General features: G+C 38.8%; 5 protein-coding genes, 1 non-coding gene and 1 pseudogene across 13 annotated transcripts in view; 4 read left to right on the top strand and 3 right to left on the bottom strand.

Annotated features, from left to right (window-relative positions):
• Positions 1-65,729: 65,729 nt before the first annotated feature.
• On the top strand, positions 65,730-66,117 carry LOC112869643 (dynein light chain 1, cytoplasmic pseudogene; annotated as a pseudogene).
• A 27,231-nt stretch (positions 66,118-93,348) lies between these two features.
• ASB3 (ankyrin repeat and SOCS box containing 3) lies at positions 93,349-209,824 on the bottom strand. 4 transcript variants are annotated; one of them, XM_086701113.1, is made up of 11 exons: positions 209,686-209,824; positions 180,906-181,026; positions 173,138-173,346; positions 163,450-163,608; positions 135,628-135,740; positions 134,903-135,038; positions 131,939-132,116; positions 129,551-129,748; positions 118,137-118,394; positions 112,437-112,570; positions 93,349-95,191 (listed from the first exon to the last, which is right to left on the bottom strand). In XM_086701113.1, the coding sequence occupies exons 3-11, from the start codon at positions 173,331-173,333 to the stop codon at positions 94,986-94,988; spliced, it is 1,578 nt and encodes a 525-aa protein (XP_086557239.1). In that variant the 5' UTR covers positions 173,334-173,346; positions 180,906-181,026; positions 209,686-209,824; the 3' UTR covers positions 93,349-94,985. The 4 variants fall into 4 exon arrangements, with proteins under 4 accessions (XP_086557239.1, XP_086557241.1, XP_025788065.1 ...); XM_086701115.1 differs by lacking the exon at positions 209,686-209,824 and adding an exon at positions 182,194-183,107; XM_025932280.2 differs by lacking the exon at positions 180,906-181,026 and having other exon boundaries at positions 209,686-209,819.
• CHAC2 (ChaC glutathione specific gamma-glutamylcyclotransferase 2) lies at positions 185,348-193,299 on the top strand. The gene is made up of 3 exons (XM_025932518.2): positions 185,348-185,620; positions 190,236-190,271; positions 192,299-193,299. Exons 1-3 carry the CDS (start codon positions 185,486-185,488, stop codon positions 192,680-192,682), a joined length of 555 nt encoding a protein of 184 aa, XP_025788303.1. The 5' UTR covers positions 185,348-185,485; the 3' UTR covers positions 192,683-193,299.
• Positions 209,825-209,909: 85 nt separating the features above from the next.
• Positions 209,910-241,788, top strand: ERLEC1 (endoplasmic reticulum lectin 1). Of its 3 annotated transcripts, XM_025931743.2 has the most exons (14): positions 209,910-210,224; positions 215,976-216,080; positions 217,720-217,800; positions 218,774-218,851; positions 218,987-219,050; positions 219,556-219,590; positions 221,866-222,089; positions 222,182-222,311; positions 229,545-229,706; positions 230,542-230,601; positions 235,198-235,322; positions 237,064-237,141; positions 238,320-238,395; positions 240,908-241,788. In XM_025931743.2, exons 1-14 carry the CDS (start codon positions 210,063-210,065, stop codon positions 240,977-240,979), a joined length of 1,452 nt encoding a protein of 483 aa, XP_025787528.1. In that variant the 5' UTR covers positions 209,910-210,062; the 3' UTR covers positions 240,980-241,788. The 3 variants fall into 3 exon arrangements, with proteins under 3 accessions (XP_025787528.1, XP_025787530.1, XP_086557243.1); XM_025931745.2 differs by lacking the exon at positions 229,545-229,706; XM_086701117.1 differs by lacking the exons at positions 221,866-222,089; positions 222,182-222,311.
• A 10,183-nt stretch (positions 241,789-251,971) lies between these two features.
• Positions 251,972-252,126, top strand: LOC112869770 (U12 minor spliceosomal RNA). The gene has a single exon (XR_003224420.1). It is a non-coding gene; the product is annotated as a U12 minor spliceosomal RNA (small nuclear RNA).
• Positions 252,127-252,640: 514 nt separating this feature from the next.
• On the bottom strand, positions 252,641-261,537 carry GPR75 (G protein-coupled receptor 75). Of its 2 annotated transcripts, none has more exons than XM_086701112.1 (2): positions 261,332-261,537; positions 252,641-256,890 (listed from the first exon to the last, which is right to left on the bottom strand). In XM_086701112.1, the coding sequence occupies exons 1-2, from the start codon at positions 261,460-261,462 to the stop codon at positions 255,243-255,245; spliced, it is 1,779 nt and encodes a 592-aa protein (XP_086557238.1). In that variant the 5' UTR covers positions 261,463-261,537; the 3' UTR covers positions 252,641-255,242. The 2 variants fall into 2 exon arrangements, with proteins under 2 accessions (XP_086557238.1, XP_086557237.1); XM_086701111.1 differs by having other exon boundaries at positions 252,641-256,963; positions 261,332-261,467.
• A 7,188-nt stretch (positions 261,538-268,725) lies between these two features.
• The window catches only part of PSME4 (proteasome activator subunit 4), a 103,734-nt gene continuing 84,101 nt past the window's right edge, over positions 268,726-288,358 (bottom strand). For both annotated transcript variants that reach the window (XM_086701107.1, XM_086701108.1), the window contains exons 41-47: positions 287,478-287,563; positions 277,646-277,774; positions 276,801-276,956; positions 273,876-274,038; positions 271,690-271,823; positions 270,803-270,941; positions 268,726-270,263 (exon numbers count right to left, since the gene is read on the bottom strand). In XM_086701107.1, the coding sequence (XP_086557233.1) occupies positions 270,807-270,941; positions 271,690-271,823; positions 273,876-274,038; positions 276,801-276,956; positions 277,646-277,774; positions 287,478-287,563 (803 nt within the window). In that variant the 3' untranslated portion in view covers positions 268,726-270,263; positions 270,803-270,806. The remainder of the gene's footprint in view (positions 270,264-270,802; positions 270,942-271,689; positions 271,824-273,875; positions 274,039-276,800; positions 276,957-277,645; positions 277,775-287,477; positions 287,564-288,358) is intronic.

Raw genomic sequence — 288,358 nt, 5'->3', positions numbered from 1 at the left:
GATCAATAGATATACCAGTTGACTAGGGCTGCCATAACAAATTACCACATTGGGTGGCTTAAAGCAGCAGAAATGTACTCTCTCACAGTTCTGGAAACCAGAGTTTGAAATTAAGGTGTAAGTAGGGTCATTTTCCCTCCAAAGTCTCCAGAGTATAATTCTTTCTTGTCTCTTCCAGCTTCTGGTGACGGCCAGCAATCCTTGATGTTCCCTGGCCTGTGGCAGTACAATTCCAGTCTCCGCCTCTGTCTTCACATGGCCATCTTCTTTGTGTGTCTCTATGTGTCTCTCCTTGTCTCATAAGGATACCAGTCATATTGGGTTTCAGGCCCATCCTTATCCAGTATGACCTCATTTTTAACTGATTACACCTACAAAGACCCTATTTCCAAATAAGCTCACATTCACAAATACCAGGGATTAGGGCTTCAACAAATCTTTTTAGGGAACACAATTCAACCCATAATAGTGGGTCACCCCCATCTTCATGAGAATCATGTGGAGGGATGTTATAAAAGAAAGAAAGAAACCCGAATTCCCCTTCCATTCTCTTCACCACAATAAATTAAATTCTAATACCTGGGGGAAGTTTGGGCACCAGTATATTTTTTAACTCCCCAGGTAATTCTCAAATGTAGCCAGTGGCAATGGTCCTTCACACCCTTAAGGAATGGTATTTGTGACTAAACACAAGAACCACTCAAAATGACTTTAACTATGATTTCTTTTCTCCAAAATCTGCCCCCTCCAAGCCTAAAGTAATTTCAAGAGGTAATTCAAACTTGTGGTTCCCTCTTAGATTTTGAATTGACAGTAAAAATGTATATTTTAAAAATGGTAAGAAAGCTCTCAACAATTTATTTCACCCAAGAGAAACAGTATCCGGCAGTTCAATCTCTAAAGTCAACATTTCTTTAATATAAAGTTAATTTAGATATATATTTGACTGTTTTTACTGACCTGAAACTTGTGTTAGAGCCAGAGATTTTCATGTTGTTCATTCTGGGGATACTAATAAATATTTCTAACCAGAGAAAACTGTGACCTTTTCGAGGTGAGTTTCAACCAAGAATACAAAATTTTTCACAATAAATTATTTGGAAGAAAAAAATTCTTGACTTAGATGGGTGAGGTTTTTTTCTCCTGGGTTTTCACATTGTTTTGTGCTCCTCTCCCTGCTTACCCTGGAGTTAGAAAAATATTGCTTGCTATTTGGATTCCCCCCTCGGGACATCAGGTTTTGCTCTTTTTTTAATTTCCATGTTTCAAGAAACAGCATTTTCTGAAGAATATTCAGGCTGAGATGACCGGCAGAGGGCCTCTGAGATCCTACAGCACACTGGATGAGTCAGGGGGACCAAGCGGGAATGAGTGGAGGTGTTCCTTTGGGGGAAGAAGGCAAAGCTTCTCTGTTGCACACTCACCTTACTTCCTTTCTCTGGGCTCTGAGCATCCTCACACCCACAGTGCATTTATCAAGGCACTTTTCTTTCCTGCCAGGTCCGTAAGGGGAAAGATTCGCTTCTCCCTCCCAAGGTGTCAACGTTCATTGTTATTGATGCCTACAAGCCTGCAATTACTTGATGAAGCTAATGGGTGAAAGCACTTAAAGGGCTATGCTTTGTGGTTCCATTGTCATAATCCATGTAAAACAAACCAGATCCAACACAGCCTGACAGGCTTTCAGCCTATTATTATTTGGGGCTTATTTAAATTACAGGTTTGACTAAATTTATAATTTGGCCATTGCACTTAGCACATACTCCTTTTCTTTAAAACTAGCTCCAAGAGAGACATTTACAAAATTCTTATCTCCACACTGTCAGAGGAGAAAAATGTCAAGTGGCATGGGTGGCCAGAGGGAGGGGTTGGAAGTGTACATAGAATAGTAAACATAAATACAAATGGAATTTCACAACTAACTAGTTTTTACCGCTTTGTCAACAGATACAGCGTACATATTCATCCTTGTTTTAACTCCCCTATTAATCCTGCCATAGCGCTGGAAAAAGAGTATGTGAAAAGCCATCTCCGCGTCATCCCTCCTCCCTTTCTTATCTCTGCCTGATCAGAGAAGCCCTTAACAAAGCGTGAAGCTATTGCGTTAAATTTTAATGTTTTGGCTCAGGAGCAAGAACGTCATTTCAGAGGTCCTCCTTTGAAAAGAGTAGCATCACCCCAAGAGGTCAGCAACATATAAATACTTCTGAGGTAGGTTAGTTTTGTGTTGGACCATTCAACTAATGTTATGTTTACACAAATATTTCGTCACTGCAAACATGAAAGCATCTTGCAAGAAAATGAAATCTAACATGTATGTGGTACCTAGTGAATCTGTTTATTCATCTCTTCACATGATAGCTGCTGAGCACTGAGCCGGAGCCAAACCCAGTACTGAGTACTGGGAATGCAGACACAGCTGGGCACACAACCAATAAGTACAAGACCCTGTGATAAGTTCTGCGGGAAAACTGATACCATCCCCCCGCACAGGGTATGGGTTACCTCACATACACCCTAGAGTATAATACAGAAACAATTGACCAGGCAGAACAAATATGGTTCCCTGGGAGAGTATTGCTTCTTACTGAAACCAGACTTGGCAAAGGGCTCGAGAAGCCCACTGGGAGGGTAGACCCTGGACAGGGCATAGATTAAAGATGGGGGCACACAGAGTTTCTGGCAGCACTCCATGCTGCCTCTGGGCCATGCCTGGGGGGAGAGGCAGGCCCACCTTGGAGAGAAGACTGCTCCCCGACACAGATGTATGCATCCCCCAAGGGAGGGGACACTCCACTCAAACACTACAAGGAAATCGAGTTGGAATCTGGCATAATTTCCCCAAACATGAGGCCAGAAGAGGACAAATGCAAGTGTCCCATGCCACTTGGGACTGATTGTTCCAAGACCCTAACCCCCCTCCTCCCCAGATTCTTACTTCACTATCCAGACTACTCAGGCATCAGCAGCAGGAAAGCCACTTTTTAGAGGTATAAACAGAGGGATCTATTTGCTTCATGTTGCAGGGACTTCAGGTAGGCAGCCAGGGCTGATGCAGTGGCTCCACAATGCTTCCAGGAATGCTGGATCTTTCTGTTTCCTAAGCTTCTTGGCTTTCATCTTCATACCTATCCCTTCACAGTTGCCAGCAAGAGGCTTCCCACCCATCCCAGACCTCAGGTTCACATTCCAGACAGGAAGTAGTCCACAGAGGTGAGAGACAATAAATAAAGCAGCTTCTGAAAAGAAAGAAGCAGACATCGCTTCTCGGCCTTTTGGCTAAGATCAAGTGAAAAGAAAGAAGCAGAGACCAAAAGGGGTGCCCCCAGCACAGGTTCTCAGCCTCCCAAATCTCCAAATCTCCCAAATATTCAGCAACTAAATTCCTAGCCACTCATTCCTGACAACAGCCAGTATCACATAATAAATGTGTTTCATTCTCTTCTGTCTTGTTTATACTAGCTCAAGCCCATTTCTATTACTTGCAAAATTAAAAAAAAAATAAAGGCCAGTCTAATGCATTTATGAGGACAGATTCAGCTGTTAAAGCATAAATATCGGGGCGCCTGGGTGGCGCAGTAGGTTAAGCGTCCGACTTCAGCCAGGTCACGATCTCGCGGTCCGTGAGTTCGAGCCCCGCGTTGGGCTCTGGGCTGATGGCTCGGAGCCTGGAGCCTGTTTCCGATTCTGTGTCTCCCTCTCTCTCTGCCCCTCCCCCATTCATGCTCTGTCTCTCTCTGTCACAAAAATAAATAAACGTTGAAAAAAAATTTAAAAAAAAAAAAGCATAAATATCTCAGAGGTTACATGGCTTTTCAACTTTATGTTGGAGGCTCATTTTCAAATATTTAAATATATTATATTTAATTATATACATAATTATGTATATATGTATAATTATATAAATATATTTACATGTTTAAATACATGTGTATAAATATATACATTGATGGCTTACACAACAATAATAGGAACGGAGCTACTGTTTATTGAACACATGCTACACTGCAGACACTGTTTGGGGCATTTTACATTCACTCGTATCATCTCACTCAGTCCTGACAAGTAAATGTCCTTGTACATAAGGACATTGACTGTCAGAGGAGTAGCTTTCCTGAGACTGTGCAGCTGGTAATGATCCAAAACTAGATTGGTCTGACTCCAGAGCTCAGTCTAAGGATGCTAAGGCTATTTCAAAGTGTGATCTGAGTGGAAAAAGGGGAACTCTCTTACACTATTGGTGGGAACGCAAACTGGTGCAGTCACTGTGGAAGATAGTATGGAAGAAGTTCCTCGGAAAGTTAAAAATAGAACTACCCTATGACCCAACAATTGTACTACTAAATATTTACCCAAAGGATACAAAAATACTGATTCAAGGAGGTACAGGATCCCTGATGTGTATAGCAGCATTATCAACAATAGCCAAATTATGGAAAGAACCCAAATGCCCACTGGTTGATGAATGGATAAAGAAGATGTGGGGGGGGGGGGGAGGGGCACCTGGGTGGTTCAGCCAGTTAAGCATCCGACTCTCGCTCGGGTCATGATCTCACCGTTTGTGAGTTCGAGCCCTGCATCCGGCTCTGTGCTGACAGCTCAGAGCATGGAACCTGCTTTAGATTCTGTGTCTCCCTCTTTCTCTCTGCGACTCCTCCACTCGAACTCTGCACCTCTCTCTCTCTCAAAAATAAACATTAATAAGGTATTATGGAAGGTATTATGCTGAGTGAAATAAGTCAGTCAGAGAAGGACAGATATATGTTTTCACTCATATGTGGAACTTGAGAAACTTAACAGAAGTTCATGGGGGAAGGGAAGGGGGAAAAATAGGGTACAAACAGAGAGGGAGAGAGGCAAACCACAAGAGACTCTTAAATGCAGAGAAAAAACTGAAGGTTGATGGGGGGAAGGGGAAAATGGGTAATGGGCATTGAGGAGGGCACTTGTTGGGATGAGCACTGGGTGTTGTATGTAAGCGAATATTACAATAAATTATATTAAAAAAAATTTTTAAGAAAAAAAGAAAAAAAAGATGTAGTAAATGGAATATTACTCAGTCATCAAAAAGAGTGAAATCTTGCCATTTGCAATGACATGGCTGGAGCTAGAGGGTATTATGTTAAGCAAAATAAGTCAGTCAGAGAAAGACATACACTATATGATTTCACTCATATGTGGAATTTAAGAAACAAAACAGATGAACATAGGGGGAGGGGAAGAAAGACATTAAAGCAAACCATAAGAGACTCTTAACAATAGAGAACAAACAGAGTTGGTGGAGGGGAGGTTGGTGTGAGATGGGCTAAATGGGTGATGAGTTTTAAGGAGGGCACTTACTCTGTTGAGCCCTGCGGGTTATATGTAAGTGATTAATCACTAAATCCTACTCCTAAAGCCAATATTATTCTATTATATATTAACTAACTAGAATTTAAATAAAAATTTGAAAGGAAAAAAAGGGTGATCTGAGAACCATCTTTATTAAATTCGCATGGAGTATTGCCAAAAATTCCAGTTCCTAAGTTCTTTTTTAAACAGACTGAATTAGACTCTCTGCAGTTGAGACTAGAGGTTAGAGGTCAGGAATTTGCCATTTAAATAAGTTTCTTGGGTAATTCTTCTCCATGCAGTGGGTTGGAAACCTAAGGAGCTTCATGGGTGAAATCTGAAACTAGCCCCTATCCACAGAAGACAAAGAGAGACCAATGAAAGAGGCATACCACGCCAAATTGAGGGGTAGCAGGGAACTGCAAGGGAACTTCATAAGCAAGGGAACTTCAGAAGCAAGGGAACTTCAGAAGCAAGGGAACTTACTAACAAGGCTTGTCTTGGTGGCTGCAGGACAAGTAGATCTTGGCACCTGCCCACTAGAATCTTAAGAATGTATATACAGAGGCCTTACAAACAAAGCTAGAGTCGGATGCTTAACTGGCTGAACCACCCAGGTGCCCCTCCCCCCCCCCCACATCTTCTTTATCCATTCATCAACCAGTGGGCATTTGGGTTCTTTCCATAATTTGGCTATTGTTGATAATGCTGCTATACACATCAGGGATCCTGTACCTCCTTGAATCAGTATTTTTGTATCCTTTGGGTAAATATTTAGTAGTACAATTGTTGGGTCATAGGGTAGTTCTATTTTTAACTTTCCGAGGAACTTCTTCCATACTATCTTCCACAGTGACTGCACCAGTTTGCGTTCCCACCAATAGTGTAAGAGAGTTCCCCTTTTTCCACTCAGATCACACTTTGAAATAGCCTTAGCATCCTTAGACTGAGCTCTGGAGTCAGACCAATCTAGTTTTGGATCATTACCAGCTGCACAGTCTCAGGAAAGCTACTCCTCTGACAGTCAATGTCCTTATGTACAAGGACATTTACTTGTCAGGACTGAGTGAGATGATACGAATGAATGTAAAATGCCCCAAACAGTGTCTGCAGTGTAGCATGTGTTCAATAAACAGTAGCTCCGTTCCTATTATTGTTGTGTAAGCCATCAATGTATATATTTATACACATGTATTTAAACATGTAAATATATTTATATAATTATACATATATACATAATTATGTATATAATTAAATATAATATATTTAAATATTTGAAAATGAGCCTCCAACATAAAGTTGAAAAGCCATGTAACCTCTGAGATATTTATGCTTTAACAGCTGAATCTGTCCTCATAAATGCATTAGACTGGCCTTTATTTTTTTTTAATTTTGCAAGTAATAGAAATGGGCTTGAGCTAGTATAAACAAGACAGAAGAGAATGAAACACATTTATTATGTGATACTGGCTGTTGTCAGGAATGAGTGGCTAGGAATTTAGTTGCTGAATATTTGGGAGATTTGGAGATTTGGGAGGCTGAGAACCTGTGCTGGGGGCACCCCCTTTGGCCTCTCAACAACATCTTACGCTCTCAAAGTTGTATCCTTAAAATGACTTCAGCTGTGAAACAGCCCAAGGACAGGGAGGGGGTAAGGAGCCTCTGATTGCCCAGGTCTGGGTCACAGGTCAACCAGAGGTCCTGTCCTCTGATGACCTCCAGCAACACATGCTAAAGCCTGAAAGACACAGCCTATCCTCTTAGAGGCTCTCCTTCGGTTAATATGGTTACCTCTCCCGTGACTAGTGCCTGCCAGCATTTTTCACTGGAGTCAGTAGAATCATAAGGACAAATGAAAATCAAAAATAAGAAGCTTAATTCTCCCTGTGGAAATAAAAGAGGAAATTTCTCCCACCTCCTTTTTCTTCATTTGCTTTAGAGAACTCACAATGGTAAGTACTTTCTCCTCTCTTTGAAACGTACAAAATCCTTCTGAAAACCAGATAGGCCTCTTGTCAGCTTTGGGATCCAGGAATGGATCTCTTTGAAAGGTAACTATCTAGGGAAATAGCACCCCAGTCCCCAGTTTTGGAGGGAAGGTAGGAGCTTAACTTAGGTGGGTGCCTTGCTCCAATTTGCAAAACTACTTCCTGTCATAATGATAAGAGGTTTGTTTTCCTCTGAATAAAGCCAAAAGCTAACACAGACAGTCACCCGAGCCACTGGTTAAAGTTAGGATGAACTGTGTGTGTGACAAATGGCACCATCAAGTCCTCCTACTTGAGGACTGGTTACTGTTCATCTGGAATATGTATATGTTGGCTTGTATCTGCTTGGCCAAATCAGGGAGTGAGATACCTTTCTCCCTGTGCAGTGTTCTAACTACCTCCTGTGAGGTGTATCACATTCTCATCAATGCTTGTTCAATAACAAAACTCTTTTCTCTCTATACTACGATTGTGGACAGGATTTCTGGGTTCTGAGATAATTTGGTTTTTAATTATATTTCCCCAACAATAGAAACGTTCCTACTTTGCAAGATGTAATTTGAAAAAAAAAAAACAAAAAAAAAAAAAAACAAAAAAAACTTAATTCCTCCGAAATCAGCTCAGTAGGAAAGATCCCTGAGAAAATGGTATTATTCAGGGCCATATCAGGGGGAAAGATAACAACAGAAAGCGCCACCCCCAACAAAGACCCGCCTCAATGTCTTCATCTGTGAACTGGGATGCCCTCACAACAAAACCACATGGCAGCTGAACACACTTCCCCACAGAAGCTTCCTGTGAAAGTGATTATCCACGAAAAGGTCAAGTTAAAATGATTCTGGAAACCACACTTGTAAAAAGCTCATTTCAGGAAATAACATACAATAGAAATAAGATAATCAAGTCTAGAAAGGTTAAAACTGACAATTTCCACCCACAACATCCTCTCCCACAAAGCCCCCCGGGGCTGACTTTCCTGTGAAAGCTGAATAGGCCTGCACTCCCTGTAAGAGCTCCAGCAGCAGGTCAGGAACAGTAAACCCTCCCCACAAGGAACTGAAGGGAGGTTGAGGCAGAGACACAAAGGTTCCCCCAGGGGAAATAAGTCAGTTCCCTTGGAGATGGAAACACTTATTTCTTCTGGAATTACAGAAAGATTTCTTCCTTCTGCCATTCTGGGGTTTTTGCCAGCAAGGCAGATAAGGGAAAACTTAGCTGAAGGAATTGAGGAAAAGGAGAGTCAAGAAGATATTAGAGTTTTTGTTTCTTCGGGATTTGGGTTTTGTGGTTTTTTGTTTTTTTGTTTTTTATCTTTTAGTCATTTTGTTTCCATTATTTCCCTCACATTAAATTAAAAACTCCTAAACCTCTAAGCATGTGAGGAAGGAAGGAAGGAAACAGCACCTACTTCATTTTTCATTTAAAATTACCTGCAGCCAAAGCAATGCATAAATTCCATGTTTCTTAATGCTTTCTATTAAATGTATGAAAGACATAACAATAATCAAAACTTCTTTCTAAAAATCCTGAGTTCGCATTTTCACTCACTAGTGAGTCAGTTAAAGCATAAATGCTGAAGGAAAACTTCCTCTATGATTTTCAACCTAAGACTGGATCGCTTGCCTGGAAATTCTCCCAAATCCTTCACTCATTTCTAATTTAACTGTAGGATCTGGGCCTTTGTCATTGAGTGTAAGGGTGACAGCTCACCTTAGATTTCAATTTAGATGAATGTGCTTTCTGTCCTGAGCAGTGCCCAGTCCCGGCCTCATGTACCATTTGTGGCTATTCCTTCATGTCTTACAGCTGAGCTGACTCTAAAGGGAACAACACAATCAAACTGTCCATCCCCCTCTCAGGACATCAATAATGGGGCCACACGGGGGCGCTTGGGTGGCACAGTGGATAAAGCTTCCAACTTCGGCTCAGGTCATGATCTCACAGTTCGTGAGTTGGAGGAGCCCCACATCGGGCTCTGTGCTGAGAGCTCCAAGCCTGGGGCCTGCTTCGGATTCTGTGTCTCCCTCTCTCTCTGCCCCTTCCCTGCTCACGCTCTCTCTCTGTCTCTTAGAAAATAAAAATAGTAATAATGGGGCTACATGGACTTTTGGAATATAATTGCAAACCTCAGTCAGAGGCCAATAATATTCTTTATCCACTAGATAGAAAAATAAAGGACTTGTTACATAAAACTCCTTTGGCTGAGTTCACTAGGCTGCCCCTAAAATCTGGAGTGAAAAATTAGACATGAAAGGAGTCAAGCTTAGCAATCCTGCCTGGGTCATAAGAAGACTTTCCTTCATACCCAATGCATGGCCCACCCCCACTCTGGAAAGGTAATGAAAACACTAAATCAAGGTAAGCTTTCGGGGTGGCTGGGTGATTCAGTCAGTTGATTGTTTGACTCTTGATTTCTGCTCAGGTCATGATCTCATGGTTCGTGGTTCAAGCCCTGTGTCAGACTCTGCGCTGACAGTGCAGAGCCTACTTGGGATTCTCTCTCTCCATGTCTCTCTGCCCCTCCCATGCACTCTCTCTCTCTCAATAATGAATGAATAAACTCAAAAAAAAAAAAAAAAAGTTAAGCTTTCTGTCAAAAAGCCAACCATCACACATCAGATGGCAGCTCTTGTCTGCACTAATGCAAGTGTGGTAAAGAGATGTCCCTTGGAAGGGCATAGGGACAAACTGTCTTCAGGATTAGCTGTCTTACCCCAACCTCCCCACAAGTACCTCCAGGATCCACTCTCCAAAACAGGTCTACAAACCAACTGATTATTGCTATGGTGTGGAGGGCATTCTAGGACAAGACATAGGACATAAGACAAGGCTGAAATAAGAAGTCAATGTGTAGACACTCTACTTACCTGCCACAAATGATAAAAACTCCCACTCTGCTGGGTAGAACTGTAATACTAACTTTAAATCCTTTCATCAGGCATCATTTCTGGATCTCTAATGTACAGGGTTTGGAGATTTTTTTTGGTTTTCGTTTTAAATACAAAGAGGCTCTGTTGGCTGAAATAGTCATCTACTACTGGCAGCCCACTTTCCCCTCTATTATCAGCCCAAAAAGGTGTGCATGGCTGTGACAAGCAGAAAAACTACTGTTTGCTCTGCAACCATCAAAAGGTTTTGGAACCCAGCTTAGAGGGGAGGGTGGGGAATGAGGGAAGCCAATTCGCCTCCATGTGGGAGTGAAATGGAGGAGGTAGTGCCCTTGAAAGGACGCAAGCTACAGCATGAGAACATCCCCCCACTTACAAGGTAGGTGTTCGTGGTTCCCGCTGTGCTCTGAGTCACAATGAGAATGATACTGAGACAGAAGTCCTCTTAAGCGCTGTCTGCCAGCCTGCTCCATGTGGCTCCTGATGGTAAAACGATGGGGAAAACGGACTGTAGGGCACACTTGATTAGTTGCCTAACCAGTATCTATTCCCTCCTCTTGCTAATAAAACTTTAATGTTGATTGAGGTGAAAATATGACCCATCTCAGGAAATGAATTTTGACTGGTGCAGATCAGTCATGACCACGCCACTGCCCACTTAACCAGACATTCGTGCATTAAGAGGGAGCCATGTGACCCAGTCCTTGTAATGACCGGTCGACAGAAGTCAGGCAGGGGCTTTGAGGGAAGCTTTACTTTCCTAATAAAAGAGAAAGATCTGTTTGGCATTATCTTTTTCTTCCCCTTTTCTTCCTGCCTTGAACATAGATGTGATGCCAGGAGCTGGGACATCTCACTACCATGAAAAAAAAAAAAAAGGCCAAGAGAATCAGAGATGCCAGTGCAACAGGGAGAAACTTAACATGTCTGACTCCATATTGCTTCTATTTCCCTCTCTGCTGTGATCTATTGTTTAGAAACTTCTGCTTAGCCCTGTACATAGGCATTTTACAGCTAAGATTTGCAAAACCTGCTTTTTATCTGAAATCTACCTAACCCGAGGAGATATGGAAGTACATACAAAAATGACAATGCTATGTTTAAGATTTATAGGAAGAACATGACCAGATTTCTATACACAAAGATCAATTGACCAAGGACAAAGAAGTATACAATCTTCCTTGGATGTCTACCTTGCCAGCCACCTTTTGACGGGCACCTTTTGACTACCCCTCCTGCTTCCCCAGGAAGCTCAACTAAAAGCTCAAAACTTATGCTGGGAGCAATGGTTCTTTGGGGCTGCATTTCCAAATAAAGTTGCTTTCCTGACCCTGCCTCTTGCCTTTCAACTTATTGGACTGTTCTGTGGTGAGCAGAATGAGCTTAGACTCAAGTTATACCAGGTCTAATATTATTGAGCCACTGAACTAATAATGTCAACTTGTTACATGAGAAAACTAAGCCTGTAGTTTGGGTTTCTGTTGTTCACAGTAGAAATCATACCTGAGTTAAAGTATGTGCTTACCTCCTATTGCTTTGATAGAAGAATTTAGAATGAGGAAGATTCTCTTGAACAACATTAGTGCTTAAAATGGCTTTGTGTTTATTTGGGATTCCCTTTATTATCCATTATTTGTTCAACATCACCATTCATATTTACATAAAGTCTATCAAAATTTGTCCTGGTGAAGAACAAACCCCTAAAGATATACAACAGTGTTTCACAATCAGTGCTCAAAACGGTCTTAGTCAAGACAAAGAAAATTGGGTTGGTTCATCTGCCGGTGTGCTCTGGGCACACAGACAGAAAAGGTTTTCACAGCCAGTCAACACCATGCTGTGGCAGGAGGCTCAGCTACAAAAGGGAAAAATTATTCCTAGTAAAAGTAAAGACTCAAAAAACTGCCAATAAGGAGAAGTTGGATCTTAAAATCATGGTGTCACAATGAGAAAGTCTGTGCAAGAGTATTCTCTCACAGAGGGAAGAAAACTTTATCTAACTGAATGAAAGGCTGATCGCTTTCAACAATGCACAAACTTCAGGAAAGACAGTCAAACACCCAATGATCATCTATAGGCAAACAAATTGTTCGCCTGCTTACAGACAGTTTTGCATCAACTATAGACAACTATCAGCCATCAAGCAGCTACACAAACTCAGGTACCAGAAGACTTAAGTGCTGTGTGCTCTGAAAAATACTGCTAGTGTGTAATAAGTGCTCAGCAGATATCTGTTCAATGAATGAACATTTTCTGACTTTGAAGGAAGAGAAAACCCCTAGCTTCTGCAAAGTGATCCTGGCCACATTCAGGCTTATCTAGAAGAAACATGAGCATGTGAAAATGACAGTTCACACGGGCCATCGTGGACTGGCCTGGTTTCTGATGAGCACCTCCGTGGAGGGCTGAAGGAAAGTCCATTTGTTTTGTAAATCCAAGCCTCCGGGCCCAATGGCCTACATGCAGCATAGTTAGAGAACTGTCGTCTCATAGCACCAAACCACTGCCAGTCATCTCCAGATGCCTCATGAGATCTGTGTGGATAAAATCCTTCATATTGAAAATGAAAATGTCCTTTTAAAAATAATTCATATTCTTTTCAAAAGAGAGAAAGAGACTGTAAATTCTCCAAAATTGATGGTTGAGCTTGATAGTTGAGATGAGAAGTGAGATTGTGTCACTGGGGAAGCTGACAGCCACAAGGATCGCTAATATTTATCGAGTGTTTACCGTGCATTGGCGCCTCACACAGCCTAGTTCACTTCATTCTCAAAATGACACTGCGTGGTGACTACTATTATTGGTCTTCATTGTACAGTTTGGGAAATGGAGCAAGGCTAAGGGACTTTCTTAAGATCACACAGTTAGTTGTTAAGGAGTGGGGTCTCTTTTGAACCCAGGCAGTCTAATTCCAGAGCCCACACTACACTCCTGAAAATTATCCCCATTTTCACACTAAATGCTCAGGCTTATCTAAGCTTCCTGCTGTTTAATGTATAGTGGAGCTCCCAGGCCAGGGAGTGCCACCGGGCTGTGCCCTGTGTTCAGGACAAAGAGGGAACCTCAGTAAGGGTCCAAGACACCGATGGTCTAATGAGAGAGCTGCTCAGGGCGCCCCTGATCTTTCTGCCTCTCTCTACTTCCCTTCTCCCCAACTTATTCTCTGCACCTTCTAATACTGCTGCCACATTCATTCTACCACATGTGTTCTCCTTGGTGTTTTAGATTCATCGGGAATTCTTCTCTCTGCCTATCAGAGACCAATTTCTGAGAAATGGCTTTCTGTCCCCAAGATATTACATACCTAGAGAACAGGTCAGTCAGAGTAAAAATTATCTTGTTTCCCGTTTGTTGGCTTGTTTTTCTCTCCTCCCACTGGAATGTTAAATTCTATGAAAGCATGGATCATTTCTATCCTGGCCTACCATAGTGGCTGACACACAAACATTACTTAATATGTATTTGACGAATGAATGAATGAATGAATGAATAAAAAAATCACAGAAGACAAAATTATGTACTATGTCTACCAGTTCAGGTGAGCACATATAATTGAAATTTTTTCTTCTTTATCATTGTTATCATCATAAAAATAATTATATATTAAGTTGTCTATTAAGTACCACCACTATTGGATATTTTATAAACATTATTTCATTTAATCTTCATAAGCCACATGGCAGATATTATCCCTGCCTTACAGATGAGGAAACTCAGGCTTAAAGAAATTAAGCCAAAGGTTCATCTACCAAAGGTTTCCAATTGCCCTTGGGATAGGGCTTATATTTCCTAATATGGTTTATAACTCCAACCTCATTTTTCTTGGCTCAGTCTCCAATGTGATGCTGCATTCTTTATCAGTTAGAAAAATACTATTAGTGGCTTAAACAGAATTTCTTATTTTCACCTAAGAAGTCTATAGGCAGGAATGTAAGGACACTACAATGCCTTCATCAAGGACTGAGGCTCCTTCTGTTTTTCCTCTCTACACTGTTCTGGTGCACTGTGTTGTTATTTCATGGTCACAAAATGGCAGCTGATCCTTTAAGCATCCCATCAGCATTCAAAGCCAGGAGGAAGGGGAAGGGCAAATGTCTGTGCCAGCCAAGTTTTTCTCCTTAATCATAAAAAACAAAACTTTACCAGAATCCCTCCAGCAAACCATATTAATATCTCATTGTCCAGAACTATAACACATGGCCATCCCTAGCTAAAAAAGAGGCCTCCATGGGGCACCTGGCTGACTTAGTCAATACAGCATGAGACTCTTGATATTAGGGTCGTGAGTTCAAGCCCCACGTTGGGCATAGAGCTTACTTAAAAAAAGGGAGAGAGGGGGGCGCCTGGGTGGCTCAGTCAGTTAGGTGTCTGCCTTCAGTTCAGGTCATTATCTCACAGTTCATGGGTTCAAGTCCCACATCTGGCTCTGTGCTGACAGTTCACAGCCTGGAGCCTGCTTCGGACCCTGTGTCTCCCTCTCTCTCTGTCTCTGCCCCTCTCCTATTTGCACTCTGTTTCTCTCTCTCTCTCCCTCAAAAATAAACACACATACATAAAGTAATTAATTAATTAATTAATTAAAGGGGGAGAGAGAGAGAGAGAGAGAGAGAGGCCTCCATGATGGAAGGTGGGGAAGAAAGAAGAAAGTAGAAATGGTTCTCAGGTCTGTCAACCAGCAATGTCTGCCGCCCAATACCCCAGAGCTGCTTTCAGATGCACAACATGTCAATGCTGATTCTTATTTCCAGATCTGTGTACCTGTTCTTCTCTCTTCAACCAAATGTAAAAGTTTCCTCTTCTTTGCAATTTTCCGACTTGCACACCGCCCACCACCAACAGTAGGCAACAGCCCCCACTGTTCGTTCTCTTAGCATCAGGGCCTTACCTGTTTTCTTGTCTGTATTTTCCACTGAAGCAAAGACTTTGAAGGTGGGGCCACGTCTTCATCACTATGTCCCTGGCATCTATCACAATGTCTGGCACAATAGACTTTATTGAATGAATGAATGAATGAATGAAGCAACAAAGCAAGGAATCAAGCTCAGATAAATCTAATTCCAAAGTCCATGCTCCACTCACTATATAGCACTGACTTCTGGGAATAAAACCATATTTTTAAAAATCCATAGAAAATGCTCCAACCTCCCCTCAGAGACACCTCAGAGTTGTACTGTCATCATCATCATCCTCACCACATTTCTCACTTGCTCTCTAATCGAGGACCCAGAAACATCTAGAATCACCAGAATCTTGGCAGGAAGAAAAGAGCCCTGAAAAATAGCCAAACAGGGTGGCCAGTCCCTAGTCTCCACAAAAAGCTAAATGTACCGAAGAAAATATTTCAGAATAAGCAGGATTCTCTGGCTACTTAATTGTAGCTCCAGCACTAAATGGCATTTGCTTTTCATTTTTCCATATGTGTTTAGTATTTACAGATGATAGCTCACATTCTGTGATTTTCCTTAAAAAATTGAGTTCGAAATGTAGTGTCATGGTTCAAAGGTAATTGTTTATTCAGATAACAATCAGGGCTTTCAAGCAGACAAGGCCCCTCAGAGATGACCGAGAAAAATGTTATGCTTAACCTGTGTAGTACTGCTAGAAATAACAGAAATTTCTTGTCGTCTGCCAGCTAGATGCCATTCCTCCACCTCCTCTGGACCCATGTGAGAAACAAACCATCAAACCCCTGCTCCGGCCACCACAATGACAGAAATAATTACCTTTACCTGCGAACACAGTCTAGGTTTTCTTTGGCATTTAAATTTTGTCACGATCAGCCACTTCCTCCCTCTTTTTTTCATACTTTCTCTACCAAGCCCATGCCTCATACATGTGACATGGGTCATCCACATTTCTGTTTTGGCATATTTTTAATGAAAAGTAATCTTAACTACTGTCGTGATGTTAAATTTGTTCACAAGGGGCTCTGGGTGGCTCAGCCGTTAAGCGTCCGACTTCAGCTCAGGTCATGATCTTACGGTTTGTGAGATTGAGCCACACTTCGGGCTCTGTGCTGACAGCTCAGAGCCTGGAGCCTGCTTCAGATTCTGTGTCTCCCTCTCTCCCTCTGCCCCTCCCTTACACTTTCTCTCTCTCTCAAAAATAAATAAACATTAAAATTTTTTAATTTAGATTTGTTCACAAATATGTTTTGATATGCCTCCTTTTAAAAGATGAAGCCCAACTCCCTTCTCCTTGAATGTGGGCTACACCCAGTGACTCATTTCTGACCAACAGAATAAAATGGCAATGATGGTATATAACTGAGAGACTAGGTCATAAAAGGCACAGCAATTTCCAATCTCCTCCTCATCCTCTTCTTCCTCCTTCTTGTTCCTCTTCTCTCTCTCTTTCATTCTCTCTCTCATCACTCACTCTGAGAGAGGAGTCCCTGAGGACATGCAAGGCATCCTGTGACGAGACCCACATAACGAGGAATTGAATCTCCTACCAACAACAGTCACGTAAGTGAGCTCAGAAGCACATCCTTCAGTCTCATCGGGGTTCAGAGCACTGCAGTCTCATGAGGGACCTGAGCCAGAACCATCCAACCCAACTACTCCCAAATTTCTGATCACAGAAACTGTGAGACCAAAAAAATGTTTGTTGTTTTAAGCCACTAATTTGGGAAATAACATAATGCATGGGAATAGATAACTAATACAGCTACATTAAGGAAATATTTCGTACAATTAAAATGTCACCAATACCTCATCCTCCTAACATGGTTTCCACCTTTGGATATTATCTTCCAAATGGAAATGCTTTATATACTTGTTATCATAATGCATATACAATCTGATTTCTGTACTTTCTCACGTTTTATCATAAATACTTCCCTTGTTACAACGTCCCCACAGTTAACATTTAAAATGTTTGAATAATATTTTACCATAATTTATTAAACCATTTCCGTATATTGCATGTTTTGGTGGTTTCCAGCTTTTTCCTTCTAGAGCTTTTACTGCGGTGAATATCTTTGAATATATAGCTTCTTGCTTGTGTTGGTTTATTTGGTTAGAATAAACATTCTATATTTGAATTACTGATTAAAGCAGTATAAACAGCTTTGTGGCTTTCATTACATATTGTCATATTTACTTTTACAAAAAGACATAGCAATTTATCAGCAATGGATAAGTGTATTAGCTATACTACTACCATAATTGTATTGTAATCTTTCAAAGTTTTTCTAGATGTACAAAATTGCATCTCAAGTTTGCTTACATTTGAATTTCTTTGATCCTAATGTGCTTGTATGCTTTTTTATGTGTTTACTTACTATTTGTTTCCCCTCTTGTGAATTATCTTTTCCTGTACTTCATATTTATTCTAATTTTAATGTACTTTTTCTCATAAATTTGAATGTAAAATTATAGATTAGAAATATTAACCTTTGTAACGTTTAATTAAAATGTTTTTCCAGACCATTGTCCATTTTTATGAGTTTGTTTTTTCATTAAACAAAAATCCATAAATATATCAATATGTTTATGTGATTTCTTCCATTGCTTTCTATGGCTGCAGAGCTAAGAGAATTCACATTTCTCCTCTGGTATCAACTACTATTTTCTTCTAGTTTCTCTAAAATTTATGGAGAGGTGTTTTGTTTTGTTTGTTTTTTGTATTTACCTCAAATCTATCTGGTTTGTTTTGGTGTAGACTTGTAAAATGCAGAACGTTTTTAAAACTGTCCTTCCACTTACTCATTTTTTATCAAAAATAGTTCAGAGTGGGGCGCCTGTGTGGCTCAATTAGTTGAGCAATCAACTCTTGACTTCAGCTCAGATCATGATCCCAGGGTCCTGGGGTCAAGCCAGCATCAGGCTCCACACTAGGTGTGGAGCCTGCTTGAGATTCTCTCTCCCTTTGGCCCTCTCTCCTGTGTGTGTGCTCTCTCTCTAAAATAAAAATTAAATAAATAAATAAACATCTATTTAAAAATTAGTTCAGAGTAAGTTGGCTTTACATTTTTTATAATATTCCTAGGACTCACTGAAGAGCACGGAGTGTCCCAAAAATTAGGTAAGGAGTAACAAACCTGGGACACGTGGTAGATGCCATTGGTTGAGATTTCTTCCTTTTTAATTCATACTGATAGAGGAACAAGTGCGTCTGAAGGACTGGGCCTCGCGCCAGCCCCAGGTGCTGATCATGATTGGCTCAAACCAAATGTTTCCTTTTTCTGATTGTTTTAGGCTTGTGCTTATTTCACCATGTTGACCAATGGGTCAATCCATGGGGGCTTCTACGAATATATTTTCTCACTGAAGAAGAAAGGAAAACATCTACAGGAAGAGAGATCCGTCTTGTGCCCTCAAATTTGCCTACTGCCTATCATGCCTGGAACGTGGCAGGCACCTTCCCACCATGAGGGGGCAAGTCAGAGCACAGACGCTAGAGATGGCAACGCCAATGGCAAGACTTGTGTCCTAGATGATGTTGCTGAGTCATGGAATTTATCAACACTAGAATTGCCCACCTAAGAACATGTTCTGTGGGAGAATATATATTCTTCCTATTTTAAGCCACTTTTAGGTGACTTCTCTGTTATGTTCAGCTGAAAGTATCCTAAATGTTAAATCTCTGATATTTTTCCACTTGTGCATTTATTTCTGTCATGCCATTTAGAAATCATGTTACAGGTTTAAGAACCCGATTCCTGAATCATGAAAGAAGTCAAAAGCCAGCACACATTTGGGAGAAGCTGGTCTGTGAACCTTCCTGTTCTCAGGAACATCTCTCCTCTCTGCCCCCAAGAGCTTATGAACAGTTTCTCTCCCATGTTGCAAATGCTTTTGTGGTCAGGGCTCTTTTCTCAGTCACAAGTACAGAACCCTAAGTATTTACAGCCTCCAAGAGGATGAGGTGCAGTGAATGACAAATGCCATGTTCCACTGTCATTAAATGCAAACTTCTCAACACCTTTTTATCTGTAACAATACAGTGAAAACTGAGTACTCTGCTGACAAGATTTTGATACTACAGCCCTAAACCACCAGGTCCTGCAGATCCTGCCACAGAGGAACAAGGGTTGGACCCATTGACAATCATCTGAATAACAATTGCAAATAAACAACCTGAAGCTAAATGAAAAGTTTGAATAAATCAGACAGTTGGTCTGCACCAGTGGTTTTCACACTGAGCTCCCTAGAGCCCTAGCAATCCTTCAGGGAAGGGTGGGAGACTTTCAGGGAGCAGAGCTCAGTTCCAGCCCTCTCTTCAAATGGCAGGTTCTGCTTTTATCTGTATTACATACATAATGCTCTTGTACAGAATAGTCCATTTAAAGAAAAAGTGCTTTTTTTTTTTTTAAGTTTAAAACACTAGTCAACACTCTTAATGTTTGCATACAGATGTTTGCAGTCAGGCAAGAAAAACAGTCTGATCATTATGGGAGAAAGAAAAGATATCCTCTCTATCTTCTTGTTATTTTTCTTTGTCTTCTTACTATTGTTAGTATAATAACTTAATGGAATATTAACATACATGTGTATTCTCCATATGAGAACTGAAAAAGATAAAGCTTTCAGAATCAAATCCTTGCTCTGTATCTGGTCTTGATGTACGTTGGAGGGGGAGATGGACAATAAGCGGGGAGAGATGGGTTCTCATTATTCTGTTATAATGTAATAACCTGACAGCACAAATTACTGGCACAGTTTTAGCCATATTGGCACACACAGGCTATTTCTATTGATCCCTAAACTTAAAGAGTCCATGACCTCATCCGAAGTATGCTTTTTAATAATTCACTTTGTTCAAGGACCCATTAAAATGTCAGAACTATCATAAAGCTTATAAACACTTAGTTACCTCTAATGTCTTCAAAATAATAATGCATTATTGATGGAACCTTGATTCACAATCACTTTCCTCCCATTTGACAAAGTCAATACAGCACATGCTTTCTCCACATCCCCCCACACCTTCCTCCCTCTTAGGCAACCATGCTTTGTTCCTACATCCCCCATAGTTCTTAAAAATGAGTTCTTTGGGATCCTCTCTCGTTCCGAGCCAAGAAGAGTGCCTAATGGGCTGGTTTATTTCAAAGAAGAAAATGGCATAAAGAAATGATGATCAAGTTGCCAGGATAGGCCAACAACCAAATCATGCAAAAGTAAGAGGGAGGTAGACAGTGAGAAATCCGTTGTTAGCTGAAACATTTGCTTCTTTTTGCATATATAAGGCTTTCTTCTGTAGAAATTTCTGGGACAGTATTAGCATGCAAACTTGATTTCAGGTGCCTTTTCAGTGGGATAGGCAAAAAGAATAGTATTCATTTGAGTGTCATTCAAATCAGGAAAGGGAAAAACATTCTCCAAAGCATGCGGATTCTCTCTAAAAATAAGGCTACCAAATAAAGTGGAGGATACCCAGTTAGATTTGAAGTTCAAATAATGAATAATTTGGGGGGAAAGTTTGTCTCAAATATGGGACATACTTACACTAAAAAAAAGTTATCCGTCATTTAAATGAAATTGAAATATGGCTTAGAATCTTATATTTTTATTTGCTAAATCTGGCTACCTTATCTTTTAAAGCAAATCTTAGTGCCTCACCTAACACTAAAAATACTGAGGGTGCTAACTCAATAGTCTCCATTCCAGGCTATGCATTAGAATTATCTGTGGTTTCCCGAGACTACAATTTAGAGCAGCTAAATCAGAGTCCCTGAGTGGGGCCCAGACATTCTGTCAGGTTCCTGAAGGGGGGAGGGGTGGTTCTTATAGACAACCAGGTTACAGAACATCTAAGCCAAAGGATTGTAATGACTCAGTATCAAATCTCAGAAAGGCATGACTGGGGCATATCAGGGACATCCCAGGATCTATCAGCAGGGAAATACAAGTATTTTTAAGGCATATTCAACATTTTAATATAACTTTATATTTGAGAACTTAAAACTACCCAAAAAAACATAAAATACAAAAAAAAAATTAAGGATAATGGAAGGATTTAGACTTGGAAGGCTAAAAGAGATAACAAAGCATAGGTCCTGGAACCTGGGCAAGTCAAAGATGAGCAGAGTACCTGCGATAAAGAACAGGAGGCAGGAGGCGGGCAGGAGTTAATGAGGCATCTGGTTGGCTAGACCGAGGTGTCCTCGGCCTAGAGCTCAGGAAGGCAGACAAGAAGAAGTAAGACTTCAGGCCAAAACTCTAGACAGAGTCACCAGCCAGGCACCATCTGATGAACAACTGATCATGGAATCCTGCCGATCACAGGACTTTTGGGGGCATCAATCCCAGCACATGGCTGACCCAGGGTTCACAGGTGATACAGAGGTGAGCACTTGGCTAGAATAGGGAACAGGGGTGCAGAAAAGGACAACTGGTAAAGTAACTTATGTGAGTGCAGTGCTAGCTGGCCTGCACCTGCAATGATCTGAAAAGAGTTTCGCACTTAGAAGACACAGCATTCAGTTCTGGGGACATTTTTTAAAATATTTTATTTTGAAGTCATCTCTACACCCAACGTGGGGCTTGAGCTCATAACTCCAAGATCAAGAGTCCCATGCTCCAACGACTGAGCCAGTGAGACACCCCAGTCCTGCATACTTTAAGCAAGTTGTTGATGTCTCTCAAACTCAAAACTGTCTTCTAGAAAATGGGAAGACTATAATCTTCTTTGCAGGGATGTATAGGCAGCACTTCAAATCAGGAGATAATATCCTATACATATCAGGAGATATGTATAGGCAGCAAGGATGGAATGTGATGGGGACCTTCATTGGAGCCCATCACTTTCCCGACGTGGGCCCCTGTCCTGCCACATCCCGGGCCCCCCTTGCTCCTCTTCAAGGCTCCTCTGTGTTCTCAACTCAAGAAGGTGACTTGTTTACAGAACAGTGGGGATCCAGTGCCTGTCCCAGCCCCTGGCAGGGTAGATGCTCAATGAATTCTTGACGCTTTAATGGGACTAAGAAATCTCAACAGATGTTCCTCCTTCTAAAACATGTTTGGGTATTCCAAGCACTGCATATTTTCATTTTCTTTTCTACCTACATTTATTTAAGCTTTATATTTATTAACCGTGTGATTTTGGACAAATGATTTAACCTGTCAAAGCGTCAGTGCACCCATTCTATAAAATAGGAGCATTCGTGTTATCTATTTTACAGATTTGTGGTGAGAGTTAATTAAGACTATGTATGAAAGCCCAGTACCTGACACATTATAAGTACTTAAAAATGTTTAGCTATTACTAGAACGATCACCACTCAATTCAGCCATTGTCCCAGCAAAATTCTTGACTCAGACATATATATTCTATGCCTACCACTAATCCAAATCTCTGAGACTGGTTTGCAATAAATGTTACAGCCCCACAGCAGGGGCTAGACATTCTGAAGCCACCCGTGGCCTCAGGAATCATGAAAAGAAGCCACAAATATCCCTTAGCTCTCACTGACTACACAAAAATAGTTATTCTGCATTTGCTATATCTTCATCTCCATATTCTGTCCTAGGTCTACATTTTACTGCAATTTCCATTCTCCTAATAAAATAACATCATGCCTTTATGATCTTCTCTACACAAAAACCCTTAAACTACCCCATCCCACCCCCCAGATGCATGAAAGTGAACCTAAAGCCATATGGCACTGGAATTAAAGTCAGCACATTGTTGCATTGCATAATTCACCATCAGTATGAATGATCTCCCAGTGATATTATGGTGTTAACCCACTCTGGTAGGCAATGGTTCATCATAATTCTAAGTTCTCCTTGCATCCCAGACGGCTGTCTTTCAAATGGAGAGCAGCTGAATTTCACTGCACAGACATGTCATGTTACCAGCACCGCTCCCAGCCCTGCCAACTGCCTCAAAGTTGCCTGATTCAGACCATCCACAGGGTTTCTGGATTTTAGCAAAGTATGTGGTGTGCCTGGGTGGCTTAGTTGGTTAAGCATCCAACTTAGTTCAGGTCATAATCTCATGGTTCCTGGGTTCGAGTCCCACATCAAACTCTGTGCTGACAGCTTGGAGCTTGGAGCCTGGAGGCTGCTTCAGATTCTGTGTCCCCCTCTCTTTCTGCCCCTCTCCAGCTCTCACTCTGTCTCTCTCTCCTTCTCTCTCTCAAAAAAAATAAATAAATAAATAAATAATAAAAAAAAAAAAAAGAATGCTACAACTGCATATGTGCAAGACCTCATGATAACTATGGAGGTAATCAATTCCATCCATCATTAAGGATGTCTGACCTTGTCACTCAAATTATACTAGAGAATTTTGATTCAAGGGCCCAACTTCCTAATTTGTTAATTGCAAGTTTGAAGATGGTGAATTGGATTCACAAGAGATTGTGGAATTTCCTTCACTTCATGAGGAGGATGTGAATTTCCCTTCCTTTCAAGGAGGCAACTTGGTACTGAACATACATGTCAACATATAGTCAACACCTACCTAGGCAACCTTTATATGTATGTAAAATACACCGCATATGTAAGCATACAGACATGTGCTTGTCACCTTGGTGTCCCAATCTTGCAGTCTATCTTAATCTTGGAGTACAATGACTCAAACAACCATCCAATAGAGAAAGAGAAAAGCAGCCCCTGACAGCCAGGCCTGGGGGTTCTCCTGCCGAACATAAACAATTTCATGGAGCAACAATATCAGATGAGGCCACTCTATGGTCATGATGGATCAAGACAAAAACAAGACCACTCATAAGTGTGAACACAGATAAAACATGAACGTTGCCCAACCCACCCCTCCCCCCACCCCAGGTAATATGTGTAGCTGCTGCTTCTTAGCCAGTTACACCTTCGGCCTCACTCTGGTCTGCCCTCTCTATAGTTACAATGGCTAAGAAACCCATCACAGAATCACCCATCTCCTGACAGCACCCAGTCATAGTAGAGCCCCACTCTCTCAAGCCCTCCCTCCAAATCCCCCACATGAGCCCAAATCCTGTAAGCACTTCCAGAATGCCCTCTCACTGCAATGCCACATGGTTCAACACCTGATAGCCTCAACTTGTTCAACCATGTGTGTGTTCCTAGTGGTCTTTAGCTAGAAGACACTGACACCACAAAATTATCAGTACTTATCCTTCCTGTTTTTTCAAAGGTCACATCCTCCTGGTGTATTTGAAGGAGGAGGTTTATCTAACATCCATGCACACCTCAATCTTACTTCATAGTTGTTCATGAATCCCACCCAGCAGTCTTAGCCCCCCTGTGGAGTTCTGCAACCACCACCTTCTACTCCCTTTATGAAGAATACCATAAACACAAGACAGCAAGCAAAGTGAGTATCTGTCTAAGGATTTGTAAGTACTAGAGCTCAGCATTGAACATGGAATGTAAAACTGACTGATGAACACCCATATATATAAGTTTCTTGGGTATTCCCTTCACACCTCTCACTGCCACCCTCCTCCGGCCCACCACCTCTTTTTTTTTTTTAATCATTATATAATTAGTGTCTTTTTTTTGTTTGTTTGTTTTTGTTTTCTTTTATTTATTTTTTTAAATTTACATCCAATTTTGTTAGCATATAGTGCAATAATGATTTCCGAAGTAGAATCCAATGGTTCATCCCCTATGTATAATACCCAGTGCTCATCCCAACAAGTGTCTTCCTTAATGCCCCTTACTCATTTAGCCCATCCCCCCACCCCAACCCCTCTGGCAACCCTCAGTTTGTTCTCTATATTTAAGAATCTCTTATGTTTTGTCCCCTCCCTGTTTTTATATTATTTGTCCATCCCTTCCCTTATGTTCACCTGTTTCGTATCTTAAATTCCACATATGAGTGAAGTCATATGATACTTGTCATTCTCTGACTGACTTATTTCGCATAGCATAACACCCTCTGGCTCTAACCACATTGTTGCAAGTGTCAAGATTTCATTCTTTTTGCTTGCCAAGTAATACTCCATTGTGTATATATATATATATACCACATCTTCTTTATCCATTCATCCATCGATGGACATTTGGACTCTTTCCATACTTTGGCTATTGTTGATAGTGCTGCTGTAAACATTGGGCAACAATAGATATTGTTGTTGTAGTTAGTGTTAGATATTGTATTGTAGTTAGTGTTAGCCATTCTGGCAGGTGTGAGGTGTTATCGCATTGTGGTTTTGACTTGTATTTCCCTGATGATGAGGGATTTTGAACATTTTTTCATGTGTCTGTTAGCCATCTGGATGTCTTCATTGGAAAAGTGTCATTTCATGTCTTTTGCCCATTTCTTCACTGGATTATCTGTTTTTTGGGTTTGAGTTTGATAAGTTCTTTACAGATTTTGGATACTCTTTTTTTATTTTTTTAAGTCTTTTTTATTTTTATTTTTGAGAGAGAGAGAGAGAGGGAAAAACAGAGCATAAGCGGGGGAGGGGCAGAGAGAGGGAGACACAGAATCTGAAGCAGGCTCCAGACTCTAAGCTGTCAGCACAGAACCCTACGCGGGGCTCAAACTCACAAACCATGAGCTCGTGGCATGAGTGGAAGTCAGAGGCTTAACCAACTGAGCTACCTAGGTGCCCCTTGGATACTAACCCTTTATCTGTTATGTCATTTGCAAATGTCTTCTCCCATTCTGTCGGTTGCCTTTTAGTTTTGCTGATTGTTTCCTTCGCTGTGCAGAAGGTTTGATTTTGGTGAGGTCCCAATTGTTCATGTTTGCTTTTGTTTCTCTTGCCTCCAGAGACGTGTTGAGTAAGAAGTTGTTGTGACCGAGTTCAAAGAGATTTTTGCTTGCTTTCTTCTCTAGGGTTTTGATGACTTCCTGTCTTATGTTTAGGTCTTTCATCCATTTTGAGTTTATTTTTTGTATGGTGTATAAAAGTGGTCCAGGTTCATTTTTCTGCATGTCGCTGTCCAGTTTTCCCAACACCACTTGCTGAAGAGACTGTCTTTATTCCATTGGATATACTTTCCTGTTTTGTCAAAGATTAGTTGGCCATATGTTTGTGGGTCCATTTCTGGATTCTCTATTCTGTTTCATTGATCTGAGTGTCTGTTTTTGTGCCAGTACCATAGCGTCTTGATGATTACAGCTTTGTAATACATCTTGAAGTCCTGGATTGTGATGCCTCCAGCTTTGGTTTTCTTTTTCAGGACTGCTTTGGCTATTCAGGGTCTTTTCTGGCTCCATACAAATTTTAGGAATGTTTGTTCCAGCTCTGTGAATAATGTTGGTGTTATTTTGGTAGGGATTGCATTGAATATGTAGATTGCTTCAGGTAGTATCGACATTTTAACAATATTTGTTCTTCCAATCCATAAGCATGGAATATTTTTCCATTTTTTTGTGTCTTCTTCAATTTCTTTTATAAGCTTTCTATAGTTTTCAGTGTATAGATTTTTTCACCTCTTTGGTTAGGTTTATTCCTAAGTATCTTATGGTTTCTGGTGCAGCCCACCACCTCTTAAAGAATTTCTCCCTGGGTTCTCCTTGCTCCCCTCTCTCCATGGTACCAGCTTTGTTTACATGTTTTCTATCCTTCCATCCAGCTGTCCTTCTGTTCTCTGTACCCCCAAACCTCACTCTCCAGCCACCTCTCCCATATTCCCCTCTTGGGTATTTGCAGGGACTGCAAACCCTGGGCTCAACCACAGAAAAGGAGTAGGATCATGATAGTAGTGGTGGTAACTCCATTATGCACATCAGTTTTCTGTCTCAATGCCCTACACTGAGCAGCCCATGTCACAGTTGAGATAGAGTTCGGGGGAGGGTAAACAGGAGAATCACAAAATTCCCTAATTCTACTGAAGGGGTGGCTTTCAAATTTTCTTGGTTAAGAATCTCAATAAAAAATACATTTACATTGCAAACCCAGTATACACACACATACAAACATGATAGGTAGATGATAGTTAAATACACAGAGATATTATAATCTCGTTAAAATGCTCTCTGAGACTTCCTTTTTGTCTTTCAGTTCATTTTTTAATGAAAAACTTCTACTTGGCTGCAACTTGTTACATCAGTTTCACCACCCACTAAGGGATCTTACTGTAGCTTGCACTCCTAAGGCAACCAACATCTAAAAATGACAAAATTTTCTTCTCACCGCAGGAAAAGAGATACATCTTCCACTGACGCACGCACACACACGCCCACCTGAGGCATCATCTTGCCCCCAACACAGGTTCCTGAGCCAGAGAGAAAAAAAAAAAATCAATGACTCTCCTTCATTCTGGGTTTTATAGGCAGCATGAACTCACTTGACCATAGTGAGGCTCAAAATAGAGCATCAGTTCCCATGGTGACCAGTGCCTGTGAAGGAGCTCCTTTCAGGTGGAGGGACTAGTAGCTCAGCCAGAGTGGAGCAAGCAAGCCAAGGACCAGATTAGAGGCAACTCAGAATGTGACGGACTACAGTGGCTTTTGGGGACAGAAGCCAGAATCCAGTGGCCCAAGATGTACATAGAAATGCAGGATAGAAGAATACAGTTGGACAAATGAATAATGAGACCACAGTCACAAGTAGGGCACCCGAGGGAGCCAGTGTCTACATAGAAGGGAAAGGTGGTTGATGCCAAATACAGAGGGAACCAGGGCGTCAGGAACTGAGACCGGCTGGGGAGCAAGGGTAGGAACAAGTGCTCCAGAGGGAAATGGATGCAGCTCCATTAGAATTGCAATTTATTTGAATTTGAGATAGCATCCCATTTTGGCTAGCTACTTTTCAGCACCTTTACTCCTAGGACATACATCTTCTCAAATAGGGGTGTTTGAGGTGTGCATTCATTATCCCTCCCTGAAGTTAAATTTATTTTCCCTGATTTTTAAGCTCAAGACAGCCTTGTTGGTATGTTTACACCGTGGTGTTTATTTTCAGAGGTAGAGTTGCAATAAATGAAAAATATTTTCCCTTCTAGTAGAACGGGAAATATTACACTTAGATATTTATAAGTATGACTGGTTATTTTTTAAAACATGAAAGTCAAAAATACTATAATTATTATACATTGCTGGCAATAATTTTCTGAGTGTGTCTAGTATAAAGACTGAAAGTAATATTCATGACATGAACTGTACTTCAAACTGAATATAGAATAAAAATGGATTTAAATAACCAGAGAGAACTGCATATCTAAGTAGTATATGCAAAGCAGTTTAACTCTTTTATGCTAGAGTTACAGTGATGGGAAATCACCATAATAAAAGTAATAAGCTACTATTTTTTCAGTACCTATTTTATTCCAAGTACTATGATAGTTGTTTTATGTGCATTCTCTTATTTAATAGTCACAATAACCACAAGAAGTAGATACCATTAACCCTACCGTCTAGATGAGGCAATGGAAACACAGAAAGATCAAGTTATCTACCCAAGGTTACACAGCTAGTAAGTGGCCAAATAGGAATGGGACCTATATCGCCTGGCACAAGTCTATGTTTTGTGTTCCTCCCTGTCTCCTTCATCTCAGTCTTTAGAGGGATGGCATGCAGGTGCTTACTCTGGGTACAAGGTTTTGCCTGATCAAAGGCCATCATCTTTGGAAACTGTCAGAAAATTATTCTAGAGAATTATGTTCCATCACCAAAAGTAACCAGACCATATACTCACTCATGCAGAATGGAAACTAAACTCATATGGCCTTCAGAGGGTTTCTTTTCAGAGAGCTGCTGAGGAGCAGGAGCATTCCCCACTACGGCAATATCTGGGGAGCCCAGTTAAGCCTGTGGGTTCAGAGGCTTTGAATATTTCCCCTAGCAGACTGCATGCTCCATGGAGACCACTGTATGTAGCATAGAATGGGCCACACATTGGGGACACTTAATCCTGATTACCTATTTAGGGTCTCTCCCAGAAGAACACTTCAGAACGGTTATGCTCTACAATGACTCACCCCATTTACCCCCAGTGCTTCATTCCCATAACCTCCTCCTCCTGATCTCCCTTCCAGACACCCTTAGAACTGAAAGCATCTCCAGTGCTCTTCCCTAGAAGCACTTTTCTGCATTCAAGTGAGTAAGTGCATCAAGACATGTCTGAGTCTCGTTATGTTCTTCCTTCACTGAGGAGAGAAGGTAGCTAATGATAGTTCTCTTCCATCACATCCTGCACAGGCTCCTCAGCAGCAACCAGGAATTCCTGGATAAAGAAGCACAAAAGATACCTAAAATGGGCCAGAAAAGTACTGCATTATTTGATCAAGGAGACACTTTATTTTAATAATGAACTCCAATTTTAATGAGCTAGTAATTCATGTGTTTCCTTGGATTTGGAACCTACGTACATTTTTTAATGAACACTTTGCCTCTTTCAGAAGTAGCCTTCTCTATTTTTTGCCATAATTATGTGATATGTGATCTAATCATGATTTCTTATATGAGTGGTGAGAGTATAAAACTTTAATGGGGGGGGAGGGGAGAAACAAAGTAGAGCCCAACCTTCTAAATGTAACATAAATGGAACAATACACAGCCATGAAGGGAAATTTGATGATACAATAACTTTTATTAACTTGATATGCTGACTGAGAAAAGAAATAGCATGCATTTTTTAAAAGTGACTTTTACAGAAGAATAATTTGTTTGCATAAAATATGATTACTTACCCTCATAAATGTTTATTTGAATATATTGCACTGTAACCAAAGCCAACTGCATCAGCCACAGCAGGGAAACCCAATTCTGAATTGCAAAACAACCAAAGGTGTGACTAGGTGCGCATCAGCATCCCATGCTGACTGGAGGAAATTTTGGCACATAAAATTCTGCTGATTTTCCAGGATGAGGGGCTCTCATGAGACCAAATCCTTTAGAAATGGTGGGGTTGGGAGGGAACTACAACTCAGACTGGGGCCTACCCCTTCCAAAAAGAACAACACCTGGAAGAGGCTGGTCAGCACCTTTCTTAGGTTCACCTGAGTTTCCAACCCACTGTCCACAGTAGAATCTCAACTGGCAACGATCTGTAGACACCATTTTTATATGTGTACATTCAAATAAGTGTTGGATTTAGAAAAAAGGTTACATGGGCTGTGCTCTCCAACTGACCAGTCTTCACCATTTCCATTCTTCTTCGACTTCGACCTCCATTCATTTACCTCTTCAGCCCCGTGAGCCCTGGGATTCCTGACCTACACATCCTGCTATCACTAAGCTGAAAACTGGAAGCTCTTCAGGGACACAGGCTCAGATTGTCTCCATCTAGAGGGGAGTGCAGAAAGGTGGGGGAAGAGAACTCATCCTTGACAAATGCTTTTACACTCATTTTCTCACCTGAGGCTGCCCAACACATCACAGCAAGTCAATGGTAGAGGAAGCCCTAAGACTTAGTATCCCCATTTCCTAGGGCCCAGATCTTCCAAAGATCCTAAAGCTATCTCCGCTCCTAACAAATTTCATATTCTATAATCATTTACTGATGAAGGATGCAAGAGATTACTAAGGAATGTCATGGAGGAAGTGCAGAAAGATAGGCAAGTTTTCATGGGTCAGACCCATTGAAATCAGGCAACTTAAAAAAAAGATTGTTCTTACAGTGAAGATTCTCCATAATTGGACAACTTCTTTATGTGGTGTCATCAAGGAAAATCTCTTTAATGTTGTGATTTCTTTCTCTGATTTTACTTTTATTTGCATTTATTTTATACAGAATTTACTCCCAGGCCCTAAGTTGTTGTTTCTTCAGTTTCTTCTGGGGTATTTTTTCTTCTGTGCAGCCTCCTCTTCTGGATTAGGAACAATCTGCTCTTTTCCAGTAAGGATCATCTCCATGTGACAGGGAGAGCTCATGTATGTGTTAATCCAGCCATGAGCCCTGAAAGTTCTATTCCACATCTTAGGGGCTTTGTTCACCTGGATATGCTTGACCAGAGAATCTATATCTAAACCCGGAAGTTCAGCATTACTCTCTGCATTTTTTGGCATGTGCAATAAAAATTCAGCACTCTTTTGGGGCCACCGACCCTGTGTCCAGCCCCACTGTTTGGCCTGGGCACACCTACCAAGTCCACCCTTGTAGTGATGGAATGACACATATCACTTCTGCATAATGACATCCTTCAAGTAGTTGGTGGCTTTTCAGATATGCCACCAATGTGACCTGGGTAGTTGCACATATGTTCTTAAAATGAGCATGAAGATTTGAAACTTGATCTGCATGATTTTGTAGGGTTTTCTGGATCAAGTGAATAGCAAACCATTTTCAGAGATCACCTCAGACTGTTTAAGGGTAGAAGTGATTTTTGTTTTCAAGTAAACAGGAAAGCGTGATTTCTGATGTCACCTTGTTACTTCTACTGTTGAACCTTGTCATACTGAAAACAACATAAAACAGAGACAGGACAAAGCATGGAAATGAAAAGGTAGAAACATTGAAACTCCTAATGTGCCAAGCACTGGGCTTGGTGAGTTACGTGCCATGACATGGGATCTTCATCACTCTTCACTTTAGAAATCTAGAAGCAGAAGTTAAGTTGGCCAAGGTCACAGAGCAAGTAATGAAGTAGATGGTCCATGCTGGATCTCTCAGAACTGCTGGCCAATTACCATTTAGATTCACAGCTTCTTTTTTTTTTTTTTTTTTTTTTTTTTTGGATTATACTACATGGATTCGGATTATGTTGTATAAGGCTGGAATTAAAACACAACATATTTACTGTGACATTTTCATTTACCCAGGCAATTTCTGTTTCTCCTTCACATACCTAGGCAGGGCCTTAGTTAGTGGTCCACAGTTCAGTGAATAGCCACAATTTCAAATCTGACTCCCAAAGCCATTTCTTTATAACGCAATTGCAGAAAACAGAAGGGGCAGATGTCAGTAGTAATGCCACTGCATAGAGACAATTTCTGGAAATGTAGCCTGAAAGAGGATTTGTTCTAACTGCTGATGACTGTTTCAGTTCTCTTATTGCCTTTGGCTATAGAGGAACTGAAGACCAGCAAAAAATTCCGGCCTCCTCTCACAGAGAGCTCTTCACCCAGGGGTTCATGGCTCCATCCAGTGCACGAGCAAACAGCCCTGATAGAAGGGCCGATAACTGCATTTCCAGACACTGTGTTATGACTGTGTCCACCATAGGAAGTTAGTTTTGTCTTTTTAAAAAAGCATCACGAAGGTATCCTCACAGCATGAAGCCTGAGAAAGAGTTGTAAATACCTCACACAGTGTGTCAAGAGTAAAGTTAACGACAAAATTGCGAATATTTTATTTCCACATTATTTCCCTAAGCCCCCTTGTTGTCCAGACCTTTCCGTCCTTTTAAACCACAGGTAGCTTCTGGCAAAGCTTAAGACAGATGGCAATGTAGAGTTCCTGGCAACCAAGATAAATGTGCATAATATCAAGCACCTACCTTAGAGCTTCAGAGGATCACAACACACCAGCTCCTTCCCGAGGCTTCAGGAAGGGTCGCTTGCTAAAATAATTTTCTGGTTAACAAGAAATCTATGCAACATTTCATGCCCTGCTTGTTTCAGAAGCCCCCTCTGAGGGATCCACGCTATGCATTTTAATTTAGGTTTACACGTTTTGTTTTTTAATAGCATGAACTATGCATAACAACACATTTCACAATATGAAATGAAAAGCCCTTGATACAGTTCATCCACTGGAAGGTTTTAAGTCTAAATCCAGAACAAATAAAGCAAAATAAACACAGCAGGACTCCAACTTTCCTCTTCTCACGTTTGGTAATTTGTTTGGGCATGGAATGAGGGGAGATTTGGGGCATGGAAGAAGTGGAGGAAGCAGGGAATCAACAACTGTGCGTGACCTGTTAAGGAATCCTTATTCTCATCTGGAGCCAAAGACCTTTTATTGAACATCACAGTATGCAAGATGCTGTCCTGAATCCCTCTTGGTCATTTTGCCATATTTGCTGGAAATCAATCCTTTTGCAATCAGCTCAGATTTGAGAGGCTTTTTACCATTGCAGCATGTAAATGGAGATTTCAGATGCATTTGAAAATACAGTAGGAGGGCTAATTTGGAGATAATAGACATTTTCTATTTGTTTGTGTTCAAATCCACAAGGTTGTATAGAGCTCCAGGAACTTGTTGGTTAACAGAGATTTTCTAACAAAAGCTCCATCCAGAACCTTGCAGTGGCCTCCAAGTATGCATTGATCCCAGTGTCTGACCCATGAGGAGAAAGGTACAGAGTGCTTACTTGATTCACCCAGTCACACAGGGTGTGAGTGGCCACTTTCAAACATGTTTTCAAAACCTGTGCTCCATATTGACATCTGATTCCCAACGTCCATCCTAAAGGCCCTGAAGAAGTGGGAAGCACTGAAGATGCTGAGTGGTTCTAGGAAGTGGCCCCCTGCCCCTCCTGCTCTTAACTGGTAGAATTTGCAGCATCAGTGTCCTCTGGCAGGCTGATCCATTTCTCCCAGGGCTTAGAGGAGTTTGACTAGTGGGTGGGGACAAATGAAACCTCTTTAGAGAACATTTTGCATTTAGACGAGCCATGAACATAAAGTTGCTTCAATCAACAAGCATGGGAAAAAAACAAGATCTAGAATTCAACTCTTAGTTTCTTTTCCTTTGTGATATTCATACAAATATTCTTCCTGGCCTCTGAGGTCATCTGCAATAGGAAAATCCTTGTCATTTCTCCCCATTACATTAGTCTAAAAGCTAAACAGTTTCAAATGAGGTTGCAAAGATGCCTTACCTTCTTTCTATCTTCTAAGCCTAGTCATCCTTCAAGATCCAACCCCAGCGAGTCTTCCCCAACCACTCATGGCTCAGGCTGATTTACCATGGATATTAGCTTCAGGGTCCTATACCGTTCAGGTCTCCCCCAACCTGGTTTCTGTAAAAACTGAGAATTAAAACAGACAAAATATCAACTTTATTACCAAGTGGTTTTGTTAGACTAACCTCTAACAGGCAGACTTGCTCCCATAGGGCAAGTGATAGATAGGTGTCCAGGAGAAACATACACTTTGCAAGAGAAGGATTGAAGACAGCCCATGCCCTATGTGGACAAGCTAGCTCCCAAGAGGAGGAAGGATGGAACTATCTAGAGCATGTTTCACCAATCATGTAGGTGACTCCTACCCTCCATGGGGGTGGAGTGAATAAAAGGGAAAGAACAGTTTGACATGTGCTTAGGAAAATTCCTCCTTGAAGAAGCCGGTGGGGGAGGGGGGGCGGGCAGGGAAATGTGTTCTCCTTTGGCATATAATCCTGTATTAAATTTCCCCACACATATTAGTTTTGCCCCTTTATCTGGATTTTTAAGCTTCTTCAGGAGATCCATTTCTTACATGTCTCGTATGCCTCACAGAAGCAAACACAATGGTAGGTGAATAATGGGTATGTAACAAATATCTGTCTTTAAAATGATTGATAAGAGCAAGGATTGTGCAAAGTTAACTGTTCACATTTGTGAAAAACAACTAAACCTTAGAAATTCAAATCTGTTTCATCAATAGGTTGACCAGTTTGGACCTCGGTCCCAGGTCAAATCCTCATATCCAAAAATCCTGACCTAAAGTCATACAGCCTTATACTCTATTGTTAAAAAAAAATGTTCTATTTCATTACTCAGAACACATTATCAACCAAAGACCTTAAGCATAATTTGGCAGAAGTTCATTCTTCACAAACTCAGAACCTAAATTTCGATTGTCCCTTAATGAAACATCTACAGAAAATATTGTAAAGTTTGGTTGAAAGAAAAAGAGAAATACATACAAGTTGCAAGAAATAGAGCTGGGAACTACCACTTAAGGTGCAAACACAGGTAGCATATACTCAAATTCCTCCCAATTTGTTGATGAAAATCTTACAGTTATGCCATAGTCAGAAAGAAGAAAATTTATACTCTGAAGAAATGCCCTATCTGAAGAAATGTAAAATTCCTAGTGTTTACATACCATCTGTCTCGATATGAAAAATGCAGTTACAGGCATATGTGAAAGCATAACAAATGAATGAAATTCAAAACTAGAATGTCCTGAAAGTCAAGCTCTAAAAGTTCTCCCAAATGAGAGCTGTTGAGATGATACCTTCCTTCTGAACAAATAGATTGCAAGAGCATTAGTGAAGTGATTACATATATATCAGTCAGGGTCCTCTTTCTGGAAGAGGTAACTTATTTTTTTTAACATTTATTCATTTTTGAGAGACAGAGAGAGAGCGTGAGTGAGGGTGGGGCAGAGAGAGGGAGACACAGAATCTGAAGCAGGCTCCAGGATCTGAGCTGTCAGCACAGAGCCCAACGCAGGGCTCGAATTCACGAACCATGAGATCATGACCTAAGGCAAAGTCAGTTGTTTAACCAACTGAGCCACCCAGGTGCCCCTGGAAGAGGTAATTTTTAAGTATCCCTAAAGAAAAAGAAAAAACAAAAACAAATGCAGCCTGGAGACAAATGCATGCATTGATCCATACCTGAGCAAGAAACTATCTTCTGTAAAGGAAGATCTGCAACTCTTAACCATCATCAACCAGAGATAATTGATAGAAACACTTACAAAGATAAACCACTTTATATCAATGATGTTGGTGGGTTCTGTCACCTCTAGAGATGCTTCTGAGGAACACCCTGGGAAAGCAGCCTTCCTAGGCAGACATTAACTACCAAGTGCTCACTAGCAAGTCAGCCTTAAATGGTGATGAAGTAGAAACTATAGAAATACCACCATGAACTGGCTCCAAGAAAGTTCACCAAAACCTACCCAAACTTCCCCAGTTGCTTTCTAAACCATTTTAAAAAAATTATTCCTGTGACTTAATGAATTCATGTAGCTATTTCATTGAATAGACATTTATATAGTCCTTATTATGTGTCAAGCAGGGTTTTAGCGGCATTACTTCTCTTGCCAAGCCTATGAGGTGATAATACTTGAGGATATTGGGCACAGAGAGACTAAGTAACTTGCCTGACACCACACAACTCCTAAATGAATTGAATGCAAATGGTTCCAGCTCTTGAGTCCATGCTGCTCATCATAAGTGTGAATAACGGAGTAACCCTCTTTGGTCATGATCATCATGGATAGGCCCTCATTACCTCTCCCTGAAACTACCAATATAAAAGGTTTGTGTTTGTATATATATGGCCAAGAACAGATTATATGGACAATCTAACATTAATGTCTATGCTGTTAGCATTTCGAACGTCTTAGAATATATTACAGTCCATTCTCCAAGTAACTTAGACATAAAGGTATAAGACAATAGTTCTCAAACTGTACTAAGAATCAGAATCCCCTGGAAAACTTGCTAAAACTCAAATTGCTGGGCCCCTTTGCCAAAGTTTCTGACTGAGCAGGTCCCAAGAATTTTTTCTAATGCCTCCCAGGTATTGGTCCTGCTGCTGAAGGGAACCTGGATTAGTCTGCTAGAGCTGCCATAAGAGAACCCCAATGACTGGGCAGCTTACACAACAGAAAATTCTTTTTCTCATAGTTCTGGAAGTTGGAGCTCAAGATCAAGATGTTGGCAGGTTTGGTTTCTCCTGAGGCCTCTCTCTTTGGCTTGTAGATGGCCACCTTCTTGCTGTGTCTTCACATGACCTTTCCTCTGTGTTCATCCCTAGTGTCTCTCCCCTTTTTATAAGGAGAGCAGTCATATTGTATCAGAGCCCCACTAGGGGCCTAAGTTTAACTCTATCACCTCTTTGAAGGTCCCATCTCCTATGCAGTCACATGGATTAGGGCTACCCATACGATTTCATTTAATCATACCTCTTTAAAAACTCTATCTCCAAATATAGTTACATTCTGAGGGACTAGACACTGGGACTGAAATATATGAATTAGGAGGGTACACAAGTCAGCCCATAATAGTGCCATATTTTGACACCACTGGTCAAGAGAATGCAACAAGTACAATGCAAAGGGCATGCCTTGGCCAGGAACCCCATGAGGACCATCATCCATGCATGCCAATGAATTAAACATGTTCATTTGAATCTGTTTTTACTGATGAACCTCACTTCTGCCTCTCACTCCAAGCCCTGATGTGCTGACCAGAGAAGGGCTCTCTGACTTTCACCAGCTCTCTCAGATCTGAGATCTTGCAGATGCCTTCAGATGTTGACAATTATCCTTTCTCTACCCTTTCTCTGAACCTTGGGGTTCACATCTATAAAGCCAAGAAAACCAATGTCTACATGAATTTACTCATGCAATCCAAAAATCAAGTCATGGTAGATAAAAATAAGATTGCTCCCTAAGACATAAACTAGAATTATAAATTAAAAAGCAGATCCAGGTGTCAGACATATGTAAATCACCTTAAAGACAAAAATGGCTCCCTGTCTTAATCTTTTTGGGCTGCTATAACAAAAATGCCACAAATTGGGTATCTTGTAAACAACAGAAATTTCTTTCTCACAGTTTAGGAGGTTGGGAAGTCCAAGATCAAGATGTCAGCAGATTTAATGTCTGTTAAGGGCCCACTTCTTCACAGACAGCTGCCTTCTCCTGTGCGTTCACAAGATACAAGGGACAAGAGACCTCTCTGGTGACTCTTCTGTAAGGGTGCTAACCCCATTCATGAGGGCTCCACCTGTGAATCTGGGGAGTTTATATCCATTCAGACCAAAGCATTCCCAGACATACAAGACTTGATTTTGATCAGATTGAAGCTGTTCAGACACATAAGACACAGTGAGTCTGAAAGAAGGTAAATTAGCCTTACAAACATAGGCAAGAGAGGACTCCCAGCAGCCACTAGTGATGAGCTCATTTGGGCAGCATCCAGAGACCAGTGAAGTACTTGGTCAGTCCAACCTGAATAACAATGCACCTGATGTATGTGTCTTTTTTCTGCAAACATACGGACAGGACATGCCAACAGAGCTGATGACATGAAATATTTGAGTCATATTAAGTCTCCTAGCCTTGCTTCCATGCTCACCAAGCAGCCTTCTGATAATTTGGCTTCTAACACACATAACGTGTCTCCAGGGAAAGCATGCCTGGTCAGGCCAACCAGGAATTTCTAGTGCCAGTAAATTATTATGCTGGCATTCTAGCTTTAAATATCAGCCTGTTGAGAGCTTTTTTCATATAAGGAATCTCCTCTAAGTCCAGTCAACTCAGAAATACCAATAAGATCTCAGTTTCTGAGCCAGACCCTGATCCCCCCAGGTGTATGCCATCATGTGAAGCCTCCTAGTGATCAGTCACCCAATTATGCAGCACCCTGAATGAATGACCTTGAGAAGATAACTAACGTACTTTGTGGTTGAGCAATAGGTTCACACTTAAAGGACAAGCAAAGCATAGAGCTAAAAGGACAAACTTCTGAATTAGACAAACTTGTGGTTAAACCCTGGCTCTACGACTCGTTAGCTCTGTTATTTAGCCTCTGTTTCTCAATTTTCTCACTTACGTAGTGGAGGAAATGTCTATGTTACAAATCATCAGTTCTGAAAGTGTAGACCCTAGATGTTTAAGTCTGTTCAGGCTGCTATAACAGAATACTACAGACTGGGTAGCATATAAACAGAAACCTATTTCTCACAGTACTGGAGGCTGGACAGTCCAAGATCAGAGTGCCCACAGATTCAGTCCAGTGAAGAACTGCTTTCCCAGTAGTCCATCTCATGTGTCCTCATGTGGCAGGAGGGGCAAGGGAGCTCTCTGGGGTCCCTTTTATAAAGGCACTAATCCCATTCAAAAAGGTGCTGTTCTCAAGACCTAATCACTTTTCAAAGGCCCTCACCCCCTAATACCATCACCATGGGGATTAGGATTTCAACATATGAATTTTAGGAGGACACAAATATTCAGTTTATAGCACTGGACAAGCAGCAACAACATTTCTAGGGACTTGTTAAAAATGGAAATTCTTGAAACCCCACCCCAGATCTAAGGAATCAGAAAATCTGAAGATGAAGTCCAGTAATCTATATTCCAACAAGCCTTCCAGAGGATTCTGATGCTCACTATAGCTTGAGAAGCAAGCTTTCATTGTAAAGATTAAAGATGGGTTGTTGTAAAGATTAGAAGTCATGTGTACAAAGGGTCTAGTACAGTGCCTGGCACAAAAAGCAGATATGCAAGACGTTTTGGTGACTATTATTACTTCAGGGAATTTGTAGAATGAAGGATTCTCCCATGAACTCACTACCCTAGTACTATGTATTTCATTTCTTACTTGGCCAAGAACATGTATTTTAAACATGTAGTCAAGTTACTTGTATTTGTTTCATTTTTATAGATTTTCCTTCTTAGCAGCATACTTTTTCATAGTCTTCAAATGTCAATGGCTGCCCACTTTTCCATCTAGTAGACATGTCATAATTTATGTAATTATTTCCTTAATTTTGGCCAATTGTGCCCCTTCTAATTTGTCATGAGACATCTTTGGCATACAATTTACTCCTTTCCTTGGAACATTTCAGTTCCAACATTTCCTTGAAACATTGAGCGTTCTAGAAACACACTGTTACGCCAATATTTTCATTGGACTGTCCCAGACTAGAAAGGTATTCCTTTATATTTTATGAGGCAAAAAAACAAAACAAAACAAAAAAAAAACAGTTACTACCATTAGAATTGTGTGTGTGTGTGTGTGTGTGTGAGAGAGAGAGAGAGAGAGAGAGAGAGAGAGAGTCTTAAGCAGGGTCCATCCTCAGCATGGAGCCTGACACTGGGCTCGATCCCACAACCCTGGGATCATGGTCTGAGCCAAAATCAAAAGTCAGACACTGAACCAACTAAGCCACCCAGGCACCTCTAAGAATATTTTAAATCACTGCCAAGTTTCAATATTTCCTAAAATGTGATGTGATATATAAACTGTCATTTGAGTAGCTCACAGAAGTTCACAATTATTCTCTGTAAATCCATAAAAACAAATCATTTTTAATCTGAAAAGTTATACTTCTGAATTGGTTGAAAACTGATGGATTTCTGCATCCTTTTATGTGAAAATAGGTAAATAAACAAAATTGAACATAGATTCTGTTTACACCCTTGTGTTTAAATCTTTAAGTACCTCATGAATTTTACTGTTGATATATAATTCTAAATCGTACCTTGCATTGAGTTCATGTATGCAATATAGGAACAAAATGGAAAACAATATAACATTAGTGTTCATATTATCAGTAAAGACAACTGTGTATTTTGAACAAAAAAATAAAAACACAGTCTTTAGCTGTGGCATAATAAATTTAAACATGCAAGGGATTCTGATATCCATATCTGCTTCTGAATTACTGTGCTATCAATACAAATGAGCTGAAATATCAGTATTTCTGTTGTTGCTGTCGTTATCATTACCAGTAATAAAGATACTTTGTTTGAGAATGTGGTTGCTGTAACCATAATTAGACAAATACTTATTCCTAGTTGTTCTGCTGAGGTCCTGGAATTGTAGTTAGTTTACCCTTATGAAAAGGAAAAATCTTGAATTCTTCATTTTTATTAAAATTAGAAATTCAACTTTCAGGCCAAAAACTATGAACTTCAGTTCCAAACTATAAGCAATCACAGAAAATATTTAAAAAGCAATAAAATAAAGAGATTTATTACGAGATCTAAGGAGAAACTTCAACAAGGTTTCAAGAAACAAAATCAATTTATAAAAACTAATACCCCTTTATTCTAGCCATAATCAAATAGAAAATAATACACTCTTCCCAAGAAAGTATTTAGGAATTATCAACCTGAGAAAGAACATGTAGGACTTCTATGTAAAATATTCTAAGATTAATTATAGTAGATAAAAAAATGGATATAAGTTAGTTAGGGAGTTCAACCATGTTCATGGATGCAGCAGCAACATAAAGATGCCAATTTTCTCTGAAATAACTTCCAGACTTAATATAATCCCAAACAAAATTTCCTGTGCGAGGAGCATGATAAATTCATTCCAAAATGGAAATGGCAGTATAAAAGAACATAGATAACTAAGATAACTTTGAAAAGGAGCAAAAAGGGAGGACTCATTCTGCCAGATATTAACACATATCATCAATCCTTGGTATTCACAATAATTTCATGCAGAGGAAGAAATATGTAGATAAGCTGAATAGAACATACATAGACTAGAGATACATACACGCACAGCCATGCACATACATACACTCACACACAAAGTCACTTGATTTGGGACAGAGATGGTTACCCCCAAGTTCAAATTACTCAGTAGATGTTGTGAAAACCTCTCAATACCTCAACTGTTATCACGCTGAGCAAGCCACGATAGGCCTTCCCCTTGAGTCCTACAAAAGCCTCCTGGCTGATCTTCCTGCTTTTGCTTTTGCTCTCCCTCCGTCTCATTAACAGCAATCCAGTAAAAACATAGTCAAATCATGCTTGTGTTTTTATTTAGTATTTTTCCCAGCTTTATAAGATGAAATTGACATGTAACATTGTGTAAGTTTAAGGTGCACAGTATTGATTTGAGGCACTCATATACTGCAACATGATTACCACCTTATTTTAAAAACACTTCATGCTTGGGGCGCCTGGGTGGCGCAGTCGGTTAAGCGTCCGACTTCAGCCAGGTCACGATCTCGCGCTCCGTGAGTTCGAGCCCCGCGTCAGGCTCTGGGCTGATGGCTCGGAGCCTGGAGCCTGTTTCCGATTCTGTGTGTCTCCCTCTCTCTCTGCCCCTCCCCCGTTCATGCTCTGTCTCTCTCTGTCCCAAAAATAAAAATTAAAAACGTTGAAAAAAAAAATTAAAAAAAAAACACTTCATGCTTGTGTGAAGACACAAAAAAACCTTTGCTGGACCAATCCAGTCAGGCAGAGAATAATAACTAATAATTATTGCACACTTTCTATTATTAGGCACTCTTTGATTTACACATATTAACTCAATCTTCACAACAAACCTATGAAATAGGCACTATGATTCCCCCCATTTTCAATAGGTGCAGAGGTAAAGTGACTTACCAAAGGTCACAAGTTACTTAGCCTCTCTGCATAGAAGCAAAGCTGGGATTCAAATCCTGATATTCTGGCTCCAGAATGTTTGGGCAAGGTTTGCAGCACAGAGAGATTTGTTTACTAGACTTTTAGATCCTTCCACGTGGCTTTAATCAATTAGAAAATTAAGCCATGATGTTCACAATTGATTTTACAGCTATTATTCAATTTTATGGTAGGAGGGAATTATTACAAAATGTATTACAAAAATCCAGCATGTTGCCTGAATCTGTCCCAGCTTTCTGATGCCTGCCTTGTGTCTCCCACCCTGGTTTTTCCATTATTCTCTTCTGCACTATGTTTGGGAGATCTCTTGATTCCATGGTTCCTTCCACCTCTCCCATGAGAGGTCAAATTGACAAGAAGGCCTGCACATTTGAAGGCTGTCTCAGCACCTGGCTGGGATGGAGCAGCACAGGTTTGGAAGCGCGACAACACATCGCTCTGCTTTGCTAGAGAGGAGACAGGCTGGAAGGGTGGGCTACTGCAGGCAATAAAGCTGACGTGGGCTAAGGGGATTCAGTTTGTGGGACGCGGTTTGCCATTAGCTGGCAGTAACCCAAAAGCCACTAAAAACCTTTAAAGCAAGAAGAAGAATGCAAAGTAGAAGATGGACTGCAGTGCATGTGTGTGTGTGTGTGTGTGTGTGTGTGTGAGAGAGAGAGAGAGAGAGAGACAGAACACACAGAATGTGTGAACATTCTCCTCGGTGTTGAACAAACTATGCATTTAGATAGGCTTTGCCTGAAGCATTATCTAAATTATCCAAGAAGCCAGGGAAATTAACCCAGCCTTCAAAACAAATATTGACCTGTGTGGCCATGACTTAAGGAAAAGATGTAAACTCTGACTATGAGAAAGTGAATGCATCCTTCACATTTTAGGCTGAGGTTTTGGGGAGTTTGGTAGGCAGGAAGGGAATTGATGATATATTTGCTGTTAACAACTGACATTATTTCTTTTCCCAGTTTTATTGAGATGGAATTCACCTATAACACTGCATAAATTTAAGGTGTGCAGCATAATGATATGACATATGTATATATTACAAAATGATCACTAATAAGTTAACATACATCACCTCATGTAGTTAAAGTTTATTTTTTCTTGTGATGAGAACTTTTAAGATCTACTCTCTTAGCAACTTACTTTTTTTTAATTTTTTTTATTTTTTTGATGTTTATTTTTGAGAGAGAGAGAGAGAGACAGAGCACAAGTGGGGGAGGGGCAGAAAGAGAAGGAGACACAGAATCTGAAACAGGCTCCAGGCTCTGAGCTGTCAGCACAGAGCCCAACGCTGGGCTTGAAGCCACGAATCGTGAGATCATGACCTGGGCCAAAGTAGGATGCTTAACCGAATAAGCCACTCCAGCACCCCATCCACTTTCAAATATACAATACAGTATGGTTAACTACAGGCACCAGGCTATACATTACATCCCCAGAACTTATCTACATTATAACTGGAAGTTTATACCTTTTGATCACCTTCACCCATTTCTCCCCAGGACAACTGATATTCCCATTGGACAACTGGGACAATATTCCCGTTCCCCAGGACAACTGATAGTATTTCATTGGAAATTTAAGAAGGGTGTATCAAGAACCTTCCAGAATTATCATAGATAATTTTAACTGAATGTTCAATACATGTGCCAGGTACTGAACTATCTACTTGACCTGCACTATCTCATTACTAACATAATCCTGTGGAAAAGGAATTATTATCTTTACTTTATAGATGGGGGAACTGAGGCTCAGGAGGTTTAAGATACTTGCTCATGCTAGTAAAGAGAGAATCAGGGGAGCCTGGGTGACAGTCAGTTAAGCATCTGACTCTTGATTTCTTCTCAGGTCATGATCTCACAGTTGTGAGATGGAGCTTGGGATTATCTCTCTCTCTGCCCCTCCCTGATTCTCCGTGCTCTCTCTCTCTCTCTCTCTCTCTCTCTCTCTCTCTCTCATAATAAATAAATAAACATGTTAAAAAGAGAGAGGGAAAGAAACAAAGACTTGAATTCAAGCCCAACCCCAAGCCTAGAACTTTTTAAAAATAGGTATTTATTTTAATAACAAAAGATTTGCTTATTTGAAAACATAAGATACACAAGACAACAGAGTGAGCAAGGATAACAGAGTGAACACCCAGGCCCCAAAACTTAGCTTACAAGTAAAACATTACAAATACAGTTAAGGCTCCAATGTTCATTCCACTCCCTCTCTCTCAGAGGTGACCATAAACCTGAATTTGGTGTTTATTACTCACAACCATTCCTTTGCATTTTTTCTACAGACACTGGTGCACTTAAATAGTATGTGACATTGTTCTGCATGCCTATTTAAACTTTAAAAAATAGCATACTGTAAGTATCCTTTTACAGTCTGATTGTTCAACTCATTATGGTGAGTATGAAATGCATCACGTCGATGAGCTTAGCTCTAGTTTATTTATATTCTCTGCTGTACAATATTCCACTTCATGACAATATCATGTTTTTCTGTTGACAGGCATTTAAATCACCTTTGACTTTTTATTATTACAAATAATGTTGCAGTGAACATACCTGCACTTTTATTCTTGTGCAAGAATTTGTCCAGAGTGTAAAACCAGAAGTAGAATTGTTGAGTCATAGCACACATGCATCTTCAAACTCACTAGCCGTCACAGAATCGCCCCAGGGTGACCGGTCTAACCGCCACTGCCATCAGCACTGCATGGCAGGATCGGTGTCCACATCAATGCCAGCACTTGGTTTTTATCAGAGTTTTTAATTTTTGTCAGTCTGTAAGAGTAAAATGGCATCCAACTGTGGTTTCACCATGGATTTTTCCTCCTCACTAGGGCAGGTGAACTGCTTTTCATTTGTTCATTCTGCTCAGGTGTCCTCTTCCATGATTTGTCTGTCCATCAGCCTGAGCCAGGAAGGCATAAATGCACAACTATTCCTGAGAACAAAGACTTGGAGCTCAGGGCTCAGTGCTAAAGAGGCTCGCCGTCTACTAGGGCAGACAGATAGGGACTAAGATCAGCAACTCTGCAAGGTAAGCCCACAAGGAGAATGGAGTCAATGAAGAGAAGGCATGTTCTGGGAGAGGCAATCCTTACGCCAATGGCTTGAGAATTCATGGCAGCCAAGTCCAGAGCGGTACAGAGCATTCTAAAGTGAGGAAATGCAAAGTGAGTATATGCAAAGCCATGGAGGGAAAAAGACACTGCTGTGTCCAAGAATATAACAACTAGCTCTAACTGGCTGGAACAGAGGCTGCTTGAAGCAGACAAGTGAGTGAGAAGGAGAAGGGGCAGCCAGGCCGTGAAGGTTTTGTATCCTGCACTAACAAAGTGTGCGTATGCTTCCTGGAGTCACAGGAGTCCTCTTAGGATTGTGAGCAGAAGGGTGTCAGGATGACATCTGCACTCTAGGGTGCAGAGAGGGGTGAGGAGGGAAGGGCTGACTATTATCAGTGAGATTGGAAGGCTACCACAGGACTGCTAAGAACCTACACCAATACAGTGGCAGAAAGACCAAAAGGTGGAAATGAATTTAGTAGATAGCTAGACCAGGGAATCAATAGAACTTGACGGGCTGTTTGAAGGATACCTAGGGTCTGAAGAATTCATAAATAGCATTTCCCATTTCCAAGCCTAATTTCAGAACCAATTAAGACAGGAATGGGTGTCAGGCAGATGAACACTGAAATATCAGCTTCTTACCAATAAAGCCCATGTAGCAGGATACACCTCAGGCATGCAACACAGTGGGCTTACTGATACCAAACATGAGAAAAGAACACACATCCTCCCAGACACAGGCAGCCCCAGATGTCGGGGGGACATCCACACTTGGGGGCCTGACAACAAGAATGCAAACCCTTTGCAGGCAGGTGCATACAAGTGAGAGGTGGAGGAAGGGGCTGAGCCACTTATGCTCAGTTCTTTTACCAAAACCTACCAACCAGATGAATCACTCCTCCTCCAGGGAAGAATGTACTTAAGTGTGCGGAAGGGAAGGGCAGCCAGGAAAAGGTGACATCTGATGAGGCCCCCTCCAATTTAAGGAAAGAAGACTCTCTCATCCCCAACAGGCAATAATAATAATAATAACTGAAGCATCTGGATGGCTCAGTTGGTTAAGTGTCTAACTTTGGCTCAGATCATGATCTCATAGTTTGTGGGTTTGGGCCCTGCATCAGGCTTTGCACTGACAGCACAGAGCCTGCTTCGGATTCTCTGTCTCCCTCTCTCTCTGGCCCTCCCCTGCTTGCACTCTCTCTCTCTCAAAAATAAATAACATTTAATAATAATAATAATAATAATAATATCTTGTCATGGAAAGTAGCTATAACACAGTGGAGTCAACCAGACTTCATCACCTGGTAGTTGTGTGACCACTAGCAGATTTTTTATAATAATAGAGCTAACTCTTAGGATAGAATTACTGAGTACTCTCTACTAAATGCTCTTCACACATAAACTCACCCAATATTCACATTAACTCCATGAGGAAAATACTGTGAATATCTCCATTTTACAGATGTGACACAGTCTAAGGTTTTTCCCAAGGTCACCTAGCAAGTAAATGGAAGAGCCAAGGCTTGAACACTAGACTATCTAACTCTGGGGACTTGTCTCTAACTAGGACGTCTCTCAGCACAGAAAAGGCCAGACCTAATACCTGGCACATTGTAAATACGCCACTTTTATTACTATTGCTGTTCTATAAGGGTCATATATTCACAGAAGAAAGGGCAGAGTCTTGATGTATTGGTTAGAAATATTTGGCAAGTGCAAGAAAATCCAGATAATTCTAACCAACCACTTTGGAAAACAAGATGGATACTTTGAATGGTAAAGAAAGCATTGTATTCTTAGGTTCTACAGCTAAAGAAGTTTATCGTCGTCTGGAAAGGAATAAAAATATCACATTCGGAGAACAGGAAGGAAAATGGCTTTGCTGGTGCAGAATATCCCTGCTGGGGGAGTGGGGGTGAGCGAAACATGTGTAAGTGCAGAAGGGTCAACTGGGGGAGCACAAGGCCACTCTGTGACTCTGCTGTGTGTTTAGTTTTATTTCCTAGAAGAAATAATCAACTTGGGACAATAACGGTGTCTTCCACTTCATGCCTGAAACAGCGATTGGCCAGATTTCTGGGCTTATAGATATTTCTGTTGTGGGTAAGTGTGTAGAATAGTAAAATAGTCTCCACTCTCAAATCATATGTGGTTTTATAAACTGGCAAAGGGATGAGTGGAGTTAATGGTATGTGATTAGAATTGGTGCTATACGTCGGGGAGTAATAGTAATGTTTAGAATGGACGTGGTTTCTCTGTAAAACAAGCCAGGCTCAATATTACACTCTATGTTAACGAAGTGGAATTTTTTTTTTTTAATGTTTATTTATTTTTGAGACAGAGAGAGACAGAGCATGAGCAGGGAAGGGGCAGAGAGAGAGGGAGACACAGAATGTGAAGCAGGTTCCAGGCTCCGAGCTGTCAGCACAGAGCCCGACGCAGGGCTTGAACTCACGAACTGTGAGATCATGACCTGAGCCGAAGTCGGACACTTAACTGACTGAGCCACCCAGGCGCCCCTGACTAAGTGGAATTTAAATAAAAACTTGAAACTAAAAACAAAAGAAAAGAAAACAAAACAAAACAAAAAACAAGCCAGGCTCAGGTGAGGCAGGAAGGAACCTAGTGTTTCCCAGCTCAGTGACAATGGGACTTAGTTCTAAAAACTGCAAGGCCAAAACCACACTGGATGGAATAAACAGTCCTTCTATGAGACTGAACTGTGTTATTTCTTTTTTTTTTTTTTTTTTTTTTTTTTTTTTTTAATTTTTTTTTTTCAACGTTTATTATCCTTGGGACAGAGAGAGACAGAGCATGAACGGGGGAGGGGCAGAGAGAGAGGGAGACACAGAATCGGAAACAGGCTCCAGGCTCTGAGCCATCAGCCCAGAGCCTGACGTGGGGCTCGAACTCACGGACGGCGAGATCGTGACCTGGCTGAAGTCGGACGCTTAACCGACTGCGCCACCCAGGCGCCCCTGAACTGTGTTATTTCTAAGAAAACAAAATATTTACTTGTTGAGATGGCTTATTTCTTAAGGAGCCAAGTAAGAAAATCAGCCACAGAAATTTCTTAGTAGGGACACAGAACAGCACCCACACTGGCCCTCATGTATAGGATCAGGGCCTGCCCTCACTGCCTCCTGGGGACCTTTAGTGAAAACCTGAGGCATTGGTCATTGTTACAATAGCAGGAAACCCCCCTAAAGGCAAACTCCTGCTTGAACCCCACAGCATGTGTTTTGTGAGCCCCCAGCTCAGGGGCTTGAAGAGGGCGGCTATGTGGGAATGGGGGCTGGAGAGAAAGTGGGGTAGATCAGGGGAATGTCCTCCTAGCAAAGCTTTAAGCCTGAAAAGCCCTTCCCACTTTCTGCAGTTTCGCGTTAAGTTAGAATGCAGAACCGCCCTTCTGAGATTCCCTTGTCCCTTCAATAAAAATTTCATAAGCTTGCCTAATAGGCCTGTGAGGTTTATGGAGCAGAGACCAGAGCAGCAGGGAGCCTCCAGGAAGGGGCTGGATTCATCCACACCCACCCTCCAACAGAACTCCCTAACAAGCATGTTGGAGGGTGGGATCACTAAATGGAAGGGGCGGTGCTGAGAAGACCCCTGGGGGGGGGGGGGGGGTTGGGGAATGCTGTGCTCCCTGGTGGCCTCACTTCCCCCAGGTTAGGGAGGAACACACTCTGAGAGAGAACAAAGGGGCACTACTACCTAGAGCCACACACGAACGCTAAGGCAGCGTGTGACACTCACTGCTACCTCCTGGCTAAACACATCCGAGTGGAGGACGAGGTAAGGTCAAAGGGAAAAGGAGCAGAAAGAAGTAGATTCTCCAAGCGTATATACGGCATTGAGTGAGACAGTGTTCCTGGACCTTAAGACAAGAGAAACAGAACAACATACAGCAAATCTAAAACCCTGTATCAGCTGGATTCAAGCCATAACCCTTTCTAGAATTTCACCCACTGGAATTTCTTCCAGAATGATTATCAGGAAAAACTTCAGGTCTTAGGGCCTTCCCTACACCTCAAGATTCCTATAAGACAGACTCAAACCCTCCCCCAAACCTTTTGTTCTGTGGAAATTCAAAGACTTCGCCACGATTTCTGTAAATTCCCAGGTAGTCATCATCTCCTGGACACTCTGCCTCCAGGCTCCCGCTGAGATGAATGTTTCCCACAACACCCATGAAGCATGAACTGAGCCCCTGTTTGGATTTCTACAATGCAGAACATGCATGGATTGAGCATGATTTACTGAAGATTACAGTGAGGCAAAGATAGCTTACACCACAATGACACGCATCTTCTCAAATGGAACTGGGAGGGGCATCATTCTTACAACCAGCTGTAGCCATTACACCAGGAGCTGTTCCTAGCCCTACCTCCATCCAGTCCATCCTTCCTTCCTTCTCTCCCTTCCCCTCCTCCTCTGGAGGGTGGCAGGGGGAGCAAATTCCTCTCCTTGGCCAGTTCAGTTTAGTGGTCACTGTTTCTTCGGTCCTTGGAGTCTCAGCCCTCACCTTCACTTCAGCCAGGTATTTATTTTCATTTATTTTTAATGTTTATTTATTTTGAGAGAGAGAGAGTACATGTGAGCAGGGAAGGGGCAGAGAGAGAGAGGGGAGAGAGAGAGAGAGAGAGAGAGAGAGAGAGAGAGAGAATCCGAAGCATGTTCCACGCTGACAGCACAGAGCCCCATGTGGGGCTTGAATCCATGAACCGTGAGGTCATGAACTGAGCCAAAATCAAGAGTCAGACGCTCACTGAGATACCACCTCACACTAGTCAGAGTGGCTAAAATTAACAACTCAGGAAACAACAGATGCTGGCACCAATGTGGAGAAACAGGAACCCTCTTGCACTATTGGTGGGAACGCAAACTGGTGCAGCCACTCTGGAAAACAGTGTGGAGGTTCCTCAAAAAATTAAAAATAGAACTACCCTACGACCCAGCAATAGCACTACTAGGAGTTTATCCAAAGGATTCAGGAGTGTTGATCCATAGGAGCACATGTACCCCAATGTTTATAGCAATGCTTTCAACAATAGCCAAATTATGGAAAGAGCCTAAATGCCCATCAACTGATGAATGGATAAAGAAGATGTGGTTTTTGTATATAATGCAATACTACTTGGCAAAGAGAAAGAATGAAATCCTGCCATCTGCAGCAACATGGCTGGAACTGGAGGGTATTATGCCAAGTGAAATAAGTCAGTCAGGGAAAGACAGATATCATGTAAGTTTTCATTCATATGTGGAACTTGAGAAACTTAACAGAAGATCAGGGGGGAAGGGAAGGGGAAAAAATAGTTACAGAGAGGGAAGTAGGCAAACCATAAGAGACTCTTAAACACAGAGAACAAACTGAGGGTGGATGGGGGAGTTGTGGAGAGGGAAAAATGGGTGATGGGCATTGAGGAGAGCACTTGTTGGGATGAGCACTGGGTGTTGTATGTAAGCGACAAACTACGGGAATCTACCCCCAAAACCAAGGGCACACTGTATACGCTGTATGTTAGCCAATTTGACAATAAATTATATTTAAAAAAAAAAAGAAAAAGAGCTAGATGCTTAACCAGCTGAGCCACCCAGACGCCCTAAGGCATTCATTTTTAGAACAAAGATGATTCTCTCCTTGAAATTTGATGCCACCTAAGCAGGGCCAACAGTAGGCTGATGTGCATGAGCCTCCTATCCCACACACAAAAATTTGAAGGGACATCAAAAAATTCTGATTCAAGATATGTAAATTTTTAATGTGGCATTTTTTAATATGAAATGAATACGATGAAAATATTAAAAAAATAAATAAATAAAATGAATGCCAAAAAAGTATGCTGAACAAAATATCAAAACATTAAATAAAGATAGGCTGTTGTTGTTTGTTTACTACTCTGAGTCCTTTACCAATGGAAACACTAGCTCCCCATCAGCCCAAACTTCCCAGGCAGTGGGGCCGTCGGGTCCCCACCCACCGAGTCTCAACAATGGTGTGAGAACAGATTGGACAACACAGGGGTTTTATATACATTTTTTTTTCAACGTGGAGATGTATTAACTAACTTGTTCCACTTGTTACAAAATATGAGAGGATATTTTGATCAGTGTATCTGAAGGCATACATCTATCCTTTAGTCTCAGGCTCCCATACGGCTGGCAGGCTCCCATACTGTAGCCACTAGGGCTACAGTTAAGGCAGCAGTGCTGCTCACCTTGTATGAAAGCACAGAGGAGGGAGGCAGCAGGACATAGTGGGTAAGAAGTCTGAGTCAAACAGACCTGGCTGGGGCCCAGCTCCTCAACCGCCCACTTGGGTGAGTGGGTTATCCATCTTCTCTCAGGGTCGTTGTCCTCCACTGGAGCACACAGGCCGTAACAGTGCCTGCTTCCCAGATCGTCTGAGGATTAGATAAAATATTGATCGCCAAGTGTCCAATAAATGTCTTCTGTGTGTTATATAATATCTGTGACCGGCAAATAAGTTAATTGTGTTTCAATGATGTATCTCCCAATCTAATGATTGCCCATTCAATTGATGATGTTGTTTGAGGGGGATCCTCTCAGCATATCAAAAAAATTGTATATTAGTCATAAATGGTACTCTTACTTATTCTTTCTCTCCACAAGATTCTTACTGGTCTTTTAAAGTCCATTTTGGGGGCTCTGCTAGTTAAGCGTCCGACGGCGGCTCAGGTCATAATCTCACAGTCCGTGAGCCACGCTGATCTGACAGTCTGTCAGCTGTCACAGTTTGTCAGGGGTGCTGACAGCTCAGATCCTGGATCCTGCTTCGGATTCTGTGTCTCCCTCTCTCTCTGCCCCTCCCCTGCTTGTGCTCTGTCTCTGTCTCTCTCAAAAATAAACATTAAAAAAAATTTTTTTTAAAGGCCACTTTGATGGACTGAGCAAACCCAATCCAAGACTGCAAAGTAAGAGACGCTAAGTGGGGAAGTATCAACATATATGCAAATCACCTGCTTGCCTAATAGAAACAATCGTTTACTGTATATCTACCATGTGCCTTATGTGAGGTGTTTAACAAACTCTAACCTTACACCAACCAAACCAAGTTTTATAACTGACAGAAGGAAGCCCAGAGAGGTGAAGTAAGGTACCAGCATAATAATATCACTAATAATGGTAGAATGAAGATTTGATCATTGCTTTGCATTGGCTTATTCATGCATTAGGAACACTTCTTCTCTTACATAATCCTCTCTTTTCTGAGGGATTACCATCAAAAAGGGGTGAAAACAATTACGTGGTCATGGTTCTCAGAGGCTGAAGTGCACTTGTACCACTGCAAGTATCCAGGTGTATTTCCTCTCTGGTGAAATTTTCTAACTACAAGAGCCAACCTCAGGATCAAACCTTTGAATAAAACAACTGAATAGTTGCTAAGAGAGGGTAGATGAAACTTCCTTTATGTTCGCCAAATAGGTTTCAAAGTAACAAAGTTCACACCTTTTCAACAAGCCCTGAGAAATTTAGGGCTGCTAATGGAAGCTCATCAGGAAGAAAAATAAGCTGGGAAAAATATCTTTTATCATTGCCTCAAAATAGGAAGGAGGCTAGAGACACATGCCAATGAAAATATGTGAATAAACTCACTATAAATTCATTTGCAAACCAGGAGGTTTGAGCAGTAGGGGCTGTGGATGGCCCAGATGTTGCCTCATTCTTTTTCTGCCACTCAATCTACTCGGAGCTTTTCTTTTTTTTCCTTTTAAAGCTCTAACACTGATGATATTGTTTAAAATCAGCCTGGGACTAGAGACAAAAATGCAGATGCAGTTATAGAAGCATGAACAGCTGAAGCATGAAACTAATAAAATCAAGAAAAGTAATAGAAAAATCCTAGAGGCTGGCTTACAAAAAGAAGAGGAGGAAGAATAAGAAGAAGACGACGACAATGCTGAATCAGAATCTTTACTGCTGAGTAAATTAAGTGGAAGGACCACTGCTAGAGAAGAAATAATTATTCACATCAACATTAGCAGGGACATGGGTTAGCTGTGGGTAGCATATCTTTCCTTTAAGTCACCAGGACAGAGCAAGGAAAGGGCACACTGCTTTGCCGTGACAGTCTTCATTTTTTTCCCACCATCCCTGTGGCGTGGTCAGAGAGATTTCTAGAACCCAGTGCCAAGTCTGAGATCAGATTTGGAACAGAATTCTTGCTACCTTCTGAGATGCGACAAACCCAGCTGGAACCCTGAGCCTCTGAGACAGTGCCACATTCTGTTTGCTATGAGTTACATTCTCAATGCCTTCCAAGGCTGCTGGCCAAGGCCATTCACAGAGAAGGGAGGCATCCTCACCAAGGCTGAGATGAGGATGTGTTAGAAAATGCCAGACAGGGTATATATCATTCTTCCCTCCTATGGACAAGAAACAACAACAACAACAACAACAACAACAACAACAAAGCAGAACAAAATAGCAGTCAGAGGTTAACTTGCATTCCCGGCAAAGTTCTAAGACGTGAGACCATCAGGCAGCAAAATGGGCCCACCAGGCATCAATAACGTGGTGAGAAGGAGGCACCAGGAGAAGTGAAGCAAAGGCAGTTCCCATGGCTTTATGTGCAGATTCCAGAAGCTACTGCCAGAACATGGAGTCCAGAGTCACGGGTGAGTGCCCTGTGTAAATAAATTCTCCCCAGGCAGCTCCCCGCCATCAGATACCTATGGGATCTCCTCCTACATGGGTTCCTCCAACCCCTGCAATACCTTGGGCATCTGAGCTATTTCCTCCCCACTTTAGGCTGTACTGAGACCTTTTCCTTTGTTTATCAGCTTGACTGTAACAGGAGTGGAAAGGACAGATCTTGAGAATGAGCATCAGCTTTCAAGGATGTGCCTCAGCTGAGGTCATTGCACAGTCTTCTGGGGGCTGCCACCGCTATCCAGGGGGTTCGGGGGAACCTGGGGATTTATTGTTCTTGGCGCATCCACCAAATGTCCCCCTCCCAACCTTCAGGGTCCTTATCAGGGCCTTGACTCTGACAAAGAGACCTGCCAGGGCTCTTCATTTAGCCTCATTTGAAGCTCTGCCTCCGCTACAACTAGATCCTTGGAATTCCACATGCCTTCCCAGAAGCTGGAGGAGATGACAGTCTCCTTCAGGGCTGTCATAGAGACCTTCTGATGACAAAGCATGTTGTGAGTTGGAAGGTGATCGTACTAGCCTATTATTGTCCTTTTTTTTTTTAAGGCTTACAATGCAGTTAACAGAAGCCATAGCACTCTACCATCCTCATCACTGCCATGCCCCCCCTATTACTCAATCAACATAGTTCCACATGACCCAGGGCTTCCCCTTCCACCTGCACAGAATCCCAAAATGAGAGGAAGCCTGAATATTGCTGCATGTCAGAGCAATCACCACCTCCCTTACCACGAACAATGACTGCCGCATAATCCTGCTGAAGGGATGCTTCCCTCGGGTTTATATTCCCCCACACAAATGTGTGCACATTCCTCCCCACACAAAACATTCACAAGATCCCTCCTGCACCTGTTCTCTTAGGTCCTGAATTCCTTTGGCACATAGGCTATTTCTTCCTAGAACAGAGACTCAGCCTGGGTTCCCCCAGAAAGCAGAGCCTGAGCCAGAGGACTTGTAAACTAGCATTCAATTACAGGGTAAGGGTCCAAGGGAGCAGGAGTGAGGAATAAGCCAAGGGAAGCACAGAACAACTAAGCTGCCAATATGCATCATTCACCCGGCCCCCACCAAGTGTGACTGATTGCTTGATTTGCAACACTGCATCCCTGTGAAGTTGTATAAGTACCATTTCAGTATCATCCCATGTGGGGAAAGATAAAGAATGTATCCACTGGCTCCCAGGCCCATTTGTTAAAAGTTCACTACTTGTGTGTTGCGGAGAAGTGAGCATGGGTGCCCACTGCAGTGTTCAAGTAGAAAGCCCTGGAGGGGAGCAAGTTGCTTTCAGGTGGTACCTGGGTAAAGTCACTCAGGGCCCCACACAGCTAGAGCAAGAGACAGATGAGACTGAGAAAATATGAGCAGGTGCATAGGAGGGGTGTAATGCGATGGGTTTTCTAAGCTTTGAAAAAAAACAAATAGGCAACTTAACACCTAATGGTTCCAAGTGTACCACCTGTAACTTCTGGGTAATAATAAAACCAGAGCTAAAAGTCAATGGCACACGAAGAGAGAGAAACTCAAGTGTTCATAACAATGCAGAAAAGAACCAGTCTTCTTTTGGGTACACCAGCAAAATTTTAAATATAAATTTCTCAGTTGCATGTGAAATAGCCCTTTTTATGTGCCTATCCCGTGCCCCACGGTAAGTGTTTATCAACACTATATATCAAGAGATATATTTGCCTTATATCCATAAAGGACATTTGACACTTCCTTTATTCACTTTGACACAGCATTGAGTTCTTAAATAAAACACAGTGCACAGTTTGGAGGGTGCTGTAGTTTTCTGTTGCATTTGTGGGACGGCACCTAAAGGCAAACATGGTGAAACAGAGGAAGAAATGCCTCATGGCAGTCTCACAATGCACTCATCCCTGCCTCAAGCCACCTCTCTAAAATGAATAATTGTGGAGACCAGCTCACAGGCCAAATCTTGCCATACCTATTTTGTAAATAAAATGCTGCTAGAGCAGAGCCACACTCTTTGACTCGAGTATTTTCTGTGGCTGTTTCCTCACCACAATGGCAGAGTTGAGTGGTTGTGACAGAGACCATATGGCCCACAGAGGCTAAAACATTTACCACCTGCCAAAATGAACAAATCAGGAGACTATAGATGCTGGAGAGGATGTGGAGAAACAGGAACCCTCTTGCACTGTTAGTGGGAATGCAAATTGGTGCAGCCACTCTGGAAAACAGTGTGGAGGTTCCTCAGAAAATTAAAAATAGACCTACCCTATGACCCAGCAATAGCACTGCTAGGAATTTACCCAAGGGATACAGGAGTACTGATGCATAGGGGCACTTGTACCCCAATGTTTATAGCAGCACTCTCAACAATAACCAAATTATGGAAAGAGCCTAAATGTCCATCAACTGATGAATGGATAAAGAAATTGTGGTTTATATACACAATGGAATACTACGTGGCAGTGAAAAAGAATGAAATATGGCCCTTTGTAGCAACGTGGATGGAACTGGAGAGTGTTATGCTAAGTGAAATAAGCCATACAGAGAAAGAAGATACCATATGTTTCACTCTTATGTGGATCCTGAGAAACTTAACAGAAACCCATGGGGGAGGGGAAGGAAAAAAAAAAAAGAGGTTAGAGTGGGAGAGAGCCAAAGCATACGAGACTCTTAAAAACTGAGAACAAACTGAGGGTTGATGGGGGGTGGGAGGGAGGGAAGGGTGGGTGATGGGTATTGAGGAGGGCACCTTTTGGGATGAGCACTGGGTGTTGTATGGAAACCAATTTGACACTAAACTTCATTTAAAAAATAAATAAAATAAAATAAAATAAAATAAAATAAAATAAAATAAAATAAAATAAAATACCACCTGGCCTTCACAGGAAAAGTTTGCTGACCCCTGGCCTCGACTGAAGACCAGATCCTTCCTCTTACAAGTAGGATCTCCCACTTAGCAGTAAGCTAAGGCTGGTATGATCCCTCAGCCAAGAACAAGAAAATCCCATGTCTTAATCACCATGTTCGGTCACCAGAGATTCATGCAAGGAAAACAAACACAAAGGAGACATGGTGCCTCCCTTCCTTTTACTAAGAACATAATCCTCTGATTCTTTCGTCCAAACTCATGTTTAAAAACTGCTCCACATATCCAGCCCTGACTAAACTCAGGCTGTCCCCAGGCAATCCCAGAAATTCTGATGATGAAAAGTAGGTGCTGAGGAGGAAAAAGGATTCTCTTTTTAACAGGCTGGGTAAATAACTGTTCTCATGCTGCATCTGACAAAAAGCTCAAGAACCCGTATGTTCATGTCCCTCTGTGAAGGTGAGCCCAACTCTTACTTCCTCCCTGGGTGTAATGTAGGTGCTCTGAGATAAACCAGTTTCTTCAAGGCATCTCATTAGCACTTCTCAATAAATAATGTTCTTCTACATCCTTAAGTGACTCCAACTCAACTTCTACAAGAAGAAAAGCAAGTTAGCCCAAAACATGCTATTTGGCAAAGAACAAAATATAAGGAGATGTAATTCTGCCAGAGGCAAAATCCCAGAATTTTAATTGGATCACTCATTGACAGGTGTAATAACCACATAACTTACTAAACTATTAAGGAAATACAGAAGAATTCTGCCATTTTTACGTATTCAGCTGCATCATAAGCCAAACTGCAACCCCACAAACATGATAATAGATAGAAAAATCCTGCTCACTAGGGCATAGTGATGGCATTCTTACTGGTTTCTCTGCTTTTTATTTTCTTCCTTTCCAATTCCCCATACATTTCCACTGTGTTATGTTTCTAAAAGTTACATTGGAGTATTGGAATTCCCCTGCTTTAAAATTTTGCAACAGCTCCCTCCTTGTTACCTCTGGAGACAGTCCAAGCTCCTTAGCAAATGAGGCTCTCCACAGTAAGATGCAAACCTGAGCCACCAGCCCCATCTATATCATTTCAAACGTGGCCTTTGCACTGGGTGGACGTCACAGTGTTCTTTTCTTGGTCCACACACATGGTAAATACATGCTCCTGGACAGGTCACCAGTCCACACAGCTAGTGCTCTACTCATAAAGCATGGAAGGAAGTCTGATGCTGTAAATGGACTGTTCAAAGACATTATGTGTCTCATCTCTCAGTCAGTGCTCCAAAAGCCCCAGAGGACTAGACTCAAGAAGCAAGCCCAGTATTGCCCTCAAGCTACTGCTAAGTCACACACAGTCCTTCAAGTGACCTCCCTGCTGTGACTGACAGGACCCTCATTCACTTGCTCTATACCCACCTATTTCCACTGAGAACATAGTCTGATGGATCTTGGTCTTAGTCTATCTCCATCTCTCTCTGGCTAGATAGGTAAATAGGTAGATACATACATACATACAATCATAAATACATACATACAGATATCTCATCCAGGGAGGCAGCTCAGAGTTCCAGACGATCTGCAGGGTATTCAACAAGATTCATTTATTCATTCCACAAATATTTTGAAGCACTTACTATGTGTCAGACCCTGTACTGATGAGTGTACGAGTATTCACTACTGCATATACACTATGGATGTGCACAGTGAATGAATTCATGCCTTCAGGAAGTTCACAGTCCTCTGATTAGCACCCCCTGCCATTTTCAACATCTGTGCTGTTTTCCCAGTTTTCCTATGTGCCCTGGGAGTCACAGGACAAACCCCCAAATATCCAATGTCTAAAGATCTCCAAGCCATCTTGTGGTACGTGGACTGGTCAAAAATGAGGAGGGTTCATTGGACTGTAGGCCCCATGAGGCCAGTTCCATCCAGCATTAAGCACAGAGCCACAGGGCAATTAGGCTCAAGTCCAAAATAATACTGTCCAACTTTTTTGACACAAATGTTATCTTGCCACTGATATCTCAGGAGAAATTGCAGCAAGGATCATGCACCTGCTACTCTCAGTGGCTCCTCATTTGAGAGGTTCATAAATTGGGGCACATGACCAGGATTCATAAGCAGAAAAGACTATCAACTCTCCCTACATGCACTGGTCATCTAACTTACCCTATGGGTAATTGCAATGGCCCTCAATCTTAGATACCCACCTGGAATTTTTCCTTTACCAATTAAATACAAACTAAACTCTGGTACTAACCCTGCTTTTAAAATGCTAGTTATGGGGCACCTGGGTAGCTCAGTCAGTTAAGTATCCAACTCTTGATTTCAGTTCAGGTCATCAAAACCCACATCGGGCTCTGGGCTGATGGTGTGGAGCCTGCTTAGGACTCTCTCTCTCTCTCTCTCTCTCTCTCTCTCTCTCTCTCTCTCTGTCTCCCTCTCTGCCTCTCTCGCATGCTCTCAAAAATAAACTTTTTTTAAAAATGCTAGTTGGATCATGCATTCTTCCTACCCAGAGCCTTCAAAGGCTCCCCGATGCCTTCTGCCCAAATGCCTCACTCCAGTGTTTAAGGCCTCCATAACCTGGCCCCTAACTGCCTGGTACAGACCCCCTGTGCTCATCCCATTACTTAACAATCCATGTCCATTCCCATGGTGAGCCTTTTAAGATACCCTTTCCTGTTCTTGCCATTCACCAAAATTCCCTAATTCACTTAAAATGTATCCCAAGTGCCAGTGTCAAAGGGCCTTCCCTACACATTCCAACCAATATAAAGTGATTTTTCCTCCCAAGAGCACAGTTTTGCTATTGGTGCCACTCATTTCAGACTACCATCCTATTGGTCAGCTTTTCATGTTTATTTGTCTTATCTCCTAACACCACTGCAAGATTCTTTTGAATGCAGGAACCATGTATTATCATTTTCATACTTACTATCTACAATGATACCCTGTTGGCATGCTTAAGAAAAAGGGAAGACCTATATTTCTCATAGAAAGAATGTCTAAAAATCCAGACTGTTCCTAATGGAGATGATGGGGTCTGAGTTCACATAGAGCTTCCTTGGGCAACTCTGCTGTCTACTTTTTCTAGAACTCCTGACTCAGAACATAGTCAGAGGACAAAATCCAAGTGCCAACTTCCTCCTAATGGTCCACATGGCAAAGAGCCTGAGTTTTGGGATGCACCCCTTAATTCTAGATTTCTACCACTCAGTGAAGTCAGATCTCTTGCTCATATTCATGTAAGAAAGGAGATGTAGGTTAAAGTAAGCATATCGAATTATGTGTGTATACAAGTACACTTCCCTCTGCACAAAGTGACACACACCCCCCCCAACACACACACTCCTTTACTGGAATCTCCACCATACTTGAATCTTAGCATAGAAGACTACTTCATAGGATCTTTTCCTTTAATGAAAAAAAAATTAACCTTTGAACATCAACTAAATATTTCCCAAAGCCTAGAACCTGATTATGCCTAAACTCCATGAATTATTCATGCTGCTTCAAGTGAGAAAGATCAGATTTAATTATGTTCTGAGGGGGCATCTTCCCTAGCATTAAGTGGAGAATGTCCTCATTTGTCTACTGAGCTGTTTTAAGAACAGGTTATCATGGGCTTTCTACAGAACTGTATATGCTAAGAAACAAAAGAAGGTTCACTGGATCGGCATAAGGGAAATAAATATGAAACCAGAGAGTCTTTTCCATACCCCACGTGGAGCCTGTTTCTATTAAATTCAGGCAAGAATGACACCAATACCAACACATGCAAACCCTAATAAATTAGCTGCACCCAATTATTAAGAAGGCAGCCTTAGGTCATAAAAACGATTTTGTGAAATTGATCTTAAATGAAAAATGTGTAATTACACTTAAAGCAGTTACAGGCTGCTAGTCAATGAAAAATTTATATTTCCCGTGGAGTTGTACTACTTTCTGTGCATATAAAATTAGTTGGATTGGGAGAATTTATATTACAATCGGAAGTGGTTCAAGAGACAGAAACATTTTTCAATGTACTTTTCTAAATGATCCCACAATCTGGCCAGCTATGCACCCAATGTGCACGTTACAATTTTATTGCCTTTGGCCAAAAGCTACTGTAAGACCAAGTATTCGGAATTCTAAGCAAGAAACTCACAATATTTTTTAAAGCCATGAATCCATTTTTTCTATATTCTTTTTGTTATTCTTTCCTTAAGATCTGAAAGACTTAGTTTTTAGTAAGAGCAAAAATAACCTAGGGTAAAAGAATGCTATGGATGAAAAGTCATGGGATCCATGATGATTCATCCCTTACTTCACCATCTACATCCATCCATCATGAACTTCTATAGGTTCGATCTCCAAATTTATCTCAAAACCATACATCCCTCTCCATCTCCACTGTTGACATCCTGGCCCAAGCCACCGTGGCACCAACCTCTTGACTGGCCTTTTTCCTTCTGCTCCTCCAATTCACTCTTTCCACGATAGGCTGAGGGATCCCTTTGAAAATGTAATCAGAGCATACCACAGGTCTGCCTCAGACCTTTCAAAGGCTTCCCAGTGCCCATTAAATAAAACCCAAACCCTTCTTATGATCTATTAGGTCTTGTTTGATCTGGCATCTGGCCCCCTCCTTAACATTGCCTCTGTTTTTAAATTTTTTTTAATGTTTATTTGTTATTGAGAGACAGAGAGACACAGAGTGTGAGCAGGGGAGGAGTAGAGAGAGGGGGAGACACAGAATCTGAAGCAGGCTCCAGGCTCTGAGCTGTCAGCACAGAGCCCAACATGGGGCTTTAACTGACCAACTACGAGATCATGACCTGAGCCAAAGTTGGTCACCTAACCAACTGAGCCACCAAGGCGCCCCTTAACATTGCCTCTTTTAATTCTTTCCCTCCCTCACAGTGGACCATCACACTGGTTTCCTTTCCTTTCCTGAAGCTCTTCTACCTCCTGGGCCTTGTGCTTACCTTGATGCCTTTCTTCTGGAATCCTCCCTGCTTGACTTATGATAGCTCAGTCTCTCACTTATTTCCTGTAGAGTCATCATTTTATTAACTTATTTAGTTGTTGTGGTCTGTTTTAGCCTTCAGTGAATACAAAACTATTGAGTGAACAAAATAACATATTTAAGAAACAGTAAATTCATGAAGAAATACTTGCATACATAAGCAAATAGCTTAAGGGAAGTTCAGATTTAAGCTTACAATTGCCTGCTAAAATAGAATAGACCCTTTCAGGGCTATAGTTTCTACTTTTTAATTGCACTAAAAATTACACTGTGTTAGCAATTTTTCGTTTATCTGCTTAAAGATACTACTAAAGAAGAAGTTCATGCTACTAATCAACATATGCAATTTTTTGGCCTTTTTTTTATATTGAGCATTTCAAAATTTAAGTTTACACATTAATTTCACCAAAGATAGCCACTTAAAAGGCTAATCTGTCTTGTCTTTTGGTCACCCTTTGGTAATTTTGTATGACTTGCCTCAAATAGTCCCACTAGATAAATATTAAACATTATTTCCAATACTAGAGGATGGAATCAAGTAGTCTACCCACAACACCCGCCAACAAATCATACACAGGTTTGCTGTCCTTAGAAATTGAGGAGATGCATATGGCACAGTTGGTTAAGCATCCGACTCTTGATCTTGGCTCAGGTCATGATCTCACAGTTTATGAGTTCGAGCCCTACATTGGGCTCTGTGCTGATGTATTGGAGCCTGCTTGAGATTCTGTCTCTCCTTCTCTCCGCCCCTCCCCCGCTTGTGCATTTTCTCTCTCTCTTTCTCTCTCTCTCTCTCTCTCTCTCTCTCTTTCCCTCCCTCCCTCAAAATGAATAAATAAATCTAAAAAATATATTTTAAAGAAACTGAGGAGATGCTAAGAAATATAAAATAAAGTTGCACCCATAATGGATCTTCCAACCTATCCTTGAGAAAAAACAAAGATGGAAGGAGGATGGTTGAAAGAAAGAGTAAGGACTTGAGGTGAAGTCATCCTGAAGGGGGTGAGGGCAGGGCAGCCCTGAGATGCCTTTATAGGATGGAAAGACTGCAAATAGGAAAGGACAGCAGGAAACATTACAAAAAGGGGAAAAAGTGTGACCACAGGTTCCAAACACATGTACAGAGCAGTGAGTAACTTGGTCTGACTGGAGCAGAGTCAAAACTGGGGAGAAATAATAAGTCAAGAGAAGCTCAAGAGTATTTGGGGTCAACAAGTCAGATTGAGCTGGCAGCAGCTTATGGTGTATTGGCCTATGATACTGAAGAACTAGGGAAGATTTTGACAAAAGAACAAATTCATGGGAGATAAATGCTTCTGTGGTGAGAAACTGGCATTTGAGGACCTGCATTTACACGGTAGAGGAATATCACTTATTAAATCAGTACTCAGAATATATACCTTTCTAATCTTCAAAGCAACTGAGCATACTATTGTGCATTCTCTACAAAATCTCTAATTTGAAGAAATAAGGATTGAAAAACCTGGCATGAAGCTTTGTGCAGAATGAAGTTGAAAATGTGGCCTGCAGAAAACAGCAAAATCGTACTGCGAAGGAATGACCATATATGATTGAGTGCTAGAATAAAGAACCATACATATGTGCTTCATCAATTATCTAACACTTCATGCCCCAGCATGACTTGTGATCATGAAGTCTTCCCCCAAAACCCCTGTGAAGCAAGAGTTCTGGATTTCAAATTAGAATAGGGAATTAGTTGACATGTTCAAGTCTACAAAAACAGTATAAACAAATAATGAGAACAAGAATTTCCTCAATTCTTGCAACTTGCTTCAAACTCTGGACCATTTTGCAAACGTTTGCTCAGATCAGTGGTAGTTGTTATGTGTGCAGCCGCACAGACACGATGCTGATTGTGTAACCATTAGAACAACTTAGACAAAATAAAGGCTGGGAACATTCACAAGGATGGGAACCATAAACCACCTGTTGGATGTAGGCCCTGGGGAAGATTTGTATCTGTTCCATAGCTTGTAACCATGCTATTTAGTATTTTGTAACCAAAATAAATGTGTCCTTGCTAAATTCTTTGTAATATATCCCCTTAATATATCAAGACTTCATAACTTTAACAGTATCTCCTGTGGAATGTAACCATTAATCTCAAACATACTAATTAGTTATCATGGGAAACTATATTCAACCTGGTATCTATAAATGCCGTAGAAAATTCCTTCAGTCCTTTGTTAGCAGGAAGAGGCTCAAGTCTCCATGTCCCACTTGTTTTCCTTTGGGCCTGATTGGATTAAATAAATCAGTGGCTCTAATGCATCATCTTAAAAAAAATGCCATATGAAAAACTTTATTTTTGTCAGTACACACACACACACACACACACACACACACACACACTTTCCAGACATCAGAACAGAGGGTCACAGAACAGAGAATGTGTCTTAATCAGCTCAGGCTGCTATAACAAAATACTACAGACTGGGTAGCTGAAACAACATTTATTTCTCACAGTTCTAGATACTAGTAAGTCCAAGATCAAGGTACCAGCAGAGTCAGCTCCTGTTGAGGGCTCTCTTCTTGGCCTTCTTGCTATTTTCACATAGCAGAGACAGGGGGCTCTGGTCTCTTCCTTTCCTTATAAGAGCACAAATCCCATCTTCCCCCCCCCCCCCCCCATCTCACAATATTATCTAAACCTAATTATCTCCTAAGGGTCCAACGTCCAGATGATGTCATACTGGAGATTAGGATACCAACATATGAATTTTGGGGGACACAAACATAAAGGCCAGCAGCAGGCTAACCTCAGATAAATCACTTGCACTCTTCCAGGTCAGTCTCAAGATTGTCCAGCAGATAATTGTGCCATGGTTACCAGTCCCAGGGGAGGACTCTAAAACTTCTGCTCACTGTATCGTAGTAACACAGTCACCAAGAAGAACACGAGGCAGTCAAGCATGGGATGGAAGAGTGCTTTATTTACATAGGGAAGAGATACCACAAGATCAGCTACAATAGTGGGCATCAGTTCCCCATGGCCAGCAGGTCTCTCCCAGAGGCCAGCATAACATAATCTGCCTTTGTACACACTCTTGTGCACAGTGGGAAGAGCCTGTCTCCTCCCCACAGAGGATAGATACTGTAAACAGAGTTGGAGGGTCTCCAGCTTTGGGACACAAGAGAAGTCATTTTAGGCCCCAGCTATTTTTCCTGATGTATGACCTATGTCTCTGGCTCTACTTGCCCAAACACACTTCTTGTAGAACTTCCTAGGAGATGTCAGAGTTACAGAGAAACACAAATGCCTCAGTAGTTAATGAGTTAAGGGAAGAAAGGGAATGCAAAAGATAACTGTCTCTACCAGGCCAGGAAACAGCCTAACCATATCAGGGACAAAAAATCAGTGGGACAAACTCTCAGTGCTGTTTCCAAAGTAAGCAAGGCCCTGCATTCTTCACCTGAGATAAGAGGCCCAAGACCCCAACCAGTTTATACCCGTTCTTGAAGCATGTCCATAGCTCCTTCCCCTCATCTAAGAGTTACTTCTATCAAAAGTCTCTGCTCAAGGAAGAGCACAAACCTCATTAACATAACATCCAGTACACGTATAAGTATGTTTCCTAAATACACATGCATAACCTTATACCCATCTCTACATGCAATGACAAAGTTCCCCTTTCTGAATACTCATCCTAACCCTAAATAAAAGAAACCCACTGACCTCTACTTGGGGAGTCACGGCTTTGGAAGTTATTCCCCATGATCTCCTACTTGCTGTAAATGAAGCTTTCTTTGTGTGATGCCTCTACCTGGTATAAGTCACCAAGCAGCGAACTCAGGTTAGTTCAGTTACAATATGACAGTGAAGTTGGCCATGTGGTATATGATCCACACTCTTCAAGCAGAGACTAAAGAACATTTATTAAGCACGACAAAGAGAGAAAGATTCCCACACAAGGTAACAAGGCCGGCATAGGTTGTTTGGGATCCTTACCTCTTAGTATATGTAGCACGGCTTTGGTAGCAACAGTAGCTCCCACTGGGTCTGAGTGTCACTGGCCCCTCCTCCAGGAGACAATTGCAGTTGGCCACCCCCTGCTCTCCGGTAACCATGTGCCGCCAGAAGGCCGTGATCAAAATCGCCGATAAGTCAAAGGACATGCAACAGGACTCGGTGGAGTGTGCCACTCAGGTATTGGAGAAATAGAACATGGAGGAGGACAATGCAGCCCAAATTAAGAGGGAGCTTGACAAGAAGTACAACCCCATGGGGCACTACATCCTGGGAAGGAACTTGGGTAGTACTGTGACACGTGAAACCAAATACTTCATCTGTTCTACCTGGGCCAAGCATCCATTCTTCTGTGCAAATCCAGTTAAAAGCAGGGCACCTGGGTGGCTCAGTCAGTTAAGTGTCTGACTCTTGATTTTGGCTCAGGTCATGATCTAGCATGATTGTGAGTTCAAGCCCCACATCAGGCTCTGTGTTGACATTGTGGAGCCAGCTTCGATTTCTCTCTCTCTCTCTCTCTCCCTCTCTCTCTCTACCCCTCCCCTGCTCTCTCTCTCTCTCTCTCTCTCTCTCTCTTTCTCTCTCTCTCTCTCTCTCTCAAAATAAATAAGTAAACTTTACCAAAAAATCTAGTTAAAAGCATGGACTGTGTCACACACCCAGTGACCCATCCAAAAACAAGGACTACAGCCTGAATTCCAGATACCAGAGACTGAAATCTTCAGCCTTCCTTAGGGATCACCTTGATCACCTTGATCAGCCTTGCCTTAGGGATCACCATGTTTTTTTCTCCTCAAAATCCATTCCTTTCAAATAAATAAATAAATAAATCTGTTGGAAAAGTGAGGGGAAAAAAAAAAAAACAAACAAAAGAAGTAGTCTAAGCCCAAGGCCCATTTGTATGTGACCAAGTGGGTGACAAAAGACAGCATGCATGAGACTGCTTTCCCCAACACAGGTCTTTGCAAACCCTGGCACCCTATTTACCTGTGGAGCAGATGCACACACATGTAACATACACCCCACTTTTACAAAGACATTTCTCTGGGGAAAAAACATTCAAGTGCCTTCAATGTACATATATTTTAAAACACTTTGAAGTGGTTTCACAAGAGAACAACACCTTGTTTATGAAAGCACAATATATTTTATACTAATACCTTGGGGGGGAGAAGGTATAAAATATCCAAAAGAATTTATTGGCATCAGCAAATACTGTACTAGTACATGGCTGGGTTGTACCAGCAAAATATTTAAATTGAAATTTTTAGGGGAATGACCCAGGTGGCCTTGATCAGCCATGTGGGCCCGAAGTTGGTTAGTTTTATTGAAAGTACAGATGGGAGGTGAAAATCCTATCTCTTTCTGTGGTGTGTTTGTAGGATGGGAATAACTCTGGACTCCGTTAGGAGGCGGGTGGGATAGGGAAACAGTTCTTAGGCACTGACAAATGTGATACACCAAATGGAATGAGGACCCTGTTCCCCTTGCCTTGTCCAGACAGAGCCCAGGGAGTGCAATGGAAGCTTGGATAAAACATCCCCGAAAGGCAAGCTACCAACTCCCAGGACTGCCTTCTATGTTGCTTTCGTCTTCATTTACCTCTCACTTACCCGTATCAGTGGAAAGAAATGGGAGGTGGGTAGTGCTGCGGATCAAATGTTTTCTGGCTTCCTTTCATGAACCCAGCAGGACCCAGACTGCAGCTCTGGTATGAAGTGGCAGCAGTCGGGCAGGTTCCTTAGTGTTGCCAGTTCACAACTAGAAGATAACCTTCCTGAGGACCCATGGTGAGAGAGCAGTGGAGGCAGAACTAGAATCTGGGCCCCTCTAACTCTGAAGTCTGAGCTTGCTCTGTGGGCAGGAGAGAGCAAACCCATGGATGTCTTCCACCTCCCTCCCCTCACCTTGGGTTCCCAAGCTTTCCAACACCCCATCCTCTACACAAAACTGTTAATGACTGAGGCTCCAGAAAACTCAAGTGCTGCGTGTGCTGCTTTCCAAAATGGCTATGAACTTGAGAAACAAATGGCACACTTGAGTCCCTGAACATAATTCTGTCTTCACCTCTCCAATTCACAGTGCAGGTGCTTCCTCCACCACCCTCACACTTTAGCTCTTATATCCTGCTGCCTTGGGTCTCTGTCTTATTTCTTTAACATATTCAAAACTCCTGATGAACAGTTACTACTTTCCAGGTCCTTGGAAGGCCTACTGTGTACTTTGTCAGCAGGACCAGGTGCTTTATATATAGCTTATATTCAATACATTTGGATTAAATACAAGTGTTTAATACAAGTTGTACTTTTCCCTAATTGTTGTAGCTCATATGCTTTCCACCCCCAAATAAAGATAAACTTTGGATAAACTCAGCATTCTGTTAATTGACCAGGTATTTTTGCCTCCTAGCCTATCCAATACCATGTATTTATTTTAATTCTTTAATTTTACTTAAATCCAAGTTAGTTAACATATAGTATAATAATGATGTCAGGATCCAGTACCATATTTACTAAAAACCCATGTGTAGCTGGGTAATGCACCTATATTCTAATATGTTAATAGCCTCATTTGATCTGCCCTGAGGCTACGCAAGCTCACAATGCGCCTTCTGAATCACTCAAGATTAAAGCATATTCAGTATTATGTAATTTATTGTCTAACTAATAAAACAAACAAAAACACCCCAAATGGTTAATTTGAGCTTTTTCAGTTAGGTATATCGGGTATACCTAGGGTATATTGAAGCATTAAATTACAAAACTAAATATAAAAAAACGAGTATGACTGGGGCGCCTGGGCGGCTCGGTCAGTTGGGCATCTGACTTCAGCTCAGGTCATGATCTCACGATCCGTGAGTTCAAGCCCCACGTCGGGCTCTGTGCTGTCAGTTCAGAGCCTGGATCCTGCTTTGGATTCTGTGTCTCCCTCCCTCTCTGCCCCACTCACGCTCTGTCTCTATCAAAAAATGAATAAACATTAAAAAAATTTTTAATTAAAAAAATTATTAAGGGGCGCCTGGGTGGCACAGTCGGTTAAGCATCCGACTTCAGCCAGGTCACGATCTCGCGGTCCGTGAGTTCGAGCCCCGCGTCAGGCTCTGGGCTGATGGCTCGGAGCCTGGAGCCTGTTTCCGATTCTGTGTCTCCCTCTCTCTCTGCCCCTCCCCCGTTCATGCTCTGTCTCTCTCTGTCCCAAAAATAAATAAACGTTGAAAAAAAAATTATTAAAAAAATTAAGTATGACTTTAGAATTAAGCATATTCTAGTAAATGTCACCAAAATAAGTGTACCTCATAAATATTTGCTAACCCAATGTTGGAGTAAACCAATACATTCTCTCCCAACTACACCCAATAATAATTTATGGTACTGCACAATTATTTTTAAATACCGTGAAAGTGACACACAGTAAATATTTACTGAACAATCTTCACAGCTATCCTATAATGTCCTATGAATCATATTATCTGAATTATAAATTATGTTTCAAGTGTGCCTCTCTTCTATCTTTCCTGACTATCTTCTGGAGAACAAGAAACTTGGCCTCTTAATTCTTAATATCTCTCTCAATCACTTCTGCCCTCATTACCTTTAATATTGCTTTGAATTCAGTGTCCTCTTTCCAGGCAAGTGGAAGCCCAAAGGACTGAGGTTTGAGCCAGGTGAGAGAATCCAGGAGCCTGGACAGAGGAAGATCTATCACTTACCCATAGGCTGGATGGAAGTCAGCATCTTGGGAAGAAGCCAAACCAAAACCCAGTCAGACCATTCATCTGTCTCATCATCCAAGAGGCTAAGGGTGGAGATCAAGCATCCAAGTGCAAGCCAACAGAACCAAATGAGATCCAAGATGTCATTGGCCTCATTGGCCAGAGCAGGGAAAAACACATCTGGGAAAACCTCTTGTTTATGTGTCTTTCTTTGTACAGGGTATCAGTAGTTTTAGCTATAGAGGGAACTAAGAAAGTCACAAACCTGACAACTGTACTTTTTTCTCAATAAATGCAAGGAAAAAAGAGGAAAAAAGAGGTTAGGCAAAACTTGAGACACATTTTTTTTTTTGATTCCACATGTTCAGTGAGAAAGAATAATAAATGAATCATACACTTTTGCATAGTTTTGTTGGCGAAAAAATAACCACTATCATAATTGCTTTGCTAGGTTTTCCTGAACTAAGTGGTAAGTGGAATTTCAGACACTGTTCACATATGAGCCTATTGATGTACATCCTGGGTAGATTCCAGTATGAGAAAATGAATAAAGTGGTACAGCCTTGTAGGTGATTCCTTTTAAGGGAATGTCCTTTGCCTGGTGAGAAGGGGAGTCAGAAACCAGCAATGCAGTACAAGCTATTTAAATTATGGCCTTCTAATAAGGACTCCCAAGTTTGTGAGCTTAGAATAGATTTTTGATGCAGACACTGCCACAGTGGCAACCCTTTACCGTATACTGCACTGGAAGCTTCAAGAGAGCTCAAAGTTAGTTCATATACAACAGCTGGGACTCAGGACTCCCAGCACTTGGTATAGCAACATTATTCTCCTTAGTAAACAGGAATTTTCTCAGCTTCCAAATCATTTCCTGTAAGCCAGAGGGAGAAAAGTTATTGAGAAGGGAGACGTTCCTGCCATTTCTTTGGTACAAGATGTAGTGATTTTGGCTTATTGCTTAAGTCATTAATTTCCCATCATTTTCCAATGAGACTTTCATTTCATTAAAGGTAACAGTTGACAATCTATTACTGTCCCTTTTGCCCTGAATTATTATTGCTATATTTTCCCATAGAGTATAAAAATAAAATATACACACTGCTATAGATCATCAACTCAAAGCTAGCTGCTCAAGAATTTTATTATCCAGGGACACCTGGGTGGCTCAGTCAGTTGAGTGTCTGACTTCAGCTCAGGTCATGATCTCATGGTTCTTGAGTTTGAGCCCCACATCAGGCTCTGTGCTGACAACTCAGAGCCTGGAGCCTGCTTCAGATTCTGTGTCTCACTCTCTCTCTGCCTCTCTCCCGCTCACACTGTCTTTCTCACTCTCAAAAATCAATAAATGTTAAAAAAATTTTTTTTAAGAATTTTACTATCTAATGGAATACTCTGTAGGGAGCTTTATTTCCCTTCTTGGGTATTCTAATATGCTCCAGTGTCCAGAAGAGGGGAATTAACAGATTACTCCAAAGTTTATCTACATTACTGTTGTTTGAAATAAACAGAATGCTGGAGCAACTGGAACTCTTAAAGCCCCTCCAGGTCAGAGGGGAGAAAACTTGGCTAGATAAAGCAGTCAACTGAAGACCTTATGCTAGCAAAGCATAAATCAATTTTTTAGGGTATTGAGTACAGGAAGGTAGAAATTGCTTACTATTTGATCTTGGGCAAGCCATTTACATTCTCTAAACCTATTTTCCCATCTTTAAAATAGTAAGAATAATAATACCTACCCCAAAGCACTTACCCTAATATCTGGTAGTTTAAGACTTAATAAATACTACTTGCTATTATTGTTTTGTCATTATTTCCTATGGGACATCAGCACTATATGAGATTAAAAAGATAAGGGCAGATCTTATTATTGAATCTTGAATAGCGTGCTAAGGAGTCTGATTTCAGAAAGCAAGCAAGGAATCAGAAAAGATTTTAATAACAGGAGTGACATGATCATATCTGAGTTTGAAGAAGAAAACAGAATCATACCCTAATAGACACAAGATGAATATAAATATAGATAGGAGCATACACTAAAATTTTTAATTTTTCATGTTGTTCATTTCTCAGAATGGCCAAAGTTATTAGCATTGAGTGTAATCAATTCTATACCTTAAATACTATAAAATATCTATATTGCCTATATTGCCAACTTATTTTTTCTGCCAATGGCTATTTAATGCCAGTGGCCCAAATAGGCAGAGGCTTTACCAGTAATCTCCTGTAACAGGCATTAGCACAATATTACTGATTCTTAATAGTCAAGTGGCTCTCAGCCTTACTATATTTGCATGTCATTTCAGCTGGGCAAGTTATCTTAAGACACCTAGATGTATCGTTGGAAAGAAATTACAGATTTGAAATAAAATTTTTAAATGTTAATTTAAAATAGGATATAAACTATTTTTCAAAAGAGAAATCTTTGACAGTTTTTAACCTACCACTTTATAGAGATTCCTAAAAAGATAATACCCAGTGTCAGAAAGCACACAGAATGGGAGTGCAAACTGGTGCAGCCACTCTGGAAAACAGTATGGAGGTTTCTCAAAAAATTAAAAATAGAACTACCTTACAACCCAGCAATTGCACTGCTAGGTATTTATCCAAGGGATACAGGTATGCTGTTTCAAAGGGGCACATGCACCCCAATGTTTATAGCAACCCTATCAACAATAGCCAAAGTATGGAAAGAGCCCAAATGTCCATCGATGGACATGGATGAATGGATAAAGAAGATGTGGCGCATATATATATATATATATATATATATATATATATATGGTGTATATATATGTATATACACACACACACACACACACACACACACACACACATACAATGGAGTATTACTCGGCAATCAAAAAGAATGAAATCTTGCCATTTGCAACTACGTGGATGGAACTAGAGAGTATTATGCTAAACGAAATTAGTCAGAAAAAGACAAATATCATATGACTTCGCTCATATGAGGACTTTAAGATACAAAACGGAAAGCACACAGAAAAATAAGCACACCCATATCCTTTGGTAAGTGTATAAACTTGACTCCACCTTTGTGGAAGGTAATTTACTAACACGTATAAAGTTTTACATGTATAACTTTTGGCCCAATAATTATACTTTTAAGAATTTGTTCTCGGTAAGTAATCATAAATAGGCACATAAGTTTAGCTACCAAGATGTTAATCTCAGCATTAATAACAATACTAACAATATGGAACTATTTGAATATCTACCTAGAAATAATAGGATAAATCAAACTATGACCCACAGACCAAATCTAATCCACAAGCTAAGAATAATTTCAACATTTTTTAATGACTGAAATAAATTGAAAGAATAATATTTCATAACATACAAAATTAAAGGAAATTTAAATTTTAGTGTCCATAAATAAAGTTTTACTGAAATGCAGCCACACCTACATTTGTTGACAAGTTTGTTATGGCTGGTTTTGTACTATAAGAGCAGTTGGGTAAATGCAACCGACTGTATGGCCCCCAAAGGCTAAAATATTTACTATCTTTCCCTTCATATAAAAAGTTTACCAACCTCTGGGTTAAATAAACCATGGTCTAATCATAGCATAAATTTACACGGCCATTTAAAATGGTATGGAAGATTATTTACTAGCTTGCAAGAATGTTTAAGGAATTAAATAAGATAGACCATACAAGAGTACATAAAATTATGACCACATTTTTGTTAATTTTAATAATATATGAAATAGAAAAAAGACTGGAAGACTATGTGCTGAAATATTAGTGGCTTTGGAGAGTGGGATTGCAGAGGTTTTTTTTTTTGTTTGTTTGTTTGTTTTTTTTAAACTTACCCATACTGCTTACATTTTCTAAAAGAACATATATTTTAATAATAATAAAATAATATTGTGTCAGACAGACTCTAAAATAGCCCCCACATGTCTTCACTCCTGGTATCCACACCTTGTGTAATCCCCTCCCATTTAGTGTGGATAGGAACTGTGATTTGCTTCTAAACAATAAGAGATGGCAAAAGTTGTTGCTCTCATGATTAAGTTTCATAATAGTGACTTTTTTCTTGCTAGCAAGACTCCATTGCCTTCTTACCTTGCACATGATTAAGCAAGCAGCCATGTCAGGGACACCCATGTGGATAGGAACTGAATGGTCTCTGGCCAAGAGCTAAGTAAGATTTAAGGTGGCTTCTTGGCCAACAGCCAATGAGAAACTGGGCCCTCAGTCCAATAGGCTGCAAGGAACTAAACCTTGCCAGGAACCAATTTATTTTGGAAGCAGATCCTTTTCCAATCAAGCTCAGATGAGAACGTAGTCTTGGCTAACACCTTGATGGCAAACTGATGAGAGGCCCTAAAAGCAAAGGACCTAACTAATCATGCCCAGACTCCACATGCACAGAAGCTGTGAGATAATAAATATGTGTTGTTTTCAGGCACTAAATTTGTGGTAATTTGTTATACAGCAATACATAAAATGAAAGTTATTTATATTGAATAATATATAAAGAATAAAATAGCAACTAGGTAATTTCAATTTCTTTTGGATGGCAGATAGGACATTAGAAGACAGAATAAGTTAATAGGTCAGCCAAATTCTGCCCTTTTTTTTTTTAAGTTTATTTATTTTGAGATAGAGAGTGAGCGAGCAGGGGAGGGGCAGAGAGAGAGGGAGAGAGAGAATCCCAGGCAGGCTCTGAGCTGTCAGCACAGGCCCCATGTGGGGCTTGAACTCACGGACTGTGAAATCATGACCTGAGCTGAAACCAAGAGTCAGATGCTTAACCAACTGAGCTACCCAGGAACCCCTAAATTCCACCTTTTAGGTGGAACTAAGGTGCCAGTCAGCAAGTGTGTGGACTGCCCCAGATCCTATATCTATTCATGTTTGTACTCAAAAGATCCTAGAAAGAAGTTCTGACTATTCAAATCACCCCTGGATATGCTATTATCTAAGCTCAACCAGAAATGGTCATTTGATGCCCAGCACTCTCCAGGGTTCTGCACCCACGTTTGAGGGGTTCCCCCTAAAAACCCCTCCAAAGACACCGTAATTGAATAGTATGGAAAGAAAAGCTATCACCATACAATAATTGCTCTGGGGACACCTAGGTGGCTAAGTCAGTTAAGCATCTGACTCTTGATTTTGGCTCCAGTCAGAATCTCATAGTTGGTGAGACTGAGCCTGCCATGGGCTCTGAGCTGACTGTACAGAGCCTGCTTGGGATTCTCTCTCTCCCTCTCTCTCTCTGCCCCTCTCCTACTCTCTCTCTCGCTCTCTCTCAAAATAAATAAATGAACTTTATTTAAAAAGTAATAATAATTGCTCTGAAATTGCAGCCACCACCAATATCTAAATCTTTCTAAGGTTCACAACATACAAAAAGAACAAAATAAGCATGCCCTCTTATATTTTATACTAAAAGCAGATTACTCATTTTCACCTTGATCAACAGGATAATTGCATGTGTAAATCTCCCATTCTGACCCCAAAATTGTCTTTAAATAAATTTCATGCAACTTTTATGTCTAACAAGCCATTACATTTTTATTACTGAAGCAGTAATAGCAGTTTATTAGATTTTTAAAATGCCCTACTGATCACTGAAGGTCTTTCTCCTTCCTCAAGTAGCTCTTAAATGGCAAAAGTCATTGTCCATCATGATTACTAGGTATTAGTCACAGGTCATAAATATCCCTTATTTCTTGCAGTGGATCTGTAGGGGATTGAAAATAGGACAATATGAATAAACTGCCCCCTGAACCCATTAAAAGCATCTTTTTTAGATTTATAAATATCCTGGAGAGATAGTCAAATGATTGTTAAGACCTGTATTATTTGCATTTTTTGCAAACAGAAACAATAGAGCTTAATTCTGATCTTGTACTGCCCAACAAACCACACCACCAAAGTTGAATGGGCAAAAATTTCCCTGTGCTGAGATTTCCCCTTCTCTGTCTGAATCACATTGAAAATATTTATGGTTACTCTTGTTATAATAAAATGACTCACACCCATTTCTCCTAGAGTAAAATCTCAATTTTAAAGGGCTCCTCAGTAATTTGGAGAGTTTGTGATGCAAATTATTTTAGCAGCTTTTGCAGATGAAGAGCTAAAGGCTGTGAGAAAGAAAGCTCAAACTGGCTGCAAGGATCAATAATCTCAAGCAAAGTTGTTTTAAGGGAAATCATCAAAAAAACCAGATATATTACACTTTAGCTCATAGATTTGACATCTGTGAACTCCTCTGGAATCTGTGGGAGGTTTCCTTTCTTTATTTTTGTCTGTTTTCCATCCTGCATAGACCTCTCTAAACACCATAGCTACTATGGGGAAGATGGTTGAGGTATAGTCTTCTTTTTCTCAAACCTCCCAACACTTGATTCATTTAACTCCTACCACATTATACTTTGTTTCATTGTCTGTGCACATGCATGTCTCTTTCCTACTAATTTAATTCTATCTATCTTCCTTTACCAGCTTTCTAAAGATGCATAAAGTAGGCCCTTCAAAAAGGAAGACCTGCAGATATTTTACAAATTTTCATTTATTTATTTTGAGAGAGACCATGCAAGTGGGGGGAGGGCCAGAGAAAGAAGAGAAAGAGAATCCCAAGCAGGTCACATACTGTCAGTGCAGAGCCTGTTGTGGGGCTTAAACTCATGAACCATGAGATCATGACCTGAGCTGAAATCAAGAGTAGGAGGCTTAACCAATTGAGCCACCCAGGCATCCCAAGACCTAGAGATTTTTTAAAAGAGATTAAAAGAGGAGCACTTGGGAGGCTCAGTTGGTTAAGCGTCCACCTTCAGCTCAGGTCATGATCTCATGGTTAGTGAGTTCAAGCTCCATGTCGGGCTCTGTGCTGATAGCTCAGAGCCTGGAGCCTGCTTCAGAAACTGTGACTCCCTCTCTCTCTGCCCCTCCCCCACTTGTGCTCTGTTTCTCTCTGTCTCTCAAAAAATAAATGCTAAAAAAACTTTTTTTTTAAAGACTGATTCAAAGACACATTAACTGATTGCAATATATGGAATTTAATTGGATATTGATACAAACAAATACGTTGTTAAAAAATTTGTGAGACGAGGGAAAGTTGAACACCAATTGGATATTTGACAATATTAAGGAATTGTTAGATGTGACAATATTGTGCTTACGTTGTTTAAAAAGAGCACTTGCATATATCTATATTACAAAGATGAAAGTAATGAAGTCTGGAACCTGCTTTAAACTAGTTGGGAAAATGGGTGGGAGTATAAATAATACAATGTTGACTCTGGGTTGAGTTGGGTTAACTTGGTGTTAGGTATTGTTACTTTAAAAATTACCCCAATTTAGGGGTGCCTGGGTGGTTCAGCCAGTTTAACAGCTGACTCTTGGTTTCAGCTCCCATCATGATCTCACAGTTGGTGGAGTTGAGCCCTACATAGGGCTCCATGCTGACAGCACAGAGCCTGCTTAAGATTGTCCATCTCCCTTTCTCTCTACGCCTCCCCTGCTCATACGCACTCTCCCTCTCTCTCTCTCTCTCTCTCAAAAAGAATAAATAAATTTTTTTAGAAGTATGCCTTAAAAAATTTACCCCAACTTAATGGACTGAAACAATGACAGCATTTATTTTGCTCATAAATCTGCAATATGGGTAGACTGAGGGGGGTAGCTTAAATCTATTCCACTGGGTGTCTGCTGGGGTAGCTCAAAAGTTGAAGGTTAGGATCATCTGAAGAGTTACTAGCTTTATGTCTAGTGATTGATATTGGCTATTGGCTGAAATTTTTGCTGAACAGTTTCATGTGGCCCTCTATATGTGGATTTGTCTTCCTCACAATATGGGGCTAGGTTCCAAGACTAAGAGGAAGGAGAATGAGAGAGAGCATAGGCACACAGGACAAAAGCTGTTATAATGCCTTATGACCTAGTCTCTTGTTATCATTTCTAACACATTCTGTTGGTTAGAAACAAGTCACTAAGGCCAATTCATATTTAAGGCTCCTCTTTTTGATGGAAGGAATGCCTAAGAATTTTGAGTTCACCCTGTGACCAAAAATTATTTTTACTCCTCCCACATGCAAATTATACTCCTCCTTTTCCAAGGCCCCCCAAAGACTTGTCTATTATGACAACAGGCTCAGGCATAAGGGCAAGTATGTCATCAGGCTCAGGCATGAAGGTCAGTTATAGATTGAGACAGTTCCTCAAGTTCAGCAACTTGAGTTTGGTGCCTCTGGGTCTGAAGTCTTGTGAACTAAAGAGACAACTCATCTGACACTCATAAACCCAATATACAATGGTTACCAAGGGGTAAGATAATTACCACTTAAAAAGGAGGAAAATCAGAGGGACGCAAAAGTCACTGATCCATAGCTATTATGACACCATTCAGGCATATGTTGCCACTTCTTTAATTAGGAATCAGTGGTATTCTTGGGAGTATGGATTCTCTCCTTCATAAAAGCAAGGAGAAAACTAACAAAAGTAGAATCAACTTTTTCAAAACTGCAGAGATTAACCAAAAGCTGGAAGGATGGATTAGCCTAACACAGAAAAAAAAAAAAAAGCAATCGATAGAAACTATCCCAAAAAGGCCAGATGTTGGATTTATTAGATAAAACTTTTAAATAATTATTTTAAATGTGGTCAAAGAACTAGAAGAAACCATGGATAAAAAATTAAAGGATGGGAATGCAAACTGGTGCAGCCACTCTGGAAACCAGTATGGAGGTTCCTCAAAAAACTAAAAATAGAGCTACCCTATGACCCAGCAATTGCACTACTAGGCATTTATCCAAGGGATGCAGGTGTCCTGTTTCGAGGGGACACATGCACCCCAATGCTTATAGCAGCACTATCAACAATAGCCAAAGTATGGAAAGACCTCAAATGCCCATTGATGGATGAATGGATAAAGAAGATGTGGTATATATATACAATGGAGTATTACTCGGCAATCAAAAAGAATGAAATCTTGCCATTTGCAACTATGTGGATGGAACTAGAGGGTATTATGCTAAGTGAAATTAGTCAGTCAGAGAAAGACAAATATCATATGACTTCACTCATATGAGGACTTTAAGAGACAAAACAGATGAACATACGGGAAGGGAAACAAAAATAATATAAAAACAGGAAGGGGGACAAAACAGATGAGAACCATAAATATGGAGAACTGAGGGTTATGGGAGGGGGTGTGGGAGGGGTGATGGCTAAATGGGTAAGGGGCAAGGAATCTACTCCTGAAAGCATTGTTGCACTATATGCTAACTAATTTGGATGTAAATTTAAAAAAATAAAGAATAAAACAAGTTAAAAAAAAATCATCTTCACGAGTTACAGTCTTCAAAAAGGAAAATGACTGAAATTGTTGAAAACCAAGATAAGAAATAAAAATGTCAACTACATGTGGAATAATGACTATGTGCCAGAAACTGTGCTAAACATTTAATCATGATTAAACATCTTCAAAACAACAACAACAAAAAAAAAAAATTAAAGGAAAGTATGAAAACTGTCTCACCAAAAAGGAATATCATAAAGAGAAAGATATCTAAAAAAGAACCAAAAAGAAATCCTGAATTGAAAAGTATAACAATGAAATGAAAAATTCATTAAAAGGATTCAAGAGCAGATTTGAACAGGCACTACAATGAATCACCAAAAACAAAATAAAACAAAACAAAACAAAACCCGAGCCTCAGGGTCACTAGGACACCATTAAGTACATCAATACCCATGTTATATCAGTTTGCTTCTGTAACAAAGTATCACACATGAGAGGCTTAGACAACAGATATGTATGGTCTTGCAGTTCAGGAGGCTACAAGTCTGAGATCAAGGTGTAAGTAGGGTTTGTTCCTTTTGAGGGCAGTGAGGGAATGCTCTATTCCAGGCCTCTCTCCTTTGGCTCGTAGATGGCTATGTTCTCTCTATGTCTCTTCACATCATGTTCTCTCTAGATCTCTTCACATCACCATCCCTCTATGCATGTCTATGTCCTTATGACCCCTTTTTATAAGGATTCTAGTCATTTATTGGATTAGGACCCACCCTACTGCCTTAACTAATTACATCTGCCAAAACCCTATTCCCAATAAGGTCACATTCTGAGGTACTAGGAGTTAGAACTTCAACATGTGAATTTCAGGAGAACACAATTCAGCCTATAACATGCATAATAGGAGCCCTAGAAAAAGAGGAAAGAGAAAAGGGGGCAGAAAGGATATTTGAAGAAATAGTGACCAAAACCTTCCCAATTTAATAAAAACAAACAAACAAAACAAACACACACACACACAAACATTAATCTACACATCCAAGAAGCTCAACAAACTTCAAATAAGATAATCTCAAAAAGATCCATACCTGGACACATCATAATCAAAGATAAAAACAAAGAGATAATCTTGAAAACAGCAAGAGAACAGACTCATCATATACAAGGGATCCTAAATAGTATTAACAGCTGATTTCTCATCAGAAACCAAGGAATCAGAAGATAGGGGAATGATTTTTTCAAATTGCAAACCAAGAATTCTATATCTAGCAAAAGTATCCTTCAAAAATGAAGGAGAAATTAAAGCATCCCAAGCAAACAAAAACTGAAAGAAATTTGTGCTAGAAGATTTTCCCCACAAGAAATACTAAAGGGAATCTTTCAGACTGAAATGCATCCACACAAAGAAATACAGAGCACTGGTAAAGGTACATAGGTAAATATAAAAGACAGCATAAGTGCATTTTTTTTGGTTGTAATTATATTTTTCTCCTATTTGGTTTAAAAACAACTGAATAAAACATTAATTACATATCTACAATGAGAAGCACACAATGTATAAGATCTAATCTGTATGACAATAACAGCCCAAAGGAGGGATAAATGGAGTTACATAGGACAGCAAAGTTTTTGTATAATATGAAATTATACTGGTATTAAACTGAGTGAGGTTATAATAAATTATTATGTTAACTATAATCTGTAAGGCAACCACTAAGAAAATAATTCAAAAATATATGGTAAAAGGAATAACAAAGGAATTAAAATAGTATACTAGAAAATATACATTTAACACAAAAAGCAACAGAAAAGAGCATATCTCATAAAAAGTAGATATAAGAATAAGAATATAAGAAAGATATAAGAATAGAATCCCCACAGATAATTTTTAAAAAGCCAGAGAAATGTACCCCAAAGCAGAAGAGAACTATCACCTCATATTTCAAAATGAGCTAAAAGAAATTAAGATGATGATAGAGAATTGAAGAACAACTTAAATCAGAACTAGAAAAACTCAAATGAAAAGATTAGATATTTGACAAGAGAGAAGAAACAATTTAGAAAATAATTTATAAGGGGTGCCTGGGTGGCTCAGTCATTTAAGTGTCCAACTTTGGCTCAGGTCATGATTTCAAGGTTTGTGAGTTCAAACCCCGCATTGGGCTCTGTGCTGACAGCTCAGAGCCTGGAGCCTGCTTCGGATTCTGTGTCTCCCTCTCTCTGCCCATCTCCCACTTGCACTCTATCTCTGTCTGTCTCTCAAAAATAAATAAAAACGTTAAAAAATTTTAAAAAGAAAAAGAAAATAATTTATAAGAAAATAAAAACACCATTTCAGAAATTAAGACCAAACAAGAAAAGGATTGTGCCATTCTGCCCCTCTTACCTTTGTGGCCCCCTCCCTTCTCTCCTACCCTCCACACCATCCTGGCTTGTGTATAAGTTGTATGTAATGGTTCTGTAACAAAAGAAACAAACAAACAAGAAGGAACACAACAGTAAATGTACACAATCAATAACACTTTAAGAGGGGCGCCTGGATGGCTCAGTCAGTTAAGCGTCCAAATTCTGCTCCGGTCATGATCTCACAGTTTGTGGGTTCGAGCCCTGTGTCAGGCTCTGTGCTGACAGCTCAGAACCTGGAGCCTGCCTCAGATTCTGTGTCTCCCTCTCTCTCTGCCCCCCCCCCCCTGCTTGCACTCTGTCTGTCTCTCTCTCTCTCTTTTGTAATAAACATTACAAAAAATACTTTAAGAGAAATAAAACATGAAAAGGAGGGGGAAAAAAAACCTCAATTCAGAAGGAAACAAAAAGTATAATAACTGGAGAGAAGTGAAGGATGTAGAAGGCAGACAAAGTAGATCCAAAATACATGCAATGGGAGCCACTGAAGAAGGCAACCCAACAAAATGGAATTGAGAAAAGACTAAAAACTATAAAAAAAATTTTAAACACCTTTAGTCTCTATACTGAGATGGCATTCCACACACCTGGGAAGATAGATCTAGGACAGTCAACACTAGTGGAGAAAACCAAACAAAACATTTCCCTCTACTGTGTTACTTCTGCTTTTTCTTTTTCCACTCTCAATACTTGACTTCTGACACAAATGTGTGGGGTTTTTCCCCACACTGACCAATTCTCTGATACCAGCTGGATGTTCTATAACTTAATTCAATTCTGACAAATTTTACCTAGAGTTAATGTCAGATCCCAGACAAGACTGCCTCTGCTTCAGCCTTACCTGGGCCTGCCAACTGGCTATAAATTGGGGATTCTCACAACCCTCTCCTGGGGTTCAATAATTTGCTGGAATGGCTCACAGAACTCAGGAAAGCACTTTATTATTATTCATTTATTATAATGGATAAAACTTAGGAACAGCCAAAAGGAAGACGTACATAGGGCAAGGTATATGGGAAGGGACAAAGAACTTCCATACCTTCTCCAGGTGTGCCACTCTTTCAGCACCTCAAGGTGTTCATGAATCGGGAAGCTCTCCAAAGGTTGGAAGTATTAGCCAATATAACAGACAGGAGAAAACAACTGAGGCTTAAGAACTAAAATGACAATGGAAAAAACATCTCTATTTGTAAGTGGCATGATCACATATCTGGCAAAACAACAGTAAGCCAATGGAAATTGACAGGAAAAATTATTAAAAACAGAGAGGCATTAGGAAAGCAGTGGTTATAAAATTGATACAAAATCAACAGTTTTCATATTTATAAACCAAAACCACTTAGAAGATATAAATGAAAACCATAAATATTTTTGAAAGTCACAAAAGTAGATGAGAACAACAGGAAACACAAACCACATTCTTGCATAGGAAGTCACATCATACAGATGTTAGTTCTCTCTAAGTTAATTAATTGATTTAGCAAAATTCCAATAAAAATACTGTAAGGTATTTGATACTAGAGCCAGGATTACTTAACGTTTACCTGGAAGAACAAACAAGGGGAAATGGCCACAAGAATTGTCAAAGAAAAGAGCAATAAAGAGGAATTGGTTTTGCCAGGAATTAAGATATATTATAAATCTTCTATAATTCAAAGTTTGGTGGCGCACCTGGGTGGCTCAGTTAAGCGTCAGACTTTGGCTCAGGTCGTGATATTGCGGTTCATGAGTTCAAGTCCCATATCAGGCTCCATGCTGACAGCAGAACCTGTCTTGATCCTTTCTGTTCCCCTCTCTGTCTTCCCTTACCTGGTTCATGCTCTCTCTCCCTCTCTCAAAAATACATAAACATTAAAAAAAAAAAAAAAGTTTGGTACCAACGCATAAGTAGAAAACAACAGGCCAATGAAAAAGGAAAAAAGTGTAGTGTCAATGAATGGTAGTTTCTCAGTCAGTGGGGAAAAGAGGGATTTTCTAATAACTGCTGTGAAGGTAACTAGATAGTCACAGAGAAATCATTAAAATTGGGCCCATTCCTTCCACCAATATGAAAAGATGTTCCATCCTGCTCATTAAAGAAATGCAAACTAAAGCTATATGGACATATATATCTCACCCACAATTGCCAAATAGCTAAGTGTTTGACAACTTTCTCTACTGGCACCCTCAAACCTTAATGATATGCACAATTTGCCTCTGGAGAAGAAATTGGCAATATCTAGCAAACTCACATATGCCTTTACCTTTTGACCCACCAATCCCAATTCTAGGAATCTTCCAACACTAAACTGGTAAAAATACAAACAGCACAAAGTTATTCTCCGAAGCATCATTTGTAATAGCACAAAATGAGAAATAATCCCAATGTTCATCACTAGGGGAAAGGCTGAATGAACTTTGGTGTATCAGCAGAGTTTCTGTAAAAAGAAATGAGGACCATCTCAATCATTACTGTTAATATTAATCTCCAGATTATATTAAGTGAAAAAAGCAAGAGGCAGAAAGCTGTGTATACTATTCTTTGCTTCTCAAAGGAAGGGCTTTGAAAATATATGCTTACACTTAAAATAAATTTGAAAATAAGCTATAAATTATAAAAAGGTTTCCTATGGGAGAGGGAGGAAATAGGATGAAGGGATAGAAGCCAGATTTATTTGAATGTACTTTTTTCTGTACATTAAAATTTATTATTTTTTTAAATGTTTGTTTATTTATTTTAAGAGAGAGAGAAAGATTGAGCACCTGGTGGCTCAGTCAGCTAAGAGTCCAACTCTAGATTTCAGCTCAGGTCATGATCTCATGGTTTGGGAGTTCAAGCCCCACATAGGGCTCTGCACTGATGGTGCCGAGCCTGCTTGGCATTCTCTCTCTTCCCCTCTCTTTCTGCCCCTTGCTCACTCTCTCTCTCTCTTGCTCTCTCTCTCTCTCTCAAAATAAATAAATAAATAAATTTTTAAAAAGAGAGAGAGAAAGAGAGAGAGAGAGAGAGGAAGGATGAGCAGGAGAGGGGCAAAAAGAAGAAGAGAGAGAATCTTAAGCAGGCTCCACTCTGTCAGCACAGAGCCTCACTCAGGGTTTGATCCTGTGAACTGTGAGATCATGACCTGAGCTGAAATCAAATCAGATACTCAACCATCTGAGCCACTCAGGTGCCCACCCCTGTCTCCATAGATTTAACTTTAAACCATGTAAGTATTTCCCATAATTATAAAGCAAAATTACATTTTAAAAATCCCTACAAGACAGATTGAAAATAAAACACATGATTCTTCATACTCAAGTGACTTAGAAACACAGCAATTTGTTCAATCTTCCTGACATATACCTAAATAACAAAATAATTGGGGTGGGGTAGGATTTTTAAGCTGTTTTCACTAATATTATTGACAGCAGTGGAGAAATTATTACGAGACTATTGTATGAATCTTATATAAAACAAATGGGTAATTGTCAGGGTCACTCAGAAGTAGGATGTTCAGGTCATGATAAGAAAGGAAATACACAGATGTAAGATCACTGAAGTCGAGTTTGAAAAATGTCATCCTGAATTTGAAGTATAAATATGAACAAAATGTATACTGATTTCTTTTTTTAAATTTTTTTTACATTTTTAAATTTATTTTTGAGAGAGAGAGAGAGAGAGAGAGCGCACAGATGAGAGAGGGGCAGAGAAAGAGGGAGACACAGAATCCAAAGCAGACTCCAGGCTCTGAGCTGTCAGCACAGAGCCTGACGCCGGGCTCAAACTCACAAACCACAAGATCATGACCTGAGCCGAAGTCGGACACTTAACTGACAGATCTACCCAGCTGCACCATCTTAGCTATCTCTGTTCACTGAACAATGACCAAACCAGTAGAAGGGAACACCCCTAATGGCAAGATTATTCTGTCCGTGTGTGTGTGTGAGTGTGTGTGTGCATAAAACGTATTAAAGTCTATATAATACCATTTCTGAGTAAACAAAGGTCTCTGGAGAAATGGCCGATTCCAGGTCTGAAGAAGGAAATGTACAAGATAAAACCGAATATCTTATTAACAGAAAACAACAACAAAAAAGCTATCAAAGACCACTGAAATGCTAGCTACAGATGGGACAATTTGAATATCAGTAAGGATAATAACTATAATGGATTAGAACACATCAAAAATCCATGTTTACATTAATACTAAAAAAAGGAAAACTTAGTGATCATCTTCAAGGGGTTACTAGAGAATCAACTCATTATCAAAAAAAGAATGAAAGATTTTACATTTATCCTGTACGTGCTATACCTCAGGGTAAACAAATAATCATGGGAAGTTATCTTTTTGAAAGTATTACAGCCAATAAATAAATAAAACTATAATGAATAGGTCTAGCTAATGATTGCCGGTATCTGCTAAAATCACTAGAGAGATGGGGCACCTGGGTGGCTCAGTCGGTTAAGCGGCCGACTTTGGCTCAGGTCATGATCTCGCGGTCGGTCCGTGAGTTCAAGCCCGCCTCCGGCTCTGTGCTGACAGCTCAGAGCCTGGAGCCTGTTTCAGATTCTGTGTCTCCCTCCCCTGTTCATGCTCTGTCTCTCTCTGTCTCAAAAATAAATAAACGTTAAAAAATTTTTTTTTCTAAATAAAATCACTAGAGAGATGAAGTACCCGACACTTATGAAGCAGTCCTCGAAGAAAAAAGGTGTATGAGAAAAAAAGGATAGGAGTACGGAATCTCAGTAGGACCAAGCCTCTGTATCTAGAGCTGGTTTCATGGTACCATCTGTGCCATCATACCAGGCTCTGTGGTCAGAAGGGCACGTGTTTGGCTTAACGCTCTGCTGTCCCCATCTTGAAATTTGAAGAGAGGGTCCACATTTTCATTTTGCACTGGACCCCGCAAACTATTTAGCCAGTCTTTGTCTACATCTGACCACCAATTTACAGGAAATAAAGTGTGGTGGTTTTAAAAGATTTTACACACTGATACTCCTCCCTTCAAAAGGTGGAGCCTAATTCTTCCCTCCTTGACTAGGGCTGTACTTTGTGATTCACGTCTAATAGAATGTATTGGAAATGATGGTGTATGACTTTCAAGACTAATATCATAAAAGGCATTGTGGCATCGACCCTGCTCCATCCCTAAGATCACTTGTTCAGGGGAAACCCATTGAAATGTGAAGAGTTTTGAAAAGAGCAGCCATAAGAAGATTCATGTGACAAGGAAGAGGCCTACAGCCAACAGCTGTGTGAATGAGCCTCCCTAGTGTGAATTGGCTCAGTTGGTTGCGCGTCTGACTTCGCCTCGGGTCATGATCTCACGGTTTGTGAGTTCGAGCCCCACATTGGGCTATGTGCTGACAGCTCATAGCCTGGGGCCTGCTTCGGATCCTGTGTCTCCCCATCTCTCAGCCACTCCCCTGCTCATGCTCTGTTTCTCTCTGTCTCTCAATAATAAATAAACGTTAAAAAAATTTTTAATAAAAAATAAAAATAAATAAACCACTGCAGCCTCTGCTTACAGCATAATGCAACTTTGTGACAGAAACTGAGCCATTACCACTCAGCCAAACCACTCTTGAATTCCTGACTCACAAGAAATATGTAACACAGTTATTTGTTGAAGTTTTGAGGCAATTTATTACACAGTTATATATAACTAACGTACGAGAAAAATGGCACAGGGTAAAATGACAGCATGGGGTTATAATCAGCAAAATCCAGACTATGGAAAAGACTGCAGGAAAATAACCTATCTTCAACCAAAACATTTCAAAGAAAAAAAATCACATCACAATGATATTTTTGGATCTGTATTTAAGCAAACCATTTAAAAAGTTATAGGATGATTAAAAACATGTAAATACTGACAGGATATTTGATATTAAGAAATTATTTATTTTAGGGAGTTGTAATGATGGTATTAGAGTTATGTTTTTGAAAGGGAGTCCTTGACTTCTAGAGATACATACTAAAATATTTATAGATGATATGTCTGAAGTTTGCTTCAGAAAGGCTATCAGTGGGGGGGGAGGAAATAAAGAATAGTCATGAGTTGGTCATTATTAAAGCTGAGTGATGGGAACATGGAAGTTCATTATACAATTCTCTATTTTTCTGTATGCTTGAAATTTTCCATATTTTATTTATATTTTGAGAGAGAGCACAAGCAGGAGAAAGGGGCAGAGGGGGAGAGAGAGAGAGAGAGAGAGAGAGAGAATCTTAAGCAGGCTCCACACTTAGTGAGGAGCCCAACACAAGGCTCGATCCCACAACCCTGGGATCATGACCTGAGCCAAAATCGAGAGTCAAACACTCAAATGACTGAGCCACCCAGGAGCCCCTGAAATTTTCCATAACAAAAAGATAAAAATAATAAGTGTGCACTTCCATCAACACGCACAATTATGACACAACATAACATTTAAGAGTGAGCTTTAAAAAAGTGGGCTTAACAAAACTAAATAATTATAAGCAAGATGAAGACCATAAGAATTTGGTTTTGTCTAAAACAATTTAAAAATAATAATAAAATAAAACAAATAATTTTTAAGCATCAAAACTGAAATCTAGACTACATGTTACTAATTGATGCATCTATTTATGGAACTACTCTAGCATGGAATTGCTATCTTTGGCACATACTATTTGATCCAATATTCCGTAATAAGTTCAGAAGTATTATGCCTTCTTTTTTAATTGTTTGACTCAAATTATAGTCATATTTAGTCACCAGATGGACTTTCTTCTTCACGTATTCCATCATGTTAGAAAAACAGCGTAAATTAGCACCTTATAATGACTCATGATAGACTTTTATCATCCGCATAGGAAAGCAGTGAAGAGAAGGTTATGCTAACCATTTGATGGTAAAAGAGACATAAACAGATGCTACTCACAAGTCTCAGCGCGCCAATGGCAATTACCACCTGTTCTGCTTCATCTATTAGTGCTCTGCACGAAAAAGAAGCCAAGAGACAGGAAAACCATGCAGACACTAATCTTTACTGCAACAATAGTATTTTAAATTTCTTCATTAAAAACACATAGCATAGTTATAATAGAGTCACACAACAGATATGCCACTGCAGGGCTAGCCCAGGCTGCAACCAGATGACTGGTGCAGGTTCACAAATTTGGGTCTCACCCCACTCCCCTCTCTTCTCTCCAAGTGGGTGGGTGGGGTTATTTGCTTTACAGAGATATCTTAGGACAAAGAATCAACCCAGAAATGACACATTCTTTATCATTCTTACCAATTCATAATTCGTGCTAACTCGTGGCTTGAGTTTGGCTGCAGGTATCATTAACATGATAAAGAAAAGTGTTAGGGCGCTTGGGTATCTCAGTTGGTTAAGCTTCCAACTTCGGTTCAGGTCATGATCTCATGGTCTGTGAGTCCAAGGCCCACGTCGGGCTCTGTGCTGTCAGTTCAGAGCCTGGAGCCTGCTTCAGATTCTGTGTCTCCCTCTCTCTCTCTGTCACTCCCCCACTCACGCTCTGTCTCTCAAAAATGAATAAACATTAAAAGAAAAAAAAAAGGAAAGTCTTGATCAGGTACAAAACTGTAACGGTGGCTTAATTTTAATCAGGGGAGGGAAACACTCCTCAAATTTGTGTACAAATTTTTTAAAAGCCTGGGAGAAAGAAAATATTCCAATATGTAGGTTAACATTAATATTGGGTCTGGATGACAGGACTATGGCTCCATCTCCCTTTCCCCACCTTTTTTTCCTAAATTTTAAAATATTTTTTCATTTAAAATGTAACATTTAAAATGTGCTATTATTGCTATAATATATATAAATAAAATATACATATATAAGATGTGCTATTACCATTATATGACTTTTTTAAGATTTTTACCAGCATAGGGACAGGTTAATAGACATCCTTTTATTTAAAATTTAAATGTTTTGGGGCGCCTGGGTGGCGCAGTCGGTTAAGCGTCCGACTTCAGCCAGGTCACGATCTCGCGTTCTGTGAGTTCGAGCCCCGCGTCAGGCTCTGGGCTGATGGCTCAGAGCCTGGAGCCTGTTTCCGATTCTGTGTCTCCCTCTCTCTCTGCCCCTCCCCCGTTCATGCTCTGTCTCTCTCTGTCCCAAAAATAAATAAACGTTGAAAAAAAATTAAAAAAAAAAAAATAAAATAAAATAAAATTTAAATGTTTTACTCACTAGAGCAACCACAGAAGATACAAACTTAAAATCTGCACCCAAAGTATGTTTCAAAGTGTATGTTTCCTTAAAAAATAGAATTCAGACTGGCTCAGTATATAAGTTACTGATGTGTGATTGCAATTAAAACTGTATTTTTCTATCAATAGTTCACAAAAATACTAAGCATCATCAGTTCCCTGTCTCACTAAAACCATCAGTTTTTACTGACTCATACACACACACACAAAAGTTTACTTACTGAAAATCACTGTATTTCAATGACAACCTGTCATTTAATAACAATAGTGATAATAACAAATACAGATGAGGATAAACAGATTAATTTAGCCTCAAAGAGAAAAACATACAATGGAAGAGAAAGCAAAACAGGAAATCAAAACAGTCACACACAAGGATATTAAATTTTCCTTAAATGTTTCATTAAAAATTTTTAAAGGATAAAGAAAAAAACCCAAGTGTTTATAAAATTATCATGATAGTCTCTCTACACCCTCAAACATGGGCCAGATTTATCTGTAGTCAGAAACACTGCCTTCTTCTAGAGAATGTGTGGGTGTGAACTCAGAGATCCCACATTAGGTCTAAATAAAATATAGCTCTCCTCTTCTGATGCAGGTACACCCACTCTCAATTATCTTTCAGCTAACTACCCCGGGTCATAAAGCACCATGAGTAATGGAAATACTTGGTAAGGACTCTCATCTACACATTAGTCTTGATACTCAGTTATATGTGACCGGCTGATTGGGATAAAAGAAAAGGGAGGAGGCAAGAGCTCCTTGGAAATTCAGGGGAACTAAGAGTACCCAGGGTACTTTTCTTATGTTCCCAGCTCCCAGGAAAAGCTTTAGAGATCCCCTTACCTTTGAGATCCTACTTAAATTGAGTATTTGGATGAAGCCAGTGGGCAGACCTTCCATTTGCTTTATATGGAGGATGAACTCACGAAACTGGAAGAAGGCAGTGTGCAGTTTTCCTGGTTATTCTCCTAAATTGTTAGATCTAAAATACTTAATCATGGAGCTGAAAATGGCCACATGACTGACAATGTCACCAGCAATGTAAAATCTTTTCCACAATAGCACTAGGCACCGCTGGTAAAAATTGTACAGAGATTTCCTTTTCAAACAAATATTTCTACGACTAATCAAGAAATATAATTAGGCTTTTTCCACAATTTGGCTATTGTTGAGAGTGCTGCTATAAACATTGGGGTACAAGTGCCCCTATGCATCAGTACTCCTGTATCCCTTGGGTAAATTCCTAGCAGTGCTACTGCTGGGTCATAGGGTAGGTCTATTCTTAATTTTTTGAGGAAACTCCACACAGTTTTCCAGAGTGGTGATAAAGAAATTGTGGTTTATATACACAATGGAGTACTACGTGGCCATGAGAAAGAATGAAATATGGCCCTTTGTAGCAACGTGGATGGAACTGGAGAGTGTTATGCTAAGTGAAATAAGCCATACAGAGAAAGACAGATACCATATGTTTCACTCTTATGTGGATCCTGAGAAACTTAACAGAAACCCATGGGGGAAGGGAAGGAAAAAAAAATGAGGTTAGAATGGGAGAGAGCCAAAGCATAAGAGACTCTTAAAAACTGAGAACAAACTGAGGGTTGATGGGGGGTGGGAGGGGGGGGAGGGTGGGTGATGGGTATTGAGGAGGGCACCTTTTGGGATGAGCACTGGGTGTTGTATGGAAACCAATTTGACAATAAACTTCACATATTAAAAAAAAAAAAGAAATATAATTAGGGGAATAGACCCCTGAGAATACAGAGTTTAAAAGGGAAAGGCAAACTTTTAGGTGGATTATGTCAACTTCTTTCTGTATCCCGTGCTAATGGAACCACCAAGTCTACTGTTTCAGAGAAGACGTCATTATTTACATTTGTATTATTTACATTATTACATTTTTGAGGACCAACAAAATTATAGTAGAATTTTAGGGAGTAATCAATCAAAACTACTCGTATGTTTTCAAGGTATACCTGACATAATACCTGAAGATCTATAAAATACAATTTTCACACAGATTTATAGATGAACTTAGGTGGGAAGAACAGATCTAAAGATAGAGCGATCAATTGGTCATGTGACATAAATATGCCACTTAGGCTGCCTATCAAGGATTATCACTGTCATGGGTGGTCATTGAACACAAAGGAGTGTGACTCACTCTGGGAACTAGGGCCACCAGAATGCTTCACATCAAGACACTTGCTACTTGGCAAAAAAGAGAGGAAAATATAAAGAAACAACCTTCAGGTTACCACTGTTCCATCAAATGATCATGGAAAAATATCCAATGACAGGAATGACCAACAATAAAAAAACTTAAAGGATAACATATTATCAAGGGAGGGTAAAATGTTGACAGTCATTATTAAAACTGATCTGTGTCCTGCTCTGGTAATAAGTACCACCATTAGAGAACTACAGTACTACAGCATTCTTGTTTTTTTTTACAGTGTTCAATAGGCTCACTGTGACTTGCAAATGAAAGTATTAAAACACATACACAAATATTTTATTTTCTTTTTACTTTATATTCCTTTTTATTCTTTAAAAAATTTTTTAATTTACATCCAAGGTAGTTAACATATAGTGCAACAATTTCAGTAGATTCCTTAATGCCCCTTACCCATTTAGCCCATCCCCCCCTCCCACAACCCTTCCAGAAATCATTCTTGTTCTCCATATTTGAGTCTCTTATGTTTTGTCCCCCGCCCCATCTTTGTATTATTTTTGCTTCCCTTCCCTTGTGTTCATCTGTTCTGTGTCTTAAAGTCCTCATCTGTGTGAAGTCATATGATACTTGTCTTTCTCTAATTTCACCTAGCATAATACCCTCTAGTTCCATCCATGTAGTTGCAGATGGCAAGATTTCATTCTTTTTGATTGCTGATTAATACTCCATTCTATATATATGCCACATCTTCTTTATCCATTCATCCATCAATGAACATTTGGGCTCTTTCCATACTTTGGCTACTGTTGATAGTGCTGCTATAAACATTGGGGTGCATGTGCCCTTTCGAAACAGCATACCTGTATCCCTTGGATAAATACCTAGTAGGGCAATTGCTGGGTCGTAGGGTATTTCTATTTTTAATTTTTTGAGAAACCTCCATAGTGTTTTCCAGAGTGGTCGCACCAGTTGGCATTCCCACCAGCAGTGCAAAAGGGATCCTCTTTCTCTGCATCCTCGCCAACATCTGTGGTTGCCTGAGTTGTTAATGTCAGCCATTCTGACAGGTGTGAGGTGGTATCTCATTGTGGTTTTGATTTGTATTTCCCTGATGATGAGTGATGTTGAGCATCTTCTCATGTGTCAGTTGGCCATCTGGAGGTCTTCTTTGGAGAAGTGTCTATTCATGTCTTTTGCCCATTTCTTCACTGGATTGTTTTTTGGGTGTTGAGTTTGATAAGTTCTTTATAGATTTTGGATACTAGCCCTTTATCTGATATGTCATTTGCAAATATTTTCTCCCATTCCATGAGTTGCCTTTTACTTTTGCTGATCACTTTCTTCGCTGTGCAGAAGCTTTTTATTTTGATGAGGTCCCAATAGTTCAGTTTTGCTTGTTTCCCTTGCCTCTGGAGACATGTTGAGTAAGAAGTTGCTGTGGCCAAGATCAAAGAGGTTTATGCCTGCTTTCTTGAGGATTTTGATTTCTTCCTGTCTTACATTTGTCTTTCATCCATTTTGAGTTTATTTTTGCACAAATTTTAAAAATAAAAATGTACAGTATTAAAGCACTATTGTGCATGTAGGTCAGAGCTTATGGTTCACACTAACCAGAGGTATCATTTTGATCTAGATTTGATCTAGATTTAACTAACTCACTACCTGTAGATACTTTCACATTTCTCACTGAATCCTTGTTGTAAGTCATAAAAATCATAAATACGTAAAAATTTTTAAAGTTTATTTATTTTGAGAAGGAGCAAGAGAGGGAGGGAGAGGTGAAGGAAAAGAGAGAGAGAGAGAGAGAGAGAGAGAGAGAGAGAGAATCCTAAGCAGGCTCCACACTGTCAGCATAGAGACCAATGCAGGGCTCAAACTCATGAACCATGTGAGATCGTGATCTGAGCCAAAACCAAGAGTCAGATGCTTAACTGACTGAGCCACCCAGGTGCCCCCATTTTCAGATTTTTAAGAACAAGAGCTCAATGATATTATGGATAGTTTAATTTTTATTACATATTTGAACATGAACAAAAACGCGAGAAGATTCACCCTCAAATGTAAACATTCTATGTGCATCTAGCTGTAATAATAAACCAGTTATGTTAAAAATCAGAGACTTGGAGTTTGGAAAAATAAAGATTAGGACATTTAAAAATTACTACATAGTACATACATCCTTGGAATTTCTTTATTAAGTATCAGAATTTCCACCTGGTTTTCCAAATTTATACTTATTTCTGCCTGTATACCCACATTCAAACTCTATCTCCACCCACAGGCAGCAACTATAGCTCTAATCTGCACAGAGTTCAGTCATCCATCTGGACCTTAACATTGCTTCCATCATTTGGTCTGACTTCATCCACTGCTATTATCAAATAGCAAAGGCCTTTCAGAGATGCACCTGACATACTCCCATCTATTTCAATCCACAGAATCCCAACAGGATAGAAGACCTGCCCTCCTCTGGACCCAATTTCTAGTTGTCTGTCATGACAGTAATGCTTTCATAAATTTTCTTTCAAGGTTGGTCCTGACAGCATCTTACCGTAGCTCACCTGATCCAATGTTTAGTCCTCTCTGACTATAGATTCATATTGAACAACTGTAAAACCAGTGAGGTGGTGTCTCATTACCCTAGGATTCTGAGGTCTAAATTTCATAGGATCAAGGACTATTTTATAACCTATCTAGATAATAAAAAGGAAAAACACTATAATATGAATATAACTGGCAGTCATTGCCTCATAGGATCAAAGCTGCCCTCTGATAGAGGCTGAATGGAGCTTGAATGTTTTATTTGATACTATGAGACTCAGAAATACATAGCTTTCTTTCTTTAAAGATGGTGCCACAGAAATGCCCGTTAGTCTCCTGATTAGTACTCTAAATGTGGTTAACTGCTCATTTATTTCAATACTGACCTAATTTTTTTCAACTGAGCCTATCTTTGAGTTTAGATCTGTTCTTGCCATTGCAGAAATGGAGTTTCTTTTAACCAAAGACAGTATCAAGGAACTGTGGGGTAAAACTAACAACAACAGCAAAATTATTCATTTTCTATATTCTTTAAAAAAAATTCTCCCCTGAGTTTATCTGTGAAAAGCCAATGAATAGCAATTCTTCATAAAACTGACCAAATTAAGAGATGAGAATGGACTTATTTATAAACATAAGAGATAGTCAACCTTAAATAAAATAATAATAATAATGATGATGATGATGATAGCTTCAACCCCATTATGTGTACACTTCCAGGAAAGTTTTATGCAGTCCATTCTAAGCTCCTAGCCCGAGGTAAACACAGAATCGTAAATGGAAATATGCCATGTTCAGCACTAGAAGCAGCCTCATAGTTCATTAACAGAATAAAGTGGAAAACAGTTACATAAATGAATTTACAACATAAAATGTGCTGGTGAATCTGCAATAAAGTAACATAAGTGAAGTTTTTAGTATTTTTTACCAGAAAGCCCAATTGTAAACATTTACATTAAACTACTGTCCCTTCAAAACCTAACCAACCACACAAACAAAAATCATCTTTTACGACTATGAAATCATGAAGAATTTGTACTGCATGGCTCTTTGTTTTGGTAGTTTTCGGAGTAAGACAGGAGCTGCATTAAGTAGCTTCATTGATTTCTCCATCTTCAATAGCTGTCAGTGCTGGAACTTCATTCATCCTCAGAACCTCTGCATAGAGCAAGTAATTATGTAGACTTCTCGGAAGTGGCAACTGACAGATAAAACTGTCAGATCGTAGGTGTTCTGGTTTGAGACAGGACCGAATTTCCAAACGACAAAGGTGAGTAAGGGATGGAAGACAGGCTGGAGAAACAAAAAAAGATGAACATTTTTTTAATTTTCTTTTTTAAAATTTCCCAATTCTTTGTAGTCAAAGAGAAGGCATATGTTACTTAGATTACTTTTGAAAGATTACTCTGGTCAGGATGACCCTGACAAACTATTCATTCCTTTTATTCTTTTTACAGCCTTCACCTGGTTCATGTCTGCAATTGCTGGCCACACACTGAAAGTCAGTATTCGGGGCCATATAAATGTTCACATTCTAAAGATGTGGCAATACCAGTTGGTACTTAAGAAATGAATTAACTAATTTTACATATGATAGACACCCACAGCAGCAAATACTATATCCCTCTTTCTCTGTTTCACTGCAAATGGTCTCCAGACCTACCCCATCAAGTGAATAAGTGAGTAATTTATAGAAGCTTTCCTCTTTTTATCCACAACATAGATTGATATTTTAAAATAGACACAGAGAGAAAGGGAACATTGATTATCTATTAGGCCACATACCTATACATTTCACACACACTGTTTTTATTTTCATTAACCCTATGAGGTGTACATTATCATACTCATACAGAGATAAGAAGATTAGGTAATTTTTCCAAAGGTTATACATCTAGTGCATGGTAGAGCCAGGATTCAAACTCAAGTGCAGATGACCTCAAAACATGCACACACACTTAAAACTATTGCTGCCAAAGGGCGCCTGGGTGGCTCAGTCAGTTGAGCGTCCGACTTCAGCTCAGGTCATGATCTCACTGTTCGTGAGTTTGAGCCCTGCATCGGGCTCTGTGCTGACAGCTCAGAGCCTGTAGCCTGCTTCGGATTCTGTGTCTCCCTCTCTCTCTGCTCCTCCCCTGCTTGTACTCTGTCTCTCTCTCTCAAAAATAAATAAACGTTAAAAAAAAAAAAAAAAAAAACTACTGCTGTCAAAAGCTAGTTACCAATTAAAAGATAATCCAGATGTACTTAATTAAGAAAATTGAAATATTCTACATAAGAATGAAATGTTCAAGATGCTATATAGATAAAGTAGATTTAGCATATTAAATTGAGCTTCATTTTCTCGGATGAAAAGTGTTAACTAAAGAAGCTAACGTCCATGGAAACTAAGAGCACTATAAACAGCTATTGGTTTTATGTGAATCAAATCTAACATCTTTTATTAGTCAAAGAAATCTTCTATAAAATCCTCATGAAATGTAACAATGGTTAACAGACTGGGATCAGAGCAGCAAAGGCAAGTACTATCAGGAAACCAGCTGGTCTGACTCCATGCCTAGGGGTTCTGTAAACTGTAAGACCCCGTAGGCCCTGCCATACTAATTCTCCAACATCTTCAACACCTTCCAAACCACAAAAGTTAAGTCATCACCTAACTTTTAAGTTTAAGCTTATTGGCTTAAGTTGTTTTTTCAGAGACTGGGAAACTTCTCAAACCATAGTGTTTCAAAATGCCAAAGAAGTTATCTGATTTTGTACATAAAACCTGAATCTAAGAAAAGATGAGAATTTTCTTAAACCATAACTCATAGACTCCCCATTATAAATAGGACTATGACATCTACAATACGTAGCACATTTTTTTAATGTTTATTTATCCATTTTGAGAAACAGAGAGAGTGTACATGTGAGCAGGGGAGGGGCAGAGACAGGGAGAGAGAGAATTCTAAACAGATTCCACACTAAGCACAACACACAGTTGGAACTCACAAACCATGAGATCATAACCTGAGCCAAAATCAAGAGTTGGACACTTAACCAACTAATCCACCCAGGCACCCCCCACTGCACATATATTTCCAGTGCTTTCATATCTATATCTTGTTTAAATTTTACCCTGTTCTGCAAAGGTAAAGGGAGAATCCTTTTCTCACTTGTAAGATGGGAAAACACAGTGAAGGGAAGCAACACAGAGATAAGAATACATATAAAAAGCATGCCCAACCTGCAAATGCCCATATTTTTCCAAAAGAGTAAGCAGGTTCAAGTTTAACAAGTAGGCTGACTATGTTGAACTGTTACATATAAAGAAGCCCTCTTCCCCAGTGAGATCAGGAATGATAATTGGTCCTAATGTCACTGGGTATGCACAAATATCATAAAAGCTTTAGAAACAAGCATAACTGATTCTCAGTAAGCATACAACTCAGCTGGTAGGGACACAAGCATGTTGGCATACTAGAGAGCAAGCTATCAGCTACAGACACTGAGCACACCGTGGGCACAGTCAGATGAGAATGAAACTGGAAATGACAAGATTGGGTTGTGTGAGTTAAAGTGAGGTTGGTTAAGAGAACTTCTACTTATATTCAGTCAGAGTTTAATATGCATCTTGTTCAGTTGAGATCTCATCATTCTGCACATTCCTGTTAACACAGATACACACTCAGCAGGAAGATAAACGATATGGCTATACAACCTGGAGGAGAGCTCTTGGGGCTAAGGGATTCTTGATGCCTCTCCAGCTTCTCCAACTTGACAGAGGACACTAACTTACAGCCTCCTCGGGCTATGGAGAGTTCCTCTGGATGCCCCACAGCTTCCTGCAATACCACAAGCCTTTCCAGGCCATCTGACTACACCACTGTATCATTATCTTCAAAGCTAAATAAACCACTTATTTGTTTAGACTATTACGTATGTGGAAACTTAATCATTTGTGAGCAAGCCCAACTGGAACAGTACACATCTGCTATGAGAAGTTTACCCCACTTGCCCAGATTGACACGGTATAACAACAAAATAGCTGCTATCAGATCCAGGTGATTTGACTCCAAGTCTAGGATTCTTTAAAGTGTGATAAGACCAAAATAATTCTCTAACATCTTCTAAGCCACTGAAACTATCCCAAGTTTCAGAAGATCTTTCCATTCTTTAATACAAAAAAAAAAAAAAAAAAAAGGTTGGGGGGGAGAGGTGTAGTCACTTCAGACATTGATTACAATTTTAATTGTACCATTTTGGTTTTTCTCCTGTAAGCACAAGAGATTGATGGCATTGTGAACAGTTAGAGGGAAGACCTGTATTCACTTGAACTGAAGGGAGTCTTTCATCTGCAGATTATTAACATAGACAATAATATACCCCTCAGTGCCATCTTAGTTTAATATACCAATGAATATTAAGGAAACTTTATAATCATATATACAGTATTTCAAAGCATGCAAAGCATTCCTATGAAAGTTTTAGTGATGTGTAGTATTTCCAGATGTGTTACCACTAGGCTGAGAGAAGATCAAGCCATGCCTTGAATTTATAATATGAAATAGTCCAGAAGATGTATGTAAAAACATACTTTCATGAAAACCTGTTAAATCCAGATTTTAATTTGTTAAATACATCTCTGCCTTCTTGGATTATGGCACTGATTGTAGCTTAGAAAATGATGTCTGAAGCCATGCTATAGTTTTAAGTCACTTTTCTGACCCAATCAATCATACTCAATTTAGCATGATAAATCTTCTTTATCTATAGATGCAATAGCATCATACAACCTTTCACTTTTCATTCCTATACAGAATTTTTCAATTTTGTTCATTTTGTTTAATATGTACTCACAGAACAATTGAAACAAAAGGCTACATGTTATATGAAGTTATATTAAGGTGAAAAATGATTAAAACTAAACATCACAATTCTTAACTCATTATGCTTATCAATGCCAACTTTCCTATAGCACAGAACTACATGTACATCATACATACCCGCTACCTATATTTTCCACAACCAATCATCTCTAGTCAGCCCTTATGCCAATATTCAAATGAGCTTTCTGCCTAGACTGTATTTCTGTGGTTCCTCTGTACGGCTTTCCACATCAAATGCATTCATTTGACTTCTGGGCCATCTAGTACAATTTATATTTCCATCATTAACATGTTGTCTTTCTGGGTAAGGGGCATTAAGGAATCTACTCCTGAAATCATTGTTGCACTGATGTAAATTTTTAAAAAATTAAATTAAATTAAGTATTTTTAAACAATGAAAAAAAAGAATAAAAAAATATTTTCTGGTTGGCTTCTATCTTTTGTTCCCAGTCTTTCTTAATTTACTAGCATAGTCTCTCTTACCCACTGATGACAACCAAAAACTCTAAACAACATTCAAAAGGCAATTACCTGAGGGGTCTGAGAAATAACTAACAGATAGCTTAGGGCAGGAAATCAAAACATGGAGAATGACCAGTAGAACAGCTATGAACAGAACGAATGGAAAGAGCACCACACATAAAAAAGATCTGTCTGCAGTTGTCTGTATTAACAAGTTATGTGACCTTGGGCAAGTCATTTAAATACTTTGACCTTGAGTTCTTCCTGTGTAAGAAGGGCATAATGCCTTACCTATAAAACAGACATGATGTCACCTCTCTGCACCAAAGTTGTTGAAGAGGTTCAAGTTGGAACACATTTGCAAAAGCATATTATAAAGTATATCACATACAAATCCTAGATACCATGTAATCCAGTGATCTGCAAATGTTTTGAATGTACACTCAATTAGTCTTTGAGTACATATGTGTAGCTATTTTTAAAATAATTATTTATTAGAGGTATAAAATTCTTTTTACTTTTACTAAAAATATTAATAATAATATTTTAACAACAGCGAGGTGACTAAGTTCTATAAATTCTTAGTGACTTGGCAATTCCAAGATTTGGTTCTAGGTCCAGTTTATTTTGATACTTGATTATAAGGGATGATGTAGCTTAAAGAAATATCTTTAAAAAGATGAGGTACAAATGGGAAGGGTACATTGTAGCTTAGGTGAACTAATCGGCATAGTATCGCCATCTACCAATTAGGCAAAAGCTTTTATCAAAATCCACCCAATAAATTCGTATTTTTCCTGATATCAGTTTATAACCTAATGAGAAAGTTTTACTTCTTTGCATCTTTATTAAATGCATTCAAAACCCAGGGAAATGGTTTCCAAGTATTTTAAAGGTGTCAATATAAGAGTTTTTCTAGGTGACACATTGTTTTTGGCAAGAAAAGCATGTACAATAGAAGTACTTCCCAGGATGTTTTCAGAATCATCTCCCCATAGCAGTTTCTTTCAGAAAGTGGTTTCTTTCTCATTCATTTAAAATGTCATCTTTACCTTAAATCAACAGAATTTTTAAAAAATATGTACTAGGTTTCATACTACTGACACCTATTTATCACCAAGAAAAAGAATTTGGTTCAGGAGACTGGAACATTGCTATTTTAGAAAAAACAAAAAACAAACAAACAAAAAAACCCAGCTATATAATCCATCTTTAAGTTTGACTCTTACACCAAGAGAATGAGCACACTTCTGTATGTATAAATAATCGTGGTTACTCCCATCTCATTATAAAGTACTACAAAGACTCTAATATATTTCAAAAGTCAAGTTTTTATGAAGCTGTCCACCACGGTATTACTTTGTGCTATTCTGGTTTCAACCCCTTTCCTGTATTAGCCTATTAATGATGCAATGAACTCATTTCATGAATGATGTTATCTCTATTTCCTAACATCTACAGAAGAGTAAGCCACTCCATCAGTAGTCATTCTTACAGATTTTCCAAAAAACATTTTTCTATTAAATAAGTCGTTACTGTTATAAACATATCCATTCCGGTACATATTTCCTTTAGTGGCTCCCAGAAAAGTTAACTATGACTGAAACAGAATCTTCACAAATACCCTAAGCCAAGACCTATTATAAATATTATATATTTATAATAATAAATTAGTATACCTCCAATTTAGTATACTATACTTCCTACCTGCAGAGTGATTTTTGACTCTTTAACTCTTTAGCAGTATTATCTGTGCCCCTTTGAATATTATTAGCTAACAAGGAATGGGTTTTATTCTGTCCCATATTATTCTAGCCAGTTTTACTGTGGCAGCAAGAACATGTTTCCCCAATAGTATGTGACTTTTTGCCTTTTCACTAATGATTAAGAAAACTTCGGGGCGCCTGGGTGGCGCAGTCGGTTAAGCGTCCGACTTCAGCCAGGTCACGATCTCGCGGTCCGTGAGTTCAAGCCCCGCGTCAGGCTCTGGGCTGATGGCTCGGAGCCTGGAGCCTGTTTCCGGTTCTGTGTCTCCCTCTCTCTCTGCCCCTCCCCCGTTCATGCTCTGTCTCTCTCTGTCCCAAAAATAAATAAAAAAAAAAAAAAAAGAAGAAAAGAAAACTTCAAAAGATTTGTAAGCATTTATCATCATGTTTAGTAAAATTTGTAAAAATAATGGATTGAACATCATGACTTAAAAAGTGATTTAAAAAGTCACAGATTTGTCTTCATGGCTTAGAGTGTCTTGCTGATTATTACTTTTTTCATTACCTAATATTTCAAGGCATGCTACATACTAAGGTCAAAGCTCACTGTTAACATTACTAATGGTGAACCATATTTTCAATACTTTTCTTGATATTTCTAAAATTCTTGTCAGCTCAGATTAGGTGGTCATCAAGTTTTGTTTTGTTTTGTTTTTTAATGTTTATTTATTTTCGAGAGAGAGTACAAGCAGGGGAGGGGTGGGGCGACACAGAATCTGAAGTAGGATCCAGGCTCCATCAGCACAGAGTGCGGCACAGGGCTCGAACCCACGAAACTGTGAGATCATGACCTGAGCTGAAGTTGGACATTCAACTGACTGAGCCACCCAGGCACCCCAGGTGGTCATTATTTTTAATCAGAGAACATGGCTATGTGATAAAGAGCAGGGGTACAGCTCTATGGTTATTTGTACCTTAAGTATTATCCACATAAAACGCTCTTTCTTTAAAAGCGTCAATCTTTTTTTTAATGTTTATGTATTTATTTTGAGAGAGAGGGCGTGCGAACGGGGGATGGGCACAGAGAGGGGAAAGAGAATCTGAAGCAGTCTCTGCATTGTCAGCACAGAGGCAACAGAGGGCTGGAACTCACAAACCATGAGATCATGACCTGAGCAGAAATCAAGAGAGAGATGCTTAAACAACTGAGCCACCCAGGTGCCCCAGGCAGCAATCTTTTTAAGCCGCTTGATCAATTTTTGAGAACTGGATAACGTAATCACAAGTCTACTGAATGACCACACATTAACTACAATTCATTAAAGCAAATGAATGTGGTTGCATGGTCAGTCCCACCACACACCTCGTTTTGGGAAATACTTGACCTAACCCATACGGATATGTAGCATCGGACCATGTGTGTTAAGAGGGAAAAAAGACAAAAAGACAAAAATTCAATTCAAAAACTAAAACTACTTCACCAGTAGAGAAAAGACAAAATGGAAGGGAACTTAATCATTGATAATCAATTATATCTTCCTGTATCCCACCTTTAAGATGCCTCTCTGGAGCATGGAATATTTGAAAATTAAGTAAAAACATCTAGCCTAAGCAGTTTCCTATGGTTATCAGATGAAAGAATGAATCACAGTCTCAGAATCTTAGAAAATAAAAATCCATTCTTTACTTCCCTACTCCATTTAGGGGAGACAATAGGAAAAAATTAAACTCAATATTATAAAGCAAATTTTAACTGTCCTAAAATTTTTCCATAAAGTCTTCCAGAACCCCCATTCTACCACAAACTTTCCTACATCTAGAACACTGTAGAGAAAACTCTCTCCACTTCTTGTCCTCACAGGGAAATCACTTCCTTGACCAATTTCTCAAATAGAATTTTCTCATTCTTCCACCCGCATCACATCTACCACAAAGTCTAGGAGGCAAATGTAGCATTCACACAGTTCTGCACCACTTCCAGGCCCATGGTTTTGGGTCTCTAAATTCCAACGTACACTATACTTCCAGACTTCACTCTCCCTTACTGCTATTACACCCAATCTTTAATGTCCTGGAGACATCAGGTCCTGTGACTCCTCCTGCCACTAGTCTATCAGGTCCCCTCCTTTCCTGTTTCCTTTCCTGACCAGACCAGATTCCATGAGCCCATCCCTTATGTTATTTAATCATCCTCAATTCTTCCGTCTCTGCTCTGACAATCCCTAGGATCAATCTAAACATTCTCCTTCTGCACCTCAACACAGAGAAAGGGAAGCAATGCTGGGGGAAATGATCACATAACCATATGAACGAGTACCACTTGCAACCTCTACGAGGTCTGTAGGGTTGCATGCACCTCTTTCCCTGGCCCTCATTCCTTTCCCACAACCACCATTCTCAACTATCAGGTCCCCACCCAATTGTCACTTCAGTCTCATCTGCAAGATTTCCCTCCTACTTCAAAGTAAAACAGGAGGCCTTTAGGGCCCTCTCTCCCTGAGGGCCTAGTTCTCCAGCTATAATATTATCTAGAACTACCCCATTTTCATTCTTCTTTGCAAAGAAATGGGCCTCTTTGAGGCGAATCCCATCTCCCTCTGGGTTACCTGAAACCTTATTTCATAAATATCGCTTTTATCTCCAAATAGTTAAGCTAGTGTTATTGTTGTGTTTTTACAAATTGAGATCCTTCAATCTATAAAAGGTGTTCAAGCCTCTCTCGACTTAAAAAGAAAAATTCTGCTATGACCCTGCATCATTCCCTTTAGCCATTCCACTAAAGAACTATGCTCACTTTATTTTTTCATTCATAAATTCTGTCAATGTCTAATACATACTTGACATGTAATTAAAGAACCCACTCACTAAGGAATTAAGGGATATAAACAGCTAGATTCATAAATGTCTACTTAGAGAAATACTTACATGATAGCTTCTCTTCACTGAAGTTCCATACTTGGAACTAATTTTAGTTAAAATTATAGATTGAGTGATTAAAAGTTCATAAATGAACAAGTTATCAGGAGTTTAAACCTTCTATTCCAATTGTCTTTCCACCTTAAAATAGACATGTTGGGTCTAGAAAATAGTTTGTTTCATTTGGTATACAGTTGTCCCCAGTGTCTGCCCACACGCATATCCAATGCAGTATGTCCCTAGCAGGAGTAAGATGGTCTTTCAAATAATATTGGTGACCTGATACTTAGAATACTTTTAAAAATTCTGTTTTAATTGCTCTAAGGCAATTTCCGTCTCTTAGCTTACCAACAAACTACTGACAACATAGAAAAATTTTAATAGCAAAACATCCCAGCAACTATGGATACAGCCCATTAGTACCTAGTTTAGTAAGAATTTCTCCACCACACAAACACACACACACACACACACACATACACACACACACACAGCCATGCAGATTAGTAAGAAGCTATATGTAGCTATACTTGGATTAGTAAGAGGCTGTGTGAAGCTAAAATTATAAATGGGCAGATGGACCCTTGTTAAAATTTTAAGTTAACTATAAATTTCTCACTAAAAAAAACCAAAAAAACTAAGTCTGGCTCTTAAATCTAACAATAAGGGCAGTCTATAGGATATTGTTTAATCAAGGCATGATTCTGAACTTATGAAGGCCAACAATATGGCTGGAATCTTGGAGGTCAAGTTTCCTACTCTATAAATAGAAGATCACATGTTTAATTTTTCCAGATAAAAGGCAACTAGTGTTGGGGTTCTTAGTGATAATGTCTTAACCAGAGGAAATGCCTCTAGAGTTAAAATCCGCTGTGAATAGGGGCTTCTGAGTCTCACCAAATACTGAGCTTTATTAATTCTGTGGGCACAGCCCCTGTGGCCATTTTTCCTGTAGTTAAAAAAAATTTTTTTTAATGTTTATTTTTGAAGGAGAGAGAGAGCATGAGTGGGGTAAGAACAAAAAAAGAAGACACAGAATCCAAAGCAGGCTGCAGGCTGCAGGCTCTGAGCTGTCAGCACAGGACCCAACGCGGGACTGAAACTCACAAACTGAGATGATGACCTGAGCCAAAGTCAGACACTTAACAGACTGAGCCACCCAGGCGCCCCCATTTTTCTTGTAGTTTTAAAAGGGTAACTCTCTCCTCCACATGTTTTCTCAATCCCTACCAAATTTAGAGACATTTCGATTTATTGAACATTTTACCTAAAAACTGCAAGTTGGGGTTTTGCAAATCAATATTTAAAATAAGCAGGTGGGTTTTAGTTGAACTATGCTACCACAGAGCATTTGTATAAATACTCATTACCAAGTATATCACTACATCACTTGTACATTTTGTTGACTTTTCCTTGGTCATGGACTCGGGGACAGAATTTGGTTATGGGTTAACTTGGTTACCATTAGGTTATGCTATGGTAACATATAAATCCTAAAACCAGTATCTTTTTTTTTTTTTAAATTTTTTTAACGTTTATTTATTTTTGAGACAGAGAGAGACAGAGCATGAACGGGGGAGGGGCAGAGAGAGAGGGAGACACAGAATCGGAAGCAGGCTCCAGGCTCCGAGCTGTCAGCCCAGAGCCTGATGCGGGGCTCGAACTCACGGACCGCGAGATCGTGACCTGAGCCGAAGTTGGACGCCCAACCGACTGAGCCACCCAGGCGCCCCAAAACCAGTATCTTAACACAACAAAGGTTTATTTCTGCCTCATGCAAAATCATCCTCAGGCCAGGTGATTCTCTAGGGCAGGTGTCCTGAAATGACATCTCAGTGTTTCAGGTAACTTCCACCATGTGTCACCACCATCTCAAACATGGCTTGCACACTTCCTCAGTGAGAAGGGGGAGCATAGAGAGCTCACATCCAGTGATCTTTGACTGCTTACAGCATTCACATGATCACCAAGTCTGGAAAATGCAATCTTCCTCTGTTCCAAGGAAGAGTAAAATGAAGCAGAACTCAGTTAGCTGAGGTCTGTCTCTGCCAAAATGACAAAATCTGTTGTGAAAATGATGAGGTAGGTTCTATTATTATCCCTTTTTTCAGCTGAAGAAACCAAGGCTCAGAGATGTAAGTAACTTCTCTAAGACGAGAAAGTAGTGGAGGTGTGTCTATTCAATTTCGGAGCTCCAATTTTTAACTATTTTATTAAGTTTGCCTGATGTCCATGCAAAAACTGAACCATATCACTACCATGAGAGTCAAAGTAGAATGATAAACCATTATAGTAAGTACACCAGGCTGACTACATGTAAAAAGTTATTTTAAGAGACTGTTATATTTGCAGTTACAAATTACCTCCATTAGCTCCTCCATCAGCCTGAAATAAGGTTGTGCCCCATCTCCCATCTTTTTAACAAGTAACTTAATGATATAGAAGACACATCTTGAGGGATGCCTGGACAGATCAGTCAGTAGAGCAAGGGACTGTTGATCTCTGGGTCATGAATTCGAGCCCCACATTGGGTGTAGAGATGACTAAAAATAAACAAACCTAAAAAAAAGATGGAGCTACACTGTATTCTGCTAAGCAAAATCAGTCAGAGAAAGACAAATACCATGTGATGTCACTTATATGTGGAATTTAAGAAACAAAACACATGAACATATGGGGGTGGGGAGAAAGGGGGAGAAAAAAGAGAGAGGGAAACAAGCCATAAGAGACTTTTAAAGATAGAGAACAAACTGAGAGTTGATAGAGAGGTAGATGGGGGATGGGCTAGATGGGGGTTGGGCATTAAGGAGGGCACTTGCTATGATGAGCACTGGGTGTTGTATCTAATGGGTCAATCACTGAATTCTACTCCTGAAACCAATACTGCACTGTATGTTAACTAACTGAAATTTAAATAAAAATTTGAAAGGGGGGGGAAGGTTACATCTTGAAAGATGTATCTTTCAAGATAGAAAATTTATCTTTTGCACAAGATACATGCTATTGCTATAGATAACAGAAAAGTATTCTCTGAAAACTGGATACATTTTATTACCTTAAACTAGAAATGGCTTGAGTAGACAACTGGAATGCTAGTTAATTATTATCAAAAAGGTATACTTCAAACTCACACAATGTTATATGTCAATTATATCTCAATAAAGCTGGAGAAAACATTTTGACCAGAAAAGATTATAATAAACTATGACTAAACTTAAATTGTTTCTGGTAGTTATTCCTCAATTTGTAACTGCAAATATAACAATCTCTTAAAATAAGCTGCTACATGTAGTGAGCTTGTACTTACTACAATGGTTTATCAGGAAAAGTACAGGAATAAGGAACACTGCTCCAAACTACAAGCATTGCTCAAAGTTTCAAAGGAAACTGTGGCTGTGGATACTTGTTCAGCCTACCACATTTAGCAAGAAGCCCTCATAATATTCCATGGGTTGCACAAATAGAATACTTGGCCCATCACAAATCAGCCTCTACTTTCCATTTTTGTTTTGCTTCTACTTCAAAGCTCAACTATTCCTCTTAAAAATGTGCTCTCGGGGCGCCTGGGTGGCTCAGTCGGTTAAGCGGCCGACTTCGGCTCAGGTCATGATCTCACGGTCCGTGAGTTCGAGCCCCGCGTCGGGCTCTGTGCTGACAGCTCGGAGCCTGGAGCCTGTTTCAGATTCTGTGTCTCCCTCTCTCTGACTCTCCCCCGTTCATGCTCTGTCTCTCTCTGTCTCAAAAATAAAATAAACGTTAAAAAAAAAAAAATTTTTAAAAATGTGCTCTCAACTGAATCTACAACACAAAATAGCCACACTCTGATACTTCTTAGGTAGTATAATTTTAGACTTATTGCTAACTATTAATATTAAAATTTGAGTTGAGGGGTGCCTGTGTGGCTCAGTTGGTTGAGAAACTGACTCTTGATTTAGGCTCAGATAGTGATCGCAGGGTCGTGGGATCGAGCCCTGTGTCAGGTGTTGGGCTAAGAGTGAAGCCTGCTTGGGTTCTATCTCTTGCCCTCTATCCCTCTCCCCCAAGCTCTCTCTCACTCTCTAAAATAAAAAAAATTAATAAAATAAAATAAAATTTTTTTTAACTGAAAAAAATAAAAATTGAGTTGAGCGGTGCCTAGCTGGCTCTAGCTGCAACACTTGATCTCAGAATTGTGAGCTCAAGCCCAATGATGGGTGTAGAGATTACTTAATTAAAAACAAAACCAAACAAACAAATAAACAAAACCTTGAGTTGAGAGGGGCACCTGGCTGGTTCAGTCCAAAGAGTTTTGTGCAACTCTTGATCTTGGGGTCATGAGTTCGAGCCCCACACGGGGTGTAAAGATTACTTAAACTTTTGGGGTGCCTGGGTGGCTCAGCCGGTTAAGCGGCCGACTTCGGCTCAGGTCACGATCTCGCGGTATGTGAGTTCGAGCCCTGCGTCGGGCTCTGTGCTGACTGCTCAGAGCCTGGAGCCTGTTTCAGATTCTGTGTCTCCCTCTCTCTCTGACCCTCCCCCGTTCATGCTATGTCTCTCTCTGTCTCAAAAATAAATAAATGTTTAAAAAAAAATTTTTTTTTTAAAAAAAAGATTACTTAAACTTTTATAAAATACTGAGTTGAAAAATACAGTATTTAAAGAGAAGTGCTCAAAGTACATACAGGTCACCCACTCCTCCAGATATTATAAATCTAGCCCTGGTTAAGTCAGAGTCACAGATACCCCAGTACCTAGATGACACCATACTGATCCCTAAGAACTACTTTTACTGAATTATAGGTTAGAATGATAGCAACAGTCCACATTGAAGACTGGTAAGGTAAAATAAAGTCCCCAAGAAACCAAGTCTACAAAGACAACTTCTAGGAAACTGTCATTACCACATCCAAGAATATTTGTACTTGTGAGTAACAAGTTTATCTTATGTAATCTCTGTAACCTAATGTCAATGACTAGAGAGTTCAGTCAGAACCAAATTGACAGCCTGTCCACAGGCACGTTTCAGATTACCATGCTATATTTTCCCTGACACCATTTTAAATCCATCCCCAAGTTTACTTTTCATTTTTCTTTTGCTTCCACTTTTAACATCTTACTGTTTTGTAATAATCTACATGTATAAACGACTTAAAATCCTTTTTAGAACAAAGCAGAACATTGAAATGAATAGATCAAGAGAGTTTCCTGGGGCCCTTTTAGATTCTTTACAGAATCCAGATTCATATAATACCATGGATAGAATTGTACATATTTGATCATTAAAGTGAGGATGAACTAAAGCCAAGTGCTTTTATCCCTAAGAATTTAATTACTTAGACTTTATCTTGGACAGCTGGCCAGAGGTAGGCAGATTTTTTTATGAAGAAGTCTACTATTATGTGGTTAAAATGATATTTCTAAGAGGTATGTATAGAAGGCACATGATTATAAAAAATTGTCATTAAAGATGCAAACAGTACCTGGTATACATTTCCTTTCTGATGCAAAAAAAAAAAAAAAATCTTTTTGAAAACAAATCTAACTTCATGATTAAAACATGAGGAACAAGGGACTAGTCTTTTTTATTTGTAAACTACCAAAGCAAGCTCCTATTTCTTTATGGAGGAAAAAGGTAAAAGGTAAGGAAAGGAAAATATTGACCAAGGATATGGCATTCCAAACACTTGAAAAGGGCCTAGAAAAAAAAAAAAAAATAGAGAAAAATCTTTTCCTTGGGATAGATACTGGTAAACCTAAAGGAGCTAAGGAGCTGAAATTATCTAGGGGCTTACTAATAGGTATTGGGCTACAAGAAGTATCTTTTCAAAAAAAAAATTAAATATTTTGAGAACATAGTTTCTGCTACCATGTTAAATTATTAGAGACAGCGAGACTCATACATTTAGAGAGGTAGTTAAAGAATTGCTTTTCTGGGCTCACTCTCACTGGTGATGAGCCATGCTTCTGCTCAGTGAAAGTCCTGCAGCTCAAGATCCAAATAAAGTTAACCACTATACCGAATGGAGTGTCCTGAAAATTGAAGGAAAAGTGGAAAGCTGGGTGTATCAAGAGAGAGAGCCTTGAACTACAGAACGGAAGAGAAATTCAGACAACTGAGTAGGTGGGCATATCTTTTCCCCTCAGCCCTACTAAAATCCAATATTGTTATGGTTCCCATTATCTGCAGAAGAGGAACCAATACAGAATACCTTGAGAGATCAATATAACTAGGAGGAAGAACACAAGCTTTTCCTAAGTAGCCTGCAATAAGAGCAGGGTTTAAAAAAGGCTTTCCATAATAGGAATGAAAGGCCTTCTTAAAACCAGACAACCCAAGAGACAATGTAGATCAGAGTTTCTCAAACTCAGCACTACTGACCATTGAAACCAGATATTTCTTTGTCATGGGGGGCTGCCCTGCAGATTGCAGGATGTTTAGCAGCATCCCTAGCCTCTGCATGCTAGATGGCAATAGCTCCCTCACCAGTAATGACAACCAAAAAATGCTGGTAGACATTGCCAAATATCAGGAGCAAAATCATCCCTGTTGGGCACCACTGCTATGGATGAGACAAGTAATAAAGAGCTGCCAAGGATAACTCACTCTCTGGGTAACTAGCACTCCCAAACCATTTCACTTCTCGAGCCAGGATACAGAAGGAACAGCAGGACTAGTAGGAAAAATGACAAGTTCAAATTTTAGATATGTCAAAATATGAGATACCAAGGGGAGATGTCCATAAGGCAGTTGGATATATGGGAATGGAATCAAGAAAAGAGGTCTCGGCTAGAGAAATAGACCAGAAAAGCATGAGCTACATTAACACCTCTCAGAAAGACTTTTGCAAATCTGTAGCCAAAATAAAATGCTCTTAAGAGATGATGATTATTACCCTACCCAAGCTCTACCTAGTGCCTAATTAAACAAGAAGCCCTTGATGGATTTAGTCTACTGGAGGGTAATGCACTCATGAACAATTTTTACCTTCATCTGGACAAACTTACCATATGTTAAAGTCTTCAGAGTAAACTCTCACATATCTTCACTAATTGATACACTGCAATAATTTTCCCATTTGGCATATGCTCCCTCATTTGACTTTTGTTCTCAAATCCATTGTCCCATATTCTATCTATTTTAAATAGACACTTGTTCTCTACTGCTTCAGATACATAATTAGTAAAAGATGCAATTCTCAACATTAAGAATTAAATGCAAGTGAGTTTTCCAAAATTATCATTAAAGAAATTCTGTATGAAAACACTCAGACTCCAAACAGATTACTTTTTTCTTCAACAGAAAACTCTCTAAGAGTTTGAATACACCTCAGTTCAAGAGCATATTTTCCTGAATGTCTGTTTTTGATTGAGAAAATCTACTTAAATGTAATTTTCCAAGAAATTACAAGACACATTTCTACATATGCATTAAGTTCACTTGTTAAAAACCTATTCAACATGTTTTATGAAGAGCTACATTTCATGCAAAAATAGCAGAGAAGAAAAAATTTTCCTAGCTTTAGACATATAATCTGGTTAACAAAATATAGTTAAAGTAAACTAAATCTGAATTACAATTATTATGTTTAGTTTAAGCTGGCTTCCTTGCGTAAGATCTTCTACTTCATGCTTTAATTTTTTTTTTTTAATGTTTGTTTATTTTTGACAGAGTCAGAGACAGAGACAGAATGCGAGTGGGCTAGGGGCAGAGAGCGAGGAGACACAGAATCCGAAGCAGGCTCCAGGCTCCGAGCTATCAGCACAGAGCCCAATGTGGGGCTCATACTCCCCCCTGAGCCGAAGTTCGGACGCTCAACCTACTGAGCCACCCAGGCACCCCTTCTACTTCATGCTTTTTAACTAGCCTTAAAAAATGTTTAATAAGTGAAAGTAAGTTGAGAATTTGTTTTAAAACAGTCATTTAAATTATCAATCAGGGGTACCTGGGTGGCTTAATAGGTTGAGCCTGTGACTTTAGCTCAGGTCAAGATCTCACAGTTCATGGGTGTGAGCCTTATATTGGGCTTTCTGCTGTCAGGGCACAGCCCACTTCAGATCATTTGTCCCTGTTTCTCTCTGCCCTTCCCCTGCTTGAACTCTCTCTCTCTGAAAAATAAATATTTTTTAAAAAGGATTAAAAAATAATAATAAAGTATCAATCAATTCACAGAATTTTCACCCAGCTCACCTTGATAGTTATATTGTGCCAACACACTGGCATGCATTAAGTAAGAGGTATAAAAAAAAGGGTGGTAATAACAAATAAACAGTTAGCATTTTTCTGCCCACAAACTAAATATTCACTAACAACATTTTTAGGACTCACTTTTGTTTACATAGAAATAAAAGGACACCATTAAATAAAAATATCAATAAACACCTGCTTTTCTTTATATGCTCCTTAGGCTAAACTTATCAAATCAGATAAGATATTCATTGAAGAAAATTACTATGATCCACCACCACACCACCACCACAGCCCCATCCTTTCCCCACATAAAGAAAATGCAAACAATGCCCAATTTAATGACTCTGATCACTTATAATTATAAGATAGCTAAAGAGAAGAGAAAGTAGTGAAATGTGTCTAAAATCGAACTTTCTTACCAATATGCTGCTGCAGAGCCCGAGACGAGTTTGAGGCACGAGTGGAGATCATCTTTTCAACAGCTGGAGGAAGTGTCCTCCAATTAGTAAACTCCAAAGTGAAGATAAGGATGTCATCACTGACTGAGTCAATCCTGTATTAGCAAGATGTTAACATACCATCAGACACAAAATATGCCAAGGGTTCATCCTGAAAACAAACACCACTTAGTTATTCTTGCAACCTTTCAGTATAGCAAGAAGAGCGAAAACTGGGGCACAGAAAACATTCATGTAACTAGAGGTAAGTTCAATGGATATGAATAATCATTTACAGGTTCCTACAAGAAAATGAATGGACTGTGTGTGTCCTTGTCCACTAGATGACAAGAGAATTTCTACTTCTGTAGAGGACAGGAATTCTCCTTCCCATTCCTCAGCAGCAGGGGTAAGAAAAAGAGAGGCACCAGTATCATCAGTGGATTTGTCAATTATCTCTTCCCACTGGAATCTCTTGCTATAAACACCTCAAGTGGTCATCCTTATAGACACACAACTTAACAGTCCTAAAAGGATAAAGCCCAAAACACCCAAAGCTATCACTCAACTGAGTATATGGGAGAGATGACTTGTTTCTGTCGAATTCCCAGGGATGGGCAATTGTTACCCCGTAGGAACCTTCCACACTGTATAGTCAGTTCTAAAAGATGTACTAAAACAACTTTTGTCCTTAAGGACTGAAAAGTGTTCAAGAGAAACAAGTTCTCCCTCTAGTATTTCAAAATAATACTGAATTTTCTACCAACCCAGCCAAAAGAGACTTCCCCAGATTTTATAAGCAACTGAATCCTACTGGACAGAGCACTGTTCTAAGAAAAGTTCTGGTTTCTTTTCTTTTTTTTTTTTTTTTTTAATTTTTTTTTTTAACGTTTATTTATTTTTGAGACAGAGAGAGACAGAGCATGAACACGGGAGGGGCCGAGAGAGAGGGAGACACAGAATCTGAAACAGGATCCAGGCTCTGAGCTGTCAGCACAGGGCCCGACGCGGGGCTCGAACTCACGGACCGTGAGATCATGACCTGAGCCGAAGTCAGACGCTTAACCGACCAAGCCACCTAGGCGCCCCGAAAAGTTCTGGTTTCTAATACCACCTCTACTACTTACAAACATATTGCCTGAATTCTTCAAGCCCTAGACCACAGTCTCAAAAATGCAAATAATACTTAACTTATTTCAGGAGAATATTTGAGAAAATAATATGAAACAATACAGTAAACATACTTTGAAAAGTATAAAATGTTGCACAAATATTTGATATTACTAAAACTGGATTGAAATTTTCAATATTGCATTTTTGTAGGGCTTAAAACATTGTACACATGAAATTTAGTCACATCTTAAAAAAAAATTTTTTAATATTTATTTATTTTTGAGAGACACAGAGAGACAGAGAATGAGCAGGGGAGGAACAGAGAGAGAGGGAGACACAGAATCCAAAGCAGGCTCCAGGCTCTGAGCCATCAGCACAGAGCCTGACACGGAGCTCGAACCCACGAACCATGAGATCATGACCTGAGCCGAAGTCAGTTGCCTAACCGACTGAGCCACCCAGGCACCCCGAAATTTAGTCACATCTTAAAGAGAACTCCAAATTCTAACAAGATTACCCATCTTGTTACAAGATTACCCATTACTCAACTAAATACTCCCCTGCAATATTGCATTGTTGGAAGGAAAATAAAATGATTAGGGCTTCTGGTAATTACTTCAGAAATTACTTTCAAGGTTGCTTTTTTAAAGATGTTACTGAGCAAGGACTAAAAAGGGGGAAAAAATAGAAGGAAAGGAAAGAAACTGAATAATACTCTCAACTTGTCATCTCAAAGACAACTTATATTTTGTAATTCAGAGTCAAAGTGTCCTTGAAATGAAGGACTAGAGAGTATGAAAATCATTTCTCCAATTCTTAATTCTCCAATATGCAAGCATACATAAGAAAGAAGTGTAGCACAAAATGCTTTGGGAAAACATTTTATGTCTTAGGAAGCTCTCAGTAAAATCACAACTTATCAAGAAATACTGAGAATACATTAAATGGTACAATATACTCAAAGGCAAACAATCTCCTTAACATTCTAGTACCCCACAACAAAGGTTACTTAATTCTGGCTCCTTATTTCTTTTTTAATGATTTCATTTTTCTGCTTAAGTGTGCTTTAAGTCTCACTGTGACCAGACACAAAGTCATTTTTATGCAGTTATCTAAACACACACACAAGAAATAAATCTGTTTATACAGCTTTAGTTAATATAATGGTGAGTTGATTCTACCAATGCTGATAATGCCACTAAAAATGTATTGTTAGTGTACTACATTGACCATTACATTGTACAAAGCAGTTGTACAATCATAAACGAGTGACAGTTAATCAACTAAATGCACAGATGACATTTACTTCCTATTATTCACCCATTACATTTGGGCAAGGGTAGGGAGGGGACCTAGTCTTGCATTCAAAGTTGAAAAAATATTTCAACTCTGTAGATTATATTGTGACAGGCAATTATTCAGTGAGATACATTTTTAAAACTGTTTAAGGCAAGCAATACTAGGAAAGACATTTATAATTTACATGACAAAGATTAAGCAACAGACTTACATGTGATATAAATAAGATACAACCAAAATCCACTTTAACAACATACTGGAATTTTTATGGGAGAATTTTTCTTGAAACAGCTCTTTGAATGTAAATTTGATCAAAGAAAGCAAAATATTTATCATATTCAGCATAAACAGTAGCTTTATCCATTCAATAAAAGATCAGTGAACAAAAATTTGACCATGTTAAGCATTTTCATTGCTAAAGTAAAATTTTCCATTGTATTTTTCTAATGAATATAAAGTGACTGAAGTTACTCCTTTGGAGTAAAATATATACAACTGGCATTCTCCCTCCAGACAGTTGAAAGTTTTACAATTTACTTCAAAATAATTTGTAGTGTACTGTTTCTCAACTCTTTTCTAGCCCAACACATTCAATATATATAGCACACAGAGAGATATCAACAAATACAACAGAAAAATTCTTACATGGCCTATTCACATGGGGAGGGGGAGGGTCCTGTATCCAGACTGGGGATGGAAGAGTGTATTTTACAAATCCTTCTGGGAGAATTAACTTAAGTAATTCCCTCTCCCAGCCCTCTAGGAAGTTGGCTGAGGAGGAAAGGGAAAGAGGCAACATTTAATTTTTCCCCCTATAGGTACTTGCTAATTTATGAGTAAGAAGGAGCAAGAAAAGCTGGCATATATATATCCCCTAGGTTATGCAAGGGATTAAGGAACTTGAAATTCAGTGATGTAACTACAGTATCCATATGGACACACAGGGCAAAGGCAGGATAGCACAATGGTTAGAAAGACAAACTTGAGCCACACTACAGGACAGCCACATTACAGGATAAACTCTAGTACTAGTAAATTACTAGCTGTGTCAGCTTGAGCAAGCATGCTAAACACTCTGGGCCTCAATTTGCTTCTCTGTAAAATAAGGATAATAGTATCTACTGTATTTTATATTAAATGAATTAATACAGTAAAGAACTTAAAACAGTGCTTACTTGTGTCAGGCCATATTCTAAGTGTTAGTTAAAGAAAGAAACTAGAAACCAGAAGGGAGTATGAAGGCTAAAAGTAACAGACAAGTACTACAGAGTCAGTACCTTCAGAGGAAGAACACAAACAATACTGCTGGGAAGAGGGGGGGTGCCCTAAGGACACTGTCAGGGCTGTCCACAGGTGCCCCATGTGCTGGACTGAATTTATAGCAGCAGTTGGGGAGTGAATCCTAGAATAGTGAGAGGCAACTGCGGCTAGCTGTCAGGAGCCTGACACAACCACAAAATTCACTAAGCTAATAGTTAAGAACACTTAAATAACTTTGTTAATAGCTAGATACAGCATTCCTTAGCAAGTGTTTCTATTTTAGTGGTTTGTGTGTCTGCGCATGTGCACACACACACACACACACACACACACACACACACACATAAAGGAGATTTAACACAAATATGCATATATGAATAACTTTTAAAAATCAGTGATTTCTCAGGGCACCTGGGTGCCTCAGTCGATTGACTATCCTACTCTTGATTTCCACTCAGGTCATGATCTCAGGGTCGGGGGATCAAGCCCTGCATCAGGCTCCATGCTGAGCATGGAGCCTACTTAAGATTCTCTCTTTCTCTGCCTCTTTCCCCCACTTGCACACTCTCTCTCTAAAATAAAGAAATAAATAAATAAGAATTTTAAAAGATCAGTGATTTCTCAATGAATTGTCAATAATCTTTATATTTCATTCAATTATTTAAAAACTACAATGGATTTTTGTGAAATTGTATTGAAAAGGTATAGAGAGAATTCCAACAATGAGTATCTGACAGACAACTGGATATTAATCAGTTGCTGGGAAAAGGAGTAAATACAACCAGGCACTCAACTTGTTGTAAGCTATAAACAAAAAGTAAACTGGGAATCGGAATGTGTACCTGAACTTCGCCTTCACTTCTATGTTCCTCAAACAACCTCCCAGAAAGCACTTTTTCCTTACAAACCTCATTATGTAAAACACTTGGTATCAAAAGGGATGACAGGCCGAAGCATAAAACCTCTACTTAGTAAAAATTCCTGAATTCTATATATTGACAGATGTCATAAAAAGGTGAGACAGTGAGATCTGCCAGATAGAGACCTGTTCACCACATGCAGATAGAGAAGCCACCGAGTGAAAGACAGGAATCTCCAGAAATGCAAACATTGTACAAGTAGGGAACACTACTGTTCCCTGCATGAACTCCAAAGAAGACCTGTTTTCCAAAGAAAAACCCCAATTTAGTAAGATATCAAAGCGACTTTCTGCTGCAATGCAAAATTTAGTATTTGTCTAAACACTATTTTAGTGAATGATGACTTTCAAGGCACAAAAATGAGGACATTGAGATGTTTCATTGGAATTTTATACAATACCCATGTCCTCTATTTTTCTGGAGACTTACTCTATTTTCTCATTTGACTTGAATTACAGGCCAACAGAGTTATTTCATTGCTACAATCACCTTCTCAGCTCCACCTAGATACAAACAACTTTTGTAAAAGCTAAAGGCTGGAAGAAACAGTTTTCTCTTCTCATCCAAGAAAAACCCTGAGTCAACTTTCATATATTATCAGCTACTGCAGAAATCAGTATTTACATTAAAGGAGATGAAGTTCAAATACACAAGATGCTACAGGACAAGAATATTCCCTCTGGTAGATGAAAGGATAACAGAAATCTCCAAAGCAAATCTCCAGAAATCTCTAATTTTGTCACAGGCATAAGAGCATGAGAGATGGCCTAAGTAGAAGAAATAGCCCCCGTCCAAAGAATTCATTGGCATTCATCCATTTCTAATCCCTTCCACCTCTTACCTTTTCCAGGACTCTTACATTCAATCTATTAGTAGCCCCCCAACTCCTTCACCCCAACCTAGCCATCACACCAAAACACAGGCACACATTCTCTCTCTCTCTCTCTCTCTCTCTCTCTCTCTCTCTCTCTCTCTCTCTCTCTCGCCTCCCAAATGGGAATCTTAAGAAATTGGGAGAAACTGAAGGTAGTATATTCATTCCAAAAGGAAAAGCTTTTTTCCAAAGCTTCACTATGGTAGGACTTCTTACCATGAACTGCAGAGTAGATTCAGTGGGTCAAAGCCAGCAAGCAGGAGAGATGGCAGCCATTCCTTATATGTTGTCTGTGCTTTAATTGCATGACTTATAAATTCAGAAATATGGTTCCATGGTGCCAATGGACAACCTTTCTTCAAAAAGTAGCGAAATACTAAAAATTTCTCATACTTCAGGCAGTATGCCAAATGAAGTTCATTAAGCTGGGCTCCATATTTCAAAAGTATATTCACAATTCCAAAAAACTCACAGCTCCAGCAGAAAGAAAGAAAGAAAGAAAGAAAGAAAGAAAGAAAGAAAGAAAGAAAGAAAGAAGAAAAAAGAAGACAAGTTAGATTTTCATATGAAAAAAATTCTTGCAAATAGTTAATAGTCTAATAGCTCTCTTCCTGTTGTTGTAGGCTCTTGTTTCCCATGTAAAGTTAGGCAGTCACTGGGGGAGGCAGAGAGCTTCTCCTGCCTCTGTTGGGTTTTTATTACTTTTAACTCAAAATAATCTTAATGCCAAAGTGATACATTTTGGGGGGCTCTCATCTGTAGTCCCTTCACATATCTAGTGAACTGGGACTAGAGAACTAGGGGAAAGGGAGTATTCTACTTTTTAATTTACACTCTCCTGCATGGTTTTTAATTTTCAGCTATGAACAGACAGTGTCCTTAGAATTTTAAAAATTCATCTTAAGTAGATAATTTAAAAGTTACCATTGACAAACAGAAAACTCTTCTCAAATTGTGATGTTTTTGTACAATTAAGTATCTACAACAAAATATTTGCTAAGCCAAGTTCATAAACAATGTCATCAGTCCCTAAAGACAGAAAACTCATTCTAGGAATTTCCAATATACCATTTCCTTTAGCAATAGCCTTAGTCAATTTCCCTTTTACTTTTAAATTAATAATGGTAAAAACAAGGACAGCTTTTTTACGAACAAAAATTTAACTTAGTTTTATATTTTTAAATTAATCTTCTCTATCAAGTACTTCTACAGAATAAAAGTGTATCATTTTAGGAGCACTGGAGTGGCTCAGTTGGTTGAACATCCAACTTCAGCTCAGGTCATGATCTGACAGTTCAGGAGTTTGAGCCCTGCAATGGGGACAGGAGAGACCCTGTGAGACAGAGCCTACTTCAGATCCTCTGTCCCCCTCTCTTTCTGTACCTTCCCTGCTCAGGTTCTCTCTCTTTCAAAAATAAGCAAATTTTTAAAAATATATATATCTGGGGCGCCTGGGTGGCTCAGTCGGTTAAGCGGCTGACTTCGGCTCAGGTCATGATCTCGTGGTCCGTGAGTTCCAGTCCCGCATCGGGCTCTGTGCTGACAGCTCAGAGCCTGGAGCCTGTTTCAGATTCTGTGTCTCCCTCTCTCTGACCCTCTCCCGTTCATGCTCTGTCTCTCTCTGTCTCAAAAATAAATAAACGTTAAAAAAAAATATATATATATATATCATTTTATACCTATTAAATTGTTTTTTTTTTAATGTATCATCCAAGACTGATAAATTGTGGTAAAACTGAATGAAAATAAGTGTAATCCTTTTCCAAGAGAGCTAATTGGCAAGATGTATCAAAAGAGGTATCACAGCAAGTTATAGGGGCACAAACTCTGGAGCCAGCCTGTTCAGCTACTTAGTAGCTATGGGATTCTGAACAAATTGCATAAACTTTCTGGCACACAACACTAGCACCGTACGTGTATCTGTAAAATAAAATTTTATGTAAAGTAAAACAGCATAGTGTGCCTGGCTGGCTCAGTAGGTAGAGCATGAAACTCTTGAAATCTCAGGGTCATGAATGAGTTCAAGCCCCACGCTGGGTGTGGAGCCAAGTTAAATAATAAAGAAACAAAAAACCAAATAGAATAGAATAGAATAAATACATATCTTAGGAATTTATCCAAGACAAAATAAAAAAGAAATTACATCCTATTGGCAAAATATGTTAATGACAGTATTATCTACAACAGACTTATTTTTTCTGTAATGGACTTTTAAAAGAAAATTACCTAAATGTTTAACGAGGAGCAAATAAGTACAAAATATGATATGGTTATCATAAAACTGCAATCATGGTGGTTTTGAGACCACATTTTAAAAACTATTTATGTTGGGGCACCTGGATGGCTCAGTCAGTTAAGCGTTCAACTTCAGCTCAGGTCATGATCTTGTGGTTCATGGGTTCGCCCTGAGTTGGGTTCTGGGCTGATAGCTCAGAGCCTGGAGCCTGCTTCAGGTTCTGTCTCTCCCTGTCTCTCTATCCCTCCCCTGCTCTCTTTCTCTCTCAAAAATAAATAAAAAACATTAAAAAAATTTAAATTGTTTATGCTATAATTGTAACAAAACTTAGTAACCATGTATGTTCATTATGTATACAACTGTGAAAGAAAATATGTAATAAAATTATTCTCCCTTTGAAATTGGCATTAATCCTATTTTAAACTATAATTAAATAATATTTCATTAATCACAGTATCATAGAACCTGAGTAAATAAGAGGCATAAAAATTATTGATAAAACAAGTATAAAATGTTTAAACCACTGTTATATGAAACTAACTCCTTCTAAGGACTTAATGTCTAGAACTTGAAATGAGGTTTTAAAAGCAGTTAAAAAAACAAATACATAAGTAAAATGTCACCTAACCCCTGTATATTTTCATAAATCTATGCTGTTTAATTTCCAATTTGTGCTTGTCTTTAGTTAAAACCTGAAATGGCATTTGCTTTACTTTTAGTTATTTACACAGCAATTAGAAAAGACAAATTAATAATTCCAAAATTTCTTTATAAAAATTAAAAACTTTTTTGCCTGTCTACCATCTTGCTATTTGTTCCTGATGAGAAGTCCATCGTTCATATCATTGTTCTTGAAAACAGTCCTGTATGTATGTATTTTTTGCTCTGGTTCTTTTCAGATACAGGAAACCTGACAGATTTGTCGCCAACAGTCTTGCGCTACAAGAAATGCTAAAGAATATACTTCTGACTGACGGTTTTAAACAGTTATCACCAATTTATTTCAACCACCTCGACCTCGTTTGACTAGGCTCTCGTTATTTTGCCTGCAGTTATTACTTGCTGATTCCACTATACATATGGACTGTCGAACAAGTTCCAATATATGCAGGTAAAGTGTGAGAAACTGCCTCACTACAAATGGGATGTATAATTCTCCAGAAGCCTGGCAATTTTCGAGGCATGAGTGTTTCCATGTGCAATTCAGGGACTGGTTGAACTCTTCCCTCAAAAGCTTTGAAACCATCAATAGCCTAACCACAGATACTTTAGCTCTTAATGATTTAGCTCTTAAAGAAACATACTTTTGCTACAGAATACAAAGGTAAATGAAAGCCCTAAATGCAAGCTATTAGATTAAGTGCTACAGATGGCTTCTCTAGCCATTTTCTGTTTAGAAAAAAAACCTACAAAACAATTAGTGGCTTTCCTATTAAAATTTCAATATAGCACCTAGACATGTGGCTCCTGCTAAGAAAATTTGAGAAACAAGGCCAAAAGAGAAACCATCCATCTCTAAAATGTGGCAGGAACATTTGCACACACAATTCCTTATAATAACAAATTTTAGTGAGTATTTATTCAGTACCAGCCACTGTGCTAAATGTGCTATGTGGAAGATTTGCCCTAATCCTCACAATAACCCTAAGAAGTTAAGTTCTATTATTATCTGTAGTCTAGATACAAAACTGAAGCTTAGACACAGAGCTAGTAACTAGTAGAATTGGCATAATACCACACCAAAATCTAACCGGTGAATATGGCATGGCAAATACATGAAATATGTCTCCTCCAACTATTACGAAAACTGAACACTTAATGAAATAGTTAAATGAAATTGGGGAATATTTTAAGCCCAGACCTGTTTCCCAAAGTATATTCCATGGACCACTAAATCCTGGAAATGATCTATATGACAAAGGCTCCATATTGAAAATATTTGAGAAACTCTATATACTCTATGATGCGGAAATATTGGAGTTCAGAGCTGAAAGACAAGAAAGAATTCTTGCAGCGTTTTGGTGCAATTAAAGGTGGCTTTTATTATAGCATGGGGATAGTACCAGCAGGCAGAAGAAGATGTCTCAAGAATTCTTTCTTGGCCATTGGCTCTGAACCCCAATGTTTCCAATGGCTCCCACAGTAGAGCCAGGAAAGAAAGAACTATAGGATGAACTTATTTTTTTAAAGTATGCTAGAAAATAAATACATAAAAGTATGCTAGTTACATTTTTTTTTTTAACGTTTATTTATTTTTGAGACAGAAAGAGAGAGAGAGAGAGCATGAACAGGGGAGGGTCAGAGAAAGAGGGAGACACAGAATCTAAAACAGGCTCCAGGCTCTGAGCTGTCAGCACAGAGCCCGACGCGGGGCTCGAACCCACGGACCGCGAGATCATGACCTGAGCCGAAGTCGGACGCTTAACCGACTGAGCCACCCAGGCGCCCCTACATTTTCAAAGTAAACACCAAAAATGTCTTCTTCAACCTCCAGATACATTTCAGAAGAAATATCTTTAAAATTAAAGAAATAGGTCTGTTAAGTGAGAAAATCACAGGCCCCACATGGCATCACCTGGGTTAAGGCCCTATGTCAGTAAACCAAGGCTTAAGACCTAACATAAGTGCAGTTTCAACTCCCTAAGGAATATGACTTAACCAGTCAACATGGAATTTCCTGGTCAATATTAGGAAATTTACTGATGGGCCCCTTCCATCCCCTTAAGAGGGCAACCTTGCCTAAACAATGTATTACTTGCTAATAAATTCCTGTCTCCTCTTTTTATGCCCTCCAGCTGCCTTTAAAAACCTTTCTTTTGTCTAGTTCAGGGGAGATTTCTTCTTGCTAGATGGGATGCTACCCGATTCGTGAATTGTTTAATAAAGCCAATTAAGATCTTCAAATATGGGGCGCCTAGGTGGCTCTGTTGGTTAAGCTTCCGACTCTTGATTTTGGCCCTGCGTTGGCCTCTGAGCTGGCAGCACAGAACCTGCTTGAGATTTACTGTCTCCCTCTCTCTCTGCCCCTCCCCAGCTCTCTGTCTCTAAAAAAAAAACAAAAACAAAAAAACAGAAAAACAACTTTTTTTAAAAACATCTTCAAATTTACTCAGTTAAATTTTTTTAAACAGGTCCAATCATTAATCTGAAAAAAGCATAATAAAGAGAGTTTAAAATGCCCAAAAAGTCTATAAACACAGGAACAAAGATATATTTATAGTAAACATAAGGTTGTCCTGTTTCAAACTTGTGTAGATTCCCTCCTTTCTTTAGGACTTCACAGACATCACCATAAGAAAAAATATTAGAAGACTTTCAGGGAAAAAAACTTACTTAACATTGCTTACCCCTCTGTTTCCCAAACTTGTGTGTCTGGAAACCCCTTGTGTCCTATGCAATATCTAATGATCTATAGAAATAGTACTCTACAAAACACACTTTGGAAAACCCAGGTCTAAACTTCTCAGCCTTGTGTCAGGACAAGAGCCCTCCTAAAAGCTTATGTGACTGCTTAGTACTACATTACAGACCCTTTTCTAACAAAACTACCATTTATATGGTAAATAAGAAACACAAAGTGAAGTAGATGATCATAAAACTTTATCAGCATGCCCTGAGCTTGTAGAAAACCTCTTAAGTAGGTGTATAAGCTCCAGAAACACAGGCACCTTCAATGCTATGACTTTGATTACCACATATCATTGAGCAACAATTGGCCCTAAGGTTTACATAAACTTAGGTTAAAATATAAATTACATGGACATATGCACATAATTCCCTTAACACTTAAATTCTCTCTCAAGCCCTGATGAAGAATTGGAAAAACTCTGGAAGAGCATAGAGATTAAAAAGAAATAGTCCATCCTATTTAACACAAATATCAAGAAATAACTATGCCACCTTAAGAGATTGCACATTGTATAAACAATAAAAATCAACAGATACTAAGAGAAGAGGTTTAAAAACTAAAAAAACAAAAAACAAAATGTCTAGGCCTTATTTTTAGGGCTGTACCTTTTCCATCATTCTGCTCTTTGAAATTGAAAAATGTGTACAGAAGTAGTGCCCTGATGACAGGAGTACAGTGAAAGGAAACTCAACATGTTAACAAGACTTATTTTAAGGAAATAGAAACAGGCAAATATCTTCAGCATTTTATGTCCAATTAGCCAACAAAACATCTAACCAACTTATTAGCTGAATTGTCAAAAGGTCATATAGTAAGTTTCAGCCATCAGCTGAAAACAAAATGAAGACATTAGGTCCTGCCTGGTGTACCCACGTGTGATATGATGATGAGAATGGACACAATTTCTATAAAACTAATGGGATAACAATAATCAGCATCAATTAGAAAGACAAAATCAGGTCAGTTAAGCCATGATCATGTTTTACAGTCATATATAAAAGGCATTAACATGTGTTCAAACTGTCCTGAAGTTTCTCAGCTTCCCTCCTCTTTTACCCATTCCAGTTAAAAGAGTCTTTTTCTTATATTTTCTCATTTGTATTGAACTACTTAGCTATGCTCTTGAAAGACCGGCTTTCATGTCACTGCAGTTGTTAACTTTTTAGCCCAAAAGGACAGGGACTGCTTTTGTACAGTGGTGCAGGAGACACCTTTCCATCATGCCTCATAGTGGTGAGGAGAGCTAAAGATCACTGCGGAAGCTCACCGTCTCAAGGGGAGACAGAACAAAAATGTCTCGGAATCCTGAGCTGAAAAGTTAACTTGGCTGAATAAAACCATAAACAAGGGAAAACATAAAACCCAGAGCCATTATTTGTATTTATTATTTTCACCATCTTTCCATGTTCATTGTACTATTTGCAAAAGGAGACAAAAGCTTACCAAAAGCACAACAGGCCAATAGTGCAAGAAGGGCCACAAATACTAAATTTCCATATGTCAAACATACACACGTGAAAACAAGTTTCTGACTCATTATTACTAAAGTCAGTGTTGAGTAAATCTTTTGATTTTATACCAAACTAACATTATTATAAAAACATATGGCTACTATAAAAATAAAATTTCAAAACTTATGCCACTAAACTTACCTTTTAACCAACCTCTGAAAACTTGAATATCTAATAATAATTAATTTCAGTAAATATAGTCTTGCAAGCTCTCTGCTACCATTTTTGCGACCAAAACTCAAATTCTTATTAATAGTTGATAAACAGGATAAAGGAAGTTCACAGCTTCCATATAGAACAAAAGCACATAATAGTTATTTTAAATAAAAACTATATTCAACTATCCTTGCTTTTTAAATGGTAATTCTAATTAATTTAATTAATTTTAGGTGTGTGACTACAGAGAATCCAATTTTTTTGAAGATTTTATTTTTCAGTAATCGTTACACCCAACATGGGGCTCAAACTCACAACTCCAAGATCAAGAGTAGCATGCTCTTACAACTGAGCCAGCCAGATGCCCCCAAGAATCCAAATTTTAAGATGCATACTTATTGAAAGAAATAACCACAACTTAACACATTTTTCAATTTTGATTTTTTTTCCTAGATGGCTATGCTGTCCTCTTGATACACTAAAACAAAACCTACTGTGAGAATGACAGTTTTCTTGCATGATCAGCAAAGTTTTATATGGAGTTCGAAAATAATCAAGTGATACTCACATTACATGTACAGTGACTGACATGCAAACTAACAGATGTTAATTAGCTAATATAAATGTAGTATAGATATTAAAATTTAATTGATATCATCTTCTAGCTAAATGGAGGATGGCAAGGAGAAGAAATTAACCATGGTATTTTTTTTTTACTACGTGCCAAAAATTGTGCAATGTACTATACTTAGGTCAACTCCTTTATATACACACATTAAATGCAAGCATAGGTGATTATGAGGCTACCATCTTTCAGATTTAGTCCCTTGGGAAAGGCTTCCCCTTCAATTAAATTCTCCACAAAGTAGGTAATAGTGGCAAAGATGTCTCAACATCGTTTACAGCAATTAAGTCTATTGCCATGGGTTGCAGGCAAACAAATGAAAAGTCAATTAGAAAGACTAGGAGAATGCACCCTTATAAAACAGGTATTTTGATGTTATAGCTTTTCCCCTATAGACTAACAAGTAATACCTTCCAATGACTTTTCTCACTGAAAAAACCTACCTTACTAATTAAGAATACATTTGGTTCAATTACAAGTTCCCATACGGGGGGAAAAAAAAGCTGATAAGCCCTTTTTTAAAGCCACAAAACCAGATTTCAATTGTGGCCTATAGGGCCACTTCCCAGAGCAAAATTTCCAAAAGTAGCAATAACAAAGGATGTTAGTTCATGTCTGTGATCAAGTACCACTATACATCATTCTGATGCTTCTTCACTTTTAGTTTTCAGCAGTTCGATTGTTTTTTGAGCATGCTCTTTTTTTTTCTTTTGGCTTTCTCCTGTATCAGTTTACTAAACTTTCTAAATCTAAAAATGCATACCTTGATCCAATATTGGGATACTTTTAGCCATTATTAGTTCACATAATTTTTCTACAACAATCTCTTTCTCCTCTCCTTCTGGACTCTACTGACATTAATGTCACTCTGTTGATGTCATCCCCCAGGACTCTGAGGCTCTGTCCTTTTCTACTTCACCTAATCTTTTTTCTCTCTTCTTCCATTTGGATAATTTCTATTGGTTTATCTTCAAATTAACTGACTCCTTCCCCTTCCTCTGCCTCTTCCATTCTGCTATGGAACCCATGCAGTGAAATTTTCATTTCAGATATTGTATTTTCCAGTTGTAAAATGTCCAGTTGGTTCTTCTCTCATAGTTTTTATTTCTGTTGAGAATTTCTACCTTTCCATTTATTTCAAGTGTATTTACCTTAAATACTACACTATGATAGCTGCTTTCAGTTCCTTTATATTTCCAACAGCTGAATTATCCCAGTTTGATGCCTGTTCATTCCTTTCCCTTGAGAATTGGTCATAGTATACTCACATGTCAAGAGATTTTAAACTGTATCCTAGACATTGTGATGCTATTGTTGTATTATAATCCTTACTTTTGCTTGTTTATTTTGGCAGGCATATGACCTGCTTAGTTTCAGACTGCAATTTTGGCTTTGCCTTCTACAGACCACAGTTCTGTAGAAGTTCAGCTCTCAAAGACTTTGTTATGCTATTTTGGGTCTGGTCCCACAAAATGTGCCACCCAGAGGTTACTCTGAGACTTTGGGTGACAGTTTAAATCTTGTTTACAACAATGTATATCTGTCATTCAAAGCGCAGGGTGAACTCAGGACATATGCAGAGAATCAGAGGATACCATTCTTCAGCTCTCTCTTCTCCAGAATTCCCCTCACACTCTCTTTCCCACGGAGTTCAAACTTCCTGATTCCTCAGGCCAGAAAAACATTAATTTTAAGGTGTTTGAGGGTTAACATTAGCACTATGTCATATGGTTTAATTCAAACTATACTTAGAAGCTGATGAGGCATGAGTTTAGCTGCTATTCCTCCAAAAGGTAAAATGAAGGCCAGAAAAGACTATCATTATATTGGACAAGCACACATAAAAACTATACAAAACCATTATGTTCTGATATAATCTTTGTAAAAGGTCATTTCCCCCACATCGGGCTTACTGCTGTCAGTGCACAGCCTGCTTGGATCTTCCATCCACCCCCCTCTCTGTGCCTCTCCCCAACTCGTGTGCACGCTCTCTTTCTCATGCTCTCTCAAAAATAAATGAAAACATTAAAAAAAATGTTAAAGTTCAATTCTGACCTAATAAAAAAATAGAGTTAGATACATATAGAGAAAAATAACTGAAATAACTAAAGTCATCAATGCAGCCCTCCTGAAGAAAAACTAGACATGTCAGAAAGACAAAACTTGGAGAGGTACACAACGAACTACTATGAAATCATGAAAGTTATGCATAGGGCAGGTCCAGATACTCAGATTCACCAAAACCCCTAATATTCAGACCACAATATATACCTGGAAGCTTACATTCAGAATAAATAAAATGAACTTCTATTTTACATAGCAAATGTTAAAAAATGGTTGACTGAAAAGCTTCATAAATAAATTTTTGATAGATGTTTCAATTAAATTGTGGAGAGGAGTCCATAATCATGAATTCAAGAGAGCCAATGGAATTTGAGGGATGCAAGCAACCTCTTCTGTGTCATTAAAAACAAGAGTGTCTATCTGCACAACTTATTCCATTACTAGATCAACCCTAGATATTATTCAGTATTTTTTTTCTTACACATAGCCTTATTCTTACTATTTTAAAACCTTAGGAGTCTTATCAACAAGTACTGGTCAGAACCTAATAAAGCAGCAGTAATTCTTCATTTATTCTACCTCAGAAGATCATGGAAGATTAGCAAAACAAATATTTCAAGATCTTTTAATTTAATTTCCCTGACTTATACAGAGAAGTGCCACATACTAAATTCATTAAAAATACAATAATATTGGGGCGCCTGGGTGGCGCAGTCGGTTAAGCGTCCGACTTCAGCCAGGTCACGATCTCGCGGTCCGTGGGTTCGAGCCCCGCGTTGGGCTCTGGGCTGATGGCTCAGAGCCTGGAGCCTGTTTCCGATTCTGTGTCTCCCTCTCTCTCTGCCCCTCCCCCGTTCATGCTGTGTCTCTCTCTGTCCCAAAAATAAATAAACGTTGAAAAAAAAAAAAAACAATAATATTTACAAAACTAATATTTCATTTTTAGGCTCATAACAAGTTTTATAAATTTCAAATGGTAAATAACCTGAAATACAATGTCTTATTTGATAAAGTCATCTTAAATTCTTTTTTCTTCCCAAGCTTTACTACAGTAAAACTGACAAATAAGATCGTAAGATATTTAAGTATGCAACACAGTAATTCCATATATATACACATCGTGAAAGGAATCCTCCCCCTACCACCAAATTAACAAATTAACACATCCATCACATTACATGTTTACCTTTTTTTTTGGGGGGGGGGTAAGATAATTTAAGTTCTACTCTTAGTAAACTTCAACTATACAATACAGTTTTATCAACTATAGCCATCATGTTACACATTAAATCCTGAAACCTTATCCATCATATAAATGAATGTTTTAATTCTTGAATTATTTTGATAACTAAGTATTATCAGAGAAATCCGCATTTACTTTAATACACTGAAAGTATTCTGTAAAGTTGCTACAATAAAAATATGATCCAGGTCCAAAAAGGGAAGAGAAAAAAATCTGACATTATCACCTCACTTTATTGTACTTTGATGGAACGACGTACATCACAGAGGGTTATTCATATCTTTCTAAGTTAACAATTTAGCTTCAAGTTTCATCATAAAAGAAAATCACTTGGAAATATATCTCTATGTAGCAAAAAAGGATAAAAATATAGCAAATATACATACTCCTTTTGGAAAGCCATACACATGGGAGAGCTGAACCCAAAGATGAGGCACATCTGGGCATCTGGGCTGTAGCCATGCTGGAGTAACATTTCTAGGCACTCTTCATGCCCTCCGAACACTGCAGAGTAAACGGGGCTCACTTTGTCTGGCCCAGTGTCACAAACCCGGTTGGTAAGTGGTATTAACAATTCCAAGATTCTGTAAGCACACAAGTTCAGGGCATTTCATGTTTCATATGTACATGAGTGCAGTCAACATTTCTATGGCACTTATTTTAATAGTCACCCTTTGATTGATTTAAAGTCTTTGTCTGTCTTCTACCTACATTAGATTATTACAGGATAATAACATGTTACCCTTATTGTTGCTTTATACAAAGGTCCTTACACATATCTGAAACAGAATTAAGTAATGTTACTATAAGTAAATATGTAACAGGTTATCCTTATTTTTTCACTAATTATTTCCCTTGCCACCATCATCACCGTACTCTCCCAAATTCAAATTTTCTATTAGGTATTTTAGGATCTGATCATTTAAAACTTCATTATACCAGATACAAACTTACATCAAGAAAATAAATAATTTTCCTCCTTAAAGTACAAACTAAAATTGATTTTCCTAATTAATAAGAATTTTTAAAGAGAATGAGTGACATGCAATGAATAGTATTTTCATGAGGAAGGAATAAGAATTTCTGCTAAAATATTCTATTTTCTGAAAAGAACATGAGCTCTTTAAACACTGAGGCAGATTTATAAAGAAACTGGTTGCTAAGTAGAGGAAGTTCTGAAGAAAATCATTAAAACCTAAGTTCTTAGATTATTTGTAAACTTACCTCCAAGACTCACAGCTGGAAAAAAATTAACAGTTTACTTTTCTAAAATTAAAAATACATCTGTAGGGATAAGGTCAGCCATGAAATCCCCCCTCTTTCTGGGAAAAGAAATGCAGGGTTACTCCAAAGCTACTTTTCTTTAGTACTTACATTCACAGAAGGGGTTACATTGAAGTGGTCTATGGAGGAAATCGTTATAACAAAAAAATTCCCAATATTGACAACAAATAAGGACAAACCCCAAGAGGGTTTTGGTATCAATTTAAAGCTCATGGTAGAATTGTATCTAAGACTTCTGTTTAAATAAACAAGCAAGAGTTAAGAAAAACACCAAATCGTAAAACCTAGGTATTCTGTTGAAATAAAGAATCAGTTTAATGTCCCTTAATAAATGTGTTTTAAAAATGGATTGGAAAAATTATACAAGGTGCAATAGTAAAATACCATGCCACCTAGTGGCATAATAACCAAACGACAGAATGTTTTCCTACTATGTAAACATATGAAAGGAATGACAATTTCACTATTACTTTTTAAATTAAATAATACAAACAACTACATGGGGCGCCTGGGTGGCTCAGTGGTTGGGCGTCCGACTTCAGCTCAGGTCATGATCTCGCAGTCCATGAGTTCAGTCCCCGCGTCAGGTTCTGTGCTGACAGCTCAGAGACTGGAGCCTACTTCAAATTCGGGGTCTCCCTCTCTCTCTGCCCCTCCCCCACTCATTCATTTTCTCTCTCTCTCTCTCTCTCTCTCTCTCTCTCTGTCAAAAATAAATAAACGTTAAAAAAATTTTTTTTAAATAAAAAAATAATATGAACTACAAAACTACTATTTTAAATTATGACTCTAAAGAGTTTAAACATACATTTCTTAAAACTATTCATTGCCAATTTATGTTAAGATGGGCTGCCATATTCTCAGAGGTATAACCAGGTTATTCGCTTCTAAGATTCCTGGAACCCCTAATTTCAGGGAGTTCCAACTTTCTTTAAGTCTCTTTCTCCAGAAAAATTTCATAAGAACTTCTGACTAAGGAAGAAGAGTAACAGAAGTAGGGCAGGCAAAGTACCAAGTTGGATTAGAGATTAAAGAGAAGGTCCAGTCACAGGGTTCAAGATGGGGAGAACTCCTTAGCCCACACAAAGGAAAGACTCGACCCAAGAAGGGTCACACACTCAAAAGCTTCCTGGGGTCAAACAGGAAACATCGAATAAGGCCATCAGATTGTTAACTAAAGACACCTGGAATAAAACCGGAGCAGAGCAGCAGAGTATGGCCACAGCTTGAGAAATTAGAGGAAAGTCTTAATACCCTGAGGATGCCCCAGGGCTCCATCTCCAGCCATTCTGTTCACACTAGGAAAGTGTAAGGCTAAGAGGAGCTGGGGATGGCAGAGAGGACAGATATGGGGGTGGCTCTAATCATACAGCAGGCTGGTAGAGAAAATACCAAGGATTTTGCCTAAGATAAGAGAACAGGCTCAGAAGATTTATTCCTTGCCGCCTTTTAATTACGAGACTATTTTTATTTTCTGTTTTACTACTTACTCTGTATGGCCCATTTGTGCAGCTGCATGAATAGGTAACTGCCAATCATCCTCATTACAGTAAAGATCAGGATCTGCCCCACTGGACAGCAAAAGCTCTACACATTCTGTGTGGCCCTCCTGAGCAGCAATGAACAAGGGAGTAGCTTCATCCAATGCTTGACAATTGACATTTGCACCTAATAGAGGATAACAACATGTAACAGACAATCTTAATTTATTTTTTTAAAAATGATAACATAAATTTCAAAACAGCTGTCTTAAAAGGGTTTTATAGTACAATAGTTCCAACCCCAGTGGACGCTGTTGTATAAACATACTGATTTTCCAAACTTGTTGGTAATCATTTTAAATTGTTTTTGCTTTTATGCTAACAAGAAAACAAGTGATTAACATTTTAGAATTCATTTTTAAGCTAAAACAAAAATCTTATGCAATGAAGGATTCATTTCATTCCAATCTGTCCTCCAGCAAGCACTCTGTGGGTCCAGTAAGTAATCACTGAAAAGTGGAAAATACAAATCATCAAAAATGGATAACATCTGACTATTACAGAAAAAGATAAGAAAAACGTACGTTATAAGACTTTATAGATGCCATTAATCAATTCACGCTAAGATTTATGGAAAAAAAATCCCCACAGATATGACATACATTGGGGCCATACCTTAAAACTAATGTTAACTATACTTTTCATTATATCCTTTTCCTTCATGACCACTGCATTTAGAGCCTTATAATGAAAGAGAAAATGTCTACTTAAATGGTTTCTGAGCAGACTTTCAGAGAACAAAAACTGAGGCGCCCGGGTGGCTAGGTCGGTTAAGCGTCTGGACTTCTGATTTTGGCTCAAGTTAGGATCTCATGGTTCGTAGGTTTGACCCCTGCTTCAAACCTGCTTGGGATTCTCTCCCTCCCTCCCACTGTCCCTCCCCCACTCACATGAGAGCACGCGCTCCTTCTCTCTCTGTCTCTCAAAAATAAACATTACAAAATAAAGAACAAAACTAATCAATTACTTAAATGCCAATATATTAAGATGTAAAAAAGTGACCTCACTTTTGGTAAAGGTTTTAAAAATAGCTAATTTCCCTCAATTTTTCTCATTGACAAATAACATGTTAAATATGCTAAGTATAGTGTTATTGCATGACAATGAGAATTTTTAAATTTCTCTAATGTCTCAGTGGAAATATCTTCATCACAAGGGAAAAAAATTTTTTTTCTTTGAATGGATGTTCTATAAATGCACCTTGAATAAACCACAGCCCTGAGACAGGTAAAAAGTCTGCAAAACACAAATACTAAGTTAAAGCGTTGATAGAATTTCAGAAATTCTAACTGGACACTCAACACATCCAGATAAGTAGAAACTTCTCGACTTAAACAAGGTGGATGCTTCACGTACTGTCAACCTCAGAAAGAAGGGAACACCAAATATATTAAGAAAAGACTAAGTCAAGAAAGAAATCTACTTAACTTCCCTTTTTAAGCAGTTTCATTTTGATTGACAATTTCAAAGAATCAAAAAGAATAAGGAACCAGTCCCTATAAGATTACAGGTAGAAAGTTGGAAAAATGACAGATAATTCACTGAAAGGAAAATCATTTTAAGGAGTCAGAAACATATATAGCTACATGATAAACATACCTACACACCTTTTCAATTTGCTGTTCATAACTATTCGGGGAGGGGGGTAAGGAACAAAACAGAACAGGTGCTTACCATTCTGGGAGACAAACTCGGCATGAGGAGACAATCATTAAGGTACTGTTTAACCTATTTTATTTTAAATATTAGTTACATGCTAATAATTGGAAGTTATGGAACTGGAGGCCATAAAATGAATTAGGACAGCCTCAGGAAAATACAACAGAGAAGAAAAGGAAGAGAGTAAGTCACATGAGAAGGCCTGCTTCTAAGCCTCATTCTGCCAGGAAATATTTTCTAGATCTTTGGCAAGGCACTTAAACTCTCAGGGCCTGGGATTCTTAATCTAAAAAAGTACATGTTTAAATAAATAATTTTGGAGATTCCTTTCAACTCTAAGATTTACAGATTCAATATTTGTAACAGGTATCTTAATTTGGCACTTAATGTTTTCTTTGCTCCATACTTCAACTTGCACATTTGAAGGTTTGTAAGAAAGCAGAAGTAAGAAAATATGTGCTTCGTTGTCGAAATAAACTTTGTTTTGTATATTTGGAGGCAATCTATTAAAAGCCTAGGTATTATAGACAAATATAAAAAGCCTAAGAATTTTTAAAAGATGTTTTGCCTAACAGCAAATCTGGTGTATTTCCCTTCTGCTCGTAACTATCCACGCTTCATCAGGTTAGTACTATGAGTGTGTGCACAGCGTTTGGAGGAATTTGAAAGCCCTTACATAACAAAGGTTTCCGGTCACAGAAATGTCATACAGCATAAGAATGCCACCTCAACACCATCTCCTCTGGTAATGCTGAATGTGTAATGACTGTCACAGAGAAACCTTTAGCAGGGTTAGGTTGCTATTAATATATTCAAAGCGTAAACATGCTTTCAAATAAACCATTTAAATAATCCCACAATTTATCAAAACATACAACTCAAAGGCTTAATATACAAAATAGCTATCTAATAAATTAATTAAGCTTATATAGTCTTGTACCCTAGACAGTTGGAACTGTTCAGGTCCCCATAAGAAAGAACAGCCCCATCATTCAACTTGCCAATAAACCTGCTTTTGTGATAGATCGTTGTGTTCCTCCTCAAATAAATTAGTAGCTGTGCATCACATGATGTTAGTAATAGACACTTAGTAACCAGGCTTATAAATCAACTTGTATGTACTCTTATTTACCACTAACATAAAACCATAAATTTCACAACCTGATTTATATCTGGTCCAGAACTGTACTTCCCAGGAAGACACAGTTAAAACTGAAGATCTTAACAGTGCAAAGGCTAAAGGATTCAGCTTACCCGATGAAATAAGTATGCTCAAGCTTTCTAGCTTGCCATACTGAGCAGCCACAAATAAAGGTGTGATTCCAAAGTCATCCTGGCATTCCTTGTCTGCTCCTTTCTTAAGAAGCAATTTTATGATCTCACCATTTTCCTAAAGCACAGATTCATATTTTAAACAGGAGAAAACAAAGAAAATAGAAGGTATCTGTTTTCTTATCCCTGTGTTTTGGGGTGTTTTCATCTTCACTAAAGGAAAACTTTTTTTTTTTAAGTGTATTGTTCAACGGGAAGGATGTACTAGACAGAGATTATTCTATATGTTTAGCCAGCCCATTAAACAGGTGAAACATTGATCTCTAAGAATTATAATCCTTTTAAAGCCTGCAAAATTAGTTTGCTAGCCCAAGCAGTAAGGAGTTAGCACAGTTTCTAAACACACTGCTATAAATAAAGTCAGTCATTGCTCCTTATCAATTTATACCCTAAATATTCTGATGGTCTCTTAACTATGCCATCAACATATGAAAAACTTAGATAATCCCTGAATCCCAAAGCTGCTGGAACTACCAGAGCAGTTGGCTTATTCAGAATGATCATTAGCATTTAGACTGCCTTTTCTGTACTGCACTAACCATCATAAATCACAGGCAAGTAGGAAGCAAAAACTGTATAGAACTGTCATTTTAAAAGGGTAAAACACATAATTTACATGGAAATGAAATAATAAATTCACAGCTTACCTGAAAAGTAGCCTGATGCAAAGCGTTCCATCCACACATAGAATGGGATCCATTAACATTTGCTCCATATCGAAGCAACAGCCTTAACACATCTATATGTCCATTTTCAACAGCTGCGAATGCAACAGTCAAAACAATTATTGTCAGTAGAAAGGCAGGTTTGTAGGACTGGACACTTTGGTGATGTTCTCATCACTTATTCACCCTGGAACTCACAGTGCTGTGATCATTCCTATCAAGAAATCAAAACACATACTCCCTATGCAATCCCAAAACATTTATCACAGTTGTCTTAGCTTAAACCTATTAACATACACATCCTTTCTGTGAACAAAATTATTTTCAGTAGCGTTTAAAAGAATACAGAGGAAATGGAAGTAAGAGGCAAACATTTATTCTCTCTGCTAATAAAGACAATGTTTCTATTTAGTTAAAATGCAATTGGGAGAGAGATAAGGATGAACAGGTCAGAAGAAACAGCAGTCTGAAGAAACAGTCCCACAGGGATTGAAAGGTTGGCTGTTATTACCATTTGACCACAAATGACAATAGTCACTGCCCAACTGAAAAAGCAATACTGCAAGTTCTGCATCTTACATATTTTTTCCGTCATAAACAATCGTTAAATGATGTGTTTGAAGCGATCAATGAAAATATAGTAAAACTTTGCTTGTTTGAAAAAGAAACCCCAGACAACCTAAAGAGTATTTTTGGAGAAATGCATATTACTTAATGGCCCCCAAGCTGCTGCTACAGTAGATCGTTTGAAGAATAGCTCACATGCCCATAGGTTCCTTAAAAAACGTGCACCCTTTTACTAATTCCACCAAATTATTCTATTTTCTTTTACATATCTAACATTACCCCAAGGTAAGTGCCACCAAATATCAGGTGCATACAATAATTTACAAATCTGATCTTGTGAGGAAGAACACAGGTATGATGTTATTAAGTTGATAGAACAAACGAGTGGGACTAAACTTTCCAGAATGTGATCTACCACAAAACAAAATTGTGCATTGACGATGTCATTGATTCTGGAGTAGTTAAGGGGGGGGGAAACAGAACGCCAGAACAGAGGTATAGAGAACTTAATAAAATAAGTACCCACACACATACACCATTAGCAAATATGACATACTGTGATTGATGTACATGTGAGGACTTCTTGGAATTATCAGTTTGGGGAAATATCAGTATCAGAAAGAGGACAGATGTGATAGGAAGGTTTGACTTCATGTGCTTGGCAATGAGAAAGGAGGTTTGAAAAACAAGTATGAATTTTTTATTTCATCTCAAGTATATATTTATTCCTTTTACTATAGTTGCAGGTAGGAAGTAAAAATCAACAACTCCAGTCAAAAATTAGAAAGGCGCTAGACTCTTAAAGAAAGAGCCACATTTGGAAAATGCTAGCATAAAATAGGAAAGATAAAATACTTGAATGTAGAAAGCCAGAAATGGTAAGTGTACTCATTATTACTGAAGATAAGTAACATGTCACTAATACTCTTAATTTTGTATACTGAATTTATACCAAACCTAGTTCCACCACAAAGGACTGTCAGAAGTTTTTTAGTTAAGAATTCTCTCATCCTGGGAGGTTTCAGAAACCACAATGGTTGAGACAGCACCATTGTAGCAGAAGTTTAACATACCTTATTTCTAAGTTAACATTCAAGGGTATTTTATCAAGGAAAGAACAACAGTTTTTCAAGCTAGGTTATTTTTCTATAATCAATCTAAAGTCAATCTAATTTGGGTGGAGGACATAAGAAAAAAGGAAGAAAATCAGTTTCATAACCAATTCATCATTATCAGTGATTGCTGATAAAAATCATTCCATAGCCAGATCCTGAGTTGAAGCTTATCAACTGGCAGTGATGTATGAAGCAGGGTAAAGATGTTTGTTTTTCATGAGTTAGGCTGACCTTATAAAAATGAAATTCAAAAAAATTTGTTTTGATTATTAAATACACTATAGTAGAGAGACAGAAAAATTGTTTTTAACATCATAAATACATTAACATATGATACCTGCATCTCCAGTGAAAACATTTGCCAAAGGCAACAGTGAAACCAATATAAAGAGTATTTTTATAGCTCTATTTCAAAATAAAGCAAATTTAATGATTAATAATTATGAACTAGTGGTTCAGAAAAGTGTACTTAGAGGGGCGCCTGGGTGGCTCAGTCAGTTAGGGGCCTGACTCTTGATTTCAGCTCATCATGAGCTCACAGTTTATGGGATTGAGTCTACACTAATAGCACATAGAACAGCCCACTTGGGATTCTCTCTCTCCCTCTCTCTCTACCCCTTTCCTCTCCTTCCCCCCCCCAAAATAAATAAACGTTAAAAAAAAAAAAAACAAACTAAACAAAAAGTACATTTAGAACTTACATCTACTACCAAAGCCTCTCCTTTGGAAAAAATGAATTAACTTATTTTTCTTTATATAACAAGTTACCAAATTAAGCGGGGGGGGGGGGGGGGGGGTGTGCCATGAAATAATAACATATATTATGCTTCAATAAAAGTTTATTAAAAAACAAAAACAAAGGGGCGCCTGGGTGGCGCAGTCGGTTAAGCGTCCGACTTCAGCCAGGTCACGATCTCGCGGTCCGTGAGTTCGAGCCCTGCGTCGGGCTCTGGGCTGATGGCTCAGAGCCTGGAGCCTGTTTCCGATTCTGTGTCTCCCTCTCTCTCTGCCCTTCCCCCGTTCATGCTCTGTCTCTCTCTGTCCCAAAAATAAATAAACGTTGAAAAAAAAAATTTAAAAAAAAAAAATAAAAAAAAAAAAAACAAAAACAAAACCAGATTTGAACTTCCTATTTGCTGGCCCCCTAATCCACCAAGAAAGCATTCTCCTTAAAGAATTTCATTCTGCTTGTATGCCTAGTGCCAAATGCAGACAGAAGACAGGAAATAAATAATTGTTGCCTGTATGAATAGGAAAAAAACAAAGTCTAAAAGAAAACAAGTTTTCTCTTTTTAAAAACACATCCCTTTCCAAACTAAACAGGCTTCAGAATTACACTTCTGGATAGGACAACATTAACTGGTACTAAACTAGCCTTCCTGCTATCAACTATTATACAAGTGAACAAATATGTAAAGCAACTTTTTCTGGCATTAAACAAGTCAGAACATTGTGATTCCTGAAAGAAGGGAAACACATGAGGTGAGGCCCATGACCACCTCAGCTCTCTGCCTAGGGACTTTTCTTAATTATGGTGCAGTGAGCTGAAATCTAAGCAGGGCAAGGTAAGGTTGAAGAAAAGGTACTCAAGAAAGGAAACAATCCAAGCAGAGGACAGCAGTCCACTGAGCTAAGGAGGCATAGATTAGAGTTTAAACAGCTGACATCTGCGGTGCAAGGCCCCAGAGGAAAGAGATCTGTGCAAAGGAGAGGTCCTGGTGTGGAAGTTCTCTAAGAATCCTCAGCTGTGATCGAGGCTGCACATGCCTAAGGCAAGACAAAACTCACAGAACTGCTGAAGGATTAAAAACAAAATAGAGATAACTAGAGGGCAAAGAGTACTGGGGGCAATGGAAATCCTAGGAGTTCTGGCCAGTCATGGTGGTGAAACAACAGGATACCTCATCAACACCCTGGGAATCCTGCTGAGACACCCAAAAAGCAGAGCCCTGGAAATAAAAACCAATTCTGAGAGTAAGGCCTATTCTGGACCTGCTTTAACTAAGCCTAAAATAAGCCCTGACAAGTTCAGGAAGGAGGCAGAAGTTGGGAAGTAAGAATCCCACCAAATCAGATGCACTTGGGAAACACCTTAAGCTCTCCACAGACACAGTCAACAAAACATAAAACCAAACCTAAACAAGCTGAAGGTTATATGTCAGTAAATGAATTATTAAAAAAAAAAAAAAAAAAAAACGAAAACAAAATCAACATTTCTCATATGAAGATAACAGAATTCGAGTCAGAAAAGGGTCAGCAGAAATTGACCCCAAGATGGCCCAGATGTTGGATTTAACAAATGAACTAAAGTAGCCAGTATAAATGCTTGAAAATTTTAAGAAAAGTATGTTCAAAGACTTCACTTTTAGTATATAGAGTATACAGATAGGTATACAGAGTATCTCAGCAGAAGAATGAAGCCATTAAAAAAAATTCTAGAACTGAAAAAAAGACATGGAGGGACTTAAAAGATGATTAGAGCTGGAAGAGTCAGTGAACTTGAAAACATTGATATAAACCATCCAATCTGAAGAACTGAGAGAAAAACCACATTGACTTACAGATCCCAGAAAATCAGCCTTCAAACCACAGAGCTTTGAAAGAGGTCACCTCACTTACAATTTCACATTATATATAAATTAAGGATGATTATATAAATATACCTTACAGCTCCAGGGAAGAATTTCAATGATTATAAAAGGGGCTACAAACAACAAGCCACTGAAATCAACTGCTATAATAGCAGTTTCACTTTTTTTTCAGCACTCCTATTTGCACTTAAAATCTAATCTACCGTTTTACCATAATCCTTCAAGACTCTGCAAAAATAAATGAATGAGTCCAGTCATTCACCAGGACCAGGAATTGCACTAAGCACAAGGGTTACTGCAGTCAACTGGAATGACAAAGTATTTACCTTCATGGAACTTCTCTTCTAGTCAGAAAGACAGATAATAAACACATTGATAATAAGTTCTCATGAAAATACTGTGAAAGAAATTAACAGAGTAAAGTAATAATAGACAGTGATCAGGACTACTTTAGAAAAGAGGAGAGAGGTCATCTCTGAAACAAAGACAGCTAAACAGAGAAATGACAAGATAAGAAGCAGTAAATCATGCAAACAGATGGAGGAGGAGTACTCCAAACAGAAGAAACAGGAAGTGTAAAGACCATGAGGGAGCAAAGGGTATGCTTGAGGAACAGCAGGACGGCCACTGTGGCTGACGTGTAAAGACAGGGAGAGGAAATAAGGCCAGAGAGGTACGAAGAAGCCAAATTTTGTAGGGCATGGCCGGAAGTGTTAATTAATTGCACTGATTTGTTTGTGTGTGTTTATTTATGTTTTAAGGAAACAATGAATTTTCAGCTAGAGCTACTCAAAGGAAAACAGCTCTCTCTTCAGCCTTGCCTTCTGAGCCAACCAACCCCCTTCACTTTCCTGTGTTCTAGTCACACTCTTTTTGTCTTTTTTCAATGGTTATTTCCATGCTTTCAGGATGCCACAACTAAGAAAAATGTTCACTGATCAGCCCAACTAAAGCAGGTCCCCCCATGTCTTTCCATCATAATGTCCCATTCCTCTCTATCATTTACATCAGATTACAATTATAATTCACATGTATACGTGTTCATTCTAAATTCCCCACCAGATCATAAGACTTATTCACTACTATATATCCTCAGCACTTAGCAAAGTGTCTGCCATAAGAGCCACTCAGTAAATATTTGCTAGGTGACAGAAAAGAGAAGAAGCTTTATATTGGCTGGCCATTCAAACATAAATACATCGTCACAAATACTAAAAGAAAATAAATGAGCAAAAGGAAAAAAGATACTTAATGTTAACAGTAAGCAGGATTCTCGAGGTGAATAACCAGGTCTTTGCTATTATATAGGAAACATAAGCCTGCATATGACTGATGTTAAAATGGAAGTAATAAAACGTAGAGAAGTATTTATTTGCAATTTATAAATTAAATGAGACAGTCACATAATGAGTTCTTTTATTGCCATAATCAAAATTTAAACAATAACCTGTAAACACATAAAAAGATCAACATCATTAGTCATGAGGGAGATGCAAATCAAAACCATGAGATGCCACTTCACACCCATTAGAATGGCTATAATCAAAAAAGATGGGAATGCAAGCTGGTGCAGCCACTCTGGAAAACAGCATGGAGGTTCCTCAAAAAACTAAAAATAGAACTACCCTATGACCCAGCAATTGCACTACTAGGCATTTATCCAAGGGATATAGGTGTGTTGTTTCGAAGGGACACATGCACCCCAATGTGTATAGCAGCACTATCAACAACAGCCAAAGTATGGAAAGAGCCCAAATGTCCATCGATGGATGAATGGATAAAGATGTGGTATATATATACAATGGAGTATCACTCGGCAATCAAAAAGAATGAAATCTTGCCATTTGCAACGACGTGGATGGAACTGGAGGGTATTATGCTAAGTGAAATTAGACAGAGAAAGACAAAAATCATATGACTTCACTCATATGAGGACTTTAAGAGACAAAATAGATGAACATACAGGAAGGGAAGCAAAAATAATATAAAAACAGGGAGGGGGACAAAACAGAAGAGACTCATAAATATGGAGAACAAACTGAGGGTTACTGGAGGGGTTGTGGGATGGGGGGATGGACTAAATGGGTAAGGGGCACTAAGGAATCTACTCCTGAAATCATTGTTGTACTATATACTAACTATTTTGGATGTAAATTTCAAAAAAAAAAAAAAATTAAAATTAAAAAAAAAAAAAGGACAACATGTATAGCATTCATAAGGATGTGGACAAACTGCAACCAACCTCCATTGCTGGTGGGGATATAAAATGGTATAGCCCCTTTGTAAGTCCAACAGTTCCTCAAACACTTAAATATAGGGTTATCATATGACCCATTCCCAGAAATTTCCACAAAACAAACTAGAAAACATACATCCACACAAAAACTTTTATACAAATGATTATTATAACAGGATTATTCATAATAGCCAAAAAGTAGAAACCCAAAGGTCCATCAAGTGAAGAATGGATAAACAAAAGGTAGTACTTCCATACCTTTGAGTATTATTCAGCCATAAAAAAGAAGGAGGTACTGATATATGCTACAACATGCACCTTGAAAACTTCATGCTAAGTGAAAAAAGCTGGAGGTAAAAGACCACATATTGTGTGATTATATGAAATGTTGAGAATAAGCAATTCCAGAGATACAAAGTAGCTTCATAGTTGCCAGGGGCTGGCGAAGGGGGTGGGGGGAAGAAGGGAATGACTGCTACCAAGTGCAGGGTCTCCTGTAACTGATGGTCTCTTTACATTTTGTACTATCTCTCAGCCCACCTCTTTTTCAAACCCCAGTGTTTCAATGCATTTCTTTTTAAAACTTTGTGGGTCTCCCGTGAATATTCTTAGGGTTTTCTTTAAATAGGCAAAACCACACTCACGAAGTTCTTTGAGATAAGCCCTTCTCTGCCCTGGGCTTCTGCTGAGGAGCAACACCCCCATGCTTCTTAAAGCCCCACTGTCTGATTGAGTGTACCCGTAAGTCACATCCCAAAGTTTCTAGAGACATTCTGCCTGCCTAAATGCTACTATGAGGCACCACCTTTATCACACACACACTTTAACAAAGTACTTTACAATCATACAGGAGACTTCATTTCTGGACTTCATGTCCTGGATTTGATATTTGTTTGGAAGTTTTAATTTAACTCTTCTGAATTTAAGCCTTTTGCTCTTAGAGGAGGCTGAGAATTTTCCAAACAAGTCTTTCCTTTAGTTACCTCTCTCTTCTCACTTTTTTTCCCCAAAGTGCTTTTCTTGGAAGACAGAGAAACAAAGGAAGGAAGGAAGGAAAATACACCAAAGGAAAATAGTCACCTTAAGTGTAGTTATCATAACTCTTTGGCTCATCAACATTAATTAAAATATGAACCATTGGGGGAAAGGGGGATTTAGTAACAGGGTTAGATGAACTGATCAGCAATTTTTAAAGGAAAAATGAATTTAGATCCAAACTTTTCACCACACAATAACCAAAAAATAAAAATAAATAAGCCAGAATTGCACAATTATCAGATTTTAGTAGAAAAACATTCTAATCCTTAATGCCACAGACACAATCACAAAGTAAAAGATAAAGAGATTTAAACAGATATATATACAATAGAAGTGAAATAGTAAGGAAACAAGTGCACAGCAAAATAATTTTCAAACACAAAAATGAGCTTATAATATAAAGAATTCATAAAAATCAAGAAGGAAAACATGAAGAATCTTACAGATGAGTGACAATAGATAAATTTATAAAAAAGTAAGTCCAAGAAATAAACAGACATGGGAAAATATATAAACCTGGTAATATTTTTTAAATTGGCAAATAATATTACGCAAATGGTGTCCTTATGATGATTTGCCAACCTTTGTTGATTTAATAAGGTTAATATGAAAATGTAATAAAATGCTTAATTTTTATTTAGTATCCTTCAACTGATAATTTGTTGTGAGGAAAATTTTCATAGTTATTTTTTCCAAACATGAAGTGACTACTAATAAAACAAAAGGCTAAACTTCTGATATTATGATATAATACCTTCAGTAGACTAAAATAGTATCTAAAACTATAGCTACTAAGATAGTATTAAAATGTAAAAAATACAGATTAAGTAAACATGTAAATTGGATATATGATGTATTACATAAAATATAAATTGCCTCTTTAAATTATAAAATGTGTAAATTTCTGTATCAATTACATAAAATAGCCACCCGTAAGAAATCACAGGGAGTCCTTAAAGAAACAAATGTGTAAGATAAGGGACAATTTTTCCTTCTTAAAAATCTGTTATTATTTATATAGTAATTAAAAATATAAAAATAGTATTTGTGGGATCTATGCTGTTAATACCAACATCTCCTTTTCAGTGTCTCTACTAGTCTACCTCACTATTAACAATTTTTTTCAACTCGATAATGGTATTTCAAAAATTTGTACAGTAGTATTTTGGAGGATGGCTTATTCCAAAGTCTACAAATCTTTCATCACAAGATGACACTTCTGCTGTTGTGACCCAAGGCCACAATCTTCAAGCTCACTTTAGTATTTGCCTTTAAACAGAATTTCAGTCCAAAGAACAATTCAAAACCACATTTCAATACCATAAGACAGAAATTCCTATATAATACCTGTGTGATGACTCTATCTTTTTATAGCATTTCCCTATAAGATTTCAGATCCTGTATTGCAGCCTAGAGTAAGAAGCATATAGACTGCACATATAAGACTGTGGAATTAGTGAAGTAACACTGCAGGGACAGACAGATGATTTAAATGTCTGGAACACAGTCCTGCTTCCTCATTATGATCAAAAACATCTGCTATGTGTAGAAAAAGTCAGACCTCTGAAGTCGTATTTCAGGGGATAAAAACAGTATGCCTTCATCTATCCATTAGCTTGTGTTCTGTAAACAACAAATAAATATATTCTACGGAGGGTCATGAACTGAAAAGCTTATCAGTTGGATTCTATCCCCACATGTATTTTATTTGGTCCACAAAGTTTTATTTGGTTTTATTCATTTGTTTTGTTTTACAGTTGAGGCAACACTCAAAAACTGGGAAATTTCACATAAAAAAAAAAAAAAAAAACAGATATCCATATTTGAAGTACCTTGAAATCTGGCAACACTGGGCTAAAGCAAATAGTGGCTGTCCCTTTAGACTGTGTTTTACTTTCCTCAAGAGTCCCTAACGTTCTCTAGGCATCAGCACTTATAATCTATCTTCTGGTCCCAGTGAACCTTATCATCCAATTTACTTCCTCCATAATAATTACCTATGACCAGTTTTATTGGTTTAAATAAACCTTTCCTCTTCCTCAACTATATATATCTTGTCAGTCAGCTTTACAAACATACACACTATTTTCCCATTCTCAAAAAAGGAGTCCAAAGCCCATAATCGTCTAGCTTTCCATGGTCACTTTCTGTACAAACAGCCATTCATTTGCCAGATTTTCCTCTCTTCCAAAAAACACAACTGGGCCCATAAGGGAGGCAGCAGCTGTTAACACAGAACCTTTATGCTCTTTCTTGTCCTTCTATTTCCTGTTCAAATTTTCACTAACTCTAAACACATTTCCTTAGACTGTTTAATTAGTATCATTTATTCATTCTCTCATGTCTCAGTAAGAGTAGGCTTCAGCTACTGATAATGACAAATCCGGAAAGACTTAAATTCCAAGGCAACAAACTGCACATTTTCTGCCTGGCCACACTGGGACTATATACAGTCACTGACTTTGCACTCAACAGTCACCAGTGACCACAACTCAAATACCTTCCTTCCAATCCAACAACAAAAAAACCCTTACACTCATTTGAAAGTGAACACTCAGTTCAAAGATTTTCAATACTTGTCTATGATCTAGTCCCAGCAAAGTCTTTATTGGAAATTAATTTCTATTCACCTAAATTTGGAATATAATTTATAATTTAAATGTATGTGTTTATTGTCACTGCCAATCATATTCTAGAAGCCTATTAATGTTTTCCTGCAAAAACTTCAGCAACCTAATCATTATGGTAAGGCTGGAGAATTACTTTTGAGGGAATGTTACTATTAAACCATACCTATGTATTTCTATGAAGTATAGGCACTCAACTAAAATTTATTTCTTTTCCTTGACAAGGTAGTAATACCAACTTTGATTTAGAAGCATTTCCACAGTTCAAGTGATTCTGAGCAGCGAAACAGTGATATTTGTGGATATTAAAAAATAACACAAGGGGCGCCCGGGTGGCGCAGTCGGTTGAGCGTCCGACTTCAGCCAGGTCACGATCTCGCGGTCCAGGAGTTCGAGCCCCGTGTCGGGCTCTGGGCTGATGGCTCAGAGTCTGGAGCCTGTTTCAGATTCTGTGTCTCCCTCTCTCTCTGCCCCTCCCCCGTTCATGCTCTGTCTCTCTCTGTCCCAAAAATAAATAAACGTTGAAAAAAAAAATTAAAAAAAAAAAAAAATAACACAAATTTCTACATGATACTAGGATGGCCATATACATGAAACGTATCCTAAAAGATATTTTGAATAAGAAAGAGAGGAGGAAGAAAGGAAGGAGGAGGGGAAAGAAACTACTTCATGAGTGCCAGTAACTAGGACCAGACATTTCAGCAATATAGAACTTTAAGTCCCCTTGTATCCTTTTGGTATCATATTTTAGTATGTACCAACATACCTCTCAATCAGAATCTTCAAGTAATATGTGCTCACATGAGCATCAGTAACAATCTGTGCACAAGATGGCTTCTGGAGAACAAGGAAAATTAACTCAACTCTTGCAAATATATCACGTTCTTTTAGAACACCATTAGCATTCCTGGCAGATGCTTATGATTGTTAGCCACTTCTCCATCCAAGACTTTGTTCTAAAATCAGTGAACAGGTAACAAACATTACATGAGGTAGAAATAATGAAACACTATACTAAAAAAAATAAGGGACAAATACACTAATTACAATGCAGAGACCTTAAATGGATCCTGATTTCAACAATGTGAAAAATATACATAAACATATATATGACAATCAGGGAAATTTGAAGACCAATTGGGTATTGTTACCTTTAAGAGCAATAATAGCATTGTGGTTGCTCTTTAAAGAAACATCTTTAACCTTTGCAGATATATATGGAGTGGAGATAGTGAGCAGAGCTATAACTTAAGTAAGATTTACCCTAAGTTGAAAACTACTGAAGTTCAGTATCAGGGACATGGCAATTTATTATATTTTTCTCTATATTTAAGACTGCCCCAAATTTTGAAGACAATTTCAAACGAGAATTCCAAAAACATTCTGCATATCTGAAATATTCCTAATGTATACAAATATGAATTTTAAACATACCAGAATAAAAATCTAACTGAACACTTTTACTTACTTATATACAATGGAATATTACACAGCCATAAAAAATGAAATCTTCCCATTTGCAATAACATGGATGAATCTAGACAATATAATGCTAAGTGAAATAAGTAAAGAAAGACAAATGCCATATGATTTCACTCATATGTGGAATTTAAGAAACAAAACATATGAACAAAGAAAAAAAGAGAGAGAGAAATAAAACACCAGACAACTATAGAGAACAAACTGATGATTACTAGAGGGAGGTGGGTGGGGAGAATGAGCCAATTTGGGGATGGGAATTAAAGAGTACACTTACCATGATGAGCAGTAAGTAATGCATAGAATTGTTGAATCACTATATTGTATACCTGAAACTAATATAACATTGTATGTTAACTATACTGGATTTATTTTTTTTTTTATTTTAAACTTTTTATTTTTTTATTTTTTTTATTTTTGGGACAGAGAGAGACAGAGCATGAACGGGGGAGGGGCAGAGAGAGAGGGAGACACAGAATCGGAAACAGGCTCCAGGCTCTGAGCCATCAGCCCAGAGCCTGATGCGGGGCTCGAACTCACGGACCGCGAGATCGTGACCTGGCTGAAGTCGGACGCTTAACTGACTGCGCCACCCAGGCGCCCCAATACTGGATTTAAAATAAAATAAATTTAAAGTTTAAAAATTCAACCTAATTATAATTAAGTTAATTTATTAAAATTTGAGTACCTCAATTAAACTAACCACATATGAAGTGCTTGAGAGCCACACATAGCTAGTGATTATCATACTGGACAAGGTAGATATAGGATATTTCCAAGTTCTATGGAACAGCATTGGTCTAGAGTTTAGAATTCAACTGAATTGGAATTTAATCTAGAATACTAGGCACATCTAAGATACCTGGCAATGGAGACAGGGGTCAGGCCACCAGTTGTGGCTCCTATGGCTTGGGGTTAACTGTTCAAGGACAGAAAGGAAATGAGTAATTCTAGAACATACAAAAGTACTCTGGTTCTCACAAACAAAAAGAAAGCAGAATCATAATGATCTGATATTATACTGGCATTCAACAGAGATCAAAGCCCAAGGATAAAGAATAAGGATGAAATAAAACACCCCACTTTGGAAAGCAGAGCTCAAAGTGTCTGGGATACATAGAGAGATGGGAGAAGGTCTTTCCTCCCTTCCATACAAACAGGTATTGTCTATAAGACTCCAGCTGAGACAGCAGAAAAGAAAACCAGGAGCTTTGAGGGAAGGGACAGTGCCCCTCCCACAAGAGGTTATATTATAGTGCTGGAGAAGCTAAGAGCCTATAAGAAAACAAGGATGACAATCTCAATAATTTCTAGGGAGACAGTTTATATTGTTGAAGAAGTAAGTTTCTCCATTTTGTAAATTAAAGGAAAAAAGAAGTCAAAAGAAGTAATCTGGGGGTTGGTGGGGAAGAATAACCTGGGGAAACATCCTGAGTAACAAAATACTTTTGAAAAGAAGACATCAAGTAACTGAAAACAGTCTTTGACCCATATAAAACTTCTAACCAAAATCACAATTTAATTGAGGCATGGAATACATACATTAAGTGCAGTCCAAAGCCCCAGATGCAGACTTCAGGAAGGCATGAAATCAACACAGCATACTCATTTGGGACAAACAGCAGTAGACCTATGCAGACATGTAAGTAATAAATCTAACTAGAAATAACCAATTCCTAATAGTAAATAATGATCATCATTTAATGCAGCATTCATTAAAGAACAGATTTTTAAAAGAGGAATTTTTTAAAATGCAATTATCGTACTGAATATTCTTTTGGAAAATACCTAATGTAACCATGTATTCTAGGCAACTACTGTAGACAAATCCTATACCAAATGCAAATCACAGTGCCCTGAGTTTTAACTTTATAAACTAGAAATATATTCTTTCAGTTTGAAGCTCAAATTTTGACAATAATTCTACTGAGAAACATCATGGTCAGTGAGGCTGAAGTGGACAGTTCAGCCACAGGCTGTCCATCTCCTCTTGAATAGCAGCAGGATGGCGATTTCTGAGAACATAAGAGAATCACCTATGTGTTCTATTTGCATGTTTGACTTATATATGAATTTTTAACTGCATCTATGCTTTTTAAGTTCTACATGTACTCTATTCTCCATTATGTACTTCATTTTTCTATGCAATTCAATAATAAAATCCTATTTCCATTGTATACCTAATACGTATACAACTTTTTTATACACTTAGAACATTCAGAAGGCATTTATCTACTGCAGTATTTCTCCAGTCCTGTGGTTACACTGACATCTGGTGGCACTAGGAAAGAAACCAGATTGCAATGACAAAGGAATTTTCTTTTTCTTTTTTTTTTAATAGCTAATTTATTCTATATGACTTCCGAGTTGATGTTTTTCCAAGGTTTTATCTATACCCAAGACAGAACAACTATTAAAATACTATACTAAATCCAATAATAGCAAACATTAGTTATAATCAGTGACATTCTTGAAATAATTCACCTTAGTAATGTGACTGGCAAGGATGCAGAATTCTTTCAAGAACCTCACTGGGTAAGTAGCACTGCTCACAGCTATTTATTTCATAATTAAAGTTTATAATCAGAATGGCTATAAAGTAAGACTTTCTCACTAAGATCAAATGCATAATTTCAAAACATTTTCTTTATAAATTCAGATAGAATCCCGTATGTCTTGGCCATGAATCTTTAGTCTCAAATGTAGTATTTTATTGATATTTAGAAAAATTTTTAATTACTTAGAAAACTTTAGAAAAAAATGTAACTTCATTATTATTATAAAGTTTCTTACCAAGTTCTTCACGTCTGCCCAATGACTAACAAGCTTAAAGATACACACTAATGGGAAAAACCATGACCTCAAGGGCAAAATCCATCATGTTAAGAATATAACAAAAAAGTTGTAGCCAATATCTCATTCTAATTCTACATGTTGACACTGACATATCTCATGGTTTCTGACAGAAAGAGAGAATTCCAATGGTCAGTTAGACATGAAAGACCATATCCAGAAAAACACATCCTTCAATCAGATGAAAGTCTTTGACAAAAAAATAAAATTCCACCATCTTATTATATGTTGATTATTTTTCCATGTTTCCTCAGCAACAGAATCAAGATAAACATATTATTTACATAGAATACCCCTAAAATCACATCTTCTGGAGCTATAATACTGAATTCTACCATCTTCTGTAATTCTCCAATTCACATTTTTGAACATTCATATAACAGTATTCTCCTTCCCACCTCTGTAAGTATGAGCTCCATGTTATGGCTTAGAGAAATGAATCATTACACTGAAGAGTTCCTATCAGAGAAAAAGTATATGCCAAACTATCCTTCATCCCAAGGACTCCTATTTATATAGAAACAGCACTTCTATTTCAGCCATACTAACCAGTGAAGACCATATACAATTAATTGGTCAATGGCAATACTAAGTATGAAGAACGAAGAGACAATTGCATTAACTATGCAATTTGACAGCCACATACACATAATGTAGAGCAGTGATACTCAATATGCAAACTGTTCCCAATCCTCAACCCTGTAAGGTTTGACCAGAATGTGAATCAATTATGTCCCTAAGCATACTGTTTAGTTCAGCTGACATTTTTCTTAAAATAAGACTTCTCTGATAAAAGAAGCATTGCCTTAAGTACCTTGTATAAACAAACTGACATTCTGAGTAGCATTAGTCAATGGTATCTAAAGAAAACAGATTGCACTGTATGGGTAGGGTGGGGGTAACAGGGGTTACATTACTGCAAAACACTGAAATCAAGAACTTTTGTTCTACTTTAAAAATTAATATGGACTTTCAATTTTAATATTGGGCCATAAATTTCCCTTACTCTTCTTAGAAAGCATCCCCTTACTCTTCTTAGAAAGTATCCAAAAGCAGTTAGTCCAAAAATCAGCAAAGAAATTAAGAAATAAAAACACACTCTCCATTTTTAGCAAAACTGGGATCCAGCTAAAACTCCAGGCAAAAAAATGGTATAAAAGCTTCTGAAAGAAAGGAGGTTAAAATCCTGGGTACTTAAGGGAGGAAAGGGAGAAAAGATGTCTCAGCTGCACATCTCAGAAAAAGCTAGCAAAGTAAACTCCTCAAAGGTAAGTTGCAAAACATAAATTCCCAGCAGAGGGATAGGATTTATGGACTAACAGCAGAACAGCCCTACACCCAGTTGAAATTTGAAAGTCAGAAGAACCAGGCCTAACAAGGAATCATACAAAGAAACTATATTTGCAACAGTAGTCTGTCTCAGCTTCCACAGAAGGGAAACTGCACTGCAAAATCCCACAGATGCCTGTGTCCACTGACTGGTAAAAAAATAATAACTAAATGAACTCAACAACCAAAAATCCCGAGTCAAAAGGAATACTAGCTAGTCTGAAATGTAGCTCTAGCTCCTTTCTTTTAAAATCTACTGAAAATAACTGATCTTAGAAAACCAACATTTCCAGATGAGTTATCACAAAAGAACAAGCAGAAATCCACATGAAGTTACAAAAAAGGAGATAAAATTACAGGAAAAACTGTTAGTAGACCCCCCCCAAAAAACCCTCTTTACTTGCCAAGTAGCGAAAATTACAGTTAACCTTTTGCTGTAAATTTAAAAAAGAAAAAAGTTAAAGAAAAAAGTCATATCACTAAGATATAAGAGTTCAAGTAAAAGAAGGCTAGGTGATAAGAAATTGTGTAATATAAACTTGGACAATTTAGAAAAGACTTAGAAAACTAAATCACAGAAATGCAGTTGAAACTGGAAGAAACACTATAGAGAATAAACTTTTGTGAAAACGAACACAGAGGATTAAAAAAAAAAAAAGGAAAAGTTAAAATTTTCTAAATGAGTATTAGAGAGGGGAGCAGATATAAAAACAGATGGGATATCCAATATATGAATAATTGGAGCCCAAGAAAACCATCATAACAGAACAGACAAATATTTAAAGATATAATTCCAAAAAGAATCACCAAAAATAAAGAACATCTAAATCTACTGAAGGGGTGCCTGGCTGGTTCAATCAGAAGAGTGTGTGACTCTTAATCTCTGAGTCTTGGGATCAAGCCCCACATTGGGTATAGAAATTACTAAATAAATATAAATAGGTCTATTGAAAGGGCACACTGTGTCTCAGGAAAAAAAATCTGATACAGAACAGACATGCAAAAATACTGTCACCAAAAAAAAAAAAAAAAAAAAAAAAAAAAAAAAGAAAATTAGGCCGGCCCTCAACCTCAACTCTAGAATATAACAGATTACTATTTTAAACTTTTTAAAGAAAGTATGACCCAAGGATTATACATCTAATCAAACTGCTGTCCAAATACAAAATCATTATTCAATTATGAACATGTAAAACTCAAGGAGCATTATTTCCATGTGTCCTTTTAGAGGACCCTATTAAAGGAAGAATTTAGTTAGCCAAGTAGGGCTAGGAAAGCCATGGCAAAGTAATTGGTGATAAACTTCTAAGCTATTTAACTAAGAATAACAAATAAATAAATAAGAACTAAGAATAAAATTAAATGAAGGAATTAAGATACCATAACAGAACAGGATGTAAAGTGTCATTTCCACTAATATGCAAATATGATATTGAACTAACAAAAGTTGGGAATCGAAGAGAGGAAAAAAAAGTTATATAGGGACAATATAAGGATAATGATTTCCTCATCTTTAAAAGTTAGAAGCTTAAATTTATCAAAATGACTAACACAGATTATATAAACAGATTTAATTGAACAAAGGTAAACATAAGAAAGATAATATCCTAGTTTCATAATTGCTTACTTAAGAATCAAAAAGATACTGTCTTAAAACACAGAAGAGTATGAAAGTGAACAGAACATGAAATTAACATTTTTAAAATATGCCTTTTTGGTGAACACCATACTTTTGATCTGGGAAAACTCAAATTCACATTTTCAAGAACATGCCCTCAAGTAAAAATGCTTAAATTACAATCCCTGAAGAGGATAATTAATCTTTCTGTTGAAAAATCTAAGAACTCCAAAGATAACGTTTAATATGTACTAAATATACAAATTCTAAACCTCAAAATTGCTTGCACCTAAAAAATGATCCCTATCAATGATCAATGATTCATGAAAATACTAGTGAAAAGTGAAATATGTTGTGGTTTTTTCAATTCTGGAATATATCAGCGGAGTCAGGGTTAAAGATATGCCCGTGAGCTTAAAGTATGACTGAAATATGCAGCCTCACATAACACTATTTATAAAACACTTTATTCTTATTAGGCATTCCTGCTATGTTTAACATTGAAGGTTACACAAAATAAGCAGAGACACAGAAGAACAAAAAATGGAAAACAATCAATCAAAAGCCAAAACTGCATGCTGTGCAGTTCCCAAAAACTTGTTCTGTGAAGTCACTTTGGACTGGATTTGAGCCTCCAATTCACCAGTGTTATTTTATACATAGCAAAATAAAAAGAAAACCTATGTACTATATAATTAGCTGGGTTTTCAGTTAGAATCTATTATATTTATGAATAAGGATATTCTTATTCCCAAAGCAGTTTGACGCATCTATCCTTAGAATATTTACTATGTATGCATTTATGAGGCAAGAGAAAAGGGAGTGGGGAGAGAAGATAAGGGTAAAGAAAAGAAATTAAGGGAGCAGACTGTTGATAATATATAAACTTTAAACTGCATGTTAGCAAAAATGTTCAATGACAATTTTCACATGGAAAGATAAGGAGAAGCTTCCTGAATTTCCCCTTTCTTGCGAGGTTTTCTCATTTCGATTCTTACTGCTATCAAACTGAAAAGCTCCCTTTTGAACTTATTTTTATAAAAATCATGGGGAGTTGTGTGTAGAGAAAATGTTCTCATTATAAACAGTGGAGGAGTAAATTTGCGCTCTACATTTAGTGTTCAGTTCAGTCATACTCGAACATCCCCGATGTCAATGACTTTTCCAGTCACCTCTCAAGTTTCTGTAGTTCTATATTCATTTCCTACCTCTTGATCCTCCAGGTTTATATGTATAACCTCCATCAACACTCTAGGTGGTAACTGGGCCATCAGAACAGGTACTACAACATGCATGAGAATATAGCTTCCCTTGCAGCTAGAGGACAACATACTTCAAAGTTCCAGCAAAGAACAGCTTTGGAAGACAAACCTACAGATGGTAAAGGAAGCTACACCAGATGGGCAGTCCCTTCCTCACTTATGTTCAGGTGGTCCAGCCACTCTTCTTCAAATCAAAACATTATCATCTATAGTCTGTTGCAAACCTTGAAGTGTCCTACATTTTGTTTTAATGAAAGAATCTCTTCCATTATAGATTGAAACATGGATCACTACAGTTATTTGAAAAAGGTATATACAGGTAAGCAAAGCAGGTTGCTTAAGTTTATCATATTATTTATGGGGCAAGAAGACACTGGAGCACAGATCACCTAACTAAAAAGTCATATGTCCATTCTCTGACTAGTGTTTCTGCAAAAGTTAAAGCTATACCTTTCCTTTCTAAGAAAATACTCTTCCTTCCAAACAAGGACCTACTACAATTGACGCTGTACTTGAATACATAAAAGTACTGCCTGTACTATATCTCCTCGGGGTTAACCTCCTGCTTAAGTCCAATTATTTTTTGTAGTAGACAATATAAAACATAATTAGGATAGTCAGTTTGCAGCCAAATAAACTAAATAAAACCTGTTACTAAAAATAAGTGATTTGAAGTTATTAACTGGTTTGAATTATCCTAGCAACTGTTCTTTCATTAACATAAAAAATTACAAGTTAACTATATCCTAAAATAGAAATTACTAAAAACTCTGCATCTCTAATTTTCTCCAAATACTTATATAAGTAGGAACAATACTGAATTTCATAAACCAGGATCATTATATTTTGAAAGTGTGAGCTAAATGACCAAACTAGCATTTCTCAAATAGTTCCATGGAACGCTAATGTTCTTTGAGATTTTACTAAGTGTTCCACAAAGAAAAAGAATATTATGGTCAAATACATTTCAAAATTCTGGGTTAAAGTTAAAACAACTGTTGTTTTATAACAGGCCTGAGAGAGACTTTCATTCACCCAACAAATTACTAACTGCCACCATATACCAAGCCTGATCTGGAAGTTACAACAGTGAACAAGATAAAAAAAAATGCCTGCTCTCATGGAGCATTCTTTCTAGTAAAGAGGACAATTAACAAAAAAGCAAATAAATACAATAAATGCAGTCAGTGAGAAGAGCTATGAAGACACTAAGATAGGATGTCAGAGCACAGAAGATACTTCTCTCTGGATAGACACATTAAACTACAGAACAAATGTTTGTTTGTTTCTTTCTTTCTTTTTTTCCTACATGGGGTAATATAGTACATGGTATTTCCCAAGCACAGGTTGATCAGGAACACTTTTGTCAATGAACATCTATTAATAGCTCATCAAATCAATTAAGAAAGTATTCTTCTAACCCATATGCAGACAATAGTAGGATCAAGACTCGAATACAGTTCTTCTGATCCTCAGTACAATGTTTTTATGTCTTCTTCATCTATGTAAAAGCAGATATAATAATAGTACATATCTTAGAGAATCATGGTAAAAATTAAATTAGCTAATTCATGTAACACACCTGACAGAGGGTTTGGTATACAACACTCTGCTCAAAAAATCGTCCTCTTTTATCCCAACGTGATCTGTACTGCTTCCTTTTAATATTTTGAACACTTTACGTCTATCTCCTTTACAGGACTTAACTAATTTTGTTCACTCCTCTATATGGCAGATTTTTTTTTTTCATTTTCTTTTGATGCTTATTTATTTTTGAGAGAGAGACAAAATGTGAATGGGAGAGAGGCAGATAGAGAGAGGGAGAGACACAGAATCCAAAGCCTGGCCAGGCTCAGAGCTGTCAGCACAGAGCCTGAGATGGGGGCTCGAACTCAGGAAAGGCAAGATCATGACCTGAGCTGAAGTTGGACACTTACCCGACTGAGCCACTCAAGCGCCCTTATATGGTAGATTTCTTACAGACAGCAACTCAAATAGAGACTGCACATGGCTAGGCCACAATGAAAGCTTACTATGTAGTTACATACACAATATCCATTAACTGTGCATGTGGGAAAAAAAAAAACTATATAAAAAGCAATCTCCCCTCTAAGAAATCAAATGATATTACAGCAAGGCTTCCATGAAACATCTTTTTTTTTTTTATTTAAAAAAAAAATTTTTTTAATGTTTATTTATTTTTGAGACAGAGAGAGACAGAGCATGAGTGGGGGAGGGTCAGAGAGAGAGAGGGAGACACAGAATCCGAAACAGGCTCCAGGCTCTGCACTGTCAGCACAGAGCCCGACACGGGGCTCGAACTCACGGACCGTGAGATCATGACCTGAGCTGAAGTCGGACACTTAACCAACTGAGCCACCCAGGCGCCCCAAAACATCTTTATAATGATACATTTCACATATTCAAAACACTTTATCATAAATTAACAGTACCAGTAATGAGTCATATTCTTCCTAATAAGATACACTAAGATACCATTTCATGTCTTTGATATTCCTGCCAGGAATACATAACCAGAACGCTATCAAGAAAAAAACCTCAGACATCAGACAAAACATCAGACAAACCCAAAATGAAAAACACTGTGCAAAATGAATGACCCGAAATCTTCAAAACATGTTAAAAAAGAAAAGAAAAGAAAAGAAAAGAAAAGAAAAGAAAAGAAAAGAAAAGAAAAGAAAAAAGTTAAAATTGTAAAAGAAAAACAGCGAAAAATCTGTTTCTAATTACAGGAGGCTAAAGAGACATAACAACTAAATTAAATAAGTGATCCTGGTGGGAGGAGTTAAGATGGCAGAGGTAGGAGGTAGGACCCTAAGCTTGTCTTGTCCCTTGAACACAGCTAGATAGTTATCAAATCATTCTGAACACCCAATAATAGGAGGTCTAAGAAAACAAAACCTGCAAGTAGAAAAGTGACCACGTTTTGGAAGGTAGGATATGCAGACAGTTGACTTGGGGAAGATATAATTGAGGGTATGGTGACGGGGAGGGAGCCTGCTTACAGAGGCTACTGCAAAGTATCATAAGCAGCAGAGTGCATAATCTGAACTTTTAGAAGTCCGCTAGCTACCATGGGGGAGTACCTGGCTTAAAGGTGCTAGGCTGGCGAGATCGGGTGGAGTCCCAGGAGTGACAGCATGGACTGAGGATCCCCTGGATCACCAGAAGGGTGGCACCAAGATGCTGCACTGTTCCCAGTCACTGGAGCATGGATTCCAGCTGAGGACAGCAAGCTAGGATGCTGACTTTCTGCTGCCTTCCATAAACTCCCAACCGCTGGAGATCATATGATCACCCGCTTTACCCAGCAGACAAACAGGCAAAAGCACTGCAAGACCCTCCCCCCAGAGGAACAGCAAGGTTCCAAGCTCCGGGAGTCCCTAAAATGTGGAGTGTTTTAACTCAGTCATGCGCCAGAGACTTAAAAAAAAAAAAAACTCGGACATAGGCAAGGTGAACACAGGGTTCTGACATAAACTGGGGACAAGAAGGGTGACTGACTGCTTTTCTGTGAGGATTCTGTGAAAACTGGGGGGGTAGGAACTTTCAGCTCCAGGGCTATCAAGCGAGGCACTACCATATTCATCCAACCGATCAGCACTGAAAGCCTTCTGGGAGCAAAAACAGCGCCATCTACTGGAGACCAGAGCCATTTACACCAAGCCCCAACCCCCTGAACCCTGCAGATGGATCTCCAAAGGGGGAAGTTCACCTGAGAATCAGGGCAACAGGCCCCTCCCCCAGAAGACCAGGACAAACTAGCTCCTACCAAGTTTACTGATCATAGAGAGCTGCAAAGCCTCAGCTCTAGGGGAAATAGAATCCAGCTTCCTTTTTACTTTTATTCTCTAAATGTTTCTCTTTTTCCATTTCTTTTTTTTAGTCCTTTTTTAAATTTTTTATTAATTTTTATTTTTAAATACTTGGTTTTTTTATTTCCATTTTATTTGTTTATTTACTTGGATCTAGATTCTTTTTTTAATTTTTTTTTTAATGTTCATTTATTTTTGAGAGAGACATAACATGTGAGTGAGGGAGAAGCAGAGAGAGGACACACAGAATCCCAAGGAGGCTCCACACTTCAGCAGAGCCCAATAGAGGTCTTGAACTCATAAACTGTGAGAACACGACGTGAGCCCAAACCAAGAGTCTGACACTTAACCAACTGAGACACCCAGATACCCCTGGATCTAGATTCTTTTAGCAAGCAAACCAAACACACCCAGGAACTAGTTTTTTTGTTTTTTTTTGTTTTTTTTGGGGGGGGGTTGTTTTGTTTTTTGTTTGCTTGCTTCTTTCTTTTTTCTTCTTCTCTTTTCTGGACAAAAAGATGAGATGGAGAAATTCAACCCAAAAGAATGAACAAGAAGTATAGCTATAGGCCAACTATTTAATCAATACACATATAAGATGTCTAAACTACAATTTAAAACAACATTTATAAGGATACTAGCTAGGCTTAGAAAAAAACCATAGAAGGCACTAGAGAATCCTTTTCTGCAGAGATAAAAGAACTAAAATCTCATCAGGCCAAAATTAAAAATGCTATAACCAAGACACAAACCCAAAGAGAGGCCATAAAAATGAGGATGGACAAAGCAGAGGAGCAAATCAGTGATAGAAAAGATAAAATTATGGAAAATAACAAAGCTGAAAAGAGGGAAATAAATGAAAGGTAATGGATCACACAGGTAGACTTAGGGAACTCAGCAACTTATCAAAATAGAGTAACATTTGTATCATAGGGAGTCCCAGTAGGTGAGAGAGAAAAGGGGCAGGTTTACTCCAACAAATTATAGCTGAAAACTTCCCTAATCTGAGGAAGGACTCAGATATCAAAATCCAAGAAGCACAGAGAACTCCCATTAAATTCAACAAAAGCTGACAATCGCCCAGGCATATCATAGTTAAATTCACAAAATACACACACAAGGAAAGAATCCTGAAAGCAACAAGGGAGAATAAGTACTTAACTTACAAGGGAAGACAGACTGGGTTCACAGCAGATGTGTCCCCAGAAAGTTGGCAGGCCAGTAAGGAGTGGCAGGATATAGTCAATGCGCTGAATGGGAAAAAAAAATGCAGCCAAGAAAGAATTCTTTATCCAGCAAGACTGTCATTCACACTACAAGGAGAGGTAAACAATTTCTCAGACAAAAACTAAAGGAGTTCATGACCACTAAAACCAGCCCTGCAAGAAATTTTAAGGGGAACTCGTTGAGTGGAGAAAAAAAAGACCAAAAGCAACAAGACTAGAAAGGACCGAAGATCATCACCAATAACACCAACTCCACAGGCAATACAATGGCACTAAATTCATATCTTTCAATAATCACTCTGAATATAAATGGACTAAATACTCCAATCAAAAGACATAGGGTATCAGAATGGAAAAAATAAATAAAAAAAAAAAAAACAAGATCCATCTATATGCTGCCTACAAGAGACTCATTTTACACCTAAAGACCTGGAGATTGAAAGTAAGGGGATGGAGAACCACCTGTCATGCAAATGGATGCCAAAAAAAAGCCAGAGTAGCCATACTTATATCAGACAAACTAGATTTTAAGACTGTAACAAGAAATGAAGAAGGGTACTATATAATAATTGAGGGGTCTATTCACCCAGAAAAGCTAACAATTTTATTTATTTTTTATTTATTTATTTTTTTTTTATTTAAAAAAAATTTTTTTTTAACATTTATTTATTTTTGAGACGGAGAGAGACAGAGCATGAACGGGGGAGGGTCAGGGAGAGAGAGAGAGAGAGAGAGAGGGAGACACAGAATCTGAAACAGGCTCCAGGCTCTGAGCTGTCAGCACAGAGCCCGACATGGGGCTCGAACTCACGGACCGCGAGATCATGACCCGAGCCGAAGTCGGCCGCTCAACTGACTGAGCCACCCAGGCGCCCCGACAATTTTAAATATTTATGCCAACTCGAAAGCACCCAAATATATAAATCAATTAGTGACAAACACAAAGAAACTTATCAATAATAATCTAATAGTAGGGGGTTTTAACACCCTATTTACAACAATGGACAGAATTCATCTAAGTAGAAAAATCAACAAGGAAACAACAGCTTCGAAAGATACACTGGACCTGATGGACTTAACAGTTATTCAAAACACCTCATCCAGAAGCAGCAGAATACATTTTTCTCAAGTGTACATGGAACATGCTCCAAAACAGATCACACAGTAGGCCACAAATCATCCCTCAAGAAGTACAAAAGGACTGAGATCAAACCATGCATATTTTCAACACTATGAAACTTGAAGTCAACCACAAGAAAAAATCTGGAAAGCCCCATGTCTGTCTCTGTGCTGACAGCTCAGGGCCTGGAGCCTGTTTCAAATTCTGTGTCTCCCTCTCTGTCCCTCCCCCCTCTCATGTGCTGGCTCTCTCTCAAAATTAAATAAACATTAAAAAAAAATTTTTTTTAAGAAACATTATGCCTGTAATTTAATCTCAAAAGGTTCAGAAAAAATATATGGATAAATAGAAGAAATAAAATAATCAAGTAAAAAAGAGCAAAAGAACACGATATGGGTGAAAAGTATATGAGAATCCCTTGTACCGTGAAAACATTTCCATAAGTCTGAAAATATTAAAAAAAAAAAAAATACCCAAACACAAAAGGAATGGGTGACAATGTTTATAGCAGCACTCTCAACAATAGCCAAATTATGGAAAGAGCCTAAATGTCCATCAACTGATGAATGAATAAAGAAATTGTGGTTTATATACACAATGGAATACTACGTGGCAATGAGAAAAAATGAAATATGGCCTTTTGTAGCAACGTGGGTGGAACTGGAGAGTGTGATGCTAAGTGAAATAAGCCATACAGAGAAAGACAGATACCATATGGTTTCATTCTTATGTGGATCCTGAGAAACTTAACAGAAACCCATGGGGGAGGGGAAGAAAAAAAAAAAGAGGTTAGAGTGGGAGAGAGCCAAAGCATAAGAGACTCTTAATAACTGAGAACAAACTGAGGATTGATGGGGGGTGGGAGGGAGGGGTGGGTGGGTGATGGGTACTGAGGAGGGCACCTTTTGGGATGAGCACTGGGTGTTGTATGGAAACCAATTTGACAATAAATTTCATATATTAAAAAAAAAAAAGGAATGGGTGAAAACAGGAAAAATGGAAAATAATCACATCAGAGATGTTCAATATCATTAGCAATCAGGAAAAGTTCAAATTAAAACCACAATGAGATGCCATTAAAAGCAAAAAAAAAAAAAAAAAAATGTCAGTACTAAGTGTCAGGGAGAATGTGTAGCAACTGAAGCTCTCAAACATTACTGGAGGGAATACAAACTGTATAGTCACTTTATAAGAAACTTCTGAATTGTTTTCCAGTTAAACATACACTTACCACATGATCCAACAATCCTAGGTATTAATTCAAGAAAAATTAAAACTTATATTCAAACAAAACCTGCATGCAAATGTTTGAAGCAATTTATTCATAATCACCAAACACTGAAAACAACTCAAATGTCTATCAACTGGTAAATGGATAAACTGTGTTACATTTATATAATAGAATACTTCTTAGCAATAAAAAGGAATTACTGATAATGCAATATGTATGCATCTCAAAAGCATTATGCTAAGTTAAAGGTTATATGCTGCAAAATATATGTTATGTATATACATGTTATATATGACATTCTGCAAAAAAAGCAAAATACAGGGAGGAAAATAGATCAGTGGTTGTTAAGGGTGAAGGGGAGTGGGGAGATTTATTAAAAATAGGTAGGCCAGGGCACCTGGGTGGCTCAGTAGTTGAGCATCTGACTTCAGCTCAGGTCATGATCTCACAGCTCGTGAGTTCTAGCCCTTCATCAGGCTCTGTGCTGACAGCTCAGAGCTGGAGCCTGCTTTGGATTCTGTGTCTCCCTCTCTCTGCCCCTCCCCATTCGGACTGTGTGTGTGTGTGTGTGTGTGTGTGTGTGTGTGTGTGTGTGTGTCTCCCCCCAAAATAAGTAAACATTAAAAAAATTAAAAATAGGCAGCATGATGGAATTTGGTATGAGGGTGATGGGACTGTCCTGTTTCTTGACTATTATTGTCGTTACACATTATACATACATCAAAATCATAGATGTGAGATGTACACATTTGATGCATACATCAAAACGCATAGAACTATACACTAAAAAGAATAAATTTTACTACATATAAATTTTAAGTATATATTATGCTTAAAAGGAATGAGCTACATTCATAGGCATCTCATTTTATTCTCAGTCAAATAAAAACTAGACAGGTACTATTACTTTCATTTTATAAGCGGGGAAACAAAAGCATACAGTAAATAAATGAACTTACAAATTACATATGGTAGGACCAAAACTCTAGTCCAGATACACTGATTCTACACAAATGTTTTATTCTCTTAATTTTCTCGTTTTCCACTAAACATTATGGCCTCAATGTACCTAACAACAAATAGGATCAAACAGGAAAAAAAGAGGATCAAAGGGAAGGAGGGAGGAAGAAAAGACAGGTAGTGAAGTGTGTCCATTAGAATTTGAACTTTGTCCTTACAAAATTAAAAACAGTCCATAATTGAAGAAGTCTGAATAGTGACTCATACAGGCAACAAATTAACTGTCATTAAAGGATTAGCTGGTGATTTCTTCCATAAAATCTTCTCAATTTCTTAACACAAACAAAAAGCAAAAGCAAACAAAATGTTCACAGGTAATCTTATAACTACTGCTACAATTTAAGCTATCTGTAGTATTCAGAACAATTTGAGAACAACGATGATGACGACTACAATACAGAAAAAATTTTACAACTTTAAATAAATACTTAAAGATATTCCCAGATGCTATCACCCAAGGATGGAAAAGAAGAGAGAAACCTTTAAAGATAACTTTTTGGTTTCAGAATGAAAGAGGTGGCAGTATAATGTTTGCCAAAGAACATACTGTAAGCACAACAGCTTGGGGGGGGGGGGGGGGGCGGGGATTAAGCGTAGTTCTTTTACCAAAAACAAAAAGCAAAAACTGCATCTGTACCAAAAATAGCATACTTCACCTAAAAACAGCGGCGTGGTTTCCTCTGAAGTAGTTGCATTAGGATCTGCCCCAGCTTCTAAAAGAATGTGTACAATCTTCCAATGTCCTTGACTTGCAGCAAGATGCAAGGCACAAAAGCCCTCAAATGTCTTTGTCTTAATGTAGTTTTCAGATGAATCTAGGTAAAAATAAAAATAAGAAAGTCAACTGCAAGGTACCACTATTTCTTGTGATTAAAAAGCAAAGATTCCAAGAATTTAATGAAATATTAAATTGTAATTATAAACGGGAGGTCTCACTTTAAAACTCTCTAGAAAATCAAGGAAAAGTTCTACAGGGGTCACAGTGTGAAGAGCTCCCTGGTATTCCTTACGCACAAATTCTGTCCACAAACTCATCTTCTATTCTCTCATTTTTGGTGGGCAGGGAAGGGGAGTGGCAGGAGTTGAAAAATAACACAAAAGAAGATCTGAAGAGGATGCAGCACCAAAGATTTGCTTAAGCAGGATTTACTAAAACAATACTCAATTTAATTTTTTTTTCAATTTCTGAGTTTCCATGAGAGGAATGGTCTCATGTCAAGCATTACTTTCTTGTATTCAACTAATAAAATGAGGGTAGTTTAAAATACTCCTTTTCTGGGGTGCCTGGGTGGCTCAGTCAGTTAAGCGTCCAACTTCAGCTCAGGTCACGATCTCGCGGTCTGTGAGTTCGAGCCCCGTGTCGGGCTCTGGGCTGACAGCTCAGAGCCTGGAGCCTGCTTCAGATTCTGTGTCTCCCTCTCTCTCTGACCCTCCCCCATTCATGCTCTGTCTCTCTCTGTCTCAAAAATAAATAAACGTTAAAAAAATTTTTAAATACTCCTTTTCTAACTTAAGACTACAGTGAAGTACTCAAGATTGTATTTCTAAAATAATAAAATGTACTCCATTTCCAAAGAAATCAAACAGTGGCATACAACTTCTACTTTAAGGTTTCTGAGGTTTATCTGTTATGAAAATCTCAAGGTTCTAGTAACATTAAAATTATGTAAATAATGGCTACATTAATTTTTGTGTAATTCCAAAGTAAAATGAACTATTGAAGTCACATGAAGTGACTTTAGAAAGTGACTTTCTGGGGCACCTGGGTGGCTCAGTCGGTTAAGCGTCTGATTCTTGGGTTTCAGTTCAGGTCATGATCTCACCGTTCGTGAGTTCAGGCCCCTCATCAGCTGCCAGCACACAGCCCGCTTCTGATCCTCTGTCCCCCTCTCTCTGTCCCCGCCCCACACTCTCTCTCTTGCTCTCTCAAAAATAAACCGTAAATTTTTAAAATAAAAAAAATGTTTACAAGTCTCAAACTTTACAGATGCACAATTAAACTGCAAAATAGAGCAGTTATATTTTTAAAGCTCATATCACAAAAACGGTGTTTCCCAGATTAGTCAGAAACTGACCTTTATTCAGATATCCACAAAACTATGAAGTTAAGAGAAAAACTAGGAACACATACACATATATAGATACCAGACAGCTTCTATTTTTTAAGTATTTATTTATTTATTTATTTTGAGAGAGAGACTGTGAGCAGGGGTAGGAGGGGTGCAGAGAGAAAGAGAGAGATAAATCTCAAGCAGGCTCCATGCTGTCAGCACAGAACCTGATGTGGGGCTTGATCCCACAAACCATGATATCATGACTGAGCCAAAATCAAGAGTCAGATGCTTAACAACTAAGCCACCTAGGTGCCCCACACAGACAGCTTCTAAATCTTTTTTATTTTTAACGTTTTTTATTCATTTTTTTTTTTTTTAAGAGAGAGGGACAGAGGGCGAGCCGGAGAGGTGCAGACAGACAGGGAGACACAGAATCTGAAGCAGGCCCCAGGCTCTGAGCTGTCAGCACAGCTGGAACCCACCAACTGGGAGATCAAGACCTGAGCCAAAGTCAGTCACTTAACCAACTGAGCCATCCAGGTGCCAAAACACAGACAGCTTCTAAATGGGAAATCTCAATATTATAAAGATGTGCATTCCTCTCAAAATAATTAATAAATTTATTATAATTCTAACCAAAATGTGAGAAGACCTGTTGTGGTTTGGTTGGTTGCTTTTATGATACTTGATAAAGTGACTAAAGTTGATAGAGATGGAGAGGACAGGTAAGAATAACAAAGTTAGAAAAATAAAGAAAGCAAGTACTAAGAGGAGACTAGACTTACTGCATACACTAAACCAGGTCTTAAAGTTAGAATAAGTAAACCAACGTGGTGATAATACAAAGGCAGAGAGGAGGGTGCCCATCAGGGAGAGAAGGAAGAGCCACAGAAGCAAAATGAGACTAAGAGATGATGGCTGAAAAGAAGCCGACCTAGGCCAGTCTTGCATTAGATATACTGAGGAATTTGTTTTGGAAAGAAGGAAGGATGTTCTCTTCCACTGAGAAAGAAGAGAGATACGACTTAATCATAGCCATTTAAAAAACTGTATAACACAAAGAGTGACACTTACTTAATGTATGCAGTGAAAAAAAAAAAAAAACCAACCAGGTGGGTACAGTCAGGGAATCTCAGGATAGAATGGAAACTGTGAGAAAAGTGTCTAATTGGACTACAAATGGATGACACTTTAGAAAATGGTTTTATGACCAGAAACTAACCATAAGGCTAAAGACAAAAGGAAGTGTATATATACACTGTAGTCTGGTTGGTAAAGTTGTTTATCATAGGGGGAAAGATGAACAATTCTGAAACCATCATCTATGTACAATAAGCTCAAATAAACAAAGGAATGGTAGATAGTGACAGGTTTCTCACTATTGAAAAGGGAGGTTACAGATAAGCAAAGGAGGAAGGCTAGAATGAACCAAACGGTACTGGATTAGAATCCAGACATTAGCATGAACTCATATTTAGCTTTAATACAGAATACAGATGGATGGATATTGAAATGCTTATAGGCATGTGTATACACATGGGTTATAATAAATATGTTTCCTAGCCCTGTCTGCTGAAAAGGCTTAAAAGCAGTGACACACCAGTAGCAACAAGCACAATCAGTGCCTAAATCTTGGTTTTGAGAACTGTTCTCCAATAAAAGGAACCAGGGCTCCTAAGAAAATGGCTGATTCTAGGATGGGCACACAGAATATACAAAATGAGCCTGGACCATCTTCTAGGTAAAGAAAGTAAAAAAGTGCTCAAAAAACAAAACATGGGACATGCCAAAGAAACACAAGAGCCGATCTGAAAGAGCACTCAATGACGAAACCTAGAACAATTTGAGCAACAAAATAAATATCATATTGGATTATAACCCAATGTATAAAATAAATATACACGAGTCCAGGCAGATATAAATGACTGAATAAATAAATGGGAAATAAGCAATATTCTAAGTATCAGATAAATCCAATAATCTATGTAAATACCCCCCCCCCCCACCTCCAAGGAAGGGAGCTTAATTCCCACCTGAATGATTTGAGGGCCACCATTCGTGATTTGCACACACACCCATCTTATTATGAAAGGGAAAAAAATACTCCTGTGCAATTATCTATGAAGTAAAGAAAAGGCCCTTCTCATGCAGGATGAAAAACAGTGAAGTCAGTTAACTACTAAATTGAAATCTTAAAAGATTTCACCTATAGAAAAAAATAGATAGATACATTTGAATAGTTTATCTCTAAAACCACTGGACCAGGAAACTTACATGGTGGAGCAAATGCAGTGGATTTGGAGTCAGAAGATTTAGGCTGTAATCCTGGCTCCACCAGTTCTCTATTGGATTACTCTTTGGGTAAATTACTCAAACTCTCTGCAGCAGTTTCCTTAACAGTAAAACAAGGATAAAACAGCTGGCCTGAACCCTCAAAGGGGTTCAACAGAATTACAAAATTTATGTACTGTCACAGTTGTTACAAATTAAATCTCCAAAACACCATTTTCAGAAAGTTTTCAGGATCCAATATAAATTGGTTTTGGAAGTTTCAATGATAAACTGCCCTCCTTAATTGGTATCCAGGGACCAAGGGGACCTTACCTATCTGGTACTGGAATACCAACAACCATCCTCTCATTCTCATCCTTTCTTTTATAAGGGTTCTTGGGAAAATGGCTCATAATACTGTTTTTAATGCCTTAACCTCTACTTATTTCTCACTGGAGGGCAAAGCAGTCTCTGCTTCTATTCTACTTACTGAAAATTTAAACGTAAAGGCATTCAAGACTTCATAATGGGTAAACCCATAATGGGCACTTCGGTTCTGTAATGACAACTTGTGAGTTCTTTCTTGGCTGCACCTTGAGGATTGGGGCCATGTCAGCTGGACCAATGCCAGCCAGCTGACACCTGGGCAGTAATAACAAGAGTTGACTTTAACATTCTAGCAATTATACCACAACCCTATGATTCCTAACACAAAATGTATTTTTACTTATAAATAAATAGTAAACTTGCTTACTTGTTTAAGTGAGAAATGGTACACTTTTGTTTTCTAAGAAAGAAAGCAAAAACACATGGTTTTAATAAGCGTTAAATATTCATTAACATAGGTTAAATATTAAGATCAGAACCTTATCTCAACAACTGAGCCACAATTTGATGATGGCCAAACAAATTTAAGATGTGCCAATCACAAAGAGTGATGAATATCCATTTCAAGTAGCTGAGAAAGTCAAGTACTTTGCACAATCATTATGCTTTACTTAGCAATTCTAAGAAAAGGTTGGGTATAAGATAATTTCCACAACAAACATTTTCACCATGGGCAAAACTTTCAGATAACCCTTTAAGAGATTTCATCATGCATATAAGATGAAGGGAAAAAGTCAGTGGAAAGCAAGAGGTTTGAAGGCATTACAAAGACATGAGACACTATAAAAAATTAAGACTAGGAGAAAATATATGAAATAACTGAACCACATGTAACAGCAAAGGATTAATGTCCAGAATACACAGACTTCTTTAAAGACAAAGTTTGCCTAGAACTTCCAAAGAGAAAGGCTACATGAGAATGAAATGAACATAGAGAAATGCAGACATAAGAGAAAGAAAGACCCAGAGTCCTGACAACATCGTTTTGAATAGGAGCATCTGGCAATGCCTGAAGGGACCTACCACTCAGACTTAATATTTACATAAGCACTATATGTCCCTTATTTGTTTTTGAAGTTTTTTTAATTTCTATTTAAATTCCAGTTAGTTAACATACAATGTAATATCCATTTCAGGTGTCCAATACAGTGATTCAATACTTACATACAACACCTGGTGCTCATAACAATATATTTCCGTTCTTTGTGTTAACTAGTTTGAATTATTTCTTTCATTCATTACTGAAAAAGTTGATTAATATTATGGATAATTTAGCCGTGTCTATCAATATTTTAACTTTGCATATTTCTTGCACCAGCACTTTGACTTCTAAAACTCCATTCTATAGAAATATACACGCATGTCACAAAGTTACAATATAAGGATGTTAACTGAAGCACCACTTATAAGAACCCATCAATGGGAGAATTATTAAATATATTACATCTATACTATTAAATACCATGAAACAGTTCTTTTACTCAGAGTGAAATCGGGAGCTATTGCAGAATTCTGAACAGAAGAGACAGACATTAGTCTTTGATACACTAAGACTAGATTATGGTAGGATGAGGAAGAAGTAAAAGCAGAAACTGAGGTTAGGATGCTATTAGAGCAATCCAGGCAAAGAGATATGTGACTCAGACCAAGGTCTTAGAGGTTGTGAGGCAGTAAGAGTGATGTGAATTTGTGGATGTGTACACACACACACACACACACACACACACATATAAAGATGTGCTGACTGGGTGAGGGATATAAGAAAAAGGAAGTAATTAAGGATGGCCCAGTTTCTGGCCTGAGTTGGAATGATGGAATGTTTCTAATCTTACAGATAAACAAACTGAAGAACCAAGAAGTTAAAAGACCTGTCCTTTTATCCCACCAGGATAAAGTGGTGAAGTCAGCAGAGCCCAGGTCCATCTGAACACAACTCTTAATCACTATGCTATGGTGCCTATTTATCTAATGATCTTCAGCATCTATTATCATGCCCAATATGACAGCGTAATATTTTTTTAACTAATAAAAAGTACTATGAATTAGCTCATATTTGCCAAATAAAAATATTTGTTGGTGATATGCTACAGTTAATTATAAGATTTTAAGTGATCTTTAGTCAGTAAATGGTTTACTACTGAATGGCATGTACAATTTCCACTGAAGATCATTATTGTCCTCCAAGATGTAAAGATTCATGAAATCTCAACATCTATTAAATGAACTTCCAAAAAGCAAAGAAGACAAACAAATTTGTTATGTGTATTAACACTTCACACAGAAAGTTAAAATGAAAGGGGCGCCTGGGTCGCTCAGTCGGTTAAGCGTCAGACTTTGGCTCAGGTCAGATCTCATGGCTTGTTGAGCTCGGGCCCCACATCGGGCTCTGTGCTGACAGCTCAGAGCCTGGAGCCTGCTTCAGATTCTGTGTCTCCCTCTCTCTCTCTCTGTCCTTCCCCCACTTGCCCTCTGTCTCTTTCTCTCTCTCAAATATAAGTAAACATTAAAAAAAAAAAGTTAAAGTGAAAAAAATACATACACACATTAAATTTCTAACTAATCCATGCTGCATTTGAATGCTCTTCTCCAACTTGAATGAGAAGATCATCTCTAATTTTTAGGCTATATTCTGGATCTAAACTGAAGCGACAGTAAAGCAAAACCTTTCTAAGCATTCTTTTTGTGTAGGCTTAAGTACTTTCATACTTTAGTACACTAATAAAAGGTATAGGTTTTTTGAAGTTTATTTATTTTGGGAGAGGGAGAGAGAGCAGGGGAGAAGCAGAGAGACAGAGAGACAAAGAAAGAGAGAGAGAGAGAGAGAGAGAGAGAATCCCAAGCAGGCTCCGTGCTGCCAGCACCAAGCTCCACACAGGGCTCTATCTCACGAACCATGAAATCATGACTTGAGCTGAAATCAAGAATCGGCAGTCCCTTAACCAACAGAACCATCCAGGTGTCCATAAAAGGTATGTTTATGAATCTCTGGCAGTTCACTAATATTAGAGGAAGTTCAATGAGACAGAAATTATATAATAAAAGACACTTTTACATGTACCAGCAGAGCTATAAAAGACCAGAGAATTATGAATTAAATAAAACACAGGTACAGCAAAGTATAAAGAAAAACAAAAATGTCAAACTTGTTTTGGAAACTTTTAAGATTAACCCATAATACTAAGTTAACTGGTACAGATATAAAGATGTCACTGTCACCAATAAGCAGAAGAGACCTCACTTCACTTCTCAAGACTAAAAACATACACTCTTCATCATCACACTTAGCCATATGCTAGCTAAGTAGTCAGCTACCATTAGTCACTGATCAATGTTCCTGAACTTGAATCTTCCAGGTAAGTTTACATTGTAATCTTTTTTAAAAGGCAGGGGATCTGAATAAAGTATGGACTTTAATTTACAAGAGGAGGAATAGGCCATAAGAAATATTGAGAGAGACAGACACAGCATGAGTGGGGAAGGGGCAGAGAGAGAGAGGGAGCACAGAATCCAAAGCAGGTTCCAGGCTCCCAGCTGTCAGCTCAGAGCCCAACGCAGGGCTGGAACTCACAAAGCGGGAGATCATGACCTGAGCTGAAGTCAGAGGCTTACTGGACTGAGCCACCCAGGAGCCCCTTATAAAACACTTTTATATAAGTGACCTATAGCTTTTCTGTCCCATTCTAGTTTTTAGTGAATCAAGTAATCAAATCTGATAGAATTTTGGACATTAATTCCAACTATAGAGAACAACCGAATTCATGGCAGACAGCGACCAAAACTGTTTCGACCTCCTAAAATAAGTCATATAGCTGCTTCCTAGTCTCTGCACACTCTACTTCCTAATTCTGGTAAACTAGTTTTATCCAAAGTTTACTTCATAATAGTGAACTCTAATAAAAATACAGTGAGATAATTTTATTTGGCCATTTATATCAACTAGTCACATAGCTATGTGTGGCTATCTTAAGCTCCAAAAACATCACGCCTAAAAAAGAAGTCATTAAAAATGAAAGGATATATGTATATGTATACACACACACACACACACACACACACACACACACACACACACACCCCGGAAAATTACTCAGCCATCAAAAAGAATGAAATCTTGCCGTTTGCAACGACATGGATGGAGCTAGAGTATATTATGCTAAGTAAAATAAGCCAGTCAAAGCTAAACAAATACCATATGATTTCACTCATATATGGATTTTAAGAAACAAAACAAATGAGCATAAGGGAAGAGGAAAAAGGAGAGAAGGGGGCTGCCTGGTGGTTGTCAGTTAAGCATCGGAATCTTAATTTCAGCTCAGGTCATGATCTCACATTTCGTGAGATTAAGCCCCACATTGGGCTGTGCACTGACGGCATGGAGCATGCTTGGGATTTTCTCTCTCGCTCTCCCTCTCCCCTTCCCCCACTCATATTCCTGCTCTGTCTCTCTCTCAAAACAAATAAATAAACTTAAAAAAAAGAGCAGTTCTATATGTAGTAAATAATGTAGGGACACCTGAGTGGCTCAGTCAGTTAAGCATGCAACTATCAGTTTTGGGCTCAGGTCCTGATCTCTCAGCTTCGTGGGTTCAAGCTCCACACAGGCTGTGCTGGCAGTGCAGAGCCTGCTTGGGATTCTCTCTCTTTCTCTGCCCCTCCCCTACTCATGCTATCTCTCAAAATAAATGGACTTAAAAAAAAAACGTACATCAAGCATCTAGTATAATGACCGTTACAAAGCAGTGCTCAATCACCATTATCTCCTCAACCCTACCCATCATCTCCTATCAGAATCTCTCATTTAGTCTCTTACTGAGTCCTACTCTCAGTAGTGAGCTGGCAAATGTGTCACTGGCTCTCAGGGGGAAAAAACCCAAATTTAAAGCTTTGGTTCATAGCACTGGTTGATTTCTCCCATGTAAATATTCCCACTTGGCTGATCTCAGGTTACAAGCATGAAGTCAATTCAACACAGAGTTGGAAAGAGATGTGCAGTAGCACATAGTTACTCTCTGTCCCATTACCCTGTTTTATTCTCTCTACAACGCCCTTATGTTTTGAAATTATCTTGTTTAATTATTTAAGTATAGTCTGTCTCCCCTGACAGGAATATAAACATCATAAAGGCAGGGACTTTGTCTATCCTGTTTTCTAGTGTGAACTCGGGGGGGGGGGCAGGGGGGGCAGTTAAAGTACTTGTAAAGATTCCCCAAATTAAGGAAACTGAACAATATTTAAAAAAAAAAAAAAAAAGACTAACTCAACCAAAGCACAAACACCCTCAATTTCAGTAACATTGCTCCTTCTGTTTGGAAAAGGAAGAAAGAATAAACATGACTAGTAACTACCAAATCCTTAAAAGAGCAGACTATTCTTTCCATATCATCTAGCTCAAACAATAAAAATGGGCCAGGCACAGCAAGTTACATACAAGGGACAACATTTATAGATGTCCAGCTGGAACACCATACAGGCAATGGTGGCAATCTCACCATTCTTAATAATGCATAGACAGTTTTTTTATGGTCATAGAAAAGGAAAACAAATACCATGGTTGATAAGTCACATATTACCTTTTTTATGGTTTATTAATCCAGCTTGTAGGCCCAGCTCCCATACCTTGAATGTACTTTACCTGCATGAATTAACATCCGTAAACATTCTACAGAGTTGTGATAAGCTGCTTCATGAATTGGCATCCATCCCCTGTTATCAGCAACATCAACGCTACGTCCCTTTCTGAGCAGTTTTCTTAAGACTTTAACATTGCCTTCCCTGGCAGCAAGTCCAACCGTGGAGCATGTGTCAGAGTAAGCCTCTGTAAAATCCATTCCTTTGACCAGTCTATAAAACAAGGCAGAAAGAAAACACTATAGACAATAAAACAACACTGTACTCCTAGAGATTAGCAGATCGAAGCAGGCCTGTCCTGCAACTCTCACAGGACTGCAGAGGAAAAGCCTGAGGTGGAGAAAGAGACCTGTCATGCCACATCTTCTACTAGAGTCTAGAGCAGGAAGCGTCTCTGGGATATTAGGATTCCCTGGAATGTTCTTATTAAAGAAATCAAGGAAGTTTTAAGTGTTCTATCATTCCTTCTCTGGAAATGTCTGAGCATCTCCTTCCTGCAGGCCTCTGCTCCTGTTCATACCCCACCAAAATGCATTCACTGCAATTCTATAGATGAGGGAGCTAAAACACCTCCAGTTAACCCCAAATATGTACTCTATTATGTAGAGATGGCCATTTAACTAAAAATGCTTAGCCTCAAGAATTTGTAGCCCTCTCCAGTTTGTAGCCCTCTCCAGGAAAAAGCTAAACCCAAAAAAGGAATGAAGGAGATTTATTGAAAGGAACAAAGGTAAGTAATAATTGTAGTTTTTCTGCTGGTCCTTTCCAAAAGGGGCAGAACATATTCTCTTTCTTTGATAAAACAGTCCTACTTACAGAATATACTGGAACGAACAAGAGAGTCGAGCTTTCCTACATAAGTCCATAAAGTTCTTCACAGCATTAGTGACCTTTTCCTCATCATCTCCCTCCAAAGTTCATTCCACCTTCCCCTGGAGTCAATGTCCAGTATAGTTGTCAGTATATGACTCTCACAAAGACAGTTTCTGGTTAATCCCACTATGAGGCTAAGGTTCAGGATTCTCAGGGGAAGAGTTATCTCCCAAGGGGCAGTCCCTCTCAGTAAAATTTCTATCCCAGCCTTCCTTAGTTTCTTTAGTGATCTTAGGAGATGGTTCAGGGGCGCCTGGGTGGCGCAGTCGGTTGAGCGTCCGACTTCAGCCAGGTCACGATCTCGCGGTCCGTGAGTTCGAGCCCCGCGTCAGGCTCTGGGCTGATGGCTCGGAGCCTGGAGCCTGTTTCCGATTCTGTGTCTCCCTCTCTCTCTGCCCCTCCCCCATTCATGCTCTGTCTCTTTCTGTCCCAAAAATAAATAAAAACGTTGAAAAAAAAAGGAAAAAAAAATTAAAAAAAAAAAAAAAAAAAAAAAAAAAAGGAGATGGTTCAGGACATGCCAACATGTCTAGTCCAATGCAGGTAGAAAACTTTCTAGAACTACATTCTAAATTATTTATCCAGAAAATGACAGTTTAAAAAGAGAAGTTAAAAAGAAAGCAGAGCATTTCCTGTAGGAAATTTAAATTTATCCATGGTCACATTTAAATATAAAGCTATAACTGCAGAACTTGACTCTATGGTGAGCCAAAGAGCTAGCATTAGCTATGGATTAATCTAATTAGATCAACTGATCCGCTCCTATGAAAGTAAGATAGATTTACTACAGAACATTTAATTATGCAGTTGACAGTTACTTACTGGGAACCAACTAGCTGATCAATAATGTGGAAGATATAAAGATAACACAGATTTATGTACAGTCTCAGAGAAATGATAAATACATGTGATTCAAAATAGAAGGAAGTAAGTGCTCTAAGAGAAGTACAGATAAACAGCCACGGGTGGTCAAAGAAGGGAGAAACTTATGAGGGATGTGAGCTGGGTCCCAAAGTACAGGAAGGATCTGAAGAGCATTCTTAAGGAGAATGAAAGACACGATTATGTAAATGAACAAAAAAGGTGAGTAAGACACAGTAAATAAGGCAAACAGTTCACTTTGGAAAGAGGATTAGGTAAGCAAAGAATAGGAGGAAAATGAGCTTACGGAGTGTGAGAAATATGCCCACTGACCCAATCAAAGTAGGGAAGCAGAGACTCAGGGGCAGTGAAGCAAGGCTTTAATCAACTTTCTTGCAAGAGGGAGTGTCTGATGGGCAGGCACAGTTGGGACAGTTACAGCAGGCAATTTATCTCTTAGCCTGAAGTCCCTCCCCCGATTCCTCATTGGCTGAGTACTACAGAGGTTACAGCCTTATCTGGGTGTCTTCTATGCCCATGTAAGGCAAAAGGTAGTCTGACTGGAACAAATGTACATTCCTTTAGGTAAGGCACAGAGACTTCAGTTCTTTGGCAAGTGCTCATTGCAAAGCCCTCAAAAATAAGACCACAAAATGGAGAGGGGAAAAAGAACCAGGAAGTGAAGTATTTAAGAGTTTGACACTCCACAGGGTAGTCGAAGGGGAGGGGGGTGGTTAGTACCTATTTCCAATAGGTTATTAACCTATTGTTAACTAGACAGCACAGATTTAATTTGATATTTCTGAAAATGAATCATCTCACTTAATTCTCACAATCCCTCCTCTTCTAAGTTGATTCCATTTTCATTTAAAGGTTAATTTGGGCACAAGGCAGGGACATTTGTTTTTTTTTAAGAGCAATCTTAAGCCTGAGGGGGTCTGTGTGGTTGGCCTCCCAGCATTGTTCTAAAATATGTTTTGCTTTTGTTTTCAACCCAGGGACCTCAGGTCCTAACCTTTCCCTCTTTGCCTACTAATCCCATCTTTTCCTATCATATTCCCCTCTTTGAACACCTGACTCCTAACTGCCATTAGGAATTGGGACAACAACTGCTTCCTGCTGAAAGGGGGCAATGACAGGAGTACAGCAGTCATGGCAGGTTCAGAGCTCAATCCTGAGGTCCAAAATAATGAGAGGGTATTTGGGACGTCTGGGCTAGCAAAATTTTCTTATTTTTCTGGCATATGCAAAGCTTCTACAAATAACATACAAAAAGAAAAAAAAATTTTAAAGAAAAAAAAGAGTATTAGACCAACAAGCATTAATATTCCAAATGCAATGTCTCCTAGGGAGGAGGTCACACCATGTAAAGTAAAGATGCAACCGTAGTCATCCACAAGATCCCTAACCTGTCTGGTCATTTTCTTTTTTTTTTAATTTAACTATAGCTTTTCCTTCCTCTTCCATATTTATTTGAATCTTGTGATATTGTTGTTTAGAATAATTAAATATTTGAACTAATTTTTGGTTCTCAATTCTCAAATCTTCCTTTGGCCATCCAGTTTCCATAGGAACAACTCCATGAGGCATAATTAATTTTACCTCAAAGAAAGATTGATCTTCTATATCCAGATTAGTATAAATTTAGGAAATTATTTATCCCCCCTGGAGCTAGTAGCACTATAGTCCCTAGTCAGTCATATTATGCTAGTCAGTCATAATGTCTCTTTCTAGCAAGGGAGTAGGGCTCTATGGCATTATCAAAAAATGTGGGGAAAAAAAGTCTCCCCATATGCACCCCGGTGGCTGAAAGAAAAATTTAGTCATAAGTTTTCTTGAATTGTTACTCTGCGTTTGGATAGTTGGCTGGGAGTGGAAAGATCCAGTGTCAAGAAGGAAATCAACCAGATTTCCTTATATTTCTAGAGTTACCCAAGGCCCTGGGTTTCCAATAGACAGATGATTCAGGGGAGTCACCATGAAAAGCCCCAGGACCCATCCGTTCCTTTCAGGGACACTGGTTATCTGAGCTCTCGAATGTTGAGGTCCATGAGGGCATTCAGATTTTCCAGTGATTGTCTCCACACAAAGGGTATGGCTTACAGCGTTCTGACTTTGTCTCCTCTGAGGACATTCTCATTTCCAGTGCCCTGAACAGCCACATAAACAGCACTTGGTGCCAGGACCTTGGGAAGTCTGGTCTGACATAGTAAAGCCTTAGATTTTTTTTTTTTTTTTTTTACATCTCCTTTCCCGTTCCTTATTCTCTTAATCTTGACTGTAATGTACCTAATTGGCAGCTCATAAGAGCTCCTCCAGGGTTCCTTCCAGGCCAAGAGCCAATTTTTGCAGCTCCCTTGGAGTATCTGCTGCTCATGGAGTGACAAATTTGTCTTTTGAATCGTCTCAGCTTCAGGGGGTGTCAGGGGGAGACAGCCATATATTTAACCTTAACCTTTCCAGAAAGACCACCAGGCTCTTGTCCTGTGTCTGTAAAACAGGGGCTAATTTTGCATAATTTAAGGGTTTAACTCTAGACCTCCATACTTTCTCCAAAACACAAGCTTGGAAGTGGCAATGATACCATCCCCCAATGGGATTATCATAGTCCCAATTAGGATCTCGGGGTGTACAACTGCCTGAACCCAAGTAGGAAACTGGGAGTTGCCTACAGGACCTCCAGTCCCATGATAATTAAGAAGTTGCTTGTCCTCGTATCTCTCAGGTGGGGCCAGAACACCACACTTCTCTGTCTCATTAAGAGTCTGATTCAACAAAAGCATTTTATCTTTCCAGGTCAACTCAAAAACATACCTAATATTCTGAAAAACCTCTATACACTTATCTGGATCATCAGAAAAGTTACCTATTCTTTTATCTGTCTCAAATCTCAAAATGAAAAAACTACTTGTAATCTTATCATGGTAGTGCCTCCTTGTGTTTCTCTTTCCAGCACTCTAGCTTCTTGTAGGGGAAACACGCCTGTCACATTATGGGGAAGGCCTCAATACGGTGGGCAACAAGTACAAGTGAGCATATACTGAGCTAAGTGTAGCAAAATGGCTCCCATGTATCCCAGTAAAAGCCTTTCATATATCATAGTCATCCATTCCTCATATGCCTCTACAGGCATCCATTCCTCTAAATGTGGAGCCTTTGGAGGTTGGCAGCCATCTACCCAGACTTTGGATCAAAGGAGGAGCAATTTCAACCAAGTCTTGAGCAAAACAACTGAAAAGGGCGTGTTGTCCTTCCCTTTCTGTTAAAATCATAGTTCTTGTCATCTCTTTGGGCAAAGGAGAAAAAAACACCTTTCCTTTTTTTTTCTCTTAATCAGAAGCAGACCAACAATCTAAGAAAATGTTGTCTTTTTAACAGAGAGTAAAGCAGAATTTTAATCTTCTACCAGTGTACTTTTAAAATCCATTTATTTTAACCTTAGTCCATTGTGATCACACAATATTCCTTTCCAAAGATTTCCCTTCAAGAACCTTCTACAACTTTCCTTTGTATTTAGATTTTGTCCCAAGCCATTCCTCTCTAACCAGTCTCATTTAGGGCAAAATTATTTTCTTTTGCCTCCAACAAAAATTTGCTTGTTTTTTTTATTTTTTTATATATCTACTTTTACATATAAAGTTGCTTTCCTTATTTCCATCAATCTTAACTGAATTTAGCAGAACCTTAGTCTCCAGTGAAAACAAAGTAGTTATCAATTGTGAACTATTACATCAGAATTCTTTAGATGGCAATTTTATGAATCAACTAAGCACAAAGAATGCTTACCAACAGACCCAAATACCCTTAGTTTCTCTACAAAAAGAAGTTAAATGCAAACCTATGTTTAGTAATCAAGGCTTTAACATTTTATCTCATTAAATATCCAATGAATTTAATCCCATTTATTGTGCAAGCAAAAGTTTAAAGTTTCAGGCTATCAAAGACTTTGAAAGCTATCTTAACAATTACCCACCCAGGAAAACTTGAGATAAAATTAGCCATCATTTTAAGTCCTCTTTTTGCTAACAAATTTCAACAGAGATAACAAAAGCTTACTTGACCTTTAGTAAACCTAGGTAATAAAACTATAACATTAAGGCAGCCTTCCTTAAGGCTCTGCAGGTCAAGCTCTGCACGTTTCAAGTGTCCATCAGTGGACTACAAGCTATAAGATTTATTTAAGCTACATTTCTCTTGCCTTTGTTTTCCTAATCATTTCCCCCTTTCATCTCAATCATTTTCTCAATAGTTACAATAATCTTAACTGTTTTTGTCTCTCCTCATCCCTCTTTACAAATATCTTTTGTGCCTCCCTGAGCAGTTCTTCTGCTTCTCATTGCATCCATCCATCTTCTGTAACTTTTTGGCAATATCAGGCCAACTTCTAGTGATAAAATTAATCTTCAGGAGACTCTGCCCCACTAGTTTCTCTGGATCTAGGCCTGAATATTTCATTTGACCTCTAAGCCTCTGTAAGAAAACAGCTGGGGTTTCCTCTTTCTCTTTCAGTATCTCAAAAGCCTTGCCGACATTCTGACATCTTGGAGCTGATTCCCTGATTCCTTTGATTATTAGCTCTTAAATCCTGCATCTTAACCCTGTCCCCAGGATCATTATTGTCCTAATCAGGGTCTACTCTGGCAAACTTTTACTCAGCTGGCTGAACACCCTTGCCAGGAGAGTAAGTTTCATATTTAATGCTGATAACTCTAAATACATGTCTATCTCAAACCAACAAACCTAAATTAGTTTAAACGGTGAATATGTTTCAACTGCATCCACTTAAAAGTCAATCACTTGCTCCCCATTGTCAGTTTTTACCAGGGACACCAGTGGGGGAATCTGAAGTAGATGGTTCAAGTGGGTGTTCTTCATTCCTTGACAATGAGGGTGTGAGGAGGAGCCAATGATGCTGAAGTCACCAAGGAGTATATAGAATCAGTTATGCAGACCTCACCCTTAGGTGGGGCAGAATCAGGAGGAGGGGAAGGGGAAGGCAGAAGAGGACAGGTGCTAGCAGAAGGCAGAGAATGATTCTGGTTGTCAGCTTGGACAGAGGAGCAGGTACCATGTTTGTTTGGGGTTTTTTTCCCCACCAAAGTGGAAATATGGAGTCTATGTCAGGCCTGAGAAGACAGGGAATTTCCTCAAAACAAAAGGAAGGAGTTTCAGCAGCTGCTTGGGATTATTCCTTAAAGTCTCCCTCCTGAGGTAGACTAACCACAGACAATTGGCTCTGATTATCATAGTCATTAACCCAGGAAATGAATGAGGGAGAATGCCCCACATACATCTCCACCAGCAACCAGAGGAGGCCGGTTTAGACAATCATTAGTGTCCCCATAGACCTTTTTTTTTTTCCCTCATCTCCTAAGGAGTATTGAGACCAGTATTACAAAAGAAGATGAGTTTGTTTGTTTTTTCAACCTTGCAATATGAATTTCATTCCAATGGGTTAGAAGGCATTCCAAGGAGAGTCCTTGGGGACTGATGAAGATCCCATGTTTCCTCAGTCTCAGCATAATCCCTTTCCTCCAGTGTACTAGAACTTTTATCATTTGCATAATGGACTAGGGCCTGATGGACCCAGTCCTCTTCTGAGCCAAAAAACAGATGGCCCTTTAACTGGTCTTTAGTCCAAACAAAACAGCAGAATTTGATCATTTTATGTTTGTCCTTATTCTCTGTATCCTCTCTGTACTACAGTAGACTATCTGAGGGAATATGAAGAGACCCCACCTCTTTGTGGGTTTCTCTTCCCTTACCCCTAGGCCTAGAATTTTTGTTCCCCATCCTAGACCAGGCTAGTTCCTGCTCCTGAGTTTCCCTCGGGGCACCAAAGGCCCCTTTAATGGAGGTTTCCTGTGTATTCTCCAGAACCAACTTTGTCCGTCTCCACCTGTTTTCTTTGCGGGAGAACTGAACCACAGATCTAGACTCCACATTCCCTTCATATCTAGAATACGTCTCAGTCACACACACTCAGCCTCTCACAATTTCCCATCCCCCAGGCAATACTTATAGTCCAATTTTCCTACCTTGGTCTGTGCACAGAGTTACCAGGTTGCCGCGGTGCCTTTTACGCTTTCCCCAGGGTCACTTCTTCTGTCTCCAAATGCAAAAATCTTGAGCTCCATGGATTCTACAGGGACCAGGGGCCTGTCCGTGGAAAGGGCATGCAAACCGGGGTGGGAGATGTCTCCTCTCTCGCAGGAGGACCTAGACCCCACGGGTAGAGGTGAATCCTGGGCAAGCCCCCAAATGTGAGAAATATGCCTGCTGACCCAATCAAAGGAGGGACCCGGAGACTCGGGGGGCACAGTGAAGTGAGGCTTTGATCAATGTTCTTGCAAGAGCAATATGGACAGGCACACTTGGGGCAGTTACAGCAGTCAATTTATCTCCTAAGGTGAAGTCCCTCCCATCATTCCTCATGGGCTGAGTACTACAGAGGTTATAGCCTTACCTGGATGTCACCTATGCCCAAGTAAGGCAAAAAGTAATCTGACTATTGTACTATATGCTAACTAACTTGGATGTAAGTTAAAAAAAATAAATTAAAAAACAAAAAAAAAAAATGTGGTAAATACATACAATGGAATATCATTCAGCCACAAAAAAGGAAGGTATCTTGCCACTTGTGACAACATGGATAGACCTTGAGCACATTATGAAATAATGTCAGATAAGTCAGAAAGAGAAAGGCAAGTACTATATGATACCAGTTTTATGTGGAATCTAAAAAAGCCAAATTTGGAAAAAACAGAATAAAATAGTGGTTTCCAGGGAGGGCGTGGGTAATAAAATTGATGTTGTCTAAGGGTACAAACTTGCAATGAATAAATTAGCCATAGAGATCTAATGAACAGTATAATGAATCCAGACAATATGGTATTATAATTGTATAATGTGATAAATACTGCTATAACAAGAATCATATTAAAATATAGAAATGTATCAAACTAATACATTGTACACCTTAAATTCACACCATGGTATATGTTAAATTGTTAAATAAATAAATAAATAAATAAATAAATAAAGCCTTTTAAAAAAAAAAGTAATCTGATTGGAACAAATGTACATTTCTTTAGGTGAGGCACAGAGACTTCAGTTCTTTGGCTTGTACTCTTTGCAAAGCCTGTAAAAATAAGCCCCAGAAATGTAAATGGGAAGAACCAGGAAGTGAAGGGTCTAAGGGTTTGGGACTCCTTGAGGGGGGGTGGGGGGAGAAATCATACATAATTCCAGTAAGTTGTGAACCTATTGTTAACTAAACAGCACAACTTTTATTTGACATTTCTGAAAATGAATCATCTCACTTACTTCTCACACAGAGGTAGCTGAAGGCCAAACTATGGAGAACTTTGAATGCCAGGCTACATTTTGTTGAACCATGCTGATGAGGTTTAGTGGTGATGGTGGGGGTTCAGAGCGGACGGCCAAGAAAAAATTCTTGAAGACAACTTCAGTGCAAAAAGGTGATTTTACTAAAACACAGGGACAGAGCTGTGGGCAGAAAGAGCTGCACTGGGGTTGTGAAGAGTGACTGGTTATATACCTGGGAGTTGTGTGTGGGAAGTAAAGTCAAGGGGAAGTTTCCAATGGGATTTTCATATTCTAAAGACTCACAAAATCCATGGAGGCCTAGCTATTGTCAAACTAAGATTGCTTTTCCCTCTAACAAAGCATTAACATTATGATAGTAGGGAGTTCCTGGACTTCAGGCTATTGATAAAATTGCCCCCTTTTTGTAATTGTACCAAGGTATTTGTAAACTGATGGAGACCCAAGTCCTGTATGACTGTGATCTCTATCAGTTAACCATTTGTTTTTTTCCTTTGTTTTTGGGCAGCCAAGAGTGCCTGAGGGATATCACATATTTGGGGGCAGGGGGGTAGTGCTAGCTTGTGCTTGGCCCTTAGCTTGCCTTATGCTCCCTCATCAATGCTAACTTCCAGCTAAGGCCATTATATCCAAATTTCACAAAAAAAGAACAGACTACACAATTTATGGCAATTTATAAGCATATTCATCTGATACAAGAAAAAATTCTTTCTATGTAGGAAAAACACAAGCACATGCATAAGAATATTCCTCCAAAGACATTAAAAAATAGCATTCAAGTGAAAACAAGTATGAATCCCTTTCCGAATCTTACTGGCCTTCCTCATAATTACAAATGTTGTTAATGGATCTAGATTAACAGGAAATAACCTGAAAAAATATCAGAACTGGGTAGTATCTTTGAGCTTCTAAAGGGAAGAAGTAAAAAGAAATGTACTATCACCATTCCCCTCAAACCTTAATACCAACTAGTTCACATGCATCAACTGTATGTAAAATCTCCTTTTACAGAAATTTTCCTATGCTCTTGACTAAATAAAAGCATAAAGTCAAACAACCAAAAACCTCAACTGGATCCTGGATGGTGAAAAAAATATCAAAGTATCAGCTACAGGGGTGTCTGGGTGGCTCACTCGGTTGAGAGTCTGACTCCTGATTTCAGCTCAGGTCTAGATCCCAGGGTTGCAGGATTGAGCCCCTCGTCGGGGCTCTGTGCTGAGTGTGGAGCCAGTTTGGGATTCTCTTTCTCTCTCTCTCTCTCTCTCTCTCTTCCTCCGCCCACCCCTCTCCCTAGCTCATGTTCTCTTTCTCTCTCTTTCTAAAGAATTAAAAAAAAAAATTAGTATCAGCTACAGAAAGCAATTATGAGACAAGGAAATCTGAGTATGTAATAGATATTTGATTATGTAATTCTGCTAATTTCCTTAGAAATGGCATTATGGTTATTAGGAGAAAGTCCTTATTCTTTAAGTACATAGCAATGAAAAGTAACAAATGCAACTTACTTTAAATGTTTTAGATTAAAAAGCATATATAGAGAAAAAAGAAATAAAGTAATTGTGGCAAAATGTCAATTTTTGGATCCACATGGCAAGTATATGAATGGTCAGATACTTTTTTTCAAAATTTTCTGCATCCCAAGCGATGTGACACTTAATCTTGGAGAATATATAAAAAGACCTGGTTATTCTTTAATGTTTTTTTTATATAAAAAATTTTTTAATGTTTCTTTTTTGCGAGAGAGAGAGAGAGAGAGAGAGAGACAGACAGACTGTGAGAAGGGGAGGGAGGGGCAGAGAGAAAGGGAGACACAGAATCCAAAGCAGCCTCCAGACTGAGCAGTCAGCACAGAGCCAAAGGCGGGGCTGGAACTCACCAACCTGGAGATCAAGACCAGAGCTGAAATCAAAAGCTTAACCTACTGAGCCACCCAGGTACCCTAAGGCCTGGTTATTCTTAAAATGTTTTTCTTTGTAGCAGTTTCTTGCTGGTTTCTTAACACTTCAAATAATACTCTGAACCTGGGTGTCTTAGTATTCTTTTATATAGCTAAGGACGATGAAATAGAAATCCTCAAGAAAGGGGTGACTGGGTGGTTCAGCTGGTGAACTATCTGACTTCAGCTAAGGTCATGATAGCGCAGTTTGTGGGTTCTAGCCCGGCTTCCAGCTCTGTGCTGACAGCATGGAGCCTGCTTCTGATTATGTGTCTCCCTCTCTCTCTCTCTGCGGCTCCCCCACACGCTCGCTCTTCTCTCTCAAAAAATAAACATTAAAAAAAAAATCTCAAGAAACAAGGATTTGCTAAGGCTTCTATTTTCACATACAGAAACACAGCATGATAGTCTGAGTGCGCCTCCTAAACAATATTTTGGAGTAGTGGCGCTAGGCTGCAGACCTTAACATTTTTTTAGGATCTTCACCTGTTGGAAAAACTCACGAAAGCTATAAAGCTTCTCCCCAGAATGCACAGAACCCAAATTCTGTACACAATTTCAGGTTCCACATATCGCTTCTACAGCCTGTACATAAGGCAAAAACCTTCGCCTATTCTTTTCTGAGCTGCTGATAATGCTAAAGATAAATAAGGTCGTTTAGCGCGTAAAATTGATATGAGCTGAAGCACTAGTAGCTCTTCCGCAGGCGTAAAACTTCTCTCGTAAACTTCCCGCTTTTATGAGAAAGGTGAGTTTCTTAGGTGTAAAGTCAAATACGGCATTCACAACTTGCGCTCCTCTGGCTGCTGTTAAATGGACAAAAACCCAATTCCAAAGCAGAACAAAATGTCTTCCTACGTGACACAACCGCGGTTCCTGTATGTCTCTTCCCCGTTATCTACACCACACCGGCCGCGACACCAGGCGCGACTCTGCCCTTCCGTTTCTCCTTGAAAGCGTTCGAAAACAGCACACAGTTACAACCTCTGAGCCACAAAGCCTATAAAGGGATTGTGGGTATTGTAGTCCAGTGCACATGCGCAACAGGAGGTTAGGGTGACTTACAGAGGCTGAAAAAGAACCCACTGCTTAGCGAACCGAAGGTCAATCGTTCTTGATACCCCAAGCAAGGAAACAGAATAACGTTGACCGACGAAGTCGGAATACATCCCTCGAACTACACGTCCCAGTGTGCTTTGCGCAGCGCGGCCATTGCGCCTGCGCCCTCGCAGCCGGTTACTAGCGTCTGCGAGGCTGCAGTTCCCGCTGGTGCCGGCACCGCAGAGACCAGAGCTGAGGGTCGACCGCCGTCACAGCGGAAGAGCAAGGGAAAGGATGTGGGTTTTTGGTTACGGGTCCCTGATCTGGAAAGTGGACTTCCCCTATCAGGACAAGTTGGTTGGATACATCACAGGCTACAACAGGCGCTTCTGGCAGGGGAGCACCGACCACCGCGGGGTCCCGGGCAAGGTGAGGCGCCAGTCAGCCCCCCACCCTTAACTGCCTTCGGAGCGCCGCTTCCCACCCAACTCGCGGTCCAACTCTGCTGGACCTCCACCCCAACATTTACGATGACCGAGCAAGAAAGTTAGGAATATTGCTGTTACATCTGTGCACCTTTCTCTCCACCTGCCCTCTACTTCTCTCCCAAACCAAGGGCACTACTTCCGAAGCCTCTTGAGACGCTGATGGTTAGTTTCTTGGGAAAGCAAGAAACAGGGGCAAAGGCACACAAGCTCGCCCGAGGCTGATGGGCTGGCAGGAAGCCCCATCTGTGAGCGACCTCTGCCATTCAAAAAAAAAAAAAAAAAAAAAAAACGGCGGGAAAATCAATCTCCGTTTCACCACGGACTTGAATACTAAAATCAACCTGCACATTCAGCTTTAGCTTTTTAGCAATTAAATTTGTTGGCATTTCTGCATTCTGGCAGACTTTCATTGGTTTAAGTTTAAACAAGCATATTATTTCCAAAGGTTTTATTTTATGACATCTAAGGTCACAAAGGAACTAGTTTCCAAAATTATCTCCGGTTGTTAAGGAGCTTACCGTGATCACTTACTTTGGTTGTCAGGTATCGGCGAAGTTAAATATTTGAGTTCTCGGTTTGTTACTTGAGTAACACAGTGCCCATTACTGTGTCCAGCATTATTTTAATCTTTATTTCTCCACGTTTCTCCTCTAAATTATAAATGTGAAATATAAGTTCCTTGATCTATTTTTCAGTCATTAGAAGACTTTCATCCCAATATATGTATACTAGAAAACTAGTAGCAGCTCAGCCTTGTATTGGCTGCAAAACAACCAATCCACAAGGAAAACAAGATTGTGGGTAACAATTTGGATAACTTAAATACTGTACTTGGTTTACTTAACCTAACTTTTGGAAGTGCACAAAATTTTTTATTGTTTGTATGTTCTCTAAAGTACTCAGAGCTACACAATATGGTAGGCAAATGACTGGAAAACGGTAGTGACTTAGGGCAAATGCACATTTGTAAGCCAACAGGAGCTTCATGTCCAAAATTTCTTCTAGACTATTATAAAAGAGGGGTGCCTGGCTGGCTCAGTCGGTAGAGCATGCAACTGGATCTCAGGGTTTTAAGTTCAAGCCCCACACTGGGTGTAGAGATTACTTAAAAATAAAATCTTAAAAAATATATATATTATAAAACAATGTTTAAGACTTTAAAGAGTTAAATAAAACTTCTAAGTGAAGTAAAATGCCTTTTGAGTTGTCAGATACGAACACTTAAAATTTCTATTCTGAAGAAAGAAAGGCTCCAATTTTAATGACGAAGTATTAAATGCTTACAAATGTTTTGATAGCATATTTTACTATTCTAGTTTCAATCAAAACATATATGTTTGTTATATAGCATATTGAGATATGTACACTGTTGGAACAGAACAATAAGAAGTTGTCAAGTCAATACAACAGCTCATGATTCTTTAAAAAAGAAAGGAGCTATAAAAGCCAGTATCTTTTTACTTAAATTTACTAAAATATAGGGCAGGTAAGTTGGGGTACAAGGGGACTGCAATGGCTAATAGTTTTACACTTACTTTTTGTTAAAGAATACATCATAGAAAATTAAAGGAAACTCTATTTTTTTAAGTATACTATTTTGTTAAAACTGGAAAGAATATTATTTTAATATTTTTTATTACAATGGATCACCAGCCTTATATAAATACAAAAGGCTACAAAGATATCCAGCAAATTAGAAGAATGATGTGGATGTTTTATAGGACTATGTTTTTTATAGCAACATATGCTCCTAGTAAGTTAGTCATCATTACATATGAAATGTGATATTATTAAACAAATGTTAGGCTCATTTCCACATACTGCGATGTGACATTTGTGGGAAAAATACCAAACCTACTTCAATTATGGTTTCTTTTTAGCTTCATTAAACTTTAATTTCTTCCTAAGTTTTATTAAGCATCTCATTTATATATAAAAAAACTGGCACTGTCTCACCCAAATTAAGGATTTATTTAAATGTGAAAAAGTTTTCACAGCAGAGAGAATATATTTCAATTTCAAAAAGAAACATTTTAACACGAGATAATCATGAACATTTACTAAATCTCTAACTCTTCTAGACCTAGATCAGAAAAATTACTCATTACTCAATGAAAGCATCTATAATGACTCATTTCACAATATCCTCCAACCCATTCAGCTTGAAAGACCCCTGCTTTAGTTTCAGTCCCCCCAAAAGCCTTTCATGTGACTTACAAATATACATTGTTTCTCAATAATATATATGTATTTTAGAGACTAAGAACATAAATTTTAGAAAATGTTTCCAAGTAAATTTTCAGTAGTGCCAAAAGTCCATATCTGTTCCATAAGCTGTCACAGGGAGTCCTTTATATCCCCTTAAAATGAGTCCCTATGTACTCTTGTTTTCTGTTTCAGCTGCCACCACCTAAGTCCAGGACTTTTCTACCACTCCTTCCCCTTTCAACAATTACTACTGAGCACTTAGGAGACAGCTATGCAAACAATACCTGACAAGTGCCACAGGGAAGTGAATAAAAGGGAAAATCACAGTTTAGGAGAAAAATGTGCTGCAAAGTCACCTGAGGAGTCAGCCAAGCCTTTATGGATGTAGTGCAGGAGGATATCCCAGAGACAGAAAAGCAAGGAAGGGCATTCTATACTGAGCACTGGTATATCCAAAGATACGAATGTTTGTTAAAGTTACAAATAAATCAGTACAGATTGAGGGAAAAAGTGGTAAGAAATAAGGGTTGTAGTTAAATCATGCTGAGAACTTTTAGTTTTATCCTGTAGAATTTTTAAACCCTGAAAAAATTCAAAGCACAGGAGTGAGTGACCCAATTTTTGCACTAGAAAGTCATTCTTCTGCCAAGTAGAGAATAGACTAGAGGTAAACAAAACTAGAGGCAGGCAACAAGGTCCCTAAGGAAGCAAATGAAGGATACAGAGGAACAACATACAGAAAAAGATTCAATAGACAGTTACCAGTAATTGGTGACTGCTGGATACAAGGGGAGACAAGGAAAGGTGGAGTGCAGAACTTGTCACCAGGACCACGAACATTTCTTACTCAGGGTCTACCTTCTTCCCACTCTAACCATACTATACACTTTACCACTCATCTTCCCCAAACACCTTTTATCATGCCAGTCAGCTACTAGTCAAGTGCTGCAGTAGCTCCTAATTTCCTATTTCTCCCAAATTTCAGTGGCTTCTTATTTTCCATTGTCCCCTAATTTCACCTCCACTCTGGCTCTTCAAATCTGACTATCCTATTTCTCCAATTTTCTTTCTGAATCATCTCTCCAGGTGGGGCCCTCTGCTAGTCAAACATTTAGCCTGGTGTAGTCTTGCCTCTAGGCCTGCACTTGTAAATCATGCCCTTTTGCCAGAATTTTGTTTTCCTTTCTGACCACCCAAGACTCAAAATTCTTAATTGCCTTCATACCATACATCTTAGCCCTTAAGTGTTCTCTACCTGTTTCATGTGTTAAGTTTGTGTTCCAGAATTATAATATAAACTCTTGAAAGCAAGAATTAAGGTTTTATCTTCTCTACAACACACACTAAGTAGTCAATAAATAGCTCCTAATTCATCTTGAAATTGAAAGTAATATGGAAGTGCCTACATAACCCACACCAAGATATGTGTCCTCATTATAGCATTATCTTAAATAGAAAAAAGGTGAAATTGAAATGCCCAACACAGGAATGTTTAAATTATAGCTCATTGATGATACGATATTATGCAACTATTAAAACGTATGATAAGACTAACAGGAAAATGTAATTAAATTAAATAAGAAACATAATCCCAAATCCCATGTTTTCCGTGATTACAAATTGTCTATACAAATGGACAAAGACCAGAAGGAAATAGCAATGAAGATGACACAAATACCTGAATTATTTATGCTCCCTGTGTGTCAGACAATGGGCAAATAAATATGTTAAAATGTGGCTTAGAATTCAGCATTCTCACCAATGATGCTAACATGTCAGTAGATACATAGCCTTTGGCACCAGGTAGGAAGTGTACTTTAAAAAAAAAAAAAAAAAGGCAAATTCTCAAACAGCTCTAAATCTACAGGATCATTAACTCTGGGACTGTACACAAGCAGTGTGTTTATCAACCCTCCATGTAATTGTGATCTACACTAAAGTTTGAGGGCCACTTCCCTATTATAGGAAAGCACTCTGGAAGAGCATGTTTTGTTCCCTAATAAAACTATAGCGATCTGATCAGAACTTTTATAATTGCTTCTTCGTCTTTCATTTTACATGAGCCTTAGTCACAGGTATTTTTTTTAATATATCCATTTTTTTAAGTGAATATAATATAGCTAATATACATAAATTGAAGGGAATCTTTTAGAAAAGTCAAGATACTTTGGATAATGTATATTCTTAATTCACTTGAAAATTTATCATAAAAATGAGTACTTTATGGAGGTGTTTAGTATGAACAATTAAAATATTCCATGTCAACAATAAATTGGTAATGCTCAGTTAGTTGATAAACTTTGATTCAGAAAAAAAAATTTTTTTTTTTTTTACTTTTTTTAAAACAGCCTGGAAGAGTTGTGACTCTTGTTGAAGATCCTGGGGTATGGTATTATTGTTCTTTTTTTGTGTAGTCTTTAATCATACAAAATGTTGAGATGTTTCTCAGTTTTAATAATCAATGGAATTTTATTAACAGTCATCACAGACAGCTTGAACAGTAGGTCTAGAATTCCTCTCTGTATTTATTGTGTTTCTTTTTAACTGTTGGGAAAAGCTGGAATGCAGAATGCCCGGTAGACAGCAAAATAAAACCAAATGGCATGTAGTCTTTTTTTTTTTTTTCTTGAGTTTATTGACTAAGAATTTGGCATTAATGGCGCTAGGCCTCAGACAGCCATACTGCCACTGAGGCACACTTGGCCATACTTGCCACATCAAGTGGAACCATTGAAACTCTCGTATTTGCTAGGAGTATACTATTCTCAGCAAAAATCCCTGTCAGGAGTTACCACTTTCTTTCTTGCCTAATTTTTTAGTAGCACAACAGGTTTTTAAACAGGTTTGGGGCACTAGAAAACGTATTTACCTGATAGTCCTCTGTTTCTTAAATATTTTCAATCATTTCATTGAGGTATAGATTCAGACGTTCATAGTGTGAAGGTAAAAATTTAACTTTGGAAATGACTCTGATATACAAAAGTCAAGCAGCTATCAACAGGAAATGAATAATGGTGAAATAATGAAATGCTTTCCTAATTTACATTAGGAAAAGCATCTATAAAAATGGCCTCAAACTGGTAACTGTAACTCTTAATTAAAGTCAATAAACAGCACTTTGTTTCTACAGAATGTTAAACTCACTCAAGAACCGGGCACCGGATGGCTCAGTTGGTTGAGCATCCAACTTCGGCTCAGGTTATGATCTCACCGTTCCCGAGTTCGAACCCCACAGTGGGCTAGCTGTCAGCCTGTCAGTGCAGAGCCCACCTCAGATCCTCTGTCCCCCTCTCTCTGACCCTTCCAAGCTTGCACTCTCTCAAAAATAAACATTAAAAAAAAATTCACTCAAGAAGATACTTTGCAACCTAGAGTTTAATAATTAAAGCTAGTAATTAAAGGTTGTGAAAAAACTAGATAATCTATAACTACAAACTATAAATAAATCCTGTTTATATCAGGTATTTTATTAACACTAAAAAACAAACCAAAAAACCTCTGCAGCCAGGTTTTTACTGACACTTTTTTCATGGGCTCTCAACAAAAGAGACTGCCATTTAGTATTCTGCATGGAATTATTTACAAAGGATATTTGAAAGCTCCTGCAGTGAAAAAATGAAGAAAATGAACTTGCTATGGCCTTCAGTAGTTGATTGCTTTCTTACAGACCTTTTAAAACAAAGAACCCTTTCTGTAAATAAGGAAACAGCCGGTAAAAAGATAAGTGACGCTCAGTTTTAGCTAAAGTAAGTTGGTGTATCAAAGCCCTCCCAGATAGCACCCAGCACTTACATCCCCAAAGGTAGGCTCCCAAGTGGCTACAACACTCCATAAAGCAGTTTGGAAACTACCGTCCTGTACCATCAGTGAAATGTTTAAGGATTTAAAACTTTAGAACTGTGTTTAATGACCAAATGAACACCTGATTTTTTTTCAGTCCCACTAGTTAAAAGATACGATTTTTAAAACTTAAACAATGTTAAATATCCTAGTGTGCAAGAAATTACTTATTCAGACTGAAGAATTTAAAATGCTGATTTCCTTTATTGTTTAGTTTGTACCTCCCAGTGCGCTTTAAAAAAAAAAAAAATTAATGTTTATTTTTGAGAGAGAGAGAGATAGACAGACAGTGTGTGAGCAGTGGAGGGGCAGAGAGGGAGACACAGAATCCAAAGCAGGCTCTGGGCGCTCAGCACGGAGCCCAATGTGGGGCCAAACCGTAAGGTCATGACCTGAGCCGAAGTTGGATGCTTAACCATGGAGCCACCCAAGCACCCCTCAGTGCACTTTAAGTGAATCAAAACTACACTGACTTCTAAGAACATACAGCTATTTTCTTAGAGCATAACATATCTTCACCTATTTTAGCCCTGTAAATTCTAAATAATACGTTCTTTTCATTTTTCAACAGGGTTGTGTATGGGGTGTTGCTTACAGACTGCCAGTAGGAAAGGAAGAAGAAGTAAAAGCATACCTTGACTTCAGAGAGAAAGGAGGCTACAGGACCACAACAGTCATTTTTTATCCAAAAGATCCCACAACAAAACCATTTAGTGTGTTGCTATATATTGGAACATGTGATAATCCTAATTATCTTGGTCCTGCACCTCTGGAAGACATTGCTGAACAAATTTTTAATGCAGCTGGTCCAAGTGGAAAAAATACAGAATATCTTTTTGAACTTGCAAATTCTATTAGGAACATTGTGCCAGAAGATGCAGATGAGCATCTTTTCTCTTTGGAAAAATTAGTAAAGGAACGTTTAGAAGGAAAACAGAACCTCAATTGCTTATAAAGACCTAATCATTGACTTTTTCAAACAAGCAGAGCTTTTAGTCTTCAGAGAATAGGTTCATGTACACTGGCAATATGATTTGGAAACATGTTTGTTTACTTGAAGATCTTATTTATTTTTAATGTTGTATTATTCAAGCTATGATCAAATGTGTGGTTTAATTGCACATATCCTAAAACACATAAATATTTAAAATACTGGGATAGAGTTAAAGAAAAATTCAAGTTTTAATAATATAATGGTTTCCTAGCTAAATAATATTGAACACTTGCTCATGAGAAGTGAGTTCTTTAGAAAAGTACAATGAAGGATGAAGTTCAGAGCTTGTTATTTTCAGAGTAAAAATAATTGTGTCATTTCATGTCACAATTCTATTTTCAAGTTGTAGAGAATTAAACCAAAAGATAATACCTTCAATATATTTCTGTACAGTAATTCTGTAACCATGGTTTAGAATATATAATCTTAAAATAATGTATAATTAGAAATATATGGTAATATAGACAAGATTTCAACCTTGATTGTGAATTTCCTTGTTCAGGTATTATATAAGACCCTTTCCAATTTAAATCAAAAAGACTGGCATTTTTAATATAAAAATTTCCTTAGAATTATAATGTACTATACTTCTTTTTTGAATAAATGCATTTTACTAGAATGAAAAAAACATTCCGCTAAAAAAAGCACAACTTACAATGTACCAATCACATCCACGAAATGACAAAATGTAGTCTGTCATTCACTCACTTTGTATTAATCTTACAGTGAAACTTGAAAAAAAGATAGATGGCCATTCTGATATTACAAATTAACACAACCATATATATAATGAAAGTTTAGTGCTTGAAATGACTTTTAGAATTATAGTTTTTTAGGGGCACCTGGGTGGCTCAGTAGGTTAAGCATCCAACTCTTGATCTTGGCTCAGGTCATGATCTCATGGTTCGTGAGATGGAGCCCTGTGTCCAGCTCTGTGCTGACAGCGCAGAGCCACCTTGGGATTCTGTCTCTCTCTCTGTCCCTCCTCTGCTCACTTGTGCGTTCTCTCTCTCTCAAAATACACATGAAAGAAAAAAGAACTGTAGTTTTTTAAAATGTATAAGATTAACTCATGTAGAATTGATCTTGATTCTAATGAAGATTATTTTTTCTTTTTTTTTTTTTTTAAAGATTTTATTTTTAAGTAATCTCTACACCCAACATGGGGCTTGAATTCACGACCCCAAGATAAAGAATCACACACTCTTCTGACTGAGCCAGCCAGGTGCCCCTAATCAAGATTCTTTCTTTCTTCTTTTTTTTTTTTTTTTTAGTGTTTATTTATTTTTGAGAGATAGCAAGCAGGGCAGGGGCAGAAAAGTTTCACATTAAATAAAGTTGTCCTACATAGCAGGGAAAGTAGCCCTTTCCATGTTTTTCTATTTAGTAACACCTAACTTAGTAATTTACTTAGCTCTATAACTATTGTAAATATTTTCCGAACATTTTCATTATTAGTTTTCTAGAAAGCATTTCACTTGTCCTGTAAAACAAGAAAAGGTACTTAATATTAATGATCATTAACATTAATGATCATCTCATAAGGATATGCTGGGCACTTTACATATGGAAGCATTTTCTGGGTAACTCCTCTGAGCTTGTTTCCATACTATCCTGCAGTTACTTATCTGTTAAGTAGAAATCCAGGTCTCTCTCTCACTCTAAAAGCACTAGATCTTTCTGTGATATATTTAAAAACCCACCTGAACTTCACCATCTTTACTATACAGCATCTTTTTTTCAGGAGGTAAACAAGATTAACTGTTTTTATATAATGAAATAGGTACCTTGTTACATAAAGATGTTAATTTTTTTTTAAGTCTGAATCTTTTTTAATTTGAGAGAGAGCACATGCAAGTGGGGGAGAGGGGCAAAGGGAGATAAAGAATGAATCTTAAGCAGGCTCCACACTCAGCGAGGAGTCCGACACAGGGCTCGATCCCATGACCCTGGGATCATGGAGCCGAAATCAAAAATCAGACATTCAACCGACTGAGCCACCCAGGCATCCCGTTAAAGTTCATTTTTATAGATGTATATAGATTCCCACAAATATAGTGAGCCTATCCAAGACTCACATAGGTGAATTCAATGTTAAAAAGCCTTTCATTTTACAAACAAACGTAAGTCCAAAAGAGTGTGTGACCTCCCCAAAGTGATTCTTCTACCATTTAATATATAATTGTTACAGAATATAAAGAGCAAGGGGTAACTTTGGGATGCCCATTTTTTGTCTTTCTAGGCTTTCAGTCACAAGTTAGAAAATATGTAACTATAAATATGATATGCCATCAGCATTTATAGGGAAGCCATATTCCAAAGAGCTCAGAAATAAGGGATGTTAATTTTCCTGGGATAGGGAGAAACATGACTAAAATGGAGAAGTTAAATGAATAGTACTGAGTTAGAAGCTAGGGTTTAAAGCCTCTAAGTTAGCAGGAATGAAAAGGTATCAAGTTACCTAAAGCCTAACTTAACTTTTGTTAGCAAAACTGTCTGTCTTTACAGTCCTTGGGTCTTACTTTCAAGACATTTTTTCTCATTCTTTGCTAATTACACACAAAACTCAAAGACTCTCTTTCCTCAGAGTACAAATATTAGGTTTCAAATTTTAGGAATTCAAGAAAAGTATGAGTGTAAACCCTACATTAAGAAACTTTTAGGGGCGCCTGGGTGGCTCAGTTGGTTGAGCATCTGACTTTGGCTCAGGTCATGATCTCACATTTCATGAGTTCGAGCCCCACGTCAGGCTCTATGCTGACAGCCCAGAGCCTGGAGCCTGCTTGGGATTCTGTGTCTCCCTCTGTCTCTGCTCCTCCCCTGCTTGCACTCTGTCTCTCTCTCTCTCTCAAAAATCAAAAACATTAAAAAAGAAAAAGAAGGGGCACCTGGGTAGCTCAGTTGGTTAAGCGTCCAACTTCAGCTCAGGTCATGATCTCACAGTTTGTGAGTTTGAGCCCCGCGTTGGGCTGTGTGCTGACAGCTCAGAGCCTGGAGCCTGTTCTGGATTCTGTCTCCCTTTCTCTCTGACCCGCTTCTGCTCACACTCTGTCTCTCTCAAAAAAATAAACATTAAAAAAAATTTTTTAAAGAAAAAGAAAAGAAAAAGGCCATACTAAATTCTAAAAAAAAAAAAAAAAAAAAAGAAAGAAAGAAAGAAAGAAAGAAAGAAAGAAACTCTTAATATAAATCTCTAATGGAGATTTTTTAAAGTAGGTCTTTCCACTCCTGTAGGCCACTATTATGTTTCCAAGAATCACTCTTCAATCTACCCAGAATGGTAAATCCCATCTAAATACCACCTCCACAGATAAAAAGTTATCATTTAGGGAAACAAAGGTTATGATGTCATCTCTGAATATTTGAAAGTACAAAAGACCAATTTTAGGGGCACCTTAGCAGTTCAGTCAGTTACGTGCCTGACTCTTGATCTAGGCTCAGGTCATGATCTCAGTCTTGGGAGTTCAAGCCCCATATCGGGCTCTGTGCTAACAGCTCAGACACTGAGTGGGATTCTTCCTCACTCTCTGCCTTTCCCCTGCTTGTACACGTATTCTAAATAAATAAGCAAACAAAACAAATAAATAAGCAAACAAACATTAAAACAAAAAAAGACTGGGGTGCCTGGGTGGCTCAGTTGGCTAAATGTCCAACTCTTGATTTTGGCTCAGGTAATCTCACAGTTTCAGGAGTTCAAGCCCCACATCAGGTTCTGCACGGGCAACTTAGCTTGAGATTCTGTCTCTGCCCCTACCCCACTCACGCTCTGTCTCTCTCAAAATAAATAAAACTTTTTAAAAAATAGGGGCGCCTGGGTGGCGCAGTCGGTTAAGCGTCCGACTTCAGCCAGGTCACGATCTCGCGGTCCGGGAGTTCGAGCCCCGCGTCGGGCTCTGGGCGATGGCTCAGAGCCTGGAGCCTGTTTCCGATTCTGTGTCTCCCTCTCTCTCTGCCCCTCCCCCGTTCATGCTCTGTCTCTCTCTGTCCCAAAAATAAATGTTGAAAAAAAAAAAAAAGAAAATATTATAAAAAAATAAAAAAAAAAATTAAAAAATAAAAGGGCACCTGGGCGGCTCAGTTGGTTAAGCGTCTGACTTCAGCTCAGGTCATGATCTCACAGTTTGTGAGTTCAAGCCCCACATCAGGCTCTGTGCTGACAGCTCAGAGCCTGGAGCCTGCTTCAGATTCTCTGTCTCTGCTCTTTCCCCGCTCATGCTCTCTCTCTCCTTCAAAAATAAATAAACATTTTAAAAAAAGATTAAAAATTTTTTTTAATTTTTAAAAAGACTGATTTTTGAAATGTGGCCATTGTCTACAGACACGCATTTCATCTTAAAAAGGAATTTTTTTTCATTTTCAACTAATAAAGTACCTGAAATGATTATTTTAAATTTTGAAGGTGCTTATTTAATTTTAACATGTGTGAAGCATTATACAATACCTGATGTAATAATATGTATTACCTAATATCACTTTATATTATATATTCAGATTACCATGGTTTTAGTATCTCTTTGAGATTCATAATGAGATCAATCCTGCCTGTAATTTAAGAAGCATATTTGATCTATTAGATATTATTCAAACATTTTATAGTCAACATTTCATTCTATTAGATTTCTCTTTTCCATGGATACATAGCTTTTAAATTATAACTTGGGAGCAGCTATGAATATCAATGCATCATACTCCTATATTTTACCATCCCTGATTCTTTCAAAGTCAGTCATATGATACATGCACTTACAATTCTTAATTCCCCCTCATCATATGTTAAAAATCTACATATGAGGGGTGCCTGGGTGGCTCAGTTGGTTAAGTCTCTGACTCTTGATTTCAGCTCAGGTCATGATCTCACAGTTCTTGAGTTTGAGCCCTACATCGGGTTCTGAACTGACAATCTCTCTCTCTCCCTCTGCCCCTGCCACATGCGCATGCACGTGCACTCTCTCTCAAAATAAATAAACTTAAAAGAAATCTACATATGAAATATTCCAATTATGCTTATCTTTTCTCACCAGAAATACTGTGACTATATTTTCTGTGTATTTATTCAGCTCTTAACAATCTCTTTTTATGCATTTGTAAAGGCTTAAAATAAATTCACCCTAAGCATATATTAAAAACTCAAAAATTAGTGGGATGATTTTGTAATTTTTAAATTTTAACTCCTCCAGAGACAACTACTAAAATTATTATTCTGTATGTCAAGTTTATATGATGAAAATAAGCTTTAGTGAATTTCAGGGTGTTTTCATTCTTCTTAAATTTCATTTTCCCTTTCTAAAATATTATATAGTTGGGGCACCTGGGTGGCTTAGTCGGTTCAGCATCCAACTTTGGCTCAAGTCATGATTTCACAGTTCATGAGTTCAAGCCCCATGTCGGGCTCTTTGCTGACAGCTCAGAGCCTGAAGCCTGCTTCAGATACCGTGTCTCCTGCTCCCTCTGCCCCTCTCCCATTTGCACTCTTTCTGTCTCTCATATATTATGTAGTTTAGCACTAATCTCTTGGTGGTTTAATTGTACTGAACCTTCTTGTCTTTATAAAACTTTAACAACGTACATACACACATCCTGTAACTGGAAAAACCACCACTTGACCCTGTAATTTTCTTTATTCTTTCAACTTTCCTATCCTTCACAGAATTTTTTTTTCAAGTTTTTATTTAAGTCCATTAGTTAACATATAGTGTAACAGTAGTTTCAGGTGTACAATTTAGTGATTCATCACTTCCATACAACACACGGTGCTCATCACAAGTACATTCCTTAATCCTCATTAAGCAACTCCTTAAACACCCATTTAACCCATTCCCCCAGCCACCAATCCTCCCAAAATTCTCAATTTGTTCTGTAAAGAGTCTATTTCCTGGTTTGCCTCTCTTTTTCACCCACTATGTTCATCTGTTTTATTTCTTAAATTCCACATGAGTGAAATCATATATTTGTCTTTCTCTGACTTATTTTCTTAGCTTAATACTCTTTAGCTCCCACATTCTTGCAAATGACAGGATTTCATTCTTTTTTATGGCTGAGTAATATTCCATTGTGTGTGTGTAACAGAATTTTTTTTAACTATCATATTCTACTTCCTTATCAACTCTTCTTAATGCCCCTCCAATCTCCTTTTACTCTTGCTGTGCTCACATAATCAGTGTAGTCTCAAGTCTCCAATAATCCCTTCCTGATTTAACTCAAAGATCTCAGTTTCATCCTTTATGATTAATGCACCAGACACTACTAAGCAAGCACCCGATATCAAAAAGGCCAAAAGAGAATAACATTTCATTGTAGGGGCACCTTATATCTGGAGCCACCTTCTAACTTAACCTCTAATCTCTTTTCTTCTTTCCAATACATTCTCTACTCTGCACTCAATTATCTTTGTAAAATAGGAAAGTAACCTGATCAATAATCAAAAATGCCTTCCACTGCATACTAAACTTCAAATTCTTTTATCTGTTATTCAACTATTTATAATCTGTTATCAGCATATTTGTCACATTCCACTTCCCAATAATACACCCTACCCCATGCTCCAGTCACACTATCCTCCTCGTCAATTAAGACCCAGCAAAAATGAGGGACTCATGTTATGTGGCAAGCCATGACTATGCAACAAGACTACCAAAATAAAAAAGATAGTTACCAGCTATCAAGAACCAAATGTGGGGCACCTGGGTGGCTCAGTCAGTTAAGCATCCGACTTTGGCTCAGGTCAGGTCCTAATCTCATGGGTTCTAGCCCTGCACTGACAGCTTGGAGCCTAGAGCCTGCTTCAAATTCTGTATCTCCCTCTTTCTCTGCCCTTCCCCTGTTTGTGATCTCTCTCTCTGCCCTCCACCCCCCCCCCCCCCGCCTCCCGTCTCTCTCTCAAATAAAGAAACAAACATTAAAAAAAAAAAAAAAACACACATTTGGTGGAGGACATACAATCAAGCAAACCACGGGGTGCCTAGGTAGCTCAGTCGGTAAAAAGGCCGACTCCATTTCAGCTCAAGTCATGATCTCAGTTTTTGAGTTCCAGCTCTGCATCAGGCTCTGTAGGGACAGTGGGGAGCCTGCTTGGTATTCTCTGTCTCTTCCTCTCTCTCTGCCCTCCTCCCCACACCTCAAAATACATAAACTTAAAAAAAAAAAGCAAGTCAATTTAATTCAACATAAAGGCTGTGACATAAAATACAAGCAGAATACAGGGGCGTCTGGGTGGCTCTGTCAGTTAAGCATCCAACTTCAGCTCAGGTCATGATCTCATGGTTCACGTGTTCGAGCCCTGCGTCAGGCTCTGTGCTGACAGCTCAGAGCCTGAAGCCTGCTTCAGATTCTGCGTCTCCCTCTCACTCTTTGCATTTACCCTGCTCATGCTCTCTGTCTCTCTCAAAAATAAATAAACATTAAAAAAAATTTTTTTAATACAAACAATACAGACTGGCAAATTATTAATTAAAACCAATTAAGATCAATGAAAGCCTCATAGAAAAAAATAAACAGTTGTTCATGGATCAAAGAATAATAATTAACCTTATGTAGCAAATACTATATATGCCAAAATCTGTTCCAGGTATTTTACATATATTAATCCCCATTTTCTTGGATAATGAAAATGAGAGACAAAAAGAGTTTGAGTTAAACAAACATAATAATAATAACTATCATTTATTGAATACTTACAACATGCCAGGCACTATGCTAAACACTAAAAAGGAACAAAATGAAATTAAGGGCTTTAATTTTTTAAAAAATCGTGAGAGATGGCAGCTTTCTCATTTTGTACCTCCACTGGTGTTTTAACTTCAATGAGATTTCCTCCTAAAATAGAATCAATTAAAGGATAAAAAAGAAAAGAAAAAGGATTCATTTAATTATCCATATCCTACAGCCATAATTTTTTTAACTTAAGCAAAAGTATGCTTTGCCCAGTTTTCTCAACAGCATTAATCGATTTATTCAACAAATATCTATGAATTATCTACTCTGTGTGAGATAAACTAAGGACATTAATTTTCCTCCACTTCTATCAAAATTCCACTAAAATGTATTCATTCATTCCAGAAGAGAAAAAGCTGATGGGATTATATTGGGGATTAAGCCAGTGCAGAAAAAAACTTCAATCTAGAACATGCACACAGGCACAAGAAGGCTGCACCCATGGAGAAGCCATTCCTGGCAGCAGAACCTGGAGAACTACCAAACATGAAAACAGAAATAGAAAGGAGGGGGCTGTAGGATTAAAATCAGGATGATTAAAATATGTATATGGAACAGCCAAGCCAAACCTCTTACCCCATTCCTTTACACAAAGAAAGTCTATCAGCAACTGTGTTGGTTTCTAGCTAAAACCACATTTGTTTTTCTTAATTGAGCAATCTACCCTGAAAGCATTAGAGCATCCTCATACTCCCCAACAAAGCCTTCCTTATTTGGCCATAGCCTAGAGGCAGACAGGGGAGAAGCAGCTCTTTTCCTGCATTTCAGCCATGGACCCTAAAGTGAGGCCCAGCAATTAATACCATGCTCATTTACAAAGAGCTCAAGACTCTTTTTTTTTTCTTTTTTTTCTTTTTTTTTTTTTTAAGGAAAAGCAAAGGCACAAGAGAAAAGGATGAAAATAAACAACTAACCTGAAGGAAGTACCGCTATTTCTGGGAACAGAAGATAAATGTTTAAAATTTATAAGTGCTATCCTAAAAGAAATTCATAAAGACACTGCAACCATGAAAAATGAGCAACTAGATGGGTGCCTGGGTGGCTCTGTCGGTTGAGCCTCTGAACTTCGGCTCAGGTCCTGGGCTCGCAGTTCATGAGTTCGAGCCCCACATCAGGCTCTCTGATCAGTGAGGAGCCGACTTCAGGTCCTCTGTCCCCCTCTCTGTGCCCCTCCCCTGCTCAGACGCTCACTCTCTCTCTCTCAAAAATAAATAAATAAACATTAAAAAAATATTGAGCAACTGGAGTACACCTGAAACTAGATAGCACATCATAAGTTTAAGTGGCAGCAGTTACTTTCTTTCATAGTAGAACAAAAAACAATAGTGTGCCCTAAAATATACGGCAAAGGGGGGCTGCTATGGTAGACTTTAAGACAACAATCAAACGCAAGTCATGAACTTTGACTGGAAAGGGAATAAAGGTAAATAAACAGTAAAAATTGAAATCATTGTTATTTTTCTAAGATGTGATAGTAGTATACATCTTAGGTTATATAGGAGTCTCTTCATTCTTAGTCATTGACTTTTTTCAACATCCAGGCCATTGGTCTTATTCAAGGTGCCACATTTTGGATTTGGTTATTTCTTAGGCTTGGCAAGAATACAACATAGGTATTATTGTACACAGCTGTTGCTGTATACTTGGAGTTTTAAAAATTCATTCTTGTACAGGACATCTGGGTGGCTCCCAGTTGGTTAAGCATTCGACTCCTGATTTCAGCTCTCACACTGTGTGAGATCAAGCCCTGCATCCAGTTCTGCACTGCAGAGCCAGCTTGGGATTCTCTCTCTCCCCCTATTGCTGCCCTTTCCCCCCTACCATCAAAATAAATAAACTTAAAAAAATTTTTTTTAAATTCATTCTTACAGAAAATTCTTAGTAAAAACTTAAAAATATAAAGGATGGGATTAAAAAAAAGAATCATGCTAGCTTGAAATCAAATTTCCACTCTCCTTTTTTCCTCCTATGCCTAAGAAACAAATACAATATTCACATCTGCACCTGTGTATTTGCTGGTATTCTGTCACCTGTGTGTGTTATATTTTAACCAAAAAATGTCTAAAAACCAAAAGCTTTTCTTTTCCTTTATCTTTCCCAAAATGTGCATCCCAGTTCTCCTATGTCTTCTTTCTTATTACTGCAGAATAAATTATATTCAAAGAAGGAATTGAAGGAGAAAAAATCAGTATTGAAAATGAAGAGAGGGGCGCCTGGGTGGCGCAGTCGGTTAAGCGTCTGACTTCAGCCAGGTCACGATCTCGCGGTCTGTGAGTTCGAGCCCCGCGTCGGGCTCTGGGCTGATGGCTCAGAGCCTGGAGCCTGTTTCGGATTCTGTGTCTCCCTCTGTCTCTGCCCCTCGCCCGTTCATGCTCTGTCTCTCTCTCTGTCCCAAAAATAAATAAACGTTGAAAAAAAAATTTAAAAAAAAAAATAAGAAAGAAAATGAAGAGAAAAGGGCAATTACCTTCTTCGGCAGCCTCTGGAGTAATTAGTGCTACACAACCTCAGACTGCACACCAGCTGTTCAGCTGAGCAAATGTCGTCGTTTTTACTGGTTTTGCCCTTTTTTATGTCTAAATGAGAAACAAGAGATCTGGGGTAACTTTTAACTCAAAGCCCAACTGTCTGTTTCTCATTTGTGATTCATAAAAATTTCAACTAAAAAAAATTTATAGTTTTATTATAGCATTGTTTACAGCTTGGCATATATATATAATTTTGTATGTGTAAATTATATTAGAATATAGTATTAACTTGTATCACAGTTTCCTCATCAGTAATATGGGGAAAATAATAAAACCTACTTTTTGGGTTATTATGAGGAATAAGTCAAATAAGCTAATATAAAGTGCTTATTAAAATAGAGCCTGGGGGCGCCTGGGTGGCTCCGTCGGTTGGGCATCCGACTTCAGGTCATGATCTCATGATCCGTGAGTTCAAGCCCTGCGTCGGGCTCTGTGCTGACAGCTCAGAGCCTGGAGCCTGCTTCGATTCTGTATCTGCCTCTCTCTCTGACCCTCCCCCATTCATGCTCTCTGTCTCAAAAATAAATAAACATTAAACAAAAAAAATTTTTTAAATAAAATAGAGCCTGGACACAACATCTGTTACATGAACAGAATATATAATAAAACTGAATCATCATTAGTTCTTACATCTTACTACTTATTTTCTCCATCAGAAGGATAAGAAAACAGAGTTCTGAAGAGGTTAAGTAACATTCCCAAGGTCAGACATATGGTTAGGTAATAGAGCCTCTGCTCCTAACACCTCGCTATTTTTTTATAAAAATCTTTTAACATTTATTTTTGAGGGAGAGATAGAATGTGAGCAGGAAAAGGGCAGAGAGAGAAGAAGACACAGAATCTGAAGCTGGCTCCAGGCTCTGAGCTGTCAGCACAGAGCCTGACATGGGGCTCAAACCTATGAACCATGAGATCACGATCTCAGCCGAAGACAGACACTTAACCAACTGAGCCACCCAGGCGCCCCTCACTCTTCAGTTGCATAAAGTTTGTATATAATCATTTATTCAGCCATAGCCTTAATGGTGGGAATTCAGATATCCAGAGGTTTTTTTGCCATTATAGATAATACCACAATGAATACCTTTGTACATACATCCTTATGTATCAAGGCTTTTGTTTTTAAAAATATTTTAAGTTTACTTTTGAGACAGAGAAAGAACACAGGGAAGGAGTGGGGGAAGAGTGGAGATAGAGAATCCCAAGCAGGCTTCATGCTGTCAGAGCAGAGCCCAAGGTGGGGCTCAATATCATGAACCTCAAGATTATGACCTCAGCCAATATCAAGAGTCGGACACTTAACCAACTGAGCTACCCAGGCACCCTAGGACTTTTGTTTTAAAGGAGAAAATTCAAAAAATAAAATCACTAAGCCAAAGGTTTGCATAATTTTAACAGAAATTACTAATTTTAAGACATTTATTATAGCAGGTCTATCTTTCCTTCTATAGTATCTGGATTTCCTATCTTACTAAAAAAATGTCATCTCTACTCCAGTTACATAAATATTCTCCTAATTTCTTCATATAGATACATATCTTAAACCCCTTTACAATTTACTTTTTGTGTATTTTGTGAAGAAGGGATCTAGTTGGTTTTCTTATATGTGGATAGCAAATTATACTCACAGTATTTATTAGTTAAAACATCCTTTTGGGGCACCTGGGTGGCTCAGTTGGTTAAGCATCCAACTCTTAATCTTGGCTCAAGTCAGGATCTCATGGTTTGTGAGCTCAAGTCCTAAATCAGGCTCTGTGCTGACAGCGCAGAGCCTGCTTGGGATTCTCTCTCTCCTTCTCTCTCTCTCTCTCTCTCTCTCTCTCTCAGCCCCTTCCCTGCTTGAGCACACATGCTTTCTCTCTCAAATTAAATATTTTTTTTTTTTAAATCCTTTTCCCACCAGGGTAAAATGTCACCCTTGACACATATTAAACTCCTTATGTCATTCCCAAGCTTCTTTCCTGTACTCAAACCAAATTACTTTTGATCTCAATAGGTCTTGGGCTCATGTTCTTTCATCCACTTAGAATAGGCCTTTCCCAAGCTCTATAAATCCAAATCCTACCATCTGTGAAGGTCCAATACAAATGCCAGGACTACTTTATTAGTTTCTACCCTTCCTTCCTCTCATCCCTTACTAGAGGTAATCACTCCCTCCTTTGAATGTCCACAATACTTTATCTGTACAGTACTTCTCTAACACTCCCCACTTTTAATATAATTAGTTACATACAAGTCCTATCTCCTTTCTAGGTGGTAACATTCTGATGGACTTGATCTGTATCCACATCATTTTATAGCACCCTTAGTACTTGGGACAGTGCCCCAAAATCATATATGTTAGATGAATAACTGCACAACTTTCTTGTCCCCTCCCCAGATCTGCAGTTCTGCAACTAGCTGAAAATTACTGCATTGTACACAGAAAAAGGTAGCTTTGCCAAATAAAGGAGGATTTTTCTGTAATCCATAAATCAAAAGTGAAAATAACTGAAATTTAAAATTACATATTCTATACGATATTTATACGAGAAAAAGCCAAAAGACTATTAAATGAAAGTGTTGATTATTTTTTTCAGAATAGCAATTTCTAGGCTATGATAGGATTAACAGATTCAGAATAATCTACATATTTATATTGAAATCCTCTATGATGATAACCTATGTGTATAATAATGACATTAGTGCAAGGTAAGATTAAGTGACTTATGAAATACCAAAGACACAATGCAAACTACCATCTGAATTACAAGCAGAGCAGGTATTCACTACTCTGACAAAATTCTGAAGTGCTAGGAAGGTCTCCTGCTTGCCCCTAAGCATCTTTGCAATCAGTGAGCTATTGCCTAAAAATTCATCATGAATATTCACAGTTTCATTTAAGAGTCTAAACCAGCAGTTCTCAATCATGGGCCATTTTTCCTGCCAAGGGACATGTGGCAGTATCTGCAGACATTTTTAGTTGCCACATGAGTGGGAGGGATTATTAGTAACATTTAGTGGACACAAACCAGGTGATGAGGGAGCACAAAGCAAGCTGAGGGCACAGTACAGGCTAAGAGCACCCCTGCCCCCAGGTGGAATATGTGTGATATTCCTCAGACATTCCTGGCTACTCAAGAACAAAGGAAAGGGGTTTAAGTGCTTGCCATGGTAATGTGGGAAACTAAGGCAAACTAAAATTTAAATTCCCTTACTGCCTACAGCACATTGACAAGTCTTTGAAACAGAGTAAATGGGAACCTTGGCTTAACATTACCCTGACCCCCCAGGATCCTGTAAGTCTACTTTAACATATAAAAACTTCTTTGGAAACTTCCTTGATCTCAACTCCCCCACAATACACGCTGGCAATCATACTCCAAGCTTACGGCCCGCTGATATACATCTGAAGGGCCTCATGACTGAGGTTTTACTACACCGTAATAAATTCATTTTCCTAAAAGGAGCTAGCCCCTCAAGATCCTGGAAACCTTGCTTCCAAAATACTTTAGAAACTTACTCTATCCCATACCCCCTCCTAACCTTAGGATATATAATCAGTTACCCGGGGCACCTGGGTGGTTCAGTTGGTTGGGTGTCTGACTTTAGCTCAGGTCAGGAACTCGCAGTATGTATGTTCCAGTCCCGCGGCAGGCTCTGTGCTGAAGCTTGGAGCCTGCTTGGATTCTGTGTCTCCCTCTCTCTCTGCCTCTCCCCCACTCACATTCTCTCTCTCTCAAAAATAAGTAAGTTTAAAAAAAAAACCTTTTTTTTAAAAATCAGTTACCTGTCACAACCCCAGTGCAGCTCTTTCTGCCCACAGGTCCTGTCCCCATGCTTTAATAAAATCACCTTTTTTTGCATCAAAGACATCTTCAAGAATTCTTTCCTGGCCATCGGCTCCAAACCCCCCACCATCACCCCAAAACCCCATCACCAAAGAGTTTCTTACTTATGTGTTATTTATTTAGACACCCGCCCCCCCTTACTTGAACATAAGCTCTATTGAGCCAAATTCCATTATTATAGCCCCAGAGACTAAACCAGAGCCTTATAAGTATTTTTAATTTTTATTAGTTAAATGTCTTTTTCTTTTTTTTTTTTTTTTAAAGACTTTAAGTAGTCTCTACAGCCAAAGTGGGGCTCAAACTCACAACGCTGAGATCAAGAGTCACATGCTCTACCAACATAGCCAGCTGATGCCCCTGTTTTGTTTCATTTTTAACGTTTATTTTTTGAGAGAGAGAGAAACAGAGCATGAGCAAGGGAGGGGCAGAGAGAGAGGGAGACACAAAATTCGAAGCAGTCAGCACAGAGCCTGATGCGGGACCATGAGATCATGACCTGAGCTGAAGTCAGACACTCAACCCAGGTGCCCCTGCTCGTCTTTTTCTTTCATGACAGAAAGATTTCCTATTTTATTCACAAGGATTATCTAATTATTCTCCTAAATTTTCTTATATTGTTTTCTCTTTTTTGTGTGTGATTCATTGAAATCTTTAATCCATTTGGAATTAGTCTTTGTTTGTATACTTGAGAAACAGAAATCACATCGGATGATTCCAATGCAAAAACTCTACAATAATTCTGACCTGTTGGATAAAACTCAAACACTTCTGCAGAACATGTTGATAAGGTTTTGGGGTGACGGGGGATCAGAGCTGACAGCCAAGAAAGAATTCTTAAAGATGTCTTTGGTGCAAAAGGTGATTTTATTAAAGTACAGGACCCATGGGCAGAAAGAGCTGCACTGGGGCTGTAAAGAAGGACGGGTTATATACCTTGAACTTGGGGGAGGTATAGTCAGAAGGGAAGTTTCCAAAAAGACTTTCATATGCTAAAGACTCACAGATTCCTGGAGGCCTAGCTATTGTCAAGCTAAGGTTGTTTTTGTCTCCAGCAAAACATTAAAATCAAGACAGTAGGGAGTTTTCTTTAGCCAAGGATGGGATTGCCTTTTTCTTGTCAACTGGTAGGGACTCTTATCAGTTTAACCATTTGCTTTTTGCCCTTTCCTGCTTTCCTGTTTTTGGGTAGTGGGAGTTCCAAGGTATATCATACATATCCCAGCTGGGGGCAGGGGGTGTGCTAGCTTGTACTTTGCCCTCAGCCTGCCTTATGTTCCGTTATCAATACAAACTGATTGCCTCTGTTCCTCTGTAGTATCAATCTCCTGCTCCTAATTCCATCTTATCCTGCCCTCTGACTACATCAAAAGGTCCAAATGGATCATCAGAAAGAATTATGCTTGAAATGCACTTCCCCATCTGCCTGCTGAACTTCTAGAAGTCCTTAAAAGCCCCAGTTCTACAGTCACCTCTCCTAGAAAGTCTTTCCTGTCCAACCCCAGAGTTCCTCCCTCACTTCCTTCTTCATATCTCCACTTTCACATCTCTCTACTGTATAATATACACTACCTGCTTCATAATATATATAAAGTACTTAGACTAGTGCCTACCACAGAATAAATGCTAAGTAAATGTTAAGTACTATTTTATGACCACAATAGGTCTCAATTATTTGTGTAATCTCCCTTGCTAGACTATGGGGGACAGAAGACAGAGACCCACTTATTTGCTATTATTTTACCAAACCCACTGGTCTGGCACATATTAAACACTAATAAGTAATAAATAAAGTAATAAACAAGACCTCAATTCTAGACAGAAGTAATTTTGATACTGTGCATTCCCTATGTTTCAAATGAAAAAGGAAAATTTTCAGATGAAAAATTGCCATTCCTGCTTTTTTTTAATTTGGTTCAAATTTGAGGAGTTCTAGCTTTACCCACCTCCAGAAAGACAATTCTTGGTGCTCCATAGCTACCACTGTATAACCTAGTATACTGGAAATGAAAACCATGGCATGGGGAGGGGAACTTAAAATTTTTTATCTTACTCTGAATGCAGTCAAGAGTTCATAACCTCATTCTCTTGGCCCTGAACTTCACATAAGTAAACTCATCAGCGCAGCGCCTGGGTGGCTCAGTCTGTTAAGCGGCGAACCTCGGCTCAGGTCAAGATCTAGCAGTTCCCGAGTTCAACCCCAACATGGGGCTCTGTGCTGACAGCTCAGAGCCTGAAGCCTTTTCAGATTCTGTGTCTCCCTCACTCTGCCCCTCTCCAACTCGCGCTCTATCTTTGCCTCTCCCAAAAATAAACATTAAAAAGTAAATAAGATATAACAAAAAAAAAAAAAAAAAGGAAATTTATCAGTTTCCATGATGACACAACAACCCTATACGTCAACCCTGGAATGAAGGAGAAGCCCCACGGGTGAAAATGCAGGGGCTGTGATGTCTAGCTGCTCTCTTCACGAGGAGTCTGCGTCCATACCAACTTCGGAGAATCACAGCATTCTTTTACTGAGGGAAGACAGGATTCCTCAGCTCCAGTATCCCCTAAGCTAGGACTGCAGAGACAGTGAGCAAACCGCCCAGCAGCTGCAAGGCACTGAGATGACTACAGCCCAGAGTAGAAGAGGCGGAGAGAAGCTTCAAGCGGGAAAGATGAAACGCAGAGACGCAACGTGCGGAGAAAAGGAGAAAGGAAAGCAGCTGGAGGATAGATCAGCCAGGAACACCGCCACTTCTCACTTCTCATCTCCACCTCCAATCTTGGCATCCAAAATCTACACCCGCCACTCTCACTCTCTACTTTCCGCTCCAGGGCGGGCCAAGCCGCCGCCCACCCCTAGAAACTGGGCCGGTGGCAGGAGGGGGCGGTTGCAGCCTCCCGGACTCACCGGCTCTCGGTGCCGCCACTTCTGCGCGGAAAGGCCTGGTCCGAGGTGCGGTCTTCTGAAGTCCGCTCCCCAGAAGCCACGATGCTGGATTTCTCCTCTCCCCGCAACCGCGAGAACGCCAACCGGCGTCCGGGCTTCCGTAGGCGGACGGGTTGGCGGCCCCGGATGTTGATTGCCGCCTGCCCCGGAAACGGTGGCGGAAGGCCCAAGGGGGCGGAGGTGGCGTTGCCCTGCTCTCCGGAAGGAGACGTGGCGGCGGTTGGGCCCCCGGCTGCCTGGGTGCTTAGTAGTCCCGCCGCCGCCTCCTCCTCCTCCCCCTCCTCTCCTCTGTGGGCAGAGGAGGCTGTGGCGGCGGCTGGAGAAATCGGCAGCGGAGGATGGAGGAAGGAGGCGGCGGCGCGCGTAGTCTGGTCCAAGGCGGGCCGGTGTTATTGGTCCTCTGCGGCCTCTTAGAGGCGTCCGGCGGCGGCCGAGCGCTCCCCCAGCTCAGCGATGACATCCCTTTCCGAGTCAACTGGCCCGGCACCGAGTTCTCTCTGGTCAGTGCCCTTGCGAATCCTGTAGCTATCGCTCTCCCTCCTAGCACTAGAGTTTGGCTCCTTCTCTCCTTACCTGCGCGTTGCTCCCCCAGAACCACCTCTGCAGGCGCCTGCCCCCTTCCCTAATCCAAAGGTTCATTTACCTCTCATCCATTCATTCATACAGCAAGTGTTTAGCGAACACACTATGTAGTTGTGCCCTCCATGCTAAGCATTGGCGATTCAGAGATTACCTGCTCTCCGCCTTTTAAATTTGTCTCATTAGACCGTGCTTACCAACACTCCCACCCCACGGAAGCAGCTTTTTTGGAAATTCAGGCGCTTACGTTGAATCTTCTCTTTAGAAAGTCAGCTGCAGTTCTTCCTCCACCAGCCGCCTTCTCTCCTTTAGTATTGCACACAACCGGATCGACACAACCGGTTACACTGCAGATATGAGTTCCCTTTCACACTCGGTATATCTGTCTTGTATACACACACGTGCATATGTGTATACGCACAGCTCTGTCTCCTTCAAAGTTGTTTCTGAGAGAGCTATTTGACCTGTGGGATGTTAACGATGCTCTATTCAGAATATCCTTTACCGTGTTAATGTATTGCAGTCGTAATACGTAAGACCCCAGAACATGAGATTTTATGCTCAGTTTTCCTAGAGTGATGAATGAATTTATAACTTAACAGTTAACGAAAATTTGCAGTCCTTCTGTCTTTGGGGAGTGCTCTGCTGAAAAGTCTTCCTACCACTGTAGGCCAATAAATTGCACACTTAAGATACTACACTTAAGATACTTACCGTGTAGTAATTATTTATTTCAAATTGAAGTCTTGGAAAATACAAAAGCTTTTTTTTTTTAATTCTTACTCCAGTTAGCTGCAGTCATTCCATGTGGGATGACTATTTTGTTCTATTACCATATTGTTCTATTACTACTTCACTGAAACAAGAATAAGTGGTCGCAAGCAAGATTTACCAGGATAACAAATGTCATGGTTACCACAACGGATTTCTACTTGCAGATGTTAGTTTTTGCGAGTATTTCACACTTTATTTCTCCATCCCTCTGTTTTCAATTCTCCTGTTGTGGTAGTTCAGTGATTCTGAAACTTATCTAAGTAAATATTTCTCTGGGAAGCCAGGTTTATATTTGTGTTAATTCCATTAATACTTATACATATTATAAGTGAGACATAACTTTAGCAGTCTTGAGGTGAGCATAATTTATTTAGTCCAACCTCTGTTACTGTTTTAAAAGAGCACACAAAATGAACATGACAAGTATTAAACAATGTGGTCATTAAAATATTTTACTCTTGCACCTGTTGGTGTTTTTTTTTTTTTTTAATTAAAAAACCCACATTGATATGCAGCCTTCAAAACTTACTGATGTGTTAGGTGGATGACTAAAATCAGCCTTTTTCAAGGTTACTACAAAATTGTTTCATCTTTCTTCTGGCAGTGGTGTGTGCTGGCTGAAAGAGGTTATGGAAGATCTGTATTAAATTTATCCTGTACCAACCTTTCACATATCTATCAATTTTATTTTGAAATTGAATTTTTAATTCTTTTTGACAGTGCAACATAATTTAAGATGGGTATATCTGAAGAATTTTTTTTTTAAGTTATTTTGAGAAAAATCTAGGGACATTTTTCTGTGAGTTGGCAAAAGGTCTGTGGCTTTCATGCAAAAATAAACCCCAGGAGTCATTATCATTGGCCTTTGGGTTTTGTTTTAGTATTTTTATAATCTTAAGGCTTCCCTTCCTACTTTGTGTAACTGGCACTACAGCCCTCCTCACCTGGCACTGTCATTTTCTTTTATGAGCCAGTTGATTGGACATACGTAAACAAGCAGCTGTATGAAGGAGGATAAGGGCCTTTATCTCTCTACAATCGGAAGTTGGAAGAGACTGGATTAGAAGATGTGAATTTTTTTTTTAGCTTTAAAATTGTTCTGTACTTTAAATCATCTCCCCATTCAGATATATCAAAACAATACATAATCTTTACAATCTCGCTTTCATATTTAGTTAGAATAATTATTAAGCACCAACAAGGAATACATATTTTTAACATTTATGTTCATTAATTAATGGCTATGATATTCTTTGTTTACTGGTTTTTAGCGTTCAGTTTTGTGTGTGTGTATATTTTTCTTCTGAGATACCTACCATCTCTGTGTCTATTAAAGTGCTCAACAATGTATTACTTCACAGAGTTCATAGATATCACCAAAGTAAAACCACAAAACAAGTCTAATTTTCTCTTCTGTTGTTAACATAGAAATGTATTCCCACTCAAACTTCCCCCAGACACTATGCTTGGGAAGAATGGTGACCAACTCTATTTAAGCATGTTATATATGTTGGCAAGTTGTGCCACTGAGCTTATTTTACAGCCTCTATCAAGATACTTTTGTCTTTTATCCTCTATCTTAATTCCTCCAGACCCTTGTTAAACATTCAGCATTTCTCCCCTGCCAACATATTTTTAAAGTTCCTTAACCTTAAAGTACCATACCCCCTTGGTTTAGTTTCATTATATTAAAATCTGATTTTTATCAGATTACTAATAGGGCCTCTTACACTGAAAATACTTTAGGGTATTAAGTTATATGCAACAACTTTTTTCCCTATCTAGATATATTCAGAAGTATTTTGTTTTCTTAACTCTTTTACTAAATCAAAAAGAAACATTTTTGTTAGATCAAAAAAGTTTTTTAAGTTAGAAAATCAGAAAAGGTTAACTTCCCTGTAATTTTTTTTGAAAATGTAGGGTAAAGTTTGTTAAAAATTTTTACTTGGTGATCCCAATAAGTGACTATTTCAGCAATTTTCAGATAGAAGAATTGCTACTTGGTCTGTTTTATTCAAGAGGAAACCTGCTCTTCCAAAACTTAGTGAAAGAGAAGTCTTTTCATCTTCTAACAAGTGATGGCTTTTATTTCTTGTTACCTCTTACTTAGACCTTAAAAACAATAGAACAGAACATAGCTGGGGCGCAGGGTTGCAAAAGCACCTGACCCCGGGGGTTCCAAACAGACCAGGTTCAGCCACTCACCCCTAACAAAATCCAAAGGCAGGGAAATGAGTGGTGGTGAAACAAGACAGGAATTCATTTCACTGACGCCAACAGCTGAAAACAGCAGACTAGCTTCTCAAAGACTGTCTCCAAAGTGCCAAAAATACTGTCAGGTTTATATATAGGAAATATGGGGCAAAGGTGGTGGATATGTGCAAGTAGGCTTTGGAAGTCAAATCGATCATTATCTTGGAGTCCATCATGGGTGAGGTCTTGCTGGCCCACGGCAGTCCTTACTGTTTGAGAGTAGTTTTGGTTCCTGGGGATGCTTTGCCAAGAGACAAGCTGGAAAGGAAAACCCCACTAACAAGTTTGAGGTCAAAATGGAGGTAGCTGAAATCCTCTTTCAAGAGGAATGAATTTCTTTATCATATAAACACAAAGCCCCAAGAGTGGTTTTCATTACAAAAAAAAAAGGATTGTCTTCCTTCCTTTGCTGTAATTCCAAACAAGCAGTTAGTTGCTTTTTCCATTGTTAGTATTTTGGTGAACAGTTTAGTAAACAAGTCAATATTGCTGCCCAGTTCAACTTTGAACATCAGAGTTGCAAGTACTTCACAAATAGAGGTAAATACAGTTAAGTCATATGCTACTGGTGCTGCAGGATTTTTTTTACCTCAATACCTGGGATTCGTTGTCTCACCACTTCAAAGAATGAAAAGGTGGACACAGAATGAGCAGTAGGGGAAAGTTTATTATAGACTCCAGATTAGAAAGTAAGAATAGTAGGAAAGCTGTCTCTACAGAGAGGGGGTATTCAAAGGTGAATACCCAACAATAGTGGTTTCACACTGTTTTGTAAGGTTCTGGTCATCACCCCCATACAAGTCCCCCTCCTTCCTTCTCAGGTCCTACCCTCATTGGCTTGATAGCTGTAGGTTCTGGGTTGTCCATTCCTGATTGGCTTGTTTCCACTGTATGAGGGGTGGTCTATGGCCATATCATTATGGGTTACGCATTTATGGTCTCATACTTATTTCTACTTAGGTCTTTTGTCAAATTCCTTAGGGACACCTGAGGGGGAGTAGGTGGTGTCTGTTGCATTCTTAAGAGGAACTTTATGCCTGAGGGCGTTTGCTGTGGTCAGACACTCCCAGCATTGTTCCAAAATACAAGTTTCCCACCCCACCCAACCTCAGGTCCTATCCTTTCCCTCTCTGCCTATTTTATCCTATCTTTCCCTATTATACTGGTTGTCTTCACTACAGTAAAGGGATGATTTGGCAAGACTTCAGGCCAGCCATTGGTAAGCAAATGTGAATCCTGCTTTGAACAAGACACTGTCATACATTCTGCATATATCTGAAAAACATCAAAAGGCATTATAAATGTTATAACAATTTGTTGGTGCAACTAAATAAATGTTTCTAAGAATCACTTTATCATAAATTTGGCTTTGCAGCTCTCACTTTCAACTCTTTCTCCTCTTCAGTTACAATGGTCTTTTAAACAAGGATCTTTCGTCACAATACAGGAGCCTATATAGTAATCTAAAAAAAGGCTAACAAAAGCCGATTCAAATATGTTAAGGGGCACCTGGGTGTCTCAGTTAGTTAACCATCTGACTCTTGGTTTCGGCTTAGGTCATGATCTCAGGAGTTCCTGAGTTTGCACCCTGTGTTAGGCTCTGCACCGAGTACACAGAGCCTGCTTGGGATCCTCTCTTTGCCCCTCCCCTGCTCTCACTCTCTCTATCTCTTTCTCTCAAGATAAATAAATGAACTTAAAAAAAAAAAAGAAAGCCCCAAATATTTGCTACCTGGCCCTTTACAGAAAGTGTTTGCTGACCCAAAATGTATACTAAAAAAAAAGTTAAGTAAGCAGAGAGGATTCTTAGTGATTTTTCTTTTAAAAGTATTTTATCCTGGAGCTCCTGGGTGGCTTAGTCGGTTAAATGTATGTGTTCTGGTCATGATCTCACAGTTCGTGGGTTCAAGCCCTGCATCAGGCTGTTGCTATCCAAATATGAAAAAGAATGCGCTATGTTATCTTCAAGTGTCCCATCTGACAAAATTGAGAGTACATTTGTAAAGTGCTGTAGATTTTCACATATAGATGGTAATTGTTAATAGAAGTAATAAGTATTTAGCGATGGTGTATCTATGTATATTCATTGCTTCTTAATGCTTTTTAATCCATATTTTAACCTCAGTCTGTTGCATTACCAGTTTTTCGTTTATACTCCAAATTTCAGTTGTGTTCATTTTTTTGTTATAACACTTGGATAAAGTATGTCATCCTCCTTTTGTCCTTATTATTATTTAATATATAGAATATTTTCCCTGCCTTTGGAAATACACTTAAAAATTTTTCTGTTGACATGATGAATTACTTTGACCTAAGACTGTAAATTATTGGGACATCTGGGTGGCTCAGTCAGTTAAGCATCCAGCTCTTGATTTCAGCTCAGGTCATGATCTAGCAGTTCGTCGAATCGAGCCCCACTTCAGGCTTTTGCACTACCAGCACAGGGATTTTCTTGGGATTTTCTCTCTCCCTCTGTCTCTGCCCTTCCCCTGTGCGTACTCTCTTTCCTTCGCTCTCTCTCTCTCTCTCTCTCTCTCTCTCTCTCAAAATAAATAAATTAAGTTAAAAAAACTAAGACCGTAAATTATTCAATGTACTACAATTTAACCAGAGAAAATAATGTGTATTTTTTGTTCTTTTTCTAGCCTACAACTGGAGTTTTGTATAAAGAGGATAATTATGTCATCATGACAACTACACATAAAGAAAAATATAAATGCATTCTGCCCCTTGTGACAAGTGGGGATGAGGTAACTTTTTATAAATATATTGATAATCCCTATCACCAAAGATATTCTTTAAAACATTGCAAACACATACTTTAAAACTGAATGACACCATACAGTGTTATTGCAATATTATTAATTATATTCCCTATTATATAGTTTTTTTTTTTTTAATCTGTGACATTTATATTATAACTTGAAGTGTGTACCTCTTAATGCCCTTTGTCTCTTTCACCCATTCCACCACCCCTCCTATGTGGCAACCACCAGTTTGTTCTGTGTATTTATGATTCTATTTGGTTTAATTTGTATGTTTGTTTTTGTTTGTTTTGCTTTTAAATTTGACTTATAAGTAAAATAATATGGTAATTGTTTTTCTCTGATGTATTTCACTTAACATAATAACGTCAGAGTCTAACCATGTTGTTGCAAATGGCAGGATCTCGTTAATTTTTATGGCTCACTAATATTCCATTGTATGTGTATACCACATCTTTTTCATCCATATTTGGATGAGCACTTGGATTGCCTCCATATTTAGATGCTATAAATAATTCTGCAATAAATACAAAATATGCACATAAAAAAAACTGAATGACAGGTTTCTCAGTAATCCTGTTTACCATAAAAGTAGTAATCACTTTTATTATTCTTGAATTCTTTGATTTTACAGTTCAACTAGGAAAAATTAGCAACCAGTTATTAATATTTTGAATGAAAATCTAATTCCATGCTTGCTTCTTTTATAGAAATGAAGGTTTTGAAACAGCATAATTTTTAAATGTATATGTGACATTTTTTATAAAGAATTTCTAATAAATCTATAGGTACCTATACTTTTTCCCTACCTTAGCTCATGCTCATTTCTTCCTCCTGAAATGCCCTAACTACCTCTTATCCATCCTTCAAGGCAATGACTTCTTTCAAGATGAAACAGGAGAGTCAGCATGGTAAAATGAAAAGGACACCAGCCTAGGAGCCAGGAGGCTGAGGTATAGGCTCTGGTTAGCTGTGGAACCTTGAACAAATTTGAAACTCAGTACTTCCACTCAGTAAATTTATTGAGCTAATTACATAATATTTTCACAGTCTGTAAAATGGAAACATTACAAACTCAATGAGTGCTTTCTTAGGTTTTGTTCAGATTTGAAATCTGTGAAAGACAGCTCTCTGTTTCATTTTCGTTTTAAACCTTCTAAAGACATAATATACACGTGTGTGCAGTCATACACATATGCCTATGGCATTCAAGTCTGAGATGTAAAAATATATAGGAAACTGGGATGTACCTTAAAACATTCCCATACATTTTGCAAGATTCTCCAAGATTCAACTACTCTGAGGCATTCATAGGTAGAATCTGTTCGGATGCAAGTATTTAAAACTTCTGAAATAGGTTTATAAGAATTGTTCAGGAAACTGATACTCAAAAACTTTTTTTTTAAGAGAAGAAAGAATGGAAGATTATTCTATGGCTCCATATTGTATACATCATTTCTTTTGAAAGAAGTGGCAAACCATAGGCTCTTATTAAAAGTTTTGACTTTTTTTTCCTTTTTTATTCCCAAGCATTTGTGATTTGGACAATGAGTTAATACCCAGACAGCAGAGTTGGGTGAAGTTCTAGAATAATTGTAAGTATTAAACCCTAGTTCTTTCATAGGAGGAAGAAAAGGATTATAAAGGCCCTAATCCAAGAGAACTATTGGAGCCACTATTTAAACAAAGCAGTTGTTCCTACAGAGTACGTATTTTATGTTCACTTAATAAAAGTAGAAAATAAATTTCCAAATAGCCAATAGACCCTTAAAAATAATTCTACATTTCTTTTTATTATGTTGTATCAAATTTTAAGTTAGTTGTAAATCAGATCATATTGCTTAATAGTATTTTGTTCATTTAAATTCCTGGATAGTAGATGCAGCAAACACCCATTAAAACTGATTTCAAATTATGTCACTTACCAAGTTGCTTTGAACGTTTTCTAGTTCAAAGGAAAGTTTCCTTATATACAATTTTAATTTAAAAAAATTTTTTTTAATGTTTATTTTTGAGAGAGAAAGAGACAATGTGAGTGGGTTAGGGGCAGAGAGAGAGGGAGACACAGAATCTGAGGTAGGCTCCAGGCTCCGAGCTGTCAGCACAGAACCCGGCGCAGGGCTTGAACTCATGAGCTATGAGATCTGACCTGAGCTGAAGTTGGACGTTCAGCCGGCTGAGCCACCCAGGCGCCCCTACTCCTGATCTATTCTTAATGCCTAAAATAAGGCTTAGCCACAGGGGGCCTGGGTGGCTTAGTAAGTGTCAGACTCAGGTCATGATCTCATGGTTTGTGAGTTCAAGCCCAGTGTTGGGCTCTGTGCTGTCAGTTCAGAACCTGGAGCCACCCAGGCACCCCAATTTACAAGTTTAATTTAAAAAAATGCTAATTGTTATTTTTTTGACTATGTCAAGTATAGTCCCTAAGGCTAATAGTTATCACAGATCCCACATGTATTCTCGACCTTCACAGAGTTTTCACATACAGCTAATTAGTGAAAACAGTGAATATGGCTTCAGAAATTTCATATTTTTCTGAGGCATAATAATGTTTCACCTAATGAAAGCTTACTCTAAATCTTGAGGGAGATCTACTCAACTACATAAAATAGAAGAAAGTAATTCAGTTGAGTTAGTTATGTGGCTTTTGTAAGTGTAAATACATCCATTTTTCTTAGATTGAGTCTTATTGGACTTATGAAGTATGTCACGGAAAACACATTCGACAATATCATGAAGAGAAAGAAAGTGGTCAGGTACGTTTTTCTTCAAAACATCAAGTATGGAACATTAGAAAATGAGAATGTTAGTAATTAGATTGATGATTTTCAAGTTATATTCTTGGTAGTTGCAAAATACTTACTATATTTTTATTTTATTTCCAAATATAGAAAGTAAATATTCACGAGTACTACCTTGGGAATATGCTGGCTAAGAACCTTCTATCTGAAAAAGGTTTGTTTCTACAGAGTGATTTGATAGTAATGCTGGAATTTGGTTGAAAGTATATACTCAAATTGGAATTTAAAAGATCTTGTTGGAAACTGGATGAATTTTAAAACACTAAAATAAATTTGTGAACAATCTCTTAGAAAAATTTTTCAAAGAGATTTTTTCATTATTTTCGACCTCAACAAACAGTATCCTTTTTGCTACCTATTAATCAATTCTATTAAATCTGTTAAGATAATACACGTTAATGTTACATTTATATAGTGTTAGTGTTAGTCTTTTCCTTGGTTTAACATAATTGTTATGTATGGAAATAGAAATGTAGATGTATCCCTGCAATTGTGAAATAAAATAAAAGTTGTAAGATAAAAATTATATTTATGTTTAGGATCTTCTTTAGAAAGAAATTTAAAATTAAAAGGGTGATTGAAAACTTAAGTCATTTGTATTTTATATATAAGTCACTGGTCATTCTTTATACCTACCTTACTTTTATATTATTCCACAGATCAAGAAGCAGATGAAAAAGAAAAATCAAAAGAGGCAAGTGACAAGTGTTGATTTTTTTTTCACTCTTAACATCTATTATTAGTGAGGCATGAACTTACACAACTCAAATGACAGAATTTAGTCTTGTGTTCTTTACCTATTGCATACCCCAAAGGATTGGGTCAAAGAAAATTTTCAGTATGTTAGGTTTTTCTGAGAAAAGTTATACTGTGATACTTTTATTTACTTTTAAGATCATAGAAAAATAAAAAAATTTACCAAAGATATATCTGGGAAACTTTTCATAATAGCAGTGTATCACTTCGAGGCTTAGCAGTGGTTCCCTGTGTTTAACATTGGAAATAATTATAAATTAGAGCTTTTGCTTCTTTTCCCTTGTTTGGTCTCTATCTCCCATGGGTAAAACAGATAAACTACACAAGCTACCAGACTGCAAGCATCTTCAAAGCAGGGACTGTCTTTTATCTCTTTACCCCACAATGCAAAGCAGAGTGCCAAACATTAATATCGGCACTTCATAAGTGTTTATCAAATGTGAATGCATAATTGATGACTGACAAATAGGATTGTTTAAAAAGAATGATTCCTTAGGGTACCTAATCACAATTTTTCAATGCCCCTATAGTTCAAGGAATGCTTTCTGAATCCTAAGCACTCCCATAGAGTTATATAACCTATTGATAGAGGATATTTCTAGAAGTGGTTTCATATCATAATGATACTTCTATTAGACGTAAAGTGAAATGGCAAAGACCTTCAAAGGAATGCCTGTAACTTGAAAAGGGTGGCTTTGGGGGGAATTGATAAGCTAAGCATAGACACACAAAACATTGCTATTTTAAAAGATTTTAATTTTGCAGACTACCTTTGAGATAAAATATTTATTTACTGTGGCTCTGGAGGATAGCAAGATGGAATTCAAAGTGTGAAATGATAAAGGAAGAGGAAGAAAAGGGTAAGGGAAGAAAACTAACATTTACTGAGCCCCAATTTATAAGCCAGGTACTGTGCCAGGCATGTAACAAGAGGTAATGCTTAATTTTCCCCCCAACCTTTGAGTATGTATTATTATTCTCCTTTCACAAATGACAAAAATTGGAATTTAGTCAAAGTCAGAAAGCTGGTAAATTCAAAGCTTGACTCAGAACCCAGGATTTTCTAATTCTAGATAGTAGCAAGAAAACAGCTTACAAGAAGTATCAAAATATTTGTCCCTAGAAACATTTGTTTATTTCCTGTTTTGGAGATGGCACTGACAGGGTACCAAAGTGATACAAGATGAGCTCCCTGCCTCCAAAGAGCTTGCTTGGGGATATTATTAACAATATTTTTTTAGGCCCGTTATATTGGACTTTTCTTTGGTTTACATAAATAAAATATAGGCGCTAGCTCCTTAATAATCCTTGTCTTCTGAGGTGATCTATTTTATTCCTCCATTCAATGAAAATTTCTTCATTTGTCCTTTACTGGCTTTGAATAGATTGAGATAGGAGTTTACACTGAAAAGTATGTCTCTTAATATTAATGACAGGGAAAAAGAGTAAGCAGATTGATGAACAAGTACAGTATTGAGATTCCTGTTTTAAAAGATGGTGTTTTACTCTGTAGCCCCACTTTTTGACAAAATAGACTTCACATCTCTAGAATCTAAAGAGTAACACAGCCTTTCACTAGAAGTTTAGTATAGAAAGCTCTGACTAGACCAGTATTATAAGTTCCTGTATTTTATCTTAGTCTGTTTACAACTATTGAAAACAATTCATATCAATCAAGATACTATATTCTTTTATATAAATGTACATTTACTTAATATCTTAATTTTAGCATCAAATAAAAGTTTCCCTTTTTTACTGTAGTAAACTAGCTCTGAAAATATGTATTTGGTCAAATAAGAATTCAGGAATCAAAAGAATGTTAGAGGAAGAATATATAGAAAATATGGAAATGTTAGCTTTATTAATGTTGGTTTATAAATAAAATGTAGTTTCTTCCTTTACGAATAAGTGCTTCTCGGGGCACTGGATGGCTCAGTCGGTTGAGCATCTGACTTCGGCTCAAGTCATGATCTCACAGCTCGTGAGTTCGAGCCCTGCATTGGACTCTATGCTGACAGCTCAGAGCCTGGAGCCTGCTTCAGGTTCTGTGTCTCCCTGTCTCTCTGCTCCTCCCCAGCTTGCACTCTGTCTCTCTCTCAAAAATAAATAAACATTAAAAAACTTAAAAAAAAAAAAAAAAAAGTGCTTCTCCCATTCTCACCCCCACCTCCATTTCTAATGAAAAGTCTGTCTTGTACTTTTTATTTTTTAAGATTCCCACTAAAAATATCGAAGGTCAGATGACACCCTACTATCCTGTGGGAATGGGAAACGGTACACCTTGTAGTTTGAAACAGAACCGGCCCAGATCAAGTACTGTGATGTACATATGTCATCCTGAATCTAAGCATGAAATTCTTTCAGTAGCTGAAGTTACAACTTGTGAATATGAAGTTGTCATTTTGACACCACTCCTGTGCAATCATCCTAAATATAGGTAGGACATGGATTCAATATTTTAAACATGAAATGCACACATGCTTTAAAGTGGCATAGGCTTAGCTTTAATGCTTTGTTCTTACCAAATAGATTCAGAGCATCTCCTGTGAATGACATATTTTGCCAATCACTGCCAGGATCACCATTTAAACCCCTCACTCTGAGACAATTGGAACAGCAGGAAGAAATCCTAAGAGTGCCTTTCAGGAGAAATAAAGAGGTAGGAGAATTATCTAACAGTATTTTCTTGGTGCTTCCTTTTCCAAATTTCAGAGCATATATCAATATTTTAATGATTCCAATAGCATAGTGGTAATTTATTTTTCTGACTCAAAATTTTAAATTCCATTTTTTTTAATGTTTTTATTTATTTTTGAGACAGAGACAGAGCATAAGCAGGGGAGGAGCAGAGAGAGAGGGAAACACAGAATCCAAAGCAGGCTCCAGGCTCTGAGCTGTCAACACAGAGCCTGATGCAGGGCTCAAACTCACGGACTGTGAGATCATGACCTGAGCCGAAATCAGACACCCAACCGACTGAGCCACCCAGGCACCCCTTAAATTCCATTTTTTAATTGATTTTAATTATTTTCCTTATTTTAGTGCTTCTCAGAAACTATTTTATCATTCTTTCACTCTCATGATTTCATATTTTAAAGTTTGACATCCTATTAATTATAGTTAAGTTTAATTTTTAGCTAGTTGACTGGCCTTACCAGATGAGCCCCTTGAAGAAATAGACTACAGCGCATCTTCTGCTTTATTTATTCTTCAACTCCTTGCTATATGTCATCAAAACATCATTCTTCTAAAAGTGTTCTTATTAAGGTCAGTGGCAGTCTTTTGGTTCTAAATTCACTGGACATATGCATAACTTGATGTTAGCACATAGAACACTGAACAGTTGCAGCTTGAACTTTCTCTCCTGCCTTTACTTGAAGTCATTCTCTCTGTTTTATTCTGGTTCTTTTCTCCTGTGAACTAATCTTTGTCTGCTTCCTGCCCCCTTAAAATGTTGAACCACAGTTCTATCTGTGGTTGCCTTCTCTTCTTAGTGTCTGTAGTCTTAGGTGGGCTCATCCAGGCCCACTCTACCAACTTCCATTAATATGCTCACGAGTTCCAAATGTCCATCTTCAACGTTGACCTTTCCCCTGAACTTAAACCACAATCACAATAATTAACATGTGTTGAATCTTAACAGCTATTGTGTAATGCTTACAGCAACCTCCAAGATTGCTATTATTATTTTCCTTAACAGATTAGGAAATTGAGGGATTCAGAGAAGGGAAGGGACAGATGATGGATTAGAGATGAAAATCAAAACAATCTGGTTTTAGAACCTGTCCTCTTAACCACTGCTCTATGCTATCTTTGCTTTTCATCTCTTCATTGGACATAGCCAAATACGTTTTAAGTACTCTCAGATTCATATCTCTCACAATGACCCTTTTCCTACCTTCCCTATTATTTTCGAAGAAATGTCACTTCTTTTGCAAATGAGCAAATGAGCCAGGACTTCTAATGGACTACCCCAGGAAGAGATAACTGTTTCCTCTTCTTTGGTCCTATATTTTATTCAGTCTTACATTATAGCACTTACATAGCTAAAATTGTTTTTCCTATGATTCTTACATTAAGATCAAGGGAAAACAAGGTATGCTTTATTACTTTGGGGTTTCCAGCTCCTTGCGCGATACCTGGTATTCTGTGGGTACTTAAAAATGGTTTCATTAACTAATAACTAACATTCCGCTCCAAAACCTCTTTCTTCCCTTTCTCTTGAGTGCTCATTGTACAATTATTGCCAGACTCTGATGGGTGTGAATACTGCCATTCTGTTAGGAAAAGAAAATTATCTTAACATTAATCAGCGTTTGATTTAAAGTGCTCAATTAAAAGACTGGAGATGGATTTCTCTTCTGGTCTTCTCCCTAATAGTGATTTAAATACAGACAGGTACTTAAAAGTCAGCTCAATCAAAATGCTTCACAAATCCCAACTTTAATTACTCTTCAGGGAAGAAATGCCAGTTTACTTTCCTTTAATTAATGTTTTTAATATGCCATTTGAGAAAAAGTATTTTTAAAGAGCTACAGATGGGGGCGCCTCAGTGGCTCAGTCAGGAGAGCATTCTATTCTTGATCTCTGCGTTATGAGTTTAAGCCCCACCTTGGGTATAGGGATTACTTAAATAAATAATTATTTTTAAGAAATACAATGAAAAGCTACAGTATTTCAAAATACTTAGGATCTTTAGACCCTAGATCCTAGAATACGTGTTGTATATGAAAACCTTAGGTAATACTGTAGGTAAAGAGTTATTTAAAACTGATCTTTTTTTCCACAATCTTTTCTTTTGTAAATCTGGTTGTTTTTTTTTTTAATGTTTATTTATTTTTGAGACACAGACAGAGCATGAACGGGGGAGGAGCAGAGAGAGAGAGGGAGACACTGAATCCGAAGCAGGCTCCAGGCTCTGAGCTGTCAGCACAGAGCCTGACACGGGGCTCGAACTCAAGGACCGTGAGATCGTGACCTGAGCCGAAGTCGGACGCCCAACCGACGGAGCCACCCAGGCACCCCTATAAATCTAGTTTATTACATGTAACTTTTTTTTAAATTGATATTTAGCATATGGTTTGCCTTTTATTTATTTACTCTTTTAATGTTTATTTTTGAGAGAGAGACAGAGAGCGGTACACAAGCAGGGGAGGGACAGAGAGGCAGGCAGAGGATCTGAAGCAGGCTCTGAGCTACAGCAGAGAGCCCCATGCAGGGCTCAAACTCACAAACTGTGAGATCATGACCTGAGCTGAAGTCAGATACCTAACTCACTAAGCCACCTAGGTGCCCCTCGTTTGCCTTTTAAATTTGGATTAAGCTTTATCATAATGAATTTTTCTTCTTTTTTAAACAAAAATTCAAATCTGGCTAGCAGAATTTTGGTTTCAACCTAAAACTAATGTGACACACTGTACATTAACTAACTGGAATTTAAATAAAAACTAAAACAAAGGAAAAATAGAAAAAAAAGAATTTTGGTTTCATGTCGTACCTGGTTTTTTGTTGTTGTTGTTCAGTTTCACAAGAAATGGTTTATTAAGAGGACTTATGGACAAAACCTTTTGGGCTGTGGCAATTCAAATAGATCTCCACAATCCCACTATCTGCAAAACCTTTTTTATAGCCCTAGAAGCTACCAGTACATGCTGAGGGACCGCCCAGAATGTTTAGAATAGGTGTGAGTAGAGAAACTACTTGCTAGATAACCTACTAGATAAAGTCCTAATGAGATTTAAAAAAAAAAGAATAGGTGTGCATCATTGTCATATCGCTAGGGCAGATGAAGGAAGTTTTGCCCCATAGGTGTACCTAAAGGTGTGGTTGAACAAGAAGAAACATTAGTGGAGCCTCCAGGAGGCTTCAAGCAACAGAGGGGTCATCATGGCAGATTTGTCCAAGGTGACATTACTCTAGCCCACACACTCTACCCTATATATTCAGCCCTTACAGTCTCATACACCCAGCTTTTCCATGATATTCCCTGAGCCAGCAGAAAAACGCTCTTTGCAGTAGGGGCTCTTTGTCCAAGTTGAAGGCATAAACCACAGCAGCAGTACAGACAGCAAGAAGAGAGACTTATGTTGACACAACCAAGAATGGAGTAATAATTTTTGCCACCATCTCCCTCAGACTCTAAACCAGTTTGATAACTACTGGTTGCAGTGGGCACAGGACCATCTAATGCGTGTATCTCTTTGTGCATGTCTTTTAATGCGATAGTGATACTGCCTGAATTACTAGGCATATACATGCAACATTCAGTGTGAATATAGCACAGGTGCCCCTTTGTGCTACGGTGAGTATATCCAAGCCCATTCTACTCTGTAATATAGCTTTTCACATCGGTGTAATCTCTGTATTCATGAGTGTCAGGCTATAGTAACTATTGTTGAGAATCCTCTGGATATAATAATGTGTGGGGCACCTGGGTGGCTCAGTCGGTTGAGCATCTGACTTCGGCTCAGGTCATGATCTCACGGCTCATGGGTTCAAGCCCTATGTCGAGCTCTGGACTGACAGCTCAAAGCCTGGAGCCTGCTTCGGATTCTGTGACTCCCTCTCTCTCTGCCCTTCCCCCACTCATGCTATGTGATGCTCTCTTTGTCTCTCAAAAATGAATAAACGTTAAAAAAATTTTTTAATAATGATTAACGTCTCTGTATACCATTTCACATCTTCTTTGCCTAAAGATGGTACAAATATAGATGGTACAAATATTACTGCTAAATGCTTGTACCAATGAAAGACAGCATGGGTCCATCGTGCCTTTAATAGGGAGTAAATTTACAGAGGCTGTTATCGTGCTGGCTTTGTTGTTATTGCATTAATTTGAAGATAACTGGACTATAAGGAGTCCATTTTATGAATTTCTAAATGCTACTACAAAAACCACCATCACTTTTATTGGAATAATTTTTCTTAGAAATGCAAGTAGATGCTGTGTCCACAAGAAGGAATAATAAATGGTCATGCTTCTATTCTTTTTACCTCTTCCCCTACCTGAGCTAGAGGTTTCGTTGTGCATTATTAATGTGTTTCCTCACTAACCTTACTATAGGTCTCATGTATTCTAAGTAATTAGCTTAGTCTGTTAGACCTTAGCTCCTTAGGAGCAGTGACTCTGTCTGCTACATTTTTAATACTCAACACTTAAAACAGTGCCAGGAGCATAGAATGCTCTGAATGTAGAAAGTCTATACATAAAATCCAAGGTCCTTTCAAAGAAGTAAAGATGCCATCTTGGCACTCTTTGTTCTTCTGTAATACTGGAGGAGAGAAAGGATAAGGTCGTTGGTTTCTAGAGTAACCATCCAATGACTCCTACCAGCCAAGATAGAAGAAGAAAAACATAGTTGATCAATGGCAACTACAGCAAGTGAAAAGGAGATACCATGTCCACTATACATTTATTTGGAACTCTTTTTAATTTTTTAAATTATTCAGTTTTAATTGGTATACTCCTTTAATCCTGATCTAGATTCATTTTCTCTCCACTCACAGTCAAAACATAGTTTACTTCTGGATTCTAACTCATTATTCTCTTTCATAACTATTCTTTCTACCCCACTTATGTCATTCCTTTAGATTCTCTTCATCTGTGGCACTGGGTTACTTCAACTTCTAATGTGGCTCCGCACCTCGGGATTTATTCTTACTATTCCTTCCCTGCTACAGTATTGCTTAAAAATCTGATCATGCCATATTTTTGTCTAAAATCTAGAAGATGATAGAGCATCACATAGTTTTCTTTATCATTAAGTACCTGCCTATGTCTTCAGTTTTAAATATTATGCCACACCCCACATCTTTGCTCTTTTTTAAAATGTTTATTTACTTATTTTGACAGAGAAAGAATGCACTCATGAGCTGGGGAGGCACAGAGAGAGAATCCCAAGCCAGGCTCCACACTGTCAGTGCAGAGCCTGACACAGGGCTTTATCTCACAAACCATGAGATGACCTCACAAACCATGACCTGAGATAAGATCAAGAGTCAGATATGCCCAACCAGCTTAGTCATCCAGGGGCCCCCACATCTTTGCTCTTATGTCTTCCTCAGGTTCACATGCATAGGTACACACAAACACAAAATACAAACAGACATTCACATAAATCACAAATTATTCATATTTCAAGAATTAAAAGTTTTCTCTTGATGAAGTCTTCATGTTTCATTTCTTCATCAAAATCTGTTTGAATCATTACTACCTCTGTGAATCTGCTGTTCCCTGAACCCTTTAGTGGGCATCTTCCATAACCGAATTGCAGAGTCCTTCAGGACAACAACCAGGTCCTGTTGCATGTTAATAATTATAGTTAATATTCATATTTACTCCCATTCAGCTCCTCTTTACCCTGCTTCTTATCTTTTATTTACCCATAGTAACCACATTTTCCAAAACTAAGTATAGAGACAAAATCTAGTAAGTAGCAAAATACTTAAAAAGGCTAAAATCTTAGTGAACTTCCTTTCAGTCTTTGGGGGATTTTTTTTTTTTTTTTGATACACAGATACACATTAAAAAAAATAATTGGGGGTGCCTGGGTGGTTCACTTAGTTGGGCGTCTGACTCTTGATGTCACCTTGGGTCGTGAACTCAGTCGTGGGATTGGGCCCCTTGTTGGGCTCCACACTGACAGCACAGATCCTGCTTGGTAGTCTCTCTCTCTCTGCCCCTCCCCTGCTCACGCGTGCACATGTGCACGTGCCCTCTCTCTCCCCCTCTTTCCCCCCTCCCTCCCTCCTTCTCTCTCTCTCTCTCTCTCCCTAAATAAATAAATAAGCTTAAACACTCTTGCTTTAAAAAATAATAATAGTAATTGGGGCTCCTGGGTGGCTCAGTTGGTTAAGCATCTGACTTGGGCTCAGGTCATGATCTCATGTTTTGTGAGTTCAGGCCCCGCGTAAGGGCTCTGTGCTGACAGCTCAGAGCCTGGAGCCTCTTTGGATTCTGTGTCTCCCTCTCTCTGCGCCTCTCCTGCTCATACTCTGTCTCTCTATCAAAAATAAATAAACATTAAAAAAATTTTTTTTAATAATAATAATAATAATAATTGGGACCAAACTGTATACATGTGTGTATATATCTATACATAAAATTTTCACTTGTTTTCACTTAACAGTATATTATTTCTATATAACTATGTCATAAAGTAATCTTCTATAGTGTTATTTTAATTATCTCAAATATTCCATTGCTTAAAGTACCAAAATTTATTTAATTAATTTACTGGTATGGATATTTTTGTTGTCCACAATTTTTTGCTAACGTAAAGAATGTCACACTGAATGTCATTGAAGCTAAGTCTTTGCACCCATCCATAGTCATCACTAACTCAGAATAAATTTCTAGAAACAGGTCAAATGTAAGCACTTAATTAAGCACAAATAGGTAAGTACATAATAAAGTATATACCGTCAAACTCTACTCGAGAAAATTGTGGAATTTTACAGTTTCATTAGCAATATTTTTTTAACAACAAGGAAGGTTATGATGTGCATTTGTGTATATTTGTTTGTATTTGTGTGTATGTAATGTGTTTGTGGTATTTCTAGTAAGGTAGAGTACTACTTAGCTTAGGTACTTGCACTAGAATAATTCTAGCTGCTAAAATCAAAAAAAGAAGGAGACAAAACATATGAGATGGAAATTATCCCTGTATGTTAAGAATGGCCATCATATCCCTAACCGGTAGATGGAAATAACCTTTGTCTAGAGCTTTCTCTATTGTATTAAGTGTTGCAAAATTCATTTTTTGACAACACATTAAAAATGAGAGGACAACTTTTATTTTCCAAATGTCCTATAGTTAAAAATAATAAAGTCATAACTGAAAAAAAAAATAAGTATGGTTAGAAGCCCTTAAACATATGTGTTTAATTTTAGGAAGAGTTGCAATCAACCAAAGAAGAGAGATTTCCAGCAATCCACAAACCCATTGCTGTTGGTTCTCAGCCTATGCTCACTGTTGGAACAACCCACATATCCAAATTGACAGATGACCAACTCATAAAAGAGTTCCTTAGTGGTTCTTACTGCTTTCATGGGGTGAGAAGTGAGCCTTTGGTTTAAATATTTATCTTACAGCCTTCACTTATATGTTAATTAGTCAGGACCCATTAGCAGCACTGAAAAAAGTTTTCATCTGTAGAGAAATGGCAGGATTCTGGAAGCCTCCTAATAGACATTTTCTCTCTGCATCTTATATAATCTAATTTGTAGCCATTATGTTCTCTTTACTCACAAGCTAAAACTTGACCTTTACTTGACAGAAATTACATATATATAAATAAATCATGTGTGATTTGGGTTAATTGGTAGAATGGGCATCAGAGATTATATGGCATAAAAAAAATTGTATGGTCTGCATTTTGGTTGTGTATCAATCACATTTAAAACTTGAGTTAACATCTACAAAGGTTAAATTTTGCCTTTAATAGACTAGTAGTTACAGTGGGAAATACACTAAGTGGAATTTTCATTTTATTTTACTAAGGCAATACAGCAGCTATACTCCGTATTTGTCTTTTTTAAATTAGTATTTCTCAGTAATTTCTCTTTTTATTATTGAAGTGTAGTTGACATACAATGTTATATTAGTTGCAGGTGCTATAACATAGTGATTTGACAATTCTGTACATTACTTAATGCTCATTATAAGTAGTTACCATCTTTCACCAGATAGTGTTATTTCTCAGTACTTCTCAGTAACTTTTTAATTTTAATTTTCAACCACATTGTTGCTAGTATCATTTTTTTATGTTTATATATATGTGTATATATATATATATTTTTTTTTCCCATCACTGTCATGTTGCAATATTGAGACAGACCCCAATCCCCCATTCTCTATATTTAACTTGATCTTTTTGCTTTCTCGTAGGGTGTTGGTTGGTGGAAATATGAATTCTGCTATGGCAAACATGTACATCAGTATCATGAGGTATGGAATAGCCTTTATATCATTCTACCACTAGATAAAGTTTTAAAAATCTTTTGTGAAAAAAAAAGAGGGGAGATGGCATTTTAATTATGAAATGACTTAAATATGAAAATACTTCAGGGGCGCCTGGGTGGCTCAGTCGGTTAAGCGTCTGACTTCAGCTCAGGTCACGATCTCGTGGTCCGTGAGTTCGAGCCCCGTGTCGGTCTCTGGGCTGACGGCTCAGAGCCTGGAGCCTGTTTCAGATTCTGTGTCTCCCTCTCTCTGCCCCTCCCCCGTTCATGCTCTGTCTCTCTCTGTCTCAAAAATAAATAAACGTTAAAAAAAAAAAAAAATTTTTTAAAGAAAATACTTCAAAGTGTCTGTAAGTTCCAGAAAATGGAAAACTTGGTGTTAAGTAAATCAACCATCTTTTTTTTTCTTTTTTTAATGTTTATTTATTTTTGAGGGAGAGAGACTGAGTGTGAGGGGGGGAGGGGCAGAGAGAGAGACACACACACATAAAATCCAAAACAGGCTCCAGGCTCTGAGCTGTCAGCACAGAGCCCATCACAGGGCTCGAACCCACAAACCATCAGATCATGACCTGAGCCAAAGTAGGATGCTTAACTGACGGAGCCACCCAGGTGCCCTACTAAGTCAACCATCTTAAAGTAAGGTTGTTTATTAATTGCTCAGATTCTTGTATTACTGTGACTCTGGAGGAATAATAAGCTATTGTGACTAACCTCGTTAGCTTGGACCGAGAAATTAGTAATTATAATTCTTTAACAAAGTAAAAAAAAAAAATTAACAAAGTGAATAATAAGATAGTACATTATGGCTCAGGCTAGGAAAATAGGATAAATACAGCAAGTTTCTCAGCTAAAAGAATATACCATATCATTTAAGTTTAAAATCAAGTACGTTTTATTGGCTTTTGATTCTTCCTTTTTTTCTTTTTTTTTTAAATTTTTTTTTTTTTTTAACGTTTATTTATTTTTGAGACAGAGAGAGATAGAGCATGAACGGGGGAGGGGCAGAGAGAGGGGGAGACACAGAATCCGAAGCGGGCTCCAGGCTCTGAGCTGTCAGCACAGAGCCCGACGCGGGGCTCAAACTCACGGACCGTGAGATCATGACCTGAGCCGAAGTCGGACGCTTAACCGACTGAGCCACCCAGGCGCCCCCCTTTTTTTCTAATTTCATAAATCAGATAGCATATTCTCCCACATTTGAGCCAAGCTGTTCAAATTCTGAACTTCAGCCCTTATTAAATTTATCTGTCACAGTTGTACATTGGTAAGCAACTGTTTGAAATTTTTTTTTTTAATTTTTTTTTTTTAACGTTTATTTTATTTTTGAGACAGGGAGAGACAGCATGAATGGGGTAGGGTCAGAGAGAGAGGGAGACACAGAATCTGAAGCAGGCTTCAGGCTCTGAGCTGTCAGCACAGAGCCTGATGCGGGGCTCGAACTCACGGACTGCGAGATCATGATCTGAGCCGAAGTCGGATGCTTAACCGACTGAGCCACCCAGGTGCCCCTGTAAGCAACTGTTTGAAGACAAACATTGATTAATAAATATTTACCTTGCTGACAGGAGATAAAAGGCTGTTTTTATTCCTCCAAAGAAATAATAACTAGTAATTAGAAAATACTGTGTTTGCCCTCTTGAGTTCTTTTGAGCCAGTCTTAATTTCCAAAGCAGACCATACCAGGAAAGATCATCAACTCACCTTCCACATTTAAATCATTCCAAATTTGGGGCGCCTGGGTGGCGCAGTCGGTTAAGCGTCCGGCTTCAGCCAGGTCACGATCTCGCGGACCGTGAGTTCGAGCCCCGCGTCGGGCTCTGGGCTGATGGCTCGGAACCTGGAGCCTGTTTCCGGTTCTGTGTCTCCCTCTCTCTCTGCCCCTCCCCCCGTTCATGTTCTGTCTCTCTCTGTCCCAAAAATAAATAAAAACGTTGAAAAAAAAAATTAAAAAAAAAATAAATAAATCATTCCAAATTTATGAGGCATCTATAAACTAGGAAATTTGTTTTCTTTACTTAAACCTAAGAAGTACCATTTTACTCTTATTCCCTTTTATTCTTGATGCTTTATAAATGTTTTATTTATTTTTAGTAATATTTATTAATAGGAAAAAAATTGCCTAACTACAATCCAGATAATGTGCAACGGCTTTTTTTTTTTAAGAAAATTTACTCATTTTTTTCAAATTTGCATGGCTAGTGAAGAGGGGATTTATTTTTGTTTTAAGTTTATTTTTTTTGAGAGAGAGAGCAAGCATAAGCCAGAGAGGGGGAGAGAGAGAGGGAGAGAGAGACCCAAAAAGGTTCTGCAGTATCAGCGCAGTGCCTAACGTGGGGCTTAATGTCACAAAATTTGAGCCAAAATCAACATCAGTCGCTTAACTGACCGAGCCACCCAGGTGCTCCATGATGGCTTTTTTTTTTTAAATTAAAGGAATACATACCAGAAATTTAGAATGAATGGTAAAATTCTTGTCTACCATTGTCCCATTTCCTAAAAGTAATTGTTCTTGATGTTTTCTTAGTTAACCCTCCACAAGAAAACAAATGCATACATGTAAATGTTGGTATAACCTTGTATTTAGACAGAAGGTATCTGCTAAACACACTGCTCTGTATTTGTTCTTTTCAGTTAGTGTCTTGGAGATCTTTTCACAACAGCAACAGCTGATCTCATTCTTCTCAGCATCTACAGAGCATTATGTCTATACCCACAATATATTTAGCCAGATCTCTACAGACCTTTGAATTGTTTCCAGTTTTTCTGTAATAGCATTTTAGTGAGCATTTATGAATAGTTTTGTTGGTAAACTTTTGCAAGTTTACCACATTCATATTCATGAAGTATCTCATATTCACAAGGCACATTTCTAGCAGTGTGCTTGTTAGGTCAAAATTTACGCATACTGAACATTTTGGAAGACATTCCCAATAACAATGGCTTTTTTCCCCATACACTTGCCAGCACTAGATTTTATCAGACTTCTTTTGCCCAAGGTTATATAACTTAGAACTTTCCGAAGGACGCTACTAGGAGCTTTAGGAGATATAAAAATAATAGTAGCTGACGAATATAATATTCATTGTATACCAGGCACTGTTCTAACTATGCATATTACCTCATTTAATTCTCATAACCACCCTCAGAGGTGAGTATTATTATTCCAACGTGAGGAAACGGAAGCAATAATTTAGTAGCTTGCCTAAAACCACATAGGTAGTAAATGATAAAACCAGAATTCTAACCCAGGCAGTGTTGTTCCATATTCAGCCTCCTTAAACACTTCACCATATGGCTCCAATCCCTGTCTATCTATTAACTTATAGTCCAGTTGCTAAAAGACTGTTAAATGGTTCTTTCTTCCACTAAGCAGTCAGCTCTGCTGGTAGCAGTGGCTCTGCCCAGTTCATCTGCCATTTATAAGGGTTTTTAATCCTACTCATCCCTTGTATGCTAGTGCTCAGCATGGTGTCTGGCATAAAATATAAAGAAGGAAAAGAAAGGGAGGGGAGAGGAAAGAAAAAGGAGAGAGAAGGAAGGAGATCCACATATAAGATAGTATATAGTTACTGTTTAAAAAAATAACAAAAGTTTGAGTACCTGGGTGGCTCAGTCAGTTGAGGAGCAGATTCTTGGTTTTGGCTCAGGTCATGATCTCAGGGTCACGGGATCGAGCCCTGTGTTGTGCTCCACACTGAGTATTTAGCCTGCCTGGGATTTTCTCTCTTCCTTGCCCCTCTCCCCCTCTTGCGCTCTCTATCTGAAGTTTTAAAAAATAAAATAAATAAATACATAATAAAGCAAAAAAATTTAATAAAAAAATAATAAAATCTGAATGGGGAAGAGGGTTTGTGAACAGTCTTGATAAAGAAATAAGCATGATGTCAAATGAATAATGTGAATACTAGTATAACTTAAAGATTGGCATTTGAAAGGGTAGAAGTACGATGAAGATAGATTCATTGTGGCTGCAGGGTAAAAGATACAGGCCAGAGATTTAATTAAGAATCACAGTAGCGTGGCACCTGGGTGGCTCATCAGTTGATTGTCCAACTTCGGCTCTCACAGTTCTTGTGTTCGAGTCCCACATGAGGCTTGCTGCTGTCAACAGTGCAGAGCCTACTTTGGATCCTCTGTCCCTCTCTCTGTTCCTCTTCTGCTTGTGCTCTCTCACAAAAATTTAAAATAAGAAAAAAGAATCACAGTAGTATGCAGTTGTATCATCTAGGTATAAGTGATTAAACTCTTGGTTGAGGAGGTAAAATATTAGCATTGGAAATGTAGAGGAAGATTCTAAAGCCAAGAACATCCCCAGGAAAATAATGTAGGAGACAAAGGAAATAGAAATAACTGCGTTTGGTGCTAGCCTGACCAGAAAGCAGTTTCATCATTCAGAAAAACAAAGAATAAAGAAGATAGTGAGCTCAGATTTCTACTCATCAGGTTTGACTGACATCTAAACACACACACCCAGTATGCAGGTGGAGATAAGGACTGTAACTTACAGGCAGGCCATCAGCATAAATGTCCGCTTGATAATATGAAGAATGCATTATCACAAGTATTTTTCATATATCAGGACAAGGATAGTGGGAAAACCTCTGTGGTTGTGGGGACATGGAACCAAGAAGAGCATATTGAATGGGCTAAGAAGAATACTGCCAGAGCCTATCACCTTCAAGATGATGGTACCCAGACAGTCAGGTAAAGATTAACTTTATTTGTCCTTGGATCTGATTAGTAGAATATTTAAAACTCAGAATATTGAAAAACATAAAATTGAAACACTTAGGTAAAATCTCTGGTCAGTTTTTTTAAGGGACATCTTTTAAATTAGTTTTCTTTTCCTAAGGTAATAGTTAAGAACACAGTTTCAGAAATGGGGAGCCCTGGATTCAAATACTGGCTCTTCATGTACTACCTTGGGCAGATTACATAATCTTGTTAACTCTCACTGTTGTCTGCTAGTATTTGCCTCATAGGATTGTTACAACATTTAAACACGGTCATTTAGGTAACGCATTATACCTGGAAAGAGCATGCCATAAATTTTGGCTGCTGCCTTTAGCAGTGGTGGTGGCATGGTAATGAGAATGGTGGCAGTGGTGATGGACACAGTGGCTCAATTCCACATATTAAGTCTGAGACTGTTATTATAAAGCATTTCCCTTTTTAATGTGTAATCTTTACCTCTTTAAGTTAGTTAATTCTACTTAAATATACTCCAGGGGCACCTGGATGCTTCAGTTGGTTAAATGTCTCTTAGTTTCAGCTCAGGTCATGATCTCACAGGCTCATGAGTTTGAGCCCCACTTCAGGCTCCCTCCCTCCCCCCACCAACAGAGCCTGCTTGGGATTCTCTCCCTCTGTCTGCTCCTTCCCCACTCACATGCGCTCTCTTTCTCTCAAAATAAATAAAAATAAATAAAAAATAAATATCCGCTAGCATGTTCCTTTGTTACTTTACCTTTGTGAGGTTATGGTTGAAAATAAACAGTGACTTTTTACAAAACTACCTCACATCTTCTCTGAGTTATATAGGTATATCTTGTTATAGCAGAAATAAATTAATCTCTTATTTCTCAAGAATAGCTAAGCTTAAGTTTTCCTTGTAGTCTCTTGCCTGGCAAGTTTTAAATTATCCATTCTTTTCTCTTTATTGGGCATTAAGTTTGTCCGTCCTAGCAACATGGTATTGAGAGACTCTATTTTTAGAATGTGCTGACTTTAGGGCACCTGGATGGCTTAGCTGGTGGAGCACAAGACTCTTGATCTTGGGGTTGTGAGTTTGAGCCACACATTGGGTATAGAGATTACTTAAAAATAAAATCTTAAAAAAAAAAAAAAAAAAGTTTGGGGTGTCTGGATAGCTCAGTCAGTTAAGCGTCCGGCTTCAGCTCAGGTCATGATCTCAGTGTGTGGGTTCCAGTCCCACATCAGGCTCTGTGCTAATGGTACAGCGCCCGCTTCAGAGCCTCTGTCTCCCTCTCTCTCTGCCCCTCTCCTGCTTGCTCTCTCTCTCTCTCTCTCTCTCTCTCTCAAAAAATAAACAATGAAAAAGAAAAAAACAGAACGTGCTGACTTTTGGGACTGACCAAAAAGTGCTGAAGGATGGGAAGGAGAGAAAATTGTTCCACAAAGTAAACAATATACAGGGCTGAGGAAATGGTTAACTTCAAAAAGACTTTAAAAAGCAATTTAACCTTAACTGTTTGTATACAGGTAGATAATATGCAAATTGAAGATTACTCTTATCAGGTAAATCACTCTGAAATATCTCAGTTTTATAGTCTCCTTATAGAATCTGAAACATTTTCTCTGTAACATGACCCTAAAAATATTTTATAACTAATGCAAAACTGATCCCTCTAACCATCTTCTCATCACCACCAGCCCACATGACACTTACTCTGAATGAATGAACTTGTTTGTTTCTCTGATTTAGGATGGTGTCACATTTTTATGGGAATGGAGATATTTGTGATATAACTGACAAGCCAAGACAGGTGACTGTAAAACTAAAGTAAGTTAGACCATCAACTTGTGCTTTATGCTTTTCTCTTTAATCTGTATCCAGTGTGAAAAAGTCTACATAAATAGGAAATATAATTGTGAATAAACACAATTATATTTCTGCATAATAATATGGATTAATGTAATATGAAAATAATGCTTTATTCTGGGGCGCCTGGATGGCTCAGTTGGTTGAGCATCCGACTTCGGTTCAGGTCATGATCTTGTGGTTTGAGTTCGAGCCCCAAACTGTGCTCTGTGCTGACAGCTCAGAGCCTGGAGCCCGCTTTGGATTCTGTGTCTCCCAATCTCTGTGCCCTTCCCTGGCTCACACTCTGCCTCTCTCTCTCTCTCTCTCTCTCTCTCTCTCTCTCTCTCTCTCTTTCTCTCTCAAAACTAAGTAAACATATTTAAAAAATTATTACTTTATTCTAAAATATTAATTAAGGTGCCTGGCTGGCTCAGTCAAAAGAACATGCCACTCTCTTGACCTTGGCGTTGTGAGTCCGAGCTCCACACTGGGTATAGAGATTACTTAAGAGAGAGAGAAAGAGAGAAAGAAACTTTAAAAGATAGAGAAAGAAAAAGATGGTTGAGTCAGTTGAGTGTCCATCTCTTGATTTTGGCTCAAGTCATGATCTCATGGTTCGTGGCTTCAAGCCACGTGTGGCTGACGGTGAGGAGCCTGCTTGGGATTCTCTCATCTTCTCTCACTGCCCTTACCCCGCTTGCGTGCATGCATGCACTCTCGCTCCCTCTCTCAAAACAAATAAACTTAAAATCATTTTTAAAAATAAAATATAGGGGCGCCTGGGTGGCGCAGTCGGTTAAGCGTCCGACTTCAGCCAGGTCACGATCTCGCGGTCCGTGAGTTTGAGCCCCGCGTCGGGCTCTGGGCTGATGGCTCAGAGCCTGGAGACTGTTTCCGATTCTGTGTCTCCCTCTCTCTCTGCCCCTCCCCCGTTCATGCTCTGTCTCTCTCTGTCCCAAAAATAAATAAATGTTGAAAAAAATAAAAATAAAATATAAAAATTATTTTAATATAATTATTTATTTGTAAGTTATGATTGTTAAATGATATCAGTATTATATTAAATTATACAGGAGATAAGTTTTTTGTAGCTTAAGAGGAAAACAAAAATACTTTTGTATGTTTTGGGCAGTACTTTAAAGTACTCTCTGTTTTAGGTGTAAAGAATCAGATTCTCCTCATGCTGTTACTGTATATATGCTAGAGCCTCACTCCTGTCAGTATATCCTTGGGGTAAGTAAAAAATAATACTCAGGAATTCATTTTGGGAACATGTTTCGATTTTTAGCATTAAGTCTAGAAAGGACCTTCAGTAATGTCCAAAATGTAATATAATCCCCATGCTATCTCTATAAAACCTAAAATCTTTTTTATTAAGGTACAATTTACATAAAATAAAATGCAAAGATCTTAAGTGCTGAGTTTGATACATTTTGATAATTTTATATACCTATATAATTATCACCCCAAACAAGGTATCTTATCACTGCAGAAAAAAAATTTATAGCCCTTTTATGTTAATACCCCTCAACCCCCACAGATACCCCTTTCTGATTTCTCACACTCTAGGGCAGTTTTGCCTGGTTTTTTATTCCCTACGAATGGGATCATATAGTATATAGTTTTTTATGCCTGCCCTCTTTGACTTGGCATGTTTTTCAGACTCACCCGTGTCACTCCAGTACTTCATTCTCTTTTTGTTACTGAATAGTAGTCAGTTGTATAAGTAAATCACATTTGCTGATCCATTCTTCTATAAAGACATTTGGGTTGGTTCTCATTTTTTATCATGTAAATAAGCTGCTAGGAACATTTTTTTACAAGTTGCTTTGTAATCCTGTATTTTCATTTCTTTTGGGTAAGTACCTAGGAGTGGAATTGCTGAATCATAGATTAGATATATGTTTAACTTTTACCGAATAGCTGTCCAAATGGCTGTACCATTTTACACTCATACCAGTAGTGTGTGAGAATCCAGCTGCTCCACACCCTTATCAACATTTGGTAAAATTAGAACTACCCTACGACCCAGTCCTTGCACTACTAGGTATTTATCCAAGGGATACAGGTGTGCTGTTTTGAAGGGGCACATGCAGCCCACTATTTATAGCAGCGCTATCGACAATAGCCAAAGTATGGAAAGAGCCCAAATGTCCATCGATGGATGAACGGATAAAGAAGAGGTGATGTATATACATACATATATATATATAGATAGATAGATAGATAGATAAAGGAGATGTGGTATACACACACACACAATGGAGTATTACTCAGCAATCAATGAAATCTTGCCATTTGCAACTACGTGGATGGAACTAGAGGGTATTATTCTAAGCAAAATTAGAGAAAGACAAATATCATATGACTTCACTCCTATGAGGACTTTAAGATACAAAACAGGTGAACATAAGGGAAGAGAAGCAAAAATAATATAAAAACAGGGAGGAGGACAAAACATAAGAGTCTCTTAAATATGGAGAACAAATAGAGAGTTCCTGGAGGGGTTGTGGGAGGGGGCGTGGCTAAGTGGGTAAGGGGCATTAAGGAATCTACTCCTGAAATTATTGTTGCACTATATGCTAACTAACTTGGGTGTAAATTTAAAAAATAAATTAAATAAAAATACCCCTCCCAAAAAAAGCTACATGCAAAAAACAAAAACATTTGGTATTTTCAGTCTCTTTTATATTTAGCCATTTTAGTCATTTTAATATGCATTTCCCATATGGAAAATGGTGGCAAGCACCTTTTCATGTGATCTTTTGTGAAATGTCTAGCCAAGTCTTTTTAAAGAAAAATTCTGACACTTACTCAAACAGTCTTTATTCAGGACTATTGACAGTAAGTGTCAAGACTATAGTAGGGAAGAGAGATCCAGCTTAACTCCACTTACAGCAAAGACAGCTCAGGATATACAGCCAAACAGAAGGTGGAGGAGGGGAGTTTCAATGGATGGAAAATTACTAAGAGGAGAGATCAACATAAACTGACTTGATAGGGTTATTGCTGAAGACAGGCCAGGATGACCAGCCATCAAATGTGAGAGACGAGGAATTTGATCAGATACGGAGGATGATTAGATGTTGAGAGTGTGGGGTTCTCTCCACACTGATTCTTACTACAGCTGGACTCAGCAGGCCCAAGACAGGGCACAAGTACAAAAAGAAGCCTACGAAAAGGGACCGGGGGAGCCTAACGTTAGTTTGGTCAAGGAGAGTCTGTCATCTGTCTGTCTTTTACCCATTTTTATTGTTATTGTTTATCTTCTTTTTTCTAGGAGTTCAAATATATTCTGGGTATGAGGTCTTTTTTATAGTGCACATTCTTTTCCTCAATCTGTGGCTTGCCTGTTTATTTTCTTAATGTCTTTTGATGAGCAGAAGTTGGTTTATTTGATAAAGTTTATTTTATCCACTTTTTCTCTTTTATGGCAAATGCTTTATTTTGTTCTGAGAAAACATTGCCACCCAAAAGTCATGAAAATATTATGCTGTATTTCTTTCTAGAAGTTTTATGGTCCTACCTTTGGTTATGTGATGCCTAACTAGCTTTCTGTGTATTTTTCCTAGTCAGAGTTCATTGAGCTTTGTGTATTTATGGGTTGATATTATTAATCATTATACTTCTGTGAATATACATTTAACAACTTTATATACATGGATTCACATAGCAAAAGACTACCAAATAAAGTAAGTATTCAGTTTAACAACTTTTTAATGGTTTTCTTATTTTTGTTCTTTAGGTTGAATCTCCGGTGATCTGTAAAATCTTAGATACAGCAGATGAAAATGGACTTCTTTCTCTCCCCAACTAAAGGATAATAAAGTTTGGAGAAAGATCATTGACAGTCATGATGATTTCTGTCTGACCATGTATGTGTCTCATAGAGTTCTCAGCCATTGGATCTCATCTAAAGGATCGTATAAAAGGACTCTCAACCACGTTGTGAATATAAATGTGTATATAAGAGGTTATGGATAAACTTCTTAAGGCAGATAGTTGTCTCATTTCTTTCATTTTTGTCATGTCTTATGATCCGATCGTGTTTTTTGCTTGGATAATGTGATTCCAAAATAAATCTCATCCAAGCAGTTTAGAGTCCAGCCTAATGAAATGTCATAATTGTTGTGCCTATTGAAAGTTTTTAAATAATAGATTTATTATGTAAATTATAGTATATATAACTAGTTAATGAACTAAAGATAATGAAGAAAGAAATTGATAGTAGGTTGTTTAAATGGGAGACCATGTAAAATATGTAAACTCTAGTGCCTGAAATCCTTTCCACAAATTTTTATTTAGCAACTACCAGGTGTTAGACTAGAAACTGGGCACATAGTAGAGCCTCACAACATTTAAGTTTTCTTCACCTCTGTTAATCTCAAGAAACTCTTGTAATAGATTGTTGCTCTCGGAACTTTTATCTGTTTCTTTTCCCCCCAAGGTGTGTACCTGGTATAGACAGTCAGAGATCCTTCTCTTTTGACTTAGAATGGTTTACTCCCAACAAAACGCACTGTGCTGGCCATCCTTTGTATTTGCCTACTGTATACTACAGATTTTAGTTCTGGACAGTTTCACAGCATAATATTTATTTTAAAATGAATAAAATGTTCCCAAGCAGTGTTGTCATGTAGTCAATGGCAGATTACTCATTTCCTTTATTTTCTCCATCCCCATGTTGCACACATTATCTTATTGTATTTTGGATGTACATATCTAAATAAGGAAAGAAAAGTAGCTATAAAATACTTTTCCTCCTTTTCAGTAGTTCTGGAGAAAGATATTTTAATTTGAGAAATGGTTAATGCAATTGATTATTGCAGGGCTGTTTGTAGATTTTCACGTGAAGCAGCACACATAGAGAAAAAGCACACACTTTGCACTCAAACTGAAGTCCACATACTCTCTAGCTTACTAGCTGTGTGATCCTGTACCAATCAGTTAACCTCTGAGACTCGCTTCCTCTTTGGTAGAGAGACAGCGTCCTTCCAAAGGGGGTTGCAGAGTGCATTCATTTTACTGTATGTAAAACCCCGGGCCCAGTACTAGACACCAGGTTCCCAGTAAGAGTTCCTTTATTTCCTAATATCGCCCTTGTCTCCTATTAATAGAATAAGATCAGAGACCACAGCCGTCAAAATCTATTTCTTTAGTAAATTAGAATCGTACTTCTTACATCAATGAATTAAGACAAATAGAATTACCCACATTTGGATAATAGGTATAGGAGGGAGGGTGTGAGGGTTGTGAAAGGTTGAGTGCCAGAAGACACAGAATATTTAGGCCAAACTCTTCTGTTAAAAAGGGGAAGTGGGGGGGGGGGGGCGGAGATCTAAAAAACTGTATTGGATAGTTTACTGAAGAAGATTCTTAAAAATAGAAGTTGTAATTTTTTCAAAATAAAATGTTTTTTTAAAAGTAAGTTGGCTTTCTGTCTGGGCTAACAGCTTCAACCTGTTTAGGAAGGGCTAGGCCAGCTCTCCATATTCCTTCTAAATCTTGGGTCCCTTATATGAAATCTCATTTGATCTCTAAAGTCTGCTTCCTCCTCTGCCACTCTTCTGCAGAAGCAGCTGAGTTCCTAATAGGTAGGAGAATATGCCTATTGTACTTGGAGAAATCTAGTAAGGTGGATGCTATTCCACACCTACTAAATCAGATCCTTTAGAGCAGAGCATAATCTGCGCTTCAAATGTTTCCTGAGTGATCCACTTGACTTTAAATATATTCTCCAGTGAAAATCACTGACTTAGGAACTTCACCTTTAACAGTTTCACACATTCTAACCCTCCTAATTAGGGTTTCAGGGAAATAACTAGTAGCTCATCTTTACAAGAATACAGGACTTTTCCTTTCTTTTTAGCTTTACCTGCTTTTCTTGGAGTCACCACTAGATGGGGCCTATAGCCCAGCTCTACTTTGTATCTTCATGTCCTTGATAAAAGGGACTTAACAACAAAGGGCAAGAAATTATTTCAGTTACCTGAATAGTAAGCTTTTCACTCAGTCTGATATACAAAGGCTTTACCTGATTTCTGACAATTCTCAAACTTCCTAGTACATAATCGGGCCAAATTACCTTTTAGGAGAATGAAAATCAAGACATAAATTTTGAATAAATAGGATATGCAATCACAGTTGCAAATGAAAGTATCAGCTTTCCTAGGATCTGATTTTAATGTTTTAATTCTATATGGAGCCTGAAGCGGGGCTCAGTCTCATGAACCATGGGATCATGACCTAAGCCCAAATCAACAGTGGGTCGTGGGGGCCTGGGTGGCTCAGTGGGTTGAGCATCTGATTCTTGATTTCAGAATCTCTGTCAGTGCAGACCCCGCTTTTGAGATTCTCTCCTTCTCTCTTTGCTTCTCCTCCATGTGCGCACATTCTCTCTTTCTCAAAATAAATAAACCTTTCTTAAAAACAAAAAAAACCTGAGTCACCCAGGTGCCATTAGGATCTGATTTTATACTCCCTTCCTAGTGTTGAGTGATTTTATTTACCAGTGCTTGCATTTCCACTTGAACAAAGAAATAAACTATCATGTATATGGATGTTATATGTTATAAGGAGTTGTTGAAGTAAAAGTTTTCAAAATATGTTGCCTTGGTGACATGACTTACATTTTTTTTCAGTTGCTTGGCAGGGGTAGTAGAGAAACCATGCTCAACTACATACCCTAGCGCAGGCTTTGTTTCATATGCCAGTGGTTTTAAAGTAGGTTGTACAGGCAGGCAAAATGATCCAATGCATTATGGGGAAAAAATACTAGAAATTCTCTAAAATTTTCATCTGTAAAAAGGAATTGAGCTTTTATTGTTTTTTTAAGTTTGAGAGAGACAGAGAAAGCACAAGTGGAAGAAAGGCAGAGAGAGAGAATCCCAAGAAGGCTCGGCACTCAGCACAGAGCCCATCATCGGGCTCGATCCCACAATCACAAGACCATGACCTGAGCTGAAATCAAGAGTGGGACGCTCAAACAACTGAGCCACCCAGGCACCCCAAGCTTTTATTTTTATTTAATATTTTATGGGTGGATCAAATAAACTAGTATACATAGTCATTCATAAGTCAGGTTTTGTTCAATAAAACACAAAACGTCACAGGTGGAAGAGGAGGCGTTACATATGTGGAGGAGATGATGGAGATACCATCATTATTTACTTTCACCATATATAACTTTGTAGATTAACTAAATCCCTCCATCACTTTTCAGAAAATGGAATTGTCACTTTAAAATTAGCATCAAGACCACACATTAAAAAAAAGAGAAGGAGGAGGAAAAGGAGGAGAAGGAAAAGAGGAAGGAGGAGGGGCGCCTGGGTAACTGGGGAGTCTGTTGGGTGGTTGACTTCCACTCAGGTCATGATCTCACAGTTTGTGGGTTCGAGCCCCACATCGGGCTTTGTGCTGACAGCTCAGAGCCTGGAGCCTGCTTCTGATTCTGTGTCTCCCTCTCTCTCTGCCCCTCCCCTCCCCTCTCTCTCTCTCAAAAATAAATAAACATTTTTTTTTTCAATTTTAAAGAGGAAGAGGAAAAGGAGAAGAAGGAGGAGAAGGAGAAAAGAAAGGAGAAGGAGGAGGACAAAAGGAGGAGGAGGAGGAGAAAGAAGGAGAATGAAAAAGAGGAAGGAAGAGTGAGTTCAAGCCCCACATTGGGCATGGAGCCTACTTAAAAAAAAGACCACACACTATCAGGTATATAACCAACCAGAATTAAGGGGAGAGGTTAGCAGGTGACTTTCACCTGTCATGGCCCCAATCACTGTGGTCCTGGTATCTCACAAGATTTCTCTATTAGAAACAACACAGTTTTTTTTTTTTTTTTAATGCTTTTTTGGAATGATCAGGAAGAATGAGCATGCTTCCCTCACTGGCAATGAGAAGAAAGTACAGTATGAAGACTACTGCATTTCCACTCTTTAACACTTAGAGAAAATAAAAGCCCTCCTGACAATCTCAACACTTTCAAAATAAAAAGAAGAAAGGCAAAATTATTAACAAAGGGAATATAGGGCTTATAGTGTTTTGTGTCCATACCCATTTGTAAACGTTTAGGCATTTTAGTATTTTTTACATTTGAAACAAAAGTGTTCACCGAAAGCAAGTACATCTAGCAGAACTTATGGAAATGGTAACCATCTTCACTATGGAAGGCATTTATGAGACTGTAAAATAATGCTAAACATCTCGTCTAATCACGTACAACATTATATATTTCAACTCTATTAAATTGCTTTCCAGTACTTTTCAACAGACTACATTATGCTTTGCCTTGGGTTCAAGAAAAAATGCAGAAAAAAAATATTTTCCTCAGGCATAAACATAATTTTGATGTTGTAAATATATAATATTAAAAGTCAAGCTCTCAGGGGACTGATAGGTACAGGAGTCCAGCTATAGAATAAGTCACCCAGATGAAAGGAACAGCCAATATATAGGAAGGGAATATAGTCAATGGTGTAATAGTGTTGTATGGTGACAGACGGTAGCCAGACTTGTGAGCATTGCATGATGTATAGAGTTGTCAAATCATTATACTGTACACCTGAAACCAACGCCACATTCGGTGTCAAGTATATTTCAATTAAAAAACAAAAGTGCTCTACCACCAAAAAAATAATTTTTTTTCAAACTTCCTCAGAAGTCCGGCAACTTAGGGGTTAAAACCCAATTAGTCAAATCTGCTCTACTCTGTAAACTCACTCAAAATATAGTCAAAAACAGTGAACTTTCTTTTAATAGCTTCTGTGTCCTTAATAAAATACTATGCAAATTAGTCAACAGTGGTTCTTAACAGCACTAAAACCTAATTCACTCATTTAAGAATTCTAACAGAGCTCTAAGTGTTATCCAAAGATTAGAAATGCTAATAGCTGGTCAAGGAAATCAGGAGTCTCTTTCCTTTGAATTCGTTTTCCATATTTATAGTTTTTAGTGTTCTTAACCCATAGTGACAGAAATCATTTGTTGGAAAAGCTTTTCATCAACCACTTCCAAGAAAGTGTTTTGCCATCCCCACAAAGCCAGTTGTGTACAAACTTGAGTCATTATTCCTAGAATCTCAAATGATATTTTAATAATAAAAATGATTGGGGCACCTGGTGGCTCAGTTGGTTGAGCGACTGACTTCGGCTCAGGTCATGATCTCACAGTCTGTGAGTTCGAGCCCCGCATCAGGCTCTGTGCTAACAGCTCAGAGCCTGGTGCCCACTTTGGATTCTGTGTCTCCCCCTCTCTCTCTGCCCCTCCCCCACTCATGCTCTGTCTCTCTCTGTCTCATAAATAAACATTAAAAACAATTTTTTTAAATAATAAAAATGATAGCTGCCATTACCCCACATTGATTACATGCTGGCACTATGCTAAACAGTTCAGATACCTTGTGATCACAACCCCATGAGGTTATGTTTACTATCTTTAACTCACAGTTTAGGAAAATGAGGCACAAAAAGTGGAACTAAAACCGCATATGGCTCAGCCAGCTTTGGAATCAATTCAAATGGTGCAGTCCCTGTTTGTAAATAATGTGCTATAGCACTTTCTATTCGCAGAACCATCTTTTGCCCCATGAACCACTCTGTGCCATCACCTTCCACCTGAAGGAACACACCAAAGGGCTCAGCAAAATGCTGACTGAAATGACTGACCTTGTCTTGTAAATGTATGATACTTATTTTCCCCCATACAGTGTATTTTATTTTTATTTTATTTTACGTTTATTTTTGCGAGAGAGAGAGCACCAGAGGGGGAGGGACAGAGAGAGAGGGAGACTCAGAATCTGAAGCAGGCTCTAGGCTCTGAGCTGTCAGCGCAGAGCCTGACACGGGGCACGAAACCACGAACTGTGAGATCATGACCTGAGCCAAAGTCGGACACTCAACCGACTGAGCCACCCAGGTGCCCCTACAGTATATTTTTATCATGGAACACCACTAACTTCTCTTAAACTAACACAACCCACAATCTGGCAAATGAAAACTCACTAGCAAGATTAAAATGTCACCTTGGGAATTCTGTCTTGGTTAAATGCCATCAAACTTTCCCTTCTCTGATAAGCATTTGATGGTGGTAAACAACTGCAAGGGCAATTTATCTAGAACTAGATTGTATTTTTATGTAAATGATAAAAAAAATCCTTCATCTTTTACTTATTGGTAAAGAATTTATCTTATGTTCTTTCTCAGACCTTTCTACTCAGACCTTGCCTAACAATGACACTCAATATTTGCTGAATGAATGAATGAATGAACCCTCATCCTCTCTTGCCACACCTCATGAAAGCTTCCCCAACTACAATTCTGAGGAGTTTCCTACATGTTATTTTTGAGTGTTTGATGCTTTGAGAACAACAGTATTTTCCTCAATTTTATAATAGTTGGGAAAGAAAAGGGAGAATTAATTAATGACTTGACCCATTTGTATTCTATCTTACTCAAATTCTGCACCACAAAATTTAACGGATTTTTTTTTCCTTGCTTCTCCCTCACAAGAAGACAGTGTCTGTGTCTCTGTTCTGTTTCCCCCATTTGGGGGCAGTGACTGAAGCAAAGCCCCTGATCTCTCTCAGGTCAAGAAAAGAATAGAATTTCCACCTCCAACTCCATGAATGGAAAATATTCCAGTTCTGAGGTACTCTTAATTCCTCAAAGAAAGTGTCTAATATTATGATTCTCTGTGAAGAACACAGTTCCCAGCCATATCTTTCCTCAGTGTAATATTAATGAAATCAGTTCCTACGTTTCTTATTATATTTTGTTGCTAAAGCCAAACAAATGAGCAAGAAGCTTTCATAACTCTTGCTAATGTCAGGCAGGAAATGTGTTGAACCTTCAGCATTTCCCCAGGTTATGAAACTCATCCTAGTGCCTCAGCCCCAGAAGACGGGCATAAAAGCACTCTTTGTAAGTTGTTCCACTTCTTAAGGTCTCCCTGGCATCTGAACAAGCTGCATTTTGCAAAACCTTGGGCTTTGCATGAAAATCAAGATTCCCACACTGGGAGTCGGACGAAAGATCTCCCACTCATCAGCATGCTGCAAGCAGCTGGAGGTTCCAGAAAGTGTCAAAAGGGCCAACATTCACATATATGGCACTTAGAGAAACACATTGAACTTATCTTGGCACCAGCTAAGCGCATTTATAAAGAAGCAGAATTATCTGTTTATTGGAGTAGAGGAGGGAAGATTCACTATTTGTCCATAAGCGATGAAGTGCTATTTCTACTTTGGTGAAATTATTCTCCAAGGCATTGGACCGAGACACTGCCTGTTAACTATCTCTTATGGAAAACAGAGTTTCACTAAATCTGGACCTTTTTTTCAAAATGTTCTATACTTTAAAGTGATTGGTAGTCTCCCTTGTATCCCTCCAAGAATGAATTACTTCTTTTCTCCTTTAACTTCTCTGTGGTTGCTGAAGAGTTTCCTTTCATCTTCAGTGTCCTTGGGTTGCATAATGGGCCCAAGAATTCCCATGAGAATGAAGGCAGGTTGTCTGGCAGCTCATGGGCAGCCGGGGTGGTCCCCTGGGAAAAGATGCCCTTGGAGCTGGTTGCCTAAGAAAACTATCAGAAATAAGGTCTTGTAGTCCTAAATCAAGACCCATGTCCCCCTTTCATTAGAGTCCTGCTGATAATCATCCTGGGAATGTAGAGAGAGATACAAAAATAACAACAAACATGGGGAAACTAAGCCAGTCAGAGAGAGATTTGGGTTGATATCACTTTCAGGCTTCAGCCTTTCAATCATTTATTATTTGATTCATTCATTTCTTCAGTGATGCACTGAAAGCTCATCAGGGCCAAGGACTGATAGGTACTAGCATGTGGTACTGAGCGAAAGAGACAAAACTTTCGCCCTATCATATCAGAGCTTTAGTCTAGAGGGGAAAAGGCCAGCAAAAATTATACATAACTGTATGGACTGAATTGTGCACCTCCCCCTCAAATTCATGTTTGAAGCTCTAACCCTCATTGTGGCTCTAATTGGAGATAAGGCTTTTAAGGAGGTAATTAAGGTAAAATGAGGTCATAAGAGTGGAGCCCTCATCTGATAGGAATGGTGTACACACAAGAGGAGGAGACACCTTGAGAGCCCCCCACCCGCAACTCTCTCCCTTCCCCTCTCCCCCACCCCCTCTCTTCTCATGTATGCACAAAAAGGAGGTCATGTGAGGACACAACGAGAAGCCAGGAAAAGAGGCCTCACAGAAACTAATGCTGTTAGTTCACCTTGGACTTCTAGCCTCTATCCAGAACTGGAGAAAATAAATTTCTGTTATTTAAGCCACCCAGGCTGCAGTATTTTGTTATGGCAGCCCAAGCAGACTAATACAGTAATGATAAGAATCATGAAAAGAGTAAGATAGGGCAGAGGGATAGACCGTGATGGAGTAAGAACTGTACTGAATATGACAACTAGGAAAGGCCATTGGGGAGGGTGGTTCCAGGCTGGAACGTTTCTAGGGAAATTAATGCCCTGACATGAGAACAAAATTGAGGCATGTGAGAAAGATCCAGAAAGCCTGTTGTAGCCCAAGCACATTAGGCAAGGTATAAGTCAAAGGAAATAGTGACAGAGAGAAAACCAAGAGCCAGATCATCAGGGCCATATAGGTCATGGCAAGGACTTCTACGTGGGACGGAAAGGCACTGGAAGGTTTTAAACAGGAGAGTGGCAAACATAGCTTATCTTAGAAGTGTCCTAGTCACAAATAAAGGGGAGACTGTAGAAGAGAGAGCCTCGAAGCTGGGAAATGGTCCTGAGGCTGGTGAGAAATGATGGAGACATGGGCTAGAGGAGATGGGAATGAAGAAGTAAGAAGTAGTTGGAATCAGAGTTTATTTTCAAGATAGTTCAGGATTTGTCAATGGATTGGATGTGATGTAAGAGAGAGTCAAGGACAACAAATAGAGCTGTGCGATTGGGGAAATGCCATGCCATTTACTGAGATAATAAAACAGCAGGAGACACAAGTTTGGTGAGGAGGAGGTGTGAACTGAGAGTTCAGTTTTGCACATGTTAAAATTTGAGATGCCTATTAGACATCCAAGTGGAGATGTTGAATAGGCAATTGGATAGACCAGCATGCAGCTCAGGGAGAGGTTAGGACTAGAGATATAAAATTGAGTGTCATTAGCATTTAAATGATATTGAAAGCCAGAAGATGGAAAATAATAATTATGCCAGCACCTGCTTCTCAGTTTACAGATCCATCTTTAGAGGCAGGGAAGGAAATATGGGGCTATTTCCCTATCTTTCTGCTCCTCCTTTCCCTTCTCCATCTTCTCAAAGATTACCCCATCTGGCTTCAGTGGCCATCATTTTCGTTCCTACAGGTGACTTGGGATCTCCTGCATCTCATCATATTTGGGCCAGTACGGCTGGAATGAGCCCACCGAAGCTCATCCTGCAGATACCTGCCTCAGTAGAGTCCTCTCTACACCACGTTCTGGTGGGGCTTGCTGTTTTGTGTTGTAAGCTCAGTCCAGGCCTGGCCTCTCTAAAGCCTGGATCTCTGATGGGAGGTGAGCCTTTTCCGGGCAGCCTGCCTGCCTCTCTTACAATTCCATAGGCCTGGAATCTTCACTAACTCTTGGCCTTCCTTCAATTCCAGTAGGAGGGCAGTGGAGCAAGTGTCTCTGTAGGGACCATTGGCTTCTTTCATTAATGGAAAAGAAAAACAACTGCTTTTAGTGGATATGAGAGAAAACGCATGTCTCCCTGGGAGTCATGTATGCTACCCCTGAACTGTGAATGAAGAGGGTGGCCTTGAAAGGGGAGACTCCATAACCTGGCCTGGCCAGATTACAGACTATTACTTAAGAATGAGCTATAATAACAAGTCAGATCTGGAGAGGAACCCAAGACTGCCAGCACCCAAGAAGTGTTACTTGTCGCCTCAAGTAATGATCTTCAAAATGAGGTGTGACTAACTTGAAAATGAAAAATGGAGGGGCACCTGGGTGGCTCATTTGGTGAAGTGTCCAACTCTGGATTTCAGCTCAGGTCGTGATTTCACTGTTTGTAAGTTCGAGCCCTGCATCGGGCTCCGTGCTGTCAGCACGGATTCTCTTGCATGGGATTCTCTCTCTCTCTCCCTCTCTCTGCTCCTCCCCTGCTCATGCTCAATCTTTCTTTCTCTAAATAAATAAATAAAACTTAAAAAAAAAAAAAAAAGAAAATGAAACTGGGAACAGGTTTACAGATACTCATTTTTAGGACCCCAAAACCGAACTGTTTAAGAAGGGTTCTGGGCCTTACCTCTGCAGGACTTCATGCTGCTATTTCTTTGTCAGTGCCCTTCCATTTCTGCTGCCTCCCCACTTCAGAAAAGAATTATCACCTGGGATCTTGTGAGGGCTTTGCTCCTGGATGTAGAGTTGCTAACCAAGAAACTACTCACAATATTAGTTTCAAAGAAGGGTCCTTCAATTATTTATCAAAGGACCATAACTGTGTTTTCCTTTAGCTTATACACACCATATATACCACCAATTCTAAGAAATGCACTTTTGCTTTTGGCTTTCAGCTGGAAGCAGACAAAGGTGCAGCTGTCTTAGGTCATCCTGAATCTGGGTTCACCTAACACCAGCCACCTTCACCACGCCACCTAAGTTCAACCCCAACAAGACCAAGTCATATACCTTGTGGGGAAGTTGTTGCCACGTCTGCCCTGGCCCAGAAGACAGGCTCCCTGGGTCTGTCTCCAAAAATGGTTGGTGCTGACATCATCAAGGGAACGAGTGATTGGAAGGGTCTGAAGATTACAGTGAAACTGACCATTCAGAACAGACAGGCCCTATGCCTTAAACTTATGAGTAAAAAAAATAACGATTCAGGGTGATGCCTGAATCTTCACTGCTAATGTGAGACGAGACAAATTTTTAAGTGGGTAAAAGTCACCCCTAAAGTGACCCACCTACTTCAAGGGATGACTGGGAATCATGATCTTCCCATAAAAAAACAAACAAACAAAACAAACAACAACACCACCACACAGGCCCAAATTGAAGTGGTACCTTCTGCTTCTGCCCTGATTATCAAAGCCCTCAAGAAATTGCTAAGAGATAGAAAGAGGCAGAAAAACATTAAGTACAGGGGAAATACCACTTTTGATGAGACTGTCAACATTGCCTGACAGATGCAGCACCTACCATGAGCCAGAGAACTATCTGGAACCATTAAAGAGATCCTGAGGACTCAGGATGCCTGGCTAGCTCAGTCAGGGGAGCATGCGACTCTTGATCTTGACTCTTGATCATGTAGGGGTTCCAGCCCAAGGTTGGGCATAGAGCTGACTTAAAAAAAAACAAAAACAAAAACCCACAAGTATTTCATCTCTTAAGGAAGAGAATGCTGAGGGTTAACACATTGTTATCCATTGTGCAATAATCATCACTACTTTTCTCTGATAATTTTCAAATGATTGGACAGGAAAGTCATAGTACTGCAATCTGATGTTCAGAAATGTTAGGATTTTCAATACTTTTATTTTCCAAACATTTTTTTAAAAGAACATTAAAAGCATCAGAAATACAAATCTGGCCTAAAGGTTAACATCAGAACAGTTATAAAATGTTTGAAATACATCACATACTTTGCATCACAGTAAAGCATCAAGAGAACTAATTAATATACCCTGCTAATAATTAGTCACATTCAACTGAGTGCTCATTATTTTTAGTTCTCAGGTTAGCCCTTATAGAGAAGTTATATATGTATCTATTTTTATAAATAGATATATATGTAACTTGTGAAGAGATAAGTTTTATCTATCTCTGTATCTCCACATAGATACAGAGATACATGTGGAGAAGGCTAAGAATCTAGCCCAACATGTATTTCATGCAAGTTAAATCAATAATTTCTTGATGAGCATACAGAGAAAGAACACCTCATATGCACATGCTTATTTTTCTTTATATTATTATAACTTTTACCTCCCAAAGATGGGTCATCTCAAACTCAAAGGTCACACAAGAAAACCTGACATTTTAAATTTTACAAGTAGAAATTACTTTTAAAAAATCTTTTATTGAATCACACTGGAAATGCCTAGCCAAAAAAGAGATACATACCTTAAAAAGTCTTAATCAAGAAGTGTCTTCTTGATTAATGTTATTAATTATAAAGCTGTTTGGCTTATTGGAATAAATACCCAGTTCTAAATTAAGACAAAAGTCTCATTCCTAATTTTCCACAATTCTTCAAATGACCTTGGGAAAGGATATTGGATTTCTTAGTGCTTTTTAAAAAGGGTAATATATTACCTGGTTAGTATATTACTTAATCTTGTGGGAATATTAATAAATGAAAACAGTGTTGTATTAAACATATAAAAGTATAACTGAAATAGGTTATAGTGATTTTCAAAAATAGCATTCAATTACAAACAAGAAAAAATGTGACAGAGTAAAGGTTTTCTCTTCTGTTATAAAATTTAATAACAAAAACAAAGGAAGAAAGGGAGAGAAGGAAGGGAAGGACAAAGTTCTAAAAGGCGAATTTAAAAACAAAGTAAAACCCATATCTCATACTCAGATCTCAGAAATAGAATGGCTGGTGGGTGCTGGAAGGCGAGAGGTGTTGGACAAGGCTGCACAGAGTTCCAGCTGAGCATCTGTTCTGTGTCCCAACCCCCGTTCCCCAAGGAATCTTGTATTTGGGAAAGGCCTGGAGAGGGAGCTATAAACTGGATACCTTTCAAAACAACAAAGTTTCTTCCAATCTGCAGTAACAGTTCTTGACTATAACAATTTTCCTCTAAAGATAGGTTTTGGATCTTGATGCTCGTCTGGAGTTTGGCAGCTATAGTTCCGAAATTGCAGCGAGTTCAAATGCTAACTCTATAATGAAAATGTTTTTACATAAAAATATGAATTTACAGTTGTTATGCTAGGAATCACAGGGTACGTAATAAAATTAGCATAAGGTAGAGAAATACTTCATCTAGTTTTCCTTTACTGCCCATGTCCAAGATTCACGGGAGAGAAATAACACGATTAGTTTGAAAACAGATTGTCTTAAGAATTTTTCTACCATAGTGATACATAAACAAGGACAAAAAAAAAAAAATGATTTTCAAACACTGGGATACTCTGTTAGGTTGTTAACAAACCATCCTTACAGAGAAGGAACAAGTCAAATGAAATACTCCCATTGTCATTCTTACAGCTTCTTAAGCAATGATAAAGATCTTCTAACACACAATGGCAGTTCAGATTGCTTCCCACATCACCACACCCCGATTGAGATGACCACCGTTAGTGCCCATGCACCCAGAAATCACATTCCTCCACTACAGGTCCTGTCCTCTTCACCAAGGGCTCTCGGGTAAGATCATGCCAAAATAGAATAAGGCGTTTTCAGCAAGCAAAAACAGATTTCTTTTTAAAAAGCTTTATAGCAAATCAACTCACACAAAATAATGTCTATAATAAGAAATGGTAATAATCATAATACTGTATTCTTGGCTGACTGTCTTATGAAAGGAAAGTACTTAATGCCTGTGTGTCTTGGGTAAAGGTAATTATAGATAATATATTTCTGATTTTCTGCTTTGACAATGTATTATTTATTCAAATAAGCCTGCTACCGAAAAAGTGTATTGCTCCCCATTTCAACACATTACAGAATCAAAATTTACAGTTCAATTAATAAAAAATTCGCCTCAGTGAAGATCATACCTTCATATTGTTTAAAAAAAATCCAACTCAGGTATACTTTGAAGGCCCCGAACACTGACTCAAATGATCGTAATCAGTCCATTCTCCTTCAATACATTAGCGTGATCATTCCTGGCATCTATTTAAAAGTTTAGTACAAAAGATCGGAGCGCAGGTCAGGGTAAAAAATCTAAATAATACATTTTTACATCAAATCTTAAAAGGTCAAGAAACCACAAAGCAAATCAATAGGTCTTATACTTCAGACAGAAGAAAATCAGAACTGCCAACTGTTCCGCTGGATCTTGAAGTTTTCATCTACCACGGGTCTCACAGAAATGGGGGAAAAAATCAAATAGTATCAGAAACAAAAACAGCTTCTGCAAGAGTCTCCAGCCTCCACAAGCCTAAACAGAGGGCACTGGAATCTGCTTGGCCGACGTGCTGTCATATTCTTGCATTAAATCATTAGTGGTGTGATAGTGCATGGCAATATATGAACTAGCAAATCCAAAAGAGTTTACTGGCTGCAAGTTATGCGGACTGCTCTCCTCCTGGGAGGGGCTGCTGTTGTAAATGCTGTAGTAGGGTTCAATCCGAGTGTTGATGGGGGTGGAGCTGCTCTGACCGTAGTGCTGGTGTCCAGCAGAGATCTTGGGACTGACCACACTTTCCTTTGAATGACTTGGGCCACAAGCCTGGTCCACAAATTTCTTCTGGGGCTTTGGAGACAACATGTAGGCAGAGTTTGTTTCATGATGGGAGGATTTGTTTCTGTTGATTTCCAGGTTCCCCTTTCCCATGGCTCGAAGTCGAGTCTTCTGTTTGCAGCAGAAAAAACCCAGGCCCACGTACTGGAGGCACCAGAGCACTTTCCTCCTCAGCCCTGAGCTGTTCCGAGAATATATAAAAGGGTTTAATCCTGATTTGAAAAATATAAGGGTAAATCCAAAGAGTTCAAACTGGTAAAGGATGAAGCTCCCATTGCTGGAAAGGACCACCTGCACTAAGGAAATCCCCAGTGGAAGACAGCACACCAGGACGGAGAGCACGATAATCACACAGGTGACCACCGCTTTGGAATCCTTAGCCGTGGAGAGATTGACAGCAGAGACCAGCTGGAGCCGGCTGGCCCCCGGAGTTGGCATCTGGTTAAGACTCTTGGTGTATCCATGGGTCTGAACGTGCTGCAGTTTGTTGTAATTCTGGTTCCTGTAGAGAGCCGGCATGGTGCACTGGATGGGATCTCCACCCCCCTTTCCAGGGGCCCCCATGAAAGGCTGTGGTCTGGAAGCATCTACTGTGATCACAGGGGGGCACTTTCTGACTTGAGCATTTTTCCGCAGCGTCTGAGCGATCATGATGTAAGAGACAGATACCACAGCGACACAACAGGTGAAGTCGATCACATACAGAGACAAAATGGCTCTCCCTTCTCCGGCCATCAGACTGGACATGGGAAGGCAGAGGTGGGACTTGCTGGTTTTCAGGGTGCCCAAGGTGGCAAGAGTGAAACTGGTGGCCCAGAGAAGCAGAGTGAGGAGCAGGGTGCAGGGAAAGGAGGCTGTGCGATTGGGCTGCTTCCCCAACACCATGCGGAGCCGGTGCAGGGCAATCACTGCCACGGTCTTGAGGGACATGATTATGAAGCCTGAACTGGTGAGATGGAAGGTGAAGCAGAAAGCATCTGGGATACTACTGGCTGAGCTGAAGAACAACACAAAGGTGAACATGGGGGCTGTCACTCCACAGATGAAGAGGTCACAGAAGGACAGGTTCAGGATCATGAAATCAAAGTTGGTTCTGAATTTCCTGAAAGCTGGGTCAAAGAAGGACAAGAAGACAATGAAGTTGCCATAAGAGCCCAGGCAGAAGATGACTGCGAGTAGAAAAGTGCAGGTTACCAAGGTGGCGGTGTGGATGAGGTCCTGGAGGCCCTCCTGTAGTGTGGTGCTGTTTCCTCCATGGGAGTGACGCACGTGGAGCAAGGTGGTGTTGGGAGCGTCCTGAAGGTGGTCCGTGGAGTTCATCTTCAGAGAGAAGGGACTCTCCCTTCTGTGGGAGGGGAGTCAGGGCCTCAACTCACAGGCGAGCGGTATGGGGCAAAAGAGGCCCAGAGCAGAAAAGCCTGCACACAAAAATGCACACCCAGAAACAGAAAGAAATTAATGGAGTAGAGCGATCGCATGATTTTTTACAAGAGTACTAGAATTTGTTTTAGCTCTGACTGATGCATACAAAAAAACATTTCTCTGCTCAAAGTCCAACACAGAAAAGACACAAACACCTCAAAATATATTCCTTGGGCTAATGTCAGGTTTCATGGCACAGTGGTTTTTGAAATAGTTTAAGCATCACCTGGGGACTTAAAAAAAAAAAAAAAAAAGCAGATTCCTGGGCCCCACCCCTTGAGTTTCTGATTGAAGGGTATGCAAATGTTCCTTTTAGAAACACTCTGGTGCCAGACACCACAGAGATCACTATGTACTTACAGCCTAATGTGGTCAATCAGATGACAGCAGGTGCTGTGGAAGTCAGAGAAGGGGAAGCTAATCCCGACCTGGGGTGGAGGCTGAGAGCAGCTGCAGGGAGTGATGGTGAGGAGCTTGCTGGGGGTCAGGAGCAGGGCAGGGATGGAGGGGCAGACAGGGTGAGATTATAGGAGTAGGTCTCACAGCATGTGTTTAGGTTACAAGTCAGATGGCATTGCTGAAGTATACTGTGGCCCCTTATCGAACTCCCACAAATCACTAACAAGTACTATTTCTTTCCCTAGGAACACGCTTTATTTTCCATTGTTTATAATTTTTTCTCCCTGCTGGTAATTTCTTGGCCATCTCCCTCCCTTTCACTGGAAAAAACTTTGTGTAGGACTACATTTGAGAGGGGAAAATGAAAGCACTGTATTTGAGATTTAAAAGGTACAAAGCACCCTTTTGTAAACTCTAACCTTCTATACAAAGGTGAATTGTTATTCAACAGCAATATCGTCATGATCAAACAGGAGGCACATGCCCATTCATGCCTTCATTTACTCAGTTTACATTTATCATGTGCAGACTGTATGCCAGCTTTATGCTAGGTGCTGTGGGTAGAAAGATGAGTAAGACCCAGCCTCTGCTTTATAAGAAAACTTCTTTTTCTTCTTGCTTTTTATTTTCGACTTTGTTTTGCAATGAGATTTAAAGTACACTCACAGAAATCTTCCGTTGTTCCAAATGTCAAAGCCCTGTGTGGCCTGGTGCCCACTCTGCTCTGAAAGATGCTTCCAGCGGGACAGCTGAAGTTGTTCCGTGGAGACTGGTGCAATGCTCTTGACAACTCAAAGGTATTTGCTTTAATCCAGCATTTAGGAATAAGCAATGGCACTGGGGACGTCCTGGGGTTATGTTCCAAATATTTAACCATGAGCTCCAACTGGGTTCCAGAGGCCTCTAGCTGTGCCTGGGATTAACCCTTTGGTTCCTGGATCATGGGGCACAGAGGAAGAGGGGACTGATCCATGAAGGATTACTCGGGGCTCCAAGCAGCAGCTATGAACCTCCTGATACAGAAATGTCTCAGCATTCATTCAGTAGTAGGTATGGCTGTGCCAGTGAGTATGAGACAAATTTCAGTCCTGAGGAGATCCATCTACCTAACAAATGTCCTTCACGAAGGAAGAAGATGGCCTCTTTTTTCTTCTCAATGGTCAAATAGTACAGACCATGACAATATGATGAATTTCTTCACTGGCAAGGGAAACCAGCTTTCTTATACTTTCCTTATAAAAGTTCCATGAGACAAAAATATAAATCCCAACCACTTGTTTCTTGATGATTAGAATTAAAACATAATAATGGATGGCTTTATTGTTTTCACTTACAGACCGGTGCCTGTTTCTGAATCCTTTTTGATAGCTATGAGGTAAGAAAAAGACAACCTTTTGCTACTTGTTTTTGCATTGTTAATTGGACGACTGGAGTTTGCTGATGAAAAGAGAAGTAGAAAACTCAACTTGAGGAGGCAGAAAGGCAGAGAGATGCCCAGAAGGGTTTCTTCTTTGGAGGTAGGGGAGCAAACAGGAGCGAAGAGGGAAGCAGGAATTTGGAATGAAAGCATTTGGAACTGATGTTCAGAGAAATACCGAGTGAGTGGCTAAAAACGAAGAAGAGGGGTGATGGAAATTATGAAGATCACAGGCTAGGAGACATCTGGAAAGGGAACTGTCAAAGGGAAAATGGGATGATGAAGCACCAATATTGGTCAAGGATAAGAGGCAGGAGGAAAAAAAAAAAAGATTTGGAGTAGTTGAGGACCAACTTCCACTTTCTGCACAGTTATAATTTTTTCAATCAATTTAACATTTTCAGTAGGTTTTTTTCAAAAAAGAAAATTCTAGGTCAGGGATATAATTGTCAGTGTCATTATTAGTATGTTAACTTTATCAAGTGCTTATGATATGTCAGGCACTGTTTTCAAGGCTCCATGATATTAATTTCTCGAATCTTCACAGCAACCCTGAGACAGTATAACATATCCCTGTTTTACAGATAAGGAAACTTAAGTTGGAGACAGTGCTCCCACCTTAAAGTGGTAGGGCATGGATTTGAACCTAAACTGACATTTGTCACCACCACGCTCAACTCAATGTTCAACTCAACATAACAAGAAAGAAATCAAGGGAGGTTGGCTGCCTAGAGGATAATCATAGCAGCTATCACTTCTTGGGTCATTATCATACATATCAGCAGCTCTACATAAGCTATCACACTTTATTTCACTCTCAGTATAGACCTATGAAGTAGGTATCACAATCCCTTCCGGACTCAAAGTTCCTGGAGCCCAAAACAGGGACACACACACACACACACACACACACACACACACACTTCTGTGTAACTCTTTGGCAAGGTTGATAATTACACTTCTGGTATAAGGTAATTATAAATTATTCCCAGATAGTTAGGGGGGAAAAAAAGAAGGGAATGTGAGGCTGGGAAAAAAAGGAAAAACATAACAGAAATAAAGGTTTTTGCAGAGAAACCTTAGCAGCAATAAAGGAAACAAAGGAAAAGTAAGCCCACTTCTGGGACTTTTAAGAAAGAGGAGGCTGGAATCACAATTTGGAATGAAGTTATGATGGTAGCACTATAAAACTCAGTGATTTGAGGAGGGGGGTAAATGAAATTTGTTACTCCTAAATATTATTTTTTTTATTTAAATTTTTTTTTCAATGTTTATTTTTGGGACAGAGAGAGACAGAGCATGAACGGGGGAGGGGCAGAGAGAGAGGGAGACACAGAATCAGAAACAGGCTCCAGGCTCTGAGCCATCAGCCCAGAGTCTGACGCGGGGCTCAAACTCACGACCGCAAGATCGTGACCTGGCTGAAGTCGGACGCTTAACCGACTGTGCCACCCAGGCGCCCCTGTTACTCCTAAATATTAAGAATTACCAAAGTTCTTTTCAGTGCAAGCATACCAGCTACTTTATTTCTGGGACCATAAGTAAATGATGAAAGTCAGAAAATCAGAAAAATTTTAAGTTAGAGCACCAGTCTTACGCAGGCATTTTAGCCACAGTTGGACAGAATGAATTCACATCCATGTGCATCTTGTTACAACTAAGGAGGGGGGATCCTAAGCAAGGATTAGTTAAACGAAAATTTTTGTACCATAGCAATGATTTCTCATTAAGCTGTGTGAAGAGTCTCTGATAATCTACTGTGCTAACTTAATACTTTAGTATGTATGAAAGCATTTTGTATGAGCTTTTACAAGTTAGCTCCTGGCCTGGATTCTTCCAATTCATTTTTTTTTTTTTCTCATATAAATTTGTCATAATGCCTTAAATTCTTCGAGGACAGCATCTTCACGGTCTAACTCTCACAGAGAGCAAGGTTCTGTACTATTATTAGACCCACTGTATTTGTACAGATCAGGCAAACCTCAAGGAAGTTAGATGACTTGCCCAAGGTCACTAGATTCAAGGCAGATTTATCTGATTTCGGAGGACCCGCTCTTTCTCCCCAGGTGAACTACCTCTTGAAGCCCTGAGCAGCTGACAGGCTGGGGCAGGGTCAGTGGATGAGGGAGACGGGAAGGCTATGGAGAGCCCCCAGTCTGGGGGTGCGCTGGGAGGCTGCCGGGAAGGGAGGTGGGCCCCAGCTAGGGACTGGAGATGGGCAGGCGCTCCCTGGGGTGGGGAAGGTTGTGGTGAGGAGGGCCTAGTTCAGGCCAGCAAGCTTGTAAGAGAATGGGCAGAGGGCTGGTGGGGTGCGGAGGGCTCCGGCCAGGAATGGGCGGTGGGGAGAGGGCTCCGCAACCCGGCGGAGCCCGGGAGCAGGCTAGGCAGGGGCGAGATAGCTTCCCCGCAGGCCGCGCCAGGAGGGCAGGTGCGCGGCGGCCGGGCCTGGACCAGCGCAGCCTCGCGCCGCCCTAACCCGCCGTCTTCCCGGGGCCCGGCCCTCCCGGCCCCCGCGCGTCGTCCTCCTCCGGGGCCCGCGGCCTCTCACCTGCCCGGTGGCCGCAGCGCCGCCCCCCTCCTCCTCCATCTCGCAGCCCGGACCCCAGCTCCGCCCGCCGCCCGGGACCAGGCTGGGCTACAGGCATCATCGCCATCGCCGCCGCCGCCGCCTCCGCGCATCCCGGGAGCCGCCGAGCCGGGGGCGCGGGAGGCGCAGTCACGGAAACGCCGAGGGCGCCACCCCCTCCGCCGGACACTCGGGCAGCGGCGCCCGCCTGCCCCCCGCGCCCTCACCGCCTCGCGGGCCCCCTCGTGCCCGGGGGCCGCCCCGCCCTCCGCCCCCCACGCTGCGCCGCTGCCCGCGCAGGGAGCCGCGCACCAAGGCGGGCGAGGGCTGGTGCGCGGAGGAAGCGGGGGCCCGTGGGCTGGGCCGCGGGCAGGGAACGCTGGGGGCCGCGATGGCCTGAGCCGGTGCAGAGCGTGGGCCGGGCGGCTGGCGGGGCTCTCCTCGCGGCCCGGTGCTTCCGAGACGGCCTCCTGGCTCTGGTCGGCGCTGCAGCGAACACTCTGCCTCCTGTATTAAACTGGCGTCGTCGTCCAGTTCGGTACTTTGAGACGGAGTTTGCAAATGAAGTCGTTATAACAATTTAAAATCAAACCAGCTTTCACTGAATGGCAAAGAGCCACGCAGTTTTTCCCCGTTCTCTCAGCTACCTCAGAGTATTAAGGAACTTACTGAGGGAACCCAGCAAGGGGAGTAACCACTGGAAAACCAAACGCAAGTGAAGAGACCACCCCTGCAAATGAAATAACCACGCCAAGAAATCGTGGACCTTATTTAATGCAGTGGTGCTACGTGTGCAGCTAATTTTAGTAAGCAACGCAGAAACCGATTGTCCCCGTATTCTCTACACCACCCCCCCCCCCCTTTCTTAAGTCCACAACACGTCCAAAATAATGAACTCATAAAATGGGTTTAACTTTAGTCTGAGCCATAAGCAGCATTCCGAAGTATGTTTGCCATTCTGGGTACAAAGTAAAGCCAGATAAACCCTTACTCCTTGTGTCCCAGCCTGGGTCATTAGAAACTTACTACTTTTCTCACCCCAGGGGGTACTATGTAGAAATAGAGAACACTACTTGAATGCCCTTTCCTTCATCCTGGTGCCAGAAACCCAGAAAACTTGGTTCAAGGTAAACTTAGACTACTGCTACTGAAGTCTCTATTTTGGCTACCAGTTTATCTTTTTAAACAGAAACGGTTTGGTACCAACAAGTACTAAAGAATTTGATTTAGGTGGAGAACATCTTCCCCAGTATCCTGTGCTTTCATCAAGAGAAAAACAACAGAACCGGATAGTTTATGAAGTAGACATTCAGTCCAAGAGTTGACTATGCTATTAGAATTGTTCAGAAATAACTTCACAGAAATTTCCAATTAATTCCCACATCATACTCTACTCCACTCCCCAACCACTTGGAATGCAGTTCTATGTTGTCACCTATGATGAACTTTGGCCAGAGAAACAAGCAATCAAAAAAAGACCCGTTAGTATTTCGAGTGAGAATTCTAACCAAAGTTATAGTCTTCTCCATATGAATTAGCTACTGAATAAATAACTGCCAGCTGATTTCTAGGCATCTGGCCATAGAAAAGGAGATTATAATAGGTTTGGGCTGGAATGCGGCCATCAATTACACCTTTGCGAGAAATTATACTGAAAAAAAAAAATTCCCAAGTTGTAAAGGATTCTAAAGAGGAAATCAGGAACTAATTAGTACCATCAGCAAGGCTAAAGCTACTAGAATTATGGCTATAAAATGTACCAGCCAACAGTGCCAAATGAACAGAAGCTCAGTAATAAAAAACTGAAAATCTGCAAATGCACTAACAGGACTATGTTAAAGCATGAATGGGCTATCAATTTGCAGGGAAACCATCATTCTAGTACCATTATTGGCAATACAAATAGATACATGTGCAGGTGAAGGAAAATATATCACAGCAATTACAACGTCTAGATTTTTGACATCAAAATGTACTCCTTACAATGTATCCTGAGGAAATACTTGAAAAAACTTTTAAGCACGAAGTTATGAAAATATTCATGGCAATATAATTTGTAGTAAAGAAAACTGAAAACCTGGATGTTCAACAATGGGGAAAATATTCAAAGCAATTATAGTAACAAGACAATGGTCTTTGTGCACAAAACTATGAAGACTATGTAGAAAAAGTTGATTTTTCAGTAAAACCAAATTCCTCAGTAATCCTCTCTGGCCACACTACTAATCACAGTTTTGCAATCTAAAGGGCTTGGCTAAGTAAACATTAAAAAAAACACACACACACAAAAACACACACACAAAATCCCCCCCAAAAACGTTAAGAAAACACATAGTGGGGACCTGGGTGGAGGTCAGGTTGATCTCACAGTTGGTGGGTTTGAGCCCCCACCTCAATCTCTGCTGACAGCTCAGAGCCTGGAGCCTTTTTTGGATTCTGTGTCTCCTCTTCCAGCCCTGCTCGTGCTCGCTCTCAAAAATAAACATACATACATACATACATACATAAATAAATAAATAAATAAATAAATAAATAAATAAATAAATAAATAAAGGGCTCGACAATACCAAGTATCAGAGTATTTGAAAACTGCTTTCCCATCCTATTATTTTTTCCACTGAAACTTTCATTCCTTCACATTAAGAGACTAGGTGGGTAAATTTTCTTAAATTTTGAAACACCATTTACAAAGTCTTTGTTTTTATTATTTGAGAGACAGCGAGCGCGTGCACACAAGCGGACGCAAAGAGGGAGAGTATCTCCACTCTGAGCGCAATATGGCGCTGGATCCCATGACCCCGGGATCATGACCGGAACTGAAAATTAAGAGTCGGAGGCTCAACCGACTGAGCCACCCAGGCGCCCTGAAGACTTTTTCAAAGGATCCATAAACAACTAGATTATTAGCCATTAAAACCTCACTTTTCACCACTCAACCCCTTCCCCACCTAGAAACCTACCTTCACTCTCTTCCGCTCCGAAACAGCAGTGACTTCTCAACTTTGGTCTGCTTTTGCCTCCCTTAACACCGTTCCTGCTCTGTGCACCATACATTTAGGAACTACCTTGGACAACAGTTTCAGATCATGATCTCCTGGTTTGTGGGCTCCAGCCCCAAATTGGGCTGCCCACCCCGAGCCTGGAGCCTGCTTGGGATTCTGTTTCTCCCTTTCTCTTTGCCCCTCCCCCACTTGTGCTGTCTCTCAAAAACCAACAACGCCCTCCCCCCCCACCAAAAAAAACAGTAGCCACCTGCCCTTTTGTCTCCCCCATCCCTTTCATTCTTGAGGCCACTGGTAGAAAATGTAAGGAATTAGATAATTCACAGTATAACCAGACTGGGGTATCAAGGTAATAAGCAACACCTATACCTTTTATCATGACACGGGGCAAATGTTGGACACTCAGATTTAAAAATCCTGTTTTGGGGGTGCCTGGGTGGCTCAGTCGGTTGAGCGTCCGACTTTGGCTCGGGTCATCATCTCACGGCTGGTGGCTTCGAGCCCCACGACGCGCTCTGCGCTGACAGCTCGGGGCCTGGAGGCTGCTTCGGATTCTGTGTCTCCTTCTCTCCCTGCTCCTCCCCTGCTCACACTCTGTCTCTCTCTCAAAAATAAATGAAGATTAAAAAATTTAAAAAAAAAATCCTGTTTTTAGGTCTATGGCAGGCCATAAGAATCGTCACAAGAGGTTTTCAATTCTGATGCACAACTGAAACATTATGGCGATTTTATTTTTTTTAATTATTTTTTTTTTAACGTTTATTTTTGAGACAGAGAGAGACAGAGCACGAATGGGGAAGGGTCAGAGAGAGGGAGACACAGAATCTGAAACAGGCTCCAGGCGCTGAGCTGTCAGCACAGAGCCCTACGCGGGGCTCGAACTCACGGACAGCGAAATCATGACCTGAGCCGAAGTCAGCCGCTTAACCGACTGAGCCACTCAGGCGCCCCCATTATGGTGATTTTAAAAGATATTGACGCCTGTGTCCAACCAGAGAAATTCTGATTCAGGATGCCACAGTGGGTGCCCAGAACTTTTATTTTTTAAAGTTCCTACTTTATAGAAAGGGAAGGAAAACTTCCAGACTCATTCTATGAAGCCAGTATTACTTTGATTTCTAAACCAGAGACCCAGTTAAACAAAGAGAACTACAGGCCAATATCCCTGATGAATATGGATGCAAAAATTCTCAAGTAAGATACTAGCAAATCGAATTGAACAGCATATAAAAAGAATTATTCACCATGATCAAGTGGGATTCATTCCTGGGATGCAGGGCTGGTTCATTTATTTTTTTTTTTTTCAACTTTTTTTTACTTATTTTTGGGACAGAGAGAGACAGAGCATGAACAGGGGAGGGGCAGAGAGAGAGGGAGACACAGAATCGGAAACAGGCTCCAGGCTCCGAGCCATCAGCCCAGAGCCTGACGCGGGTCTCGAACTCACGGACCGCGAGATCGTGACCTGGCTGAAGTCGGACGCTTAACCGACTGCGCCACCCAGGCGCCCCGCAGGACTGGTTCAACATTCGCAAATCAATCAACGTGATACATCACATTAACAAAAAAAAAGAGAAGAACCATATGATCCTGTCAATCGATGCAGAAAAGGCCTTTGACAAAATTCAGCAACTTTCTTAATAAAAGCCCTTCAGGAAGTCGGGATAGAAGGAACATACTTAAACATCATAAAAGCCATTTATGAAAAGCCCACAGCTAACATCATCCTCAATGGGGAAAAACTGAGAGCCTTTTCCCTGAGATCAGGAACACGACAGGGGTGTCCACTCTCACCGCTGTTGTTTAACATAGTGTTGGGAAGTTCTAGCATCAGCAATCAGACAACAAAAGGAAATCAAAGGCATCAAAATTGGCAAAGATGAAGTCAAGCTTTCACTTTTTGCAGATGACATGATACTATACATGGAAAATCTGATAGACTCCACCAAAAGTCTGCTAGAACTGATACATGAATTCAGCAAAGTCTCAGGATACAAAATCAATGTACAGAAATCAGTTGTATTCTTATACACCAATAATGAAGCAACAGAAAGACATAAAGAAACTGATCCCATTCACAATTGCACCAAGAAGCATAAAATACCTAGGAATAAATCTAACCAAAGATGTAAAAGATCTATATGCTCAACACTGTAGAAAGCTTATGAAGGTAATTGAAGAAGATATAAATAAATGGAAAGACATTCCCTGCTCATGGATTGGAAGAATAAATATTGTCAAAATGTCAATACTACCCAAAGCTATCTACACATTCATTGCAATCCCAATCAAAACTGCACCAGCATTCTTCTCGAAACTAGAACAAGCAATCCTAAAATTCGTATGGAACCACAAAAGGCCCCGAATAGCCAAAGTAATTTTAAAGAAGACCAAAGCAGGAGGCATCACAATCCCAGACTTTAGCCTCTACTACAAAGCTGTAATCGTCAAGACAGCATGGTATTGGCACAAAAACAGACACATAGACCAATGGAATAGAATAGAAACCCCAGAACTAGACCCACAAACGTATGGCCAACTAATCTTTGACAAAGCAGGAAAGAACATCCAATGGAAAAGACAGTCTCTTTAACAAATGGTGCTGGGAGAACTGGACAGCAACATGCAGAAGGTTGAAACTAGACCACTTTCTCACACCATTCACAAAAATAAACTCAAAATGGATAAGGACCTGGATGTGAGACAGGAAACCATCAAAACCCTAGAGGAGAAAGCAGGAAAAGACCTCTCTGACCTCAGCCGTAGCAATCTCTTACTTGACACATCTCCAAAGCAAGGGAATTAAAAGCAAAAATGAATTACTGGGAACTTATGAAGATAAGAAGCTTCTGCACAGCAAAGGAAACAACCAACAAAACTAAAAGGCAACCAATGGAATGGGAAAAGATATTTGCAAATGACATATCGGACAAAGGGCTAGTATCCAAAATCTATAAAGAGCTCACCAAACCCCACACCCGAAAAACAAATAACCCAGTGAAGAAATGGGCAGAAAACATGAATAGACACTTCTCTAAAGAGGACATCCGGATGGCCAACAGGCACATGAAAAGATGTTCAACGTCGCTCCTTATCAGGGAAATACAAATCAAAACCACACTCAGATATCACCTCACGCCAGTCAGAGTGGCCAAAATGAACAAATCAGGAGACTATAGATGCTGGAGAGGATGTGGAGAAACGGGAACCCTCTTGCACTGTTGGTGGGAATGCAAACTGGTGCAGCCACTCTGGAAAACAGTGTGGAGGTTCCTCAAAAAATTAAAAATGGATCTACCCTATGACCCAGCAATAGCACTGCTAGGAATTTACCCAAGGGATACAGGAGTACTGATGCATAGGGGCACTTGTACCCCAATGTTTACAGCAGCACTCTCAACAACAGCCAAATTATGGAAAGAGCCTAAATGTCCATCAACTGATGAATGGATAAAGAAATTGTGGTTTATATACACAATGGAGTACTACGTGGCAATGAGAAAGAATGAAATATGGCCCTTTGTAGCAACATGGATGGAACTGGAGAGTGTGATGCTAAGTGAAATAAGCCATACAGAGAAAGACAGATACCATATGGTTTCACTCTTATGTGGATCCTGAGAAACTCAACAGAAACCCATGGGGGAGGGGAAGGGAAAAAAAAAAAAAAGAGGTTAGAGTGGGAGAGAGCCAAAGCATAAGAGACTCTTAAAAACTGAGAACAAACTGAGGGTTGATGGGGGGTGGGAGGGAGGGGAGGGTGGGTGATGGGTATTGAGGAGGGCACCTTTTGGGATGAGCACTGGGTGTTGTATGGAAACCAATTTGACAATAAATTTCATACATTGAGAAAAAAAAAAAGTTCCTACTTTAGGAACCTTGCTAAGGCATAGTTTCATGCAGCTTGTTTAGAAAAATCTCAAGTGGTTAATATAATGTAAGGCCTCACCATTCAAAGTGTGAGGGCCAGGCATCAATATCATGAGCTAGCAGCATGAATTAAAATTCACATTTTAACAAAATCCGCATGTGATTCTTAGATACATTCTTAGACACATCTAGATCACCAATGATCTAGACCAGACCAGTGCTGTCCAACCGAACTTTCTGTGATAAAAACATTCATCTGCGCTACTCAGTAAGGTAAACTACTAGCCACAAGTGGCCATAGAGGCTGAAGAAATGAAATTTTATTTATATGTAAATAGTCATATGTAGCTATTAGCTACTATACTAGACAGGTCTGGTTTAGGTAATTCATTTTGGTTAGAGGGCATGAATTTATGGATCCAGATCTATGGATGGAAAAGGAATCCATGAGAGTCACTGCCTAGAAAACTGTCTTCTCTTCTTAATGAAGACAAAAGCCAGATGTTAAAAACAATCCATTTATTGGGTTTTAAACTAGTTACACAATTGAAATCATCAGTTTGGCACTACTCTATACAGGGATTAGGCCTGTGTATGCTGACAATTCAATACTATACCGGGACCTCTGCTGTGCTTAGGTCTGTATCGAGTCATTCAGCAAGTAGATACTAAAAAATATACTGTAGTGTTCCTTTAAGGAAGACTGTACAGGGTGTGTTCCAAGATGACATTCACCAACTTGTGAATTACTTTAACCTAGAAGATACCTTGCATTCTATAAACTTGTCACAGGCAAACATGTGGTGTTTGCATTTAAGGATGCACACAAAAAATTACATAAAAATCCAGACATTCTAACGATAAGTGAACTCAAACAAAAACCCCACACCTCAGCTTTTGTAACATGAAAAGATAGAGAAAATAATTTAAAAACACAAAAAATAGCATTCAATTGGTACAAAAGCCAAAATTTACTATAATAAAGAGCTACATGTGAATCTTTACAAATTAATTACACACAGGTGCTGTGTAAAAGGTTGCATCTGTACAAAGTCTTGCCAATGCTATCTCTACAGTTTATACAGTCTTTTACATCTATATAACATTTATTAAACAAGTCAATTAAATATAAAGACTCAGTCTCTCAACGATTCTGCAGGCAAAAAAAAAAAAAAAAAAAAGAAGAAAAAAGAAAAAAAACAAAAAAGAAAGAAAATTACGAAATTTCCACATACACAGCAGTTTTCCATTAGGTGATGTATAACAGTTTTCAAAGAGGGTTCAATAGTATATGCAAAGAATACAGGTAAAAATCAATCAGTCAGGGTTTTTGTTGTTGTTGTTGTTTATTTTCAAAATCACACATTGTATACACGCACAACAATTAATCAAAAATTTATTCACCAAACCCCCAGTTTTTCAGCAACTGCTCTATCAGCACCAAAAATTCCAGTCTGTAGGAAGACCGTGGACAAAGACTTCACTTCTGTGTCTTGGTGGAGTGATCCATCAGGTCCTTGGTTAGGCTCCAAACTTGGCTCTCTTACTTCCCTCTTCATGGCTCTCCAGACCCAAAGCTCTCAGGCTTTGATTTATGGCCCGCAGCCCTACTACCATCTACACCCAACAGCCATTTGGAAAAAATTCAAAATAATTTGAGATGAGTGAAATGACAGGACCTGTATTAAAGACAGGTATTCTCCATTACAAGTAAATTGTTTCTTAATGATTTCCTAGACTCTGTTTGTTCTTGGATGCCATGATCATATTGGGTAATTATTTCTAGTCTGAGACACTGTGGCTTTGTCAGATGCCTCAAAGAAAAAGTGTTCAGTATTCTGGAGATACTTCCAGACAAGGTAGGTAATCAAATGGCAGCTGAGAGCCTGTGGAACGTAGACTAATGTGACTAAACACAGAAACCACCAAACCGATGAGAGCTCAGCAGAGGCGGGGTTTAAAAACCTGCAGAGAGCCACCACAGATGGTACCTGAGGATCTGGAATTTTTGATGAAAAGAGCTTGAAGTGAGGACTACTCATCTGTATCAGGGAGGAAAAAAATTTCAGTTAGACAACAGAACATGCAAGAAGTGAGATTTTCTTTATTCTTCTTATCCCAGTGGAAAGGTTTCTGGGTTCTCATCTTTAATTCAGGATGAAAACAAAAAACAAAAAACAAAAAACTTAAGAATACAGATGAAATGTTCTCATAATTGTACAGTACCTAAGGTCCTTGGGGCAACCCAGAGTGCCTAGGCCCCACGCAGGAGGCAAGTAAGAACACAATTTCTCTTAACTAACCATTCCCAGGCTACTGAGCCTTCTCATTTATAAAGGTCCAAAAGCAGTCACATCAATTCTCTGCTTAATACCCGAAGCAGAGAAACAAGGAAGAATTTTCTGGAAACTTACTTCCACTGGTGATAGCAAAAGTCATATATATATTTTAAATCTAAACAGTGACATCTAAGAATGTCAGAAAAAGGAAAAAACTTAGGAAAACCTACTTCCCAATCACCAAACCAATGACATCTGCCTGGGGATGCCAGACTTCTTTAATCTCAATTTTGCTGACTCACCCTTCTATGCATAATAGCATGGTGACACAAGGAGATCGGTGAGAACAAGCAGCTGGTCATCTGTGAATTGCTGTTTGTGTTCTTGCCAGTTGTCATGGTGCGTCCTTCGGAAATTGGATAAGGTCTTTTTTACAGTCATCTGTAGAGTAGGCAACCCACACACATTTTATTTTAACCTCTGAAAAACTAGGATAACTAGTTTAGGATAGTTATGTGTTTAGGATACATATGTGTTTAGTTATCCTAGTTAGTGTTTAGGATAACTAAGTAAAGATCCCTCTAGACTTCAGATCTACACACTTAACTGAGTGCTGCAAAACTAACAAGCCAAATGGAACTTGGCAAAGCCACCAAGCTCACTTCTTTAAAACTATGAGCTGCACTTTAGGACAAGCCCCTGGAACTTACACTGCATTATTAAACCAGTTTGAATATACACCTACATCTATTTACCAAGGTGAAAAGGACAAAGTCATTGACCTTTTCAGCTATTTAGGTACATAGTTATTCATGAATACTACCATCACAATTTCCTGTTTAATATTAGCTCCCAGTTAGATACTTCCTAGGTATAAAATGTTAGTGAAGTATAAAGATTAACTATCCAGACAACATTGACAGTATTTTACTTCCACTGAACTGGGAGAGACAGAAGCTATAGTATTTTCCTTGCTACCAAAAGATCTCAAATATACACAAAAGCAAGGCCTCTGCAAGATTTTAATAATCACTGATGAGCAGGCTTAGCCCTGGCAGAGGTAGTAGCAGCAGCAGTTTTATCATAGCTGAAGGTCCAGAGTGAATGGGAAATTATCAGCATAAATGATTTCTTACAAAACATCACTGATATAATACGCATGCAAAGAAACTAACAAGAAAGATTTTACCTCAATAGGCTGCGGATCATTTAGATGTGCACTGAGATTCATAAGGAGCTGGGGCATCCAGGTGGGAACATCATAAGGACTAGAAAGAACACACGCACCGAGTCCTAGCACCCCAGCATGACGTTTGACCAACTCTGCAAAAAAAACACCAACGTATGTTCCAATATTTACAGGACTCTACTGCACGTGTTACAGTGAAATGAAATTAGTTTTCAATTAAACTAGTGGTTTTCAGGATGCCTGGGCGGCTCAGTCGGTTAAGCGTTTGACTTTGGCTCAGGTCATGATCTCTCGGCTAGTGAGTTTGAGCCCCACGTCGGGCTGTCTGCTGTCAGCTTGGAGCCTGCTTCAGATCCTCTGTACCACCACCCCCCCCCGGCCCCTCCCCTGCTTGTACACTCTCTCTCAAAAGTAAACATTAAAACACACACACACACACACACACACACACACACACACACACGGCTCTCAGGTGTGCCTGGATGGCTCAGTCAAACATCCGACTTCCCCTCAGGTCATGATCTCATGAGATCAAGCTCTGCATGGGGCTCTGTGCGGACAGTGCAGAGCCTACTTGGGATTCTCTCTCTCTTTGCCCCTCCCCTACTCATACCCTCTCTCTCTTTCTCTCTCTCAAAATAAATAATTAAAAAATATATACATATATAGTTCTCAAGCAAAGCCACTAGAACATACATTGGCATTTATTGGAAATTGCTATTAGGTAACTATATGACATAATTAAGACTCTCCTGTAATCAGCACTTAGGAGCTTCACATTCCAAGCATGTCCCATAAATCTGATAAGCCTCCTACTTATTAAGAATCTTTCTATATATTTTTCATTCTTCCTGTGACTATGTAGTTAGCAGTCGCAATGTCAGATAGTTCTTTCCAACCATGGTTTTTTTAAAGATTTTATTTTTAAATAGTCTCTATACCCAACATGGAGCTTGAATTTACAACCCTGAGATCAAGAATCACATGCTCCACCGACCAAGCCAGCCAAGCGCCCCACAATCATGTTTAAATGTCTCTTTAAATGTGACATGGTAATCAGATCTGATTCTTAAACAGACTGTTTATCTTTATGCTCCGGTTAGAGTAGAAACTTCTACTCTGAAAGGACTCTTCTTACCCTCCCAACAAATGGCTAGTGAAGTAGTGAATAGACCCCTTTCCATATAAAAGCAAGGCTGTTTTTACTTTGTATTTTCTTAGTACATTTATACCTAAGCAATAAAATCTAAAAAATATTTTAGCCTCTCCAAAATAACTAATTCATGTAGGTGGGTAGACCTGATTAATTTAATAGTTGCATGCAGCGGTGTATAGGTTTCTTTGTTTTTATTATTATTATTATTATTATTATTATTATTATTTTGAGAGACAGAGAGAGAGAGAGGATGAATCTTAAACAGGCTCCACAACCAGCACCAAGCCCAACTTGGGGCTTGATCTCACAATGGTGAGATGCCATCACGACCTGAGTCAAAATCAAGAGTCAGACACTTTACCGACTGAACTACCCAGGCATCCTCAGGTCCCTTTGTACTTATCTCAATTTTTGCTTTTAAATTCCAGGTCTTGCCTTAATAGGCAAAGCTCATTAAAAGCAGGGACAACCGGGGCGCCTGGGTGGCGCAGTCGATTAAGCGTCCGACTTCGGCCAGGTCACGATCTCGCGGTCCGTGAGTTCGAGCCCCACGTCGGGCTCTGGGCTGATGGCTTGGAGCCTGGAGCCTGTTTCCGATTCTGTGTCTCCCTCTCTCTCTGCCCCTCCCCCGTTCATGCTCTGTCTCTCTCTGTCCCAAAAATAAATAAACGTTGAAAAAAAAAAAAAATTAAAAAAAAAAAAAAAAAAAGCAGGGACAACCTGGGGCGCCTGGGTGGCTCAATCAATTAAGCATCTGACTTCAGCTCAGGTCATGATATTGCAGTTCGTGAGTTTGAGCCACGTGTCAGGAAGCCTGCTTCAGATTCTGTGTCTCTCTCTCTCTGCCCCTCCCAAACTTGTGCTCCCTCTCTCAAAAATAAACATTGAAAAAAATTATTAAAAAAAAAAAAAAAAAGCAGGGACAACCATTTCCAGTACCCAGGTACATACAAGTATTCAGTAAATATTTGTTAAGTAAGCCTGGTTAATTTCCCAAAGGATATGGGTATTTTTCTACCAGCACAGTTACCTGCAGAAGGAATTGTATCTCCTACAAAACCAGGGTCTCGCTTTCTTTTCTTCGGTAGTTTTGTTTTGCAAAGTTGCTCAAAATGAATCTGCATAGGACTGTCCATGGTCAGGAAATTACATTGTAACAGACCACTTAAGGTGGTAGCAGCCATTTCTCGAACCTGTAGAGATAATCACTTCTTTTAGAGTTGAGATCCTAAATCAAGTGGAATGCTAGGGAGGGTGGTTGCGGGAACTGGGCTGGGGGCTTTCCCTGGCATTTGTTTGCAAATTGTGTAAATACTCTCACATGCTATTTCTTAATGGAGACTTCATCAGATCCTCAAGGGGTCTGTGACCTCAAAACGGATGAAAGCATTAGGGTTGCAGAGAGTAACATACAAAATTAAATTTCTCCATAAAGCATTTTCCCATTGACCGACAGTTCTTATCAGGGCTATAACTGTTTAAAAGCAGTGCCAGAGCCTAACATTAAAACAAAGTTTTCCTGGGGCGCCTGGGTGGCGCAGTCGGTTAAGCGTCCGACTTCAGCCAGGTCACGATCTCGCGTTCCTTGAGTTCGAGCCCCGCGTCAGGCTCTGGGCTGATGGCTCGGAGCCTGGAGCCTGTTTCCGATTCTGTGTCTCCCTCTCTCTCAGCTCCTCCCCCGTTCATGCTCTGTCTCTCTCTGTCCCAAAAATAAATAAACGTTGAAAAAAAAAAAAAAAAAAACAAAGTTTTCCTGGAGTCCAGATCTCTAAAATCTACTGCTATTGTTGTTTTCATTGGTAACAGAGATACAGGACAATTTCTGCAATGGGCATATATTGTAGCTACTTCTGTGCAATTTACTTCTTAGGAATCTCACAAGTTTATGTCAGATTACAAACATCGTTTTCAGAAGTGCTAAATGCAGAGTGTATCATTTCAAAGTGGAATGGGAACTCAAGTTTTGTTGAAAACAAAAAAGCAGTAAAATGCTATCTTCTCAGATATATCACAAAATTCCTGCTAAATATTCATAAAGACAGGAAATAATGATTTGAAAAAAAAAAAACCTGAATATTTTGCTATTTATTGCTTCAAAAGGTTTTGTCTTAAATGTTTTAGTGTTGACAGTTTTTGCATACTTAACATTTTCATCACACTATTAAGTGAATTACATTATAAAATGTTTCACTACTTCATATTCGGTTGCATTATTTCTTTTAATACCACGATTCATTTTTATATCCAACTATTGATTAGAATGCTTTCAACTTCTATTGTGCTAAAAATATTCTTAATTTATGTATATAATTTTTTTCCATATTGTTATGTGTTTTCTTAAGTTGGATCCTAAAAATTGGGATTACTAATGGGATTACTAAATTCCAATGTATGAACAATTTTACTGTGAATTTTGTGGCTATCAGCTGCTTTTCAAGAGCCAGTGCTAACATACTATGACAGAAGACTAATGTGGAATACTCATTATATATCTTGACAACCCTGTCATCATCATTACACATTCTTTTTTTAAAGTAGGCTCTACACCCAACATGGGGCTTGAACTCACGACCCTAAATGAGCCAGCCAGGTACCCCTAAAAGTTTTCCTTTAAATCCATAGTTTTCTTTAAACATTCCTCATTTAGATTATTATAATGTTTTTTCAGTATTATGAGTAGCTGTCACTAATTATTACTGATACTCAATATTCTGTTTTAAAAAATATGACAGAGGTGCCGGCTGGCTCAGTCAGTGGGTAGAAAACGCGACTCTTGATCTTGGGGCTGTGAGTCCGAGCCCCACACTGGGTTGAGAGATTACTTAAAAAAAAAAAAAAAAAAAAATCTTTAGGAAAAAAAAAGAAAGGTAGTTTTAATGAATGGCATGGTTATACTTATAGTAGCAGTTATGCTTAAGCCTACTACATGGAATATAAAGATAATTATGAAAATGTTCTACAAGGTCCAGCCAAACAGTAAATGCAATTTAATGTGACTACTGTAATATTTAAAATTAGGAAATACTGATTTCAAGATTTCCACCTTTTCATTTCCATTCAAGTTACTAAAAAAGACAAGTTAAAAAGTTACGGATAACTGTAAATATTTACATTGAAGTCTGTTGTGGTTGTCATAACCAACTGTGAGTATCTAAGGGACTAGACGATATTGGCTCCCAGAAAACAATAAAGCTGTACTACAAAATGAATAGGCTCATTAGGGAGGTAGAAAAATTTCCATTCCTAGTTTCCTACTGATATAATCTATTTCCAGTGCTCTCAAATAGAATATATAATTACTGGGAGTGTTCTACCATACAGAAAACCCATAAAGCCCATAAAATTAAAAAAGTACAAATTTCACAAAAATTTCAATGAATTTTCTTTACCTAAGGCCAATTTCAAAAGTTGTATCTTAATCCGTATTTACTACAACATGCTTTTCTTACATTTGGCTATTTTAACTAAGAGATTTACCTTTTTGTACAAAATGTTAATGTAACCTCACCTCAAAAGCTACCTTTAATTTCTCTACCAAGAAAAATAAAAAGGGGCAACAATCCTATTTTAAGTCTACTGGATAATAGCATTTGTGTGTGGATTTTTATTCTCTTGAAATTGCCTTCATGGACATTCCTATTAGCTCTTAAGTTAGTAAGGAAAAGATTATCACCTGCAATTTCACATATAAGAAAACTTTGGTTCAAAAATGTTATCTGTCCACGTTCAAAGAGATGCCAGAACAAGTACATGCCCAATGTTTGTTTCCATTTGTACGACAGGAAGTCATGATTAGGGTATCAAAACCAATCACACAGAGTATGTTAAAATGAAAGTTACTTTTAATAATTTACACTTTAAGAAAAGCAATCAGTGCATACTTATTAAAGAGGGGGTAGGGCATGATGCCTTCTTTAAATGTATTACATTTGATTTGCTGTATCTCAAACTTTACCTCTAGTTGCTCATCCTCCAAAAGACTTATAACCAGCCACCTGATGTCTTTAACTGCATCTTCATTGTTAAGGAAAATAAAGAGGTTATAAAATACCATGGTCTGGAGGTAGGTCAGTACTGTGTATCTAGCATGCCAAGAACTGCTTCTTGCTGTCTGTAAATGAGAAGAAGTAGAAACAATGCAAACAGTGCTACCAAGAACAAAAATGATAGAAATTACATGCAAATAATATAATCTACTAACAACTCTACTTTTACAAGTATAGTTAGAGCAAGCTCATGTCCTATATCCTTCTAAATAAAAGGTTGCATAAACTATTTCAGGTAAAGTTAGTTATTTAGAATGGTTGAAAGTAAAGGGAAAGGAACACATTCAAAAGTCAACTCTTGAAGAAAATTATTTATAACTAATGCTCTGACTCCTCTAAGAGTTGCACATTATTATTATTATTATTATTATCATCATCATCATCATTATTTTTAACCAGAAACCGGGAAATACAAGTGAATAAAATAAAGGGGATATTGATGAAAGGGAATGACCACCCCCCTCACTCATAAGCACATTGTATCTGAGGTGCTTCAGTAAGTAGCTCTTTGTGTATATAGAAAATCTGGGGGTTGAGTGATTGCCCCCAAGGTCACAGAAGTTGGTGGCAAAGGCAGGTATAGAATCTAGGTCTGTTTCTTTGGTCAATATATGTCTTCCCTCATACTAAAAGAAAATTCAAAATGAAAAACAAATTTCAGGTTTTATGTGCACTACAGCGGACTCTGTGAAATTCTTAGAATGATATACCAAGTTCTAACAAAATCATATAAATATTTGTTATACACTCTTACTTGTTTTAGCACCTGAAGTACCAAAGGCACTTGATGAGGGTAAAGCAACCCCTGAGACATTAGTGACAAACATAACTTTGCATCTCTTTTCAGTTCATCATAGCTATTGTCATTTTCCACCGGGGCAATCTAGAGAACAATAAAAAAGACAAACACGTAATTGAAAATAACAGCCAAGGGGCGCCTGGGTGGCGCAGTCGGTTAAGCGTCCGACTTCAGCCAGGTCACGATCTCGCGGTCCGTGAGTTCGAGCCCCGCGTCGGGCTCTGGGCTGATGGCTCAGAGCCTGGAGCCTGTTTCCGATTCTGTGTCTCCCTCTCTCTCTGCCCCTCCCCCGTTCATGCTCTGTCTCTCTCTGTCCCAAAAATAAATAAACGTTGAAAAAAAAAAAATTAAAAAAAAAAGAAAATAACAGCCAAGAAGTACAAAGGCATCCTTACATAAAAAAAAAATCACATTTTACTTTTAAAAGTAAACTTCTACGCTAATTTTCAGATATATACAAAAACTAGGGAATAGTACAAGGAGTCTCCATCAAATCAATTACCTCTTCAACAATAACAAACTCACAGGTAACCCCCTCATTTTTGACAACATCCCCCAATTATCTGAAGCAAATCCCAGACATACTTCACCCACGAATATTTTATTATAGATCTCTAAAAGATAAAAGTTACTTATTAAAAACAAACCTGGAATGACATCACCCACTAAAATTCATTATAGTTAAAATATAAAGTGTACAGTAGTGTTCAAATTTACCCCAATTATTTTGTACATGTGTTACTGCAACTGCTTGTTTGGAATCTGGTTCAATATAATGACCACACACTGTATTTGGTTCATGTGGCTCTTAAATGTAAAAGATTCTGTGAAAAAATGTATTTTAAAAAATCTCTAAATTCTCTCCATCCTCTTTTAAAAGTCCTTGCCTTTTCTCTTATTTTTTAAATGTTTATTTTTGAGGCGGGGTGGAGGGGCAGAGAAAGAGGGAGACACAGAACCCCAAGCAGGCTTTAGGCTCTGAGCTGTTAGCACAGAGACTGACGTGGGGCTCGAAATCAGGAACCACGAGACCATGACCTGACCTGGTCTTATGTTTAAACAACTGAGCCACCCAGGCGACCTGCCCACCCACGCCCCTCACCCCCCCCCCCCCCCGTTTTTAAAACAAAGTGGAGGAAGGCCTGGCTCCTTAGTTTTGTATTGTCCCCTATAAATGGCCTTCTCTTATTGCATCCCTGTGGTGGCATTCATTGGCTCCAGCATGATTTTTTTCAAGTTTAACTGTTTGAGTACAAAATAAATGGTGTGTACTTCCTTCACTTATGGTCAGTATTCTTTGTGATGAACCATTATAAAAAGGTTTGCAAAATGCTGACACTCATCTCTTCTTCATAGAGAAAAGCCTTCCCTCCTTCAGAATGTTTCCTTCCTATTCTCCAAATGCGAACAATGAATTTTTTTTTAAATGTCATTATGAACTAATGAATTTCAACAAATTTAATGGTTTTAATCTTAGTGGTGCTCAAAATGGCTCCTGAGTCCTTTAACATAACTGTAACATCCTTGGTTTCTGCTATAAGATGAATGAGGTCTATCCTGTACATTTCTGGTCCAAACCTGAAATCAGCTATTTCTCCAAGGAGCCCTGATTCTTCTAGTGGGAAATGATACCTAGAAACCATAATCTGGGCACTAAGAGTAGTGATCACTACTAGGCTGATTAGTGGTTATGAATTTTTGTGGACATTGCTAGGAAATAAGCATATTTTCTAAAGAGAAACAGATCATGAGATCATACTGATGTTTTCAAATTTAGGATGACTGAGATTTTACTAAACAGCTGTATTTTTATATCTCTTGTCACTCATGCTAAAAATTTCAGTTCCTATTGCTAAAAAAGGAACAGGCTCAAAATGATGTCAATTGCCCCCAACCCTGCAAACCAAGACTTAACTGTAGTTTTCAGTTAAGTCACGCCCAGGAATATGACCATCACCCAGGTAATGTGGAATTACCTTATCAGTGACAGTAATAGTAAACTCCAAGACAGACCTCTGCCCCTCCCCTACAGAAAGATGACCTTGTTGGAAAGAGTCCTTTTTGTTTATGCCCTTCCTTGTCCCATTCCCTTACAGCCTTTAAAAAAAACCTTCTATGTTGTAGAGTTCCTTGAAGCTCCTTTCTATTTGCTAAAGGGGTACTGTCCCCATTCATGATCACTGGACAAACAAACCCAGTAAGATCTTCAAATTTATTCTGTTGAATTTTTTTTTTAACACTATTGGCAATTATTATTTGCTCTTCATTAAATAACATAATAGCTTCATTCCAATATTAGAGGATGCATTTCTCACAAGGCATGCATGATTTTTTTTAAGTTTATTTACTTTGAGAGAGAGCAAGAGAGCACGCAGAGCCTAATGTGGGACTGGATCTCATGAACCGTGAAATCATGACCTGAGCCATTATCAAGAGTCAGACTCTTAACTGACTGAGCCACCCAGGCACCCTGATTTTCTGTTTTAAAAGTCACCACTCTGTGTATTTATCCTTACAACCAGTTACATAGTGAGGTGAGATTCATTTCATTTCGCTTTTTGTAAAGGGAATTTTCATTTAATTTTGTTTTCTGATCATAAACAGTATTTTTAAGTCTCCAAAGACAAATTGGTAAAATAAAGTACACTTAGGTAGCCTTCTTTGTCCCCAACCCTTAAAGAAGTGTCCTCTAAAACAGCGTAAGTATATTTTATTTCTTTTTTCAAAATTTATTTATTTTTGAGAAAGAGAGAGAGAGAGAGAGAGAGAGAGCGCGCACACGTGTGTGCATGGAGGAGGGGCCGAGAGGAGAGACAGGATCTGAAGGCTCCACACTGACAGCAGGGAGCTGGATGCAGGGCTTGAACTCAAACTGTGAGATCAGGACCTGAGCCAAAGTCAGACACTTAACCGACTGAATCACCCAGGCACCTCTCTTGTTTCTTCTGAAAGTATAGCTTTAATATGGGAAAAAAAACATTTTTTTCTAAAACACTAAGGAAGTCAATTTAGGGGAGATATTCAAAGTTTAGTATTCCCAAATTTCTTTGCATACCCATAACAAATGGGAACTTAACCATGCCTTTACTTTAACTATCCTTATTTACCCAGCTTTAGCCTGGTTACTCTGAGCTCTCTTTTAGTCCTTGGGCCTGCTGAGTCCAGTTGTAGCAAGAATCCTGACAAGTCTGTTTTTAGAGAAGACCTCACCCTCTGTATGTGATCCAATTCCTGACCTCCACCTTTGGTATCTGATCCTCATGGGCTGCTTTTCAGGAAGAATCCTGTTAAGTCAGTTTAGCAGGAATCCCCTGCCCTTGACGTCTCCTCTTAGTACACTATCCACTGACACCTCCTCCCATTCGTCTTGTTGGCTAAGTATCCGCAGCTGTCTGCTGTATTAGGCTTGGAGCCCAGTCTCTCTCCCCTACTCAGTCTTGACACCTATCGCAACAGACCTAAATAAAGTCTTCCTTATGATTTTAACAAGTATCAGAATAATTTTTCTTTAACAACTAAACCTCCAAGGAGAGTATACTAATTCACCATGTAAATTTCCCTTAGCAGACTTTACTAAAACCAGCATATCAGATTCCATCTCAAATCAATCGAGAAAAGATAGATTATCTTGAAAACTAAGCTGTACCTTTACATCAATACTTTATATAAAAGTAATCATATCAATTTTCTATCTTATACTGCGAATTTAAATTCAAAAGATAAAACCATAAAAATAAGACAAGAGTTGTTTAAAAAAATAATCTTGGGGGCGCCTGGGTGGCGCAGTCAGTTAAGCGTCCGACTTCAGCCAGGTCACGATCTCACGGTCTGGGAGTTTGAGCCCCGCGTCAGGCTCTGGGCTGATGGCTCGGAGCCTGGAGCCTGGAGCCTGTTTCCGATTCTGTGTCTCCCTCTCTCTCTGCCCCTCCCCCGTTCATGCTCTGTCTCTCTCTGTCCCAAAAATAAAAAACGTTGAAAAAAAAAATTAAAAAAAAAAAAAAAATCTTGGACTAGCAAACTTCAAAACATCATTAAAAATAAAGAAACTTATGAAAATGGAACACCTTTATAACACAAAAGAAAACTGGCAAAATACAGATAGCTGGCAGAAAAATAAAAACAGCCAATGTACAAGGAGGCAGTCTCACTAAAGAGGTACAGTGATTTTATTTTTAATTATTTATTTATTTAAAGTAGGATCCATGTCCAAAGTGGGGCTTGAAGTCACAACCCTGAGAGTAAGAGCTGCATGCCAACCAGGCACCCCAAGAACAATAATTTTTATTTGACCATCAAAGATTTAAGAAACATCAGGGTTTGCGGGAAAGAGATAAGACAGGCTCTTTGGAGGGCAGTATCCACTAAAATTACCAACACAAACAGACCTTTTACACAGCAATTTCATACACAGCAATTATCCTACAAAAATACTCATATTTGCAAAAGACTATTATCACTGTTTTTTTAACAGCCAAAAGCTGGGAATAACCAGTGACCATCCACAGAAAACTGATTAAACGGTAATATAGTCGTCATTATAAAGAGAGGCAGTTATGTGAAAAGATGGCCCTTATCAATTTGCAGCTTGAACTAGTTCTAGTTTTTGTACAACAAACCCATACACACACCAACCAAACTGGTGTATGGTACAGGTGTGTTCACAAAGGTATAAACAGACACACACCAAACAAATTCAGCGTAAAAATTATTACAAATACCCAACAGTACAAATGTCCAGGCCATGTAGATGGAGCTGTTTTCCTTTGTCATTTAACTCCTCCACAATAAAAATGAGGTGGTTTAGAGTTTGGTTAGTTGAACTGTAGTATAAAAAAGAAGATACTCATTTGCTGCCAGGCCTACCATTACCACCAGAAAAATTTAAGGTGACTCACTCACCTATTGAATCAGTAGTCTCTCTTCCTACCATTCATGAAAAAAATTTGTTTTATGAATAAAATTAGGACATAATGTTCTCAAGTTGAGAACAGATTAAAATGTTCTACTAAAATCCTGAAGTCCAATGGATAAACTTCACTATAAAGAATATCATGTTCCAAAGCAGCAAATTAACCATTATTTTTTTTTTTTTATTTTTTTTTTTTTCAACGTTTATTTATTTTTGGGACAGAGAGAGACAGAGCATGAACGGGGGAAGGGCAGAGAGAGAGGGAGACACAGAATCGGAAACAGGCTCCAGGCTCCGAGCCATCAGCCCAGAGCCTGACGCGGGGCTCGAACTCACGGACCGCGAGATCGTGACCTGGCTGAAGTCGGACGCTTAACCGACTGCGCCACCCAGGCGCCCCTTAACCATTATTAATTACCAGCATAGGATAACAATTCATTTGGAATAGACTACTTTTATATGCCAGTGAGATAAAAATCTCTTAGATATAATTTTTCAAGTTTTTATTTATTTAAGTAATCTCTACTCCCAATGTGGGGTAGAACGCACATCCTTGAGATCAAGAGTCACATGCTCTTCTGACCGAACCAGGCAGGCACCCCCAAATATCTTAGATATTTTACTTTGCAGGGATTTTCTCTATGAACAACATCCTGTTTGTGGAACGAAAACCTTTTCAGTTACAAATAAAGCCTCTAAGTTTGGAAGAGTACTCCCCCTCCAACACTTTTTTAAAAAAGTATTTATATATTTAAGTAACCTTTGTACCCACTATGGGGCTCAAACTCATGACCCCCAAGATCCAGAGTCACAGGCTCTACCAACTGAGCCAGGCCATCTCCACAAGAGTACTTTCTTCTTAGTTCATCTCAAGAAACAACATCTACATTTCTTTATCAGCAACTGCTCTATAGGTAAGTTTGCCTGAATCATACCAACTCACTTCAACTTTAAAATTTTCAACTTTAATATTTTCTTAAAAGCATTATTTTTCTTTCTAGATATGACTTTTAAAAGAACACATGTGTACACTGTCTTAATGTTCTAACTACCATATGTGTAGTTATAGAAACACGAAGATTCACACAACCTTAAAGTTTGCGAATGTTCATCTGGGACCAAAGGGGGTATACACCAAAGGGGTGTATAGACTTATACACAGTATAAATTGGTTAAACGATTTCAATTTTCTGATGTTGAGAATACATTGCAGTTTAAAAAAAATGTAACTACTAGAGAAAATTGAGTGAAGAGTATGTGAGACCTCTTTGAACTATCTTTGTAACTTCCTGTGCATCATTATTATTTTGAAATAAAAAGTTTGGGGAAAAACGTGCCCATGAAATTTAGGGGCTTTCTTCGGGTAATGCTAATTATTATCATTTGCTTTCTGGTCACACTACAGAACAGACTGACATACAGTGATTTGGGTTTTCCTTAAGATACGAAGTAAGAAAGGTGTTTTATGGTCTATTTGTAGCATAAATATGTGCATTTCTTTGCCAATTTATTCATCCCTCCTGCTGATAACAACAGTTTGATTAACTTTGGAAAAGCATCCTTTTCTGTCATTCTGGTAGGTCTGTCAATCAAGGGATCATACAGCCTAGCCAAAGTGTAGCAAGAGACCCAAGCCCAGCCAATGAGACTTTTTCTGGACATCTGAAATCTTTTTTTTTTTTTAAATTTTTTTTTAAATGTTTATTTTTGAAGGAGAGAGAAACAGAGTGTGAGTGGGGGAGGGGCAGAGAGAGAAGGAGACACAGAATCTGAAGCAGGCTCCAGGCTCCGAGCTGTCAGCACAGAGCCCGACGTGGGGCTTGAACTCACAAACCGTGAGATCATGACCTGAGCTGAAGTTAGACGCTCAACTGACTGAGCCACCTAGGTGCTCCTGGACATCTGAAATCTTGAAGAGAGAAATGCAAGGAGACAGCATCTTGAGGAGGCTGTTAAATTCTGTTACCTAGGTCCCCAGATACTGAACTGCCTAGATATTTCTAAGTGATCTATTAATTTCTGACTGAGCCACCCAGTCACCCCAATGGCATGTAACTTTGTACAATATCTGTAAATTTTTCTCTAAGTTTGGTATATGCAAAACTATTATTGTACAGTGGTGAGGTTTGATGAGCCCTTAGTGAAGTCTGAAATAAGATATGTAATACATCCTCTCTTCCTCCCTGATTGTAGTCATCAGAACTCTTTATTATTCCAAACTAAAATGCGGTTAGGGGCGCCTGGGTGGCTTAGTCAGTTAAGCGTCTGACTTCAGCTCAGGTCATGATCTTACAGCTCATAAGTTCTGTGAGTTCACTTGAACTCACAACATTGGGGTCTGTGCTGACAGCTCAGAGCCTGGAGCCTGCTTTGGATTCTGTGTCTCCCTCTCGCTCTGTCCCTCCCTTGATCTCTCTCACAAAAATAAATACTAAAAAAAAATTAAAAATAAACAAAATAAAAAGCACTTAAAGATTATTAACAAAAATAATCTACAATAATTACAATATATACAAGTATCTGACACTGTGCTCTCTGCTTTACAGGCATTGTCTCATTTCATCCTTGCAACCACTCTGTGAGGGATATTGGTATTATCCCTCACTTTATATATAAGGAGTCAGTCTTACAAGTTCAGTAGCCTGTGCAAGATCACAAAATTGCACCTCTCACAAACAGGATTTTAAAGTAGGTCTCTTTTTTTAAGTCTAAAGCCAATGTTGTGTAAACTATTCCTGTTTGAAAATCCTCCTCCTTTAACCTTTAGCGGTTATGCAGACTCTTCAACTAGAATAGGCAAATAATAGAAACTTCCACTTTGATATAGATTTCAAGGTTTTTTGTTTTTTGAATTGCTACACAACTGTTTTTTGTGGGATGAGATATATAACACTTCATTTAGAATCTAAGAAGCATCTCAAGTATGTCCAAAACAGAATTTCTGATCTCATCTCCTACCATTTCTGAGTGCCTCCCACAGTTTAATAAGCAACAATGTGCTTTCAGACTCCTTTCTTTATCTTCACTCTACAAAGCTGAGGTGCATGCAAACTGACTGCTCATTTGTGTGCTATATAGTGTCTTTGTACCCCAGACCCCACTCACCATGATGACCTAAAGCAGATTCTCAATCTCAACATCTGAAGATGCAGGTGAAATGTTAGGCCTGTCACAAGCAATTCATACAATACAGCTTTCTGATGATTTCAGTTTTATAAATGTCACATGGATTCAAAATATCCTTCTATCAAACCTCACTCTCATACACCTCCTTACTGATTTTTTTTTTTTTTTTTTAAATTCTACCCCTAACATGGGACTGAAACTCCCAACCCTGAGATCAAGAGTAACATGCCCTTCCAAATGAGCCAGCCAGGCTCTGCTCTCCTTCCTCCCTCCCCGTTTCCCTCCCTCCCTCCCTCCCTCCCTTCCTTCCTTTCTTTCTTTCTTTTTTTTTTTTTTTAATTTTTTTTTTTTAACGTTTATTTATTTTTGAGACAGAGAGAGACAGAGCATGAATGGGGGAGGGTCAGAGAGAGAGGGAGACACAGAATCCGAAACAGGCTCCAGGCTCTGAGCCATCAGCCCAGAGCCCGACGCGGGGCTCGAACTCATCACAGACCGCGATGATCGTGACCTGAGCTGAAGTCAGACGCTTAACCGACTGAGCCACCCAGGCGCCCCTCTTTCTTTCTTTCTAAGTGAAAGAAAGGGGTAGAACTCCAACTATCCCCAAGTTCACCGCACATTACGCATGTAAGAACCTATGAGATCATGTTCTATATCCACTGCTTATGTGGCAGTGGAGAAAAGTTTAAGCACCACTGACCTAAAGAAAAACCCTATGTACCCCAATGACTTACAAGTAACATGGACCTATATACACTAATAGCTACTGTCCATTCTTCTATCCCAGAAGATCCCAGAGGTGCTCATGGGCTTTAGGCCCTACACAGAATTCTTAGAAGTATTTTAGTGGTGAATCTTTTGAAAATTACTATGTAGAGCTCTATTTTTTGAAATTTCCCAAAGACAAAGTATACTGTGGCAAAACAGAAGTTTAGCATTATACTTGCTGAGAAACAGTAACAAGGACGTTCCTACTGAAATGGTAACTATATTGAACAGTAACTGTCAAGTAGTGGTGATGTCTGTCCCAACGGTTCCAAATGTGCAGTGATACCAGACTGCTTCCTAACCACATGTGACTGTGGACTACAACTGTGGCAGCCAATGTATCAGTCTGCGACCTTAGTTTATTAGCTTCATCATCCGACTAGATGATAATTAGAACCACCTCAGGTTATACCTTTTGTCAATGTCGTTATAGGATTACCAGAAACAAGTTATTTCTGGCAGATATTTGTTACAAGCTATTATAGTCCCATTGAACACTGTAAAATAAATACGATATACTGTATGTAGAATATTTAATAAAACCTCAGATTATACACTAAATAAAAAAAATCAGAAATAGCTACATTCAAAAACTTCATTGTGTCTTTTTTTTTTTAATTTACGAATATTTTCCTAAACTATTACTTTGAAATTGGTTATCGTAAAACAGTACTGTCTATGAACTCTTCACGTATCTGTCAAGATCCTAGGCTTACCAAATGCTAAAAAGATTATTTCAACAAGTATTAAACTACCATCACCTCATGATTTCCCTGCAACTATTCTACTTCTTAGAGATCCAACCAGCTCCTACACAGTCTATAAAACTATAAGCCATCAGATGATAAATATAAAATATAAATTCCCGGTGAAGGTCAGAAGGGGATGCATTCTTTTTTTTCCCCTCCTTTCCAAGTTGTTATTTAGATTCCAGTTAGTTAACAGAGGGTGATGCATTCTTAATTTCAGCCATAAACTTACCTTAAAAAACAAAGGTAGAAGTTGAAGTTGTTCTGTGACAGCTGTAGAGAAGGATCTTCCGGCACTAGCCATCAGCCATTTCAATACTATTTGAAAACACACACACAGAATCAGTCTTTGCTATATAGTCAGAGAGCAAAAAGTAGAATAATATTGTAGTGCTGGTGTCAGAGAGTCACTCTGATAACTCCGGTAACTAACTCTTCAATACTAAGAAAGAGATCATCTACGTTACTTCATAAATTAGACACTCACTAATCAGCATGATGACAGGAACCACAATAACGGGTGTCAACCAACTAGGGTACCAAAGCCACTCTCAAAAATGAATCAGCAAAATTATTAACAACCTACTAAATAGCAGCACCAACTACAAATTAAAACTAGCCTTCATTAATTTTCATGCAGTAAAAGTGATAACAAGTTAGTTGTTTATACTTAGAATGCTTGAAAAAATTTTAAATATAAAAGTAACAAGACACCTCCGATAACCAAGACAATTTTGAAAAAGAACAAAGTTAGAGGATTCACACTTCCAGATTTTAAAACTTACTAGTAACTACAGTATTCAAAATAGTGTGGCACTGACATAAGGACAGACAGACATAAAGACCAGTGGAATAAACTAGAGAGTCTATAAGCCCTCACACATATGGCTAATTTTCAGTAAGAGTGCCATATTCAATAAAGAAATGAGTCTTTTCAACAAATGGTGCCAAGAAACTGGGTACCCATCAGCAAAAGAATGAAGTTGACCCTCACCTTACACCATATACAAAAATTAACTCAGAGTGGATTAAAGATCTAAACTTAAGAACTATAAGTACAAAACTCTTAAAAAAAAACTTAAAGGAAAAACTTCATGACATTGGATTTGGCAA

This window comes from Puma concolor, chromosome A3, assembly GCF_028749965.1.
Source record: "Puma concolor isolate L17-30 chromosome A3, mPumCon1.1.hap2, whole genome shotgun sequence".
Lineage (NCBI taxonomy): Eukaryota > Metazoa > Chordata > Mammalia > Carnivora > Felidae > Puma > Puma concolor.
The sequence above is the reverse complement of the archived record's forward strand: the minus strand, read 5'-3'. Positions and strand labels throughout refer to the sequence as shown.

Bases quoted from the DNA above. Each gene is read 5' to 3' on its own strand.
- ASB3 (XM_086701113.1), bottom strand. From the start codon at position 173,333: ATGGATTTTACAGAGGCTTACTCTGACACATGCTCCACGGTTGGACTT. The intron at 135,039-135,627 runs GTAAGCTGTGAA...TCTGTGCTTTAG, and splicing joins TGCATCAGGCTACTTTTCAG to GAAAATGGTGAGATCATAAA. The intron at 112,571-118,136 runs GTAAGAAGTCCT...TTGCTAATACAG, and splicing joins AATCTACTCTGCAGTTCATG to GATTGACTCAGTCAGTGATG.
- CHAC2 (XM_025932518.2), top strand. From the start codon at position 185,486: ATGTGGGTTTTTGGTTACGGGTCCCTGATCTGGAAAGTGGACTTCCCC. The intron at 185,621-190,235 runs GTGAGGCGCCAG...TTTTTAAAACAG, and splicing joins ACCGCGGGGTCCCGGGCAAG to CCTGGAAGAGTTGTGACTCT. The intron at 190,272-192,298 runs GTATGGTATTAT...ATTTTTCAACAG, and splicing joins CTCTTGTTGAAGATCCTGGG to GGTTGTGTATGGGGTGTTGC.
- ERLEC1 (XM_025931743.2), top strand. From the start codon at position 210,063: ATGGAGGAAGGAGGCGGCGGCGCGCGTAGTCTGGTCCAAGGCGGGCCG. The intron at 218,852-218,986 runs GTACGTTTTTCT...TTCCAAATATAG, and splicing joins AAGAGAAAGAAAGTGGTCAG to AAAGTAAATATTCACGAGTA. The intron at 222,312-229,544 runs GTAGGAGAATTA...GTTTAATTTTAG, and splicing joins CTTTCAGGAGAAATAAAGAG to GAAGAGTTGCAATCAACCAA.
- GPR75 (XM_086701112.1), bottom strand. From the start codon at position 261,462: ATGCGCGGAGGCGGCGGCGGCGGCGATGGCGATGATGCCTGTAGCCCA. The intron at 256,891-261,331 runs GTGAGAGGCCGC...CCCCTCCCACAG, and splicing joins GCGCTGCGGCCACCGGGCAG to AAGGGAGAGTCCCTTCTCTC.